The sequence below is a fragment of the Pantherophis guttatus genome, chromosome 7 (assembly GCF_059756535.1).
Source record: "Pantherophis guttatus breed Tessera chromosome 7, ASM5975653v1, whole genome shotgun sequence".
Taxonomy (NCBI): Eukaryota; Metazoa; Chordata; class Lepidosauria; order Squamata; family Colubridae; genus Pantherophis; species Pantherophis guttatus.
This window is the reverse complement of record NC_142069.1, coordinates 18,239,926-18,445,251: the sequence shown is the minus strand read 5'-3', so window position 1 is coordinate 18,445,251 and position 205,326 is coordinate 18,239,926. Positions and strand designations below refer to the sequence as shown.

The 205,326-nt window shown below is 40.8% G+C and overlaps 1 protein-coding gene across 4 annotated transcripts; it reads left to right on the top strand.

The window, feature by feature from the left end:
* The first annotated feature begins 37,046 nt into the window (after positions 1–37,046).
* On the top strand, positions 37,047–205,108 carry TMTC1 (transmembrane O-mannosyltransferase targeting cadherins 1). Of its 4 annotated transcripts, XM_060694491.2 has the most exons (20): positions 37,047–37,712; positions 55,491–55,668; positions 62,012–62,085; positions 63,728–63,904; positions 70,291–70,497; positions 92,638–92,719; positions 93,830–93,933; positions 101,484–101,673; positions 116,658–116,779; positions 130,092–130,256; positions 135,604–135,717; positions 157,473–157,616; positions 182,126–182,234; positions 191,268–191,370; positions 197,188–197,323; positions 197,766–197,910; positions 199,743–199,880; positions 200,865–200,987; positions 202,106–202,183; positions 204,486–205,108. In XM_060694491.2, exons 1-20 carry the CDS (start codon positions 37,408–37,410, stop codon positions 204,618–204,620), a joined length of 2,829 nt encoding a protein of 942 aa, XP_060550474.2. In that variant the 5' UTR covers positions 37,047–37,407; the 3' UTR covers positions 204,621–205,108. The 4 variants fall into 4 exon arrangements, with proteins under 4 accessions (XP_060550474.2, XP_060550475.2, XP_060550476.2 ...); XM_060694492.2 differs by lacking the exon at positions 135,604–135,717 and having other exon boundaries at positions 37,184–37,712; XM_087873708.1 differs by lacking the exon at positions 70,291–70,497 and having other exon boundaries at positions 37,188–37,712.
* The last annotated feature ends 218 nt before the right edge of the window (positions 205,109–205,326 follow it).

Sequence of the window (205,326 nt, the reverse complement as noted above, 5' to 3'; positions counted from 1 at the left end):
TGAGGTTGACAAATAGTGCTCTGACCTAATGGAATTTTTTAAAATTTATTTATTTTAGTCAAGCATGTATTTTATGACAGATACAAGTGTAAACATAATTATGAATACATGAAATAGATACGAATAAAAGGGAACATTAGGACAGGGACGGTAGGCACGCTGGTGCGCTTATGCACCCCCCTTACAGACCTCTTAGGAATGGGGTGAGGTCTACAGTAGACAGTCTAAGGTTCAAGTTTTGGGGATTTGGGGAAGAAACCACAGAGTCAGGTAGTGCATTCCAGGTGTTGACAACTCTGTTACTGAAATCGTATTTTCTGCAGTCTAGTTTGGATCGGTTTACCATGAGTTTGTATCTATTGTGTGCCCTTGTATTGTTTTGGTTGAAACTGAAGTATTGATTGGCTGGTAGGACATTGTAGCAGATGGTTTTATGTACTATGCTTAGATCAGACCAAAAGCAGCGTAGTTCTAAGTTGTCTAAGCCCAAAATTTCAAGTCTGGTGGCATAAGGTATTTTGTGGAGTGGAGGAGTGGAAGACTCTTCTTGTGAAATATCTCTGGACTCGTTCGATTGTATTAATGTCTGATATGCAGTGCGAGTTCCAGACAGATGAGCTGTATTCAAGAATTGGTCTGGCATTAAAACAATCTACCTGACACAACCAGATTAATCTTGCTGATAGCGGCTAGCAGCATCTACATATACACTATTTCATTTTCCCTTCTTTCTTTAGGCACTTAGGCAGAGCAAGACAACTTTCTTAGAGACAACTGACGGTTAGATGGTTAGACATAGTCCTCAACTAACAACCACAACTGAGACCAGAATTTCTGTCAAAATTTATTACAGTTGTAAGTCAAATTGGACCCAATTTGGTGACATTATGGCGGTCCTTAAGCCAATCCATCTTTCCCAATCGGCAAAAATGGTGATAGATCACAATCACAGGATCGCTGGACTCTGCAACTGGTTGCAAATGTGAACGGATTGTCAAGTGCCCGAACTGTGTTCACATGATCATGGGGTGGTGCAACAGTCGTAAGCATGAATACGGATTGTATGTCACTTTTTCCCGAAGCCGTCATAACTTTGAACCAATCTCAAATAAATGGTTGTAAGTCAAAGACCACCTGTACAGCAAATCTCAGACAATTATGGAACAGCACTTTCTTCATTCCTAATGCTGTTTGTAGCCTCTTCTAGCTCCATGATTCTTTGGAATACCAAAGAGCAATCTATACTTTAAATTAACATTTTTCAAATTGAGTTTCTGGATTTATTAATCAGAAGAAAAAATGCTCAAAGTCCTACTCATTGTCTTAGCTGAGCTAAGTATGATGTGTCGTGAGAATCAGTGGTGGGATCCTACTGGCTTAACAACCAGTTCGGTGATCGCGCGCTTTTCGCGCGTGCACAATTGAATGAAAAATCACCTTCCGCGTTAGTGGTAGAGAATTAAAACAGCTGAGATGCAGCAATCCGCTCTGCCACGCTAATCATCTGCGAAGATATAGGTAAGTAAAGTGCAGGGGCGGACGGGCAGACCCAGCTGATTGTCGGAGCTACCGGTTCACTTGAATTGGTCCGAACTGGTAGAATCCCACCCCTGGTCAGAATGCTTCCCATTTTATTTGCTTGCAATCATTTCCATGCTTCTTAATTCTCCCAACTCTATGAGGATTATTAACATATAAAATATGTATGTTAATTATGAATGAAAGCAAACAAAACCATTTAACCTGATGTACTCATTAGGAAGATGCCCACCTAAAAGGGATCATTGCCTCCATTTTTCTAAAAGGGTTCATTTCAGAAAAAAGGGGGTTGCAGCAGTGAATATCTAATTACCCAATCTTTTCCAGAACATTCTCTCCCTGCTAGACCAGGGAGAGGAAGATTCTACCTCAAGAAGCCAGCCCCGATAGCAAAGGTCCACCCCATAAAAGATTTCACAAATAATCAAAACATAAAATATAAGATAAGATTCCAAAATTTCATTGTTGCTGCTGTGAGATGGAAAGTCATTTGTTCCTTCTGCTTCTTGTTCTGGTTTGGAAGCAGAATGCAATGACCACATTATTAGAGAATCCTGAAAAAAAAAATCATAATACATTTCACATTCGTACAAGAGGGTGGGGTGGGAAATCCCTACACGAGTAGAAACTTGGTACAAAATCCATTTTTTCCTGGCCCAAGAGGCTTTTTTTTTTTTTTGAAAAGTTTTACAAATACATTTTCTCCCCAGTTTCCCCCCCACCAAACCCCCCAAACCCTCCCTGACCCTCCCCTTTCCCCCCCAGGACTTCCACAAAATAAAATCCTAATCAAAAATACATTTTATGAAACTTAAACCCCTCCACCCCCTATATACCATTTATACCTTCTTAAAACTCAGTTAATCTATCCCTACATAATACATTCATTCAACTAAAAGCTATCTGATATTTCCTAGTTTGATATTTATTCTGCACATAATCTATCCACTTTTTCCACTCCCATACATAAGTCTCTTGAGTTCGGTCTTTTAAATATGCTGAAATCTTCGCCGTCTCTGCAAAACTGGCCATCTTCAAAGTCCATTCTTCAATAGTGGGCAAAGCATCATTTTTCCAATATTGACCTATCAATAATCTCGCTGCTGTCACCATATACAGTATCAGCTTTGTTTCACCCAATGTAAAACCCTTAACTATACCCAATAAAAACAGTTGTGGAGAAAACTGAAGTTTTTTCTTCAAAACATTTTGCATAACGCATATTGCATATTGCCCAAGAGGCTGTCTTGAATTAAGTATACGCCTTTGGTTCACATTTCGTAATTTTTTTTTTCAAGATGGATTTTTTTATTATAGTTTTTTTTTTGAACAAACAAACATACAAACAAACAAACAATACATCCTAAATCATTCAGTGCTTCATCTGAGTACATATTTTGTGTCTTCTACTCCCTCCTCCATCATTTTCATATTATATTTCTATCATACCTTTATATCCCTTTAGAGGGAGAAGTAATTAAGAAAATATTGGAATGTGCAGAAATGAATAGATTAACATTGGTAATTAACGAAAAAGAAGAATTGGAGTATTTTAAAGTATGGGGGCAATTATACCAATGGTTAGAGAAGAGATATATATAAAAGTTTAGATAATTGATGAATTAATATAAACATAAGAAATTTGGGAAGAATGATGTAACAATCTAATTGGCACACCCTTAAATGAAATAAGAAATGCATTTTTGAAAGAATCAAAGAGGCAGCACATGATAAAATTAGAGGAATTGGCTTTTAAGATTCTCAGTGCTGGAAGTCATTTAGCATAAAGACGTGTTATCAGGTTATGGTGGACATGAGTTACTACTGAAGCAGTCTGAAAAACTACTTTATTCCCTATGTGGAAGAAACCAAGATCAAGCTTTGCGTTCTTGTGCATGTGGGATTAGGGGTAAGAGGAGAGGAATTTTTCTGACATGGCCCCACAAATCTGATAAGCCAACCTCAAGTCAGTACACTTATCCTTCTGGTTCAATCTCTATCCTTGCTTTTCGGCAAGAAGAGAAATCTTTGTGAATGTCTTGAAGGTCTTCAGGGCTACTGAGCAGTGGTGGGTTTCAAATTTTTTTACTACCAGTTCTGTGGGTGTGGCTTGGTGGGCATGGCATGGCTTGATAGGCGTGGCAGGGGAAGGATACTGCAAAATCCCCATTTCCTCCCGATCATCTGGGACTGGGAGGCAGAGAATAGATGAGGGCGGGGCCAGTCAGAGGTGATATTTACCGGTTCTCCAAACTACTCAAAAGTTCTGCTACCGGTTCTCCAGAACTGGTCAGAACCTGCTGAAACCCACCTCTGCTACTGATAGTCAGCTACAATTGTAGCTAGTCAGATACAATTATTTCACAGTATACCTCAGCATTCTACCCAAAGTCTTCTAAAAATTGCTAATAGTTTGAAATAAAATATAACTCAAAACCCCAGAAATCCCCACCCCATCCTCTATAATTAAATCCAGTCCCAAAAGCTTGAGTAGAGAGAAAGATCTTGGCTTCTTTGTTGAAAGCAGAAAAACTGGACTAATCTCGATTTCACAGCTTGATGGAGTCCTTAGGAATGTTCATTTGATACCATTTTGATGACAAGTTTATTTCTGACATTACTGCCTTTGTTTTAAATACCTAATTCCTTCAGAAGGGTTTCCACAACCATTTCAACAGGTTGAGTTGGAAGAAATGCAGGAACAGCTTGACTAAACTCCTCCATGTGGTATGTTTCAGCTCTTCAGAATAGAACAGTGACTTTGGTGGCCATTCCAGCTGCTCACTGACAGAACAATTATAGAGTTTATAATTGAGTTGAAGTGCCTGAATATACTTTGTTTTTTTTTGTTTTTTTTTAATATCCTAAGGATAACTTGCCTTTGGTCTTTCTCAACTGTGCTTTCTAGTAATGGTTGCATCAGGCTAGCTAGCTGAACTTCTGTTTGTGCAAAAATAGTAGGAACTTTTAGATGAGATGTTTATTGGGCAAATGACCTCCTATCCTATTTGCAGTGTTTTACAGCAGATCCAGATACAAAGAACAACAATGTGTTGCATTGCCATTCTCACAATTGTTCAGCCTACTGTAGATGATTGGATTCACACCTTGTACTAAACTACAATATGGATTGTTTCATTATCACTTAGAGAAATGACTGCAACTATCCACTGGAGCTTGAAAATCAGATTTAATGTATCTAAACTAGATGTTCAGTGATTTGGTAATAAGATGCATGAGCCAAGTCATCATAAATAACTCTTACATGACATAGTTGTCCTCAGTCTAGCAGTATGTTAAAAATCAAAGTTAGTGACAACATCAGAAGGGAATTAGGGTTCACTTGAATAATGCAAAATTGATAGGTGTGTATTGAGCACCATGCTGCCCCCCATCTTACAATATTAGGAAATGGGCGATCACACTATCATGAGCGAGAAGAAAGTCTTACTGTTTCATAGTAATTGACTTTGGCCTTTTGAGCAGGACAATATCCATCCTCTCAGACTTCATTATTGGGAAAGGAATAAGCATTGATTCTCCAGCAACTGAGTCCTGCATTCACAAATTTAACAAGGCTAAATAAGATTTGCAAACTGTGTGTATCTGGAGAGAGAGAGGGAGAGGGAGGGAGAGGGAGAGAGAGAGAGATAGATATAAATGGATAGATGGGGAGAGGGGAGATAGAAATATACTGTCTATGTGCACATCTCTGTGTTTATATGTATGTGTGTGTGTATATATATATATATATATATATATATATATATATATATAAATAGCATATTTATATATACACATTTTATGTGTGTGTGTGTGTGTGTGTGTGTGTGTGTGTTTTTCCTCTAGCCAGGTTTTTCCTATGTAACCAAGGTTTTTCTGCAGCCCTAGCTCAGTAGAATCACATCCACTCGATTCGGGGCTTTTTTCTTTTCTGGCAGCCAACAAGTTCCAGTTGCCAGGTGAGAGAAACCAAGGTGAGAAAAACCTTGGTTACATAGGAAAAACCTGGCTAGAGGAAAAACACACATAAATCCTATGAAGAAGTAAGAAAATAGATACTATACCTTTACAAGGAGGATACATAAGATGTGGGTGTGGCTTACTGATGAAAGCAAATGAGCTGGAAATAGATCTATATAAGTGTCTCACCTGGCAACTGGAACTTGCTGGCTGCCAGAAAAGAAAAAAGCCCAGAATCGAGTGGATGTGATTCTACTGAGCTAGGGCTGCAGAAAAACCTTGGTTACGTAGGAAAAACCTGGCTAGAGGAAAAACACACATAAATCCTACGAAGAAGTAAGCATATATATAGAATACTTAGAACCTAGGGCTGAAGAACAACTAAGTTTACATAGGTAAAACCTGGCTAGAAAGAATATGCATATATATATATATATATATATATATATATATATATATATATATGTATGTATATACACACACACACACACACACACACACATTTATTTCATTTCATTTCATCATGCGCTAAAATAAGCCTGAAAATAAGCCCTCCTCAAAAATAAGCCCTCCCCAAAAATATTTAAATGCACGTGCAGCCGGTCCTCACCATTTCCTCTGGTTTGGGTTAGGGAGACAAAGCTGGAAATCAGGTAACATGGCAAGAGGAGCCCCGTCTTGCTTCACGTGCTCCAAAATAATAAGACCTCCTCGAAAATAAGGCCAAGTGCTTATTTCGGGGTTCAAAAAAATATAAGACAGGGTCTTATTTTCGGGGAAACACGGTTTCCAGTGTTTCACAGTTTCTACGCACAAGCACGAAGCTGAAGACACCAGCCTGAAGATGACGAGTGGGTCCTCGTCGAAACATAGCCAAGATACTCTCAATCTTACATGGGAAAAGACCCGAATACACCAAAACTTGCACACACACACACACACACACACATACGTATATGTATATGTATATATTTGTTTTCTGACGTTTTCGCGGGTGTTTGTTTGTATAACTTCGTTGAAATGTCGCCAAGATGCTTCCAATTTTACGCAGGAGAAAACCCGAATAACCAAAGACCTACATATGTATATATACATTCACACAGAGAGAAGCAAACATCTCCCTACACAAGATCAAGCTCTATACATACATACATGCAGTATATGCATACACACGTCATCCCTAGAGTTTAAATCTTAAATCTTTTCCTCCTACTTTTTCAAATAAATAGAATTCTGATTACTCTTTTTCCTGGCCTTGAGATTCAGACACATCTGTTCCATTGTTTACATAATGGTTCTGCCTGGCCTGAGAATCTTTGGCTCCAGCCTTATTAGCTTCAACTCTTATATATCCAGAGTAGAGTGTTTTCTTCGTATTTTAAACCGAATGATCAACGTTAAATTGCAAAGGAGATCAATTAGCCTGCTGCACTTACCATGAACCAAAATAAGTCAATGTATGAACCAATCAGAACCAGTCATATAGAAGAGTTCCCACTCCTGCCATATATGTTGTTATTTCCAGGTGAAATGCCTAGACTCATCCAAAGGCAAATTTACAAAGGCAAACAAATATCGTTTTCCCAAAAATAAGACATCCCCTGATAATAAGCCCAATCAGGCTTTTGAGCGCATGTGCTAAAATAAGACTTCCCCCCCTAAAATAAGCCCTCCCCAAAAATATTTAAACGCAGAGCTGGAAATCAGGTAAGACAGCAAGAGGACCCCCCATCTTGCTCCATGTGCCCCTAAATAATAAGACCTCCCCAAAAATAAGGCCAAGTGCTTATTTCAGGCGTCAAAAAAAATATAAGACAGGGTCTTATTTTAGGGGGAAAACGGTAGGTCTCATGCTGGTTGTCATAAGTCTCCATTTTTTTGCTCCTCCAAATCTCACTTGCTGATTTTTAGCAATCAGAACCTTGTAAACTGTAGCTTAATTTTTTTTTCCTACAGGATTTAATTAGTTCTCATAAGATTTCAAGGCAGGCTGGCTGTGCTCCAGGGATGTCTCTCTAGTTGCTTTAGTGCTGGTGGTAGATAAAAGATTGTTGTATAAGTGCAGCTGTTGAGAAAGAAGTAATATTGTTCATCCAGATAAATAATTCAATATAATCACTTAGACCTGTTTCTTTTATTTCTGTCATCATAGTAGCAGCTGATTAGAGAAGTGCCTGCATGGCTAGAGATCATAACTTCACATTTACAGGGGTGTCAAACTCATGTCATCATGTGACGTATCGTGACTTTTTTCCCCCTTCACTAAACCGGGCGTGTGGGTAGCCACTGTGTGATTCATCCGGTCCTTTGGCTGCGAGTTTGACAGCCCTAAATAGAAGATGTTGGTTCCTGACTGGCTTTGTGATATGCTCTAACTTTTGCGTGTGTAAACCAGTGGTGGGTTGCCCCCGGTTCGCACCGGTTCTATAGAACCGGTAGTAAAACCAGCAGGAAGCTCCGCCCACCGACCCCGACATCATCAGAATGCACAGAAGAGCGTGCGGCCCTGTTGCGAACCGGTAGTAAAGGTAAGTAGAACCCACCCCTGGTGTAAACCCAGAAATCTTCGAACATCTCTAAAGGGGAAAAATTGATTATTCTCCTGCTGCATGACTAAATTCTCTCCTGATCTGGAAATCCATTCCTTTTCCTTCTGTATTTCTACATGTGTATGGCTTGGAGGAAGGCATCGTGTAGCACAGTCATTTTTTACAAAATGGCATTGATCCCTTCAATCATCTTGGAGGGCAGATTCCAAAATACGCCAAGATTTTGGAGGCCTTCTGCCTTTTTTATCTTAAGATGACAGCTATTATTTTTTTTAAAAAAGTCCTCTGAGTCACGCAGAACAATTATATGTAAGCTACTTTATAGCACACAGGTACAGTGCAGTCATCTTCTCCTTGGCAAAATTTTACTGCTTAGAGACATAGAGATGCAATGAAAAGAGCAACATCACGGGAAAGAAGGAGCATCTGCTTGCTTACACATGAGAATTTATTGAATGTTTTATTATGCATTAGATTTGGTTACATTGGATTGCTGGCCAATGAGTATAATAAAGTTTTGTTTTGATTTATAGCAATAGCAGTTAGATGAGGGGTGTCAAATTTAAGGACCAGGGGCCGGATCCGGCCCACAGGATGCTTAGATCTGGTCTGCGGGACTACCCTGGAAACAGTAAAGAAGCGGCTCGTGGTGCCTCTGCTAGTCAAAATAAAGCAATACTCATGTATCAGGATGGGTTCTACTTATCTTTACTACTGGTTCGCATCGTGCCCACACACACGTGCTTGCTTCGCTTGTGCGCTCTTCTGCACATGTGCAGAAGCTTCTGTGCATGCGCAGTTCACTTAGTGGGCGGAGTCTCCCGCCAGTTTAATTATTGGTTCTTGCAAACTGGGGGCAACCCACCATTATACCAATAGTCATGTACCAATTATGAGCTGCAATATGTAAAAAAGAACTGAATGGGATGAGAAACTCCCAGAATCCTCCTGAGAGTTATCCTCTATGAATTCTGGGAATTATAATCCCTATATATTCAGAGGGCAGTTTATTGGGGAAGATGGCCGTATAACACTTACTGCTTACGTAGAATGGAAGCGGGCCTCATGTGTAACATCTATTTTGGCTCTGAATTTCAGATGAATTTATATGGCAGATATTTCCCTTCTTTGATACACAATCCCACCACAGAATGCTTGGCCAATGAACCCTGGAGAACACTGTAATAATTTCCACAGATCTACATTCATGTTTAGGCTATTTTGTAAGAACCAGGTGGATTTTGTGTTCTTTTGGCAAATGTACAGCACAGTTGAGGCAGCCTCTCCTACAAGGTTTGTTATGGGGCAGTGGGAGAAGGTGGGGTGGAAGTCGGCCCTGCTCCAGTGAGCCTGTTATCTTTCATGCAGTTTCCATTATAACATGAACACCACAGCCAAGAAATCTGAAATGGTACCCAATTGATTCTGCAGCTTTGACGCACATTAGGTCTTCTCAGTTGGTTCTTCCCATGGCTTTTCAACTTTTTATTTTATTTATTTATTTTATTTGATTTCTATGCCGCCCTACTCCTGAAGGACTCAGGGCGGTGCACAGCCAAACAATAAAACACATACATACAAAATTTAAAAGTAGAAAAGAATCAAATTAAATAATTTTGGCCCCGACAAATTTAAAACCCCAAACTTTTTAAAACCAATTTTAAAATTGAATGTATAAAATACTAAAAGATATTTAAAAATTAAAAATCTTTTATAAAAGAGGGAGAAAATTAGGCCAGGCCCGCCTGTTGAAATAGTAAGGTCTTTAAAGCACGGCGGAAGGTGCGCAGATCCAGGATCCTCCGTATCTCTGGGGGGAGCTCGTTCCAGATAGTAGGTGCCCCCACAGAGAAGGCTCTCCCCCTGGGGGCCGCCAGTCGGCATTGTTTGGCCGACGGCACCCCGAGGAGCCCCTCTTTATGGGAGCGTACCGGCCGGTGGGAGGCTATTTGGTGGTAGTAGGCGGTCCTGCAAGTATCCAGGCCCTAAGCCATGGAGCGCTTTAAAGGTGGTAACCAAAACCTTGAAGCGCACCCGGAAGACCACTGGGAGCCAGTGCAGCTTGCGCAGGAGAGGTGTTACATGGGAACGCCATGTCGCTCCCATTACCACCCGCGCGGCCGCACTCTGCGCCAGTTGGAGCCTCCGGGTGCTCCTCAAGGGGAGCCCCATGTAGAGAGCGTTGCAATAGTCCAGGCGGGAGGTGACAAGGGCATGAGTGACCGTGCGTAACGAGTCCCGATCCAGAAAGGGACGCAACTGGCAAATCAGGCGAACCTGATGAAAAATCCTCCCGGTCACGGCTGTCAAGTGCTCTTCTAAAAACAGCCATGAATCCAGGAGGACGCCCAAGTTGCGCACCCTCTCCGTGGGGGCCAATGATTCGCCCCCAATAGTCAGTGATGGCACCAACTGACTATATCGGGACGTCGGAAACCACAGCCACTCGGTCTTGGATGGGTTGAGTCTGAGCCTATTCCTCCCCATCCAGATCCGCACGGCCTCCAGGCACCGGGACATCACTTCAAGGGCATCGTTGGGGTGGTCTGCAAAGGGTCATCTCTTTTTCTGAACATGTTCATCTTCTACACATTGTCATTGCTATTTGTTCACCTGCCTTCAGGCTGACCTTACCGTAAGGAAGGGTGGAAGTGGTTGCTCCTGCCACTGATTTAAGTGCCCTGAAAAGGGCTGTCTTTGTATTAAATGTTACTTATTTTATTTTTAATGCATTTATTACATTTCTACACTGCTCATCTCAGCCAAGTGACTCGGGCAGATCCATTTAATTGCCCTTCATTGCATCACCCAACAAGATTCAACCAAATGTAGCATACAGACAACCTACAAAGCTAGCCATGACCTCTGACAGCAACCAATCAGGATACTCTTCCTGTGCCCCAGGAAGTTCAAAGCCAGAGAGGATATAAAACCCAGGGACTCTCAGCTTCTCTTCCCTTTTTTCGCCCAAAATCTCCAAGGCATGTGATCCTGTTCATCAATAAACCTTCTTTCCAAGCAATTTCCATGAATCCAGTGTCTTTTTCCCCACTTGGAACTGAACCCAGAAGGATATTTTTTCCAACACTGTTTTACAAGTAGTTGAGGCATGCATTCAGAAAAACCAAACCAAACCAAAAACCATTAGTCATGGTTAGAATTTTTTTTTTCTGAGGGGGACAAAAGCTGGCATTTTAAGAGCTGTGCAATGGGTGGAGAGAAAGAACAGGATACATCTCCCATTTGTGCATTTCTCATTTCATTTTAACTGCTGCTCCTGCTTTTATTTAGCAGTCTTTTTCCTGTATCTCTTCTCTTCTGGTGGGTTGACCTGATTTTTTTAAAAAAAAAAATTGATGCAAAAGCAGCATTCAAAATGTTAATAAGAATAACTGAGCAAAATATGCCAAATAATTTACTACTCAGTCATTCCTTAAGTTTCTTCTTCATCTTCAGACATTTTTCATTTTCTCCTTGATAACATCTTTTCTTCTTAAATGAACAAAAAAAGCTCTTGCTACAAAAACAGATGGAGAAATTATTTTGCCAGTTATTCATGTGGGCGAGATCAGATCTGGTATGTGGGAGAGAGACGCTTTGGGTCTGCTCCCTCTTGAGCTGATCTTGGCCCACAAAGTTTTTTGGGGTCATATAAAAGGGCTGCCATTAAAAATATACAACCCTCTTTTTAAAGTTTCGCTGTTCCTGAAATTATATAGTCTATTGGGGGGAAAAGTTTACAACTTGGTGAGTAATTTAAACAAGGCGCATACAGGTTTTAAACAGACACAATGGGAAAAATTTGTATTATTTTTCAAATTCTTGCTTGCAGTGTATCCTGAAAGGCTAATAGGCATATGAATAGCCTTTATGTGTGTATTTAATGATTTTCATGAATTGTAGTGCAAATTGAGGCTGCCATTCAGATTTATACACACCCATAGCCACACACACATCTTATATTAATAGCCTTTGTATACACACACATTCATTTTTATTTTTATCTTTCTACTGCAAAAATATTGCTTGTAATTTCTGGCATCTGAGATGATAGATGCCAACTAAATAGAGATTAAATATTTAAATTTTTATATGAAACCCAAAGCAAAGTAATTCTATTTATGTTTTAATAGTAATTAATAAAAGTAGTGCTAATAAACCTGGTGGCATTAACAGTTTTATGTATCACCAAGTCATATATGGTTGTATCCTATCCTCTGTTTATTTTTGCAGTGTGACTCTTAGCAAGAGACACAAAAAATAGAAATTAAAGATTTGTTGCAGTCAGAAATCTGAATGGCAGCTTCAACTTGCACTACAATTCATGAAAAAAATTAAATATACCTCTTAAATACTGTATTCCTATTTTTTCTTTTTTCTTTCCCATTAAGTCAATTTAATGTTTATCTTTTTTGTTAATTCCAGTTTACAGTATTATTACATACCTTATTCATTAAACATGAAACTCAGTCAACTGAACATTCAAAAATGCATCACAAATACCATTGACTGGTGCTAATGGTTGATATGGGTTGCTGCCAGCGGCCTAGGTATCAACCAAGTACCTTCTTAAGATGTTCTGAGTAGCGCAGTTTTTTTGTAGTTCCGCTGGTGTTATTGCAGGAAGCTGCAATTTGTTGATGTATTTTATAAAATTCTTGGACATGGTACCAAGTGCCCCAATGACAATGGGTATCACTGTTACATGTTTCATCCATAACTGTGTAGTTTCAATGGCCAAGTCATGATATTTCATGATTTTCACGATAGTTCATGATTTTTGTGATATTTTATGATATTATTATTATTATTATTATTTATTGGTTAATCTTTAGTGAGATTCACAGCCTTTGAGGCTGGTTAATAGCTCAGCAGCTCGAGTCCTAACCAAGGACCTAGGAACAGTTAAGGTATCGTCGGAGGATGTAAGCTGTTCTGAGTAAGGTGGTTTTTTGTAGGGTCAAAATGTTCAAGTCCAGTAAATTTAGAATTTCTAAATAGCGGGGTAGCCCTTTGGGTATTGCTCCAAGGGCTCCAATTACAATCGGGACAACACACAATTTCTTTTTCCACAGTCGCTCAACTTCAATTTGCAAGTCCTGGTACTTTGTGATTTTTTTCTTGCTGCTTATCTTCAATCTGTGCATCACCAGGTACTGCAATGTCAATGAACCATACTTTTTTCTTTTCAACTATTGTTATGTCAGGTGTGTTGTTGTTGTTGTTGTTGTTGTTGTTGTTGTTGTTATTATTATTATTATTATTATTATTATTATTATTATTTCATTGTTGAAAGACCAATATAGTTTAGCAATGATAGGCAAAATTGCTAGAGGCTTTGATGAGAAGAGTTTGTTCTCCATGGAATGCTGAGATGTCCACCCCAAATTCTTTTTATATTTCTCATGACTTTGTATCACATGGTAAAAAATTCACAATCTTAAGGTTGGCGACATGGTTTTTACAATTAAGAAAGGCCCTAACCAAGCCTATTTAGTCCAAGTGTACAATAGGAATGAAATATACTGCAAAAGCCAGATCTGGAACAATGATTAATATTTATCTAAAGAAGTATGTAAATACATAGATCATGCAGACACAGGGGCAGAGAGGGGGGGGGATTATTCAATCTTTGTTTATTAACCACAAGTCAACCCTTGTGTTTTTTAACCCAAGTCAGCAGTCTAACAACTCAGGCAAGCATAATGAGGGAACATAAAATTATATGTTCTCTCATTATGTTTGCCTGAGTTATTGGATTATGGTAAGGTTACTGAATGAATCTAGTTATTTCTCTGTAGTTACATTGCTGATCACCATAATGTTTACAACAGGTGAGCAACTGCCAACTTTGCACACTACTATTTATTATTTGCTTTAGACCATTCCTTGTGGGTAGTTACAAGAAAATGTATTAATTTAGAATAATGAGTCCAAGAGCCAGCTGCATTATTTTTCTGGACCCCTGGATGGACAAAAGCTGCTTGAAATCTCAGGGGACTGATTAGAGGAAAAAAAAGTTTCTCAACCGTGGAAATGTTAAGATGCATGGACTTCAACTTCTAGAACCCATGCTGGCTATGGCAATTCTGGGAGTTGAAGTCCACTCATTTTAATGTGACTGAGATTGAGAAACACTGATCTAGAAGCTCTGCAAAGGAGAGAATAAGCTGCCTTTATCTGGAAGAGGAGAAAACCAGTGTCGGTGGCAGTGGTTAATGGTTGGAGATGCCCTACCTAGAGGCACATGTTCAGGAGATGATGGGAAGATTCCTGAGACTCTTTAAATCCACTGATAAATATTCCTTTCTGGCAGCGGTGAAATCCAATTTTTTTTATTACCAGTTCTGTGGGCGTGGCTTGGTGGGCGTGGTGTGGCTTGGTGGGTGTGGCACCAGGGGAAGGATACTGCAAAAATCTCCATTCCCACCCACTCCAAGGGAAGGATCAGGGGTGAAATCCAGCAGGTTCTGACAGGTTCTGGAGAACCAGTAGCGGAAATTTTGAGTAGTTTGGAGAACCAGCAAATACCACCTCTAGCTGACTCCAGAGTGGGGAGGGAATGGGGATTTTGCAGTATCCTCCCCCTGGAGTGAGGTGGAAATGGAGATTTTGCAATATCCTTCCCCCAGGAGTGAGGAGGGAATGGGGATTTTGCAGTAACCTTCCCCTGCCACGTCCATCAAGCCAAACCCACCAAACCACCACATGCCCACCAAACCACGCCCACAGAACCGGTAGTAAAAAAATTTGGATTTCACCACTGGGAAGGATACTGCAAAATCCCCATTCCCTCCCCACTCCTGGGGGAAGGATATTGCAAAATCTCCATTCCCACCCCACTCTGGGGCCAGCCAGAGGTGGTATTTGCCGGTTCTCCAAACTACTCAAAATTTCTGCTACTGGTTCTCCAAACTGCTTAAAATTTCTGCTAGCGGTTCTCCAGAACCTGTCAGAACCTGCTGGATTTCACCCCTGCTTTCTGGACCAGATTAAACAATTTGCAAAGAAGAAAAGTGTACATAGGAAGCTTCTGAAGTAATTATATTTTTGACAGTATTGGGAAAAACACCCAAGATACCCTGTCTTGACTCTGCCATGCTTGTCAGATAAATAGTTCCCAAAATTCACATCTTGACTTTTCAATATTATGAAAATATAGTACTGTAGTAGCATGTCTCCTGCACGATCCTAAAAGCTATCTAGATCCAGATTAAATATCCTGCAGAAGAAAACAATATTCTGTGGTTGTAAGTTCTTTCTCCCTTAATGGCTTAAAATTCTGGAAGCTTCAGTCCTAATGTATCTGAAGACTATTATGTTAGTACGGTTCAGAAATAAGATAGACAAGAAGTTTGAAAAAGTGGGACTATAAGGTTGGCAATGGTTTATGGTGCAGTAGACACTATGTCAAATTTTGAATGAAGCTATTGAAATAAAATTATACTAGGAGCTAATACTCTATTCATTATTTTTTTCCCCCCTTAACTGGAAAAAAATCTCAAATTCTCTATAGAAATACCAAGTCACAAAAAAGGAGCATCTAATTTTATACCTCCTCTCTGCAGAACTGGATACAGTATTCAGGATGAAGCTTAGACAGAGTAAGCCTCTGTTTTGCTTAAACAGAATAAAATCAGTGGTGGGATTCAATTTTTTTTACTACCGGTTCTGTGGGCATGGCTTGGTGGGCGTGGCATGGCTTGGTGGGCATGGCAGGGGAAGGATACTATAAAATCTCCATTCCCACCCTATTCCAGGAGAAGGATACTGCAAAATCCCCATTTCCTCCCGATCAGCTGGGACTCAGGAGGCAGAGAATAGATGGAGGCAGGGCCAGTCAGAGGTGGTATTTACCGGTTCTCCGAACTACTCAAAATTTCCGCTACCAGTTCTTCAGAACTGGTCAAAACCTGCTGAATATCACCTCTGAGTAAAATGGGGTGAACATTTCCTAGGGTTTGGACATTATACTTCTTGTAAGAGTAGATGAAAGCTAAAACTACATTTTCCTTTTTGGGCAGCCGTATCACACTTTTGGCTCCTATTCAGTTGTGGGCTCCTAGGTGCTCCCTGAGTTTGGTTGTTTTCTTGCAGACATTTTATTACCCAACTAAGTAATATCATCAGTGCACCAAGGATCCCAACGGTCACAGTTCAACCCTGAACTACAAATATTCTCTTCTACACATATCATATTCAATTTGTAGTTCGGGCTATTCCAAAATCTGTTTCATAAGTATTGCTACCAGGTTGGGTATTCCAATCACATTAATTTACTTTTATTACTAAGTAAAAAAATGATTGCCCAAATTAAATTTAATTCTGTTAATTTCAATCCATTGCATTTCCCCCATTTATCCAAGTCATAAAGGAAGATACGGAAGTGCTGAAGACTCGGCATTGAACTTTGTGACATTTCTCTCAATACTTCTCCCCAGACCGCTGAGGAACTCTTGATGAACTCTGCTTGGATATGATTTTGAGCCAAGTGGGTATCCAGTTAATTGGCAAGCTTTCCAACCAGCATGTCATGGAAAGCGTCTCAAATGTTTTCCTGAAATCAAGATATATGCCAGGCTTCCTGATTGAGAATCTCCTGACAGTACAAGGTTTAGCTTGACCTCTTGGCTTGATGTGGCAGAAGAATCACAGACACAGTCTGGATAGATTAGAATCTGACTGCAAGAATGAAGCCACGGTAAACAAATTCAACATTCTAAACAAATTAACGGTGCCAGTGAGTGAGAAGATGTAAATGGATTTTAAACCCTTGAGAGTTTAGGTTCTTGGCTTCTTTCTTTAGCCCTTTCCAATTAACATATAATTATCATGGTGTTTGATAGACTGGAAACCAAGCAGTTGTTGTTGTAATGTAATGATATAATGGTCTTCAAACTGCTAATTTCCATATCAATCTTCTGTAATTGTCTGGTTTGGTACAGCAACTAAACAGGATGGTGTTGTGGCTCCATTGCCTGAGCCTGGGCTATCGACAGATGCAGACTCTGAGAGTGAGGGAGAGGAGTTGGCAAGGCCTCCCTCTCCAGGATCCTCCTCTCTGGCAATGTCTCTGGAGGACACCGAAGGCCAAAAGATAGGCTCAGAGCCAAGCACGTCCCCACAGCCACAGGTGGACAGCGACGAAGAAGATAAGTGCTGGCTGGACCCTCGGCAGAGGTGCAGGGAGAAGCGTGCGCAGCAGAGGGGAAGGTGTGCCAGAGATTAGCTGAGTCACTGGACCACACCCCACAGGGTATAAATGTGGGTGTGGTAGCCGGTTCAGTTTGTGACGAGCAAAAACTGGAAATAATCCATGATCTCTGTGTTACTGGACTTTGCCTGCTTTATCGGATTGCATTTGGATTAATTCTTGTATTATTGAAACTCTGCCTGTTTTATCGGAATGCTTGCAGTCTAATCTTTGTTTTGTGTGAGTAAAGTCTGAATTGGCAGCTAGCCACTGGGTTGCTGCCAGCTTTATCTTCAAAGAGTTTTGTCGTGTGGCTTATTAACTCCGGGACGTCTGTGTGGGTGCGTGTGTGGTACGAGGACAGAACAGATGGGTACAGTCTCCAATGGATAGTTAGGACTGCAGAAAAAAACAATTGCAACCAGCCTGCCTTCCATTGGAGACCTGTATATTGCACGGGTCAGAAAGAGGGCTGAGAAAATATCTATAGACCCCTCACATCCTGGACATAAACTGTTTCAACTTTTCCCCTCAGGACGCCAGTACAGGGCATTGCATGCCAAAACAACTAGACACAGTGACAGTTTTTTATCTTGTGACATCACTCTGTGGAACACCTAATCCTCACAGTACTGTTTTATGTCTAAGTATACTCATCCATGTTGTATGGCTTTAGTGTTATTATTATCCTTCTCATTTTCTCTACTATCCCTTCTTTGTATGTACATTGAGAGCTTCTGTACTGGAGATAAATTCCTTGTATGTGTCTAATCACACTTGGCCAAATAAAGCTATTCTATTCTATTCTATTCTATTCTATTCTATTCTATTCTATTCTATTCTATTCTATTCTATTCTATTCTATTCTATTCTATTCTATTCTATTCTACTCTACTCTACTCTACTCTATTCTATTTTCTATTCTATTCTATTCCATTCCATTCCATTCCATTCCATCCCATCCCACCTTACCCTACCCTACCCTACCCTATTCTGGAAGGGGAGGGTTTTTAAAAAGTACTTTTGAGTTAATCTTGACTCCTGGCAGCTGCCTAGACAAGCCCCTGCAATTTTCTTGGTAAGATTTTTTTGGAAGCAGCTTGCCATTGCCTCTTTCCTAGGGTTGAGAGAGAGTGACTGGTTCAAGGTCACCCAGATAGCTTTGTGCCCAAAGCAGTAGTACAACTCACATTCTCCAGTTTCTAGCCTGAGGCCTTAACTACTACGCAAAACTAGCTGCCATTAAGGAAGATACAGAAAATATAAGATAACCTGCCAAGGTGCAGTCTCAAGAAATCAATGCTGAACTGTGGTAATTACTGCATTACTTTCAAAGGGCTTATAGTTCTGCTCTGGAACTGCCCCATGTATTGACATCTCATTGACTGGTCAACAGTTCATGGGATCTTTCTTTTTCTCCTGTTTGAAGATAAGCTCAAGATTTGCTCTTCTCTATTCATTCTTGTCTTCTCCAGAATTTACCAAAGAAAATACATCAATAGACTTTTGGCCCACATATCGGCTCGTTCCTTTATTTCTAGAATGCAATGAATCTAATCCTCAAGATTGAATTAAAAATAAAGAAGTATGTTCTTATTCCCAAGGTGCTTTTTTTCAAAATGCAACTGGACTTTCTTTATTTTTCCTTGAAGACATAAAAAGTACAGAATTGAAGAAGCTTCTTGGATGAGAGGCGAAACGTCTTCAAGGAAAAACGAAGTCCAGTTGTGTTTTGAACACAGCACTTTGGGACATCCATGACCTGGATCACTGAGAATCTCCATAGATACATATGTTCTTATTCTTCAAATATATACAGTACGTTTGTTAGAAAACATGAAACCAAAATAATAGTTGAATAACTTTGCTTTGCTTTTCATACATGTTAAAAAGTTTCCTGTCTTCTAGTATTGCAAGAATGCTTCCCCCCTTTATTTTGAAAATATCAAAAGACATCCTTCAGTAACTTCATTTTGAGCTGTTGCGTTCCAGAAACGAATGCTACACTTTTGACTCCTAACTATTCACTTTGCTTGTAATCCGCCCCTTTTCCCATTCTCTAGAGTCCTTCTTTTAGTTTTAGAACGTAATTAAGTTTTCTGTGCAGCCACATTTATTTATTTTATTTTTATTTAATCAATTTATTCTCAATAAATTGCTCTGGGCATTGGTTTCTGTTTGCTTTGAAATCTTGATTTTAGTTCTTTTAGAACACCAACTCATCTTGAGTTCCTGTTTCCATTAGCATCTCCTGCTATACAGTATTACTTACTATTACCATGCATTTGTTAAGATCTGCCTTTTTCCTAGCCCAAGCTATATGTTTGACTACAATCACTTTCTTCAAACATTTCTGCTACTAATAAATATTATTTGTAGCTCAGGGCTGAAATGAAGAGTCCTTTGTGCTCTCTGAGCTTGGTTGTTTTCTTGGAGACGTTTCATTACCCAAGCTGCTAACATCATCAGTGCTAGTAAGGAGTGTGGTTTGCTCTCAATTTATATCAAGGAACTGCCAAACAAAGCTAACAATAACCAAAGAACTTCTAAGACAACTCACACCAACAATGACAGAACAAGCCACTAGAACCTTGATGGCGAACCTATGGCACGCATGCCACAGGTGGCACGCGGAGCCTTCTCTGCAGGCATGTGAGCCGTCACCCAGCTCAGTTCCACTGTGCATGCGCACATGCTTCCCGCCGGCCAGCTGATTTTCAGGTCTGCCCTGCAAATGTTGTGACTCCGACCCCCGAGCCCGTCCTATCGGAGAGAGAAGACTCCGAAAGTGAAGGAGAGGAGTTGGCAAGGCCTCCCTCTCCAGGACCCTCCTTTCTGGCAATGCCTCAGGTGTCTCCCGAAGGAGAAGAGATAGGCCAGGAGCCAGGCATTTCCGAGCAGCTGCAGTTAGACAGTGACGGAGATAAGTCTTGGCTGGATCCCCGACAGCGTCAGAAAGACAAGCATGCGCAGCAGAGAAGGAGGCATGCCAGAGATTAAGCTGAGTCACTGGACCACACCCCACAGGGGATAAAAGGGGGTGTGGTGGCCATTCAGGCTTTGTGACGGACAAAACTGAAAGCTAGCAAGTCATTCTGCATTTCTGGAACTTTGTTATATGCTCTGCTTGGACTGATTTTTTGGACTGGACTTGAATATTCTTTGGCTTTTGTGGACTTCGATGTTTTCGGTCAGAGGAGATAAACCTCCCTTTGTAAGTAAAAACTGTTGGCAAGCAGCCACTGGGTTGCTGCCAATTCTGTTATCAAAGGAAATTCTTGTCTGCTGGTTTATTTTAACTCTTGGTCGACTGCTGGTGTGCGTGTGTGAGACGGGGACAGAACAGCAAGCGGGAGATGCATGCGCTTGCATGGGGAGACCTACCTTTCTCCTCACTTTCTGCTGCCTGTGCCTTCCCAGATCTCCGGAGATTCCCCTCCCAGTGCTGTTTTGGGAGGCGAGGCTTTTTTCCCTCCCCTCTAGCCATTTTGGGAGGCAAAGGCTTTTCCCCCCCCTCCCAGCCATTTTGGAGACTTTTTCCTCCCTCCCAGCCGTTTTGGGAGGCAAAGGTTTCCACCCCTCCCAGTGCTGTTTTGGGATGTGAGGCCAAAAGGGGGTGGTGGTCACGCGTGCATGCACAGGGAGAGCGGGGGTCGCGTGTGCATAGGGGTGTTGCATGTGGGGGGTCGTGAGCATCTGCAGAGGGACGAGGCATGTGGGAGGGGCATTGCATTATGGGTGTGGGCATGGGCACATGCGTGTGCACAATAGCGCGCACGCACATGCTTTTGGCACCCAAGGAAAAAAAGGCTAGCCATCACTGCACTGAGAACAAACCCCACTCCTTACTAGCATTGATGATGTTACCTAGTGTGGGTAATGAAACATCTGCAAGAAAATGAGCAAGCTCCGAGAGCACCAATAACCCTTCATTCCTGCTACTTTCATTTTCTCAACTAAGTCTTCCCTATTGTTAAGCATCACATCAGGGGAGGGGTGGGCTTCAAAAATTTTAGCAAGGGGTTCTCTGCCCGGTTGCTGGGTGGGTGTGGCCATGGTGGGCGTGGCCTAGTCAGCCTCCTGCACCATGGTGGGGGTGGGGGTTTTGTCCTCCCCGGGCTCCAGAGGTTTTTCTTGAGCCTCCGGGAGGGCGAAAACGGCCTCCCCAGGCTCTGGAGGCCCTCTGGAGGGTGGAAACGTACGGTAGGCCCTACCTGAGCTTCTGTGTGCGACCTGCACTTACCTGCATCCAAAATGGGCTGTGTGGGGACTCCTGGGAGGGGCAGGGTGGGCGGGGCCATCCAGGAGTGGGATTTGGGGGTTCTCTGAACTGCATAGAATCTTAGCTAGAGGTTCTCCCAAACCCCTGCAAACCCCCAGTAGCCCACCCCTGGATCAGGCATAGTTGAACGTCTTATGCTGCCTCTGAAGAAAAAAACAAAACAAAAGTGCCAAGTCAGGTTTGGAATTTCCTGGAAGAATCATGTTTGGCAGAGTTTGTATTCCAACAAATGTTGGTGTAATTAAACTTCGAAAGATTTGCAGTTTGCTTTGGAAGGCATCCTCCATTGTTTGTGCTTTGGCATGTTAGGTTAGACACCACCTACAATGTGGCTTTCATTTGCCCATCCATTATTTCTTTACACAAGCAAAGACTACATATTTTAATGTATGTTTTTAGAACATGTATCACTCCTCCCTTTGTATTAACAACTAGCAATTGATATCCTGTAATGGTTTTATTCTAGTCATAGGAACCATCCCAGCCAGGTCTCTGTTATACCTATTAAATCATATTTGCTTTCTGTAATAAGATATTAAGCCCATCTTGTTTTATTTCCCATACTCTGGGCATTAATGTACTGTACAGACAATGAAAGCCATGAACTTTATAAACCATTTTATCAAATTTCTTACTTTCTATAATCCACAAGTCGAGGTCCTTTTTCCCCAATATATTCATTTCCAGGATTCACTTTAAAGCCCTCCTGATTAAGCTTGGAATGCTTTGGCCAAACGTATTTTTCTTATTCTATCTGAGATGCAATTCCTCTGATGTCATCATTTAGATAACTCAAACTACTGCCCCAGGAATCAAAACACCACCCCCAACAAAATTTGTGGTCAGTCATTGTCTTGCATTGTTGTCTTTCCCTTTCTGTACTTCTACCCTGGACTGGAATAATGGAACAGAAACAGAATACAGTATTTTTCAGAGTATAAGATGCACCGGAATATAAGACTCACCTTAGTTTTTTTGGGAGGAAAATAAGAAAAAAGCTGATTGGCTGGTGGATCGGCCTCCCGGAATACCCCCAATCAGCTGTTCCCAGAGATGAATTTTAGCAACAAGTTCCTTGGTTGCGAGCTCTGTGCTTTGCTTGTTTTTTGCTTTTTTTTCTGCCTCTGAAAGCCTCCGAAACAGAGCTTCAGAAAAAAAGCCTCTGAAGCTCTGTTTGGGGGCTTCTTTTCTGAAGCTTCATTTCTGATGCTTTTTTCAGCCTCTGAAACCTCAGTTTGAGAAGCTAGGCGAGGCTACATTCGGAATATAAGACGCACCCAGATTTTCACCCCCTTTTTTGGGGGAAAAAGGTGCGTCTTATACTCCGAAAAATACGGTACCTACAACCTGGATCTTAAATTTTGTTTCTAGATTATCAAAAATGTGGATAAGGCTCTATGTATCAGCTGAATTATAATTTGTTCCCATATATAAGAAGAAAGAAAGGGAAGTTGATGGTAATCACGGAAAGTCTTGAAAATTGATCTGCTGTATCTCTGATGCTTGCTTCTGCCAGACTGCATACTTCATTGGGTGAAGGGACCAGATAGCATATATTTGCCTTGAATTGCTAAGTACCATGACTCTTCTCTTTGATTTATTATTGGGCATACTTCCATTCTGTCTGCCCTTTAGAATTCTACCACTCTGTCTCCTGTTCTTCATGAGAACAAGTAGAAAAAAAGGAAGGAATAAGAACGCACATTTAACGAACTGAATTAACTATGGGCTACTTTTCAGATGACTGCTTCAAAGGTAATGTAGCAGTGGTGGAATTCAATTTTTTTTACTACCAGTTCTGTGGGTGTGGCTTGGTGGGTGTGGCAGGGGAAGGATACTGTACAATCTCCATTCCCACCCCATTCCAGGGGAAGGATACTGCAAAATCCTCATTCCCTTCCCACTCCTAGGGGAAGGATATTGCAAAATCTCCATTCCCACCCCACTTTGGGGCCAGTCAGAGGTGGTATTTACCGGTTCTCCGAACTACTCAAAATTTCCGCTACCGGTTCTTCAGAACTAGTCAGAACCTGCTGAATACCACCTCTGATTTACATTTTTTTCAAAGCAATACTGAATTATCTGATGACCAGATACTTTTCCATGACCTTTCAAATTCAAAAAGGTAGCACTGACCTGGAAAATGAAGGAAAAACCAAATGCAGAATGATGCATTTATCCAATGTATAGAAGAATAAACAAAAATATTGAAGAAACCAGGGCATGTATTTCTATATAAATATCACCCATTTTTCTAAGAGCTCGGCGCACTGCATATGCGCATGAGGTGGTGTCTTTTCTCATTTTGCCCTCAATGCTGTAACTCTGTAACAGGGGTGTGAAACTTGGGGCCTGCGGGCCGGATGCTTCACGCACTGGCCACGCCCACCCCGGTTTAGCAAAGGGGAAGTCACGATATGTCACGTGACAACAGTGTGATGCCATGAGTTTGACACCCCTGCTCTATAAGGATGGTTGAGCTCAGAGGTGGGTTTCAGTAGGTTCTGACCAGTTCTGGAGAACCGGTAGCAGAAATTTTGAGTAGTTTGGAGAACCGGTAAATACCACTTCTGACTGGCCCCGCCCCCATCTATTCTCTGCCTCCCGAGTCCCAGCTGATCAGGAGAAAATGGGGATTTTGCAGTAACCTTCCCCTAGAGTGGAGAGGAAATGGAGATTTTACAGTATCCTTCCCCTGCCACGCCCACCAAGCCACGCCCACCAAGCCATGCCCACAAAACTGGTAGTATAAATTTTTGAATCCCACCATTGGTTTAGCTGAATGATGCCACCTGGCCCAAAGTCACTTGGCAAACTGCACAATCAAACGGAATTGGAATCTGGATCCTGCCCATCTCTGGTTAGCAACTCATCATTCATTTCTTGTTTTGAACTGAACTGAAAACAATAAAAATAAACTCTTCCCTAATTCAGACGTTAATGATATCATGAACAGGTCTATCTCTGCAGTTATCTTAGCAACAGAACAGAAATCAAATTAAATCAAATTTTTTAAAAAATGGCTTTGGCTTGCCTTCTTATCAGAGGTTTTGTTCCCCCCTACTTCCCACTATAATTAATAATTCTGGTACACCCAAGGGGTCTCCCATTCAAATACTAACCAGGGCTGATTCTACTTAGCTTTTGAGCTCAGCCATGGTCAACCAGCTGCTGTCATCTGCCATGGCAAATTGAGGATATCCAGCAACAAATATACTCAAGCCAGAAAGCTCACCGGTTGCTTGGGCAACTGATTATCCTTAGCCTAACCTATTTCACAAGGATAACAAGGAGAAGAGACTCACGAACGCTGCTTTTGAGCTTCTTGGACAAAAATTAAGACAGACATGTAATGAATCAGATAAAACAGTTGCTGTGTCATTTCATGAAGGCATGAAATGAATTTTTCAAAGTACCTGATTGTAACAGCTATGGGCAACCTGCACCTGATTTTTCTATTTAAATTTCTCGCTTGTCTATTACCGTACATGCAAGCTGTTCTTTATGTTATCCCTAGTGATAGTGTTTGTTTTCCAAAGCCCTAATCAGGATACCCTTAGCCCTACATTTCAAAAGAGAGCACTCAATTAATGTGTTTTCTACTCCTTAATAAATATTTCTGGTTTTTTTTTTTTAAACGAATAAGAAATATGAGAAAACGTAAGAGTGTTCTAAACGGGAGGAAAAGTCATTTAAACACCATATCAAAATTACTTGTCTGAGATTGTTTCTTTCTTTACTTGCTTATTTATTTCTTTATTTAATATGCCACCCATCTCACTGTCCAAAATGACTCTTTGGTGAAAAACAATTGCAAACACTTCCATTAGAAAGCAAAGAACAGCTCTTACATGTCGTCTATGAGAGAGAAATCTAAATTACATGTCTATCTTAATTTTTATCCAAGAAGTTAGGATGACTGCACAATATAACTATCTTCTGAAAGTACCCTCTCTGGGTCAAAGTTGGATAATTTTATACTACCAAATTAAGATTCCTCTGAGAACGTGGCTCAATCAGCTTTATCGTTTTTTTCTTCTTCTCTAAAAACCAACTAAGTAAACACACATCTGTCCTAAGCATTTGCATGGCCCTATTTCAAGCTCATTCTATGCTTGTGCCATATCAACCAATGGTCTACTGCCAATGGTACAGGAGATGCCTTAGGTCTCCTCCAGCAACATCAATTGGCACAGACTTTTGATTAAATGCACATATGGATTTACTCATGTTTCTTCCTTCTAAAGCAGTCCGTCTAGCATTTTAATGAAGTTTATGGAAATTCTCAAGAATGGGGACTGTGGGAAGGAAAAGGCCGAACTGGGAAAATATGTAGGAGACTGAGCCTTTAGGATTATTAACATTTATAATTTTGTTTTCAGTCATCAGGCAAATTGTATGAAAAAAGATGCCCCTAGGAAGGAAAAAAAAATCCCAAATAAAAAAAAAAATCTTTCTGCCAGAAATAATATTTTAAAAAACCCCGTTGTCAAAATTGACAAAAACGTAATCAATTAAAATCAATTTAACATTAACAGTTAAATCCTTAATGGGCTAACAATAAGGACACGTTTTGGAATGTGGCATATTAAGCTGAATTCCATTTATCCTGCAAACCAACAAAGAAATTTTATAATATTAAAAAGACCAACCGTCAACTCGCAAAGCATCCCTGGCCTGCTCTCGAGTTGCCAAAGGCCAGGGGGGGAAATGGGAAACCAGCGAAATGGCACAGCAGCCAAAGACAGATGCACATTTCACGCTTATCTCCCTCAAGACTGTATCCCAGGGTTACCTACAGCAGCCGGAGGAGAGTGACCTCTACAACCTGTGAAATTGCTCCGTTGGTGAATGTGATTGATTACCCACCTGGGGGGAGGTGGGAAACAGCATCATAATTGGAGCGTAAATTACGTAAGGTCAGAACTGGCTTCACTTGGTAACGTACTGACATGAAGCTCCTAATAAATAACTGGATTTCTTTTGAAGTTTGGCTTGAGACTCATGATTTAATTAGGGCATCTGTTGGAACCTGACACCAACAAGACATGCATAAATGTGTATATGTACACAGTTGTACTTTTTGTTATCCACAGAAAACGTGCAAACATGTAGACAGAGAGGCAAGCCCACCATTATAAGAGAAAGGGTAAAATCAGGGCTAGTGGTAGGATAAAATCCCAAATCATTTGGCTTTGACAAAATCACCATCCTGCAATGGTAAAAGGCAGATTTACTGCGAACAGCTTACATCCTGCAACAATAGCTCTTAACACCATCAAACATCAACATCTGGCTATCCCAGGTCCTTGGGAAGCACTCGATAGGTAGATAAAAATGCCAAATCCAGTCTAAATATTCGGCTGACTGTGCGATGAATCAAAATTATTACATTCTTCAATGTCTGCTTTCCAGCAAATCTGGGTGGGGTTTTGTAATATTTCCAGTCAAATATAATTCTTTATTGCAGGTATTCCCAACTCTGGGACTTAAGAGTCACAGTTACTTTTGCATAGGGTGTGACCATTAATTGAACATTTCCTAGGAGTGTCGGGCATAGAAAAGTTTGGGAACCCTTGCTTCAGTGCTTGTAATCCATATCTAAGAAAACCAGTTTGGTGTACTGGTTAAGGCACTGGACTAAAAACTGGGAGACCATGAATTCTAGTCCCTCCTCGGGTACAGAGCCAGCTGTGTAACCTTGTGCCAGTCCCTTTCTCTCAGCCCTAGGAAGGAAGCAATGGTAAATCACTTCTGAAACCTTGCCAAGAAAACCACAGAAATCAGTCCAAGCAGTTGATTAATTCGAAGGTACACCAACACACACACAAATTCAATTATTTAGACATTTTGGCAGAACAGAAAGTTTAATTACTTTTTTGGGAGATGCAATACACATCGAGTGACACAAGAATGAAAAGTAATTTTCTTGCTTACATGTTTTTTCCTATCTGATTTGTGCAGTGTGGAGGAAATCATAATCCATTTCCAGCTCAGTGAACGCTGTGACTTTCTTCTTCCTTCAAGAAACATGGAAAAAAGAAGTATCTACATGAAGAGTCTTGTGATGATTTTCTCAAGGGATCTTTACCAAATGGTATGACTCAGCTTCCCCAAGGAGTCCTTCCAATGGCCTCTTGCGATGCTGAATGTAAACTGCAAACAGCACATTTAGTTAATGGAAAGAGATGCAAATATAGCAAGTGATGTCAGAGCCAGACGAGATGTTAAAATGCAATACCCTCATTTTCTTCCCTCTCCTTCTCTGCAACGTAGTTGTGGGGTTGCGTCAGCACCAGAGGACTCCGTGTGATCTAGTTGTCTCATTATGTCTGTGCAGATGTCAGACAAAGTGATAAAGTAGCAGTTGTGTGAAAATTATTTCCCCATCTCTTCTAACTGGTAACACCTTTCCTGGTCTAAAATGGCTGATATTTGCCTTATTTTGCTCTGCTTTGAAGACAGATTCCTGCAATACCCCTGAAGGCTAAATCTTCACCTGAACTAATAATGCTCCAAATATCAAGGAAGTAAAGTGAAACTGAACCACAGCTTTCCAACCCTCAATATTTAGACCCCAAAATAGTCAAAGCTCCCCATTCCTTGTCTGTCTCCGTTACTACATTCCTGGCAAATAGTATTTCCCACTTAGGGATAAATGATTTAGAAGAAAATGGTTCCCCCTGCCCCCCAAAAAAGTAAACCTGTTTCTGAGACTGATCCCTGTAAGTCAGATGCATTAGAATGGTTTAGACATTGCACCAGGGGTGGGTTCTAAATTTTTTTACTACCGGTTCTGTGGGTGTGGCTTACTTTGTGGTGGGGCTTACTTTGTGGGTGTGGCTTGATGGTCATGTGACAATTATTTAGGATTTAGCAGAGGTACTGGTCTACCAGGCTGTACCGATCTACCCATTTATTTTTGCAGGCACTGGTCTACCCATTTATTTTTGCAGGCACTGATCTACTCATGTATTTTTGCAGGCACTGATCTACTCATGTATTTTTGCAGGCACTGATCTACTCATGTATTTTTGCAGGCACCGATCTACTAATTTGTTTGCTTTTAACACTGATCAGCTGTAGGGCGGCCCTTTGAAGCCCCTCGGCAAGAGTTTAAACAGTTTTTTCCCCTCTAGCCATCAGCTGGGACTCAGGAGGCAGCAATAGATTGGGGGTGGGGGCCAAATAAAAGGTAAGAATAATGCAGGTGGGGGGGCGGGGGGGAGGCAGAACCGGTTCAGTGACATCATATCGTCACCGCTACCGGCTCGGCGGAACTGGGCGGAACCCACCACTGCATTGCACCAAGCTACAATATGACTTGTTTCCTTTATGGTTTAGTGTGATGCAGTTTCTAAGCCACACTTAACAGCTTGGTATAAAGTGTGAACCCAAATAGTTGTGATTTCTTCAAATAAACAAAGTTAAAGAAGGCAAGGCTTAACACAATGTGTGAACCATGTCTTTAAAAAGACATTCATTACTCTTCTAAATAATGCCAGCTGGACAAAAGCAGAATAGCAGAATAAAAGGGCTGGAATGGAGCTTGGAATTCTTGTAGTCCAACCCCCTGCTCTATACCAAGCCCTATACCATTTCAGGCAAATGGTTGTCCAATCTCTAGTTAAAAAAACCTCCAGTGATGGAGCACCCATAACTTCTGGACTCTGGAGGCAAGTCATTCCAGTGGTTAATTGTTTTAATTGTCATGAAATTTCTCCTTAGTTCTAGGTTGCTTCTCTCCTTGATTTGTTTTCATCCATTGCTTGTGTCCTGCCTTTAGGTGCTTTGGAGAATAGGTTGGCTCCCTCTTCTTTGTGCCAGCCCCTCAAATATTGGAACACTGCTATCACGTCACCCCTAGTCCTTCTTTTCATTGTACTAGACATGCCCAATTCCTGCAACCATTCTTCACTTGTTTTAGCCTCCAGTCTCCTAATCATCTTTGTTGCTCTTCAAGAAGTGAGTGAGTTGTAAGTTGATTGCCAAGTCCCAGGACAGAGGTTAGTGCCGAGACTCCCATATTTAGCTGGCAATGTCCAAACAGATAATATTGCATGCAACTTCAATTGCTATTGTTATCACGTACAGGTACAGAGCAAACAAACAAGCAAAATGGTCATCCCGGGCTTCTTCTCCACTCTATCTGTGGATAGTTTTGAACAGCTGCTTCCTACACTGTGTGTAGGTAGGGATGGCAGACAACCAATCACCGTGAGAAAGAGATTGCAGAGAATATTCTTGACAGTGCCAGTGGGAAGCAAAGCTACAGTACTGTCCTTAGGTCATAAAACACTTAGCATATTTTAAATTTTCTTTTTAAGGGAGTAAGAAGTATGATTGAATTACTGTAGACAACTATCCCTCAGAAGTACCTGAAAATGAGGTTAGTTGGTTCTAATGAAGGATCAGTAATGGACACCTTGATCTGCCAGAAGGTATCTTGTTGAGAAGTAGGCACACCTTTTTCATCTATTGGGGGATAAATCATTCCCATATTAACTGCTGGCTGAGTTTGCATATTACAGTATGATGCAGTTTGCAATTCAAATACATTTATTTGATAAGAGCAAAGGTTCGTGTATCCCAGAGGACTATCCAATTAGTACCATACAACTAGAAGAGAGTGATAGGACAGAGATGGCTTTGATATTGTTGCAAGGGCCAATCAGTCAACAATCTAGACTGCTTGCACTGCCTTTTACTGGAAATAAGGAGGAAGCAACTGCTGTTCCATAACTTGAGAAAGTTACAAAGTTTGCATGCTTTTCTCCCAAAAGCAGAAAATGCATATAGGATCGCAGTAGACCAGCGTTTCTGAAACTTGGCAACTTTTAAGATATGTGGATTACAACATCTATGCTGAATGGGGAATACTGGGTGTTGAAGTCCACACGTCTTAAAATTGACATGTTTGAGAAATGCTGTGGGAGACCTTTGAATGGTCTACTGAATGACTGAGTGGCACAAACACTGGACCACGTAGATCAGACAATCAAATCTGAGCCTAGTTGGGGAGATTAGCTTATGATTCAGTTTATTTATTTATATCACTTTTAAAATTTTTTACAAATAACTCAAGGCAGTGAACATACTGTATCCAACACACCTTCCTCCTTCTATATTCCCTGTAACGACAATCCTGTGAGGTGGGTTGGGCTGAGAGAGAGAGAGTGAGTGATTGGGCCAAAGTCACCTAGCTGGCTTTCATGGCCAAGGAGCGATTTGAACTCTCGATGTCTTCTTTTCTAGGTTGATGTTTTAACCACTAGACCAAACCGGTTCTCCACCCAGTTGCATCACACAAACCCAAAACATTGAAGTAAGCAAACCATGGTTCAGTTAACCAACACACCTTGGTTAATAACCATGTCATAGAAATAAATCAGCAACAATGCGCTTGCAAAGCCCTTTGAGGGTAACTTCAGAATTATTGGATAAGCAGAAGGACCCGGAATACCATCTATCTGGGGGCAGTTCATTCCAGAGGGCAGGTGCCCCCACAGAGAAGGCTCTCCCCCTGGGTGTCGCCAGTCGACATTGTCTGGCTGACGGCACCCTGAGGAGCCCCTCACTGTGGGAGTGTATTGGCCGGTGGGAGGCTATCGGTGGCAGAAGGCGATCTCGTACATTTTGTTGGGGGACTTTCAAATTTTATAGCTTGAGGAGGTGAACAGAGCTGATTACTTGCATGGCGAGCCTTTGCCACTTACTAAATCTAAACACTAGGAGTTATCAGTCCAGCTTCTTTTATAAAAGCCTTCTGTCAACTTAATCGAAGAAACATAGGCAGTGCCTGCACTATTTTATTCTGCTGTGACATTGGTTCACCCAAGCTGGATATAACTCATTCCCCAATTGGTTCTCCTGCACCTCTTTTCCCCTCCGTGTTTGTTTTGTTTTTACGTGAATGATCACACATTTATTTTTAAACCTCCATTCCAGCTGTACAGACTCATTCATTTTCAATAGATCTATAATAATAGTTTTATAAGCTAACTCAATGAAATCCGCTTGGGAGACTGAATTCATTCAATCCTATTGGAGGTTCTTGGGTTAGCACAGGGGAACATTAACACTTGCATAGCATGTCTTATTACTGTGTATGCTCCCACTATAACTAGCCATGATTAAACCATGCATGACCTTTCTAATTCCTTGTTCATTCCATTCTGCAATTGGAACACTGGTGTATTTGTGTGCAGCCCAGCCTTTTATTATAAATAAAAAGGATCAAAAATGGCTCACATTCTTTAATGAGTGTCCATGGAGCAGCATTTGCATTCGGAGAAATTACCTCCATTTTACATTCCCTCAGAAATAACAAGGCTTCCACTGGAGACTGTATTCCAGGGTGAAGCCAGCCATCATGGATTTTTAAATTGTGGGTTTATTGCCCATTGTCTTGTGTGAATACAAAAGGTCATTTCTAAGCAAACCACATGGACATTCAGTCAATATTTTACAGGTAGTAATCAGTAATGGAGTCTGCCCATGACAGCTGTAAGTCGTGACAGTCATAAATCATGTCACCAGGGGTGGGTTGCTGGAGGTTCGGGAGAACCTCTAGCTAAGATTCTGTGCAGTTTGGAGAACCCGCAAATCCCACTCCTGGCTGGCCCCACCCCTCTCAGGAGTCCCCACACAGCCCATTTTAGATGCAGGTAGGTACAGGGCGTGCATGGAGGTTCAGGGAGGGTGAAAAACAGGCTTACCGGAAGTTTGGGAAGGCCGGAAATGGGCCCATTTCCAGCCTCCAGAGGGCCTCCGGAGCCTGGGGAGGTCGTTTTCACCCTCCCAAAGGCTCAAAGAAAGCCTCCGGAGCCCAGGAAGGGCAAAAACATCCATCCCCCCGCTGTGGTGCAGGAGGCCAACTAGGCCACGCCCACTATGGCCATACCCACCCAGAACCCCTTGCTGAAATTTTTGAAGCCCACCCCTGCATGTCACCTACATAACCAATCTGATTTTATGACTTTTTTTGGTGGTAAGTTAAACAAACACAGCTAAAACTTTCATTGTTGTTAAGTATATCACCTGGCAGGGGTTATTGGAACTTTGGAACTTGGTCATAAGTAAGAGAGGTCTGTTGTAATTTTGAACAGTTGCTAAGCGACCGGTTGTAAATTGAGGATTACCTGTGACCCATTTTTAGGAAAAGGATACAGCTATCTGTGTTAAGCAAATAGTCCAGAACGGTTCACAATAGAAAATGATTAAAAAAACAGCATAAACACAAGTAAAAACACAAACAATAATAAATGCAAAAACCAATAGCCAAGCCACCTCATACATTAATTTGGGTCTCAAACTTACCTACATGAGGCTCTACCAACAACTTGGCCCTATAGCTGTGAGAAAAACCAGGTTTTACAGCCTTCTGGATGTACAGCATGCTCAGAGTCATCTAAATCTTAACAGGTTTGCAAAACATTTTTTTTAATATTCAGAAGGCTTACATTCTTCTACAGTGCAGAGAATTCTGGATATTATGCCATTCCAGGTAGTGGTTTGGAAGTTTCAGAAATAACCAGTTTGCTCTAGTAAAAAGAACCAGTTTGCTCTAGTAGGGGCTCCCTACTCTACATGGGGCTCCCCTTGAGGAGCACCCGGAGGCTCCAACTGGTCCAGAATGCGGTCGCGCAGGTGGTTATGGGAGCGACGTGGCGTTCCCATGTAACACCTCTCCTGCGCGAGCTGCACTGGCTCCCGGTGGTCTTCCGGGTGCGCTTCAAGGTTTTGGTTACCACCTTTACCACCTACCGCTCCATGGCTTAGGACCTGGGTACTTACGAGGCCGCCTTCTGCCACCAGTAGCCTCTCACTGGCCAGTACGCTCCCATAGAGAGAGGTTCCTCAGGGTGCTGTCGGTCAAACAGTGTTGAGTGGCGGCCCCCAGGGGAAGAGCCTTCTTTGTGGGGGCACCTGCCATTTGGAACGAACTCCCCCCGGAGATACCGAGGATCCCGGATTTACGCACTTTCCGCTGTGCCCTCAAGACCTTCTTATTTCAACAGGCTGGCCTGGCCTAACTTCCCTTTTAAATTGTTTAATTTTAAATTTGTTTTAAAACAATCGGGGTGTTTTAATCTGTATGGGCCAAATTATTTAATGTGTTTTACTTGGTTTTTTAAATTTTGTATTACGTGTGTTTTATTTTTGGCTGTTCACCACCCTGAGTCCTTCGGGAGTAGGACGGTATATAAATCCAAAACAATAAACAATAATAGTTAAAAGTGCCAGCATAGAAACCAGGAACCTGTGAGTTCTAGTCCTGCCTTAGGAATGAAAACTTTTCAGGGTCAGTCACTCCCCCTCAGCCCCAACCCACCTCACAGGATTGTCATTGTGGAGAAAATAGGAGGAAGAAATATTGGATATGTTCACGTTCGTACATTATTTATAAAAAAAATCTTTTTTAAAAAATTGTGGCTTCCAGAACATAGTATTTAGGATGAAACAGTCAATCATTAATAGTTGAGTGACTTCCAGCACTCTTGAAGGAACAGATGATGTAGATCCATTTCAATCAAGTTGCAAGGCTGGAGTGAGATCGTTCTAGCTGTTATTTGGAATTGACTTTGCCCAATCCTTCCCTGTAGACCAATGTTTTCTCCATCTGAGCAACTTTAAGATGTGTGGACTTCAATTCCAAGAATTCCCCAGCATGTCGAAGTTGAGCAACACTTCCTCAGACCTTTTAATATGGCTTGTTTAAGGACATCCTGCCATTTTATTTTACAGCTTAATGTAGCTTTCCTATGTAGTTGGTTAATTTGCTTACCGTGGAGGTGGTAGGATGGGGTCCAATACATCTGGCAGCACATCTGGACTTGCTTTTAAAAGCTGAAAAATGGAATGTCTTTAGGAAGTACCATCATCATCCAACCACAGTGACAGTAATAGCACTGATGGCTTAAGTGCCATCAGGTCAGTGGCAATTCTTAGCCAGCACATTACTTGCTCCTCTTACTTTAGGTTGGTGCTCAAAGAGGCCCTTCTAAGGATTAGGAATAGTTAATCAACAGAAATGGATCGCTTCTTTCTCCTCCAGAGGAAAAGAAAAAGAATAACGTCAACCCTAAACATTTCAGGAATGAGCATTTTAGACTTTCTGGAATGGTTCATTCAATCAATCAGAATAGAGCTGGAAGGACCTTGGAGCAGGATGGATAAAAATCAATGATTTTTTTAAAAAAATAAAAAAAAATCATATTTTTTAAATTTAAATCGGATTTTTTTGATTTAAATCAGATTTTTTTGATTTTTATCGAATTTATTTTAATAAAAAACTTTTGGGGTAAAAATCTATCGTAAGATAGTTTTCTATTTAAGATACATAAATAATTTAGTTTATTCAGCATGAAATGAAGCTTAGTTATGTAGCATGAGGCTGTATATTCTGCAACACTGGGACTATCGGTGAGTCAACAGTGGGTCAAAGGAGTAGCAGAGATGACAGTTGCTCTTTAAAAATTATGATTTAAATCGAGTTGATTTAAATCAAGCCTTTTTACTAGTGATTTAAATCATGATTTAAATCATGATTTAAATCAACTCGATTTAAATCAAATCCACCCTGCCTTGGAGGTCTTCCAGGGTCACCAAGCTTTCGGACCTCAGGGACCACTAAATTCATAATTTTAAATCCCGCGGACCACTAACATGAATTTTAAAAAAAGATAAATAGTATTTAGTGCGGTATAAAAAATGCAAATTATTTTTCTGTGGACCACCAAAATTTTCTCACCGATCACCAGTGGTCCACGGACCACCAGTTCGTGACTAGTCCAACCCCCTTCTCTGGTCCAGCCCTATACCATTTCAGACAAATGACTGTCCAGTCTTAAAGATCTCCAGTGAAGAAGCACCTACAACTTCTGAAAACAAACTGTTCCACTGGTTAACTGTCCTCACTGTTAGGAGGTTTCACTTTAATTCCAGGTTGCTTCTCTCCAGTGGTGGAATTCAATTTTTTTACTATTGGTTTTGTGGGCATGGCTTGGTGGGCGTGGTGTGGCTTGGTGGGTGTGGCAGGGGAAGGATATTACAAAATCTCCATTCCCACCCCACTCCTGGGGGAAGGATATTGCAAAATCTCCATTCCCACCCCACTCTGGGGCCAGCCAGAGGTGGTATTTGGTTCTGCAACCCAACAAGACAGACACAGACTTCAAAGGATAATTAGAACTGCAGAAAAAACAATCGCTTCCAACATGCCTTCCATTGAGGACCTGTATACTGCACGAGTCAAAAAGAAGGTTGTGAAAATATTTTCAGACCCCTCACATCCTGGACATAAACTGTTTCAACTCCTACCCTCAAAATGACTATAGAGCACTGCACAGCAGAACAACTAGATACAAGAACAGTTTTTTTCTGAACGCCATCACTCTTGTAAACAAATAATTCCCTCAACACTGTCAAACTATTCACTAAGTCTGCACTACTATTAATGTCCTCATCGTTCCCATCACCCATCTCCTTCCACTTATGACTGTATCTCTGTAACTTTGTTGCTTGGATCCTTATGATTTATATTGATATTGTTTCCTGATTGCTTATTTGTACCCTATGACTATCATTAAGTGTTGTACCTTATGATTCTTGACGAATGTATCTTGTCTATTTATGTATGTACACTGAGAGCATACACATCAAAGACAAATTCCTTGTGTGGCTGATCACACTTGGCCAATAAAAAATTCTATTCTATTCTATTCTATTCTATTCTATTCTATTCTATTCTATTCTATTCTATTCTATTCTATTCTTCTACTGTACTCTACTCTAATTCTATTCTACTCTACTTCAATTCTACTCTACTCTAATTCTATTCTACTCTACTCCATTTTCGAACTACTCAGAATTTCCGGTTCTTCAGAACCTGTCAGAACCTGCTGAATAGCACCCCTGCTTCTCTCTTTGATTATGGATTATCCATTGTTTCTTGTCCTTCCCTCTGGTGCTTTGGAAAAATAATTTGATCCCCTCAAATACTGGAAGACTGCTATCAGGTCACCCTTAGTCCTTCTTTTCTCCAGACTGGCCCTACCCAATTCCTGCAACCGTTCTTCCATATGTTTTAGTCTCCGGGCCTTTAAAACATCTTAGTTGCTCTTCTCTGCACTTTCCCCAAAGTCTCACTACCTGACTCTGTAGTTTCTTCCCCAACCCCCCCCAAACTTTCCCCAAACAAATTATGTTTATGCTTTTATCTGTTATCTTATACAAGCTTGACAAAATAAATAAATAAAAACAAAATAAATAATATTTATTTATTTATTTATTTATTCATTCATTCATTTATTTATTTATTTATTTATTTATTATTTATTTATTTATTTATTTATTTATTTTGTGGGTAACCTGGTGACCAACACTGGATGCAAAACCGGATTCTTTGGTTTAGAGAAACAACGCTGACCGCCTGGATTGGGATTGCTATTTCCTGGCAGGGCGTCGCGTCTGAATTCCGACCCCGGAGGGGGAGAGAGAGCATCGGTCCAACAAGGGGAAAAGCAGCGGGTTTCAACTTTTGGGGGAGGTGTGTGGAGAGCGCCGGCCACCCCACCCCACCGAACCCCTCCCGTCCCAGGTCCAGCTTCCAAGCAGGGGAGGGCCGGCTCGCGGAGCATGCGCGCTAGGGTAGGAGGGAGGGGAGAGGGACGGAGCGGCGACGGGGAGGGGAGGGGGGGGCGTTGAGGCGGCCGCTGTTTATTTGCAGCCGGCCAGGCGGAGCAGCGGCAGAGCTCGAGCGAGCGAGAGGCGGGAGCGGCTGGCTCTCCTGCCTTTCCGAGGCTATGCAGGCGCGGGGCGAAGATGAGCTCGGGGAACGCTGCGCGGAGCAAGGCAGTTAGCCCGGCCGCCTCCGCGGGATGGGGTCGGTTTGCGGGAACCGAAGCAGCCGAACGCCGCTGCCACAGCCTCGGTGGTTAGCTCGGCTTAGCCGGCCCGGGCGTTGCGGGGCTGCGGCGAGTGCCGCGCTTTTGGCGGCTCTCTGCTATTGGAACTCGCTGCAGGGCGAGTTCGTGCACGACGACGTGTGGGCGATTGTCAACAACCCGGACGTGCGACCGGGAGCCTCGCCGCTGGCCGCCTTCACCAACGACTTCTGGGGCAAAGGCATGGGCGAGAACACCAGCCACAAGTCTTACCGCCCGCTCTGCATCCTCACCTTCAGGTAAGCCGCGCACCGCGCACCGCGCGCGCCTCGTGGGGAAGGAAGGGCTGCGCTCTCTGCGAGAGACACGGGACTCGCCGTCGCGGCTACCTCGCTCGCCTGCCTTTATGGTGCCTCAATCGCCGACCCGGAGCCGAGCCTTATATAACACCCTCCCGTCTCTTGCAGTGCAGGGTATAGTCAAACGCTACTAACCCGAGTATCTGCTCCGGGATAATCCCTCCTGGGGTTGATGATCGCTCTATTTAATAAGGAAAGTGTTTGGGTCCCGATTTCTTAAGAAGGTTGTCTTAACTACTAGACTTGTAAAGTACTTGGTGGATAAAGAAACCCTGCCGCCTCCCAACTTTTCTTTTCTTTTCTTTTTTTGGTTTTAAAAGACAAACTTTATTAGATGAAAAATAAAATAAAATTATATAAAACATTCACAATCTTAAAATACAATCAACAGTGCCGCCTCCCAACTTTTCAAGGCTTTTGGTTTTGAGGGACTTCTCTTCAACACACACAAACACACACACACACACACACACACACACACACACCCTACCAGGAGGTAGCTGACATGTGTCGGGCGTAGAGAAGATTTTGGAGCCTTGGTTGCCCTCTTGCCAACTTCATTCCTCACAGTTGATTTCTGGAATGTTTGCAGAGAAAGCAGGGAGTTCCCTTGGACACCGACCTGACAAATCGGACACAAACTTCTCCATCCTTGGGTTTTCTTAAGGGAGGTGCACTCTGCACATGGTTGGGGGATGGGAGGGGACACTGTTTTCTTCAGCCTGCTTTGCAAATCTCCCTTCTTTTCTAACACTAAATGTGCACCAGGAATGGAGAAAGTTAGTTTAGTTTAGTTTATTATATTTATATACCGCCCTTCTCCCGAAGGACTCAGGGTGGTGAACAGCCATGGTAAAAACAATATATAACAAAAATTTAAAAACTTAATTAAAATAATTCAATCATTGGCCGAATTTAAAACACCCAACTAAAATCATTTTAAAACCCCTATCAAAACCCAATTTAAAAACCTTTATCCCATCAGACCAGCTTGCTGGAATAATAGGATCTTCAAAGCACGAAGGAAGGCGCGGAGGTCGGGGATCCTTCATATGTCCGGGGGCAGTTCGTTCCATAGGGCCGGGGACCCCACAGAGAAGGCTCTCCCCCTGGGGGTCGCCAGCCTACATTGTTTGGCCGATGGCACCCTGAGGAGGCCCTCTCTGTGGGAGCGTATTGGTCGGTGGGAGGCAATCAGTGGCAGAATGCAGTCCTGTAGATAACCAGGTCCTAAGCCATGGAGCGCTTTAAAGGTGGTAACCAACACCTTGAACTGAAAGGGCTCCTTGGCTTTGCACTAGACTAGAGATCAGCTGGCATCAAAGCACCTTGTTTTAGGTGCAGTTGAGAAATACCTACCTAAAATTGGGATTGGTGGTTATGGATGTTCGGATGAGATGGGAGTGGGAGGTATAGAATAATACGTTCTATGCAAATGCATAAGAAGCATTGTATACGTTTTACACAAATGTGTCGAATAGGCTGGATGGAGTAATATAAGAGGGGTGGGCATGAAAGGAGGAGATGGGTTTCTGCCTGGAGTAACTCAAGAGTAGAAAATGTTGACTAAAAGATGCCGCAGAGAATGAAAGGAAGGGCATAGGGTCAACTTTGTACCTGGCAGTTGGGATCATGAGAGTTGCCAGCATAGAAATTTCTGTCTTGCTTTGAATGTAAATTGGGAAAACACCCTGAGTGGCACTTCCCTGCCTCTCCCTGATGGCTCTTAGTCGACCTTCCTGTAAGTTTAGTTGCTGCCCCAACTCTGTTGTCTCTGACCCCCCCCCCCACAACTCAGTGCTTGTGTTAGGGGTAAGACCTTTGCTATGCTCACAGAATACAACTGAACCACATGTAGTCTAGTTGTGTTGCGTGAACCCAGCGTACATGTTTAATCTGTGCTTTTGTTTGTACAACACACTAAATCACAAATTATCCAACCACATTTTAGTTTACATGGAAACACTATTCTAGGGGGTCCATATGTATTGTTCAAACCCCAAAAAATTGTGTTTGGTGTATCCAAACAGCTATGATAGTGATAGGTGAAAATGTCATGTTAAGGCAGCCTCTGCTTCACCCAGACTTTTAAATTGGATAATAACTTAATAGCTAAGAGGGCGAGACCTCTTTTTTTTTTTTTGCTCCCTCTTTATTCTTTGTTTCTGTCCCAAAGTTGGATAAAGAAGTGTTCTTTTAAGAAATGTGGTGACCTTTTCAGAAGTATTGTGTGGCCTTGAATATTTTCCTTTGGGGAGAGTTTTCTAAAAGATTAATGTCAGTGTTTATTTTTTCTTTGTATAAAGATTCTTATCCATTTCCCCTTAATGCCGAAGGAGCCCTTCCTTTCCCTTAATTTCCATGGCTTACTGCTTTTGCCTCAGAGTCTCTGATCTGTTTTCCATTTGTCTTCTGGAGTCATAACTTCTGAGCATATTATCTTTCTGCCATTCTTGGACCCGTCTTCATTTTTAACACTTGCCCACAGTTGCCTCTATTCTCTAAGGAGCCAGGCAGTTGTGTGTGCTTAATCAAACTAATATGTCCATGGGTTTGTTCACTAAAATAGAACCTTTCTAAGTATAAATACAAGACTAGGCGTATAAAGTAAATTAATATCTTTTTAGTCTTTCTCTAGAGCTGGCATTATTTTAATTCTCTTTTTTTTCCTGTTGCATTCAAACAATGTACCCAAATTGATTTGATTTAAACTGAAAGTTTCCCACTCAATACACTCAACGCTTGCATGAAGAAAGCTGCCGTGCTCCTGATTATGGCTATTAGGCTATCTTGATGTTTTATATTATCTGATTGGCAGCAGAGTATCAGAGAGAGAAAAGGTTTTCCCATTGCTTTTCACCTGTCAGACGCAAGTGACCAGATCCACATATATAGAGTTCAAGCTAACTACTTCATTGTATTCTGCCTATAATGCAGGAATCTCCCCAGCCTGCTTGCCTTCTCTTAGGAACAGACAGATAAGGGTTCCATGGAGCTTGTGGGGTGGAGGTTAATCCTGGACCTCTTGTGACTGTGCAGCAATTCAAGGCTAATTCCCTGCTTGACTTCTCCCTGCCTGGCTGGGTATTTTCCAATTTTACCTGATCTAATTATCAATGCAACAAATTTGTTGGCTGATGTCAAATGGTTAAGGAAGGTGAAATAAATACAGAGAATAGCTTCTGGTATTATTTTTAACCCCTCTATCAGCAATGGCCATATCCTTGGATGTACACATAGCCTTCATTTAGAAACCACAGTTGGGATTGGCAACTTTAAGTGAAGCAGTTGCTAAATGAAGCTACAAGCGTGTTTATATTCTTCAGTTTTCCTTTGCTCTATTGACATGAGAAGATTATAAATGTGAAACTTGGTTGTAAAGATCCTTTTCCATCACTGTTGTAACAGGTTGCTAAACAAAGTAGTCAGAAAAGGCTGTAGAGATTCTCAGTCATCCAGGTCACGGTTATCCCAAAGCTGCTTTTTCTGGAGGCAACTGGACTTTCTTGTTTTTTCTTTTGAAGACGTTTCACTTCTCATCTAAGAAGCTTCTTCAACTCTGACAGGATAGTGGGGAATGGAAGGATTTATATTTCTTGCAGACATATTTGTCTTTATATATTTGCATCCTTTTAGAGGGTGGTTGAAACACTTGGAGGTCAATGGTATGAGAGTAGGAATGGATTTCCAGAGAAAAAATTGCAGATTACAGGAACCAGGAGCTCTACTCGGGTGACCCTGAGGACACAGATAAACCTCCAAGTGCTTCAACAACCCTCTAAAAGGATGCAAATGACCATCTGTTTGCATGGAATATAAATCCTTCCATTCCCCGCTATTCTGTCAGAGCTGAAGAAGCTTCTTGGATGAGAAGCAAAGCGTCTTCAAAGAAAAAGCAAGGAAGTCCAGTTGCCTCCAGAAAAAGCACCTTTGGGACAAGGTAGTCAGTAAACAAAAACTCCCATTATGTGCGTCCTGCATACATTTCAGTTTGCATCATAGAACTGGGGCAGAAGAGCATAAAATGGATCAGTTGTGCACATTTGAACTTTTATCCAAATACCTTGTCCATGGGAATCATTTAGGATTTTTTTTCCCTGCACCCTCTGGCCTGATCCTATCAACTATCGTAAGATAGTTTTCTATTTAAGATACATAAATAATTTAGTTTATTCAGCATGAAATGGAGCTTAGTTATGTAGCATGAGGCTGTATATTCTGCAACACTGGGACTATCGGTGAGTCAACAGTGGGTCAAAGGAGTAGCAGAGATGACAGTTGCTCTTTAAAAATTATGATTTAAATCGAGTTGATTTAAATCAAGCCTTTTTACTAGTGATTTAAATTATGATTTAAATTGTGATTTAAATCAACTCGATTTAAATCAAATCCACCCTGGAGGAACCTAATGCAAGGTGAAACGTGTTGGCACAAAAATGCAAATTACACCTATGCGGTATTCTTATAGATAGAATCTGAGCTGGGAATGAACAGCTAGGAAGGAATCTTACAATTACAATGGACAGTTCAATGAAACTATCAATCCAGTGTGTAACTGGATTAAGTAAGAGAATCAAATTCCAGGCTTGGAATCATTAGGAAAACAATTGAAAAACAGATTTTTAAAAAAAGATCGTATAGAGCTAAAAAAATTCAGAGCACAACAAAGATGATTAGGGGATTATTCTATAAGGAAAAGAACAGCAGCTGGAGCTCTATAGTTTGGCAAAGGGGAAGCCAAGGGGAGATAGTGGTGTGTAAGTGAATGTATAAATAATGAGAGAATTTATTCTTTTTACAGGGTAGGTCGGAGTTGGAGATCATCCACTGAAACTTGATGCAGGGAGATCCAGGGCTGATAGAAGGAAGGGTTTTTACACACAGCACACGTGGCTGTGGGTAGGCAGCTCTACTGTATCTCGGGGTTTAGCATCTTTGGTTCTGGATGGAATTGCACTGCCCTAGATGGACCCGGTAGATATTCTCAGGGGTCTTCCTGGACTCACAACTCCTGCTGTTGTGAGTGTATCTTAGACCTAGTCAGTGACAGCTTCATGCAGAATCAGCTGCAGAGTGGCAGTTTGCTCTCTGATGGCAGACAGAAAGCCTGCTCTACTTTGGGGAGCAATAGATATGGCTAGTAAAGACATTTTGTAAAAGTGCAGGTAAAGGTTGCATTCACTAGATTATTGTTGAGAGGGATATCAATCCTTCAATCAACATGGCTTTGTCTCTACTTCAGTTTCAGCCTATGCATTCTTTGTGCACACCTAGTCTTTGTTGCATCACTATCTTCTCTCAGATGGGTTCACTTGTTAGAAGAAAGGGAGATACTTTGGCTCAGTGGTGGGCTGCAACTGGTTTAACAACCGGTTTGGTGCTTTGCGCGCGCATGCGCCTAACACACTTGCGCGCAGTGTTCAAAATACAGCAATTTGAAGCTCAGCTGCTTACCTTCTAAGGCAGCCCCGGTAAGTAGAACAGTGGAAGACAATGTGCTTGCGTATGCCCGGACCTCCAAAATGCAATGCGTGCATGGTCCCGCGCATGCGCCTCAACCCATGTGCATGCATTGCAGAGACCCAAAGACCAGCTGGCCGGTAGGAGGCGCGTGCGCATGCGCAGCTGAGCTGGGGCGACGGCTCGCGTGCCCACAGAGAAGGCACTGCGTGCCCACAGAGAGGGCACTGCGTGCCACCTCTGGCACACGTGCCATAGGTTCTCTGTCATGGACCTAGATCATTTGTTGATATAAGCTAGGAACATTGTAATCATACATGTTTGCTGTTGATCGGGTTTCACAAAATCAAAAACCTGTCGTCTTCTTCTTCGACCTGCCCCATTCATTCCTTTTCTTAAATATGTTTCCTCAATCTGTCCTTCTCAAGATTTTTATAACCCTCAGTCAACCTAATGGCTAAGGATTATAGGAAATTTGGATCCAATACATTTAAAGGGGATCAGATTGGAGACAGCTGGTTTAATGCATGGGCAACTTGTACTAATGTCAAATGCTAATCTATGGCTTTACTTTTGTCCCATTGGTATCCCAGCGCATCTGTACATTTGTCTTTGATGGTTAGGATTCAGATTCTCTGGTTTAATATATTTCATCTGGTAAATTGCTCTTGCTTTGTCTTTTGGACAAGCGTATCCAATGACAAATTGTTGCTTTTGTCACGCTGTTGATAAATTCACAATAAGAATAAAATCAGATGTAGAACTTTAGCCACAGGCATTAATGGAGCAAAATGTGATTCATGATGTCATGACCCAAACTTCACCCCTTACATATCTGGGTGTGACATCACAAAGCAAGTAAGAAAAAGTGCATTGTGATGCTATCATTGTGATGGTATCATTGTGGCTACCTGTGGAGGCTTCTGGTTTTTAGCACTAGCACTAGCACTTAGACCAGTGGTGTCAAACTCGATTTCATTGAGGGCCTCATCAGGATTGTGTTTGATCTTGGGGGGTGGGGGAGGTGTGTGTGGCCAGGGTGGGCGTGGCCAGCTCAACATCACTCGAGCTCAACATCACTCGGGGGCACTTGTGGTGGCTTGAGCGCTCTGCCAGTGAAGGAGCTCGGGAGGGCCCCACACAGCCCTCCCGAGCTCCGTTTTTGCTGACAGAAGCACCTCAGGCTGGTCCTTTGCTGTTCCCAGGGCAGCCCCGTGGGTCAGATCTAAGCACTCACAGGCCAGATCACCCCTGATTTAGAATTAGATATCTCCCCATAATCTTTACAGCACTGTTTGGGCAGTTTACAATGTCAGCATATTGCCCCCAACAATCTGGATCCTCATTTTACCGACCTTGGAAGGATGGAAGGCTGAGTCAACCTCAGATTCCTAGCTGTGGGCAGAGTCAACCTGCAATACTTGCAGATATTGCAACTGGCAACACTGTGCCACCTGGGTTTTATTTAGATAATTGTGTATGCATTAATTATATATTCAAAGATATTTTATCTTGTTTCTCCTGCTGTTTTGGGTATTACCATCAAACATTACCACTGGAAAAACTATTGCTTTAACACATCTTAAGTTTTTTGTCATTGGAATATCCTTACCTTTCATAATCCTGTTTGAATTTGGCATTACCTTTATTCCTAGGATTAATTTTTTTAAATTATTCACTACAGTGCCCATTTATTTGTTTGTTTATTCCTGAGTCAAAGAATCACTGCCTTTTTTGGTTTTTCGCTGAAAATCTAAGGACTAAATGTTCAGGTTAACATTACCTTTGTTTCCTTAAAACTCAGTTGGAAAGGAAGTTTTCTGAGGAAGCTGGTTGTTTAAACCAGGGTGGATAAAAATCAATGATTTTTTTAAAAAAATCAAAAAAATCAGATTTTTTTGATTTAAATTGGATTTTTTTGATTTAAATCGGATTTTTTTGATTTTTATCAAATTTATTTTAATAAACTTTTGGGGTAAAAATCTATCGTAAGATAGTTTTCTATTTAAGATACATAAATAATTTAGTTTATTCAGCATGAAATGGAGCTTAGTTATGTAACATGAGGCTGTATATTCTGCAACCCTGGGACTATCGGTGAGTCAACAGTGGGTCAAAGGAGTAGCAGAGATGACAGTTGCTCTTTAAAAATTATGATTTAAATCGAGCTGATTTAAATCAAGCCTTTTTACTAGTGATTTAACTCATGATTTAAATTGTGATTTAAATCAACTCGATTTAAATCAAATCCACCCTGGTTTAAACCAGTGGCCCCCAAGCTTTTGGGCACTAAGGACCAGTTCCGTAGAGAGAGATTTTTCCACAGACCGGAGAGGGCATGATTTCATGTGCTGCCTGCATCCCCCGGATGGGACTTTGCTTGTTTGCGTGACCTGGTTTCTGGCATGCCACAGACTGGTGCAAGTCCACAGACTGGGGGTTGGGGATTCCTGGTTTAAACCATATCTTAAATTCCCCACAGTTCTCTAGGACAGCAGTAGACGTGAGAAAATTAAAATGGTGGCTCTAATAATTAGTACATCTCAGAGGGGGAGTGAGGGGCATAATCCTTGGCTCCTGGAATATTGTCTGTCATCAACCCACAGTTGGTGATGCAGTCTTCAGATTTATTGAAGAGGGGAGGCTATATTGGTGGTTCTTGCAGTTAATTGATCATGCTTCTTGAATTCAATTGTTAACAGTACTAGAACTTTACCAGTAATTAGCAACTTTGTCAAGGACCCATAGAAGAATAAAGGGGAGGCAGATACAGGTAGTCCTCGATTTACAACCTTTTGTTTAGGGACCATTCAAAGTTAAAACATCACTGAAAAATGTGACATGGCTATTTTTCACACTTAACAACTGTTGTAGCCTTTCCATGGTTACATGATCAAAATTTGGACGCTTGGCAACTGGTATGTGTCCCAGGGTCACTTTTCGTGACCTTCTGATGAGTAAAATCAATGGGGAAGCCAAATTCACTTTACAACTATGTCACTAATTTAACAACTGTGGAAAGAGAGGTTGTAAAAAGGGGCAAAATTCACTTAACAACTGTCATGCTTAGCAACAAAAATTTGGGGCTCTGTTATTGTAAGTTGAGGACTGTGTATGTGTGTGAGAGAGAAAGAGAGGGGGGAGAGATTTAACTGGAATTTTTCATTTCTCTGATTTATTTTTTCTTGTGCCTAGGGAATTGATTGTTTATTTTGTTTGTTGGCAGGAGAAGGAAGACTATTTTTTTCCCCTACACTGTGTACTAATTACTATTTCCCTTTTTTTAAAGGAGAATTGGATTTCTATTTTTGGCATCTCATCAGACTTCTTAATCCTGCCAAAAATGCATGGTTTTTGTTTTTTTTTAAAATGACATGCACATTGAGACTTCTTTCTGTAGTTTCAGTGCCATCAGGATAAATCTGGGCATCTAGAATCTGACTGGGCATTCGTATCAAGGTTCACTTTGTGCAATAAGAAGCAAAAAAGATACCACAAAAGTCTTAGATCAGAAAAGCTAATAGGAAGAGATTAGAGTTCTCTGTTTCTGATTGGCTATTTGGCAGCTCATTTGCACTGTGACGATCTTATCCCCAGGAAGTTTTCTGGAATAAGAAATAATTTTTTTTTCTGAGATATGTCACTGTGTGACAAGAGCTTCCACAGAACATAGTGTCACAGAATCAGCGTTGCTATATAAATAGAAAACTCATTTAAATGCAGTCTTACGTTTGTGGGCTTAATTAGGAAGGAAGCCCCATTAATTTCATTGAAACACATTTCCTATTTTTCTTTATCTTAACTGAATTTAAAGTGCAATTTCCTGGACTGTCTATTGTGCCTTTGATTTCTTCCCTAGCTTCTTCTTTGGTTTGTTTTGATTCTTGGCAGGTTTTTCAACACTCCATCCATTTCCTCCTTATTTTCAAGTTCTCTTGTGTCTCTTATGAAGTCAGGTTGCTAAAACTTTCAGATCAAGTTCCCTACATGCGTCTCGGTGAATATATATATTTTTTTATTTGATTTATATGCCGCCCTTCTCCGGAGACTCAGGGCGGCTTACAGTGCGTTAAGCAATAGCCTTCATACTTTTGTATATTTTATACAAAGTCAGCTTATTGCCCCCACAAACTGGGTCCTCAATTTACCTACCTTAGAAAGGATGGAAGGCTGAGTGAACCTTGAACCTGGCAAGATTCGAACTTACTTTATTTGCAGACCGCTGGTGTTAAATTACAGTGCTTTGTCTGCAGAGCTATCCAGGCTCAATATTGTTGGTTCTCTCCAAAATATATGGCAAACAGATGTCTTCTTAAAGGATATGAGGATTGCCTTAAATGTATGACTCTTCCAAGACCCAGTCCATCTTGCTCATTCATTTTTTTCCTCCAGTATGAATTATCCCTCACCATTTTCCTCTGTTCCCTTTCTTTCTTCCACTAAAACACAAGTAGGAGTCATGGGGCTTTGATACTATGATGATAATGTTGATCCAAGATAGTAGTGCTAATTGAATAAACAAATGAGCCATGGTTTTGTATGATGTCTGGATCCAGCCTAGTTAGCAATTTGGGACCAAATTTCTTTCAGTAGTTCCTCTTTATTTCCTTATCTGAAAATTTTAAAAAAACTGATTGATTTCTGCATCATTCCCAGAAAAGAAAAGAAAAGAAAAATGATTGCAATGGTGTGTGGAAAAGGCCTTGGGAGACAGGGTGAAGAGGTGCTGCCTAGGGAATGGTCAGATAAGAGATAGCATAACCTGCAGTTGGATAGTGGGTGGGGAAAGAGGCCCAGAAGGTCCCTCCCTAATTTCTCAGATTGTAAAGGAAATTAGTGTGTATGTTTGTGTACTTTTCAGATTTGCAAGATTTTGTCAATGCGGTTTTATAATAAAGTAGAATTAGCTTACCCAGTCATGTGTAGTCTACCTGGTAAGGATGACAAAGGTTATGAGTTTGGACAGTAGGTCTATCTGATAAATCAGATTTAATCACAATTGTCCTTGGTACTCAACTGCTTTGAAACTCATTGAATTTGGTACTCAACACATTTTGATCTGAATATTTTGTCCCGGTACTCATTGTTTGTTTGGTACTCAACGCACAAGCTAGAACTTGTTGATATTGGCTGCCTTGTGATTTACTAGATTATTCCTTATGGGAAAAATTTGTTCAGCATTCATTGGTTTGGTATTCATTGTGCTTCCCAGAACCAATTAATGATGAGTACCAAGATGCTACTGTAGTCCATAATAATAGCATTTTAGAAGAGCCGTATGTTTAGCTGCAATTCTCTATCTTCTTCTCACATTATTTACCACATCCATCACATTATTTCTGAGCATAGCAGGAATTAAGAGCCTTTTTCAGTAGGTGCCAGGAGAGACAGATTTCATTCAGACTTTGCAGAAACAGCACGGAACAGTTCCTGGCTGGACTAAGCAGGATTGGACCTGGTTAGCACTTGGATGCGAAACCAACAGAAAATGCCAGAGCTGTGGATTAGTTGGGAAGTCATCCCAGAAGAAGGCAGCGCCAAGATACTTCCTTGTTGGATACATCCATGAAGTTGTCAGGGCTAAGCTTGACTTGGAGCCTTTACATTCAAATGCAAATAGGATGCAAATGCAATAGGAAAAAAAAAGATCCCTCTAATTACCTAACGGTGAACTTATCAACATCTGGAATGATGTTAGTGGAGATAATTATTATTATAATTATTATTATAATTTTATTTCTATACCGCCCTTCTCCTGCGGGACTCAGGGCGGTGTACAGCCGAGATAAAACATTGCATATAAAATTTAAAAACAATTTAAAAAACAATTAAATAATTTCAGCCCAAGATATTAAAAACAACCCAATTAAAACCAAATTCAATTAAAACTGAGAGGATGGGATCAAGCCAGCCCAGCTAGATGGAATAGATGTGTTTTCAGGGCCCGACGAAAAATCCGGAGGTCTGATATCATGCGTATCTCAGGGGGTAGGTCATTCCAGAGGGCGGGTGCTGCCACAGAGAAGGCTCTCCCCCTGGGGGTCGCCAGCCGACACTGTCTGGCCGACGGCACCCTGAGGAGGCCCTCTCTGTGCGAGTGAACCGGTCGGTGGGAGGCTATTGGCGGCAGAAGGCGGTCTCGCAGATAACCCGGCCCTAAGCCATAATAAAGTAGCCAAGTAGCCACTTGAAAGGAATCTGACAGAAATACTCTGGTTTCTCATCCTATCATATACATCTATTGACATTTACTAAGAATTACGATCTGGGTTAGTCTGGGTTGTGCAATTCCATCCAAGACCAAAGATGATAAATCCCCAGATGTAGAGGGCCCCCCTGTCCACAGCACTCCATCTTATCAGGGTGCAGCTGAAGTCTGTTGTCGCCTATCCAGGCCCTCACAACCTTTAGGCACCACAAAAGAGCACCCACAGCATCACACGCATAATGCACATGATTTGGAGTAACAAGCTCTGAACTGCATATTACTATAAATGAGATGATGTGTAATTTTCCCACTAGACAATTGAATGTCTCTGGCCTATTAACAGTTCTTTGGTTTTAAAATTTATTTCCCTATGCAAAGACTCCTGTCCTTTCCAATAGTTCTGAGCAGTGGTGAAATCTAAAATTTGTTACTTGGGCATGGCTTGGTGGGGGGTGTAATGTGACTGGATGGGCGTGGCCAATTTTTTTTTTTTACTTTTAAAACATTTTTTCTACAACCTCTTTGGTGAAGAGGTTGTAAAAAAAATGCTTTCAAAAGGCTCTGACGATCCCAGCTGAGTTGTCTGATCGGCAGAGGCTTTTTTTCTTTTAAAAACCTCTGCCGATCAGGCAACTCAGCTTGGATCGTCAGAGGCTTTTAAAAGAAAAAAAGGGTGTTTTTTTTTAAAAGCCTTTGACGATCCCAGCTGAGCCACACGATCATCAGAGGCTTTTTTTTTTTTACTTTTAAAAGCATTTTTTGGCCGAAGAGGTTGTAGAAAAAATGCTTTTAAAAGTAAAAAAAAAAACCTCTGATGATTGTGCGGCTCAGCTGGGCATGGGGGGGGGGACAGGGATTTTTGGTACCGGTTCTCCGAACCATCCATTGCTACTGGATCGGGCGATTTAGTCCAAACCGGGAGCATTTCACCCCTGGTTCTGAGGATAACTGACGAGAATAATAAAGATAAAATTCTTTTCTGTGGTAACGGAAGGCATCTATTGATTTTTTTTCTTTCATTCTTTTTGGGATTACTGCACAGGTAATCCTCCACTTATGACTGGTTGTTCAGTGTTTCAGTAACGATGGATGAGGTGCTTTATGGCCCATCGTAAAAAATTGCACAAAAACCCCTGTGGGGTTTTTAGGTGTTTGGCAATCTTCACATTTATGACTGGTTGCAGTATTATGTAGTCACATGACCACAATGTATTTTGATGGTTTCTGGTGTCGTTTTGCTGGTTTCTGGCAAAAACACCCCCCCCCCAATTTATTTAGGAGAATGGGTTGCATTTATGCTTGTGTGATTCACTTAATGGCCACTGTAAAAATGGTCATAAAATCAGGTCATGTGAGTGCCTTGACTTGCAACCTTCATAACTTAACTACCGAAATGCTAGCCCTATTTGCAGTCGTAAGTCAAGGACTGCCTACGTTCAAAAAGTATTATAAGATTTTCCCAAGCTATTGCCCTCCAGATGTACAGAATTTTGGTGCCTGTAATTCAGAACCGGAGTACTCTTCTGGGTTCTTTAGCGAATAGATCTAGGTAGGTCTTTTGAATTTTTTTTTTAAAAAGTTGCTGTCCAGCTGGGAAGTCTTTAATCAGGAAGATCATGTAAATATTAGGCCACCGTTTAGTTTCACTTGTTTTGTTAGTCTCCATTCAGATGCAAGTTGACATTGGCTTTGTACTAAGTGCAGTTTGTTTAGCAATGATTATTTCAGAGAGGTTCACACTGAGTTCCAGATGCTGTATGCTGCCCTTTAAAATCTTAACATTTTAATTTCTAATGTGACACAAGAAACTGATTAAGATGGGAATATAATCATATTGAATATATTTAAAGTTAAATATTAATAGAATAAAACAATGAGTCTGCTTATAGAAAGGAAGTACAAGGGCTGACATTGTGGTGTAAAGAAAATAATCTTACACACCAAAAAAACTAAAGAACTTATAATTGACTTCAGGAGGAAAAGAGATGTACATTTACCATTGTTCATAAATGGTGAGGAGGTGGAAAGGGTTGGTAGTTTTAAATTTCTGGGCATTTATATCTCGAAAGACCTCTCATGGACTATGAATGTTAACATGCTTGTGAAGAAGGCACAGAAGAGGCTGTACTTCCTGAGAATGCTCAGGAAGATAAATCTATCTCAGCATCTACTTCTGTCCTACTATCGCAGCACCATTGAGAGTGTCCTGACATATGGCATTCTTGCATGGTATGGGAGCAGCTCTGTAGCGGACAAAAATGCTCTACAGAGAATCATTAAAACTTGTATCATCGGGCTCCAGCTACCAGCCCTGGACGACATCTTCAAATCTCGCTGTTCGAGAAAGTTGTATAACAGTCTCAGAGACTCTTCCCATCCCTGCTTACAATCTTTTTGGACTGTTGCCTTCTGGCAGAAGATACAGAACAATTAAAACTTGGACCACATGTTTTTATCCCAGAGCTATAATTGTACTCAACAATGAATTAAAGGATCAGCATCAGTGAGCTGTTGGACAGCATTACTTGGTCTGTTGTGTGGATGTTTGGGTGTTTAGGGGTGGGGAATTTGTGGTGGGTGGGAGTGTGTTTGGGGATTGTTATGTGTGTTGGACCTGGTCTTTGGGTGTTAAGTGAATTTCATTGTATGGGTATACTGTGTATACACGTACAATGACAATAAAGTTCTTGTTGTTGTTATTATTAAAATAAGGATTAGTCTTTATTGTTGCCCTGTCATATTTTTTTGAGGGGGGGAGGAGGGAGGCAGCCTTTTGCATGTCAATCAAATATCTCAAGTATGCCTATTAGCCCAGAAAATCTGGGCACTTCTGGTCTTGGGCGGCCCCCCCGAGCTCCATTTTCACTGGCAGAGGGCGGCAGAAGGCTGTTGCGGCTGAAAATGGAGCCTGGGAGTGCCGCATTCAGCCCTCCCAAGCTCCCTTTTCGCTGGCAGAGGCACCGCGGGCCAGTCCTTTGCTGTTTCTAGGGCGGCCCTGCGGGCCAGATCTAAGCACCCCATGGGCTGGATCCGGCCACCAGGCCTTAAGTTTGACACCCCTGATTAAGACAGTCATTTAAGCAATTTAAAGAAGGTTTGGGGTGAAACTATCTTTTCTTGCTTTGTACTGATAGGGTTCCAAAGATCTACCTTTTAAGATAGCTTGAAGAGAAATCCTTGTTTGCCAGAACTATCTTGCGATTCCCACCCTTGATCTTGTCATGTCTCACTTATTTATACTTGCAGAGTTCTCCGCCCTGGAGATTCCTTGGAGCAATTGTATAAAATGAGCAGGAGCATGTATCAACCAATGTGCTGTAGTGGTTAAGAATTTGGACTGAAGCCAGGGGGAATGAAGTTCAAGACCACCCTCAGTTATGGAAAACATTTGGATGACTTTTGGTCAGCTATCATCAGCCCATGAGCTTCATAAGTAGGGATGACTTATGAGTAGATTTGACCTTCAATGAGACAACCACTTGGTGACAGAAAAGAATTAGATTTGTCTGTATTTCTTTCCTGCTATTTGGTGGGTGAGTCAGATCTTATAGATTGTGGCGAAAATTGTACACCGTTTGCACCCCTGGACGAAAGACAGGTTACAGAATTAATGATGAAATAACAGTAAGCCAGAATGCACTGCAGTAAGCCATAATACATTTTGTTTAGTTTGAGCTTAGTGAAATGTGAAGCCAATCATTGTGATTTGTCCAATAAACTATATTCAGAAATGTTAACATTATATTTCAATCTTCTCAGAGCCTGGGAAAGACCTGTGATTCCCTTTCTTCTTCAATAAATCTTCGTGAAAATTTTGTGTTCTGACACTGAAAGTTGTTATGACTTTCCGGAGCTAGATGCTTTCGTTTTTAGAATCCAGTTTTTTGGAGTTGCCGAGATAGAGAGTTCTTACTTCTCTTGCTGTCCAACCTTTGATGGACAGGAGAACTAGATTGTCCATTTTCCTGATAACAGAGGAATGTGCTGATGTTTAGTGCTTGTTTTGTTTTTCAAACTGCCTTCCTCTTTCCCAGGGTCTTTTTAGACCCTTCAGTGCAGCTATCTTTAAAGACAGGAGAGTCAAGAAATCCTACTGTGGGAAACTGCTAAATAACAGTTCATTAGGACATTCAGTGTAGCACCTTCAGTTGGATTTGCGTATTTCATAATACTAAATGTTTTAATCAGATTACATATCACTCTCATAATTCAGGCACTAATACTCTCCTGTTAATTTCACTATCATGAAATTTCACTATCATATTTTTATTCCAACATCATAGTCTAGCCATTTTCGCATTTTGTCCTTTTCCTTTCGCAGCCATGTGCTTATACTTGTACTGCCTGGTTAGCAACCATTAAAGATACAACAGGGCATCCAATTGATTTACTAAAGTTAGATTTGGGGAAAGGAGTTGCGGACAGGTTGGGGTTTCAACATCACAGCAGAGATTCCGGGAAGAACTGAATGTCCCCGTAAAGGTAAAGGTTCCCCTCGCACATATGTGCTAGTCGTTCCTGACTCTAGGGGGCGGTGCTCATCTCCATTTCAAAGCCGAAGAGCCAGCGCTGTCCAAAGACATCTCCGTCGTCATGTGGCCGGCATGACTAAACGCCAAGGCACACGGAACGCTGTTACCTTCCCACCAAAGGTGGTCCCTATTTTTCTATTTGCATTTTTTACGTGCTTTTGAACTGCAAGATTGGCAGAAGCTGGGACAAGTAACGGGAGCTCACCCCATTACGCAGCACTAGGGATTCGAACCACTGAACTGCCGACCTTTCGATTGACAAGCTCAGTGTCTTAGCCACTGATCCATCGCATCCCTTGAATGTCCCCTACTCCATCCCAACCCCTTTTGTCTTAATCTTCAGCAGGAGTGTCTCTGGGAAAGTGTCAAAAATTCATGAAGAGGCCTACAGCCATGTGAACAAACCTCACTCCTTTTTTAACCTAGGTCACAACACTCATGTCTTCCATCTTGACTTGGTTGATCTCCCTCACACACCTTGCTCTTCAGACATTTAGGCCAAGGCACAAAATATTTAAGCCAAAGTTGTATGCTTTCTCTTGATTCCATACTCTCCTCCTAAAACTGATGGCCCTCCTGTCCTCTGGATTCTACCACAGAGAGATGGGTTTCTGGACTCACTTCACAAGAGAACTGAATGTTCTGCTTTTTTGGCCTAGTTCAGCTTCATTCACAGAAACAAAGGAGTCTTCCCAGGGAGAATCATAATTATATCATGCTCATTTGTAAACATTTGTTGCTCTACTAGCCAGGGTGGAGTTAAAATTAGTTCCATGTAGCCAAGAAAAAAGTACTTGTAAATGGAAAAGGAAAATATTTTTCTTCCTTTTCTATTTCAGGCTGAGGATTGGCAGAAGTGATTGATACAGAAAGGAATGAGATGATTTAGTGGTAGAAAACAAGTAATTTGGACCCTACAAATCTCCAGCAATTTTCAATCTAGACCTGACTACCTGCCTGATTAGATGACCCCTAGATAGGCAGATCAAAATGTGAACCAAGGGAACTTCATATATTTGTAGGCATATGGTGACCAGTCTCTAAATATTTTTAATAAACCCATGACCCACCGAGTCATTGTTTTAGAGGTATTTCCTTACCTAAACAGAGAAACAGAATAACTATGAACAATTTCTAACTTCCTGCCAGCTTCCCCATTGAGTTCCCTTGTAGGAAGTTGGCAGGGGGCACTAGAAACGATAATCCCATGACTGCAGTTGACTTTACTCAACCAACCACAATTTCAAACCCAGGGGAATCATGGGTCCCAGATTTTGGATTCATTCTGTAAATCAGTCTATGTGAGGTACATCGATTCAAAAAAATTCGGTCCTGTGATGCACGGTTTTGCCCAAGTGAAGGTTAGAAACAAACCGACATGCGTTTTAGCAGAATACAGAATCCCTGCATGGATTAATTTGAACTGGTTGTGAGTGTGTGTAGATGGATGTTCTGTCCTCTCTAAAATTGCATTTTCTATTCAGTATCCATTACAATTCTGACTTTGCTTTCTTACAGGTTGAACATACTGTTGGCTGGGATGGATCCTTTCTACTTCCATGCTTTGAATGTAGTCCTGCATTGCCTTGTGACACTTGTGCTGATGTATACCTGTGACAAAACTGTTTTCAAGGATAGTGGCCTGGCTTTTGTCACAGCTCTATTTTTTGCTGCCCATCCCATTCACACTGAGGCCGTAAGTATGCAAGATCACTTCAAGCTACAAATACAATCCAGCTTCGTGAAAATTTAGATCTCTCCAGTCACTGACAATTTTTCCTGTAAAGATAATTGTAATATTGGATTCATTAAAGACAACTTAATATCTTCTCAATATTTGTGATAGATCTTTGAGAGCACTTAAGACTTTAGATCCATTCTAATGTGGAGCAAGTTTCCTTAGAAATAAATCCTATGTAGTTAAGTGAGACTTTTTTCATACCAGTTTGCCTCCGCGCTTTGAGAATAACTTTAATTAACTACCTCTATCAATACTGTTAATAAAAAAGGCTAAATGTTTCATGGAAGAATAATAAAAAGTTTTTTAAAAAAATCACACAATGTTTTTAAAAATATACTTTAAATGAAGATGTGCAAAATTAAGTAACATGGGAATAAACTGTTTTGGAAATTCTGAAACTTTCCACACGATGCTGGATCTGAACCTTGCTGTTCTCAGGAGACGGTTGTGTGGGTTCTGGGAATAAATTATCTGAACCAGAAACGGCTCACGGTGTACTAGATATAACATTTAAGATAAAACAGGCCTATTTGGAACTAGATCTCATCCAGGTCATCTTGAATCACATTTGGTTTGGACAATTTACATCTGGAAAATCCTAAACGCCCCAAAATGGCCTCACTTATCGTTTAGTTAGGTTTTGTTTTGGGGAAAATAATCTGTATTATAGGTACCATACAAAATGTTGGAAATGTTCCTCACTCTGATTGATTTATAAATCTTAATTTTAAAAAATGATTTGGCACTACGATCTTATATCAAAATATAAGCATACTGAGCAGTTACCTAATGATTTTTAAGCTTACCTGAAATCAAATCTCTACTAACTCAGCCCTATTTTGCTAGAGGATTCAGAACAAGCCATACAGTATATACAACAATCCTGTAGAATAGGTTAATATTATGATTGTCATATTGGACAAGAAGGAATGAAACTGAAGGAACATGAAAGTCAGCTGGGTGATCTTGGACCAGTCACTACCCTCAGTCCAACCTGCCTCACAGGGTTGTTGTTATGAGGAAAATAGGAGGAGGAAGAAGTGTTGGATTATGCTTGCCACCTTGAGTTATTTATAATAATGATAAAAGGCGAGATTTAAAAAAAATATTAAAAAAGAGAAACATTTGCCTAAGGCCATGTAATGAATTCATTTTGGGGATGATATTTAAGTCACAAAGTGATTTAAGACATAGGGTTTTATTTAGTACACTAAACCCTTACTAAGATTTTGTTATTTTTATCCAAGGATGACAAGAAAGCGGGGAAGTCAAATTCCAAAACAACCGAATACATTTCTGGGAATTCTGCCATGTTTTTAGGAGAGAGTTTCATTTTGGGACTTAATCCAAAATCGTCTGTCAGGCCCTTCTGACGTGACCAGAAGCTGTGAATTCATACATCTATTTCAATGATGGTTGAGCCGAAGAATTTGTTGGAAGAATGCCTCCTTATTAATCCAGAATTTTTCAATTTGTAGCTAGACAGCAGGCATCCTTGATTCAAGCAAATATTTGAGCCGTGTCCACAACTTTGGTATCATTTCTAGCAAACCGTAAATACACTTGACAATTTCTTTTGTCAAGACAAACTGAATATTGATTCCTCACTTGCTTACAAAAAAAAATTAAAGGAATATTTCCTTAAAAAACAAATAGGAGAGTTGCAAGATTTCTCCTCTTTTCCAGTGAGGCAATAAGTAAGACGCATTGTTTCTATTAGGAATACCAACCTAAATGTGTCTTCTAGGTCAGGGATCCACAACCTTAGCAACTTTAAGACTTATGGACTTCAATTCCAAGAATTCTGGGAATTGAAGTCCACAAGTCTAAAGTTGTCAAGGTTGGGGACTCCTGTTTTAGGCTGACATAATTTTGGGATGAGAAAGCTAAGGTAAAGGTAAAGGTTCCCCTTGCACATATGTGTTAGTCGTTCACGACTCTAGGGGATGGTGCTCATCTCTGTTTCAAAGCCGAAGAGCCAGCGCTGCCCGAAGATGTCTCCGTGGTCATGTGGCCGGCATGACTAAACACGGAGCGCTGTGACCTTCCCACCAAAAGTGGTCCCTATTTTCCTACTTGCATTTTTTACATGCTTTTGAACTGCTAGGTTGGCAGAAGCTGGGACAAGTAATGGGAGCTCACCCCGTTATACAGCACTAGGGATTCGAACCACTGAACTACCGACCTTTCGATTGACAAGCTCAGCGTCTTAGCCACTGAGCCACCATGTTTTTGAGAAAGCTGTGGAGTTCTCAATGTTGTTGGTCCTCAATTCCCACTATTCCCAGCTACAGTTAGTTGAATAAAATTTGAAGAGCCATTCACTATCCCTCTCTTCTATTCCATTCTTTTCCCACACCCTTTTCACTTTTTCTCCCTTCCAGTAAAGGTAGTCCTTGACTTACAACCACAACTGAACCAGAATTTCCATTTCTAAGCAAGGCAGTTGTTAAGTAAATTGCACCCGATTTTGTGACTTATTTTGCCATAGTTGTCCAGCTAAACATTGCAGTTTTTAAGTGAATCACACAATTGATTGAATCTGGCTTCTCCCATTGACTTTGCTTATCAGAAGCAGGCTGGAAGGTAGCAACTGGCAGTCATTTCACTCGGGATGCTGCAAACATTGAAATAACAAGCTGGTTGCCAAGTGCCCAAATTTTGATCATATGTGAGATGCTGTGACAGTCATTAAGTGTGAGGACCAGTCATAAATTGCTTTTTTCAATGCCATTGTAACTTTGATCAGTTGCTAAACAAATGGTTGTAAATGGAGGACTACCTGAAATTAGAATTCCTTGCTCTTGAGCAAATCTAGTGCTCATTGGTTGTTTTGAATGTTTCCTTTCCCATTTTTAACTCCCTTCCTGTAGTTTATTGCTAATTTTTTATTTCTAAATAGCATACTCTACCATTGTTTCCTGATTATGCTGTTTTGACTTGAGGACCATAACAACAACAACAACAACAATAATTTGCATGGCTTAAGATGGGAACCATCAAGAAAGAAACAGAAGGTTTAATACTTGCTGCTCAAGAACAAACACTACAAACTAATGCCATGAAAGCAAAGATACAAAAATCCACTGACATTCGAAACTGCCAACTTTGCAACGACAAAGTCTAAACTGTTTCACGTTTAATATGTGAATGCAGCAAAATTGCACAAACTGATTACAAAGCTAGACATGACCGAGTTGCTAAATTAATTCACTGGTCATTATGTAAAAAATACGACTTATCTGTATCCAAAAAGAGGAAAAAGTTGTCAAAAATGAGACAGTGAAGATCTTGTGGGACTTTCAAATACAGATGGATCGTCATTTGGAACACAGCACGCCAGATATAAAAGTTGAAAACCGGAGCATACAATTTATTGATATCGCTGTACCAGGAGATGCCAGAGATGAAGAAAAAAAACTGGAAAAAAATCATGAAATATCGCTACTTGGCCATCGAAACTACGCGATTATGGATGAAATATGTAATTGTGATACCCATTGTCATCGGGGCATTTGGTACCATGTCCAAGAATTTTGCAAAATACTTCAAGAAGTTGCAGCTTCTTGCTGTAGTGCTTGCGGAGCTGCAAAAGACTGTGCTACTCAGAACAACATACATTTTAAGAAGATACTTGGTTGATACCTAGGATGCTGGCAGCCACCTGTATCAACTGTCAGAGCCAGTCAATGATATTTGTGATACATTTTTAAATGTTCAGTTGGCTGAGTTTCATGTTTAATGAATAAAAGAGATGATGATAATAATAATAATGGTTATTATGATGATGACGATTATGATGACAACAGAGTTGGAAGGGATCTTGGAGGTCTTCAATTGGAGGTCTTGGAGGAATTCAATTTAATTTAATTTAATTTAATTTAATTTAATAATTTAATTTAATTTAATTTAATTTAATTTAATTTAATTTAATTTAATTTAATTTAATTTAATTTAATTTAATTTAATTTAATTTAATTTATCACATTTCTATGCCGCCCAATTCCCAAGGGACTCTTGGGTAACTTTATTCCATTCCAGACAAATGGTTGTCGAATGTCTTCTTATGATTCTATGCTGCCCGAAATAACAGAACCTAAAATGCATTTTTGGAGAACAGAAACTTCTTGTTTCTGGCTTCTGGTACTTTCTAATTCTCTTCTGCCCCGACTTGTAAAAAAAAAAAAAAAAGTTTGCCTTTTAACCGCTTGAAGATCATTAGAAGATATTCCTGTAAATTAGAAGGGATGTCTGCACAGCTGTTAATGAAACACTGCAAAAGGCTAATTGATATTTCTGTTTACTTGTGCTTGCTTTGGGTTGGGTTGGTGGCAGATGTGGGATAATTGTAATGGTGGAACGGTTTGAGAATGAGGAATCCATAGAATGCTTAAAATTATGTACTATTGGGAGGGTGAAATCAAACTTTTCATAAAAAAGAAGGCTTGAGTTCTCTAAGTACTTCCCGGGATTAATCAAGCAGTTTTTACATTCTCCCACTATTTAAATAGGATTAAGTGGGTGCTTGTATGTGTATATAATTAGATTTGGGGAAAGACTGCAGAAGTGTTCATTGGAGAATACTGCACATTTGGATTTTTTAAAAATGAAAATGAACAGAGTTCAGAGAGAAGACTAATGAACTTTAGCACACGCCAAGTTTCAAAAGAAGTCTTTGACGTTCAAGATATTTAGGAGAATTTATAATAAAGTGAATAAATGGTTAAGAAATTTGCCACTTTGGGGAAATCTGACAAAACTCTCAAGTCAGCGCATCTCTTGTAGTCATGGGCATTTATGTATGATCCGGGAACTGCTTTAGCTTTCACAGGGAAGTATCTGGAGAAGCAATGAAAAAAAATCAAAATAGCAATCACACCTGTATGTTAGGATCACTCTCTTTTCCATACATTGAGTGTAAGAAGAAGAGGAGAGGCTTCAAACACAGAGTTCGGATTTCTGACTGCCTCTATAGGGAAGTGTATCATAGAAAAGAATTATTGGATTCACTTATGAGGTCCATTGAGACAATGTCTGCATTTATTTACACGTTACATTAGAACAGGGGTCTCCAAACTTGGCAACTTTAAGACTTGAGGACTTCAACTTCAGCAAAACTGGCTGAGGAACTCTGGGAGTTGAAGTCCACAAGTCTTAAAGTTGCCACGTTTGCATTAGAAGAACATTAATAAATATTCAAGACTTCCCATCATGCTTTACAGTTAATCCTTGATTTACCACAGTTTGCTTAACAACTGTGGCAAAAAAGATTATAAAATGGGGCAACATTCACTTGACAACTGTTCCGTTTAGCAGCATAAAATTTTGGGTTCAATTGTGGTCATATGTCGAGGATTATCTGTACTGAAAACCACAAGGGATAGATAAAGATAATGGAGGTAAACATTTATGAAAGCCTTCTCTAGAAAGCTACCTGAACAACCACCTGTTCTTTTGGGTGCCATTCGGAAGAATAGTTTCAGCGTAAAACATTCTGCAGATTTTTTAATCACTATGACCATACAGTAACTTCACTAAATATCTTAGGCAGTATTTATCCTACAGGTGGTCCTTGATTTATGGCCACAATAGGGACAGAAAATTTGTTGTTAAGTGATATGATCATTAAGTGAGGCGGTAGATGACAGCATCCGATTTTACAACCTTTTTTGATAGGGACATTAAGCAACTCGCTCTTGGTCATTAGGCGAGACGTCACCTGACACTGGCTTGCAGTCTTCCCTGCTGGTTTCCCCATTGACTTTGCTTGTGGAAAGCCGGCTGGGAAGATTGCAAATGGCAATCATGTGACTGCAGGACACTGTCGTAAGTGCAAAACAAATACCTGGATTGTGATCATGTGACTGTGGTGCTGCTGCAACATTCATAAGTTTGAGGACTGGTTGTAAGTCACACTTTTCATTGCTGTTGTTACTTGGAATGGTTGCTAAATGAACGGTCATAAGTTGAAGATTATATAGTCGTGGTGGCGCAGTGGTTAGAGTGCAATTCTGCAGGCTACTTCTGCTGACTGCCGTCTGCCTGCAATTCGACAGTTCGAATCTCACCAGGCTCAAGGTTGACTCAGCCTTCCATCCTTCTGAGGTGCGTAAAATGAGGACCCAGATTGTTGGGGGAAATATGCTGACTCTGTAAACAGTTTAGAGAGGGCTGTAAAGCACTGTGAAGCAGTCTATAAGTCTAAGTGCTATATATACACATTATTTGCAGGAGCTTTAACAATTAGTCTTGCTGTTTGATTGCAACTGCTGACTTATTTTGCCTTTTTCTTTTTTAGGTAACGGGTATAGTCGGCAGAGCAGATGTTCTGGCCTGTCTATTATTTCTTTTGGCTTTTCTCTCCTATAATAGGTATCTGTCTTTTATCTTAGAATGCTTTGCCATTTTTAAATAAGACATGTGAACCTTTTGGATCTATTTTATATTGATAACACCAACTCCTTCCTTCATAGCCTCCCTTCCCCCCCCTTCTTTCGTAGAATGACTGGGGAAATAAGGAAAACTGAATTACATTACACCGAAACTTTGATTTAACAGACCCCGGTTTGAAAAACTTTGGATACAATGGACCAAATTTGCATTTGGAGATCAGCCTCATAATCATGGATGGGTCCGTTGTTTCCGAAGTCTATCTTAGCAAATGCTTCTATGTGTGTGCTAGCATTTTTTTTTCATCTCTGCATTTACCAGCCTTCCTACTTTAGGGGAGAAAAGGGAACCCTGCACTGCTACAAACCGTATCCATCTTGAATGTGGGAGAAAGGAGCAGGAACATCTGTGGTGGGGGGGGGGGTAAAGAAATTCAACATGGGGGCTGCTAGGGCCATTTTTGAAAGCTTCACCCCTTCTTTAAATTTGTTGTGCGTGCAATGCATATAAAAAGGGGGTGGGGCTTAAACTACCCCCATCATCTGAACCTTTTGGTTCCCAACTCTCCACAGCTACCCTTGGAAGGTAGAAGAGATCAGAAAGTCAAGTGGCTTCTCTTTACCATATTCTCCACTTTTTATATATTACTTTTTGATCGCTTCCTGCTCCTTATCCATCATCATAAAATCCTCTAGCTCTGTTGTCTATTCTGTTCCCTGCTGTTCCCCCTCTCTCTCTTGCAGCTCTCCACTTCTTAACTAACTTGGCACAGGTAGTTCATAGTGGCTTATTTGTTCATTCTCCATTGTGTGAGAGTAAATATGAGGATTTTCCCTCTGTTCATCCCAGAAAAAAATCCCTGGTTTTTCTGCCTTTGGATTTAACAGACTCTTAATGTCCCTCCAAAATAATGAGTGCCCTCATTGAAGAAATGTGGTACAGCCGAATTTGCATCATAATTGCCCATGGTATTATTCTTGACCATCCCAAAAACTTTAAAGTCTACCCCTAGTCATCCAGAGTTGTCATCCTCTTCTCTACAGCCTGATAGTCTTTGAATAAAAATTATAGAAAGGAAAAAAAAGGAGAAAAATCCAATTTTAATGTGAATGGATTGTAGGATAATAACATGGCAATAGAGAGGAAACATAATTCCTCCTTGCCTATTTATACCGTGTTCCGTATCTAACCCAGCCACTGATTTATTTATTCAATTTGTAAAGCCACCTTTTTGCTAGACGACTCTGGGCAGTTATATAAATTCTTACAGACAAGGAGTTAGTTTCTGGGTTCAAAATTTTCATTTCTATTTCTTTAGTTTAAATTAAGCCTGTCTTAGGGGTTATAGGTTTTAGGAGCCGGGGTGGTGCAGAGATTAGAATGCAGTATTGTAGTCAAACTCTGCCGGCAGCCTAGAGTTCGATCCTGATGGGAAAAAAGTTGACTCAGCTTTCCATCCTTCCGAGATGGGTAAAATGGGGACCCAGATCGTTGGGGGAAATATGCTGATTCTGTAAACCACTTAGAGAGTGTTGTAAAGCACTGTGAAGCGGTATATAAGTGCTATTGTTAGTGCTGTAGTAAAGTTTTCATTTCACAGTTGGCTTTTTCTTCTGCCTTGCAGGAGTGTGGATCAGCTTTATGTTGGGGAACATTTCCCTCCCACTGCCTCCCCGTCCTTTTTGCTGCTTAGTTTATTTCTTGGGACTTGTGCAATGCTGGTAAAGGAAACAGGGATCACCGTATTTGGCGTCTGCCTAGTGTACGACGGCTTCCTGCTTTCACAAAATGGATCCAGATTGTGAGTAGAGTGTGTAACTTACTATTCTGGTGGGTTTTTTTCTTGCAGAGACAGATGGGCCTATTCTCCAAACTGTCCAGTAGCATGCATGCCCATTTACATGTATATTATGTGTTTTACTTATTTACAGGATGTACAGGATTTACACATCATATGATGATTCTAGGCAGCTCACAACAATCCATAAAAATAGGACTATCCTTCTCTCAGGCACCAGACTAAAGAATCTTCCAACTCAGTTTTATTTATTTGTTAGATTTATATCACTTTTTTCTCCCAAGAGCTTAAGGCAATTCATATGGGTTCCCCATTCCTTTTATCTCCGCAACAATCCTTTGAAATACGTTGGGCTGAGAGAGTGTGAGGGGCCCAAGGCCACACAGTGACTTGTTGTGGCTACAGGAGGACCTGAACCTAGTTCAGCATTCAGAAATGAGGCCAGAGTGTGGAGTGACCCTGTCTCCAAGGGGCATCGCAGCATATTGATTTGTGTCCTCAGTTGTTGAGTTGTTTTGTCTTCGCTCCCAGATTTGCCTTGGGAATTGGGCAGCTGTACAAGTTGAATGGGGCATGGCAGCTCAGTGGTTAAAGACTCTGGGCTTGTCAGCGGAAGAGCTGACAGCATGGGTTCGAGACCTGAAGTCCATGCAACGGGATGAGCTCCTGTTCCTTGTCCCAGCTCTTGCCCAACTAGCAGTTCGAAAGTATGCAAATGCGAGCAGATTATTTGGTACCACTTGGGTGGGAAGGTAACAGTGTTCCATGCGCCTTTGGTGAAAAGTTATGCTGGCGATATGACCCTGGAAATTGTCTTTGGACAATGCTAGCTCCCTTGGCCAGGAAATGGAGATTAGCAATTAGAGCTGGATATGACTGGACAGCGAAACCATTATCTTTTAATTTTACTTGTTGTTGCCAACTTTGCTGTGTTGTTTTTCTATTTTTCTCAGCATGCACAAATAATAATAGGTAACAATAGAATGGAGAGCTCAGTATTCACTTTAAGACAGAAACCTTTACAAGTTGGATGACCAAACAAACAAGCAAAACACTTTAACTACTACAACATACTGGTTCTCTTAGGCATCTTGATAGTGTTGGACATAAAAGAAACCTCATTTTTTTGTGCAACAGTGAATAGATACTTGCTGAACAAAAGCTTAACACTTTTCCATACATACAATATACATACAATACAACACAGTGTGGCAAATATAGTTTGGCTTCTAAAAGATTCTGAAGGTATAAAGACATCACAAATTAGCAAAAGCACAAGAAGAAGGAAGCTAGAATAGCTTTTTTCCTTGTTTTCTTTCTCTTTTACTTGTTGCCAACCTTGCTGTGTTGTTTTTCTATTTTTCTCAGCATGCACAAATAATAGGTAACAATAGGGTAGAGAGCTCAGTATTCAGTTTAAGTCGGAAACCTTCATTGTACAATAGTTCACTATTTATTAATGTTATATTCAGCTTTGAACATAAAAATATATTCAATTTTACATTTATTGATATTGACTTTCCAAATTATAGTTAACATTGATATACATTTTCTTTTTTCTATCTTCACAAATCTTGAACATTAGAGTATTAATAATCTCTACTCAATCTATATATATAAAAGCCAAATACCACTCACTCATCACGAAATCTCCAGAACCATAAAGCCTACAAACTTGAAACTTGGCACGTATGTTCCTCTTGGCTTCTAGGTGCTCACTAAGAAAGGATTTTTCGCAATGACCATCAGATCATTAGTATTTGTTATACAGTATTATAACACGCTCTGATGCTACCCCTTCGTTAAACTGGGCATGGGCGTGGCCAGCGTGTGACTCATCCAGCCTTAAGACATTTTACTCCCCCTCCCCACCTGAAAAGAACTTTGTTCCAACTGCAAGTTGCCTTATATTAACATGCTCTGATGCTAAGGAGTTAAACATTCTACACTGATTTTCAGGCTTTTAAGTGTCAATGTATCAGGCCCGATCGTAACTACTCATTAGTTTCATAGTGAAGCACGGGTATCCAGCTACTAGTATTGTATAAATATCACTATATCAAAGTAATATAATGTATTCATATGTCTTATAATTACACAATTTTTGAAAAAAGCTTATATCTAATCCCTATCTTTAAGGTATAAGATAATCTTATTACCATCTACCTAAATAATAAATTTCAGTAAATATATTAAATTTTATCTGTTTTTTTCCCCCTAGAAAAGGTCTTGATATTGAACATTAAGTTCAGTATTTTTGGACTTGAGCTATAGCTTTGAGAGACCCATAGCAACCTAAATCAAAGGCTGTCATTTTTAGAACAAGTGTTATACATTTAATTATGGTTGACCTCTAGAGAATTACGGATAGCTCACAAAATCATAAACTTGTAGAAATTACTCATTTTCATTTTCACATTTATCCCTTTGGGGAGCAATTCATATGAAGACTGAAAAGTGAAGATCTCATTTTTTGGGGGTGGGTGGGAAATCAGTGAAAGGAAATAGAAGTTAAAGATTTGTTTTTTAATGCCTTTGACTCAGTGTTGACTCTTGATGACTACCTGGACAAGACCCTGCAGTTTTGTTGGCAAGATTGTTTGGAAGTCATTTACCCTTTCCACCTTCCTAGATGACTGGCCCAAGATCACCCCAACTGGCATTGTGTCCAAGCAGGGGTGAAATCCAGCAGGTTCTGACAGGTTCTGGAGAACCGGTAGTGGAAATTTTGAGCAGTTCGGAGAACCAGCAGATGCCACCTCTGGCTGGCCCCAGAGTGGGGTGGGAATGGAGATTTTGCAGTATCTTTCCCCTGCCATGCCCACCAAGCCACGCCCACCAAGCCACACCATACCACACCATGGCCACCAAGCCATGCCCACAGAACTGGTAGTAAAAAAAAATGAATTTCACCACTGTGTCCAAGGCAGGATTAGAACTTGCCGTCTCTGGGTATCTAACCTGATGCCACAAGCACTGCACAAGACTGTCTCTCAGGAAGTTAAAGTAGGGATGGGAATAAGATCGGAGAACCTTTACAGTCATCCTGAGCAATTAGAAAATTGGTGTGATAAAAATAAAATAATCTATAATTAGTACAATGAGGGAGAATATAATGCTAATGATATTTGCATTGGGTAGGTAAAGATAAACGTGTCTAGTGATTTCGTGTCTGTGAAGTCATCATAGCAACAATATGGATGTGGTATTACACCGTGTTCTTTCAAGTTGGGTCTAGCTGCAGGATTATAGAGTGATGCTCCATTCAGATTATATCTAGACCTGACTCTGCTTAGCTTCCAACCCTTGATAAGGTTAGTCTCATGCCATCACCTGCTAATAATTTAGCAAAGCCCTAGATAATAATAATTAGATACTTATTATTATGTTTGATTGCTTCAGGAACATATGGTGCCCAATATCTGGACAATAGAACTTCTAGAAATAGGCTTGCGTGGCCCTGACAAGGTGTATCTTTGTACTTATAATAAATTGTTATCAAGCACAAGAGTTGTAATTTATGCGGTTTAATACATTATGTCTGCAGAAGTCCTTTTTATTTTTGGGTACTGATTTGAAGAGACGGGTTTTCTCACCATTTTTAAACAAACAACATTGCTACTATAATCCTAACAGTTTAGACTAATAATGCAGTACTGTCGGAAACTGCAGCTGTCATCAGGGAGGATCAATGAAATAAGAACAAAAGAAGAGGAGCAACAAAATATGAACAAAATAAAACATTTTGATCAGGACTTATGTCCACAGCCCATGTTCTCTGTCACACAATAGCCAGCCAAAAGCATTTGGGAAGCTTATAAGCTACAGTGGAGAATGATTGTTCCTTTCAGCTGTTGCTTCCTAAGACCCAGCATTTAGAATAGGTTACTCTATGATTCTGAAGAGAGTAAACAGCCATCAATTTTAGTTTTAATTGCTATTAGGAACAATTAGTAGCTGTTAGAATTGGCTGCCATCACTACAACTAATAATGCAGTAGCATACACAAAGTATAGTTGACTGGTGCGGTGGCCTAGAGGTAGAGCTCTCGCCTCACATTCAGGAGGGTGTGAGTTCAGTCCTAGGTAGAGGCAGATATTTCTCTCTCTGGGCACGATGAGAATATATCTGCTGAATATAACTCGGCATTGGTGACAGGAAAGGCATCCGGCCAGTAAACATTCAGCTCCATTCAGTTGCCCAGACTCCACCCCGCAAGGGATTATTGGGTCATTAAATAAAGATGATGATACACAAAATATAGTTGCAATCAAGTTCTTGTCAACATTCCCTTGGAGGTGCAGATTCCAACTGGACTAGATTATCAACCAAAATCAGATAGGGCTTAAGAGGTGATAACCAGCACTGTGAATTGTGCTTGGAAGCCTATCAACAGTCAATGCAGCCCCCATAGAGTTTTGAACCAGCCGAAGAGCACTATCATGTGTAATGAATTATAATTACCTAGACAAGAGGTGACAAAATAATGAATGACCATCAGCAACGTCTCTCACTTAAGGAAAGTGCATATGTGCATATGTCAGAACTGTGTAAAGACTAATCTGACCACAATTTCCATTTGCTATTCCAGCAGGAGCCATGAATCTAGATCACGGGTGTCAAACTCGCGGCGTCATGTTGCTGTCACGTGATGTATCGTGACGTGATGTCCCCCTTCGTGGAACTGGGGTGGGCATGGCCTGCACGCCACGCATCCAGCCCGTGGGCCGCCAGATTGACATCCTTGATCTAGATGGTGATTTTGTTCTCTGTAGAGGAGCCCAATTCCAGTTAGAGTCAAAGTGGGATTCCCTCTAAGAGTTAGAAGGATTTGAGTCCACAACCATTCTGCCTCGATGAGATTAAGTCTAAATCTGTTTAACTCCATCCAGACTCTAAAACCATCCAGACTCTGGGATGGGGCTTTGATTGTATTTCCTGATCAGCTTGCGATTTAGCTAGGAATAATCAGCATATTGATGATTCTTTACTCCATAGTGATGGATGACTTCTCTAGCAGCTTGTTGTAGATATTAAACAGTAAGGGACACAGGATCACGTCCTGAGACACCTGGCATCAAAATGCTTGAGAGCTCAGCGTCTTCTCCTAAATTGAATCATCCCCAAGGGAGGAGGAGAAACCACTGCAGGTACAATGCTCCCAATTCCCAATCCCCACCTAGATGGTTCAGGAAGATACTATGCACAGTGGTACTGAAGCAGTCAGTCTCAACCCCATGCGAATCCAACTGAAAAGGATGCAAAATAATTCATTTCATCCAGAGCCCTCTGTAACTGCTATTTCGCTACCTTCAGATCAGTTCTCTTTTCAGTTCCTTTCCTAAGGATTCTGTTTTTTTTTTTTTTTTTAATCTGTTACCAAGTGGGTTGACATTTTTATCAAGCTGCCTATTGTGATGGCAAAATCCCTTTCCTGATGAATTTCATTAATGTATCAGTGAAGTATGCTTATTTGAGGTCAATCTTCATCTTTTTATGTTTGCATATCCTGAACCACCTATGCCTTTTTTGAATGCAATTACCAGTTTTGGAGAGATCCTTCTGCAACTGTTCACAATTCCTTTAAAAAAAAAGTTACTACCTTGAATCGCAAACTCCAGAATGCCGATATACAAATCAAAGGCACCAGCTCCAATGCCAGTCCTCGGGAGTCTCGTTTTGGGCATCTTGGTGCGAGATCTGCTCTTTTCTTCCCATTCTCTGTCTCCTTGGTAGCTGAGTTTTGTCAGTAGCTTTTGATAAAGGGGTTTTGTCAAAGGCTGTTTGAAAATTCAGGCTGTACAATATCTGTTGAGTCACTTTTACCTGCATGACTGTTGACACCTTCAAAAAGGATTAGAAATGTAGTAAGACATGGCTTAACTTTTGCAGAAGTTCCCTTGATTCTTTTTTTTTAAAGCAAATTTCATTTTTCTGTGTTTGCTTGGTTTTTCTTTAGTAATAATTTCAACCAAATACTTAAATGTACTAAATGGGAAAATAAATGGAAGGGGAAAATGTGTAACCAAAAAAGATTTTTTAAATAACATTTTACTTCTATTTTATTAGTCATTGTTCATCTTCTACTTTGATTTTTATTATTTTTGTGTCATTTCTATTTAAACAATCTGTCAAAGCACATGCAATTAAACAAACCAATAAGTAAATAACATTGAGAGAGTACATCTTTTAATAGTCTAATTTGTGTCTTAATATTCAGTCCTGGGCAGCCACTTAGGTTGAGAATTAGTCTTTGGATCAATTTGTGTTACCTCTCTCATGGGTAATATGCTAAATAAATATTGTTGCTAAGCTTTTTCTCCTTAAGAACAAGACAGAGACAGAATTCTATCTTACTAATGCAAGCTTCTAATTCCTTTGTTTATTAGAAAAAATGGAGGGCTACATGCGAAGATGGCTCGGCAGTCAGCAGTTTCTCTACAAACCCCTTTATATTTTCCATCATCCAGTCGGGAAAATGGGAAGCATCGAGTGGCTCACAAGGGGACATGGAACTCCTGCCACCCTGCCTCACCTGAAGAACAACAGGGCAATGGCCATTCTGTCTTGAGAAAAGCTCCATGGGCTGTACTTAGGTACCAGAGTAACACAATTGTTTAGAATACAAATGTAAGCAGAATGGTAAAGAGATGTATAGGGGTCGGAGAAAGAGAGCATGAGTCAGAGTATTTATACTTCAGGAACGGGGAGTGAAAAGACAGTAGCATACTGTAGGGCAGCGGTCCCCCAATCTTTCTGGCTTGGTGGACTGGCAGGATGGAGAGGGGATGGTTCTGTGCAAAGGGCAGGCAAATGGAGTTTTGCGTGCCAGCGCGATGCTTATTGCGCGTGCAAATGGAATTGTGAGCACAAGCACCCGCTCTCCTCCAGTTGCGCGGCCCGGTTCTGAACAGGTGGCAGCCCGGGGATGGGGGACCCCGGCGTAGAGGATGTCAGCATGGATCATATTTTTATGAGGTGGTGTAGAGAATAAAGAAGATGACCATGACAAAGACGTCCCAAGGTAAAGCATGTCTGAAATCCATAACAGATAGATAACGTTGGTAAGCAGTTGAGACAGATATCTATGAAGGAGCCCTGATGACGCAGTGGTTAGAATGCAGTATTGCAGGCAAACTCTGCCCAAAGCCTGGAGTTTGATCCTGATGGGGCTCAAGGTTGACTCAGCTTTTCATCCTTCAGAGGTTGGTAAAATGACGACCCAGATTGGTAGGGCCAATATTCAAATAATGCTTCTATCTTGTAAACCGCCCAGAGAGTGCTACAAAGCACTACAGGGCGGTATGTAAGCCTAAAATTTATTGCTATTGCTTTCTATATAACAGATTAACAGAGTTGGAAGGGACCCTATAGGTCATCTAGTCCAACCCCCTGGTCAAGCAGGAGACCCTACACCATTTCTGACAAATAGCAGTCCAATCTTTTCTTGAAAGTCTCAAGTGATGAAGCTTCCACAGCTTCCGAAGGCAAGCTGTTCCATCTGTTGATTGTACTCACTGTCAGAAAATTCCTCCTCATTTCTAGGTTGAATCTCTCCTTGGTCAGTTTCCATCCATTATTCCTTGTCTGGCCTTCAGGTGCTTTGGAGAACAGCTTGACCCCCTCCTCTCTGTGGCAGCCCCTCAAATATTGGAACATTGCTATCATGTCTCCCCTGATCCTTCTCTTCACTAGACTAACCATGCCCAGTTCATGTAACCGTTCTTCATATGTTTGTTTATTTGTTTGTTTATTTATTTATTTATTTATTTATTTATTTATTTATTTATTTATTTATTTATTGAATTTCTACACCGCCCTTCTCCTGAAGGACTCAGGGCGGTGAACAGAATAAGATTTCATATACATATAATAATTTTTTTTTTAAACAGTAAATAATAAATTGAGTCAACTTAGTGTATCTGCTAAGACCTTGGTATAGAATTTAGATGTTTTAGGGTTAGTCCCCTAATCATCCTGGTTGCTCTCCTCTGCACTTTTTCTAGAGTCTCAACAACTTTTTTTATAGTGTGGTAGTGTGCTATATAGTGTGCTACCTCCCTAATTCACTGAAGTGTAAGAAGGGAAAGAGGTACAGACTGGTTGTCTGTTGGTTGTCAACCCCACTAGATAGACCAGATCAAGAAAACAATTCTACAGGAAGGCTAAACCTACTGTCAGCCCTTCAGGGTAGTGCAGACCAGAGAATCTAAGCCCAGAATATTAATATTAGTATTGAACCATCACAGTAACAGAACCTTGCAAGTCTGAAAGTCCTTCAGACGTCAGTGAGATGCCCTTCCTTTAATAGCTTCCAGAGAAGTAGGGATATCAATGCTGTGATGCTTTCTCTACTCCCATTCTTGCTTTGGATTCATGTTTCTCTTATAAGACTTTTGTGTAGGCTGTAGCATTTCTTCTTTTTCTCTTAGTTACCCTCACAGTCTGTTACAACAATTACAATTATTCAGATTGGCTATAATAATGGAGTCTTGCAAGTCTTCATCTCTTTCTCTCCATTTAATAAAGATAATATCTTGCTTTTGCTTTTCTTGTTAGGCAAGATTATATTTGTATATATGCAGAACACTGTCTGTTAATATATTTTAATGGCATCTCTCCAGAGTATGAAATGTCTCATAGCTCGCTTTAAGAAATTTTCCTCCCATTAAACAGTGAGTGTAATAAATATTCCTATTTCTGGAAGTAGGTTGGGTTTTGGTCAAGTGCAATTAAAACCAGACCCACTTTTTAAAATTGTATTTGATGACTTGCTTTTTAGAAGGCCTTTAAAGGTTTAAACTGGGTGATTCTTTAGTTGGGGTGATACACATAAACAAGTTGTCTTAAACATGATGATAGGCCATACGGGTGTTTTTTGTGCAATTTTGTGGTTATGCATTCTTTATTCCCAAGAGAAGGGTCCATTTCAGCATTTCCTTTTTTTAAAAAATTTGATTGGGTTTGAATAATTACCCATAAAACACACAGCCACTTAGAAGAACAGGATATTCGTCTTGCAAACTTTAGGTTCTTCTTAGATTCTTTCCTTGTTTTAAAGCAAAGAATGGTTATAGTATTATAACATATCCAGTGGATTGAAAAATAGATCATTCAGATTTAGTTCTACGAGCAGTGATATATTTTTGTTTTTGTTTTATGCCTTTGGTCAGGATGTTAAATGTTGTAAGGCTATAAAACTGATGCCTTTATTTTATCATTATTCAAAGGCTTGACAATTCCAATGCATTTGATAGATGCCGGGTGTGCTCCTGAGGTCAGATATTGTTTATATTGTGTCTTTTTGTCTTGGGGCCAAAAGATAGCAAGACATTGCTATTCTTGCTCCTTGGCTAATGCTGGAACCAGCAGAACAAAAGGTTAGGAGCAAGAAAGCTGAGCACTCTGGGGAAGCCGTAAGACCCTTTGTAATGAAAGGTCCAGGATTCGCCAGTTTCTGCCCGCTTGTATAATTTGTGTTGGGACTCAAAGCCTCTGCAGGATACAAGGACATAGCACAATTGTGGTTCAGGTAGTCCACTTATGACCGGTCACTTAGTAACTGTTTAAAGTATAAAGGACCATGAAAAAATATTTATGATTCAGTTTTGAAATTCCGATATCCACCCCCTACGGCAGTGATGGTGAACCTTTTAGTCCCCGAGTGCCCAAACTGCACGCACGCATGCCCAAACTGAAAGGTACGCACACAAAGGCGTGCATGCATGAATGTGTGCGCAAATGTGCGTGTGCGCAAGTATGCAAGTGTGCATGCGTAGACATGCGTGCATCCACACCAGAGATCCGAAGACCAGCTGGCCGGCAGGAGGCAGGGCATCCCAACACTGGCAGCGCGGCAAAAGGTAAGATCTTTTTCTTTCGTGTGCTTCCGTTTCGTCGTTTGCAGGGAAACAGAAGCTGACAAAAGAAACCCCACAGAGATCTGACCTGGGGTGATGGCGCGCATGCCAGCAGAGAGGGCTCTGCAGGCCACAACTGGCACGTGTGCCATAGGTTCACTATCATGGTCCTATGGTCACGTGATTATATTTTGGACACTTGGCAACCAGACCGTGTTTGCAGCCATTTGCAGCATCTAGCAGTCATGTGACCACGATTTATAACATTTTTGCCAGAAATTGGCATTTACTTCCTGTTTTCTGCAAAACCTGCCCCTGAGTGAACAAGGGGTTCATTTAACAGCCACAATATTTGCTTAATGATTGCATTTGCTTTACTACCACAGAGTTTGCTTAACTCAGGGGTCAGCAACCTGCGGCTCTGGAGCCGCATGTGGCTCTTTCATCCCTCTGCTGCGGCTCCCTGTTGCAGGTTGGCTCCCAAATTGATAGGGCTTTCAATTAGGATAGGTAGAGGAAAAAGGATGCTGTGCTAGGAGACGACTATGATGGGGAAACGGGACTTCCGGTCAGCTCCAGAATTGAATGGGAGCTTCCGATTAGGACCTTGTGACTCTTTGAGTGTTTAAAGTTGCTGACCCCTGGCTTAACTGATGCAAAAAAGGGTCATGAAATCATTACCTGATGACCCACTTTACAACTTGTGGGCTCAGTTATGGTCAAAAGTCAAGGACTGCCTATATTCTTCCATGATTGCCATGTCAACCTAATCTTCTCCATGTCTGTTGGCTTTCAGCAGAGATGGAGAATTTAGGGCTTCCTAATATGGCCAGGAATGGTTGGGGCTGTTGAGCCATAGTTCTTTTTTTCCTCAGTTTATAGCTTCCATTATCTATATCTAGAGATGAGTACTGGCATAGAAACATCAGTTTGCTAATGCAGTTGAATCTATTCAATGTTATACTAACCGTTCTTGACGTCTAGAAAATAGTCTTGGTTCATGGATTGCTTGCTTAACAATGATTGACTGAATAGATTATGATTGGCAATAAAATTGATATTGCACAAAACAAAACAATGTTTAAAAGTCGGAAGGTGAGAGGAAATGATAGACCAGGACAGAAGGAGAAGTGGAAACAGTTTTTTTCTGAGATGTGTTTGGAATTTTTTTTTTTTTTTAGCTTTTCTAAGCAAGGCCTGGGAATTTCCTTTGTGTGTTTGTTCATTTGTGCATTTAACAACATTTATACATGTTGTCTGACCAGCTCTGGGCAGTGTATATGAACAAACCAAGGCAGATTATTAAAATAATCCACTAAACAATAATATGTGTAATAGCAAATAATAATAATAGCCATGGCTTGGATCACCTTGGGGTCCAAAAACCTGTTGAACAAAAGCTGGTTTAAAGACATTTAAAAGAATATTTCCCCCCCAACATTTTGATTTGTTAAAATAGTGACATATAAATGGATGTACATGAAATAATGAAGGAGAAAACTCTGAATATGAGGGTTGAAAGAAAAGTAATGCCTCCAAAGTTGCCAACTGATGGTAGTATTGTTGCACAGGAAACTCTGATATGTTCCTAGCACTTGTTCTTTCACCCCAGTTGATGGGAAGTTGCTAGTAGAAACAGTTGTGTTGCTCTTATGTGTGCAGTGGAAGCCTGCAGTAACACTTATCGGTGCATTTTAAACAGCTGCATCATGTTTAGAGGTTTGATTGATAATTTCCAGTTGAAATCCACTTCTGGATGCAGATTGTTTATGATGACGATGTTGACATGAGTAATGTGCATCACTGCGCCCCAAAATGTAAAATGGTGATGTAGGAGATGGCTAGGCTGAGCCTAAGGGAGGGGTCAAACGCATCATCAGTCACGAGTCCCTTCATGCCCACAAGATATCTAAATCCAGCCCACCTTGAATTCTGTTGACTCTTATCTATGACCAATTTGCTTTGACCGTTAGTAGTTCAGATTCTTGTAGAGAGCTTAAGCGTACAATAAACCTATAATCATTAGAACTGCCTGGACTCCTGATTTCCTGCGCTTGAGAGGTGAACTAGGAAAAGCTGACTGGATGACCTTTGACAGCAGCTGACAGCTTTTGCAGAGAGTGGCTGATGAACCAATTGAGACAAGTGGAGGATCACCCAAAAAGAAATTGTTGCTATGCTTGGCATTTTGTAGACATACAAGGGTTGCATTATTGATATTCTTCCATAACTGAAGGTGTGTGTTAGATAGGTTGCTTGCATGCTGATGGGAAGGATGACAGCTTCAGGAGTTAAAATTTGGCAGCAGTTGGTGTCATGCTACAAAAATAAAGGTGAGGAATTTCTTCCCACATCATGACAGCTGTCGAAACATCAGCTTATTATTATGACCTAGAAATTTAATGGCAGTTCAAAGGGTATCCACACAGCTTCACCTGTGGGGAAAAAAAGAATAACAAAAACAGGCTTTGGCAAGAAAATTCATGATGACAGTTTTGGGGGGATGATGCAGATGGTGTTTTTCTTATGAATTTGCTTCAGCTTGGCATCCCTGTCAACTTAGAGCATTACACTGTAACACTTAACATTTTGAAGCAACTATTAAGCGAAGTTTGGAAGCACAAGAAGGAATTGCTGCTGCAACACGACAAAGCTAGGCCTCATACCTCCTGAGACATCCAAGAAGATGTCCATCTAACCTTGAGAAGCTGGATATCCCCATCCTACCTAGATTTGTCCAGTTTTGTTGCCATTCCACGCTTTTCCAAAAATTGAAGGAATATACTCAATATATCATTTCTATGATGCGAACAGGTGGAAAGGACCCTGAGTACCCGATTGTAGAGACAAATTGTGGAATTCTGTCTTTCTAATAACTTTATTAAATTTTAAAATAAATAAAAAGTAACTAATAATTGACATAGAAAAGAGAGAGAAAAGTAAAGAATGAAAGAGAAAACAAAGAGAAAACTGCAGAAAGAAAAAGAAGGAAAATAAAATAAAAAGACTTCTGACTTTTTTTTTGCAGGTAGTTTCATTTTTTGACTGTAATTGAGCCCTCAATTTTGGTCATAAGTCATGATGGTTGTAAAATGAGTCACCATATGTCTGCCTAGGATTTTTTGCAGTGGTCGTTAAGCAAATGCAGCAATTCTTAAGCAAATATTAAATATCCGAGGGAGATACACCTGGTGGGACCCAGAAGAAGGGCCTTCTCCGTGGTGGCTTCCTCTCTCTGGAACATCATTCCCCCAGAGATTAGAACGGCCCCCATTCTAATATTCTTCCGGAAGGCGCTGAAGACCTGGTTCTGCCAGCGGGCCTGGGGAACCCGGAGCAGGATGGAGCCTATTAAATGGCTCATGTGATCTGCTGTCGCCATGGACGAATAGGTGGCAATATAAATTCAACAAACAAACAAATCAATCAATCAATTGTTGAGTAAACCCATTTTTCTGTATGGCATGTTTTTTTTGCAGAAACCAGGTATAAACCAGTTTCTGGCAAAAAACAACAACAACAACAACCCAAAAACCAAAAACAGAGTAAATCATGGTGATATGACTGTGGGATGCTGCACATTGCCATAAATGAGGCTGATCTCCAAGCATCCAAAGTACAGTCATGTGACTGCAAGGAGGCAGATATTGAAACTTTGAATCCGTATTGTAAGTCCCTCTTTTGGGGTCCATTGTATCGTTGAATAGTTGCTAAATAACCAGTTGTAAGTCGAGAAATACATGCACAACAGAAATAAGTATAAATTTCTATTAAGCTCTTACTCTTTAAGTTTACAACATGACTTTCAGTTTTTCTATTTTTTGAATCAACAAATCCAAATATCATCTGTTCATCTTTCCCATTTTATGGAAAGAGTTCGGAAGAGGCTTTCAATCAGCATTAAAGTTAATGTCTTTTCTCTAATTAAAGCTATCTTGCCATCTTGCCCAGCTCCATCAACTTCACCAAACTTCCATTTGAAATAGAGTCAAATATTTCCATTGTTGTGCATATAAAAGTCTTGCTGCTATTATAATAAATAACAACAAAAGTTCCATGAGTTTTTCCCCAACTGTTTGTCCATCAGTCCCAAAAAGAATATTTCTGGTTTCAATTTTATTTTATAGTCTTTAAATTTTTTTTGAATTAATGATGTATTTGAATCTAAAATTACAAAGTGTGGCATTCTTTTGTGATTGCTTTTTAGAAGCATGTCCATTGTTGGCAAAAATGTGTAGCATATGGTGGTGATTGATAATATCTTCATGAAATGATTTCTGGTCGTCAGTACAGTTCAAAGAATATTCAGATCGTTTTCAATGTAAACTTTTGTTGCTGTAAATAACTTGATATGATTCATCTGTGGGATTACTAGCATATAACAAAAGTGAATCCACAACCATATGTTCCAACTGTATAAAATGTCAGTTTCTCCCTTTTGCTGCAGCCAACGCACAAATAGATCTTGTAATTAATGCCTTAAATGCATTCTATCATTTTAGAGTGTTAATTGAATCCTGATTAATTTTAAAAGGCACACTTTTCCTTCTTAATATATTCCACAGGAAGAATATCTTTATAGAGAGAAATAATGCAAGAGCCACCTGGAATTAACTCATTTATAATTATTAATTTCCCAAGTTAAAGTCACGGTTTGGAATTACAACAGGGCCTATAGAAGAGTCCATAACGTGATCCACCAAAACAGAGGAAATAAAAAATAATAATCTTATCTAAAACAGTTTTGAGGAGCGTATGAAAAAAGAATATGTTCCATGTTTTTAATTTAAAGGATGCCAAATATCTATGAACAATTCCTTTGAGTTTTGAGAAAATTGTTTTGGAGTGCTAATGTCTGATTGAAAATCTTGAGTTTGGTTAGAATATGGATAGTATTTATGTATGTATGTATGTATGTATGTATGTAATTTATATGCCGCCCTTCTCCCGAAGGACTCAGGGTGGCTTACAAAGAAAACATTCAACAAAATTCGAAAATTACATAAAAATTGAAATCCAATTAAAAATTAAATTAAAATTATTTCAATGTAAAAATCCCCCAACGGGTCAGCCCATTTGATGAAAGAGCCATGTCTTCAGTTCGCGGCGGAAGGAGAGGAGGTCAGGGGCTGTCCTAAGTCCGGTGGGCAATCCGTTCCAGAGGGTCGGCGCTCCCACAGAGAACACTCTCCCCCTGGGGGCCGCCAGCCGACATTGTCTGGCTGATGGCACTCTGAGGAGGCCCGCTCTGTGGGAGCGCACAGGACGATGGGAGGATGGCAGAAGATGATCCTGCAAGTACCCCGGGCCTAAGCCATGTATGCAGAATACAGTTTTGTGAAATAACTATATATGAAATATTTCAGTGGGTTTTTAGTAGGACAATAATAACAGTATACTCTGCTTTGTATTCCTGGTACTCCTCAATTTGATTGTTTAGCAACCTTTCGAAATTATGATGGACCCCGAAAAGGGTTATAAAATTAGAATAAAATAAAATAAATAACATGTTCTAATATCCAGGGGGCCTGCAGTCAATTGACTACATTTTGGATGCTTGGCAACATCCCACATTTGCCATTTGCAGCATCCTGCAGCATCCTGTGACCATGTGATCATGATTTACAACATTTTTTCGGGAAATCATTGTTTACTTCCTGTTTCTGGCAAAAAATGTTGCGTAGTGAATAGCGGATTTGCTTAACAACTGTGGCATTCATTTAACCACCACAAAAACATTGTAAAATCGGACATGGTCACAAGATGAACTGCTTTATAACTGTCATGACTTATGACAGAAATTGCAGGCTCAATTACGGTTGTAAGATGAGGACTATCTGTAGTTTATGTTAGTTTATAATCTTTTTAAAAAATTTAATAAAATTTGTTTTAAAAAATAAGAGAAATAGTATGATTAGCTTCCTTAACTATAAAAAATATATTTCACTTGTATAAAGTTTATATTCAGCATGAATTTTAAGATTCCTGTTCAATACGATAGCTCTTCCACATTGCTTTATTTCAATATCCACTAATATGTTTGTCCATTCCAAGTCCTAGAGCTGGCAAAAAAACATTCATTAGGTAAAATGTATATTTCTTGCAGCATAGTACAGTAGTATAAGATTGCAAATTTCTAACGCTTCTCCTTAGAAAATGCATTTTGCTTTTATTTTGGACTGCAAATTTGGTAACCAGATGGACATATTACACAAATCCATTGTTTTCTTAACTGTGATTTGTAAAAATTATGATTTAGCTGCCTTAGTGCACCAGGCCATAAACCAAGGTTTATAAACCACTATAGCTGAGTTCATTCAATATACTCAGTATAATTCACTCAGTGTTAGACAGGGTGTCAAACTGGATTTCTTTGAGAACTGGATCAGCATAGTAGTTGTCCTCCGCGGGCTGGTCGGGGGGGAGTGGGAGTGGGTGGAGACGGGATGGCCTCCTGCAGCACCCTGCCAGCCAAAACAGGGCGCCGGGGGACCACACGCTGCCCCCACCCTGTTTTCGCTAACAAGAGTCACGGTGCGACGGTCCTTTGCTATTTCCAGGCCAGCCCCATGGGCCAAGATCTAAGCACCTTGAGTTTGACACTCCTGGTGTAAGAGAATCATGTGGTCATTAAGAGAATTTGGCTTCTCCCATTAACTTTGCTTGTGTGAAGGGTTTTTTAAGGCCACAAATAGCAATTAAATGACCCTGGAACATGCAAGTATTGTAAATGGTTGCCAAGCATATGAGGTTTGATCAGGTGACTGGAGGAATGCTGTCACTTTCATGAGCACAATGACCAGTCGTAAATCACTTTTTTCAATCCTGTTGTAAGTTCAAACAGCCGCTAAACAAATGGTTTTAAGTTGAGTATAGACGAGGAATTCATAGTTTTCTCTCTGATCTGGAGATTTATGTTCATTTGCAGATTTCATCCAGCTATGGTTGTACTCTTGGATCTGTGAAACATTTGTTTTTAATTTCTCATGCTTTCCCCTTGTGTGGATTAATGTAAATTCAGTCATCTCTCCAATTGTTTAACCTGTGCTAAGGATATTCATGAGCCTTGTCAGATGAGTCATTTCTATTCTTGTACCTCAGTGCAAATCTGCATTCCAAATTGTAGCTACCTTGAAATTAGTTTGCTGCTAATGGCTTCTCTCTTCTCCCCCTATCCCCCAAACTAGAGGAATTATCATTTTGTCAGAATTGCAAAAGTGTTTTTTATTAAATGTCTTTTCACAACTTTGTCCTCAGATGCTGTCTTCCTATTCTCAGAATATGTGGTCTGAATTTAGTTTAAGGAAAAGTTACTGTTTATTGATAAATGTTCTATACTTCAGTAATTAAATGAGGGAAATTAGTACTTTCAAATTAATACTTTTAAATCGATCTAAAATATGAGAATTTTAATTTAAGTGAGGAATTTTCTCTTCTTCCATACTTATGCAAAATAAAGATGTTTTAATGTTATTATTTTTTTTATTTATCAAATTTTGAAAACTCCCTCATAGATGGATTCTGGGCAATATGCAAATAAAAATATTAAACATTTTAAAACTGTGTGTAAAATTTAAAAAGAGACAACAATTATTAAGATTCAACATTAAATGTTCATTAAAAGATGGGGGTGGCTGGCTTTGGGGCATGGTTCTCTATGAGTCCCAAGCAAGACAGCAGAGTCGTGTTTTCAAACTTTTCCTAAAGTCCAAGTAAGTGGGGGCCAGTCTCACCTCCAGGGAGGGGAAAATGTTCCACAAGTAGAGGCAATAGGAGTCCGGTCTTCCTGGACCCTGCCAATCAAAAGTCTTTAATTGATAGGGTCTGCAACATACCTTCCCTACCCCATGGTTACTTACCCCATGGTTAGGTAACCTGACCCCATGGCATGTTGGACTTTTAAGGTCATAGCCAATACCTTGAATTGGACCTGGAAATAAACTGGTACTCATTGCAGCTTGTGTAGCAAAGGTGTTGCATGCACTGTTCTTTGGGTGCTCAAGTTTAAGGTGATCACCACTGAGAGGAAAAAAATTTGCTGGTAAAAATATGTACTGTATTTATCTCTTTTTCTGGGTGAATAGAAGTTGACTTATTATATCTTGAATATTCAATCACGAAAGTTCTTTTTTCAACCAAATAAACTAGTAGACAATGACAACATGACAAGAATAGAGCAAAGAAACAATGAATGCAACTGTAGGAATTCTAATCCCTATGTTAAGGTGATAAATAATAATTAGACTTTGTTTATATAAAGCCTGGTGAATTGAATCTATTTCAGATGTTATAAAGATGCAGTAGAAGAACATTACTTATTAAATTGGGTGCCATTGAATTAATATGTCTTACTAACTGATGCTTAACACAATATTGTTGGTTTGTAAGAGTTTTCTTAAATCATTTACTGAATTAATGGATGATGGTTGCTCCTAGCTCAGATAGAAGTTTCTTCTTAGACTGTACAAAAGAGGCTGTGATATTTCATAGTGACTTGTTTTGACAATTAGGGGCTGAACAGTATGTTTGTAGGGTGAATTCGTTTAGTTAAAGATGACAGCTATTTAAACGTTCCTTTATTCCTTCCCTACTTCTGTCTTTCCATTTACTTCTTTATTAATCAGGCAGAATTCTGTGATCACTAAAGTTGCTCTGTACTCCATAAAAAACAAAATAAGCCCTAAAGATTTTTTTTTCTCTTCTAAATCTGTATCAGGTTTTCTTTTGTCTGCTTATCTTTTTCTCGCTCTACAACGTGACAGTTTTATTTGACTACAATAAGGGTGGGAAAATTACTTTTTTTATACAGAAGGTATAAAAGCAATACGGAATTTCATTTATCTCTCAAGCAACCTTTTAGTGGCCCTCAGAGCATTTCAGGAAAGCTAGGGATGTGGTTAAGAGATAAACTCTGACCCTTAAAACTTTATGCACTCGTTTAACTCCTTTTTAAAAAACCTAACCCCTCCCAGTCAGACTGATTTTTTTTTCCAGTTTGAAAGGATGCACAAAGTAGACGCTGTAAGGTTTGAGGCATTCATTTTATCTCAGAATTCGTCTTCAAATTCCCACTTCCCCCCAAAATTACGGGCTGAAAATATCAGTCCAGTATGAAAATGTCATCCAAGCATAATCTAAATGTGCTAGGATGGAGCCAGGGGTCTACAGGTGGGGCAAGGGATATCTTATTGGAGCAATGACATCATGGTGCACATGATGTTATGTTGATGGTTTTTATAATGTCTAACTGAAGTGGTAATGCAGTTTCCACTAAAAAACATCCAGAAGCTCATGGGCTAAATTCCCTATTTTACGAAGTGGAATAATCATATAATTTGTCCTACAGTTTTGCAATTTGGCAAAAATTCTCACCTCTATAAACTTTCAGACAATGGGATAATGGGGATGATGATGAATTTGGTTATTACTCAGCCCCCAGGACAGACTTTGCAGAATGAGAGCATTACTTTTTCCAAAGGTGCTTTTTGAAAAGGCACCTGGATTTCCTTTGTTTTTCCTTGAAGACTTGAAGAAGTTTTCGCTTCTCATCCAAGGAGCTTCTTCAGTTCTGACTTCTGACTTCAGTCAGAACTGAAGAAGCTTCTTGGAAGAGAAGAGAAACGTCTTCAAGGAAAAATGAAGAAAGTCCAGGTGACTTTTGAAAAAGCATCTTTGGGGCAATTATGACCTGGGTGATTGAGAATCTCCATAGACACTACAAAACCACTACTTCCTTCTCTTAAAACCCAAGTGACAACTTGCTGGACCCTTTGCATCCTGGCTGTGATCTTTCATATAAATAATTCTTATTAATATTGGTGCAGCAGGGATTAATTCAATGAAATGCCTGGCATATTAGGATGAGTGTTGGTTGTGTGTAGGAAGAACACATTTCACCGCAGGTTTTGTTTCTCAAGGGTAAGGAAGATTTATTTATTTATTACATTTTTATACCGCCCTTCTCCTGAAGGACTCAGGGCGGTGTACAGCCAAAAATAAAACCCACAACTATATGAAAGTTAAAAGACAATTTAAAAATATTAAATAATTTGGCTGAAAGAGCTAAAATAGAAATCACCCATTAAAATAGCATTTAGGCCAGCCCTGCTTGGTGAAACAATAGCGTTTTGAGGGCGCGGCGAAAGGTGCGAAGGTCGGGGATCCTACGAATCTCAGGGGCAGCTCATTCCAGAGGGCAGGTGCCCCCAGAGAGAAGGCTCTCCCCCTGGGAGTCGCCAGTCGACATTGTTTGACCAACGGCACCCTGAGGAATCCCTCTCTGGGGGAGCGTACTGGTTGATGGGAGGCTATTGGTGGCAGAAGGCAATCTCGTAAGTACCCAGGTCCTAAGCCATGGAGCGCTTTAAAGATGGCAACCAACATCTTGAATCGCACCCGGAAGACCACCGGGAGCCAGTGCAGCTCGAGTCGCTCCCATAATCACCCGTGCGACTGCATTCTGGACCAGCTGGAGCCTCCGGGTGCTCTTCAAGAGGAGCCCCAGGTAGAGAGCGTTACAGTAGTCCAGACGGGAGGTGACAAGGGCATGAGTGACTGTGCGCAAGGAGTCCCGGTCCAGAAAGGGACGCAACTGGTAGATCAGGCGAACCTGATAAAAAGCCCCCCTGGCCACAGCCATCAAATGGTCTTCTAGGGCCAGCTGCGAGTCCAGGAGGATACCCAAGTTGCGAACCCTCTCTGAGGGGGTCAAGGTCTCACCCCCAATAGTCAGCGATGGGACTAGCTGACTATGACAGGACGCCAGAAATCACAGCCACTCGGTCTTGGAGGGGTTGAGTCTGAGTTTGTTTCTCCCCATCCAGATCCGTACGGCTACTGATAGTGTGATTTAAATAAGACATAGTGCGAATGTCTTATTTAAGGTTAGTATGTCTTATTTAAAGTTCAAGAAATCAGGAGTCAGGATAGAGTTCAGAAAGTACTGTGATTATATTCCATGCAACACAAGAATCTGATCTACTAACAGTCAAGGCAAGTTGGTACCAGATAAGAGTCAACGGATTTCAAGGGGATTGGATTTACATTTCTTTCAAACGGATGATGTATTTGATCCTGCTGTGAAGCTCAGCTTGGTCATCTCCTATATCAGGGATGGCGAACCTTTTAGGCACCGAGTGCCCATAGTGCACACGTGTGCCCAAACTGCAAGGTGTGGGCACATGTGTGTGTGCCCCACGCATGTGCAGCAGAGACCTGAAGACCAGCTGGCCGGCGGGAGGCACACGCACATTTGTAGCAGAGTTCCGAAAGAGAGCTGGGGTGACGGTGTTCGTGCCCACAGAGAGGGCTCTGCGTCCCACCTCTGGCATGTATGCCATAGGTTCACCACCACTGTCCTATATTGTGTTCATACATGTACATATACAAACAACATATGTGTGAGGGGCATCATGATCCTTTCTGGATGTTTAAAACCACATAAACCCAACCTAAATTTTTGCAGCGTAGGACAATATTGCAATCCACTGTTCTCAAGTTCTTGTCCTTCCTAATTGCTGTGCTGTACTAAAAGCCCAGCCTGATCAATATGGACAAGAAAATATCTCTCCATGAGGAGTACAATAATCGAGCCAGATTTCATATATTGCCTATTTAGATATAGATCCCAGTTTGTTTCTGAGGAGAAAAGAATAAATGGAAGGAACGTGGCTCAGAATGAACCATTCAGTTCTTTACATAGAAAGTCACAACAGCAGAACCTGATCACCACAGGCAGCATTTATAACGCTTAGTTTGCCAGGGTTTGGAAATTGTCTTTGGTTGCTTTACTTTATTAAAACTATAAAACTTTCCCAAAGGAGAAAACTCATTCCCTGATTCCTTTTTAAAAATCTTCTCCAAGGTTATGAATGGGATCGCAACTCTCATTAAAAAATGAGAGGAGATTCCTAAAATGATATTAAAAAAACAAACAAACAAAAAAAAAAAACAAGTAAGAAGAAGGGAAGCTTGTTAATTATTTTCTTTTAAAATACTGCCGTGAAGTGAATGCAGTGTGTCTTTCACATTGCAATGGGAATTCTTTTGAATGCTGAGTGTAGATTAGGTGCTTTTTGCTCCTTTCACAAAAAGAATGAAGGTGCTGCTTCTGTAATGGATTTGGTACAGATCGTTATTCAGCTGTGGATATTGATATGGTAAAATAATTTGTGGACATAGGCAGAAACTTCAACCAGACATTTAACCGAATCAAAGGCAGGAAATAAAATGACATACAAACACAAAATCTTACCAAGTAGTGATAGTAGATGATCAGATACCTCTAGTATCGTTTTCAGGCAAACCATCCCCCCTGGTTAGATATTGTCTATGAATCAGGAAGACTCACTTCACATATATTGCTAATCCCAGACTAAAGATGGTGCATTGAACAAGTCAGAATGACCTGGTTTGCACATAGCGTTTAACTCTGGCAGATGGCTTCATACATCTTGCTAGGCCCCTAAATGCAGTGTGGTTTAGCCACCTTGAATTCACTTGGTCTGCTTCTTAGTATTGTGCTAATGTAGCTGGAGTCTTTGTGTTCTGCTTATAATTCATAAACCAAATAGAACGGCTTGATTTACAAACACACGGACCATAATTTTAGTTTGTTTGGTTTGGAGCTTAGTGTTCTGTGACCCAAGCCACTTTGGCTTGTAAATCATGATTTATAACGTGACTTGCTGTGCAAACTCAGCCAATTTTGGTTTATTCAATAAAGCATAGGTAATATGAGCAGGCTTAACATGATTTGTGAACTCGGCTAGTATGCAGGGGTAAAATAAAACCAGATATGCTGCCCACATATCTCTTCTGAGTTGAACATTGGTTACAAACAAGGTGGAAAGTAATGGTATCATAACCTCATTTTTAATATAAATGAGAATATTTTTTTTCTGCTTACTTCCAAGTGGAGAAAAGCTACTTAAATTAATTTTGCAATGTTTTCCAAGCCATTTATGTGTGCATACATGGTATATTTCATTATGAATTCATTTATGGAATGTTTTTTTTTTTATTGTTAACCACTCTGGAATAGATTTGTATGAAAGACTGTATATAAGTAGCTATAAATAACTGGAATTTCATTATAAGTAAAGGCAAACACATTTGGGGCTTTTTAACTTAGAGTTATAGCATAATAGAATTCAGAAACAAGGCTCATTAAGTTTAATGGCATTTACTCCCAGGTAAGAGAGTGTTATGAGATACTTTTATATAATTTTTACTGGCTATTAAGATTTCTTTTTTCTTTCTCATAATAGAATTTGGAGTCAACACATCAAATTGTGCAGTGTATGCTTGTTTGTGATATGCTGAAAAGTAGGGATATATGACTCCCAATGTTACTCTTTTTTTCAATATTTCATTCCTTGCAAACCCATAATAAATATTATTTTTCTTTATGTAAATATTTCATATCCATCACAAAATGTGGACAAATGCACAAAGTGAAAGGTTACTACAGCATGCTTTGCATATTAGTCAAAGAATAGAAATAATATTTTATTTTAAAATGGAAACCAGAAACAACATTGTTCCTGAAAATTAACTTGCTCAAAATGAGCTATTAAAAATATTCACACTATTTTTCTTTGAGCTTGGAAAGACAAAATAATCTTTTTCACCCACAAAATCCATGTCAAATTAAATTAATTACTCCTGTGAAAATTCTCAAATCTCACAGTAAAGGTTAATTGTGAAAATCAGACTTAAGTTGTTTTGCAGACTCCCACAATGTTATTCTGGTTAGGTTCACACACGGGTCTATTGTTTTTACCTTGCTATATTACTTATTTCATGGCTTATGACTTGTGTGTTGTGTAAACCTAGCCAATTGTAGTTGGCTAGGTTTACTGAGTCAGTAAAACACACGAGTAGTCCCAAAAACCTGTTTTATTTTAACAGCTGTGAATTCTGTTCATTCACAGATGAGTCCCAAATAGTTGTGAAGAGTCCTTCCAAATAAGGCTGATAATAACCCACCTTTATCTCCCTTGACATACTGCCAAAGACTTAATTGGCAAAGCCACACGGAGTCCAGAATCAAACAGACTTTAAACTGCACAGGATTAACAACGTTGCTTCCTGCAAAGGCCCACGTGCCTTTGCTCCTCTTTTAAGCCTTATGGGAGGGGCCAATCATCTCCAAGCCCTACTCCTGAGTTGTCCCTTTTGTTTTAACTGTTCTTGCCTTTCGGCAGCTCTGCACATGCGCACACTGGGTGCCTCACTGAGATCTGAATCTGGAGGCTCCGGAGGCAGCATGTACCTCCCAGATGACCCTTTCTCTGCCTCTGACACAGAGCCCTCGTCTGAACCTTCCCCAGACTACAGGACTGGCCCATGTTCCTCCCCAGCCTCCTCACTGTCCGACTCTGCTGCCAGCTCTGCAGGCTGCTGGTGGACCACAACAACTTTATGTTTCTAAGATTATGTGTAAATTCCAGAATTTTTAGTTTTGTGATATCTCTGCACCTTTCCCTTTCTCTCAGTATCATGTAAAAAGAGAACAGATATCTCTCAACCATTACATTTTTCTTGAGGCCGCAGGATTCATCCAGAATGTTGGTTACCTATATTGCTTTTCATGATTTTCTAGTCTGAATGTAGTACTTACTTTGTGGCCTATTGCCTAATAGATAATAGATTATAAATAGATAATAAAACAGACCATCTTTTATCCCCGTTGTGAAAATGAAAAAAATAATTATATTTTTTTGCCTTTTGATCAGCTAGGATTAGTTGTACATAAAATTGTATAGAGAGACTGTATTTTGCTCCTGTTTCTTGTGTTGGAATTCAAGGCTGTGATGGCCTCCATCTTATCACTGTGATGATGTCTAGTTTAACCATTATTAAGCTTTTTTCTTTGGCTTCTTTGCAAACTATGTGTAATCACCATGTTCATGAATTCTGGTTTATAAAGACCAGAAGAGGCAGGAATTTAGAGTAAGAATCCAGGGTCCTGATTCAAAGAATGAACTGAAGATGTAGTTCAGCCAGTTTAATGCTTTTAGAAACCTATGAAATAAGATACTGTGTTCTCCAAAACATGAGTAGCAAGATCTTAAGTCCAGAGTCAGATATTATCGGAGTAATAGGGGTTTGATTGGAATGACCCCACTTTCTTTACAGGCCTCTCACTTTTCATTTTGACAAAGATAAGGTGTCTTGTTGTCGGAGTTGCTGATTTACACAATTCTAGAAACTTTTAGCACCATTGTAAAATTCAAGACACAAGATCTTGAATTTTATTTGGCTATCTTCCCAGATGTCTTCGGTAATAAAATGAGTTCTTGAAACAATAATTATCACCACCCCCACCATTTTGGGATAATCTTTTTAAGAAAAGTTTCACATCTTCATATTCCCCTTATGTTTGAAATCTCCTTGTGTTTTGTATGTCTTCTATGTTTGTCTATGATCCAAGTGTATCAGAAAAGTTATTGGCTAATTAAGCATTTCTTAGTGATTTTGATAAGGGGTAATTTGTAAGTGAGTTCCTTTCCTTTTTAATTCTTTTGAAATTCCTTTTCGGGTTTTTTTTTTGTAGATATTCCTTACTGAATATTTCATTGTAGAAGTACTTACCATGCTGTTATAATGACCAATTAAATATTCTTTGCAATGCTTATCTGTGAATTAGCTGTGAATTAGAGATACTAAAATATGGGGAGCAGACTAGGGTCACAGTACTAGAGACTGGATGTCAGAGAGAAAACCAAAATAGTGCAAGGTTGAGCAGGTAAAATAGAAGAAGACCAGAAATGATTTGTGTGTATAGTACTTAATCTGCCAGACACAGATGCTGTATCTTGCCTGCCTATCACAAAGGCTTGTGCTACACATCCTGCTTTTTTCTATGAAAGAGACTCAGAGTAAGATATAAGGGGAAATACTTTCCCCAGCCCTCTCTATCTTCTACCTAGTTTACCTACCTACTCTAACTCTCTATCCCACACACAATTACTTTATTACCAAGCTTCCATTGGCCTAGTGGAGATTTTTAACAAGCTCAGCTGCTGCATTTCTGAGACTCTTGAGATTTCTGAGCAGAAGAATTTTCAAAAGATTCCTTTGAGGAGATGGAACTAAGGAAGCTGCTGTGGATCATGCCAGGGATTGACTCACTAAATATTAAGACTCTGGGTTTCCATGTGAATGGCCCAAACATGCCCAAGTTGTGAAGGTCTAATGTAATTTCCTCTTTTGAGAGACAATAATCTGCCACACTTGATCTCTGCTTGGGGTGCCTGGTTCACAGAAAATGCTTGAGTTTTCAATGAGATAGTGAGTTTCACATAGTAGATATGCCATGGAGAGTAACCAGGATCTACACTAACTGAGTTTCAGGAAACTCCAAGGTATTTATTTGTAGATTGTATAATTAGAAGAGAAATGTTACTCAAGTCATGAGCAAGCTGATGTTTAGGAGAGAGATGACAAGGCTGAATCCCCCTCTTATGTATCTGTAGAGAACGTAAGGAGCTATCCGATGCTTAAGAAGGGGACAAGATTGACAGAAACAGTAGAGAACATTTCATGGTACATTGTCAACTAGGATAAATGATGCCATCGGCTAGGCAGAACATTTTGCAATGTTTCTCATTCACTTTTGTTCCTTTTCCACCTACAATTCTGTTAGGATACAGTAGTCCTTCCTGGAATTAGTTCTTGTAAGAGAAGCAACCTAGAACTAAGGAGAAATTTCCTGACAGTGAGACAATTAATCAGTGGAACATTTTGTCTCCAGAAGTTATGGAACACTGGAAATTTTAAAGAAGAAATCGGAAAGCCAATGTGTCCAATTCTTTATAGGGTTTCCTGTCTGAGCAGAAGGTTGGACTAGAAGACCTCCAAGGTCCCTTCCAACTCTATTATTCTCTTATTCTGGTTGCTGAAGTCATAAAAATGTATAAGGTTTTACAGAGTACACTTTCTTTTGAGTGGACATTTAAAAAGCATACAAAGGAGAAATGGTGGTGAAGAAACTGCTCAGATTGATTCCTCTAATAACTCTGCACCAAAATAGTAAGACTTGCTAGAAATAATGTTAAAATGGGAGCTATTGATTGTCTGACAAAAACAGACTTTTGATTTTTGTAAGAAAAGAGCATTTTAGTCTAATCAGGTACTTGACAAAGGTGCCAAGAAGATCAAATACAAACATCTACTGTAATATGATGCTTAAATATTGATTCATTGTAAAGTATCTGGAGTGTTTCTATAGAATCAGGAATCATTTGTTCAGCACCAGAACAAATTCATGGTATGATATCCAATAGTTCCAGGAGACTATCAGTAAATTTTAAAAAGCTTTATTTTAGCAACGTAAACATACATTTTCTTTCTTTATCTCTCTCTCATTCAAATCTCACGTATATCAGAGACTCTTCTTTGAATTGGCTAGGTGACAAAAGGGCATGGGAAGTCCCCTGAGAGTGCTGTTTGAGATGAACCTTGATGGAGTGGAAGATGGAACCTTGGTTTTTTTCCTTCCTTCCTTCCAGCATCCTTTTTATACATAATGCTGGATTGCTTCAGTTTGATTGCTGGGTTATCTCATACATCAAGTGATGAGCATTTGGTAGTTGTTCATTGGACCAAGATGTTCTCTTCCATAACCATTCTGTGGCCGAAGGAAATACAAGAATTTTATCAGAAAAATGCTTTCAAAGAATTCTCAATCCATTCCTTACTTGACCTGGAACATCCCAGATCTTGATACAGTCTTGTATACGCACACATTCTTCTCCAGTTTAACCAGAAAGATCAGAATTGTGCAAACCATGATATTTTCCTCTGATACTCTTTGGAAACAAAAGTGGTGCGGCAGCCTAGAGGTTGAGCTCTCACCTCACAATCAGGAGGCTGTGAGTTCGATCCTAGGTAGAGGCAGATATTTCTCTCTCTGGGCACACTGGGAATATATCTGCTGAAAAAAAACACTCTACATTGGTGACAGGAAGGGCATCCGGCCAGTAAACACTCAGCTCTGTTCAGTTGCCCAGACTCCACCCCTCAAAGGATTATGAGGTTATTAAAAGAGGATGATGACTCTTTGGAAACAAAAGTTGGACTTTGAAGAAGCAGAATTATTATTTATTTATAATAATAAAGGGCCAGGGAGTTTACAATATTTGCACACTTCTGAACGCCTCTGGCCCTTCTGAGAAATACACTTCAATTACTGAGGAAAAATTTAAACATCTAGCCCATATGTTAAAGAGCCTGTAGTACAGTGGACTAAAGCACTGTTATTAACATCTGTTGCTTGCAATTACTGCCAGTTCAAATCTCACCAGGCTAAAGGTTGACTCAGCCTTCCATCCTTTCAAAGGTAGGTGAAATGAGGACCCAGATTATAGGGGCAATAAGCTGACTTTGTATAAATATACAAAAATATGAAGGCTATTGCTTAACGCATTGTAAGCCGCCCTGAGTCTCCGAAGAAGGATGGCATATAAATTAAAGCAAAATAATAATAATAATGATACACACAGCTGAACTATAGATACTATTATATGACTGCTGGTTCTGCCTAAAGATTCAGATTTTCTGAGGTATATTATGAATGCTTAAAGAGGTGAGAAGCAAGAGCACCCAGCCATCTGGCTGATACTAATTGCTGTTGGATTCCTTCACACTTTGAGAACTGTCTATGTGTTGCTATGATAATGAAGCCTCCTTATTTTTCTTCTATTTATGTTCCTTTATATTGGCCTAAACACCATTATTTTAAACTGTGAATACAGTTCACACTGGTCAGTGGAAAAGACCACTTTAGAAATAAATTAGCAAAGTATTAATGTCCACCAATACTGAAATTTATAAAAATCATAATCTTCTTTTTCTCCTGCTGTATTTTAGTTACCTGACTGCGAGTAACAAGCAGAAATTCTTATATTCCACAAGACCTTTTTTAAAGAGGGCTGCCTTGGTACTTACCTATGTAAGTATTGCTATAAATCATTTTCTTACTCCTTTAATGTCTTCAGGTGAATTATATTCTATCAGTACCTGAGTGTGAAGAATAAACTAATTCAGCAGGGCAGTCATAACTCAAAGATGTGCTGATTAGAACAGGTTAAGATGAAAATGTTTTCAGCATTAGAAATCTTTTTGATCAATCCAAGCCTAGGTAAATGTCTATGGAGATTCTCAGTCATCTAGGTCATGGTTGTCTGAAATGTGCTTTTTCAGGAGGCAACTGGACTTTCTGATTTTCCTTTGAAGACGTTTTGCTTCTCATCCAAGAAACTTCTTCAGCTCTGACTGGATGGTGAGGAATGGAAGGATTTACTGTATACTCCTTGCAGACAGCTGACATTTGCATTCTTTTAGCGAGTCTTTAAAGTCACCTGGAGATTTATCTGTGTCATCCGGGTCACCTAAAGAGGCCATCTATGTCAAAATTGAACAGCCCTCTCTCAACAGAGGGGGAGGAATACGACATTATTCATCTCCAATCTGCATCACAGTCCTTTCAACAGTTCCAAGAAGCCTCCACACCCATTTGCACCACTCAGGTGACCCTGATGACACAGATAAACCTCTTTAAGGACTTGCTAAAAGAATGCAAATGACCAGCTGTCTGTAAGGAGTATAAATCCTTCCATTCCCCACCATCCAGTCAGAGCTGAAGAAGCTTCTTGGATGAGAAGTGAAACGTCTTCGAAGAAAAACCAGAAAGTCCAGTTGCCTCTTGAAAAAGCACCTTTCGGAGAAGCTCAGGTAGAAGTTTCTTTTGCTAGCTGACCAGAAAACTGAATTGTATTATATCCAAACTTTGCTCCAGTCTAGAAACAGCTCATTAATTCACCCAATAAAATACATGTACATTTATGAATGATAAACCAGCCTTCAAATTATTCCCCGCCCCCTCCATTTTTGTATTTTGGAGATAATAAAGAATCACCATTTCAGTTTGGAATGATAGGTTATCACTTGATGCAATGGGATGACCAGTAACAATGAAGTATTGTAATAGATTTAGGTTTGCTGGCCATGTACAATTGGGTTTCTCTTTAATAATCCAAGAATTTACTCTTCTTATCTGAAGGTGATCCTACTTATGTATTTTCGCCTATGGATAATGGGAGGTTCCATGCCAGCATTTTCAGAGCAGGACAATCCAGCTTCATTCTCACCATATCTTCTTACAAGGTATTCAACCGGGATTTACTTCTTTTCAATATAAACCAAATATAAGCCAAATTTAGTCTATATGCCTTGTCGTCTTTCCCCTCAAAACTGCATTTAATAAAATGAACTTAGGAGTTCTGTTATTCCTCTGAGTTTAAACTCATTGCCATTAAATCATGTCAATGTAAATATTTCAGGAAGTCTCCCATTTGGAGACATTCACATGTGAATACTTCCAGTTCCAAAATGTATCTTGAATGCTTTGAAATTCATAGATCACCTAGTATATTTTGATAAGGTGTTAAATGTGATTATCAGCCACCTGCTCGTACCGCAATTACCTCATTTGTTTCATTCCAATTTAGCCTTCAAGAATGGACTGTGTGATTCTCCACATCACATCATTGGTTTATCAGTCTTTCTTTTGAGGATTCTTGGATGCTTTGTATAAATTAGAAGTCCCCAAATCTTTTTGGTCTGATGGTTGTTTTAAGAGCATACTCTGAATGGCTTTTTCATTCACAGAAGAATTTAATATGAGGGAAAAGCCCAGTTTAAAAACTTTGATTATGCAGAATATTGAGTAAGCTTTATAACAAATCCGCAGATCTGATATTTGAGGCCATCCAAATATTAATCAGGATCCATCCTGCTTATCTGCCAGATTTTGAACAGGTCCTCTGGGTGCTGTCCCTGCTAAGTGATACAAGACATATAAGCATCATCAGCTTGGATAAATGCTTATTAAGTATGCCGTTTTGCTGTATATTTGTGGGATTGTGCACTGCCATCTCCCCATGGAATTCAGAGAATAAAAAGCAGAGTTATTTCCCCTCTTCAGAGCAAGCCAGAAATACAATAAAGCTATGATTGATGCAGCGTGGGAGGAAACTATAACATAAACAATCCCCCCCCCAAAATTTGGAGCAGCCATTTGTAAACTTAAAAGAGGAAGCAATGTATGCCAAAATACCTAAGAGAATATAGAAATTGGATTTCTAGAGAAGAAACAACACATCTTTTCGGAGTTTTTTTCCTGATCTTTTCCCTACCTTTCGGTTCATCGCATCAAAACCATGCAGCTGCTGGCTTTGTTAAATACCCATCAGAATTCCCCTCAAAGTGATGTTTTACGAAGTGGTCTTGTTAGGTCCTTGTTTAAATTAGGCAGTTTCTTTGAAAGGAGAGAGAAATCCGCGTGAAGCTGTCATGTTTTAAATTTGCACTTTGTGAAAATGATCACAGGGAAACCTTTAGTGCTGAGAATACAATTGAAGTCCCATCTTTGGAAGACACAAGGAATTGCAATGCAAACCTTCAATATTTTGAGTTCTTTGACCTGATCTGACCAGGTTTATCCCTGAGCATGTTTGGAGAAGCTACAGCAGACAAGCCACCATCCGAGAGAGCAGCCTAGAGAAACAGCTCTTTGTATCTTGGCAGACGAGTAAACTCCGAGTTTCTGGAGAAGCACATTTTCTCAGGGCTCAACATAAGAAGGTAGAGTAGAAAAGAACAACATGGCTAAGTTTGTAAGCCATAAAGGTAAAGGTTCCCCTCGCACATATGTACTAGTGGTTCTAAACTCTAGGGGGCGGTGCTCATCTCTGTTTCAAAGTCAAAGAGCCAGTGCTGTCCGAAGACGTCTCCGTGGTCATGTGGCCGGCATGACTAAATGCCCAAGGTCCACGGAACACTGTGACCTTCCCACCAAAGGTGGTCCCTATTTTTCTACTTGCATTTTGTACGTGCTTTTGAACTGTTAGGTTGGCAGAAGCTGGGACAAGTAATGGGAGCTCACCCCATTACGCGGCACTAGGGATTTAAACCACTGAAGTGCCGACCTTTCGATCGAAAAGCTCAGCGTCTTAGCCACTGAGCCACCACATCCCACTGTAAACCAGATCTCCTTTTAAAGATCCATTTGTTTCGTTTCTTAGATAACCAACAGAATGTTCACTCTACCTAAACACAGGAAGACTACCGTAATGGCTTTTAGTCAGAATAATAATTTTTCTTTGCTACTTAAGACTGAGAGCTTTTTTCTCAGGAGTGTTCTCATCTTTTGCATAGGCTCTAAATCAACCAGTGCTTGATAAAGCACTTTATAATAAGGTTATAAAGCACTGCGGTTGCAATTGTAACCAGGTTCTGTTATTTATGAGCTTTCTATCTTAGCTGAATTGGTTTATGTCCAGGCACTGCTGTTAGATAACCCAGCTTTCTCTTCCTTGGTATTGCTGGCATACTTGTCTTGGTCAAATAAATCATTTCCAAAAGTTAATTATCATAGCTTCTCCTGTACGTGTATGTAGATGTGGATATATCGGAACTGGTAAATTATTGTACTCTTGTTCTGATAATCTGCATATAGACACACAGGTGGCCTGTGTCAGAGCTGTGCCAATTCTTTTAGGAGGTCAATACAAGTACATAGGAGTTCATAGGAAGCCTCTTGTTTCTTTTTTTATCTTAGACTTCTATTGTTTTATCAATGTATAAAATGGAAAGAAAAAGAAAAATTGGAAATTAAGGGTGGGGAGAAAGGGGGAGAGAAAATATGAGGTATAAGGGAAGAAAGAAAAAAGGCGTTAACTTCTGACTCTTTTTAGCACAGTACAAGATAATATTACAGCCTCAACTTTTTACTTTTACACATTAGTGTAAAAACTAATGTGTAAAACGAGCCATTTCTATCTAATTGTCATAACCAATGTCAAAGTTTCATTTTTTTATTGCACAAAATCCAGAAGTGATAGCCAAATAAAAAATACAATTATATTCTCCTTTTTAAATACAACAATCAATTTAATCATTTCTGCTTTATCTTCCTTGCTGTGGAAATAATATGTATTTTTAATAATAATAATAGCAACAACAACAACTTTATTATCATTGTACGTGTATACACAGTATACCCATACAATGAAATACACTTAACACCCAAAGACCAGGTCCAACGCACATAACATTTCTAGTTGCACTTAATAATCTTTATAAACAAATCACCATTTATATTAACAAGATTCACTGTATTCTTTCAGATTCTTTAACCTTAAAGGGAAAAATACTTCCCCCCCATCTATTTTAAAACACTTAAGTTTTTCTTTAAAAATGTTTCTTAAATCAAAACATTCTAACAGATTTTTTTTACTTCCTCTTAAGCCTCTTTTTTTCAAGTAGATACAATTGCTACCTCTTTTTCCATTTTTGTACAGCCTTTGTGGGACCGCAATTGGGATCATAATTTTCATTGCTGAGCAAAACAACTGTTAAGTGACTCACGCCTGATTTTAGGACCTTTTTTTTTGCTACAAGTTATTAAGCAAATCATGCCAGTTGTTAAGTGAATAATACGGCTGTTAAGTGAATCCAGTTTCCCCCATTAACTTTGCTTGTCAGAAGCCAGGTAGGAAGGTTGCAAATAGCAATTGCTTGACCCAGTAAATACATGTCAGTTGCTGAGAACCGAAATTTTGATGATGTGACGATGGGATATTGTGATGGTTGTAAGTGCAAGAACTGATGATGAGTCACCTTTTCAGTGCGGCTATATGAATGTTCGCTAAAAGAATTATTGTAAGTCAAGGACTACCTGTAGTCTGTATCAGTACAGGTTTCAGGGGATTTGTTTAAAGGCTCTTTATCACCTGATTCTGCATTACTCAACAGTTAAAAAAACACATTTAAATACACAAATGCATTTGATCTATATCCCACATTGTTGAATAAATCTACTTCCAAAATATATTTTTATCTCTTCTTTATCTTTATCTTTATTTGATTTATATACTGCCCTACTCCTGAAGGACTCAGGGCGGTGAACAGCCAAACGATAAAATACATAAATACAAAATTTAAAAACAGAATAAAACCGAATTAAACAATTTAGCCCAGACAGATTTAAAACACCACAATCATTTAAAAACAGATTAAAAATTTCATATTAAAAAGAAAAAGGGAAAAGATTAGGCCAGGCTCGCCTGGTGGAATAAAAAAGTCTTGAGAGCGCGGCGGAAGGTGCGCAGATCCGGGATCCTCCGTATCTCCGGGGGGAGCTCATTCCAGATAGTAGGTGCCCCTACAGAGAAGGCTCTCCCCTTAGGGGCTGCCAGTCGACATTGTTTGGCCGATGGCACCCAGAGGAGCCCCTCTCTATGAGAGCGTACCGGCCGGTGGGAGGCTATTGGTGGTAGTAGGCGGTCCCGTAGATAACCAGGTCCTAAGCCATGGAGCGCTCTAAAGGTAGTAACCAAAACCTTGAAGCGCGCCCGGAAGACCACTGGGAGCCAGTGCAGCTTGCGCAGGAGAGGTGTTACATGGGAACGCCATGTCGCTCCCATTACCACCTGCGCGGCCGCACTCTGCGCCAGTTGGAGCCTCCAGGTGCTCCTCAAGGGGAGCCCCATGTAGAGAGCGTTGCAATAGTCCAGGCGGGAGGTGACAAGGGCATGAGTGACTGTGCACAGGGAATCCCGATCAAGAAAGGGACGCAAATGGCGAATCCAGCGAACCTGATGAAAAAGAAGTATTTAGAAGTATTGGGGTAATGTTTTCCAGCCAATGAAGACATTGAGCTTGTCACCTGGAGAGCTAACAGCCCTGTTTGAGACCCAAACTCTGCATGATGGGGTGAGCTCCCGTTCCTGCCCCAGCTCCTGTCTACCTAGCAGTTCAAAAGCATGCAAATGTAAATAGATTAATAGGTACCATTTCTGTGGGAATGTAACAGCATTCCATGCACCTTTGCCGTATAAATGTGCTGGCCACATGACCATGGAAGTGTCTTTGGACAATGCTGGCTCCCTCAATCAAAAAATGGAGGTGAGCATCGTGCCCCAGAGTCAGACACGTCAGTCAGTCAGACACCTTTACCTTTTTACAAACAGAAAAGAGCAAAAAAGCATTATTAGGTTAGATCTGCATCTCTGGAATATGTAATCCAATAGTGAAATTTCTCAAGTATCTGTAGCTCATCCCAGGAAAATAATAGCTTAAAGCTATTATAAAGCTTCCCTCTATATTATTCTCTCTATAGCAATTCGTTTTTTGTGTTCCTTGCCAGAGGCAGGTGGGAGTATACAGATTTGATACTCATATTCATAGATGTGTTTGCTATTTTTCATATCCAATTATAGCCCTGTGTCCTTAATAGACCTCAATTTATTGTGTTTTTTTATCCTTAGGTTGCTTATATCAGTGATACCAAATGCATTAGCTGTGGAGATATGCTTTTAAGTCTTCAATATGTTTTGCAAAGCAATGGAAGAGCCACTAAAGAAAGCCTCATGAAATAATTCTTAGGATCTTGATTCTCTGGCTCTAAGTTTAATACCCCTTGATGTATGGCAGTCTTAGATTTTGATCCACCGCAATTAAAATGGGAAGGTAGTTCACAAATGGGAAAACTCCATGAGTTTTCAAACTGGCTTGCAGTGAATCAATATGAGCTTTCTGTGGTTCCTACTGTGATGTTTGGCAATTCAATTCTAAACTGTTCAAATGAACTTTCATGATTGGGCAAAAAGTAATGTAACCAAGAGATTTCCTGTTGTGATGAGCTGAGATGTGAACCAGACAGTTACGAAGAGCATGTGATGAATGTTTTAGAATCTGGGAAATAAGTCAGTCAACAGAAGTTGACAGACAGTATGAGAAGAATTTAAGAGGTCCCAAACAAAACAATGAAAAACCATTGAGATGATATCCATATTTTTCATGTTTTTGTTAAATATAGTTTCTGGGAAGATGTATAAAGTATTGAACAAATCTAATATCCCTTTTCACAAACAATGGGAAGAAGAGAAATTCTGGATATAACAAATACATAAGAACTCAGACACTTGCTGGCTTCACACAATATAGTTCATTGTGTTGTCTCAACTATATTTAAAGGCTTTAATCACTTTCTCTGATTTCTTGGTTCCTGTAATGGTTGCCATATCTTGCTGGGGTTAACATTGTAATCTTTGCTTCCTCTTCAGTTTGCACATACTGTATTACCAGACCGCATAATATTGGTTTTTAATATAAAACATAAGTAGCCTAGCTAGTCCATAAGAAAAACAATCCGATGTTTATATGTTCTGGCACCATTTCCAGTGCTGAACGGGAAGAGGGAACCCAAGGCCTGGGTTGCTGAAGAACTCAAGATAACACAAGTATCATGATGAATTGCCTCTCTCGCCACTATCTGTCCTGTCTGAATGGGACAAGAGGTTCCCTGTGTAAATATACAGTTTCTATTACTTTAAATAGCTTTGTATTTTATTGTAATTGTGGTATCTATTGTTTATTATTTCTCTGAGATCTCCCCTGTGGTGATTGTTACCAGGGGTGAAATCCAGCAGGTTCTGACAGGTTCTGAAGAACTGGTAGCAGAAATTTTGAGTAGTTCGGAGAACCGGCAAATGCCACCTCTGGCTGGCCCCAGAGAGGGATGGGAATGGAGATTTTGCAATATCCTTCCCCCAGAAGTGAGGAGGGAATGGGGATTTTGCAGTATCCTTCCCCTGGAGTGGGGTGGGAATGGAGATTTTGCAGTATCCTTCCCCTGCTATACCCACCAAGCAGCGCCCACCAAGCCACACCACGCCCACCAAGCCATGCCCACAGACCCGGTAGTAAAAAAATTTGGATTTCACCACTGATTCTTACCCTCTGTGCTAACCAGTTAATATTTTTTTTATCAAAATTAAATAATTTGAGACCTCTGTATTCCTTAAGTTTCAAATTTAAAGAAAGATAATATACGAGTAATACGTTTTCACACTTTCTTCATGTGCATACTTTGTATTTTCTCCAAGAAGCTCAACGTGATGTAGATCTACACAGTATGCTAAGCTATCATGTGCTTGACTTAGCATAACATGTGAACACAGCCATTGGGACTGATTCAGTAATCCAAGATTAACATGAACTCATCCAGTATGTGCTGAGAACTTGAACACTAGGGCCATGCTGTTTTTGGATCCAGTCTCCTAAAAATGTTTCAGAACATGCAGGATCCTGAACCTACAGACAGTCCTCAATTTGTGACCATTCATTTAGCAACCATTCAAAGTTAAGACATCGCCGAAAACAATGGCTTATGATCGGTCCTTGAACTTAATCATTTCGGTATCCCAACAGTCATGCGATCGCTATTTGGGTTCTTGGTAACCAGAATGTATTTATCATGATTACAATGTCCTGGGATTGTCATTTGCGACTTTTCCATTGACAAGCAAATGGGGGAAGCTGGATTCACTTAATGACTGTGTGTGATTTGCTTAATGACTGCAGCAAAACGATCATGAAATCACATGTGGCTCACTTAATGACTGTTTGCCTAGTGATGAAAGTTCTGGCCCAATTGTAGTCATAAATTGAGGAGTACCTGCAGAGTCTCTCTGCAACATTTTAAAGCATTTGTGTGTCTCTCCCCCCCCCCCTTTTCCGGATCAGGCAAATTCATATTTGGAATCAGCTTTTGGGGGTTGAATCTGAAGCATTGTATAGTCCTATTGAACTGGCTGTTTCTTCCTTTGAAGAAACATGTCGATTGTTTTATTTTGTGTTTCTTTTTGCAGGTTTCTTACTTATTCCTACCTCCTGGCCTTCAACGCCTGGCTTCTACTAGCCCCGATTACGCTGTGCTACGACTGGCAGGTTGGAAGTATTCCTCTGGTTGAATCAATCTGGGACCTGAGGAATTTCGCTACCCTGATCCTGGCCTTCGTGATGCTTCTCCTTTGTCTACATTGTTTTGTAGCATTTAAGGTAAAAAAGCTTTTTTCTACACTGAGGTTTACCTTTGTGTTCCAAACACATGTAGTACCGTGTTTCCCCGAAAATAAGACCCTGTCTTATGTTTTTTTGAACCTCAAAATAAGTGCTTGGCCTTATTTTCGGGGAGGTCTTATTATTTTGGGGCGCGTGGAGCAAGATAAGGTTCCTTTTGCCATTTTACCTGATTTCCAGCTCTGCATTTAAATATTTTTGGGAAGGGCTTATTTTCAGGTGAGGCTTATTGTAGCACATGCACTCAAAAGCCCGATTGGGCTTATTATCAGGAGATGTCTTATTTTCGGGGAAACAGGGTTTGTTCTTTATATGGAAGATGTTGGCTAGACAGACCCTTGGTTCGTGCTAAACCATGCTGGTTCATGCTGCCTTAGCATACTGTATTAGTATAAACATTATATTTTATAAGCCATGATTTATGATTTACTGGTTTGCCCCAAATAATTGTAGATTATTCAAGAAATCTCAATAAATTAGGGGAAAGGAACTCCCAACGAGTTCTTTTTAAAAAAAAAAAATAAGGAGAGGAATAGGAATAGGAATGGGAAAGCAAATACATTTAATTTTATGTTAATTCCTCCTCCTCCTGCATTATGGTGGTGTGACTTGGAGTCATGGAGATTTGCTAGGGTGAAAATGATAGCGCATGTTTATTTATCCATTTAAGTGAACTTTGGCAGAACCCAACTCCATCGTGATGCTGGGTGGCCTACTATGTAAAAATAATGTAAACACGACCAATACATAGAACTACAGCAATAGAAATAAACAAACTAGCAATCCAGACAACTAACATCAGTATTAATCCATTCACATACTCAAAGGAACGGAATAATACCTTTCTTCTTTGAAATAAATTTGTCAGAATTGCTTTGATAGAGGTTGCTTGTATCAGTTTTTATGCATCCATAAAAGAGGACCCTGTGGATGTGATATTTCTGCAAAATCAGTTTCAATTTTTCCTGGACTTCTAGCTGTTGGGTATTGGGGCGAATATGTTAGAATTTTGCTTGGCAGGAACATTTTTATTTATTGTTGTGTCTAGGATCCTTCTTGATTACTTAACCCACTGCAATCTTAATAGAAAACCTGCAAAAGATCAACTTGCTCTTCCTTAGGATCCCTCCATAACCAAATTTGTATAAAATTTGTATAAAGGAGTATAAAAAGAGAGGTCTGCAGATGGAATGAGTGGGTTAAAAAAAGAAGTAAGAATAGTGTATTAGGATGTGCCTAAGGCTTCTTAATGTATCATAATGGAAAACTTGGACTTTCCTAGTTTCATCTATTTCTGATGGTTTTTTTTTTACTAAAAGATCTTTAAACTCTTCAATCTTAATCCTTTTTCTTGTAACCTTAAACTTATTTGTTAAGAAATCACAAAGCAAGTGCTCACCGAATGTTTTCCATTGTTAAAAAAAATGCATGTTATTTAGAAAACATCTGACAATTTAGCCTACACACTGAGTGCAAACACACTCAGAATCTAGTGTTGGCAATGAAACTTGGAAGATGAGCTATGTGTAAATTTAATCATGAGTACTTTATAATGCTCTAGAGACTTGGATTACACAAAGTAACCCAACTAGCAGTTGGAAATATTATGAGACTTTACTGTGAAGACAAAGGAGTTGCTTGTTCTTACACATGTTTTTTTTTTTTTGCTCATAAAGCAAAATACTCAGGTGGCTTTTGCTATCTGCTGTGTGGGAGAGTGGGTTGTGTTTCCAAAGTATTTTATACCTTGTTCCAAAATCTGCTATTTTGCCTTAAGCTCCAGTTGGAGAGGTGCCCATATAAATCAAATAAGGAACAATAACATTTGTGCTTCCCCCCCCCCCCCCAAGGAGGCAAATCTATATACACTACAGTATGTTTTTTTTTACAAAACTGTATTTCACTGAATTAGTGTCATTCGTTCTATGGCAGATTTACAGATGCAAACCTCCCTTTCCCCATTAAAAATAAGAATTTGTTCAAAGTTAATCTGCTTCTGTTTCTGCATCTCCGCAAGGTCTATAGAGTAGGAGGTGTAGTTAGAAATATAATATAATGCTTTGTTTGAACTATATGTTTGAGTTTTGATCAACCATTGTTCAAATACAACGGAAGCTCTAATTAAGCACAATAGGCTTTCTGAATCATATTTTGCCATTTTTCCAAGTTGGAGACAAAAAGATGTGGTTTGACTGACAACTCAGGGACTGCAATTATACATACGGATTTAAGCGTACATCACAGTTAACTGGTTCTCACAATGCATTAAGTCATAAATGATGTTTTACAAACCATAGCAGCTGGATTCACACATCGCGTTATGCCAAAATCAAGGCAATCCCATTATCCCTTGGTGCTATGCCGAAGAAAAGATGCATCTCCGTTTGAGGATATTATCCACTTAGTCATGTGTGACTCTTGGTGATAGTATGGGCCAAGTGACTCTTTCCACATTTTCCAGTCTTGCACTGCTTCTTTGAGTTTTCTATTCTGGCTGGGGTCAGCTTTGATGGTGTCCAGGCATTGTGTTCTTTGACAGCCTGGTTTCCTTTTACTGCTAACTTTTCCCAACATAATTGCTTTCTCCAGTTTAGTCAGAGTACTTTCATACCTAAAATTGTGTAAAGAACTCGTGGTTATACACTGTTCTGCTATAGCTCTACTCCAGTTAGGTGAAATTAATCATGCAAGCTATCCTTATATTTTAAAGAACATCCAGATTTAGTGCTACAAAGGACCATTTTTTAAGAGTTTGCGGACCAATTAAATATTTCTTAAGTTGTACACATGAGAAATTGTTTCCACACATCTTTCAGCTCTGCAAAGGTAGGACAAATCTCCATCTGGGATAAATCCCATAATGCTTGGGGCATATCATGTTTATGAATTGAGAGAACATGCATGGTATGAAGTTGGGGGATTTAGATAGGATATGTCTGATGAAACAAACAAAATGTTACTTACCAAGCACATCTAAATTATATTAAAGCAAGCAAAATATCTTTACAATCCCCAAGATATGTCACAACTTTTGAGTACCCCTTGAGTACTTTGGAAATTGAAAATTGAAAAATTTGACATGCCCTAGGAACAACCAATGCATTATTTCCCATGTTTCAAGAATGCTCTGATCCTTTCTCCTTCTTAACGATCTTACATTCAGAGTTGATGTTTTATGTTTCATTGAGCATTAGATGGGCCACAAGGCAAAGCAAGGAACAGCCTGCTTCTGTGATTCCCATTACAGAAAAATCATCTGGGTAGCTGTGGTGTAGCTGCCGAACTTTCATTTGTGTGAAGTGGTTTTGTCATGTATTAAAGTGAGTAATAAGGAAAAGCAGGAGTATGACTCCGGAATAACGAATGGAACAATTCACACAGTTAAACTGACAAATTGAAAATGTGCAGAAAGTTATTCCAGAGAGTATTCAGCGTGGATGATTACAGCTGGGTAATTGCTGAACCAGATGCGTAACTCTGCATGGAGTCATTCTGTCCATGCTCTTAACTTGTCAGTGCAGTTGTATGAATTTTTCTTAAATCAGAAGGGACTGATTCAAGGCATCAGTCTTCCTGTATTTTTCATTCCATTGGTGCCAGACAGGACTTTTCTGACAAGAAAACTTAGGTATGGAATCCTTCTACAATGAGAGACAAAGATTCCTATTTATGCCATTTGCATTTTTCTGATTCAAGATGGGATAACTCACCACGGTCAACTTGTAGCAGGACAATTCAACAAAGGCAAAAGTTAAGTTTTGCCATCAAGAGCCTGGTGGCTCAGCAGACTGATAGCATTGTGATTAACACCAGCTGTCTGCAATTACTGTAAATTCAAATCTTACCAGGCTCAAGGTTGACTCAGCCTTCCATCCTTTCTAAGGTAGGTAAATTGAGGACCCAATTTGTGGGGGCAATAAGCTGACTTTGTATAAATATACAAAAGTATGAAGGCTATTGCTTAACGCATTGTAAGCTGCCTTGAGTCTCCGGAGAAGGGCGGCATATAAATCAAATTTAAAAAAAAAAAGTTAATTTCAATGGAATGGTGGCCAATAATAACAAAAGAAAGAAAGTCAATCCAGAAATTACAAAAGTTACAATAATTTCGATGAAAACGTGGTCACCCATAATAATAAAAGTAACTGAATGAAAGAATTAATACAGTTTTGAATTGTTCCTTAGTGACTTGGCCGTGGCAAGTTGGCCATAGCGAGTTGGCCATTGGTGACTTCCCTAGATCCTTTCTGATTAGCTCTCCAGAAGCAGCTCCTATTTGAGAGAATGAGAGAGACCATGTGTTTTGTTTAGTTGTCTGAATTGAGGGGCAGGGTATGATTGCCATCAAGCCATTGAAAGGCTGTGTTCCCTACTTCTCCCTACTAGCACTGATGATCCTACCTAGTTGGATAATGAAACGTCTGCAAGAAACCCATGCTCAGAGAGCACCAAGGACCTCTCGTATAGAACATGTCTACTGGATTGATTCCTTTCTACCAATAGACTAATGTGATACCAATTTCTTGTTCACTGGTAATTTGGATAAAAGTGCCTATAGTCAAGGCTATGATTTTCCCAGTTGCAATGTATGGCTGTGAAAGTTGGACCATAAGAAAGGCTGAGCGCCAAAGAACTGAGGCCTTTGAACTGGTGCTGGAGAAGACTCCTGCGAATCTCTTGGACTGCAAGGTGATCAAACCGGTCAGTCCTAGAGGAGATCAAACCTGACTGCTCTTTAGAAGGCCAGATCCTGAAGATGAAACTCAAATATTTTGGCCACTTAATGAGAAGGAAGGACTCCCTGAAGAAGAGCCTCTGGGAAAGATTGAGGGCAAAAGAAGAAGAGAACAGCAGAGAACGAGGTGGCTGGATGGAGTCACTGAAGCAGTAGGTGTGAACCTAAATGGACTCCGGGGGATGGTAGAGGACAGGAAGGCCTGGAGGAACGTTGTCCATGGGGTTGCGATGGGTCGGACACAACTTCGCAACTAACAACAAAAACAATTTGGATAATTGCATTGCTGGAAAGGGTTGAATAGAAGACATTTCAGTTATGAAGATGGATGGCTTCATTTCGTTGCTGAACATTTCTGCATTTATGTAGATTAGCTATTCTCCCTCCCTCCCCTCTAATTTTCCGTCTCTCCTTTTGTTTTTCTTATGCTGTTCATGAAACAGACATGGACTGTTTTACTAGAGGGGAGGAAGCCTAGAAGGGAAAAACAGCTTTCCACTATTATTGCCTTGCTTGTTTCAGAAAATTATGGTGCTCTTGTTGTGGGTATCATTTGTTCTTTTTGATGTCTCATTTCTCATAATGAGGGAAACACACCGTTCATTTCCCCACAGCCAGCGTAGGCATCCTAATTAAGCTATTCTCCGAAGTTCCATTCCTTCTTTTCTATGGGTCACAATTCTTGAGAATACTGTACATAATTTCTTTCCAACTCATAAGAAGCAAAGAGAACAAGAATGACAAGTTTTTTAAAAAAAAAAAATTCTGTGCTTTGGTTTCCAAACACTTTTAAATTAAATAACAGGTTAAGCCTAATGTATAAAATAATTAGAATATTTTGCATAATAATTGTTAATTAATTCCACACCTGCTACTTAACCATTAAGTTGACATTAAGTTCTAGTGCAAACCTCTACCTGTGTCTTCAGAAACAAGCTTCCAAGAAATGTGTATCAGATTACAACCTAAGTTCAGATGATGTACAGGTTGTCCTCATTCAGTGACCATTCAAAGTTACAACAGCATTGAAAAATGTGACTTATGACCAGTTCTCACACTTACGGCCATTGCAGCATCCCCATGGTCATGTAATCAGAATTAAGACACTTGGCAACTGGCATGTACTTATGCCAGTTGCAGGGTCCTGGGGTAATGCGATCACCATTTGTGACCTTCACAGCTTACTTCTGATAAGCAGAGTCAAAGTGGGAAGCCAGATTTGCTTAACAACCACACAATTTACTTAACAACTGCAGCAATTTGCTTAATAACCAGGGCAAAAAGGTTCTAAAAGGTGCTGCCACTGATTTAACAACTGCCTTGCTTAGGAACAGAAATTTTGGCCTCAGTTGTGGTCATGGGTTGAGGACTACCTTTACAGGTAGTCCTTGACTTATGACCACAATTGAGCCCAAAATTTCTGTTGTTAAGTGAGATGTTTGTTAAGTGAGTTTTGCCCCATTTTACGACCTTTCTTGCCACAGTTGTTAAGTGAATCACTGCAGTGGGTAAGTTAGTAACATGTTAAGTGAATCTGGCTTCCCCATTGACTTTGCTTGCCAAAAGATTGCAAAAGGTGATCACATGACCTTGGGATATGGCAATGGTCATAAGTATGAACCAGTTGCCAAGTATCCGGCCTGGCCTAATTTTCCCCCTCTTTTATAAAAGATTTTTAAAATTTTAAATATCTTTTAGTATTTATATATTCAATTTTAAATTGGTTTTAAAAGTTTGGGGTTTTAAATTTGTCGGGGCCAAAATTATTTAATTTGATTTTATTCTATTTTTTAAATTTTGTATTGTATGTGTTTTTATTGTTTGGCTGTGCACCGCCCTGAGTCCTTTGGGAGTAGGGCGGTATAGAAATCTAATAAAATGAAATGAAAATGAAATGAAATCTGAATTTCGATCACATGACCATGGGGCTGCTGCAATGGTCATAAGTGTGAAAAACAGTTATAAGTCACTCCCCCCCCCTTTCAGACTTGCAACTCATGAAATTCAGCCAAACATTATTTCAGCTTTTTCCAAACTGGAATGCTGCAGATATGTTGAGGCAGTAGCTCTCATTTATTTATTTATTCATTTATTAGTCATATTTCTATGCCGCCCACTCTCCGAGGACTCTGGGCGGCTTACACCAAAGACAGTATACTAAATAGCATATTGCCCCCTAACAATCTGGGTCCTCATTTTACCCACCTCGGAAGGATGGAAGGCTGAGTCAACCTTGAGCCGGTGAGATTTGATCCGCTGATCTGCTGAACTAGCAGTCAGCTGAAGTAGCTGCAGTACTGCACTCTAACCACTGCGCCACCTCTGCTCCTCATGTTTCTCAGTCAAAGATTGTTCTGGCTATGTCAGGGCTGTCAAACTCCCAGCCCGAGGGCCAGATGCGTTACATGCTGGCCATGCCCACGCCCGGTTTAGTGAAGGGGGAAAAAGTCCCGATATGTCACATGGCGCCGCCCTGACGACATGAGTTTGACACCACTGGGGTTATGTATTTTGAAAATTACATACCTGGTTTACTTGGAGAATACTTGCTTAGAAAAGATTTTAGTGCCTTAGCACAACAGGGGTCAGTTTCATTTAAGGTGGCGGGCTTAATATAGAACAATTGTATGCAAAATTGCCTCTTCTCAAAAACCTCCAGGGGACGCAGTGGCTCAGTGGCTAAGACGCTGAGCTTGTCGATCGAAAGGTCGGCAGTTCAGCAGTTTGAACCCCTAGTGCCGCGTAATGGGATGAGCCCCCGTTACTTGTCCCAGCTTCTGCCAACCTAGCAGTTCGAAAGCACATAAAAAATGCAAGTAGAAAAATAGGGACCACCTTTGGTGGGAAGGTAACAGCGTTCCGTGCACCTTTGGCATTTAGTCATGCCGGCCACATGACCATGGAGACGTCTTTGGACAGCGCTGGCTCTTCAGCTTTGAAACGGAGATGAGCACCGCCCTCTGGAGTCGGGAACGGCTAGCACATATGTGCGAGGGGAACCTTTACTTTTAAAAACCTCCAGTGTTGGAGCACCCACAATTTCTGCAGGCAAGTTTTTCCACTGATTAATTGTTCTAACTGTCAGGAAAGTAGTACTAACACTTGATCTTGATTCTGCCCCTCTGGGATAGATCATCTTGCAAGTCTGAAACTCTCCCCTCCTTTGCTTTACTCTCCTTTTGTAGTAAATTTTGTTTATTAGACTGTTGCTCTTCATCCTATCTCCCAATGTCAACCCCCACATGCCATTACATGAAAGGCAAAAGTCTTATTACTTTTTCATGGACCTCCCTCACACAATTAGATTGCAAGCCCTCATTAGTTTTAATTGATGAAAAATTCTGCTTCATGTAACTGTTCTAAGGACTCTCAAAACAAAGGGAGAATGAGAATTAAACCATGAACTATGATTTAATTAGAACTCATGAACTGTATGCAGGGAGTTGTTCTTATTTGGCAAAAAATGTGGATATACTGGCAGAAGAAAGATGGAAAATATCTTCTGTAGACCCTCATCGATGGTAATTATTATACTCAGGTCAACTCTTCCTTGTTTGTAATGAAGGGTTAATGAATTGGAGCTTGAGCTCCACAAAGTTTGTGGATTGTGCAGTTGCACAAACCATGGTGTGGGCCTCTACTTCAGTCAAATTGTTCTTATCTGGATGCATCAAATTTTGCACTCCAATCAGAAGCACTGAGGCGCATCCAGGTTGAAAGGATTATCTGGTGACTTCATTGTTGTCCTAGGGATGTCCAGTTGGGGGCTCCTTTCATATCTCCGGCAGGAGCTGGAGTGAAGGACGAGACCTCATCCCTGCCCCATGGCAGCTCTCAGGTCTCAAACTTGAGCTTGCTAACCTCCTGCTTAGCGTTCCAACCATATGAACCACTGTGCTCCATCAAATGAGCTGGTTGCAGGGGTGAAATCCAGCAGGCTCTGACAGGTTCTGGAGAACCGGTAGCGGAAATTTTGAGTAGTTCAGAGAACCAGCAAATACCACCTCTGGCTGGTCCCAGAGTGGGGTGGGAATGGAGATTTTGCAATATCCTTCCCCCAGGAGTGGGGGAGGGAATGGGGATTTTGCAGTATCCTTCCCCTGCCACGCCCACCAAGCCACGCCCAAGCCACGCCCACAGAACGGGTAGTAAAAATTTTTGGATTTCACCACCGGTTGGTTGCATTCTACATTTGACTGTCCAGAAGTAAATTGAATTCTTTTTTGTTTTGTATGAAAAAATATTTCACTTTTCATATGAAATCATTTTTTACAAAAGATCCATTTTGAATGTTTGAGTTATTCAAAGTCCCTTCCTTACATTTCCTGAAGCCAGTTTGATTTGCTGCTGAGGTTGGTATTGTTTAGAGTTTTTTGCAGTGCTGCTTCTGAATCTATTGCATTAGTATTTGCTTCAGGAAGAGAAAGCAGTATAGTAAATCAAAACTCTCTGGCTGGCTAAAAGGATATTGCTGTTTAAACTATGTGTTTGATCTGTTTAATTGCCTTAAAAGAGAACAGGAAATGCTTGGATAATCTTTTGCCATTGTTTATTGCAACTGGAGAAGATGCAAGTCTTCACTATTGTATGTCTTCAGATAGAGTAACAAACCCACAAGATTAGATTCAAACAGTTTTCCCCTCCATTATGCTTTCTGCCTTTAATCAACATTATTTCATATTCATGTGTATGTACAACTTCCGTTCCATCGTTTTCCTTTATCTTCTTATGTAGGTTCAAATAAAAAAAAAAAAAATTAAAAACGGTTAGGAAAAAAGACTGTCTCTTCAGTGTTTTATCTCAATAAGGCTATTATGTCATTATTCCCATTTTGTTCAGCAAGATTGTCAAGTATAATTAAAACCTGTAAGGATTAAAGTTTATAACATCAAAGCAATTCTTTGTAGAACTGCTAAAAACAAAAAAAAGAGACTCCACAATCCAAGAATGAAGTTAAGGCTCTGATGAATTGATGCAACATATATCTTGATGAGAAGCTGATGAGATATCATAGTAGAATATTTTCCTAACTGTTGACAATTTACTGCTGTTTTGACACTGAATGGATAGAAGTATCTGCCTTGTAGTAAGGCTGCCATAAAGAAGAGGTGGTCAACTTATTGTCCAAAGACAAGAAGCAATGGATAGAAACTAACCAAGCAGAGAATTAACCTACCGTGTTTTCCCGAAAATAGGACATGTCCCGAAAATAAGCCCCTCCTCTCTCTCTTTCACACACATGCACATACAGGTTCCTCACCCCCAAACCTCCCAAGGCAGCCATATCCCTGCAAACTCTTGTGCACCCCGCCCGTTTCGTCGCCTGCAGCACCAACCATACACCTCGAGCACCTGCTCCTGCACCATGGTGGCAGCCCACCCGCTCTCGCCTGTGCCTAGGTGCTGCGTCTGCATAGCCTGCGCTACTGAGCGCCCGCCACAGCAGCCTCACTGCAAGCATCGCTGCCTCGGGGCTTCCTTGGCAGGGTGGCCACTGGCGGCAGAGAGGCCTCTATGCGTGCTGGGCAGTTGTGGAGGACTACAATGGCAGGCCTGGTGCGTCCCATATCTGGGTGCAGGTCTCGGCCGGGATGGCTGAGGCGCTGCAGGTGTTGCTGCTGCCGCTGCTGCCTGTGGAGTCCCGGCGGCCCCCTGCAGCCAAGCTCAGCCACGGGCGAGGAACGTTGGCCATGGCTGAGCCGGCCGAGCTGTGTCTGTGAGGGCTGTCCTCGGCACAGCTGCCCAGCGTCTTGCTGCCAGGCAGCTGGAAAGAGTAAACTGGACCTGCAGGAGGAAGGGAGGGCAGGCAAGTGTCCCACGAGGCTCCCTTCCCCAGGAAGAGTCTGGCCTGATCGCCATCCAGTCCGGTGACTCCCAAGGTGGAGGGGCTCGCTGGTGAGTGCTCCAGTCAGTCAGCACTTGGGTGGGGGGACTGCGGGGCAATCGGAGTGGAGAGGAGCAGGGGGGAAGGGGAGGCCTCTGGTGACTGTCACCATAGAGTAGGAAGCACACTCCCAGAGCAGCCGCTGCCCTGGCTGGGGTTTTGGAAGCTGCAAAGGCAGAGTTTGGGGGAGAGAAAGAAAGAGTTCTGCTGCTTCTGCTTTTGGCTGCATGCAAGGAAAGCAGCAGAAGTCTTTCTTTCTCTCCCCCAAACTCTGCCTTTGCAGCTTCGAAAACCCCAGCCAGGGCAGCGGCTGCTCTGGGAGTGTGCTTCCCACTCTATGGTGACAGCTGGAGCTGGACCCTGCAGGGAGAGCTAGCCCAGGCCGTGGCTTCCGCATGGGTGCTGGTGGTGGGCGCCGGCAGCATTGGCTACGAGCTGAAGGACCTGGTGCTCACCAGCTTCACCCACATCGACATGGTGAGGCCTGGGAGGCGTGTGAGCGGGGTGGGTGGGGACAGGCACTCACGCAGCTTGGTGCCTTTGGGCCGCTCGCGTACTACACACACACACACACCCTGCGGGAGGGGAGGGGCTTAATGGTAGCATGCGAAGGGAGTCTCTCTCTGCCGGACTTCCGGCTGTGAGTGTCCAGGCCGCCCAGGGCCTCCTGCACCCCTGAAATAATAAGACCCCCCGATAATAAAGCCAAGCCCTTATTTCAGAGTTCAAAAGAAAATAAGACCCTGTCTTATTTTCGGGGAAACACAGTATATAGTTTTCTTGGTGTCAGAATACAAGAGAGAAGGATTTTTCAACTGCCTTTCTCTAGTTTTTTAAAAATATTATTATTATTTCCAAGTCTAAAAATTTAACCCTAGTGGTCCCCTGTCAAAATATTAACCTGGACTGATTCTGCTTAGGCTTTTCAAGATCAGCCTGCTTGGTTACTTGGAGGACTACATAAACCATTTTTTATCACAACAAAGAAGTTGTTTGTTGTTGTTTTCTTCTAGGATATCTTTCAACTTCTTAGTCTAATATTTATTATTAATATTGGAGATTTGTGTTGCAGTTAAGCTTTTTTATGTATATATTTAATAGATCTGTGAGTGTTAGTACTGTGTGCCAACGATGAAGTGTGGAACAATTCATCTTGGAACTTTGAGGGCTATAAAATGCACTGTAGGCTGAAAAATGCTCATAAAAACAACACTGTACAGTTTCATTTTCAAACTGCTTAGTGATGCTTGTCGCATCTTAGTTTTATTGGGCATCAAATATGTGTTGGAGTTCTCAAGAGAAGACCTAAATGTTCAAGAAGAGGATTGATCGTAAGAAATTCCTGAACTAATAATCAATTACAGCAGACTTTATCAATCCCAAGGACAGCTTGTTAAGTACTGTGGCTGAAAAATATGAATTTTGGATTGCCGTTAAGGCAGGTAGTAGCAAATTTAGCAATGATGAATTGATCATTAAGCCAGCAACTAAATATTCTAGTTCTGTTCTCTGCAGGGGCAATTGAATTGCATTTTCCCCCCAATATCTTTTATTTTATGAACAGGAGGGTAATTTTAGGAGAAAACTGTTGCTATTGTTTGTAGATGTTTTTTTCTGAAATTATGTGGATGTAAGTGTAAAATTCAGTACATGCAAACCAAACTTAATTTATTCTTCTGACTGTGGCAATTTATCCCCACAATTCAGAGTGTGTTGATAAGAAAAATCAACATGATTGGATAAAATAAAATTGCCTGAGTTTTGTAGACTTTGAGAATCAACTAAGGAAGAATATCATTGAAATGTATCTTGTAAATGAAACTGCTACTTGTTTTTCCATTCCAATCCTTCCTGCTTTTCCTTAGATATTTGGACATGTTGAATTTCTCAGTTCCTTTCAGTGGCATCTGATGAGGTATAGCAGGAAGAGGCCATTCACATAGAATAGCTTTTCTCAATGTCGGCTACTGTAAAACATGTGGACTTTAACTCCCGGAATTGAATATGCTGCCTGTGGAATTCTGGGATGCACGGTTGAGAAACATGGAAAGGTTGACTTAGAGTGATTAAATAAAAGTCTGTATTCTCTCTCTGGAGATATCCCAGGTTCAGTCTATTTACTCTGCACAGAATTTGAGATCTAGACTCAAAGTAAGAGAGCCACCTATTAAAAATTACAGTTTGATGATGTGATGCAGATCTAAGTGTCAAACATTAAAAGGAGTAGGAAGAAGAAGATATCTAATTCCATCCAAAATTAGCTTTGTCCTTCATCAAGTGTAGTAATGCTTGTAAACACAAAATAACAAGTGTGTAGTCAATTTGTCTACTTGTGTTGTACTTCAAATCTCAGAATTCCTGTTTTAAAAACCAAATACAGCCAATAAGGGAGAATATTTGTAGAAATGAGGGGTCCTTGGTGCTCTCTGAGTTGGCTTGTTTTCTTGCAAACGTTTCATTACCTAACTAGGCAACATCATCAGAGCTAGTAAGGAATGTTGTTTGCTGTCAGTATATATTCTTCTCTGTCTGTGTGGGTAGGGATGTTCTTAAAGATTCTTTGGTTGGGCTGTTTCCTGATGGCTCTTTGGCAGTTTCTTGATTGGGGTATTGCTTACTTAATTGTTGATGTGAAGTTAACCTTTGAGTTAATCTATGCTGATCTGAGTGCTGATGACTGAATACTAAATGCAGCACTATATAAAAGCAAACCAAATAAAACTATATTTCAGAATCAGAATCGAGCTGGAAGGGATCTTGGAGTCCCCTGCTCTAGCAGGAGAGCCTATATCCGTGATGGCGAACTTATGGCATGCATGCCACAGGTGGCACGCAGAGCCATATTGGTGGGCACGCGAGCGTTGCCCTAACTCAGCTGCAGCATGTATGCACATGCTGGCCAGCTGATTTTCGGGTCTTCTCGGCCCACCAGAAGTCGGCAAACGGGCTGTTTCCAGCCTCCGGAGGGCCTCCAGTGGGGTGGGGAAGGCCTAGAAAGCCTCTGGAGCCTGGGGAGGGCGAAAAACGGGCCTACTGGGCCCATCGTGCCATCGCGTGCCAAAAGCGGGGGGAGCACAGGGGGGGTGATGCACATGCGCAGGGGGTCAGGGCACATAGAATTATGGGTGTGGGCACGCATGCACGCGATCACCCCACACTCCCCCCGCTTTTGGCACGCGATGGCAAAAAGGTTAGCCATCACTGGCCTATACTATTTCAGACGGAATGGGACTGCTTGGCCACCAGGGTTCCACCTCCGGTCATTCACTCCTAACGTTTCTCCTCGGCCGACACGCCCTTAACTGTTTCCCCGGCCAATGGGCCCCAGCCCCTCCGTTCCAGACATTGTCATCCAATGGGCTGCGCTGAAGCATCTGGGACGGAGGGGCTGGGGCCCATTGGCCGGGGCAAATAGCTAGGGGCGTGTCAGTCGAGGAGAAACATTAGGAGTGAATGACCGGAACCCTGGTGACCAAGCAGCTGTGGCCAAGGGTACGAGGCAAACAGTTCTAAACCCATTTCAGATAAGTGGCTGTGCAGTCTCTTCTTAAAAGCCGCCAGTGATGAAGCACCCACAACCTCTGAAGGCCAGCTGTTCCACTCTTTAATTGTTTTCACTGTTAGGAAGTTTCTCCTTAATTCCAGGTTGCTTCTCTGCTTGATTAGTTTCCATTTAAATTATTATTTTTAAACAAGTAATTACAAGCAACAAATATCGGTGTACATAAGGCATAAGGTAAATCATTGATTTGCAATCATTTATTTAGTGATCGTTCGAAGTTACAACAGCACTGAAAAAAGTGAGTTACGACCAGTTTTCACACTTATGACTATTGAAGCATCCTCACATTCAGGTGATGAAAATTTGGGCACTTGGCAATGGGCATGTATTTACCTCAGTTGCCGTGTCCAGGGGTAATGTGATTGTCATTTGCGACCTTCTCAGCTGGTTTTTGACAAGCAAAAACAATAAGGGAGGCTAGATTTAACCACAACTTTATTTACTAACATTGTGTAACAACCTTTACAAAAAGAAAAGAAAAAGAAAAAAGTTTGGGAGGGAGTTACTTAACAATTAACATTATTGGCTTTGCTTAGCAATGGAAATTCTGCTCTCAATATTGGTCATAAGTCAAGGACTGCCTGTATTCGGGGCTGCCATGTCTGTGGTGCAAAAATTGAGCCACCCCTAGATTCAGAAAATCTTTGCTCCCATCTAGGGGTGGTTCAGATTTTTGCATATGAATAAGCGCAACTACTGTAATCTCGGAACTGGATCTCTGATCTTGCCTGATTTCGGCATTCTTTTTCACATGTGTATCTTTAATTATTATTTTGTTGCAGAAACTGGAACACAGAGAAATTCTAGTTGGGCTGTTGTTCCTGATTTTCCCCTTCATACCTGCTAGCAACCTCTTCTTCAGGGTGGGATTTGCTGTGGCAGAACGCATCCTGTATATGCCTAGGTAATATTCCTACATTTAATTCTTCTATGGTACAATACTCAAGCATGAGTTTTGAAATCATGGTCTTTTATTACATTGGTTCTCCACAAGCTACCACCAGGGGTGGGCTTCAGATCCTTTAGCAACGGGTTTGCTGCCCCGTTGCTGGGTGGGCGTGGCCATGGTGGGCATGGCCTAGTTGGCTACCTGCACCACGGCGGGGGGGCATTTTTCACCCTCCCCAGATTCTGGAGGTTTTTCTTGAGCCTCCGGGATGGCGAAAACAGCTTCTCCCGGGCTCCGGAGGCCAAAAAAAGGCCCATTTCCAGGCTTCCGGAACCTCTGGTAGGCCCATTTTTTGTGCTCCCAGACTCTGCGCAGCCCCTGCACTTACCTGGAATGATGAACAGGCCGCATGAAGACTCCTGGGAGGGGCGGGGCGGGGTGGGCATGGCCAGCCAGGGGTAGCATTTGGCAGTTTGCTGAACCCTGGTGATCCTTGGCTGAAGGATTGCCCGAACTCTGCTGAACCCCCAGGAGCCCACCCCTGGCTACCACTTCTGAAATGTTCCAAGATGTAAAAAAAAAAGAAAGAAAGAAAAAGCAGGTAATAGTAAAACCTTCCCCAATTTGAGATATTTTGTTCTGCGAACCCCCATCCTCTGCAGCCAGATAAATCAAAGTATTCAGAGGAATTGCTGCAGGCTGCCGTAATAATTTCTTTAGCTTTATGTGGTGATTTCATATAAAGCTATTTGTATATTGCTTCTTGTCCCAAAGGTGCTTTTTTTTCCAAGAGGCAACTGGACTTTCTTGTTTTTCTTTGAAGGCGTTTCGCTTCTCATCCAAAAAGCTTCTTCAGTTCTGACTGGATGGTGGGGAATGGAAGGATTTATACTTCTTGCAGACAGCTGGTCATTGGCATTCTTTTAGCGAGTCATTAAGGCCACCTGGAGGTTTATCTATGTCAGGGGTGTCAAACTGGCAGCCAGTCAGATGTGTCATGCGCAGGCCACGCCCACCTCAGCTCCGTGAAGGGGAAAAACATCGCAATATGTCACATGATGGCAATGTGACAAGGCAAGTTTGACACCTGTCAAACCTATCTCATCAGGATCACCTGAGTGGTGCAAATGGATATGGAGCCTTCTTTGAACTGTTGAAAGGACTGTGTTGTAGACTGGAGATGGATGATATTGTATTCCCACCCTCTGTCCTTCCATTCCCCACCATCTAGTCAGAGCTGAAGAAGCTTCTTGGATGAGAAGCGAAACGTCTTCAAAGAAAAACAAGGAAGTCCAGTTGACTCTTGGAAAAAAGCACCTTTGGGACAGCCATGACTGAGAATCTCCATAGACATATATTACATCTTCTTTTTAAAAAATAATCTTGGCTTACCAAGTGTTAAAATAATCTATAGATTAAGTTTGAGATGACCATATTCTCTGGGACTTTACTGAAAGAAGTTCAGCTGCATACCTGGACACTAATTCTCAAAAGACCCATCTGAGTTTTCAGTTTGTAAAAACCTGATTTAGACAAACTTTTCTGGATGGATAATTATTTTCTACACTATAAAGCACCCTTCGCTGACAAGAGTTCAGTATAAAATCAAAGATGTTGCCTTGGGTTGTAATTATTGGCTTATTGTGCATGTAATGTGCGTGTATTTAAAAGAGAAGATAAAAACCAAACTAACCAATTTAAAATAAGAAAGAAAAAAAGAGAAACCAAGAAAACCAAGAAAAGAAATAAAAAGTTGAGAAAAATAGAAAAGAAAGAATAGATACAAAGAAGTGGCTTTTGATATTCTTCACAGCAATTACAGGTTTTATCAGGGTTTGTTTATATAGAAAATGTGTGAGTGCACAAAGACCCACATACACAGAGAGCCTACTAAGGAGGAATTGATAGATCTAGGACTCTTTGTCTACCACCAAAAAAATCTGCCAAGTTAATAAAATCCTAGACATGTAATCCTAAGGATGGCAGGGCTGACTCTCTTTCATATTTTCTTGCCCAGAGCTTATTAAGCTTTGGTTGTTTGATCTACTAATGAAAGCCTGCAGTCCTGCTTCATAATGTATAATAAGACTTATTTTTCCTCATGCTTCATGCTGTGTAACAGTTTTATTGAGTGACAGAAGTGTAGCTATCCTGGCAACTTGGCAGCATGCGTCAAAAATTCTTACTGATTCCCTTAACAATTGGCTCAAGATACCTGGTGATGTTTAAAAGGAAGAAATATACTTTCTTCTAGGAAGGGGCAATGTATAGAAGAGAAGGCTAATTCAGAGTCACTTCTTGTGGTTGTCAGCCTCCCCTGCTGATAAGCAATAAACCACTCATCTATAGTTTATTTAAAGAGGAGAGTAAAATGAAAACAAACAATGGCTGCAATTTGAGATAGGATCTGACAAAAAAAAGAGTCAGATGTTATCTCAAATTGTACTTATTGCCTGTTTTTATTTTGTTTAAAATTATCATCTGAAGTCTCTCTTCCTTAATTTTTAGCATGTAATTTGATTCTGAATTTTCAACTATAAAAATTGTTCTGTGGATTCAGTACTGTAATTTAAATCTCATATGAAAAAGTACAAGGTCTAATCTGTAAAATGAGGTAGTTCTTGTGATTTTTAAAAAAACTTTGAAGGCCTTTCTGGTACATATTCTAGTCAAAAAATAGGAACATTGGGAGAACTAAATATGACTGCTTTCCAAAATACATAATACTGCTAAATAATCTGTCATGTTTTTAAACAATGGTGTCTTGAATCCCCTATCAAGACAATGTAACCCTTGGCAAATGAGAATTCCTTCTTCTTCTTCTTCTTCTTCTTCTTCTTCTTCTTCTTCTTCTTCTTCTTCTTCTTCTTCTTCTTCTTCTTCCTCTTCCTCTTCCTCTTCCTCTTCCTCTTCCTCTTCCTCTTCCAATTCTAATTCTAATTCTAATTCTTCCTTCTCCTCCCCCCCTCCCCCCCCCCGTACAGGTAGTCCTTGACTTGCAACCGTAATGGAGTCTGCCCATTAAGGCTGTAAGTCCCAATGGTCGTTTATCATATCACCTATTTGATCAACTGGATTTTATGACCAATTTTTTGAGGCAGTTCTTAAGTGACTGCTGCAATCGTAAATTGACTGCTGCGATTGTTCAACAAACAACAAATAGTTCTTCACTATGGGCTATTTATGCCAAAAAATGGATGTAAATGTCTGTTTTCTGCAAAAACATTTTAAAATGTAGCCAAGTGACTGTGGGATGTGGCAAATATTCATAAATTTTTGACCGGGGGTAAAGCAGCTAAGCAACTGGTCATAAGTCAAGGACTTCCTGTAATGTTTAAAAAGACAGAACAGAGGTTTTGTATGTTAGAACTATAGAGTTATTTCTGTCTCTGCAAAGCCACCAATATCTGGACAACCACTGCTACATAACAAGGATTTTAGCAATTACGCAGGGATATATGCGAGACCGTTTTTATGCGACTGCCCAGGTTTTACAATCCTAAGCATTTTTATAAAGAAATAAATTTCCATTTTTTAGACCATGAGGATAATGATCTGAAAATCCATTTAGGATCCAGCTTTCTCAAGGCAGATGAGATATTTCCCCAGGTGATACACAAGGGATGAGAAATTTTACAATAGGGGATGATAATTATTGGTCACTGTTGCATGTTTCAAAGCATCAGCAAAATTCATGCATATTATCTGCTATTCCTCAAGGAATATTGCTTACAAGTCACAGTATGTTGTTATGCACCTGGCTAGAAGCCAGGAAACTCTTAAATTCTAATCTCACTTTAGGTATGAAAGCTGGCTGGGTAACTTTGGGCCAGTCACTCTCTCTCAGCCTATGAAGCTGGTTGGTCAATTCCTATTCCAAAAAATGGATCAACCCTTGGTTAATCTGGAAAAAGAAAGCAGACTCTGCAGTTGTTAGAAAAAAAATAAATAAAAGAAAAATGAAAAGGTTTTTGCTGTCATTTTACTTCATCTTGCCAATAGTGTAGGTTTCTCTCTCTCTCTTTCCCTCTACTACAAAGCCCAGTATTTATTTTAGACAAGATATTATGATTCTCTTGCTTTTAGTGTTATTTCCCTTTCTTTAATTTTCTGTTCATGAGCATTATTTGATGCTCTTTATGCCGGGTTTCATTCCATGCTATTTTATTTAATGTATCAATCTTGAAGAATTTCTATTGCTTAGGCATGGCAATTGGTAATCATAGAGACAGAACAAAATCCCTATGTTTATTAGACTTCATGCCGGCACAGCTTCCTTTAGTCATTTGGTTCCTTCTGTGCTCAGTAACCTCCTCACAGCAGAATCTTCCCTTAGCACAGTTTGCTAAAAAGCTTTATTGCAAAGTAGAAGAAGTCACGGTTATGCAAATGATTCATTCCGACAGATCGCAGGAAGGTAACCACATACGTTATAGTCAGAGCTATCAGTTTCCCAGTGGTAATATACAGTTGTGAGAGTTGGACCCAGTGGTGGGATTCAACTGGTGTAACAACCGGTTCGCTGAGTGCGCGCACAGTGCATTTGAAAACAGCTCTAAAACTTACCTTCTACTGCATCTACTTACCCGGTGAGTAAAACAGCTGAGCGTGACAATCCGCTCTGCTGTGCCTATCAACTGGGCTTCAAACAAAGGAAATATAGGTTGGTATAGTGCAAGGGCGGACGGGCGGGCCCAGCTGATTGTCGGGGTGAACCAGTTTGCTCTCAGCTGATTGTCGGAGCTACCAGTTTGCCCGAACCGGTCTGAACCAGTCCGAACTGGCTGAACTCCACTCCTGGTTAGACCACAAGGAAGGCTGAGCACCAAAGAATTGCATGCTTTCGAACTGTGGTGTCTGAGGAGACTCTTGAGAGTCCCTTGAACTGCAAGGAGATCATCAAATCAGTCAATCCTAAAGAATCAGCCCTGACTGTTATTTGGAAGGATAGATACTGAAGCTGGAGCTCAAATATTCTGGCCACCAAATGAGAAGGGAGGACTCATTGGAAAAGATCTGATGATGGGAAAGATTGAAGTCAAAAGAGAAGGGGAGAGGATGAGATGATTAGCTAGTGTCATCGACAATGAACATGAATTTGGGCAAACTCCAGGAGACAGTGGAGGAAGGGTGGGGTGGGGTGGCGGGGGGTTGGTGTGCTATGGTCTGTGGGGCAGGGGTGAAATGCTACCGGTTCGGCCAAATCGGTAGCGATGATGGCAGGTGGTTCAAAGAACTGGTAGCGACGGCAGCGCGAGGCTCCGCCCACCTACCCGGTCATGGTTACTTCCTATTTAATGTGGTTTTAACCAGGAAGTAACCTGTTTTTTACCCTCTGCGCATGCGCAGAAGGATTTGTGCATGCGCAGAGGTCCACATGCACACGTGATGCGCGGGCAAGCGAACGAGCATGCGCGGTTCATGCACTTCCGAACCGATAGGGAAGGTAAGTAGATTTGTGAGCCCCCTGCAGTGGGCTCACAAAGTGTCGGATATGACTTAGCTATTGAACAACAACAAAGCCACATAATGTTTGCCTATGTGTCAATTACAAAGGTTTAAAAATGGGAAGAGATAGATACTAGTAAGGAAAAGAATAGTAATAATAATAGTAATACAATCTTAGTAAATTATTTGACAGTGTTGTGGGAATTAGTTGTTAAGCAGAGTGATGGCATTCGGGGAAAAACTGTCCTTGTGTCTAGTTGTTCTGATGTGCAGCGCCCAACAGTGTTGTTTTGAGGGTAGAAGTTGAAATAATGTATGTCCAGGATGTGAGGGGTCTGTAGATATTTTCACAGTTCTCTTTTTGACTCGTGCAATATACAGGTCCTCAATGGAAGGCAGGTTGGTAGCAATTGTTTTTTTCTGCATTTCTAATTATCTGTTGAAGTCTGTGTTTGTCTTTCCTATTAAAATGAATGACTTTACAGCTGCCTAGGTTTGTCAAGATACTGTTGTGGGCAACTGCACTTACAGTAGCCTCTTTTTTACATAAAATTCATTTTGCCTCATCATAGATTTCCAAATGGCTGATTACAATAGTTTTAACAGGTCATGTAATCAATTTAGCGGGTCATATAATCAATACAGGTAATCTTTGATTTACGACCACAATTGAGCCCAAAATTTATATTTGCTAAGTGAGAAATTTTCCAAGTGAGTTTTGCCCCATTTTATGACTTTTCTTGCCACAGTTGTTAAGCGAATCACTGCGGCTGTTAAATTAGTAATACGTTGTAAAGTGAATCTGGTTTCCCTGTTGACTTTGCTTGTCTGAAGGTTGCAAAAGGGGATCACATGACCCCGGGACACTGCAATGGTCATAAGTATGAACCAGTTACCAAGCATCTGAATTTTGATCACATGATAATGGGGATGCTGCAAAGGTTGTAACTGTGAAAAATGGTCATAAGTCACTTTTTTCAGTGCTGTTGTAACTTTGAACGGTCACTAAATAAACTGTTGTAAGTCGAGGACTACCTGTATAAAGTGTTACAAGGCTGTAGATTTGTTTATTTAGTTCATATTTAGTTTATTTAGTACATAGCTCCAGATGGTTTACGTGGTTAAATGTACTAGCTGTGATCTAGTCTTGTTTTGATAAATATAATTTCACCAGCCTGTTTGATCCTTTTAAATGGGTTAAATTCCAGAGCTTGAAGATTTGGAACTTCTTCTACAATACTTTCATTTTCTGTGCAACTGCTTTGGGGCAATGAATTTCCATAAGCTATTTTTATGGTGCCTGAAAAAGCTGTTTCTCATTGTCATTCCTGAACCTACTGCCAGTCACCTTAATTAGATGATCCTGAATTCAAGTATTGTGTAATTGGCAGAAAGAAATATCGTTCTCCCAATCTTCCATGTCACTTGTAATTATATAAAACTCTCATATTCTCTCCCCCAGAGTCACTTGTTTTTTAAGCCACCTAGAGACACTGCCTCAGCCTGTCAGTCACTGTCAAAATTAGATGTTCTTCAGGATTAACTGCTCAATACAGACTACTGCCATAGAGTACTTTAGTCTGAGGTGACTTTCCTGCCCCAAGGCGGGGGCAAACTACCATATTTTTCGGAGTATAAAATGCACCTTTTTCCCACAAAAAAGAGGGTGAAAATCTTAGTGCGTCTTACACTCTGAATGTAGCCCCATCCAGCTGCTCAATCAGAGGTTTCAGAGGCCGAAAAAAGCATCAGAAACGAAGCTTCAGAAAAGAAGCCCCCAAACAGAGCTTCAGAAAAGAAGCCCCCAAACAGAGCTTCAGAGGCTTTTTCTGAAGCTCTGTTTCGGAGGCTTTCAGAGGCAGGAAAAAAAGTAAGGCAGAGAGCTCACGATCAAGGAACCTGTTGCTAAAATTCACCTCTGGGAACAGCTGATTGGGGGTATTCCGGGAGGCCAATCCACCCGCCAATCAGCTTTTTTAAAATTTTCCTCCCCAAAAAATAAGGTGTGTCTTATACTCTGGTGCGCCTTATACTCCGGAAAATACGGTATGTCTGTAGTTCAGAGGTCGGATTCACTTACCTTCCCTACCGGTTCGCAAATGTGAGCACCTCTGCACATACGCACAGCCTTCTGCGTATGCGCAATAGTCGCACATTACGTCCGGGTGGGTGGGCAGAGCCTCCAGCAGTCGCCGCTACCGGTTCACGCGATCCAGACAGAACCGGCTGAATCCCACCACTGCTGTAGTTCCATAAGAGGGCAATTCAGCTGCTAAACAAGGAAGAAATGCCTTTGCTTTCAAGGGATACTTCTCAAGTTAGCTCTGTCTGGCATTTACACATCCCATCACTGACCAGCAAGGAAAGAACAATTTTGGTGTTATCAGGATTGTTGAGGGGGAAGCTTTTAGGAAGGAGGGGCTTTAAGCTACTTTCTGGAAATTTGTGGGGAGAAAAGGTTAAAATGAGGGGTCCATGTTGCTCTCTGAGCTTGGTGGTTCTTTTTGCAGATGTTTCATTAGCCAAGCCCAGTGCACCGATGATGTTACCTAGTTTGAGTAATGAAACATCTGCAAGAAAACAACCAAGCTGAGAGAGCACCAAGGACCCTTCATTTCAACCCTGAGCTACAAACATTCTCCTCTAGAGGTTCTTTTGGAGAACTTGGTAAAGAATGATGGGAAGAAAAGCTTAATCTTGAATATCTATACAGGGACCAACTCACTAGTTAGTACCAGGACCATAAGGTTAAAAAGATTATTAATTCCTGCTATTCTACATAACAGAAGAAGAACATAATTGCTTCAAAATCTAAGGGACTGGTTTGGACAAAACTCAGCAGCACTTTTTTGTGCAATTGCTGATAAAAATAGGATCGCCAATACGATTGCTGACATCCGATGATGGATATGGCACAACAACAAGAAGAAGATTCTTCATAGAGCCATAATTAGGTAGTCTAGTGTTTGGGGAGGGGGCAAGGGAAAGAGACAGTGAAATGTGTCTTGATATCAGCACACAAATAACTTACATACTTTCATCAGAGGTGATAGTATCATTATAATCATTTACATCAGGGGTGTCAAATTGGTGACCCGCGGGCCGGATGCATCACATGTAGGCCATGCCCACCCCAGCTCCACAAAGGGGGAAAACATCGTAAAATGTCACGTGACGGCAACGTGACGCGGGGAGTTTGACACCCGTGATTTACATGAAGTGACATATGGGTTATGATTTTGATGTCATCACAACTTCACATCACAGCAGTGAACTGGTAACAGGCTTGGGAGAACCTTAAGGCTGGGGATGCTACAAAATATCATCATCAGAAATGTTCAGGATTATTTTAGGACTTAAGGCACTGGTGTCAAACTCGTGGCATCACGTTGCTGTCACGTGACGTTTTGCGATGTTTTTCCCATTTGCGGAGCTGGGGTGGGCGTGGCCTGCGCGTCACACATCTGGCCCGCGGGCCACCAGTTTGATACCCATGACTTAAGGAAAAGCATTGCATTATTTTAATTTCAATGCTGGGTTTGTTGGACTTTACTAACTCTGCTTTATTAGTTTTTTTAAAAAAGCTACTTATGCCCAGAAAAAGCCCAGAAATAAAAATTAAAAAATTTAATACTATACTTTTGTGTACTTTTGACTATGTTTAATGCCAGTATTGGGTCTGAATGCATTTGTGCACCATGCTAAACCATTGTTTGTTGAACAAATCATAGTTACCTGATTTAGCTGTAAAATGATAAGTTATAAACTATGGTTACAAGCTACAGTGGATAGATTCACACATCTCACAAAATAATGCAAAACAAGCATATTAAGCACAATATAAACCTGTGCTGAGGAGAATAGAATAAACCTGTCTGGAAACGAATAGGGGCTGATGGTGGAGCCCTCCGGCAAGCAAATCCTGAGAGTAATTGAGAATGGCTCGCCAGTCAAGGTGGTGAATATTTATCCATTTAGATGTGGCATCCGCTAACCATGTCCCTCTGGCAGTTCTTTTAAAATCTTGTTAAGTACCGAAGACTTGATGATTAGAGCTGGGCCTTTTCTACGATTTATTATTTAAGGCATAGTCAATTCTTCTTTTCAGCCAGGGGGAGAATAGAAAGATTTAAATCTTCAGCACATGAACTCAAAAAAAGTTACAAGCTGTTGAACTAGTACATGCAGTAATACGGTTGGGGGAAATTTCTCTGCACCAAATGTCCCTCAATAGGCAGTAGTATGACGTGGCATAATCAAATGTAGTCTGATGGAGCAGCCATGATTGTAAAAAAACCCTGCTGAGTGCATTTTTGCTTGATTGTCGGCTACGCGGTGTTATATACAAGAGTATTCAAGTGTAATTGCGTGGAGAATAGAACCCTTCAGGAGATAGCAGTAAAGCAGAATTGATCTGCTCACATTAAAAAGGAAAAAAAAAAAAGAATAAATTGACATTAGGGCTAAATGCTTCCTCATTCTATACTCCAAACAGACAAATCAGCGTAAATTGCAAAGAGTTTTTCTTGTAGATCCTTCTTAGCCAAACCCTTTCTTTTCTTTTTCTTTTTGCATTGTGTGTTGCCCAAATCTAGCTCTCTGCAGAGAAATCAGTAAAAGCCTTTTATATTCTATAATTTCATTAACAGTTTTAACAAGGAAAATAAAAAACTGATACAAACTAATATAAAATAAGAAAGAAAAAAAATCAAAGAGAAAGCTAAAAATGCAGGAAAGGAGAAATGGAAAAGAAAAAAAAAGGAAAAATACATGCTTCTGATCTTCTTTACAGCACTTTTAAGTACAATTATAAATTTATCTCTTTCTCCTACATGGCTGTGTTTCTTCTCTTCAGTTTCTTCTCTAATCTATCCCACCTAATCATCAAAACATCATGTTCATTTTTATGGAGTCTTTGGTGTTCTCTCAGTTTGGTTGTTTTCCTGCAGATGTTTTGTAACATCTGCAAGAAAACAGATGTAGTAGGTTACATCTTCATGTAGTTACATCTTCAGATTGAGTAACAGGGTCTAAAGCTAATGCAATATATGCAAAAGGGAAAAAAAAATCCAAGCTCAGAGAGCATCAAGGACTCACAGTTCAACCTCGAGGTACATATATTCTCTTCTATTGATAAATTCATTTTTTCTGACTTTCATATAAAAAGTCCATAACGGTTTTCCAGTTAGCAATGCACATAGATATACCACATTTTCTGTAATGAAAGAAGGCAATTTGGCTATTTTAGCATGTTCCATCATCTTCACCAAGCATTCTTTCACTGTAGGTATTGCCGAATCTTTCCAACTTTGTGCATACAATATTCTTGCTTTTTTAAAAAGAGGTTGTTGTTTTTTTAAAAAAAATCTTTATGATTTCATAGAAAGCCAAGATCCGAAAAACAAGACAACAAAGTACCCATGTATGGCTTGGTTGATATCTGATTAATGTACTTATATAAAAAGCCAAGGAAATTTAGGGAGTAAAAGCATATTGTTTTATGCTACTTTATAGCTTTACTAAATAGCAAACTGATCCTCGGGGAGGAGGAAAAACAAATTATATTTTGGCTCTGTTGGTATAGGGTTGATATTTTAATATGTTTGAAGATATAATACTCTTCCCAGTTTAATACTCTTTGTGGATTTTTTAATTTTGAAAAAAACTAATTAATGTTCTATAAATGTGTTAATTTGCAACTGCCAGCAGTTCAGTATATATATTTTTTTTAAAAAGGATCCTGTGAGTAGCCTGAAAATGTAATTTCATTAGTTAGGTTGATGAGATTATTTTAGATAATTATGAGTTTATTTATTTTGATTGTCGTATACATTTTTCTTAATAAAACCAAAGCAATATACTTAAAAGTAATGAAAGAAGTTAAGGCTGTGACATTAAAAATTAAACATTTTTAATTAAAGCTGTATCTAAACCATTTACAAGAAAATTACTTTGGATGGAACAATTTGCCTCCAGAAGTTGTGGATGCTCCATCACTGGAGATTTTTAAGAAGCTATTTGTCCAGGATGGTATAGCAATGGTGGGTTCCTCCCGGTTCGGTCCAGTTCCGCCAAGCTGGTAGCGGTGACGATATGATGTCACCGAATTGGTTCTGCCCCCCCGCCCCCCGCATTATTCTTACCTTTTATTTGGCCCCACCCCCAATCTATTGCTGCCTCCTGAGTCCCAGCTGATTGGCTAGAAGGAAAAAAACTGTTTAAACTCTTGCCGCAGGGCTTCAAAGGGCCGCCCTACAGCTGATCAGTGTTAAAAGGCAGTGGTGGTAGACCGGTGCCTCCAAAAACAAATGAGTAGACTGGTGCCTGCAAAAATAAATGGGTAGACTGGTGCCTCTAAAAACAAATGAGTAGATCGGTACAGCTCTGCAAGCAGTTAAAAGCCTGGTAGACCAGTACCTCTGCTAAATCCTAAAGAATTGTCACATGACCATCAAGCCATGCCCACAAAATAAGCCACGCCCACAGAACCGGTAGTAAAAAAATTTAAAACCCACCCCTGTGGTATAGGGTCTCCTGCTTGAGCAGTGGGTTGGGCTAAAAGACCTCCAAGGTCCTTCCCAATCTTGATCTCTGTACCTCGAGGCTTTGTGCTCATGTTCATGTAGTTTTCGAAACAACAATATAGAAATGGTGTCGCTGCCTTTTTCCAGGATCTTTCTTTGACGTCTTGTCTTCAACACTGATGGTCTCCCATCCTGTCCGAATCAGATCTGATCTACTTAGCTTTTTGAAATCAGCCAGAACTGTGATGGCGAACCTATGGCATGCGTGCCCAAAGTGGCACGCGGAGCCATGTTGCCTGGCACACACGGTGTTGCCCATTCCTCTTTTTGGGTTTCTGGTGCTCATACGATGATCACCTGGCCTTCGTGCGTGCGACAGTGCTGGAAACTGGAAGAGCTGGTCTTCCGTTTTCCTGTGTGAGCATGCGCACCAACCAGCTGATCATCGCGTGCACATGTGCACCAAAAACCTGGAAGTTTAGCCCAGCGGAAACCAGAAGTTCATTTTCAAGCGCGCACATGTGCCCTGGGCAGCTCCTCTTCTAGGTTGCGGCCCAAACGAGAATGTGTGCGCTCCCTTTTCGGCACTTAGTGCCAAAAAGGTTTGCCATCACTGAGCTAGAATGTTGCCATTTATCCTCTCTTTAAAACAAATTAGTTTATCATTAGAAAGGGTTATTAAGAAGGCACGCTGGCTAGAAGAGAAGTTAAACAAGACGATAGATATGATGCCAGAACTCTTCCTTCTGGGTATAGTAAGGGATAATTACAAAAAAGAAGAAATATATCTTATGGTACACATATTAATGGCAGCGAGGTTGATATTCGCACAAAATTGGAAATGCAGAGAGAACCCACATGAGGTAGAAATAATTAACAAAATATTGGCCTGTGCAGAAATGGACAGGTTAATAATGGAGCTCAAAGATAAAGATGAATCGGAATTCTATGTAACCTGGAATACATTTTATAAATGGCTAGAGAAAAGGAGGAATGTAGGGATAGAGAATTAGAAACAGAGTGAAGAAAAGGGGAGAAAAATAAATAAAATTAAATTAAGAAATATTAGATAGGAATAAATTGGATTTGAATAGAGACGAAGGGAATATGTATGTAATTGAAGTGAAATTGAATGTACAAAAAGTATATATGGAATATGCATGATATTATATTGTAATATACGCGAAAGAAAAAGTGTTAGAAAAGTATGTATCGGACAAGTCGCACCAAGTCTAATGTTTTTAAACTGTATATTTAATAAAAATTTATTTTTTAAAAAAAGAGGACATGTTGGCTGTTGTACTGTCTATAAATTGAAGTATAACATCTTCCCTATCCCTTTTCTTCCTCTCCAGTATGGGCTACTGCATCCTCTTGGTCCATGGCTTAAACAAGCTTTGCCTGTGGCTAAATAAATGGGGAATCACCGCAATGTCCTTCTCGGCTTTGCTGCTGCTTCTGTTCTCTTGGAAAACAGTGAAACAGAATGAAATCTGGTTGTCAAGAGAATCTCTTTTCAGGTAGGATGGCTTTAAAAGAGCTGGTGGATGGAAAAGGCATGTTGGCTTTGTATGAGTATTCCAATGTGTTGCTATTCTGCATATGTTTTTGAAACTGAAGAAGGATTTATTGGATTATGAGCTGGACAACATGTATTTTGATGACTGCATAAGCAGTCACAATAGCCAGTCTGGTACAGTGGTTAAAGGCACCAGATTAGAAACCAGGACATTTTGAGATCCCTTAGCTACAAAGCCAACTGTGTGTCCTTGGATCTAGTTTAGGCATGTCCAACCCATGGCCCGTAGGTTGCATATTGCCCGGGACAGCTAGTAATATGCCTCCCACCCCCCAAAATTGTAAACTTTTAACATTATTATGTGTTTTTTAATGATAGTTACCATATTATATATAGTATTTTATATGCAGCCAAAAACAATTCCTCTTCACTCAATGCGGACCAGGCAAGCCAATAGGTCCTAGGAACAGGCAAGGACAAACTACCGTATTTTTCAGAGTATAAGACGCACCTTCCCCCCCCTTAAAAGGGGGTGAAAATTTAGATGCGCCTTATAGACCAAATGTAGCCCCGCCCACCCACTGGCCCCCACCCTTTGGCCTCTGCCTCCCAGCAGTTTACCTCCTTGCAGCAAGAAGAAACAGCTCCTTTCAGCTTCAGCACAGCTTAATTAGCACAAGTTGATTGGATCGGCCTCCTGACTCTCAGCTGTTTTGCTCAGGCCTCTGCTGCTTGCTGCAAGGAGGTAAATTGCTGGGAGCAGATTTTTTTTTCTTGTGCTAATCAAGCTATGTTGAAAACGAAAATGAAAGTAAAGCAGGCTATTTGCTGTTTGCTGCAAGGAGGCAAAATTGCTGAGAGGCAGAGGCAGATTTCTTTTTCTTGTTTTCCTCACCAAAAAAGGTAGGTGTGTCTTATAGTCTGGAGTGTCTTATACTCCGAAAAATACAGTACTTCTGAAAATCTTGCCAAGAAACCTACAGAGACCAGACCAGGCAGTCACTAGAAGTCAAGACTCAGAGACACGCAATCAGACATACACAGACACAATCTGTAGCAAGGGAGTGGAAGGAAACAGAGTGATGCAATCAGACATTTAAAATGCTGCCTTTTATAAGTCTATTCTAATTTTGCCTTTATTCTTCATTTTTTCTTTGAGACAAATGACCCCACTGGGAATGTGGTGATCATCCTGTCCCCACTAACTGTCTTTTGCTATGGTTTTATAAATGTGGTACACATTTATTTAATAAGCACCTTATACAAATACTTGAAAAAAATCAATGGCAGGAAATTTAATCAGAGATTGCATGACAGACAGTTTGTTATGGTAGAACGCTGCATTATTGGAGATTCTCAAGGTAACAGAGAAAAAAATAGATTTGTTCCCTTTATGATGTGATTCATACATGATACATCGGGATTTTGGCTTGTTCCTCTCCAAATAAACCAGCACTGTTTCTTGGTTTAAAAATTAGATTTGTTAAGAAAACATCAAAGACCTGATGGAGATGCTTCATGGTTGGTTGCTGGCTCTCAGGAGGACATCATCTGAAGCCTCAGGAGATACTCTACCAAATTATTTTTTTAATGCGATAAAAGTGGGAAACTTAAATAAGTGTGGACTAATGACAATAAAAGCAATTGGAAACTTGAAGGCATGTGTAGTTTTCGTGGCAACTGAATGGAAATGATTAATTTTTGCTTTCTTCAAGATATTTTTTGACTTCCCGGTCTAGTCTACAACCTTCCCTTTCTACCTACGAAACCGGTCCAACTTAATGTACAATTTCTTTTCCTAATCTCACCTGCTTCTTTTCCCCCAACATCCTCCACTTTTTGCAGTGTGCCTGTCAGCACACCACTTAAAAATCAAGCGTGCTTCATTTACTTCCATCCCTAATTTAATTTTTCCCCTGGACAGGAGAAGCAAAATTGGGGAATATGTTACTTGTTCATGATGACCTGGAATCAAGTAATTTCAGAACTGACCTACTGGTATTATTTCATTGTATAAATGACACCCCCCCCCCCAAAAAAAGGTGGCAGGCTTTGAATTACCTGGTCATCAATGGACAATATTGAATAGAATTTGCACCTCACGCAGCATCTGCCAGGACTCTGTATAAATGGGACATAGCATCTTCCCCTCTGTGTAATTAGATGATCCCATGTCAAATTATGGATTATACCATGACTGGCTGTAAACTGGGGGCATATACCGGACCAGTATCTGATTTTTTAAAATATAAAATATGCTGCACTTCGATGGTTAGAAGGCCTAGACATTGGTATTTCAACATAAATCATTGTAACATTTATATTTTATTGTGCTCTACTAATCTAGATGAAATGTTAATATATATTGCTAGTCCAGGTATGATATGCCATATGCTAAATAAACAAATAATTTCATCAGGTCCGCCTATTTCTCTTAGTCCTAAAATGGGAGCTCTATTGGAAGCTGGAAATTTGTATTCTGTGTGGACAACCTGTGTCCTAAAAAATAAAACATATTCTTGACTCGTAGAAGTTTCATCTCAAGTGAACCGTTTATGCATGGCACTGCATTACAGGTTGGTCTGTGAGAAAGAAGGAAATCATATTGTTCTCAAACATAGCATAACCGTGGGGTTTTTTCCCCCCTTTATTTCCTACTCTCAACTAGTTCAATTGTTATATATTTTCTTCAGGGAACAATATCGGATTTTATTGGGCAAGTGTTCATGGAAACTATGAGTTGGACTATTCAACGAGAAATGGAAAAAACGTTTTGTTATTGTTCCTCACATTTCCCTATGTGGCTATGTTATGCATACTTATTATTTCCTATTTTAATTAGAAAATGGTTTTCCAGGTAAACCTGGCACCAGATTTCAAGCTTTCCAGGACAATTTGGCAGAATACTGTACTTAGAAGTTTCCCAAGCAGCAAAATGTCAGATTTTGCTTGTGTTGATTACCTGAAGAATCTATAAGACTAGCACCATCAATTTTTTATTTTTTTTAAAAAATTTGATTTATATGCCGCCCTTCTCCGGAGACTCAGGGCGGCTTACAATGCGTTAAGCAATAGCCTTCATACTTTTGTATATTTATACAAAGTCAGCTTATTGCCCACACAAACTGGGTCCTCAATTTACCCACCTTAGAAAGGATGGAAGGCTGAGTCGACCTTGAGCCTGGTAAGAATTGAACTCGCGCTAATTGCAGGCAGCTGGATGTTAAATGCTGCCTTAGAAGGCATTAGCCTCCTACGCCACTCAGGCTCCTCCTTTTAAAAATTTTAAGTTTTTAATTTAGGTATTGGATTTTTGAGAGTTATTATAGCTCTTCCTGAATGCAGTTTTTTGGACAAAAGCTTACTGAAGTTTTATTTGGTACTCATCTCCATCTGTAGGATGTTTATAACAGTTTCCTTGTTCTTTTCAGTTTCACATGTGCTTTTTTGTTGCACATTCAGAACTGTCTCTGTTAGTGAATTGAAGGGAGGAGTTTCTGAGTTTAAGAAAGCTGTATGGATACTATTTGGAAAATGTTCTAGAACAGTGTTTCTTAACATTGAGATATGTGGACTTTTACTCTCAGAATTCCCAAGCCAGTATGATTGAGAAATATTGCTCTAGACAGATTTCTCCAAAGTACAGGCCCAAGCATTAATGAAAGTAGAAACCCTCCTAACTTGGAAGTATTTTTGTTCAACTTCTTTTTGGAAAAGTTGAGTCTTAACTTTTCTCTCTTATTCTTCAGAAAACTTGGTAGTTGGAAATTCTGCAAAAAGAAACCTAAGGACAGCAAAAGTAGTAGAAGCACCCAAATTGTCCCTTCCTCTTCTACATCACCATCAGCTCCTCATTGATTATACTTGCTTTGCTTTTTGTCAGACATTTCATAGCTGTTAAACTAAGATAGCCTTGATTGGTTGTCTATGAGACTTGGGGTTCATTGTCAACAGCCATACTGATCTAATAGTTGTTCTAAGGAAGTTCTCAGTGGAGAGATCACCTTATGCCAGGGATGTCAAACTCAATGACATTGAGGGACGCATCAGGGTTGTGTTTGACCTTGGGGGGCCGGGTTGGGCATGGCCAGGGTGGGCATGGCCAGCTCGACGTCACTTGTGTTGGAGGCACCTATGGTGGCCTGAGCACTCTGCCAGTGAAAATGGGCTTCTGAGCTCTGTTTTTGGCTGCCACGGCCTCCTACAACCCTCTGTCAGTGAAAACGGAGCTCGGGAGGGCAAGATCTAAGTACCCCGTGGGCCAGATCCGGCCCCCAGGCCTCCTGCAACCTTCTGCCAGCAAAAATGGAGTTTGGGAGTGCCGCCCGCGGCCCTCGCAAGCTCCGTTTTTGGCTGTGATGGCCTCCTGCAGCCCTCTGCCAGCGAAGGAGCTCCAGAGGGCTGCTCTGTTTTCGCTGGCAGAGGCACTGTGGGCCGGTCCTTTGCTGTTTGCAGGGCGGCTTCGTGGGCCAGATCTAAGCACCATGCAGGCCAGATCCAGCGCCTGGGCCTTGAGTTTGACACTCCTGCCTTTTGCCATCTTCAGGACTACTGAATCAATCAAACTCATGTTACAATCATATTTATCAGTATTATTAGGGGAAGGTGTGTGTGTGTGAGTGTGAGTGAGAGAGAGAGATAGAAAGAGAGGGAAATGATGCACGATAGAAAAGAACTGGGAAAATTTATGTAATTTATATGCCGCCCTTCTCCCGAAGGACTCAACAAATTCGAAAATTACATAAAAATTATAATCCAATTAAAAATTATTTAAAATTATTTCAATGTAAAAATCCCCCAATGGGTCAGCCCATTTGGTGAAAGAGCCACATCTTCAGTTCGCAGTGAAAGGAGAGGAGGTCAGGGGCTGTCCTAAGCTCGCTGGGCAACCCGTTCCAGAGGGTCGGCTCTCCCATAGAGAACGCTCTCCCCCTGGGAGCTGCCAGCCGACATTGTCTGGCTGACAGCACCCTGAGGAGGCCCACTCTGGGAGCGCACAGGATGATGGGAGGATGGCAGGAGAATGATCCTGCAAGATTAGAGACAAAGCTGCAAGCTTGGATTTTTATACAGTGTGTTCTTTCCCCATTATAATGAAATACCATAAATTCTTCCTTCATTTAGTATTCCCCACATGTGCTAGCACTTCAAGTCCCAGAATTTCTTAGCTAATGTGGATCACCCCTGTTAACAATTCTGCATGATAGATGCTTTCTGGTATTTATTTTCGAGCAGGCTTCTTTCTTATTTGATGTTTCCTTGAGACAGAATAAAAAGGAAGTGAAAAGTCAGTCATGTTTAAACCAAGTGATTCACATTGCTGTTCCTGTGTGGTTTGTCTTCCATAGATCAGGAGTCCAAACTCTACCCCATAATGCCAAGGTGCACTACAACTATGCCAATTTTCTGAAAGATCAAGGCCGTGATAGAGAAGCCATCTACCACTACAAAACGGCACTCCAGTAAGTTCTCAGAAATATCCATAACATTCATTCATCCTTCTTCCATTAGGGGGAAAAAACATAGCCTGATTACTGGGAAGGAATAATGATATAGGACTGTTTATCCAGTGGGTAAAATGCAAGGAAAATTTGGGGCTGCATATATCTCATGGGGCTACCATTGAGAAGTCCTGTAACCTTCATGAAGAAGGGAGACTCTCAATAGACCCTCTCTAGATAAGTTGGATAAGCAGACTCAATTCTGTCTGTCAAGGTGCCACCTGAACTGTGCTGGTATTGAACCATGTGGATCAGGGGTCTCCAATCTTGGCAACTTTAAGCCTGGCGGACTTCAACTCCCAGAAGTTGAAGAGTTGGGAGTTGAAGTCCACCAGGCTTGAAGTTGCCAAGGTTGGAGACCCCTAGATTGTTAGCAAGCACTAGTTTGAATGGTCCCCAGAAACCTCATAGAAAGAGACATTAAGATTAGCATTATGCTACACTGGCAAGATTATCCCATCAGTAATTTTGCCAGTGCATTTTGTACCAGCTACAATTTCTGGATCATATCCAAAGGCATCCCCACATAAACTGTGTTGCAGTAGAGAAACACATATTCTGTTGTTTTTGTGTGTTCAGTGCCCCACGGGGGCATTTTCTCTCAGGTTAGGGAATTTTCTTTTATAGCTTTCAAGGACTGCTGAGGGGAGGGCATGACATGATGGCCCAGTGGTTAGAATATAGTATTGCAGGCATACTTGCCCACTGCCAGGAGTTCGATCCTGATGGGGCACAAGATTGACTCAGCTTTCCATCCTTCTGAGGACCCAGTAAAATGAGGACCCAGATTTTGGGAGGGCAATATGCTGACTCTGAAACTGCTCAGAGAGTGGTGTAAAGCACTATGGGGCTTTATATAAGTCTAAGTGTTATTGCTATTGCTATGACATCCTGCCAGTGTAAAAGTCCTCCAGTGACTTGGTGCCTTGAGATTGGTTAAGTATGACATGGGAGAAGCAGAATACAAACTGAATTCACTAGCAATAAAGGTTGGAGACCTGGCTAGGTCCATTTGGCACTCTGTATCTGCTCTATGCTGTTTAATGAGAGATTTGGCCTGATCATATCCCATGTTGACTGGGGGCCGGTGGAGAGAAGCCCAAGCATGAGATTTTAGATACCGCTGCTTTTTCCCATGTGGATTGAATATCATCTGTGATAGTCAACATGACAAGATCAAGGGAAAAAAGGATAGTTTGATCCAGTGGTTCAGGGTGTCAAACTGGCGACCCACAGGCCACTCCCACCCCAGCTCCACGAAGGGAAAAACCGTCATGATACGTCATGTGATGTCAACGTGACGCCGCGAGTTTGACACCCTTGCAGTAGTTGAACATGTTCCCACACAGTGGTGGAATTCAATTTTTTTAACTACGGGTGTGGCTTGGTGGGCGTGCTATGGCTTGAGTGTGGCTTGGTGGGCGTGGCAGGGGAAGGATACTGCAAAATCTCCCTTCCCTCCCCACTCCAGGGGAAAGATACTGCAAAATCCCTATTCCCTCCCCACTCCTGGGGGAAGGATATTGCAAAATCTCCATTCCCACCCCACTGGGGCCAGCCAGAGGTGGTATTTGCCGGTTCTCTGAACTACTCAAAATTTCCACTGCCGGTTCTCCAGAACCTGTCAGAACCTGCTGAATTTCACCCTGGTCCCATACTTGAACTTCCACTTTCATGAGGCCTGTCTCCAATCTCTAGAGTAGCATTAGACACACATTTTGGGATCTGAGGGGCCAATCTTAGAAATTTGAATTGAACAAGTTCTAATGGGTGAAGAAGAAGTTGAAGGAGTCCAGCTGGGCACCATTAAAATTTGTTCTATTGTTTTAGTTTTGAATAATTTGAGTGCTGAAGGGATATAATGGCCACCTCTTGTCTTAAGGAATTTGACAATGGCAGATGAGATACAGATGAATATTTCCTTTAAATTAGCCCGTTGATCAATTAATTCCCAGATACTTTTACTTTCTGGGTTGGAGTTCATATATTCCTTTGGAGAGAGTTTATGATGAATGCACTTCCTTGCCAAAACCGCCATGCTTATTGTCAAAGGATGTCAAGTTTTCAACCAGCCTGGTTAAAGGATGCTGTTTATGTCTAAATATAGCATGTTGGCAAGGCTTTGCAGTTCTGGTTCTATAAATACATATATAATGCTATCAACATGCATAATCATTACCAGTAGCCGTTTTTATGTTTCTTTAGAGAATGCTTTGTAGGCAAACAAAATTTACAAATGTATTGCATTGGAAACTGAAAACTAACATCAGCACAAAAGAGATCATCAAGAAAGAGAAGTGGGGAAAACATTTTTCTTTAGTCCATTCACCTACTCAAAAGTTGGCTCTCAAAATAATTTTCCTGCTCCAACAGATCTCTTGCACAGGTTGTGAAAAGCTGCAATGTAATTTGATTTTGACATAGTGGATTATTTTAATACAGCCATTGTGGATTTATAAATCATAATTTATGACTTTGTGTGCAGGAAGACTTATAATCATTCATTTAGCAACCATCTGAATTACAATGGCACTGAAAAAGTTACTGATAGCCAGTTCTTCACATTACAGCCATTACAGCATCTCTACAGTCACGTGATCAAAATCTGGGTATTTTGATATGGGCATTTATTTACATTGGTAGCAATGTCCCAGGAACATTTGATCACCATTTGTACCTTCCAACAAGCAAAGTGAGTGGGGGAAGCTGGATTCTCCTGACAATCACATGATTCATTTAACATCAGTGATTTGCTTAACAACCATGGCAAAAAAAAAAAGATCATAAAATTGGGTGTGATTCACTTAAGAACCACCTTGCTTAACAATGGAAATTCTGGTTCCAGTTGCGGTCCTAAATAGAGGACTACCTGCACCTCTCTGTCTCTGTCTCTCCTATCTTTTTATCTGTCTGTCTGTCTATCGTAATTACATTTTATCCAGGGGTGAAATTTACTTACCTTCGCTACTTACTCGCTTCGCTTGTACACAACACCTCTGCATATGCACAGGACCTTCTGCGCATGTGCAGAGGATCAAAAACAGTACGTGATGGCCGGTGGGAGGAGCCTCCCTCTACTGGCACTACCGGTTTCCCGAGCCGGATAGAACTGGCTCAATTTCACCACTGCTCTTATATCTCTCTCCCTCTCCTAACTACATCTCTCTCTCTCTCTCTCTCTCGTTTATCTATCTATCTATCTATCTATCTATCTATCTATCTATCTGATGCAATGCTAGATAATAGCAGGAGGACTACTGATAGATGAACCAAGTTGTGATTCATGTAGTAAACTGTGCATAAAGAAATCTGCGATTTTCTTTCTCACAGTGTCAAAGCCCAACCACAAAACCTCTGCCGTTTCTCTTGTAGGGAGAAAAACATCTTGAAAAGATTTGGCCAACTTGCTCTCTTGAGGTTTCTGGCTGAGTTTATTGTACCCACTGCCTGGGCCATCTTTCAGCCACCTTTGGGTTTTCCCCACATTTTTCAGCTTTCCAAAATGCCAAAGTTTTAAACATACATAACAAAAAGGGAAATATGCGACCGACTCGCAGGGACTGAATTTGATTAATGCAAATTGAATTTAAGTAAAACCTACAGGAAGTTTAGTCTTGCCCTGCTTCATTGATTTTATAGTGTGAGGCTCCTGCGTGGAATGGGTAGCCACTGCCTTCCCTTGGGCTGTTAAGCAGAATGGAACCAATTTGGAGACAGACTGTAACCGAGGGCAAATGCTCTGCATAACTAGATTTGCCTCATGTTTTCCTTCTGACCAATTCCTTGTAGCACTCCTTTGTTTGCAGTATAAGCTCTTGAGGACATAACAGACTCAGAGCTGGCCCTAGGTTATAATACTATTTTTGTCAGCTGATTTCAGGTAACTTGGTCCATTGTGGCATTTATTCTTGTATTTTTACAGACTAAGAGGCAGAGAGATGCATATCAGGAAATTCTGCTTTTAGCAATAGCAATAACGGTTAGACTTACCATACTTTTCGGAGTATAAGACACACTTTTTCTCCCCCTTAAAAGTGGGCGAAAATTGTGGTGCGTCTTATACACCGAATGTTGCCAAAGCCCCGCCCACCCGCCGGCCCCCATACTTCAGCTGTTTTTGACCTCCGTGCGTTGCATTTCTGGCCTCCGGTTCCAGGTGGTGGAGATTGGCAGCGGCAAATGGGCTGCGGCGAATGGGCTGAGGCAGTGGCAAGTGGGCGGCAGCGAATGGGCCATGGCGGCGGCAAACAGGCTGTGGCAAATGGGCCGTGCAGATGGCAAATGGGCCACGCTGAACAGGCCGCACCAGCGGTGAACATGCTGCAGTGAACGGGCCATGCCGAATGGGCCACGGTGGCGGCGAACGGATGGTGGCAAATGGGCTGTGTTGAACAGGCCGCGGCAGCATCAAATGGGCCATGGTGAATGGGCCGTGACAAATGGGCCGCGGTGGCAGCAAAAGGGTGGTGGCGAATGGGCAAAGGCAGATTCTTTTTTTCTTGTTTTCCTCCCCCAACGTTTTATACTCCCTCTCTCACGTCTTATACTCGGGTGCGTCTTATAGTCCGAAAAATATGGTATATACCACTTCACAGTGCTTTTAAAGCCTTCTCTAAGTGGTTTACAGAGTCAGCCTATTGCCCCCAACAATCTGGGTTCTCATTTTATCCACCTCAGAAGGATGGAAGGCTGAGTCAACCTTGATTTTCCAGCTTTTACCCTCCAAGTCAGACCCGGACATTTCACAGCTTATATTTTGATAAGGAAACTTGGGAATTGAAGCCGACACATCTTAAAGTGGCTAAGGTTGAAAGACATTATAGATGCAAGCATGGCCCAATGAGTCAAGGACAACTCACCATGGTCAACTCGCTGCAAGAGAACTCGACGTGGCCAACTCTCCACGGGACAACTTGCTGCAGGATAATTCAATGCTGTATCCATCATTTCATTCAGGATCTTTTGTTATTGGTGACCATGTTTTAATCGAAATTATTTTAACTCTTGTATTTCTGGATAGACTTTCTTTCTTTTATTATTATTGGCCACGGTTCTGCTGAAATTAATTTAAATTTTGTACTTGTTGAGTTGTCCCATGTGGTGAGTTAGCTATGGTGAGTTGTCTCATTCCATGGTCCAAAACAGTTAAAAATAATAACTGAGAGGCAGCTAGCAGGTTTTCTTGATTGAGCTCTTAACTATTGAAAAATGCAAAATCTCTATTATCTGTAGATAGGAAGAGACAGCCCTCTTCAACTGGCACTTAAGCTCAGTCAATTTGTTTGGGAATTAGGCTAAGCACCCAGTAATTGCTGTCAGAGACTTTCTCCTCCATCCCCCCATCCCCTCCAACTCCATAAGCATCAAGTGGCTGGGAAGAGCTTTAATTATAAAGAAGGTTGTTTTTAGGATTGATTTGCTAGGAGGGTTAATTAAGCCTCATTAGGTGTATAGACTAGAGCAAAGCTCTTTTCAGAGCATTGCCAGCACCATTGCAGGTATGAAGGACCGGCAGTGAATCTTCTGAAGTTGCTGCTAGCTACACTAAGGGATTTGTGGTTGCTTGGCAACTTGAAATTAAGTTGTGATCACCTTGCTCTCATCTGTCATCTTTTCAACTGCAGCAATTCAAGTGGGTGAAACTAAACATGGTTTCATGTTAGGGCATTGCTCTTCTTGCTGCTAAAAAAATATTTGGATCCAGCAAGGAGTAAGGAGCACTTGTCTCTTTGATAATAAGCAACTAGATAATCATAAGGTTTTTTAGAAAATGAAAATGGAGGATAGTTAGTCAGTGCTTTACTTGAAATGAGCAGGTTGTCTTGCCCAGAAAAAAACATAAGAGAAAGTGAAGGTGGTGGTAGGGGGGCTCCTAGGGGGTAGGAGGCTAGAGAAAGGGACAGATAACTTTCTGGGGCTTTGCAAGTGATGATGTACCTCCTACAGCCATTTTGAAGATCCCTCCCTCCAGCTTTTTTTATTGGAACACCATGACATGTCTAAAATTCCAAATGCATCTCTTGGCCTTGAAAAGATCTCAGGCCTGTATATTTTCCATGGTGACCAGCATAGAAATTGTTAGAGTCTTGCAAAAATCAAATCCAGAAAGCACACACAGGCAGACTGATGCAGCAGGATTCATTAACTTTTTTATATACATAATAACAGATGAAAATAAATGTACAATACCAATAGCTGGTTCACAGGCAGAGGAGAGAACCGTTCTTAGTTTCAATTCAGCAGAGCAGACCAGCAGACAAGTTCACAGACTGTTTAGTTTCAGTTTCAATTCTCTGTACAGACTCAGAAGCTGCAGACTAAGACACGCCCTGGCTCCAGTCTGTCTTGGCTGATTGAGTTGCTATGTTTATTCATTGGCTGACCTTGTTATCATGTCTCTGCCAGTTCATGAATAATCTGACAGAAATAAATTTAGGGAGAAAAATGTCAGGTTGAGACAAACAGGAAAATGGGACATTCTGGTAAATAGTGGTTTGTGACTAGTTATGCCCCCCTCTAGTTCATTTTTTTTTGTAAATGATGAAGTCCACCCCTAAGAGATATTTTCTATGCATGCCCCCTGCCATATTTTTAAAATTGCATCTCAGCTCAGAAGCACTGAAAAAGTAGTAACACCTAACTAATGCTATAGGGCAGTTTTTCAAACTTGGCAATTTTAAGATGTGCGGACTTCAACTGGCAGGGGAATTCTAGGAGTTGATGTCCATACATCTTAAAAGCTGCCAAATTTTTAAAAATTGCTGCTATTCATCAATTCTATATGGGAGAAAGGGCAAGGAGGTAAGTCATGAAATAATAAGAGAAGTGAATTCACTCAGATATCCAGAGTGTGAACAATAAGGAAGAAGCTGAGATCATCATATAGATGATACCACTTTTCTGGGTTCCAATAAACAAAAATTCACAAGATAAATAGAAAAAAGTGCAGTTCTTTTATAGAAATGAAAGCTTGACACTAATTTCTAGTATTATCAAATGCAGAATGGTGGCTACTATAGATTTGGACAGCTCTTAGGCAAGGCTTGTTTAGGTAAATTTTCAGCTATGAGTAAACCGGGCAATGTTGGATAGCACCATATAAACTTTGTTACCTCTTTCCTGTAGCATAGCATATTGTGCCAACATGGTCAATATAGCAATAGCACGTAGACTTATATACCGCTTCATAGTGCTTTTACAGCCCTCTCTAAGAGGTTTACAAAGTCAGCATATTGCCCCCAATAATTTGGCTCCTCATGATTTAGTTCCTGTGTGAATAACTTCAGTTTTGGCAAAAATCTTAGGCAACTTAAGAGAGCTGGAAGGAAAGATGACATTAACATATTAACATATTTTTTAAAAAAGACATTAACATATTTTTTTAAAAAAGTAAAATCTCCCTTGATTTGAGCACAACACCTGACACCTCCATGTTATATTTATGTTGTTAAAGAGCGTCAGAATGGTTTGACATCTGAGGGAGATGGACGTTTAAGAAATTTGAAATATAAATAAATAAATGAGGGTGAAGGTTCGTTCTTTTGAGTTTGTGGGTTGGTGTCCGAACGTTTCGTTACCAGGCTAGGTAACATCTTGAGCAGAGTTTAAGGGATCCTGCTAATTAAGTGTTTGGAAACCAACCCACAAGCTCGGAGAATGAACTTTCACCCTCATCCTACTCTCAAGATACAGATATTGCCGCTATTGCAAATAAATAAATATAAAAAAATTCCAGACTCTTTACTTCTCAGTCATGACCTTGGGATTTGTACTCCTCTCCCATTCAAGATTGCTTAAGCCCAAATTTGCTAGGAGTTTTCAAGATCAACCAAGGCCGCCTACTACTTTCTGTGACAGCATAGTGTGAGGTACATTCCAAGAAACGCAATGATGGTATTCAGCCGGTTCGGACTGGTTCAGGAGAACCGATAACGGAGATCGCAGGTGGGCCTGCCCGCCCGCCCCAGTGCTATGCTGTCCTATTTAGCCATGTTTTCAAGGCTGGGCACATGCGTGGAAGGAATGCACGCGAGCAAAGCACATGCACGGAAGGCTGGGCGCATGCATGGAAGGTGTGCGCCAGTGGTGGGTTTCAAATTTTTTTACTACCTGTTCTGTGGGTGTGGCTTGATGGGCATGGCAGGGGAAGGATACTGTAAAATCTCCATTCCCTCCCCACTCCAGGGGAAGGATACTGCAAAATCTCCATTTCCTCCCGATCAGCTGGGACTCGGGAGGCAGAGAATAGATGGGAGTGGGGCCAGTCAGAGGTGGTATTTACCAGTTCTCCGAACTACTCAAAATTTCCGCTACCGGTTCTCCAGAACTGGTCAGAACCTGCTGAAACCCACCCCTGGTGCACGCGCAAAGCGTGCGTGCGTGCGTGCGTGCACCACACCAGAGGTAAAAATATGTGAAACCCACCTCTGAAGAAACGCAATGTGCATACTAGTATTCCTCTATAATTATAATATAGAAATCCCGTCTTTTAAAAAATCACAACAAGAATCTTCAAGCTCCCTTCAGGAAAGAAACGTCAGCTTTGCTCAGCAGTGATTTTTCAAGCAGGGTATTTCCAAAGGAAAAAGGTGGATCCAAAACGATGCATTGATGCATTGATATCAGACCTATTGTAAATTGCAGCCAGAGAGCTGACCATTTCCACAGCCCAGAAGCCACAGGGGAGGCGGTCATAAGCAAAATAAAATAAACTTCTCTATTTGTCTGGGCAGAAATTCTTTTCTTTGTGCCAAGCACAGATGGAGGACATTAACCTTAGTTTGAAAGGGTCATTCTTTTGGGAGAATGCAAACTGAGTGGTATCTAAACCAGAGTTCACAAGCGATTGATATTCTGGAATGGTGATAATGTTTAAAAACCTTTAAGTATACTTGCAGCAAAGCAATAAAGATAAATGGCTACAACAGAGATCTTTGGAAGCGTTCCAGGCATGTTGGAGCCAGGGAAAAAATGTCACGCTGCTTGGCAGAAGTGTTTTTAGGGAAATCAACAGAAAAAAGTAAGATCCTTGATGTTGCGAGAGACTGGTGATTATGGAGAGCCGAAGTTTATCCCTAGAGGTTTAATTTTAAAATATTTGCCATTAGAGCAGAATTGCACTTTCCATGAGACATCTAGCTGGAAGGAATATCAAAGAATGTTAATCTTGCAGGAAATAAAGGACTGCTTCTTTTTGCTACATGGGTGTATTAATATGTGGGAGTTACAGCAGGAATATTGGGATATTTCATTTCCAGTACTCTGTTTAATGGCCAATTAGAGTCTGTCTTATTATGTACACATGTGCTCTCTTTTCTCTCTTTGAAGGTCAGGGTTCCTAGTCAGCCAAATGTATTTTGCTTTCTATTGTTTGCCATTGCAGAGCCTGTTTCTTCATTCTTTGGTTGCCCTTGGTCTTGCTTTCGTGATCATTCTTCAATGCTGCATGTTTTGCATGCAGAAATATCCACCATAAAAATCCTACTTTTGCCATTGTTGGCTTTTTCAGGATAGTATATATTTTTTACAGGCAATGCAAAGAAATCTCTCCTGATAGGTACAAGCCACAGTGGTGTCATTGTGGAAATTACACCAGTGAGGTAATCCGAATTGGATGCAATTGGATTATTTGGGTGAGGATGTCAAGGGGCTCATTGGATCCCTTGTGGATTGTGCTTGGCTGAAGGCAATGGTGGGATTCAGGTAATTTAACAACCGGTTCTCTGCCCTAATGATTTCTTCCCACAACCAGTTTGCCAAACTGCTCAAAAAGTTAACAACTGGTTCTCCCGAAGTGATGCGAACTGGTTGAATCCCACCACTGGCTAAAGGGGCTAAACGTTTGGGTGCATAGGATTGTTCCAAGCCATAATGGAGTTTTTTTAGAATAGAATAGAATAGAATAGAATAGAATAGAATAGAATAGAATAGAATAGAATAGAATAGAATAGAATAGAATAGAATAGAATTCTTTGTTGGCGAAGTATGATTGGACACACAAGGAATTTGTCTTGGTGCATACGCTCTCGGTGTACATAAAAGATACATTCGTCAAGAATCATAAGGTACAACACTTAATGATAGTCATAGGTAAACAGTCAATATAAATCTTAAGGATACCAGCCACAAGGTTAGAGTCATACAGTCATAAATGGGAGGAGATGGGTGATAGGAACAATGAGAAGATTAATAGTAATGCAGACTTAGTAACTAGTTGCCAGTGTTGAGGGAATTCTTTGTTTAGCAGAGTGATGGCGTTCAGGAAAAAACTGTTCTTGTGTCTAGTTGTTCTGGTGTGCAGTGCTCTATAGCATCGTTTTGAGGGTAGGAGTTGAAACAGTTTATGTCCAGGATGTGAGGGGCCTGTAAATATTTTCGCAGCCCTCTTTTTGACTCATGCAGTATACAGGTCCTCAATGGAAGGCAGGTTGGTAGCAATTGTTTTTTCTGCAGTTCTAATTATCCTCTGAAGTCTGTGTCGGTGTCATAATGGAGTTTGCTGGCACTGCATATGGTGCAAAAGGAGCCATTGTGGTTTATTCTATAAGCCATGCTTCAATAATATGTGGATGCAATGTATCGTGGCCCATATATTCTGGTTCTTCAGCTACGAAGAGTAGGCAAAAGTAATTGGGAAGTGAAGTATGTTTTTATTTCTATGCTTTTTTCTTAGTGGTAAGTGTGTGAGTGTGATAAATAATAGGAAGAGGATTTTTTAAAAAAGAACTCTTCTATGTGTTATGGCCTTTAGTCTGAAACCACTACAAGTAGACCTCAATTTATGACTGATCAGTTAGTGACTGCTTGAAATTATGATGGACCTCACTAGAGGTACTTAGACTGGATTCAAAGTTCTGATGGCCATCCACCGCCCACCCCCCCACTCCCGTGATCATATGACTGTATTTTGGGCATTCAGCAGTTGGGTTTCATTTATGGCCATTTGCAGTGTCCTGCATCATGTGATCACGTTTTTGATATTTTTGCCCAAAATTGGCAAAAGTTAATTCTGGCTTTTAGCAAAAATGCCCCATAGCAAACAATTGGTTCACTTAACAACCGCAAAAATTGTTGTAAAAGCGGGTCGATCACATGGATGACCCCTTTTTATGACTGTCACAATTTATGAATGTGATGGGCATGCTCCATTAAGGTTGTAACTCAAGGACTACCTGTACTCTTGAATGAAGAAGTTCCATTGATCCAATTAAACTTTCCCTCCTGAGTTTCCATTGTAGCTGTGGAGGATAATGTCATCTTTGGGACTTCAGTACAGAGAATCTGTTTTCAATGCACACTATAATCCTGCTAATTTTTGGTTAGAAAAGATACTAAACATGCTAAAGGCAGTCAGGTGTTTAACAGCAAACAGCACTGGTGGTTTGGTTTTAAATGGGAAAACAAAGTGTAACATGCACTATCCAAATATCCCAACATGTTCAAATTTTAAGTTGTCTTTGTAAATTTACAATTGGAATGGGTTACCTAATACTATAAAATTGTTAAATAAATGGTGCATGTGAGCAGTAACCATGATGAAGCCCAGATATGTTAAACATTGTCAAAAGATGTACCCTTGATGGTTTCAATGAGGTTTGTTTTTAATGGCTCAAGCTTGGAATGGCCTTGGAAAACAACCCAGAATTCCTTATGGGCTGTTTCCACTGTTGTTCTTGTAGCTTTTTAATGCTTTAATATTTGTTAATGGTAATGATTTTAAATATTTATTGTTTTAGTTTTGTCGTATGCTGCCCAGAGTCACTTGTTTATGAAATGGGCAGCTAGATACTGCCCATTTAATGCCCAAATAAAATACTTCATTTTCACTTGGAGCACAATGAATCTATGATTCTAGATCAGGGGTCGGCAACCTTAAACACTCGGAGAGCCATTTGGACCCATTTTCCACAGAAAAAAAACAAAACACCGGGAGCCACAAAACTCTTCCTGTGCCTGAGTATTTCCTGAGCGGCCACAAAACTAGCATATATAGTTGAATTAAAGATTCTGTTTTCTTCTGAAACTTTTCTTTTCTTGGACTTATCTGTTGTGGCCCCGCCCTCTGAGCCTGTCCCATCGGAGGAAGAAAGCTCCGAGCATGAGGAAGAGGAGTCAGCCAGGCCTCCCTCTCCAGGCCCCTCCCCTCTGGCACTGTCTCAGGTGCCGGCCGAGGGAGAGGAGATTAACAGAGAGACAGGTGGCTCGGATGAGAGCGAAGGAGAAACATCATTCCTGGACGCACGCCTCCGAAGGCATGATAAACGATTGCAGCAGCTCAGGAGGCGTGCTAGGGATTAGAATTGAGTCACTGGACCACACCCCAGAGACTATATAATAAAGGGTGGTGGCCAGTGATCCTTGTGACGAACAAAAAGTAAACCTTGGATAGTCACTAAAGCCTCGTCCGGAACTGCTGAGAGAAATATTATTCTGCTTGGACTTTTTGTACGCTAAGTATCTTATCTTTCTGTTTTGTGGAAATAAACGCACTTGGCAGACGGTGTGTAAATCGCTGCCAAGTTGGAGATAAGACCTGGGTGTGTGCCAAAGTGTTTCCTTAACCCTCGGCTGGCTGTGTTTGTGTGTGTGTGTGGATGGGGACAGATCATTATCCATGGTTGGCCTTCCGAGGGTCGAAAAGCTCAATAAATTATGTGCCGGTGGGTGTCACACACTGGTGGTTGTGACAGATATTTTGAGCGACAGGGAGCCACAGCAAAGGGATGAAAGAGCCACATGCGGCTCCAGAGCCACGGGTTGCTGACCCCTGTTCTAGATCATTATGAGGTCTAGAATTGCAACCTTAAAATATCACTACACTAAACACAGTGAACATTCTGAATAAAGATGGTTGGGTTGTGCCTGTTAAAATGTAAGAAAGAATATTTTAGCGCAAATGTTCATATATAGTTTTGCACGTGCGATTTCCATATATTTTTCTTACTCCAATAGGCAGTCTTGTTCCAAATAATGGAAACGGGGGATAATGTATCTCTTCTACTTCTAGCCAAAAAAAAAAAAAATTGCAAGAGATTGTGGAATTTCAGCTCTTTTACGTACCTACAGAATATTAATGCCAACACACCAACATTCTGTGTGTTTTCAATTCTGGGATAAATGACAGAATTTAGTCAGATCTGGCGCAAGTTATCAGCCATTTACACTCTTCCTGTGTAGCTCTCCACAGTAAAGCAAAGAGCCAAATCTCCCTGGAGTTTGGCTGCAGTCACTAAAATGCTGTGTCAGGGACATTCGTAGCCAACAATCAATCCAGAAATGAGCAAAAGAGCTGCATATTCTTAAATAGATACAGCAACAAAGAAAACATTCTGGGAGGTAAGCAATTCCATGAGCTCTTGATACAAACCATTTAATGAGCTCCTTAGGGTAGGCCTTCTCTTTGGCTTTGGAGATTCTTGAGATGAACTGGTCATCACACAAAAATTTCCCACCTTTTTTCTACTCGTTTCTTTCTTTTTGTGCATTTACTTACATATTTTTAATTATTATTTTTTCTTCTTTTTCCTTTTTTTCCTTAATTTATTTTGAATTTTTTAAAAAAATTATTTCTTATACACATAATATAAATGTACATTCTCTTATACATAATTGATCATACATATACATATTTTTCTTAAGGAAAGCATAAAAATAAAGCATTTTAATTACATTCGGGGTTGCTCTTCTACCCTTTCTTTTCCCTCCTTTCACAACAAACCTTCTTCTTCTTCTTCCTTTCCCTTCCCCCGTCCTCTCCTCTCCTACTTTCTCCCTCCTCCCCTCCTTCCTCTTTCCTGCTTCCCCTTCTTTTCCCCCACTCCTCCCTGCTTTTCCCCCTTTCTCACCTTCTCTCCTACTCCTGGTCCCTGTCCTTTCTTCCTCTCCTTTCCCCTTTCTTCCATTCCTCTCTCTCCCTCTCCTCTTCTTAACCTCTCCTCCTCTCTCCTTTCTTTCTCTTTTGTTGTGGAATATTTTCCTTGTTTGGTATCTGACCAACTCAAATATTCTAGTGATATATACTTTCTTTACGATTTCTTTTCAATTTTACTCAATCTGTCATTTTTATCATCATAATACTTACAGATTGTAGTATTTATCATTCATAGTTTACAACAGAGGTGGTATTCAGCCGGTTCATTCCAATTCGGGCGAACCGGTAGCAGTGAGTGCGGGTGGGCCCGCCCCCACCCACCCGCCCGCCCGCCCCCACCCACCCACCCGGACATAATGCCATCCTATTTAGCTACATTTTTGAGGCCGGGCACATGCGTGGAAAGTGCGCACGAGCAAAGAGCATGCACGGAAGGCCGGGCGCATGTAAGGATATTGGAAACCCACTGCTGGCTTACAACCACAGGTGATTGTTTCACAGAACACAGGAAGATAAGTATATTCACCTGATGTTTGACACATATCCTGACACACGTAGCTGGAGTTTATCCATTGGACTCGAACCATGTTATGATTTAGTTACTTTGGGCTTATGAACAGTGAAACCCCAGCCATTGCAGCATGTAAATGGTCTAATGTTTTGCCTCATTTGATTACAATTTATTTAATAAACTATGAGGACTATTTACCAGCGGAACAGCTTGCCTTCAGAAATCATGGGCGCTCCATCACTGGAGGTTTTTAAGAGGCTAGACAGTCACTTATCTGAAATAGTATAGGTTCTCCTGCTTGAGCAGGGGGCTGGACTAGAAGACCTCCAAGGTCCCTTCCAGCTCTAGTCTGTTCTATATTCTACAAACTATGGCTTGATATGTTGGGTAAACCTGACATAATATACTTATCGTATTTTTTGGACTATAAGACGCACCGGAGTATAACACGCACCTTAGTTTTTGGGGAGGAAAATAAGAAAAAAGCTGATTGGCGGGTGGATTGGCCTCCCGGAATACCCCCAATCAGCTGTTCCCAGAGGTGAACTTTAGCAACAGGTTCCTTGGTTGTGAGCTCTGTGCCTTGCTTTTTTTTCACCTCCGTTTCAGAGGCTGGGCAGGGCTACATTTGGTGTATAAGACGCACCCAAATTTTCACCCTCTTTTAGGGGAGAAAAGGTGCGTCTTATACTCCGAAAAATACAATACATAATTTTGCTTGATGTGAAAATGCCATTGCACTCACTATGTGTTCTACTTAGTTAAATAATAAAAAACACTATAGGGCAACATCTGATTTTTGCACATAGCCTTCAACCATACTCATTTAAGAATCTTTCAGCTGGGAGCGAATCAGAGTTGCAATTTCCGAACACAATCAAACTGCATCATCTGTACCTAATAATTAGATTACCTACCGAAACTCAGCTTGTATTCATTTGGATTTCTTCCTTGTCTTGGTTCTTGATCAGCACAAGATCCCCATTTTCTCCCTCTTGCAAATGTCCAGTCATTTTAAACGATCTTTTTGACCATATATCCCATAAATGGATATACATTGAAATGGGCCTTCACCTTGTCTCATTTCTGCAGAAGTGTTTGTATTTTGCTGATTTGATAGGACAAGTTTTTTCTTAACCTTGGCAACTTGAAGATGTGTGGACTTCAACTCTCAGAACCCAGCTGCTGTGGCCTAGAGGTGGAGCTCTTGCCTCACAATCAGGAGGTTGTGAGTTCGATCCCAGGTAGAGGCAGATATATGATCTCCTGCTTGGGCAGGGAGTTGGACTAGACTTGCAAGATTCCTTCCAATTCTGTTAATCTGTTAAATTCCCCCGAGGGAATTCTGGGAGTTGAAATCCACAGATCTTCAAGCTGCCAAGATTAAGAAACCATGTGATAGGATATAGGACTACTGTACGGTATTGATTGTGGAATGAATAGGAGAAAATCTTTTTTCTTTCTGACTGGCCCCATGACAGGGCTCAGAAAGGAAAATGATGAGTTTAGTTAGAGTTATTACAGAACACAGCATTTCATGCACTCTTGCCTCCTCGTATTTTAAAGTAATACCCAGGCAGCTACTATGGTGGGAAATCAAGTTTCCGTATGATTGCTTATGAATTTATTTGTATGTAAAACATGCAGCGGATTCCATTGAAATTTCATTAAATTGCACTCCGGCTATACATTGTTCACATCTCTCTCTCCTGATATTTGCAACATTAAACAGGAGGGGGGGAAAACACATGCTTTTAACAGAACGCAAACTGGTTTTCTTGTTCTTGACTTTCTCTTCCAGTGGCAATCCTTTTGTAAAATAATCTCTGAGCATCTTTCTCTTGAGAGTATAGTATTTTTTTAAAAAAAAATATCATTGACATATACATGGGGGAGGGAGAACAATGTGATGGAAAGCCAGAAAAAATGCTGGTCTCTTTTGGCAGTGTGTGTCTTTATATGAAACTCAGCTGAGATAGTATCCTTTTTTATTTTTAGTATCAAGTGATAGGCTGTCTTTCTTTTCACAGATGTTTTGGTTATTTCCCTCTGTCTAGGAAGATTCTAGATCAGAGTTTCTCAACCTTGGCAGCTTGAAGATGTGTGGACTTCAACTCCTAGAATTCCCTAGCCAGCATGTAGCCGGCTGACAAATTCTCAGAGTTGATTGTCCACACATCTTCAAGCTGCCAAGATTGAAGAAACACTGAAGATGTTCATAGAACTGCAATGCTCCTCAGAGGCTGAGAATTCTCATTCAGCATAAGGTAACCTGGTCCAATAGGACTCCAACTTTCCACACAGAGTGGACACTATAAATGTAGCTCTTTTTTTTTGGCAAAGTGAGAGATGTTAAGCCGTGACTCAGCCTTCCATCCTTCCAAGGTCGATAAAATGAGGACCCAAATTGTTGGGGGCAATATGCTGATTCCTGTAAACCGCTTAGAGAGGGCTGTAAAGCACTATGAAGCGGTGTATAAGTCTGTGCCATTGCTATTAAAATCGTGGTCCTCTCCAGCGATGGGTTTCACATATTCTTACCACCGATTTGCCGCACAGATGCACGCTCGCTTCGCACGCCCGCTTGCTCGCCTTCCGCACATGCACCCGGCTTCCCGCGCATTCGCTTTGTCGTGGTCGTGCCTTCGGCGCATGCGCCCAGCCTCAAAAATGTGGGTAAACAGGACGGCATTACACTGGGGCGTGGGGGGGGCATCCCATCTGCAGTCGCCACTACCAGTTCGCCCGAACCGGTACAAACTGACTGAATACCACCTCTAGTCCTGTCCTTCGTGGTCCAAGTCTGGGAACATGGAGCAGCCACTGATCACCATAGCTAAGTCCTAGAATTCTCTTGCTATTTATTTATTTATTTTAAAAAAATAAATTGTATTGCTTGTAGTGGAACATTAACAGGCCAAGAGAAAATGCATTGTCTGATGCATTTGTTAGCTAGAAAGATAGGGCCCAAAATATAAAGAGGTGAAAATGTTACCTCCTTTTTTTCTAGTTGAAACAGCAGCATATAAGCCATCTGTTGGGAACAGGCAAACTCTGAACTAATGCTATGATCTCTCTTTGTTTCTCTCATACTGAGGCTAAAGGCTAAATGATCTTGTTGTGCAGCCCTCTACAAGAACATTTATTTCATGGGGATTGAGAGGGATGGCAGATGATTAGATTAGATTAAGATTAGATTAACAGAGTTGGAAGGAACCTTGTAGGTCATCTAGTCTAACCCCCCTGCCCAAGCAGGAGACCCTACACCAGTGATGGCTAACCTTTTTGCCGTCGTGTGCCAAAAGCAGGGGGGGTCCCACGCACATGTGCCCCCACCCATAATTCAATGTGCCCCCCCGGGCATGCGACCCCCCCCCCGTACTCCCCTCACTTTCGGCACGCAATGGTATGGTGGGCCCAGTAGGTCCCACCGGAAGTCAGCAAAACGGCCATTTCCAGCCTCCAGAGGGCCTTCAGGGGATGGGGAAGGTCGTTTTCACCCTCCCCAGGCTCCTAGAAAGCCTCTGGAGCCCGGGGAGAGTGAAAAATGGGACTTCCCCACCCCTCCGGAGGCCCTCTGGAGGCCGGAAACAGCCTGTTTCCAGACTTCCGGTGGGTCCGGAAGGCCCGAAAATCAGTTGCGCTGGAGCTGAGCTAGGGCAACGCTCGTGTGCCCACTGATATGGCTCTGTGTGCCACCTGTGGCATGAATGCCATAGGTTTGCCATCACGGTCCTACACCATTTCTGACAAATGGCAGTCCGATCTCTTCTTGAAAGCCTCCAGTGATGAAGCTCCCACAACTTCCCACAAGCCAAGCTGTTCCATTGGTTGGCACCTGTGTGGGTGCAGAAGGACAGCAGTGTCTGTAAATTCCTTCTGTGGCAGGACGGGACCTTCTCCATTTGCAATTTTATTTATTTATTTATTTGTACAACTTGTATGCCGCCTTTCTCCAAAGACTCAATTTTCTACCTGAATTGTTAGCACCTGGTAGAGCTTTCTACCCCAGCTTATTCTTTCATTCAATTTGATTTAATTTAATTTCTGCACTGCTGATTTATACCAGTTTCAGAGAACACCTTCAAAACCTGTTGGCCTAAACAGCCTCTAAAACTGATGCCCTTGTAAATGTCTCTCTTGGACTTTGGTCTCAGCGTAGAATCTGGACTTTAATTCCCATTGGCCTTGACTTTGCCAATTGCACAGCCATTTCATGTTATGAAATGTTTCCTTGTATGCTGACATTCTTACTGAGAGACAAGAGTGTAGCCTCAGGTAACAAATTCTCACTTCTATTTTTTCTCATGTGTTTTTAGTTGATTATTGAATTGTCTTGGTCTCCCTCAAATAACTGGGACAACCAGTGAGGTTTAAAGAATATTTATAAAAATGTAAGTGTCCCAAAAGAAAAGATTGGTTAAATTTATCTTGAAATCCATTTCTTCCTTCTACTTTTTGTATTGAAGCTATAATTAATCTTTTTGAATTCTTTTTAAAAATTCTGATTTTATTATGTAATAGTTGAAGACTTTTTCCAAGCAAGGTGGCTCCTACCAGTTTTGTTGGCAGCAATGTAACTAACTATAGCTTTTCGTTGCTTTCTTTAATTATAGCTCTGAGTTTCACAGGGTATCTTCCACCCAAGAAGTTAACCATGCCTGACTCTGCTTAGTTTCCAAGATCAGACAGGTGTTACCACTTCCTGAAGACTTTGTTATAGACTTACTAGCAATTGGGATAATCTAATAATATTTCTGGGGAATAGAAGGGGAGGCAGTAATTTTTCAAAGCCGAGCTACCTAAATGACTACTGAAGAGGCACTGTTGAAGGAGCCCTCTGAATAATTTATTTGATCTCCAGAAAAAATCCAGCTTCTTTTTGAACAAAAATCAAAGTCAAACTTAATGTAAAGTATTACTTCCATTCCCCACTCTCTCTCCCTCTCCCTCTCTCCCTCCTCCTCTCGCTCTCTCTTTCCATATCTCTCCCCCTCCCTCCATCTCTCTCCCTCCCTCCATCTCTCTCTGTCTCCCTCCCTCCATCTCTCTCCCTCTCCCTCCCTCCATCTCTCTCCCTCTCTCTTTCCATCTCTCTCCCTCCCTCTCTTTCTCTCTCTCTCTCTCCCTCTCTCTCTATCTCTCTCTCCATCTCTCTCTCTCCCTCCCACCATCCTTCCATTTCTCTCTTCCTCCATCTCTCTCTCTCTCCCTCCATCTCCCCCCCTCTCCCCCTCCCTCTCTCCCTCTCTCTCTCTCTCCCTCCCCTTCTCTCTCTCCCCCTTGTCCCCGTCCCCTTTTGGCAGTTTGAATATAAAGTATTACTTCCGTTCCCTCCTCCCTCTCCCTCTCTCCCTCCCTCCCACCCTCCCTCCCTCCCCCTCTCACTTTCCATCTCTCTCCCCCTCCCTCCCTCCCTCCCTCTATCCCTCCCTCTCTCCCTCCCTCCCACCGTCCTTCCATCTCTCCCTCCATCTCCCTCTCGCTGTCTCCCTCCATCTCTCTCTTTCCCTTCCTCCCCTTCTCTCTCTCTCCCTCCCTTATCCCCTCCCCTTTTTGGCAATTTGAATCGAGCTGTTTCAGGTTTTTTGTATAATTATGAAGGAAAGGCTACTCTTTGTAAAAATGCCTAGAATTTTGGAAAGATGGGAACATTGATCATTTTTTTTAAAAGAAGTAGAATCTGGCAGTCCTAGTGAGAGTTTAATGAAATTCAGTTTTCTTTCATAAATAATGCAGTAGTTGGCGCTTGATTAGGTGAAGCGAGGACTTGGTGGTTAATGAGATGCATAGCAGGAGAGAGATTGCTTGCAGATGGTTGCCATTTCCAATGACATATATATGTGTGTGTGTTTGAGCCTAAGCATGGGCTTCGTAAGAAAGACTCCAAACTGGATGGCTGTATTTTATTAAAAATCCAAACAAAAATACCCCCATATGATTAAATGCAAACAAACTTTTTAAAATCTCTGTTTAAACGCTGAGATTGTTTACTGGAACAAAGACTGTACTCTGCACTTGGATTGGCATGTAAGGTCACTTTCAACATTCATAAGTAAAAAGGTGACATGGGACAGGAAGAATGCTTGGCACTTCCCCCTGGGAAACGGCAGTCAAAGGAGAAGTGGGTCAGGATGGGGAGTAGATCCCTAATCTTTTCCTCTTGGCTCCTTTCCCCTTTGGGTTTCAGATGCTTTCCCTCCTAGATTTGGGGGTACAGTTTTACTTATTTCATTTATTTGTCGAGTACGTATTAGATAATATATATAAGTATAAGCATGAATTGAATACATAAAATGAATATAAATAAAGGGAACATTAGGACAGGGATGGTAGGCACATAGGTGCACTTATGCATGCCCCTTACAGACCTCTTAGGAATGGGGTGAGGTCAACAGTGGGCAGTCTTAGGTTAAAATTTTGTGGGTTTTGGGATGAAACCACAGAGTCAGGTAGTGCATTCCAGACATTGACCACTGTTGCTGACGTTGTATTTTCTGCAATCGAGTTTGGAGCTGTTCACTTTAAGTTTGTATCTATTGTGTGCTCGTGTATTGTTGTGGTTGAAGCTGAAGTAATCATTGACAGGTAGGATAATTTTTTATAATTGACAGGTAGCAGATAATTTTATGAGCCGTGCAAAGGGGGCTGAACATTTGCCTGTTCTGCTGCCCTAGTACAGAATTCTCCCTGCCACACTTCCAAAGGAAGGTAGCATTTTGTGGGTGTGTATTTGTAACCACGAGGCCAATGGTCAGCCCCACTGATTGTTGAAGGCCTTCAAATAGAGGCCTGTTGCTGCTTCCTAGTGGTCCCAAGTCCCTTCATGAAGAAGTGAAAGAATTAAACCATGCCATAGCAAAGTCTTCAGGTCTTATAAGAAGCAATAAACATGAAATGGTTTAAATGTTTTTATATTCAGTAAGATAATCTGATTTCTTTCTTTCTTTCTTTCTTTCTTTCTTTCTTTCTGTCTGTCTGTCTGTCTGTCTGTCTGTCTTTCTGTTTTTCTGTCTGTCTTCCTTCCTTCCTTCCTTCCTTCCTTCCTTCCTTCCTGCTGTCTGCCTTCTTTCTTTCTTTCTTTCTTTCTTTCTTTCTTTCTTTCTTTCTGTCTGTCTGTCTGTCTGTCTGTCTGTCTGTCTGTCTGTCTTTCTGTTTTTCTGTCTGTCTTCCTTCCTTCCTTCCTTCCTTCCTTCCTTCCTTCCTTCCTTCCTTCCTTCCTTCCTTCTTTCCTTCCTGCTGTCTTCTTTCTTTCTTTCTTTCTTTCTTTCTTTCTTTCTTTCTTTCTTTCTTCTTTCTTTCTTTCTTTCTTTCTTTCTTTCTTTCTTTCTTCAGGTTATATCCACGTCATGCAAGTGCCCTCAACAACCTTGGGACGTTGACCAAAGACATGGCACAAGCAAAGGAATACTACAGTAAAGCTCTCCAGCTGAACCCACAGCACAACAGAGTCCTCTTCAATCTTGGAAATCTTCTCAAGTAGGTTTCTGGGCTCCTTCAAGCATTATACAATTACAGTTGAGGGATAGCTCTGGTATATCTAATTTTGCTGCTTTCAAGGCAATCTGGTGACTGCCTAGACAAGCCTCTGCAGTTTCTCTGGCAAGATTTCAGAAGTGGTTTGCCCTTGCCTTTTTCCTAGGACTGAAAGAGACCCCAAGTCTCGCAGCTGGCTACATGCCTAAGGTGGGACTAGAAGTCCCAGTCTCCTGGTTTGTATCCAGGTGCCTTTCACTAGTATATCAAACTAGCATGTGTGTTTTTGTACATGCATGCATTCATATACAGTGTATATAATCCATCACACTGGTCCAATTCCGAAAGTTTTTCAACTTCCCAGTTTACAGTAGAGAGAGAATGACTGACCAAAGTCACCTAAATGGTTTTCAAGGGTAAGGATATACTGGAACCCTCACCCAGCATTTAATCTCTATGTTACACCAGCTCTGAGAGAGAAAGTGTGAAAGAGAAAGAGAGAACCAATCCATCAGAGATCTAACTGGACAACTCTTTAGCTTTTGTGATGCAGAAACTAGGTCTTTCCTTGGTCCCTTCTATTATTTCAGAGTTCCTTGCTTGGGTTTTTGACTTAGTCTTATGTGTATGGCTTGGTGTGAACACAACCAATTAGATGTTTGGGGCATTGCAGTAAACTATTTTCCATTGTGATGGGTAGGAACTGCAGCTCATTATTTGATTGAAACAAGTCAACCTACCTTACGGATTATGAGACTTAACAATAAACCATTGTTAAGGATTAACACTGTCAATCTCCATCTAAGGCTTAGCTGTCATGCTCAACTGTGGTTAATCAAGAATTAAAGGGAAAGGGAAACCTCCTTGTTGCCACACCAAGAAGAATGAGAGACAGAATGGAAGGCACGCTAAAGCTTGTTTCAGTTATGATAAACTGTAGCTTGAACTTTCTTCTAACATTTGTGAACTTTCCAGACAGCTTCTAACTAGTAAAATCAATGGTGAAAGCCAGATTCACTTAAGGACCACAATGATTCACTTAACAACTGCAATGATTCACTTAATGACCATGGCAAAAAAGGTCATAAAATTAGATCCTATGTCAAGGACTACCTGCATCTGTCTGTCTGTCTGTCTGTTTGTCTGTATCTGATGGTGTTGTTTCCCATGAAACAGCTATATTATGCTAAATAACAGCAGTTTTGTGCAGCTATCCATTATCTATCTACTCTTTGATATTGAAGGCACGATGTTCTGTTTTTTCTAAGTAATAAATCATCCTTGATATATAGTCTTTAATACAAGGTTCATGTAATAGAGCTGTATCATCTAAACTCCAATATCAGCTGCTATTAATCATGCCCATCAATTGTTTTGTATACTTGCCTACAAAATTTGAGGCGAAATTCAATAAATATTCAGAAATCCAATTAGAATCGTACTGCTTATCCAATAATAGCTGCTACCTTTTGAAGGCAGAAAACATAATATGGTTCAAGCCACTCTAAACAATAATAGAAAAATTGATCTAAAGGCAATACCAGGTAGACTTTTAAAAATGCAGGTCTTGGGTAGATACATATGGCACCTTAATTTATTGCATGGCCGTAATCTGAAAAGAAATGTTAACATAATAAATATTTCAAGTTTCCAGACAATATAATAACTGGAGAACCCTTGGCAGTTGTGTCATCATTTCAAAGATATTTAATTACTTAAACAGAAAATCAGAATGGCCACAGATTAGCCAAAAAGCAGTAAGAGCGTGAGAGACTTTTCATTTCCTGCTGGCTTCCCCAGTGAGTTTCCTTGTGGGAATCTGTCCAGGAACATCGGAAATCTCCTCTCCTCTCCTCTCCCCTCCTCTCCATTCTCCATTCTCCTCCCCTCCCCTCCCCTCCCCTCCCCTTCCCTTCCCACAGATAAGTGGCCACTGCTGGGTGGGAGACAGAGGAAGGGATTATGAGACTAGCTGGGAAACTGTCATGGAACATTGAAAATGAAGATCACATGACCATAGCAGCAGCATAACTGCAATCAGTAATACTGAAGCAGCCACATTTTCCCCAAATTTTGTTGAGTCATGGTTCTTGGATTTTGGATACATTCTATAAGTTAGCCCATTTGAGTTACCTTAGTTCAAAAATTGTTGCCCTATGATGTACCAGTTAAAGATCATAACAATGAGTGCTTTAGTGGTATATAGACAGATTACAATCATAATGTAATGTAATATCCCAAAGATGCTTTTGTGAAAAGGCAACTGGACCTTGTTTTTCTTTGAAGACATTTTGCTTCTCATTCAAGAAGCTTCTTCAGTTCTGGCTGAATGCTGGATGATGGAAAGATTTATATTCCCTGCAGTCATCTGGTCGTTAGCATTCTTTCTGAGAGTCATTGAAACACAGATAAAACTCCAAGTTCTTCAACGACTCTCAGAAAGAGTGCTAATGACCAGATAACTGCAAGGAATCTAAATCCTTCCATCCTCCATCATTCAGCCAAAACTGAAGAAGCTTCTTGGATGAGAAGCGAAATGTCTTCAAGGAAAAACAAAGTCCAATTGCCTTTTGACAAGAGTATCTTTGGGAAAACCATGATCTGGATGACAGAGAATCTTTTTTTTTTCAGTTTCACATGCATTTATTTTGTGAACATGTATATTTGCGATGGGTTGCTACAAGACATATCTAATTATAATCAAATATATTTTTAATTAATAAAATTAAAAATAAATTAAGAATCCACTTTATCACCAAGCTGCAGTATTAAAAAAAAACCCTGCTTTTGCAAATCATAATACAGATGGTTAACACAAAAGCATCAAGAAAATTCTGAGGTAATTTGCTTAACAGTTTGCAAAATGACAAGTATACAATTTTATGTCCTACTGGCATACACATATAACATTTACTATCAAAATCTTTCCCTGTTCCTTGTTTACTTTTACCCAGAAAACTCCTTCAATTTTCAGTTATAAGATAGAAAGCAGGTAGATTTTGATATACAGTAGAAATATCTATGTTCAGGTACTATAGTAAGACCATCTAATACACAGGTGTCAAACTTGCCACGTCACGTTGCTGTCAGGTGACATTTTGAGACATTTTTCCCATTCGCAGAGCTGCGGTAGGCGTGGCCTGCACATGATACATCTGGCCCGCAGGCCGCCAGTTTGACACCCGATTTAATAGAAAACTAGGCTGCAATCCTATACACTTATAGTACTTAGGGAGAAATTCCATAGAACGTAATGAGATTTAAATTAGGCATTGGTAGTATATCACCATAAACATATCTGATGACAGAGAATCTTCATAGATAAATGTAATGTAATATACCCAACTTCTTCTATGCAAAGCGCTGTTTCTAGCTTTTAAGGGCTGCATTGTAAAAATAATTGGTAGACCCAGAACAAAAACTGAATGTGATTTCATTTACATTTTATGAATACAGTTGTACTCCATTTCCCTTGCTCTCCTCCTCCCAGCTTGCAAGTAGCTTCAGATTTGAACTACATGGACACAAATTAGTTTGTGTCTTTTGCACTTCTCAGAAGAACATTTTGTTTCACAAATAAGTGAGGGTCGCGTTCAAATAGAAAGAGTCTTCTAGTCCATTTACAATGCACATGTTTATGATGCTATTTATTTAGTCTAGCCTATGAATGATGAACCAAGTGAAAGGATGATCAAAGCATAGATGCAGCACATCTAGCTATGGTTGCATTTTTGTGGGTGTCCCAAATGTGGCTGTTGCTATAGAGCATTGCTTCCCAAACGCGGATAAAATTACCCCAAATTGGGTAAAAGCAGTTTTTCTTTTTGGGTAATGACTCATAAATCCATTAACAACCACAAAAGGGGCATTTAAATGGATTTCTGTAGATTTCTATGTGTACTAAAATATATTGAAAAATCTCCCAAAATATTCTTAATTAAACAAAAATCAATAAATTTACCAATGGTAATTTATTGAAAAGACATAGATAATTCAGTAATATTGCTTTTATAATACAGTTAATCCAGAGGTGGGTTTCAGCAGGTTCCGACTTTACAATTTACACTATTTTCAAAGCAATACTGAATTACCTGATGACCAGATACTTTTCCATCACCTTTCAAATTTAAAAAGGTAGCAGTGAACTGAAAAATGAAGGAAAAACTAAATGCAGAATGATGCATTTATCCAATGTATAGAAGAATAAACAAAAATATTGAAGAAACTAGGGCACATATTTCTATATAAACATTACCTATTTTTCTAAGAGCTCGGCACACTGCATATGTGAGTGAGGGGGTATCTTTTCTCATTTTGCCCTCAATGCTGTAACTCTATGACAGGGGTGTCAAACGTGGGGCCTGCGGGCCAGTGATCTGTCCCCGTCTACACACACACACAAACACAGCTAGCCGAGGGTTAAGAAAGTACTTGGCACGCACACAGGTCGTTATCTCAAACTTGGCAACAATATAAGCACCGTCTGCCAAGAGCTTTACTGCAACAGATAACATAAAATTACATACGCATTGCAAATAGTCCAGCAAAACAATATCCCTTCGGCAGCTTCAGACGTTGTTCAAGTGACTAGCCAGAGTTAGTTTTTGTTCGTCACGGACTTTTACCAGCCACCACCCTCTCTTATATAGTCTCTGGGGTGTGGTCCAGTGACTCAGTTCTAATCCCTAGCACGCCTCCTTAACTGCTGCAACCGTTTATCACGCCTTCGTTGGCGTGCATCCAGGAACGACGGCTCTCCTTCTTCGCTCTCATCAGAGACACCTGGCTCCTGGCTAATCTCCTCTCCCTCACCCGGCACCTGAGGCAGTGCCAGAGGGGAGGGGTCTGGAGAGGGAGGCCTGGCTGACTCCTCTCCCTCATGTTCGGAGCTTTCTTCCTCCGATGAGATAGGCTCAGAGGGCGGGGCCACAATAGCCGGATGCTTCATGCACTGGCCACACCCACCCTGGTTTAGCAAAGGGGAAGTTGTGATACGTCATGTGACGACAATGTGATGCCGCAAGTTTGACACCCCTGCTCTATAAGGATGGTTGAGCGCAGAGGTGGGTTTCAGCAGGTTCTGACCAATTCTGGAGAACCGGTAGTGGAAATTTTGAGCAGTTTGGAGAACCGGTAGTAAAAATTCTGACTGGCCCCACCCCCATCTATTCTCTGCCTCCCAAGTTCCAGCTGATCGGGAGGAAATGGGGATTTTGTAGTAACCTTTCCCTGGAGTGGGGTGGGAATGGAGATTTTACAGTATCCTTCACTGGCACGCCCACCAAGCCATGCCACACCCACAGAACTGGTAGTAAAAATTTTTGAAACCCATCACTGAGGTAATCCTCAAGTTAAGACAGTTTGTTCAGTGACCATTCAGGTTACTAAGGGGCTGAAGGATGGACCTTATAACCGGTCCTTGCAGTTTGATAAGACTTAATGATGAGTGGTTTGGGCTAGGTAATGAAGGAAAAAGTTTAGGAAATACTGCTATTGAGTTTAGACAACTTGAAATTTTAGGACTGAGCTGGTCTGTGCTTTTTGATTAAATTTTTCATATTCGTCCAGATAATAATCTTTCATAATGAAAAATGATTCCAGAGAAAGTTATTCACTGTCATTAAATTTGTTTTTGAGCCCACAGAATAAGATATTTCTGCCTGCCTATATTCTTTTGACAAGCAAAGCAAAAATCCAACAACAATTCTTCTAGCTTTCTATTTTAGCCAGAGAGACTATTTATGGGTTTCACTTGATATCACATTTTGATAGGAGCCATGTAATGAATATTTTGTTTTGTTTTCAGTTTTGAAATAACGTGTCATAACTTTCTTGTGTGTCCCCCCCCTCCCCCCCCAATCTCTCTATAAAAATAAAAATGGGGCAGTGAGATATAGAGCCGGTGCAAAATATTATTGTGCTGCATAAAAAACAGGGGTCTTGTAGATGACCAGTCTGAGCCCAAAGGTGGGGCCAATTGTGCCATCATTTTGGAGTTGCTATGTTCCCACAAGAGACCTAAGACCAACCCCAGTAAATTGACTCTTACCTAACTCCAATTTGCCTTGACTGTTAGTAGATCAGACTCTTTTGAATAGTAGTAGCGTTTAGACTTATATACTGCTTCATAGTGCTTTATAGCCCTCTCTAAATGATTTACAGTGTCAGCCTATTGCCCCCAACAATCTGGGTCCTCATTTTACCCACCTCAGAAGGATGGAAGGCTGAGTCAATCTTGAGCCTGGTGAGAGTCAAACTGCCAGCAGCTGGCAGCCTGCAGTACTGCATTCTAACCACGATTAGATAGGTAACATACAGAGGTGGGTTTCAGCAGGTTCTGACCAGTTCTGGAGAACTGGTAGCGGAAATTTTGAGTCATTCGGAGAACCGGTAAATACCACCTCTGACTGGCCCCACCCCGATCTATTCTCTGCCTCCCGAGTCCCAGCTGATCGGGAGGAAATGGGGATTTTGCAGTAACCTTCCCCTGGAGTAGGGAGAGAATGGAGATTTTACAGTATCCTTCCCCTGCCATGCCCACCAAGCCACGCCCACCAAGCCATGCCACACCCACAGAACCGGTAGTAAAAAAATTTGAAACCCACCACTAGTAAAATAGGCAGCATGAAATAAACTCGTCATACTTTTTGAACTCAATTCTGGCTCCTAGTTTCTTAGGAGGCTAAACCTAGACCTATGGTGGATTTTTGCAAAATTTTTCTAAGAGCAAATGAGAAATACAAAAATAGCAGAGATTGGATATTAGAAGAAACAGCTGTCTAAAGCTCAGTAGCATATATACTGCACTTGAAGGGGCAAATAAATGCCCATTGTCTTTATTTTTGCTTTTCCTTCAGCTTGATCTATACAAAGAAGCAGAACAATATGGCAGCACACTTATGCTTAGTTTGCCAAATGCTGTATTACCAGATTTTTTTTTCTTCCTTTGGTGAATTTATTAAGCATAACCTGGCTCTTTCAGGTATACTACCTGTATGTCTGTCCAAAAAAAAAAAAAAGGCAAGATGGTGAAGTGACATGCTAATAGAAGCCTAGTCCATTTTCTATGATTGCACAAAAGGAGTGAGGCTTAAAACACAACACTTGTTTCTGTTATTTGCCCTTTCCTGACACCCGCACACGCCCCATTCTGAGCATAAGAAAAAGCTGTAGCTTGGCCCTACCCATTTCTTTCATTGACTTTAGATTTGAAAGGGATCTTGGAGGTCTTCTAGTCTACCCCCCTTCCCCGCCCAATCCAACCTGTATATTTTTTCCTCACAGCTGCTCTGGATGAGGAAAGAAAACATAGCACCCTTTCGATCCCTATTATGCCCTGAAACATACAGGTTGAGAACCTTCTTTTTCTCAATCTATCTTCCAATCAATACATTGATCGTTTTTTACTGGAACTGTCTTCATTTTTAACCAAAGAAGTTGATTACATATGATCAATGCCATTTCTTCCCGTCTTAACACTGAACTGGGGCCTATCTGGATTAGGGCCAAAATATTATTTCTGTCCTTGGATCAAGTCGCATATAAAATTCAAGCTGTCACCTACAAAATGCTTTAATCATTTTGTTTATCTTGACAAAATCTGCACACTGTTCTCTGATTATTTTTTTAAAAAAAAACAAACCCTAACAGAAAAAGGGGATAATTGATGCTGTGCATAATGAAAGTATTTATTGCTGTTGCTGAATTGATTTTTTTTTTACGTTTTAACTGATACTAGCATTTCCTTTAGCTTTCCTAGATCCTGATTGTTTCAGCAGATTTTTAGGTTCTAAAAAATAGGTACTAAAATCTTGTATTCGGAAGAAGTTCAAACATTCTGTAAATTCATAAATTAGCTGACCTTTTGCTGCTGAGCAAAGCAGGAGAAAACATGGGGATTTATGGTTACGTCTCTTTTATATTAATTAAAGTGTTGGCATTTTTGTCTCCAAAGCAGAACTGTTTTTTTTCCCCTTCCTGTATGCAGAAAGACATTTTCCAGTTGCATAGTAGTCCAATATTTGCTGGGAGCACATTTGTTGAAATTGACAAAAGCCACAAATATTACCTTCCAAATCCCTTGTTTTGCTATGCTGCCACAGCACCTCCAATTCCATGCGGAGCCAAAACATAAAATAAATACAGATTTCCTACCGTAGCTTTCAGCCAGGAGTTTTGAGTATGCCCTCTTTAAAAGTCAACTTTTCAGATGTGCTTGCATTTTGGAATTCTGCCATTTTTAACTGATACACGCCAAGTTTATATTCTCTTCTATAACTTTGGAAAAATCCTTTGAATTGTTCAAGGTTCAAACATGCAGCCATTGTCATTCCCTGGTTTAAATGGTGAGAGATGGTATCTGTGATTTGCCTTTTTAGGAATGAATGTAAGAAAAAAAAGGGGGGGGGTCTCTTCAAGTTTGATGCCCACAGATATATGTTCTGTAATCACACTCAAAATATATAATTTGTGAAAAGACTAAAGCCACTTTAGGAATTAGTTGACAAAGTTTCATTGATTTTGCTGTTCTGTGGATGAGACTATTTACAAGAAAAGCAATCCAGAGGAAGAATAACAAAAGTTGTATTATAAGTCTGGGAGGTTTTTTAAGGTGTCATAAAACAAGATAGAAACTATTTTCTTGAATCTCATATTGAATTTGGGAGTCCTCTGAACAGTTGGGCCCTTTACCTAATAGTCCAGCCTTCATTGAATAATTGATTTAAACACTACAAGTCTTCTAGTATAAAACTATGTGAGTTGAGATCCTTGTGCTCTTTCATCACAAACTGTTTAAAATGGCCACATATACATCTAATCCTTCATTTACAAACACAGTTGTAAATCTGTGCGCAAATCTGTGTGTAAATCTAGTCCTTAATTTACAAACACAGAATCTCTACTGTTAAGCAAGGCAGTTGTTAAGTGAATCACGCCCAATTTTACAACTTTTTTTTGCCACAGTTGTTTAAGTAAACCATGGCAGTTGCTAAGTGAATCATTCAGTCATTCAATGTACCCACTTCCCCCATTGACTTGGCTTGTCAGAGGCCGATAGAGAAAATCGTATGACCCTGGCCTGGAATGCTGCAACCATTGTTGTAAATACATGCCAAGGGTTTGAATTTTGATCTTGTGACTGTAGGGATGCGGCTACAGTCATAAATGTGACTACAGGTAGTCCTTAACTTATGACCACAATTGAGCCCAAAATTTATGTTGCTAAGTGAGAAATTTGTTAATGGAGTTTGCTCCATTTTACGACTTTTTTTTGGCACATTTGTTAAGTGAATCACTGCAGTTGTTAAATTAGTAACCCGGTTGTTAAGTGAATCTGGCTTCCCCATTGACTTTGCTTGTCAGAAGGTCGCAAAAATTGATCACATGACCCTGGGACACTGCAACCATCATAAATATGAGTCAGTGACCAAACATTCAAATGTAAATCATGTGACCCTGAGGACGTTATATCGGTCATAAGTCTGAAAAATGGTCATAAGTCATTTTTTTCAATGACGTTGTAACTTTGACTCCTTGCTATATGAATGATTGTAAGTCAAGAATGTATGTTATGGTATCATTTCCCACCTCCATTTCCTTGACCCTTTTAGTACTGAATTTAATTGTACTGCTTTTTCCCCATCTTTTTATTTATTTATTTATTTATTTATTTAGTTAGTTAGTTAGTTAGTTAGTTAGTTAGTTTGTCATTCATGTTCGAGATAACAGGAATAAGTATAAACACGATTATGAATACATGAAATGGGTACGAATATATGGGGACAATAGGACAGGGATGGTAGGCACGCTGGTGCTCTTATGCACGCCCCTTACAGACCTCTTAGGAATGGGGTGAGGTCAACAGTAGACAGTTTAAGGTTAAAGTTATAGGTGTTTGAGGATGTAACCACAGAATCAGGTAGTGCATTCCAGGCATTGACCACTCTGTTGCTGAAGTCGTATTTTCTGCATTTGAGTTTAGAGCAGTTTACCTTGAGTTTGTATCTATTGTGTGCTCGTATATTATTGCGGTTGAAGCTGAAGTAGTCATTGACAGGTAGGATGTTGTAGCAGATAATTTTGTATACTACACTTAGGTCAGACCGTAGGCGGCGTAGTTTTAGGTTGTCCAGTCTTCATCAAAATTAGACAAAAGGAGTCCCTCTCTCTCTATTTTTGAAATACCTTGTTCCCGTGTTTCAGTTTTATAATATGAAAATGAAAGAGATGGAAACTGCTAATAAGTGACTTTATTTCAAAGCACAAAGTTCCCAGAGGGGAAATATTACCTTAATTGGTGTTTCTAGGGAAGCTTTTCATTAGCCGAACCATCTGTAGTTGTTACAGTTGAGGTCCATCTCTCCCTCAGCTATTAATATTTCAGTCTTCTCGGGGAGCTTCAAATTCCAAGTCAAATATCATCACTGATTATTTTTTTTACAAAGCAAATTTAGAGACAGTATTAATGTGAGTATTGATAAGGTCTGCATAATAGAGGCATGGTATCCTGGAGAACCCTAGAACAGCCATCAGAATAACAGAGTTGGAAGGGACCTTGGAGGTGTTCTAGTCCAACCCCCTGCTCAAGCAGGAAACCCTATAACCATTCCAGACAAATGATTGGCCAATCTCTTCTTTAAAACCTCCAGTGATGGAGCACCCACAACTTCTGAAGGCAAGCCATTCCACTGGTTAATTGTTCTCACTGTTAGGAAATTTCTCCTTTGTTCTAGATTGGTTCTCTCCTTGGTTAATTTCCATCCATTGTTTCTTGTCTTGCCTTCTGGGGCTTTGGAAAATAGATTGACTCCCTCTTCTTTGTGGCAGTCCCTCAAATATTGGAACACTGCTATCATGTCATCCCTAGTCCTTCTTTTTACTAGACTAGACAAGCCCAATTCCTGCACAACCATTCCTCATACGTTAGTCGCTAATCATCTTTGTTGCTCTTTTCCGCACTATTTTCAGAGTCTCTCCATCGACCTTCTACCATCTTGACCCCTCAATCTGCACTGCAAATGTTAGTCCCAGAATTCTCCACCTTCATGGTTTTCCTAGACCTCTCTGGTCTATGTGCTCTCTGGGCACATTAAGAATATATCTGCTGAATATAACTCCGCATTGGAGACAGGAAGGGCATCCGGCCAGTAATCACTCAGCCCCATTCAGTTGCCTAGTGTTCTGCCCCAGCTACGGACCCCAAAGAACGCAGCACACACAAAGTCTGTACAAACCTTAGTTTACTAAATTAAATCAGTCTTTTTCAAACAAAGGCTGTTAATTAACTTTCTTAACAGCCTACAAGAATCCGAAGAATAAATAATCGTAATCTTACTAAGACTGGCAGAAAGCCCAGAAGCAATTTGCAGGAAACTGATAAAAGAACTAAGATCAAGACACGAAGGCGAGTGAACTAAATTGTGCCCTGCAAATTGCCTCATTCGTCGTCCGTCCTTAAATAGGCTAAGGGAGTGGCCAATTAGCCCCAAGCCTTACTCTCAAGGAGACCTCCTCCTGAGGAGCCACTCCTGCCTTTTGCAGCTCTGCGCACCCATACATCGAGAAGAGGTTCCTTCTATTCTTCCTCTTCACCCATGGAAGCTTCTGGAGGTTCTGAAGGCTCTGGCTGAATCCCCGCCTCTGGCACCACATCTTCTCCAGCCTCCTCATTGTCCGACTCGAGTGCCAGCTGCACAGGCTGCTGGTGCAGCACCACACCAGCCTCCTCGCTGTCGGAATCAGCTACTAGCTGCATAGGCCGCTGATGGGCCACAACACCTAGAAGGGATTATTGGGTCATTAAAAGATGATGATGATGATGATTTTTCCTAGACCCGTGATGGCGAACCTATGGCACGGGTGCCACAGGTGGCACACAGAGCCATATCAGTGGGCATATGAGCATTGCCATAGCTCACCTCCAGCATGCATGTGTGTGCCGGCCAGCTGACTGGGTCTTCTGGTCTCACCGGAAGTTGGGAAATGGGCTGTTTCTGGCCTCTAGAGGGCCTCCAGGGGTGGGGGAAGGCCGTTTTCGCCCTCCCAGGCTCCTAGAAAGCCTCTGGAGCCTGGGGAGGGTGAAAAACGGGCCTACCGGGCCCACCATGCCATCACGTGTTAAAAGCAGGGGTGAGCATGGGGGGGACATGCGCGCATGCGCGGGTGAATTATGGGTGTGGGCACGCATGTGGGCAACCTCCCCACGCTCCCCCGGCTTTTGGCACGCGATGGCAAAAAGGTGAGCCATCACTGTCCTAGACGATCCAGAAGGCACTAAGTTTCAGAAAGTTGACTGTAGAGTCAAAATGATACTATCTGAGTTGGTATTTTAAAATAAATTATTACAGGGGGACAACCTGGTCTCTTACATGCATACATCTGGTCAACATGGCCAATGGTGAAGATTGTTTGGGGTGCAGTTCAGTAGCATCTAAAGAGCCACAGATTCCCCATCCTTGTTTTATTTTTATCCATCACCTTCTCCTTCTTGTGCTCTGACTACTAATACAAGAAATATCAACTTTGGGTGGACTGAGAGGGCAGGAATCAAATGTGAGAGGAATGTCTGTTTACTGTCAACAGCAACAAATGTCTTTATCTCTGTTTGAGTTCTTCCTCTCGGCAGTGTTAATGGACATTTCTCCTGTCCTTGAGTTGGCAGATAAGTAGGCCACCCTAAATTGTTTTGCCTTCTTTGCCGAGCCCTATTCTCCTTGAATAGCGAAGCCAGGCAGAAGGGTTCTCCTGATATAGTAGGAGTGCAGAAGATGAAAGGACATTCCACTCAGCCAGTACTTTTGGAAGTGAGTTTGAAATGGGGTAAATAATACTGGTTTGGAAACATTTCTTCAGCCGAAAAGATACTGATTTTGAACACTCTTTAGTGCTTTTGATAGTCATTCTTAGTAAGAGGCAACAGCAGTTGTGTTGTGCTCCGGGCTGTGTAGCTAACTCTGAAACAGTATTTTGATTTTTTTTTTTATGTGGACTTCTAAAGTAGCTTCTCATTTTCATCCATCTGGTCTAGGAATAACAGAGTTGGAAGGGACCTTGGAGATCTTCTAGTCCAACCCTCTGCTCAGACAGGAAACTCTATACCATTTCAGACAAATGGTTGTCCAATTTCTTCTTAAAAACTTCCAGTGTTGGAGCATCCACAACTTCTGGAGGCACATTGTCCCACTGATTAATTGTTCTAACTGTTGGGAAATTTCTCCTTAGTTCTAGGCTGGTTCTCTCCTTGATTAGTTTCCATCCATTGCTTCTTGTCCTGCCTTCAGGTGCTTTGGAGAATAGGTTGACTCCTCTTCTTTGTGGCAGCCCCTTAGATATTGGACCACTACTATTGTGTCATCCCTAATCCTTCTTTTCATTAAACCAGATATACCCAATTCCTGCAACCATTCTTCGTATGTTTTAGCCTCCAGTCCCCTAATCATTTTTGTTGCTCTTCTCTGCATTCTTTCTAGAGTCTCAATATCTCTTTTATATTGTGGTGATCAGAACTGGTTGCAATATTCCAAATGTGGTTTTAACAGCATGTGATCTTCATTCTATCCCTCTATTCAAAATAGGTTAAACGATGGGTCCTGCCTACCCTTGCCTCAGCAGGTACCAAGGAGGCTGCACAGTGTTGAAAAACTTGGTTGCTAATAGCAATAGTACTTAGACTTATATACTACTTCACAGTGCTTAACAGCCCCCTATAAGCGGTTTACAGAGTCAGCCTATTGCCCCCAACCATCTGGATCCTCATTTTACTGATCTTGGAAGGATGGAAGGCTGAGTCAACCTTGAGCTGGTGACAATTGAACTGCCGAACTGCTGGCAGTTGGCAGTCAGCATAATTAGCCTGCAATACTGCATTCTAACCACTGTGCCACCACAGCTCTTATCAGATATGATCAGATGCTGGCTCTCCTACACTTGCATGCAAAATAATTTTTGAATATCATAAAACAAGTGGAGAGGCGCTTATGTCCTGCGTCACCTTTAATGCAGTGGTGAAATCCAAATTTTTTTACTACCGGTTCTGTGGGCATGGCTTGGTGGGAGTGGTGTGGCTTGGTGGGCCTGACAGGGGAAGGATATTGCAAAATCTCCATTCCCACCCCACTCCAGGGGAAGGATACTGCAAAATCCCCATTCCCTCCCCACTCCTGGGGGAAGGATATTGCAAAATCTCCATTTTCACCCCACTCCAGGGGAAGGATACTGCAAAATTCCCATTCCCTTCCCACTTCCCTCTTTGCTGGTTCTCTGAACTACTCAAAATTTCCACTGCTTAAAATTTCAGAAAATATCAGAATCTGCTGGATTTCACCCCTGCTTTAATGGTATGTTCTACTCTGCCATTTCAGGATTCATTCCCCTATCTTGTTCCATGTTAATTGAAATTGAGATATTTGCAACGGCCTAATTCCGTGAAACTTGCTATAGGTGTAAGAGGGCATAATGTTGGAGCCTAGGTTCAGTAACATGGTGAGTAAAGTACAGGCAAACTAATCACTTGAGCTATGTCTAGAACAGTATTGCTAAAGTTTTAGATCCTGGCAAGTGTAAACAGGGATGATTTAGCTTCTTAATATCCACTGTTTTCTTAGGGTGCCTGACTTAAGCAGAATTCAGAATCGTGAAGATGTTTGAACTTGCTGGTATCTCATAATAAGCTTCATTGAGTACCACTTGCTTTTAAAATAATGAAAACGTCATTCATTGTAGACCGAAATAAGGGTATATATGCCTTCATGTGTCTTTTTTTTTTTTTTTTTAATTTGATTTATATGCCGCCCTTCTCCGGAGACTCAGGGCGGCTTACAATGCGTTAAGCAATAGCCTTCATACTTTTGTATATTTTATACAAAGTCAGCTTATTGCCCCCACAATCTGGGTCCTCATTTCACCTACCTTAGAAAGGATGGAAGGCTGAGTCAACCTTGAGCCTTGGAGAGATTCGAACCAGCAGTAATTGCAGGCAGCTGTGTTAATAACAGGGTGCTTAGACCACTGTACCATCAAGGCTCTTAAAGAACAAAAACTGTATTGTAGGTATGATTGTGGTAAAATTATAGCACTTAGACTTATAGGTCGGCATATGGCCCCTAACGATCTGGGGTCCTCATTTTACTGACCATGGAAGGATGGAAGGCTGAATCAACCTCGAGTCCCATCAGGATCGAACTCGTAGCTGTGGGCAGAGTTAGCCTGCAAGACTTCATTCTAACCACTGTGCCACCAGAGTTCTTTGAGAAATTATGGGCATTCATGAATTTGATTATTTGAGTTTGCCATATTTATTGACTGTGGTTTTAAAAATGTGTTTAGTTATGTAAAAACGAATGGAAAGCATACAGCTGTAACAGAGGCAGATGCTTTAAACAACCTTAATTCGTTCGTCTGTAACTGGGACCAGTTCTTCAAGATATGTGGCAAAAACAACGTTCCTATCCACTGTCACTTGCTTCTCCTATCTGAAAATGCCAGGGATTCAATTCGAAGCACATCTGTAACGAGTTGTGGTTTCTTTCTGTGTTAACATCACAGTATCTTTGCTTAAGACGTACACAGTGAAGTACACAATCTACTTTATTGATTGGGGTTTATTAAGATTGCATGGTACCCACCTAGGGAAAAAAAACCCTATAAAATAAATATTCTGCAGTTGTTGCTCTGCTAGTTGTTTTACATTATAGGTGCTTAATTGTATATTTCTAAAAAAGAAAGTTGTAAGTATAAAGTGAAGCCTATCATCTGGCTGTTGTTAACATATGAAATAAACAATAGTGAAATTATCTCAAAATGGTCTTGATGTGCAAAATGCTCATGACTTACTGCTTTCAATTATCCTGTTCTACCAGGGTCCCAGATGTTAGCCTGTCATTACCCATGAAAAACTTACTTTATTAGTTCCCAGTGTCTTCTTGTCACAGATTTAGCATCCATTCGTGGAAAGAATTTATTTTATTTTTAATTTCACTTATTTATGAAATTACTGTGCCTATCACAATGTCAAGGTTCTAAGTAATACATCCCATTCAATAAGAACTCAGAGGCAGGCAAGTTCCTCAAAGAACATTTTATTAAAGGTAAAAGTTCCCTTTGCATATATGTGCTAGTCGTTCCCGACTCTAGGGGGCGGTGCTCATCTCCGTTTCAAAGCCGAAGACGTCTCCGTGGTCATGTGGCCGGCATGACTAAAAGCCAAAGGCGCACAGAACGCTGTTACCTTCCCACCAAAGGTGGTCCCTATTTTTCTACTTGCATTTTTTACATGCTTTCAAACTGCTAGGTTGGCAGAAGCTGGGTCAAATAACGGGAGCTCACCCCGTTACGCGGCACTAGGGATTCGAACCGCTGAACTGCTGACCTTTCAATTGACAAGCTCAGCATCTTAGCCATTGAGCCACCGCGTCCCTTTTAACATTTTATTAGTACATATCAAATTGGCATATTCCTGGTGGAAAACCAGCTCTAAGTTGGCACCGGTTTCCCACCCCCCCAATTAAAAGTAAAACTTCGCCACTTACCCCCCAGAGTCTCAGTCACATGGTCCAATCAGCATACAGTCCAGTTGCTAGATGACCTCAGTCTCCACCCTGCAGACACCTGCATGGACGTACTTGATTCCCAGGGGAAAGAATTTTATTTAGGCTAAAGATACCCCAGCTAATCTCTACACCCACCCACCCACCCCCATTCCCTGGCTCTTTCACTCCAGACTGTGTCAGCCCTGAAGCAGTGAGAAAAGAAACCTCCCTAGAAATTACAAAAAAGAAAATGGCCACAGTTCAGCCAACTTCAGGATTGACACACACTTGCATCAGTGGTGGGCTTCAAAATTTTTTTACTACCGACTTCCGGTTTCTCTGCCTTCGGCGACGGCGGTGCCTTTCGGAGCTCCGCCAGCCCCGTCGCCCGTAGAGCCGCTTCGTTACTTAGAAGCGGCTTGAAAGCTTCAAAATCCTGAGGATTGAAGAAGTAGAGACCGCAGGGCACAGGTTGAGCCCCCGTTGTCCCCCAGGGAATCGTTTTTGGGGAGAGAACGGGTGTGGCTCCCTTCCACCCCGCGGAAACTCCGGGCGACGTGGGACGATTTTGCCTTCGCAAAACAAGCCGGCCGCAGGAAACGTAATTTGAAAAGAATCAGCTTTAACAAACAGCGAACCTATCTGAACCCTGAAACTTGGAAACGCAAGTATTAGCGCTTTGTTGACTTTTCAAACCGAGACAAATTTGAGTGAGTGAAAGTGCTTTGAAAAAAAAAAAACATGGCGCTTAGCCTCAAAGTTAACGAGCCAATGAATGTGGATTGGTGAAGTTATTTTGTGTTACAAGTTTCTAAGTTGTTGCAAAGTTACTTTGTTTGCTATAAGAGAAGAGAAGCATCCTTTTTAATACTGGACTTTGTTTTACTTTAGCTTTTAACTGATTAAATCTGGGGGACTTTTTTAGAAGTCTTTGTGCAGGAGGGAAAGGAAAAGGAACTTCCCCTTTTAGAAAATCCAGACTACGTGGCAAGATGGCTTCAAAGAAGCAGGAAGGGAAGGCAGCAGGGGGGGGGATCCCCCACACATAAACAAGAAACGCAGCCTCCCTCTGCACAGCAGTTACAGACCCAGAAAAAAGAATTTGATGTGGGAGATTTAAAACAATTTATTTCTAAAACTCTGGATGATAAATTTTTAAAATGTCAACAGGAGATAGATGATAAACTTCAAAAATCACATCAGGAATTTATGCAGGAAATTAATGAAGTTAAAGATATGGTGAAACAGAATCAAAATAAGGTGACCAAAAAAATTTCAGAAGTGGTGTCTGGCCTGGCAGAATTTATTGGGAAAGTTGATTTTAAAGTTGAAGAATTTAAATCAGAAGTTAATGTCAAGATGAAAGACAATGATTATAAAATTGATGAAGTTGACAATAAAATGCAGAGAATTGAAGATGAGATTGTTATGATACAATTCCGGGCGATGGAATTCGCCATACGGCTTCGGGGAATTCGAGAGGGGGAGAGACAGGATTTGAGACAAGTTTGTTCTGAAGCCTTGGCCAAGATTTTACAAGTTAATCCTGATGTGGTATTTCACAAAATAGATAAAAGCTATAGAGTGAACTCTTGGGTGGCCAGACAAAGACAACTGCCTAGAGATGTGGTCATATATTTTACAGATAGAGGAATTAGAAATGATATCCTGCAAAAATCTTTTCATACTTCTGTACAAGTGGGGGGTTCACGACTTGAAATCTTTAAAGAACTACCTCCTAAAATGTTGAAAGCCAGAAAAGATTTTGGTTTTCTTGTTAAGGAATTGAGAAATTTACAGATACCCTTCCGGTGGGACGCTCCTGCTGGGATAATTTTTAGATATAAGGGAGAAGGATATCGGTTGAACACCGTGGAGAAGGCACAACACTTTTACACTACTATTCTTAAGGAAAGAACACCATCTCCACGTACATCTACAGTTTTGGAGATTAAAGAGAGTGAAGAGAGGCAATTGCAAGAACAGTCTAAGCAGGAATTAGAAGTAGTGCAAGGTGCAGAAGGAGGTTTTCTGAGTGAGCCCTTGCTTGATTCTTCTCCAATTTTGGATTTGATCCAGTTGACTGAAGTTAAAGATCAACGTATAACTAGAGCTCAATCTAAACTACTTAAACAAAAGCAACAACAACAACAGGAAAGACAAGACAAGAAGGCAGTTAAGAGTACTGTACAAGAGAGTGGAGCGATGGGAGGAGCGAGATCGAAGATTTCGGATGATCTTCAAGCATTTTGCTCTGTGCTCCAGAAAGAGGCTGATGACCTTTAAGTGTTTATCTTGGAACGTCAATGGGTTGAATTCAGCACAGAAAAGGAAGAAACTATTTACATATTTGAAACAATTTAATAATGATATAATATGTCTACAAGAAACGCATATTACAACTCAAGATCAAAAATATTTGATAAACTCAAAACTAGGAACACATTTTATATCTTCAACTTCGCAGAAAAAGAATGGTGTGGTTATTTATGTAAATAAAAAGTTAACAGCTAAAGTTATAGAAGCAGATCAAGATGGTAGGTTTGTAGCAATTGAATTGTTTACAGCAAATGGCCAAATTCTTTTGATTGGAATTTATGCTCCCAATCAACAACAGGACTATTTTTATAAGATGTTACATACTAAAATATTGCAATGGGACTATAGATCTATTTTAATTATGGGAGACTGGAACGGAGTAATTGATTCCAAACTAGATAAAAAGAGTTTGGCAAAGTCTAGAATTAGACTACCACAGACTTTTTTTGATATGAAAGAAGATATGGAATTAAAAGATGTTTGGAGAATACATAACCCAAAAGAATTGGATTACACTTTCTTTTCTGATAGACATAGATCCTTTTCTAGGATTGATTTTATCCTGTTGTCAAATGATTTATTTGTTAAGACAAAAAGAACAAAGATTTTTCCAAGAACTTTGACTGACCATAGCCCTGTATGGATAGAAATTGAGATGGATAGGGTTGAGAGACGTTCTTGGAGATTAAATGAGAACTTGTTTAGATATGAAAAAAATACAATAGAACTTAAAAAGCATTTGAAAGAATTTTTTGAAATAAATTTGAATAAAGGTACCCCAATTGAAATTGTCTGGGATGCAAGTAAAGCTTATATGAGAGGGGTACTTATCTACATGAACTCTAAACATAGACTGTTCCGACAAAAGAAAAGATCTGAATTGGAAACGGAAATAAAGAATAAAGAACAGTTACTTATTAAAAACCCAACAGATGAAAGAATACGAAGTGCTATAAAACTTTTGAAAGACCAATTTCAAATGCTTATGGCGGAACAAGTTGCAACAAATTTACAATATGCGAAGCATAATACATTTTGCAACGCTAACAAACCGGGCAGATGGTTAGCTTACACATTGAGGAAAAAACAAAGTATACGGACTATTGATAGTATTGATATTGGAGGGAAAGAAATTTCTCAACAAAAATTAATTAAAGAAGCTTTTGCGGACTATTATACCAAACTATATGCCAAAGAAGAGGTGCAGAATGGACTTATAGAAAAATATTTAAATGACAAGAGAGTTACAAAAATTACTGATCAACAAAAGGAAAGAATGAATCATCCTATAACAGAGGAGGAGATAATAGCAGCAATCAAACAGTTAAAAACAGCCAAAGCTCCTGGCACGGATGGTTTGACCGCAGTGTATTACAAAACTTTACAAGCTGAAATGGTGGGACAACTTAGAGATTTATTTTGCAATATTCAACAAGGGGGTAAAATACCCCCATCATGGGCAATTGCTTATATATCTTTGATACCAAAAGAACAAGTTGGTCCTAAAAAACCAGAGAATTATAGACCAATATCTCTTTTGAATACAGACTATAAAATCTATGCGAAAGTATTAGCCAACAGGTTGATGCCAGTAATTCAAAAGGTGATTCATGAGGATCAAGCGGGATTTATTGAGGGCAGATATATGAAGGACAATGTAAGGCAAGTAATAGATTTATTGGAATATCTTGATAGGAATAAACAGACTCCTGCAGTGCTGGTTTTTTTGGATGCAGAGAAGGCCTTTGATAGAGTGGATTGGAATTTTCTACTAAAGACTTTAAAAAAGATGGACTTTGGGGACCAATTTATACAGGCGATTTCAGCAATTTATCAAGAGCAAAAGGCACAGATTATTATTAATGGAAGTCTGACGACAGAGTTTAAAATTGAAAAAGGAACAAGACAGGGATGTCCGTTATCCCCACTTTTATTTATTTTAACATTGGAAGTCTTGCTAAATACAATACGGGACTCTAAAATTTTGAAAGGCATAATGATAAGGCAAGAGGATTATAGAATAAAGGCATTTGCAGATGATCTGGTTGTTACCCTATCACAACCAATGGAATCAACAATCCTGATGAAGGACATTATACAAGACTATGGTAGAGTTTCAGGTTTTAGACTGAATTCAAAAAAGACTAAAATGATAGTTAAAAATATGACACAAGATCGCAAACATGAGCTTGAAAGGAGGGCAGGTTTTGAAATTGTACCTAAGGTAAAATATCTTGGAGTTCAGGTTGCAGAATCAAACATGAAATTGTTTCAAAATAATTATGAGGTGTTGTGGCGAGAGGTTCAGAAAGACATGGAGACTTGGAAAAAGCTGCAACTGTCTTTACTTGGAAGAATAGCAGCAGTTAAGATGAACATTTTGCCAAGATTTCTGTTTTTGTTTCAAATGATTCCGGTGCTTAAAAGTGATAAACAACTGAAAGTTTGGCAGTCTGGTGTGAATAAGTTTGTCTGGAACGAGAAGAAGCCGAGAGTGAAATTGAAAATTATGCAAGATGTTCCAGAAAGAGGAGGCAACTCCCAAACCTACAGTTATATTATGATGCAGCAGCTTTAACTTTAACAAGTGATTGGTTTGGAAGTAAAAAGACCGGAATATTGAATGCAGAAAGTTTTGATCTTGAATTTGGATGGCATGCTTATTTATTTTATGACGACAAAGTAGATAAAGTATTTAAAAGTCATATACTTAGAGACTCTTTGATGAGAGTCTGGAAGAAGCACCGACTCAAATGGGATTATAAAATACCGCTATGGCTGGATCTTGGTCATACTTTGTGGAATACAAATATAATGTCACTCGGGGGGTTTTTATATAAAGAGGTTCTTTTTACAGATGCGGGCAGATGGCAGCTGAAGACATTGCAGACACTGTTGGACGAAGGGATTAATTTAACTTGGTTACAATATAATCAATTACAAATGAGATGGAAAGAGGACCAAAAAACTGGTATTATGTTGCATGAGGAAGAATTGGTTAGACATATAAGAGAGAAAGGTCCAATGCATATTAAAAGGCTTTATAATGTTTTGTTAGAAAGAGATTCAGAAACGGAATTAGTTAAAGATTGTATGATTAAGTGGGCACAGAATTTTGAAGAACCAGTGATGCTGGAAACTTGGGAAAAAATTTGGGTTCAGAATATTAAATTTACACAGTCGCAAAACCTGAGAGAAAATTTTTATAAAATGTTTTATAGATGGCATTTAGATCCTAAAAAGTTGTCATGTATGTACCCTAATGTTCAGCCAAAATGTTGGAGATGTGAATGTTTAGATGCTACGTATTATCATGTTTGGTGGACCTGTAGGAAAGTTAAGGCTTTTTGGATAAAAATTTGGTGGGTCATGCAGAATGTTTTGAAGAAAAAAATTCAATTTTCTCCACAGTTGTTTTTATTGGGTATAGTTAAGGGTTTTACACGGGGTGAAATAAAACTGATATTGTATATGATAACAGCAGCAAGATTGTTGATAGGTAAATATTGGAAGAATGAAGCTTTGCCCACTATCGAAGAATGGACTTTGAAGATGGCTAGTTTTGCAGAGATGGCGAAGATTTCAGCATATTTAAAAGACTGTCCACAAGAGACTTATGAATGGGAATGGAAAAGGTGGATAGAATATGTTCAGAACAAATACCAAACTAGAAAGTATCAAATAGCTTTTATTTGAAAATAATGTATTAGAAAAATTTTAATGTAAAGAGACAAAGAGGAAAAATTACACAGGGGGAGGGATGGGTTCAAGTTTATATATCAGTGTTATTAGTTCTGAGTACATAATAGGGAAGTCTGGGGGGGGAGGGTTAGGGAGGGTTAGGGAGGATGGGAAGTTTGGGGAGGGAGGTGGGGGGGTGAAAAAAGGGGTGAAAATGTAATTGTAAAACTTTTTCAATAAAAAAAAAAAATTTTTTTTTACTACCGGTGGCTTGGTGGGCGTGGTATGGTTTGGAAGGCATGGCTTGGTGGGCATGGCAGGGGAAGGATACTGTAAAATCTCCATTCCCACCCCACTCCAGGGAAAGGATACTATAAAATCTCCATTCCCTCCCCAATCCAGGGGAAGGTTAAGGCAAAATTCCCATTTCCTCCCGATCACCTGGAACTCAGGAGGCAGAGAAGAGATGGGGGTGGGGCCAGTCAGAGATGGTATTTATCTGTTCTACGAACTGCTCAAAATTTCTGCTACCGGTTGTCCAGAACTGGTCAGAACCTGCTGAAACCCATCTCCGACTTGCATGATACTATAATCCTGCTATGAAAGCAATGCAGAGTATATATTGAGAGACTCTGGATTGAAAAAAAAAAATTTAAAACTGGAGGAAGAAACAAAGTAATCTGAACTATGCCGATGATACTACTTTGACATGTGAATATGCAAATGATCTACAACAAAAATAACTTTCTAGTAATGAAAGCCACCGTGTAAAAACGGGACTCATTTTAAATATATATTTTAAAAAACCCCATCCTAACAACAACACTACAACAACCAACTTTAGAACGGACAATGGACATACTGAAGATAAATACTTTTTAGTGTCAACTATCAACAGTAAAAGAACTAGCAGTCAAGAATTAAACAGCAGACAAGCTCTAGGTAGAACAACAATAAACCCTTGGGGGGAAAATATTCAAGTGTTGTCACATGGTTTTCCTTGTGACACTCTCTGGAAATAAACAGTTGGACTTTGGGAAAGTAGGATACAAAGATTGCAGTAGTGATGCTTTGGAATTTCGGTATGGGGAATGGACTTGGTTATAGCAGCAGTGGATACCCTGTTGAAAACTAAAAGACCCATTGGGAACAGTTCCTCCCGGAGAAAATCTCTCCATGTTGATTTAAGTCCACATAGTCTGGGGCTCATGCTCCATTGAGCTAAGAATCAACATTGACTTGATGACACATCGTCACCAATGAAAGATATTTTTGCATGATTTGTATTCTATCCCAGCATTGTTAAATAATGCTGTCTGCAGCATTTTTGAAGGTTAGGAGAATTCCTTTTCCTTTCTTCTTGGAGGACCAGACAGATTGCTTGAGAACAAAAGATTTAGATAAACTACTGAATCTCTCAAGCAGAGTTCTTTCTTTCTTTCTTTCTTTCTTTCTTTCTTTCTTTCTTTCTTTCTTTCTTTCTTTCTTTCTTTCTCTCTCTCTCTCTCTCTCTCTCTCTCTCTCTCTCTCTCTCTCTCTCTCTCTCTCTCTCTCTCTCTCTCTCTCTCTTCCCCCCCCTTCACTTCCCATTCCTCTTGTCTTCTGTTTGGACTGAGATTCTCTGAGTAGTTTGTGTTGCCTGGTTTAATAATAATATTTTTTTTAAAAAGAGTTGAAAAGCAGGAAAAGGGGATTTTGTGAATATTTCATAGGCCATCCAACAGAAGGGAACAGAAGCATTTGCCAACAGATGCCAAGGCACAAAACATTCACGTATCCAAGCATCTCTCCCCCACCCATTCACCCAGCCAGGATCTGGAATCTAATACTGTCCCAGTAGACACTCAACAGAAGAACTTAATTATTTAGCCTTTTCTGGAGAGGTTGTTTTGAGTATGTTAACTGTGTGATTTAATCAATAGGCAAGCTGAGTAAATTATTCAAAGAGCTGTCTTTGCTATCCACTCCCTGTTATTTGACTTTCAGGAATCAAGGGAAGAAAGATGAAGCAGTTCTCCTCCTGAGAAATTCCATTCAGTATGGACCAGATTTTTCCGATGCCTATTCTAGTCTCGCTTCACTCTTGGCTGAACAGGTAACTGAAAAGATTCCGAGCCATCTTTTCCCAGTCTGAACCTTCCTGATATGCTGGACTTCCATTTTCATGATTTCCATTGTTTCGCACATTGTCTAGAACTTGGGGGGACAGGAGTCCTATGCCTCTGGAGCGCACCGCATTGGAAAAGCTCATCTAGACTATGCCTTGTTGGTATTGCATTTTTGTACTATTGAAAGTGGACTTGCAAAGAGAGATGTGTCCTGCATTGGAGAAAGAAAATAAATAACATTTCAGATGAAAATAATCATACACACACATACGCACGGAATTCTCCCTTCCCCTTTCCTTCTTAACAGGCTGTTGCTGGGTGGGAGAGGGATTGAGAGATTGGCTGGAAAATTGTCACAGAATGTTAAAAATGAATAGAGCCATGGTGGCGCAGTGGTTAGAATGTGGAATTGCAGGCTAATTCTGCTGGCTGTCAGCAGTTCGACAGTTTGATTCTCACCGGCTCAAGGTTGATCCAGCTTTCCATCCTTCCGAGGTCAGTAAGATGAGGACCCACATTGTTGGGGCAATATGCCGTCTCTGTAAACCAGTTAGAAAGGGCTGTAAAGCACTGTAAAGGGGTATATAAGTCTAAGTGCTATTTCTATTGCTGTCATGTGACTGCAGCAACAGCCCAGCCGCATAGCAGCAGCCAGTAGTACTGAAGCAAGCCACAACTTATTAAAATTTTATTCCTATGGGAGTCAAGGATCCTGGATTTTGGACACATTTTGTATGTATTAGAGGTACCTTGATTTAGAAATTCTTGCCCTTCGAGGTACTGTTTTATCCAGTTAAATGTCTTTCTTAATATAAAATACAAACAGAAATAAAGACAATGGGAAAATGGGAAAAGAAAGGGAATAGGGGAAATAAGTGAGGAAGGGAGAAAAAGAAAAAAGAAATAAAAAAACTGTGACATCTGACTTTTTTTGATCCAGTAAGTACATAGTAAAGTTATAGTATCAACTTTTTAGTGATGCCAAATAATAACCACCAGTCATTTCTATAACAATAAGCTACTTAATTGTCAAAATATAATCAAATTTTCATTTTTTTATTTCATTCAGAAAGTCCAGAAGCTATTTAACCACAAAGCTATTCACATTCTTGTCCCTAATTACGGTAATCAGCTTCACCATGTCTGCCAATTCCACCATTTTTTCAGGTCATTCCTCCATTGAGGGCCTAGGATTTGTCCTTAAAGAGTTACAAATCATAGTATCCAGGGGTGGGTTCTACTTACCTTTACCACCGGTTCGCAATGGGATCATTGTGTGCACTTGCTTAGCTCGCACGCGGGCCTTGCTTCTATGCATGCGCAGATCACTGATGATGACATCCAGGGCAGTGGACAGGGTCTCCCGCTGGTTTTACTACCGGTTCTTGTGAACCGGTCCGAACCGGGAGCAACCCACCACTGATAGTATTTTTGTTACTGCTCTGAAATAAGCAACTGAATAATTATAGATTTTAGATTTATCCTTAAAGAGAAAGGGAGGGATTTTTTAAAATGTTTTACAGACATCCTTATATAGTATGTTTTCCTAAACCATCTAAGAATCTACAGAATACAGAACAACAGAGTTGGAAGGGACTTTGGAGGTCTTCTAGTCCAACACTCTGCTCAGGCAGGAAACCTTGTACCATTTCAGACAAATCTCTTGTCCAATCTCTTCTTTAAAAACTTCCAGTGTTGGAACAATCACAACTTCTGGAGGCAAGTCATTCCACCGATTAATTGTTCTGTCAGGAAATCTCTCCTTAGTTCTAGGTTGCTTCTCCCCTTGATTAGTTTCCATCCATTGCTTCTTATCCTGCCTTTCAGGTACTTTGGAGAATAGCTTGACCCCTTCTTTTTTGTGGCAACCCCTTAGATATTGAAACACTGATGTCATGTCACCTCTAGTCCTTCTTTTCATTAAACTAGACATACCCAATTCAATCTAAAATGGAAGGTGTTGGTCTCATGCTCCTGGAATAGTAAAAGAAGCACATGATTAATGTTCTTTGCTCAAAGGGGTTGAGGAAGTCAATGTAATGACCTTGTCCTCCTCGTGGAAGGTGATTTCAAGTCAGAGCAGACTTGAAAAGGGAATAACTTTTAATAGAAATTAGTTACTTTGGTAAGCCCAAGAGTTAATCAGAGGGTTCTGGTGTTTTTGATAATTTTGCACCTTTCATCAGGCTATTTTTTTCATGCCAGAAAATTGGCTTGTCATTCTTGTAAACTTCAAAGTAACACTATAAAATTCTCCTTAAAAATGTTTACTGTCTCCTTCCTAGAGAAAAACCTGTTTCCATGGAAATGCTTAGCAGACTCAAATATTCCAAAGGTAGCAGTTGATTTAGTTGTACGTTTGATGTAGCTCATGGACTTTGTGTCAGGTTATGTACATAGTAATCCTCCACTTACGACCCCAAATGGGATCAAAATTTCTGTTGTTAAGCAAGGGAGTTTTTAAGTGATCCCCAGGGGGTGTGGAGATGTTGTATTTTGTAGTGCCTGCCCATCTTCCTAGCACCTGTCTGTGGCACCAATCTTACCCACCCATAGCTCTCACCCATCGGCCTGCTTGGCTGGACACGGTTTCAGTGGTGTAAGCAGGCATTTCTGGATTTCCACCTCTTCCTACAATTGTGGTCATGTGAAGTCCTCGCTTAACAACCCACATAGCCTTTGCTTAACAATGGCAATGGAGACTGGTGGGATTGTCATTGGTAAGTGATGTGGCCACATGAGAATGTCCTTTATGACCACACCCTTTAGTGATGGAAATTCTAGTCCCAATTACTGTTGTAACCTGAGGACTATTTCTATCCTACTGAAAGCAGCTCTCCAGACACCTGTTCAGAAGCCTTTCTCTTCACCTGTAGCTGTAGGCACTAACAATTGAAGGCACCGTCTTCAAAAAGCATGGTCTGTTGTTGATAGACAACATTTCAAATATCACCAATATAATGACTGTAAAGCTGTGATGGCGAACCTACACACAGAGCCATGTCGGCTGGCACGAGCAGCGTCGCCTGTTCCTCTTCCGGATTTCTGGTACGTATGCGCATGTGACAATCAGCTGTCCTTCACGCGTGCAGCAGTACCGGAAACCGGTAGAGCTGGTCTTCTAGTTTCCGTTGTGTGCATGCATGCCGGCCAGGTGATCATCACACGCACATGCACGCCAGTAACCAGAAGACAAGATGGAAACCGGAAGTTCATTTCCCGGCATGCACATGCCCACTAGGCAACTTCTCTTCTGGGTCGTGTCCCCGACAAGCGTGTGCGCGCACTGCTTTTTCGGCACTTGATGCCGAAAAGGTTCACCATCGCTGCTATAAAGCAATGCAGGGGTGGGTGAATCAAGAAATGCTCTTTGCTCTTTCAAAAGCATCATAAAACAGAGAGTGGGTCCACAAACAGCAAAAAGCCTGAACGGAAGTGTGTTGCTTTATGAACTGTAGTGTTCGGAAACTTGACATGTAGTTGATAAGAGTATTGGAACCTGATTATAAGGAATGAGGCAGGAACCAACATTACTTCTGTTATGCTAGAAAGAATGTTATGCCAGAAACATGAGGGCTTTGATTTCTTTCTATATGGGGCTTCATTCTTGTTTTCAACAAAAAGAACTAATTTTTGCTAAGTTGTTCCATGAGCCTTTTGCCAAATAAAACAATCCTTGAATATGGGGTAAAGTATTCGGAGAGGTAAGTTTTACAACTGTGCCTGATGAGAAGCCTGATATTAACCTCCTCCTTTTTTCTGGGGAGCAACTCAGAGTTAAATGTACTTAGTTGGGATAAATGAATCCCACCGATCTTGTCTTTATTCCTGGTGGCTTCTGAGGCATATCCATTTTGGCAAGAGAACAGACGTAGTTTGCCATTACCTTCCCCCAGGAGGTATTTTCCCCTCCAACTTCTCATTCTAGTCTACTGCTCTGGTATTCCCTGGAGGTCTTCCATCCAAGTCTTAGCTACGACCAACCCTGCTTAGTTTCCAAGTTAAATCTGCCACCTGGGGAGACTTCATGAGTTTTAATGAAGAGTGACTTGACATCATTCTGTTCCTTCAAAGCTTCAGAATGGATTGCGGGAGACGGAACAATCCCAGTCCCCAAAATGAATTGCATTGGAAATTCAGTGCAACTTCCAAACTTATTGTTTCCCGGTCCCTGTTCATTGTCAGTTTAACAGATTAACAGAGTTGGAAGGAACCTTATAGGTCATCTAGTCCAACCCCCCGTCAAGCAGGAGACCCTACACCATTTCTGACAAATGGTAGTCCAGTCTTTCCTTGAAAGTCTCAAGTGACGAAGCTCCCACAACTTCCGAAGGCAACTTCTGTTCCATTGGCTGATTGTTCTCACCGTCAGAAAGTTCCTCCTCATTTCTAGGTTGAATCTCTCCTTGGTCAGTTTCCATCCATTATTCCTTGTCTGGCCTTCGGGTGCTTTGTCAAAGTCAACTTTGACAGTTGACTGTCACGATCCTCTCTTTTGCCTCCATCCACTTCTGGTAGGACTTTGCTGCCAAAAGCTACTCAGACTTTTTTTATCATTCTGACCATGTCATCCTTTTCTTATATACCAGTGTTTTTCAACCTAGGCAACTTCAAGATGTGTGGACTTCAACTCCCAGAATTCCATGCTGGCTGGGGAATTCTAGGAGTTGAAGCCTTTACAAGCTTTTCTTCTTACTTCCAGAGCATGCATACACTCTTTCCTCCATGTTCTCTCTGCTTTGCCTTACCCCTCTGTACTGAAAATCCATCACAATGCTTTTTCTGACCTTCCTCCTAAGGTCTTCTTATTCCATGAGGTAATCCCTCATTGTTCCTCCCAGAATGATGCCTCCATATAACCTGCCTCTCTTGCTTCCTTTTTTGTCTTTTCTCAATCCCTGCTGTGTGTAGGAAGCCTTTGGCTCACCCTTTAATGCTTGTGCTTTATGATATAAATGTGTAATTGAAATTCTCTCTTCCCTGTGCAGTTGTGGGGGAAAAAAACTCCTTACTCTCATATATCAGTAGTTCTGTAACATTTATAATGTCTGCATGTGTGTCACATAGAAATTAATAGGAGAGAAAGGGCCAGAATTCTATTCCAAGCAACTAGTTATAGTCTTGAAATTGTAATAATATTAGACTAATGATGCCTGGGGCATCAGGTTCAGGAAGAGAGATCTAGATTACTGGAAGCATTTGTTTATCTTAGACTACCGTTCTCTGTTGTCAGCCTTTCTTTTCTACCATCAGAATTTTGTTTCCATGGCAGACGTCCAGCAGATAAAATCCCCTGCTTCCAGGGCAATATCTAAGTTGGGTTGGTTGATTTCCCACTTGACGTTTAAAAGATTCTTTTAAGTAACGTAAATCCGTAGCAAATCGGCATGCATCATATTTGCTCCTAACAATGGATGCCTTGAAGCCCCATCAAGGCCCTTAGTGAACAGTAGAGAATACAATGGGGAAATGAGTTTATTTTCTGCTAAATGGGTGTTTTGTAAGCAGCCACACACTTTATGATGGCCATTTTGTATACAGACATCTCCTGCGACAGTTGTTTTGTGTGTGTATCCTTAATCTAAAGTCTACAATCAGTGCCCCTCTTATGTTTTCTTATCTAACCCAGAGGTCTAATTCCTGTTTACCAAGCCTTGTGAAGGATTTCTTTCTTCAAAGGCCGCCCTGGATGTTATTAGCCCTACTTGAATTTGAATGCACACGTTCCTATTCGTGTCTACAGTTAATTTTTTGCAAGCCCAAAACATAAATTTAGCTTTGTTTTGTCAAATTTGGGACATTGTTTGTTTTGGAAAAGCAACTTTGAATTAAACCAGTTCAGAATATGTAGCTGGGTCATTGTCTTGGAGATGAACTCTTACAGAATTCTAAAAAGGCCCGGGCTTCTTAACAAAAGTGAGCAGGTAGCTGTAATTCTATATAAATTTACCTGCAGTTAAGTCCCACAGAACTAAATCGGTTTCACTATAGATAGAGATGGGATTGCCTGGTGAAAGGTTCAGATTACTGCAATTGACTCCACATGGGGTTTTGAAGGTTACTTAGAAGCTAGACACGTCCAGAATGCAGTGGTCTGTTTATTGGCTGTATACCCTGACACATTACTATAGTACACTATAGTGATGGCGCAGTGGTTAAAGGCATTCAGCTTGTCATCTGAAAAACTGACAAACCTGGGTTCGAGACCCAAGCGCCATGCAGTGGAGTGAGCTCCTGTTACTTGCTCCAGCTCCTGCCAACTGCTCCTAGCAGTTTGAAAGCATGAAAATCTGAGTAGATAAATAGGTACCCCTGTGCTGGGAAGGTAACAGTGTTCTGTGCACCTTGGCCAGTGGTGGGTTGCCCCCGGTTCGGTCCGGTTCTTGCGAAAGTAAAACCGGCAGGAGCCTCCGCCCACCCACCCGAATGTCATCATCGACTATCTGTGCATGCGCAGAAGCTTATGCGCAGAAGCTTCTGTGCGAGCGAAGCGTGAGCGCGCATGTGATCCCGTTGCAAACTGGTAGTAAAGGTAAGTAGAACCCATCCCTGACCTTGGCATATAGTCATGTTGGCCACACGACCACGGAAGTGTCTTCATACAACGCTGGCTCCCCCAACTAAGAAATAGGGATGAGCACTGCCTCCCTAAAGTCGGACATGACTGGACAGGTGGAAACCTTTACCTTTATGGCATATTATTATAGCACGTTGCTTTGGCTCCTTATCAGCTTCTAGGTACAATTCAAATACAGTATGTTTTCAATAATTTCCCATAATCAATTGTATTTGAACTGATAGTCCTCGATGAACAACTGTAATGAAGGCTGCCTATTACAGTCATAAGTTGTGACCATTGTAAAATGGGTCACACAGGTGACTGATCGGATTTTACAACCTTTTTCTGTTGGTCATTAGGTGAATCCATTGTTTGCTATGGGACATTTTTGTCAAAACCCAGAAATAAATAATGGGTTTTGGCAAAAATGTTGTAAATCACAGTCATGTGACCAATTGACTCTTTGCCATATAGGTTTATGGCAGGAGTCTGTCTAGTTAAGCAGTCTGAGAATTATAGCCAAACATTGGTTTTTGAAAGTCAGTGGAATAATATGAAAGTTGGAGTAGAATGAAAGAAAGACAGATTCAAGTCGGTCCTTGACTATGGATGCTTACAGACTGAAGTTGGACCAGGGTCTATGTCTTGACTACACTGACCTTACAGGATGCTGGTTATGAGAATTTAATTAAAGGAGAGAGTAGTATATGTGCTACCTTGAGGATCTAGAGCAGGGGTGTCAAACTTGATTTCATTGAGGGCTGCATCAGAGTTGTGTTTGACCTTGGGGGACCGGGGTGGGCGTGGCCAGGGTGGGTATGACCAGCTTGACATTACTTGTGTTGGGGCGTCTGTAGTGGCCCGAGCGCTCTGCCAGCGAAAATGGGCTCCCAAGCTCCGTTTTCGGTTGCAACGGCCTCCTACAACCCTCTGCCAGCAAAAACGGTTTCGTTTTCACTGCCAGAGGAACCGCTGGCCAGTCCTTTGCTGTTTCCAGGTCAGCCTCGTGGGCCAGATCTAAGCACCCAGTGGGCTGGATCCGGTCCCCGGGCCTTGAGGTTGACACCCCTGTTCTAGAGGAAAGGCAAGGTATGGATATGATAAATTAATAAATAAACTATTGTAAACTATACATATGTGGAAGATTCCAGTTTAGGAAAGATGGACTTAATGGTTTAATTCTGCTTTGCTTCAAATATAGAATGTATCACTTAATTTTTGGTTATTCTCAGGACCTTCTTAACCTGGGCACGATACATAGACAGCAGTTTGCACAATTTCTAGGCCTCCCATATTAAAGGGTTCGGAGTTCACCATTTAAAATTTCCCAAAGTGTATCTCAGGTACATGTTTTTAGATATACATATAGGCATATATTTTAATTTGAGGGTAAAGGTTCGTTCTCCGAGCTTGTGGGTTGGTTGCCACCAACATTCCCTAAACTCCACTGAAAATGTTACCTAGCATGGTACGAAACACTTGGAAAGCAACCCACAAGCTCAGAGAACGAACCTTCACCCATATCCTACACCCAAGCTACAGATGTTCGCCCTTATATTCTAATTAATTCACTTTAACTATGTATTCATGTAGTTATCTGTTTATCAGACCAGAGGTGGTATTCAGCCGGTTCAGACTGGTTGTAATGCCGTCCTATTTAGCCATGTTTTGGAGGCCAGGGGCATGTGCGGAAGGCACCCATGCGAGCAAAGTGCATGCGCAGAAGGCTGGGCGCATGCGCGGAAGGTGCAAGTGAAGCAAACGTGCCCACACACAGCGATTGTCAGCTCCAGCGCACTGTCAGCACGGAGCTGCCATTTGTGGGGGGAGGAGCGCACAAACCTCATTTCAGCCCAGCATCTGCTTCGTCCTGCGTCGAGCCTCCCAGGGAATGATAGGATCGACGGGAGGGAAGAGCTGGGGGAATGACATCCTCATGGCCAGCCGGCAATAACAAGTGGATTAACTGTTTAGATGCTGGTTGTAAATACTCAAGAATTAAACATTAGCCAACTTCTAGGTCACATGGGAGGGAGCAGCATGCATGATTGGGTGGGTGGTGATAACTAATGGATAAATGGTGGCGGGAAGCACAGGGCAGTAGCCCTAACAAGATTTTCATCTGCGATTGTCAGCGAGTACCAAGAAGTGATTAAACTAAGGTAGCAGCCATCCAGGTTTGTCTCCTTTTATTTCCTTCTGTTTGGAACCTGACAGCAAACCAGTGGCAAGAATACATGAAGCTCACCGCTGTATCAGATGTATGCCTTAGGTATCTTCCAGGAAGCTTACTACCTGCTTGTTTCTGCTGTTATATTACATGTTTCAACGTCAGGCTCTCAGGCCTGGAGTAAAGCCATGGCAGCTAATGCCAGCCAGGGTTTGTGGTTGATGACCATATGGTCCTTTAAATGGTGGCTGGCCACTGAATAACAGCATTTTCTCCCTTTTTTGCTTTTAGGAACAGTTAAAAGAAGCCGAGGAAGTATATCAGGCTGGCATCGAGAATTGTCCCGAAAGCTCTGATCTGCATAATAACTATGGGGTTTTTTTAGTCGACACTGGTAAGTAAAAACAAGGCAAAACCTGGAGGATTAAGAACTACTCTGGACAAATTAAAATGATTGCCATCAGAGTTCCTAGCACAGAAATTTATCTCAAGTCTGCTCTGGGAAGATTCCCCCCCCCCCCATGTTCCAAAAGCTCCAGTCAATATGTTGAATGGCGTGTTGCATAATTTGTATTATTTACTATTTATTATTATTTATTATGTGCATTGTAAAGCTGTTCTTCCTCTCCTAGAATCAGTTTTGTAGTTCTCAACACCCTCAAGCGTGGCTTTAGCCCGTGTATCAGCTACTCCAAGATGAAGAGCGTCCTCCCTGGGTAGCTGCAGCAAAACAAGGGTTATTGTTGTTGTTGTTAGTTGCGAAGTCGTGCCCGACCCATCATGACCCCACAGACAAGGCCTTCCTGTCCTCTACCATCCTCTGGAGTCCATTTAAGCTCACACCGACTGCTTCAGTGACTCCATCCAGCCACCTCGTTCTCTGTCGTCCCCTTCTTCTTTTGCCCTCCATTGTTCCCAGCATTAGGCTCGTCTCCAGTGAGTCCTTCCTTCTCATTAGGTAGTCAAAGTATTTGAGTTTCATCTTCAGCAAAACCTGAGGTCCAAATGCATCAAGAGTTCAGACAGAATGGAGAAGATGGATTGATTATATTCAAAATAAGTATCAGACAAGAAAATATCAAATAGCTTATGAATGAATGTTAAACTTTATTTTAGAAGTATTATGTTATCCATAGTGGAGTTAAGGTTTCAGGGGGGATTAGGTAGTTTAAGAACAGTTAGGCTAATTTAGCTTATGATTGTTAATTGAAATACCCTGTATTTTGCTCTGGGAAGTCTGGGGGGGGTGGATGGGGGGGGAATATTGGGGGGGGGGATTTTCTTTGTAAAACTTTTCAATTAAAAAAAAAAAAAAAGAAGTCACTGAAGAAACACCGAGATGACACACGGAAGGACTGATGTTTATTTGTCTTAAAAAAATAATAAAAAACTTTTTATAAAAAAGAAAGAGTTCAGATGCAAAGTACACAAACCAAAGACATCCCAGACCGGATGTCTTTGAGGGTACAAGGACTTCAATTCCCAGAATTTTTGGCAGTGGCCATGATGAGTTGGGAAATCCTAAGGAAAAGTCTGTACATCTGGAGGGCATCCAAGTTGTGAGAAGGCTGTTAAGAGCATTTAAGGGCCCAAAACTTACAGAAGGCAACCCTTAGCTCAGTTGAAAAGACAGTCAGGTAGATAGGAGGATCCCAAGTTAGATGTTGCTGTTATTACAAGTTCTTCCATTCAAATATTGCTAAAGGTGGAGGCAGAGATTATTTATTTGCGGAATTATCTTAGATGTGTCTACGCAAGTAAGTTCCAGTTCAATGGGCATACTTGACATAGGATCTTAATTGGAGCCTGCCCATCATCATTGCAAGTTGTGATGGTCAAAAATCGGGTCGCTCATGTGACTGACCTGATTTTATAACCTTTCTTTCTTTCTTTCTTTCTTTCTTTCTTTTTTTTTTTGCAGTGGTTGTTAAAGCAAATGCGGGCATTAAATGAAACAATGGTTTGCTATTTTTGCCAAACTTTACCAAAAGTAAATGCCTGTTTTCAGCAAAAAATGTTATAAAACATGATTATGTGACTGTGGGATGAAGGTGGGGCCATTGGAACTTCAGAACCGGGGTTGTAACTTCCCCCCCTGCCCAGGGAGGTTTGTTATAACTGAATGGTTGCTAAGCGACTGGTCATAAGTCAAGAACTACCAGTATTTCCAGGAAAATCTGCACAGGTTTCCAGTCTTACTTGTCCAGCTAAGTGGCAACATTTTAAGGGATCTTGGAGTCTTAGTGGATAACCAATTACCGTGTTTCCCCGAAAATAAGACCCTGTCTTATATTTTTTGAACATTGAAATAAGTGCTTGGCCTTATTGTCATGCTCTCAAAAGCCCGATTGGGTTTATTATCAGGGGATGTCTTATTTTGGGGGAAACAGGGTAAATATGAGCCAACAGTATGCGGCGGCAGCCAAAAAAGCCAATGTAATCCTAAATTGCATTAACAGAGGGATACAGTCAAGATTAAGTGAGTACTAATGCCACTCTATAAAGCCATAGTAAGACCACACCTAGAATACTGCATCCAGTTTTGGTCACCACACTATAAAAAAGAGAGTCTAGAAAAAGTGCAGAGAAGAGCAACCAAGATGATTAGGGGACTGGAGGCTAAAACATACAATGGTGAACGGTTACAGGAACTGGGCCTGGCTAGTCTAGTGAAGAGAAGGACCAGGAGAGATATGATAGCAGTGTTCCCATATTTGAGGGGCTGCCACAGAAAGGAAGGGGTCAAGCTATTTCCCAAAACACCGAAGGCCAGACAAGGAATAATGGATGGAAACTGATCAAGGAGAAATTCAATCTAAAAAAGAAGGAGAAATGTTCTGACAGAGAGAACAATCAGCCGATGGAACAGAAGTTGCCTTCAGAAGTTGTTGGAGCTTCATCGCTGGAAGCTTTTAAGAAGAGATGGACTGCCTATTTGTCAGAAATGGTGTAGGGTCTCCTGCTTGGGCAGGGGGTTGGACTAGATGACCTACAAGGTCCTTCCAACTCTGTTAATCTGTAGTAATAATAATATAGTTTATTTCAGATGATCTTTGAATGGATTTGAGCAGGAGGCAAGATCAGTATGAAGGTGGCTAGACTTTAGTCCATCAGCCAGGGAGGGATTACTTATCCTGCTTCATATTGATACATGGTGACTTTGGAAAGATGTTTGGACATTTTAAACCATGTAAACTAGCAACCAGCAAATCCTCTTTCTCCTCCTTGCTATGAATCTTAAATTTAAATTGTAGTTATTTTTAACTTGGCTTTTATTTGCATTTCACATGCAGATTGCTCTACTCTGCTGTTATAGGATATATGTGAATGCGTGACACCCAGTGGGTTGCTGTATAAAATTTATCTTTAAAAGCTGTTTGCTTTCCAGTGCTAGCAATCTGTCACTTTTCTCAAGGATGAAATTAATTGTCAACCCATTGATTGTTGTTTTTGCTTAACATAAGACACCGACAAATTATCCTACTTAATCAGTTCACACAGCTTGTACTTCTCTCTACTTTCTTATGATGGATTGTTCTGCCATATATCTGTGGAAAATGTAATAGACCAGCTCCATCTTGTGGGAAAAGAAATATCACATTTGCTATTTGGTGTGGTATTGGTTTTAGATCATGCATGTCTCTCCTCCCTTATTTAATGTTAACGGGGTTACTTTATTGGGCTGCCAAAATTCTAGATGACTTACTACTGCCATCTAGTGGTCATCTGGATATTTTACAGTCTCTCTCTATATATATCAGGGATCAGCAACCTGCGGCTCTGGAGCCGCATGTGGCTCTTTCATTCCTTTGCTGCAGTTTCCTGTTGCTGGTCATTTCCACAATTGATAGAACTTTTGGTTAGGACAGGTAGAGGAAAAAGGACGCTGTGCTAGGAGGAGACTCTATGGTGCGGGAACTGCACTTCCAGTCAGCAGAGGAAAAAGGATGCCACGCTAGGAGGAGACTCTATGGTGGGGGAACCAGACTTCTGGTTGGCTCCAGAATCGAATGGGGGGCTTCTGGTTAGGACCTTTGTGGCTGTTTGAGTGTTTAAGGTTGCCGAGCCCTGCTCTCTCTATATATTAGCATTAATATTAATGCTTTTAATTTTATGCCTGTAAACTGCTGGAAGCATCTTTTGAGACATATGGCATGTATTTTTGAAATTCTAATTAGAACTAATCTTACTTCTGCCATATTTGAGAAAATAATTCCTTTCTCTCTAGGTCTTCAGTAATAGATTAGGGAATTCATTTGTTACTACAGCCGGTGTAAAAGAGCTAGTAATGTGCTTTAACATTACAAGTAGTCCTCAACTTAGGACCACAATTGAGCCCAAAATTTATGTTCCTAAGTGGAAAATTTGTTAAGTGAATTTGTCCCATTTTACGACTTTCCTTCCCACATTTGTTAACTGAATCACTGCAGTTGTTAAATTATAACACGGTTGTTAAATGAATCTGGATTCTCCGTTGACTTTGCTTGACAGAAGGTCGCAAAATGAATCCTGAACACCGCAACTGTCATAAATGTGAGTCAGTTGTCAAGCATCTGAATGTAAACCACGTGATGATGGGGATGCTGCAGTGGTCATAAGTGTGAAAAATGGCCATAAGTCACTATTTTCAGTGCCTTTGTATTTCGAACGGCCACTAAATGAGCTGTTGTAAGTCGAGGACTATCTGTAATTGTATAGCTTGCACATTGCAAAGTAACCAACTGTTGGATGATCTTGGGAGTGTTTGTCTGTTTATATTTTTTATACTTGCAGATATGCCTCCCTTTGAATGAACTTGAGCTCCTCTTGAATGTTCTCTATGGCAGGGATCCCCAACCTTTCCAGCTCTGTGGAACAACAGAGGCGGAGGTGACGGGGTGGTGGAGAGGAGATGGTTTCGCCCAGTAACCAGGCTGTAGACTGGGAGATGGGGAACCCTGCTATATGGGATTGTCTATCCTGATTCCATATGCATTTACTTTTTTTCAGCTATTTATTTATTAAACTTGCATATGTCCTGATTCCAAATATCTCTCAAGCAGCTCATAAGATACTTTCAGAGATACTGACTTTGAATGGCCCTGGTTGACGTTGGGTCAGTCACTCTGTCTCAGCCCAAATCTCCTCACAGGGTTGTTGTGGTAGAGAAAATATGAAGAGGAAGGTGTGTTGCAGATGTATCTTGCAAGTGAAACTAGTAGTACTTCCATTTCAAAACACTTTAGAAATCATGATTCTGAGAGGGGACGGGGAGAGATGCCATCCGTCTGGTAAACTTGCAAGATTTGTTTTTCTTGCCATGTTTACACGTATACATCCAAACTAGACTGTGCTGTTTCTCCATGTCACAATATACTGTATTTTTTTGAGTATAAGACACAAAAGAGGGTGAAAATTTGGGTGTATTTTATACACCAAATGTAGCCAAAAACATGAGGCACGGAGGCGGCAATGGTCTGTGGCAATCCCTGCAGCCTGGAACAGCTGATTGGGGGTATTCTGGGAGGCCAATCAGCTGCTCCTGCTGAATCAGGCTGCAATAATGGGCTGAAACTGACCTGGCTGTTTGCTATTTGCTGCAAGGACTCAGAGTTTGTAGCAGAAATCACACACAGAAAGCACACACAGGTAACTGATTCAGCAGGATTCAATAACTTCTCTTTATATACATAATAACACATACAATAACAACAGCAGATTCTTCCAACATGGTAGAGAGTTACAAGCAAAACACAGGCAGAGGAGAGAACAGCAGAGATGAGTTTCCAGTTTCAATTCAGCGGATAGGCTAAACCAGACTTGTTTGCTAAGCCACACCCAGTCTCTAAACTGTTTCAGTTTCCAAATGGCCCTCATTGGCTGACTTAGTTGCTATGCCTATTCATTGGTTGACCTTGTTACCATGTCTCCATTCCAGTTCATGAATATTCTGACACTCCTCCCTTCATGACTGGAATAGACATAAATCCAATTAACTTAATATTCTTCCCATGGTGCACTCCACCCCATGGCTTGGTCATTATGTCAGCCAGATTGTCTCCTGACACACAGTGAAGCAAGCTGATTAATTTACATTTTATGGCTTCCCTGACATTACAGTATTTAATGTCCACATGCTTGCTTCTATTCTTAATAACAGAATACAAACAAAGAAATAAAACTTTGCGAGCCCTTTTAAGAGCAACCCTAACCCAGCCTTCTTTTTTTCCAGGATCTCCAGAGACTGCCGTCTCCCACTATCAGAAAGCCATTGAACTCAGTCCCGGTCATCATGTGGCCATGGTGAATCTGGGCAGACTCTACCGCTCCTTGGGGCAGAACAAGGATGCTGAAGTTTGGTACAAGCGGTAAGCATCTGGGTATCCGGTGTTCTTAGCAAGGTGACAAGGTGCCTGACTAGGTGGCTCAGCGGCTAAGACACTGAGCTTGTCGATCAGAAAGGTCAGCGGTTCAAATCCCTAGTACAGGTCTCCTGTGTGAGCAGGGGGTTGGACTAGATGACCTCCAAGGTCCCTTCCAACTCTGTTACTGTTACAAGAAATCCTTGGCTTTTAAAAAAGAGAAATAGTGCTAATACTGTGTTTTTTTGAAAGGGTTACGGCATCATTTTATGCCTCTATGGCTCTTGATGTTTACTGCAAAGGAAGAATTTGAATTTTATCTGAATTCCAAGTTATTTTTTTAGTAAGGGCTGGGCCTAATGGGAGACCACAGGGTAGAAGAAAAGGTGAGGAACAGTTTGAGACCTTTAAAGAGGTACATAATTTATTATTTTATTTTATTATTTAGGGCGCTTAAAGTAGCACGGAAAGTTGAAATCCTGTCCCCGCTCGGAGCGCTGTATTATAACACAGGCCGATATGAAGATGCTTTAAAGATTTATAGGGAAGCTGCTTCATTGCAGCCATCCAACAAAGAGACTCGACTGGCTCTGGTGAGTGCACGCTGTTCTTCTTCAGACTCTGCCGAAAGTGGCATCTTTGCACATTTCTTTTTTGCTTGCAGGTGTGAGAGCTTGAAGTTGGGCTGTATGAGAATAGTGAGTATGAGATCACGCTGAAGCTGCTTTAACCTCAAATGGAATAGCCACGTAGGCAGAGAGGAGAAAATCAGGAATCTTGACAAAAAAATCTTCAGAAGATAGAACCAAGTCATGGAGGATCAACAGAGAAATATCAGCAGAGGACAAGCAAAGGAGACTGACCAGACGAAAAGTTGCCGCAAAGAAGAAGGGGTCAACCTATTCTCCAAAGCACCTGAAGTCAAGACAAGAAGCAATGGGTGGAAACTAATCAACGAAATAAGCAACCTAGAACTAAGGAGAAATCTCCTGACAATGAGAACAATTAATCAGTGGGACGACTTGCCTCCAGAAGTTGTGAATTCTCCAACACTGGATGTTTTTAAGAAGAGATTGGACAACCATTTGTCTGAAATGGTATAGGGTTTTACTGTGGCAGTCATAAATTGCAATGTCATGTGACCACATTGCCTAATGATGACAGTATCAGGAGTCCTGGTTTTTGTCGTAAGGACACACAGGGGAAGTAGGAAGAGATGGGAATCCCAGGTAGAGATGGTGCAGGAGGGTGGCAAAGTCCTGGGAGAGAGGTGCAGGCTGCAAGTGAGTTGGAGGAGATGTGGGAGAGGTGGGGAGGCCTGTTTTAGGCCACATGTAAGGTAGGCATGGATGGTGCTGCAAGGCATGAGATGAATGGTGCTGTTGTGGCCCGCTGGCGGCCATCGGAGTTGGCAGCAGAGTCGGACAGTGAGGAGGTTGGGGAGGAATATGGGCCAGTCCTGGGGGCTGGGGAAAGCTTGGATGAAGGCTCTGCATCGGAGGCAGAAAGGGAGGTAGACAGCAGTGAGGCAGAGGAACAGCTGGTGCCTGTTCCCTGTGTGTGCATGTGCAGAGCTGCCAGAAGACAAGAACAACTCAGAAAGCAGGGTCGACTCGGGAGTAAAGCCACACCTTGGAGGTGATTGGCCCCTCTCATAGGAAATAAAAGAGGAGCGAATAGGGAGCGGGCTTTTGCAGGAAACAATTTGTTCGTTCCATGACTCTGAGAGACTCTGTGCCAAGTTTTGCCTTGTACTGCGGTTGGAAACAAGTTACGTGGCAGCTTGCCAAGTGAGATAAAATGTGTTGATAAATATTCCTCTGAAAGGCTATTTGGACAGGCCTTGCTGACTGTGAATGAAAATCATTTGCAGTCGTGTAAATAAAAGAGGTTTTGCTGGGACCAAGACTCTGCTTCCTGCTTTTTTAAGAGAGCCTAGGTCAGAACAGGTGCGGTGTGAATGTTGCAGTGGGGCGCAAGGGCAGGAAGGCCGGGAGAGTGGACAGCAGAGCAGGCCTTGAGCATAGAAGGCTGGTTGGACTTGCCAGAGTGACTTGCAACCTTCCCTGCTGGTTCCCCCCATTGACTTTGCTTGCGTGACGTGTCAGGGAAGGTTGCAAATGGCAATTCTCTTACCACTGGACACTGCATCTGTTGCAAGTGCAAGTCCCATAACCACAAGAGGGCTGCAATGGCCATAACGTCAAGGACCTGTCATAAGTTCCATTCCTACAGAATTGTGGCAACTTCAAACAGTCTCTGAACAAGTGATTGATAAATGTATTTCTAAGGCGTAAGACTTAACCCTGTGTTAACCTTTAGTGTTCTTAGGCTGCCTTACAGAAAGAGAGCAACTGAATATTCCCCAGGATTCTAAGAGGGAGAATTGTTTCCTTTACTTCTTTTTTTTCTCTCCTCTTTATAGGCTCAGGTTTTAACAACGATGGGACAAGCGAAGGAAGCAGAGCAAATGTTGAGCCACATTGTGACCGAAGGAGCCGAGTGCCTGGAGTGCTACCGCTTGTTATCTGCCATCTACAGCAAGCAAGAGAACTACAACAAGGTATAGTTACCCCTCTAGTCCAAAACCTGTCATCTACCCATAACCTGGAGGGCCACAGTTGGAAAAGGCCACGTCAAAATAATTATTGGTTTACAATAGGAGTTTTTAAAACAGTTAGTCCCTTTTAATAATTTAAACAATGCAGTCAACAGACGAACAGAGGTAGATGCAAGCATTTCATATTGACTCATCAGTACCTGCATTACAATAACACGGTTGAAAATCAGCCTCAAATATAAGATCCAGCAGGAGCATGAATTAAGCCTATAACGTATGCAAAAAAGCAACCAATGACAAGTCTTACGCCCACAGGAGGCGCAGATTGACATAAAAACAACCAATGACAAGCCTAACGCCCACGGGAGACATAGATTGACATAAAGCTGTTTCTGCATGCATAAGGGAGGCTTTAAATGGTTAATGGCAACAGCCTCCGCAAAACACAGGAAATTAGAGTTTCTGTGGCATAAGGTAAAGGTAAAGGTTCCCCTCGCACATATGTGTTAGTTGTTCCTGATTCTAGGGGGAGGTGCTCATCTCCCTTTCAAAGCCAAAAACTTTGAAACGCTGTCCGAAGATTTCTCCGTGGTCATGTGGCTGGCATGACTAAACGCCAAAGGCGCACAGAACGCTGTTACCTTCCCACCAAAGGTGGTCCCTATTTTTCTACTTGAATTTTTTACATGCTTTCGAACTGCTAGGTTGGCAGAAGCTGGGACAAGTAACGGGAGCTCACCCCGTTACGTGGCACTAGGGATTCGAACCACTTCATTGCCAACCTTTGGATCAACAAGCTCAGCATCTTAGCCACTGAGCCACCGTGTCCCTGTGGCATAGTAAAACTTTAAATGCAGAACTTGGATCCACCTGGTGGCCCATAGATAGCGAGTGTCTCGTAGTGACCAAAGAAGGCATTTTATCGCCATGATTTGCTGCTGTTGTTGGATAGGAATTCATCTACATTTATTGTGTATATCTGTGCAGGCACTTGAAGCCATAGATAAAGCTTTACAACTGAAACCAAAGGACCCCAAAATCATATCAGAGCTCTTTTTCACCAAAGGAAACCAGCTAAGAGAACAAAACCACCTGGACAAAGCTTTTGAGGTACTCACTTATATATGAACACATGGATTGCTTATTTCACTAAACCTAAGTGATGCTCCTCAAGTTGCTTACTTGAACCTATGCATCTGAGAATCCTAGAGCAAAAAGGCTGCTATAGGAGAAAGTGCTGAACATATAGCTAGATAGCAAGAGGATAAATTCCAGAGAAACATAATCTATTTTAGATTATGTTTACAATTTAATAGGTGACTCCGGGGAATGGTTGAGGACAGGAAGGCCTGGAAGAAAGTTGTCCATGGGGTCGCGATGGGTCGGACATGACTTCGCAACTAACAACAACAAAATATGCTTCTTTCCAGGGATTATGGATCAATTTTTGTTATGTTGCCAAAGTTCCCAGTTTCTTAATTTGGAACAGCAGTCTCTGTGATTCATAATACTCATCTTGTATCCAAGAGTTCATCTCTACTTGTATTCCTTTCACTTCCCCTCTCATAAGAATATTTTCAATAGCTGGCTCTCTCCAAGATACCAGCTCTAGTTTGTTCCCCCTTTGTTCCCCCCCTTTGAAAAAAAACTTTTACAGAGGATAGTCTTTCAAATTCTTTGCAGAATGGTACCCTTCCCAGGAACACATGCTAGTCGTCTTAAACATATTGATTGTTCTAAGGAAATGACATTGGGAAACATGTCATTAACATTCCATCTTGTCCATCTCAATTTGGGGCTCCCATTTATGGTTAGGTTACAACCCCCAATATTCTTCATCCAAGAGCCGAGATGGCGCAGTGGTTAGAATGCAGCACTGCAGGCTATTTCAGCTGACTGCTAGCTGCAGTTCAGCAGATCAAATCTCACCAGCTAAAGGTTGACTCAGCCTTCCATCCTTCCGAGGTCAGTAAAATGAGGACCCAGATTGTTAGGGCTAATATGCTGACTCTGTAAACCACTTAGAGTGAGCTGTAAAAGCACTATGAAGCAGTATATAAGTCTAAGTGCTATTGCTATTGTATCCAGTAAAATAAATGGCCAGAAGTCATTGGATTAGTAATATAGAACATCTAAGAACCCAAGTGTGGGAAAAGCTATTCCTTGTGTGCATTAAGATATAGATTCAGGTCTTCTAATGTTGAGTTTTCATTTTCATGTTAACATAGAGCTATAAAGTGTCTGTAGACTTCAATCCAGAGCAAGCACAAGCATGGATGAATATGGGAGGCATTGAACACATCAAGGTAAGAAAATGGCAGAAATTATTTGTGTGTTTGTTATTAAAATATTTTTATTTTAATAAAATAAGAGTCATCCGTGCAATTTATAACCCTTTGGTACATAATGTGTGGTCACCAGATCATGTTGGATTATCTAGGTACCCTATGTCTACTTAAAACAATATTTTTTTATTAAATATTTAATTAAATAGTAAAGATCAGAAGTTCTTTACATTGTCCAATTAAAAGCATTACAAGCTACAGTAGACTTCCCAAGTAGACTTGTTCTATTCTAGTTTAATTAGAGCTGCAACAAAATGTATCTGGAGGGTGCTTTTAAATTAAACTTCTTGTTATTTTAAGTTATTACTTAAAGAAGCACAGGAAACTGATGACTCTCCAGATAACCATTGAACTGAATGTCCTCTCAGCCTCAAATCAACATAACTTGAGGCTGGTCAATGAATGGTCAATGAATGAGGTCAACAGTCAACGGTCAACATGGTCAATGAGTATAGTGGGAGTCCACCTATACCATCACAGATGAGCTCTGTGGAAGCTTCCCTTCAAAATGTAACTGCTCAGCTTGGATGCTGCTTTAATACTAACCTTATCTTGGGTCATCTCCTTTACACCTTCCTCCTAGGCACAACACAGGGTTTCTGATTGTATCTGTAGCTGATAAACAGTTTTGTGAGTGGATTAGTTCCTAAATAAATTAGGGCTTTAACAAGAGAAGATTCATAAACGTATAGCCTTGTTCTTTTCTCTATAGGCAAGAATGGAGCACAGAGTCTTCAGACAGCTGGCTCTGAGTAAAAGTCATAGTAGCTGTGATTGGCCATAGTAGCAGCAGAGAATGAAATATGGGCCAAACTTCCCAAATACAGTAGAACCTCTGGTCACGATCATAATTTGTTCCATAACTTTGGTTGCAACCCAATTTGGTCGTGACCCGAACCTAACCAAAATTAATGGAAAATTAATGCAGTGGGCTGTTGTTTGGCGCTTATTAAAAAAAATGGCGCAGAAGAGGAAATTGGCCGTGGCCATGTTTGATCGCCACCCAAGTATGTGTTCGTGACCAGATTCAAAAATTTTGTGAATTTTTTGGTCGGAACCCGATTTGGTCATGGTCAGAAGTGTTCGTGACCAGAGGTTCTACTGTATGGGAAGAAAAAAACCCCCAACAGATGGATGCATTTGAGATTTTATCTGTTTGGTATAATAAAGATTCCTATGTAGTAGAATCCAAACTGGGTCAGTCATCGAGACCAGAAGTTTAGTTTTCTGAGCTTTCGGATTCATGCTGGAGCCCATTCATAGGGAACTTCTCTCTCACCGGAATGTGTGACTAAAGACTAAACTTCTGGTCCCTGTGACCGACCCAATTTTCCTGCAAAATTATCCTGGGAAATGTACTGTACATTTGCCTTCATCCCTATGTAGCTCTGACACTTATTCCTTTTGTCTGGTCCATGCATCGTTTCTCAATTAATTGAGAAATTAATTTATCTCACACTGCTGTAGTGAAAAGGGAGTGGGAAAAAGAACCATACACACTATCTGAGCTCTTTCAAGGAAGAAAAGAATTAAAAGTAAACAAAATAGAACTACAGGTAATCCTCAACTTACAACAGTTCACTTAGTGACTGTTCAAAGTTACTATAACTCTGAAAAAAGTGACTTATGACCGTTTTTCACATTCACTATCATTGCAGCATCACTGTGGTCATGTGATCAAAATTCAGACCAGTGGTGAAATCCACTTACCTTCGCTACTGGTTTGGGATGTGCAAAGGGTCAAAAACGGGATGTTATGATGTCCCGGCGGGTGGGCAGAGGCTCCCGCTTCAAGTGCTACCGGTTCGCGCAAACCAGATAGATCCGGCCGGATTTCACTGATGGTTCAGATGCTTGGCAACTGATTCATATTTACAACGGTTGCAGTGTCCCAGGGTCATATGATCAGCTTTTGTGACCTCCTGGCAAGCAAAGTCAACGGGGAAGGCAGATTCACTTAACAACCAGGTTACTCACTTAACACCTCCAATGATTCACTTAGCAACTGTGGCAGCAAAGGTCGTAAAATGGGGCAAAACTCACTTAACAAATGTCTCACTTGGCAACATAAATTTTGGACTCAACTATGTGGTTGTAAGTCGAGGACTACCTGTACTGCAAAAAGAAGCATCTGTGATGACATGGAGTCTGCGGAATGTTGATATCTGAATGAAAACTGTAGGACCTGCCTGTGAAGTTACAAAAATCGTGTTTTGATTTTTTTTCCTCCCCCTCCTTTTGTTCCACATTCTTATTTTTGCAGGGTAACTATATCACCGCGCGCCAATATTACGAGAAAGCTTTGCAGCTGGTTCCGAACAGCAAACTGCTGAAAGAAAATCTGGCAAAACTGGATCGCCTAGAGAGACGGCTGCAGGAAGGGCGGGGAAGAGGGTAACAGGACTGGCAAGACAAATCACCATACCTCTTGGTGAATGACTGCATGTTGTGGAGGCCCCACGTTTCCCTCAAGACAAAAGCAAACAGAACAGAGTTACGGGGTAGCGGGGACCCAAAATAGGAGGAGTCTGTGTAGGGATTGTAGAGGAGTCGCCAAAGCTTCAGGAGTCCTCCTGGAGGTGTTGTAGTACAGGTGAAATCCTAACCTTAATCCAGAGATGATGTTGAGAAATGCTTCAAAAATGGCTGAAATTAAACGCATTGCTGGGATGATTGTTGGAAAGGCAGGCAAGGACTTGTTTTAACAAAAATCTCGCAAGAAAAATGCTCTGGAAACCAGGTGCCTGATTAGCCAAGAATGTAGCTGCATCAGTCAGTGAGGAAGTGAGAGGAGAGACAGGGACAGCTGTCACGGAGGGAAATGCCACTTTCCCGAGGCACTTGCAAAATCTCGGTAATAAATCTTGAAGAAGAATTGACTGTTAACTCAATGAAAGCGATGTAGCTCATTCTCCTCTAAACACTTAGATCCTGAGAGTGTTTTCAGGGAAAAAAAAAAAAAACTTCCGTAAAACATTTGTGACAATTTACACTCACGTTATCATAGCAGCAGTAGGAATGGAGATGGGCCAATATGATTAATGAAAACTTGATCATTGGGTGAAAAGAGGCAGCTTAAAAACAAAAAGCTGAATGGATTTGGG

Excerpts from the sequence above, each read along its gene's own strand:
- TMTC1 (XM_060694491.2), top strand. The coding sequence starts at position 37,408 with ATGGGGTCGGTTTGCGGGAACCGAAGCAGCCGAACGCCGCTGCCACAG. Across the intron at positions 62,086-63,727 it reads GCTTTTCTCTCCTATAATAG|GAGTGTGGATCAGCTTTATG; the intron begins GTATCTGTCTTT and ends TCTGCCTTGCAG. Across the intron at positions 93,934-101,483 it reads TCACCATATCTTCTTACAAG|GTTTCTTACTTATTCCTACC; the intron begins GTATTCAACCGG and ends TTCTTTTTGCAG.